This window comes from Prionailurus viverrinus, chromosome B4 (genome assembly GCF_022837055.1).
Source record: "Prionailurus viverrinus isolate Anna chromosome B4, UM_Priviv_1.0, whole genome shotgun sequence".
NCBI lineage: Eukaryota > Metazoa > Chordata > Mammalia > Carnivora > Felidae > Prionailurus > Prionailurus viverrinus.
The window spans coordinates 44,927,841-45,196,691 of NC_062567.1; the positions used below are offsets into that span (position 1 = coordinate 44,927,841).

General features: G+C 37.6%; 2 protein-coding genes, 2 non-coding genes and 1 pseudogene across 8 annotated transcripts; 2 read left to right on the forward strand and 3 right to left on the reverse strand.

The window, feature by feature from the left end:
* Nucleotides 1-46,902: 46,902 nt before the first annotated feature.
* Nucleotides 46,903-169,032, forward strand: ATF7IP (activating transcription factor 7 interacting protein). Of its 5 annotated transcripts, none has more exons than XM_047865936.1 (15): nt 46,903-47,067; nt 99,885-101,425; nt 107,497-107,580; nt 109,339-109,484; nt 110,807-110,944; nt 127,712-127,777; nt 139,074-139,150; nt 139,739-139,827; nt 143,319-143,957; nt 148,532-148,596; nt 150,501-150,579; nt 152,612-152,767; nt 154,418-154,600; nt 160,143-160,255; nt 164,364-169,032. In XM_047865936.1, the coding sequence occupies exons 2-15, from the start codon at nt 99,892-99,894 to the stop codon at nt 164,781-164,783; spliced, it is 3,789 nt and encodes a 1,262-aa protein (XP_047721892.1). In that variant the 5' UTR covers nt 46,903-47,067; nt 99,885-99,891; the 3' UTR covers nt 164,784-169,032. The 5 variants fall into 5 exon arrangements, with proteins under 5 accessions (XP_047721892.1, XP_047721891.1, XP_047721890.1 ...); XM_047865935.1 differs by lacking the exon at nt 46,903-47,067 and adding an exon at nt 63,471-63,746 and having other exon boundaries at nt 107,500-107,580; XM_047865934.1 differs by lacking the exon at nt 46,903-47,067 and adding an exon at nt 63,472-63,746.
* Nucleotides 78,615-78,732, reverse strand: LOC125171447 (small nucleolar RNA SNORA40). The gene has a single exon (XR_007154351.1). It is a non-coding gene; the product is annotated as a small nucleolar RNA SNORA40 (small nucleolar RNA).
* On the reverse strand, nt 90,387-90,595 carry LOC125171476 (uncharacterized; annotated as a pseudogene).
* TRNAK-UUU (transfer RNA lysine (anticodon UUU)) lies at nt 105,984-106,056 on the forward strand. Its single transcript has one exon. It is a non-coding gene; the product is annotated as a tRNA-Lys (tRNA).
* Nucleotides 169,033-169,735: 703 nt separating the features above from the next.
* Nucleotides 169,736-223,713, reverse strand: PLBD1 (phospholipase B domain containing 1). Its single transcript, XM_047865941.1, has 11 exons — nt 222,989-223,713; nt 210,817-211,036; nt 199,578-199,661; nt 198,308-198,446; nt 192,049-192,189; nt 191,460-191,604; nt 176,956-177,156; nt 176,709-176,849; nt 171,976-172,161; nt 171,254-171,360; nt 169,736-170,034 (listed from the first exon to the last, which is right to left on the reverse strand). The coding sequence occupies exons 1-11, from the start codon at nt 223,095-223,097 to the stop codon at nt 169,852-169,854; spliced, it is 1,656 nt and encodes a 551-aa protein (XP_047721897.1). The 5' UTR covers nt 223,098-223,713; the 3' UTR covers nt 169,736-169,851.
* Between the last annotated feature and the right edge of the window lie 45,138 nt (nt 223,714-268,851).

The window sequence follows — 268,851 nt, forward strand, 5'->3', positions numbered from 1 at the left end:
CTGATCTAAAAATAATCTGAAAATCACAGTTTAGTCCTCCAGTACAGTCTGACAGGGTGTAAACAATGCTAGCTCAGAAGCCTGTACTGATGAGTCTACTCATTGCGGTATTAATAATTAGAGTCCCTGGTGAGCCTCTGGGTGGCTCAGTTGGCTAAGCATCCACCTTTGCTCAGGTCATGATCTCACAGTCTGTGAGTTCGAGCCCCACGTTGAGCTCTGTGTTGATAGCTCGGAACCTGGAGCCTGCTTCAGATTCTGTGTCTCCCTCTCTCTCTTCCCTACCGCACTCTCTCTTTCTCTCTCTGAAAAATAAACAAACATTAAAAATTAAAAAAAATAATATTTAGAGTACCTGGTACAATCCTATTCATGAGGCTCTGAGGCTGTCTTTGCCAAAGACCCCACTTGTACTTGTAGCATATGCAATGCCCTTAGGTGAGCATGAGAGGAAAGCAGAAACCACAAGTTGATGATAAGACTGAATGGCTCTGATTAATTCATAATACTAGCCAATAATATCAGAATGGAGAATAAAATTCTTTATAGGATTAACTACATAACAATTTCATTAAATATTAATCAATGTTTTCCTGAAGGTAAGAACATATGAGGGACAGTGAGAACGTTGACAAATCTTCTACATAAAGTGTACACAGTATCTGAAACATAGTTATATTAACAATATTTTACTTCAAAATTAATCAAAGGGAAGGTGCTCAACATCACTACTCCTCAGGGAAATGCAAACCAAAACCGCAATGATAAACAAAAAGATAACGTGTGTTGGCAAGGATGTGGAGAAAAGGAAACCCTTGTACTCTGTTGGTGGGAATGTAAATTGGGACACCCATTATGGAAAACAGTACGGAGCTTCCTGAAAAAAATAAAAAATATAACTACCATATGATCTAGCAATCTTTCTTCTGGGTCTGTGTGTGTGTGTGTGTGTGTGTGTGTGTGTGTGTATATGTATATATGTATATATATATGTGTATATATATGTATATATGTATATATATGTATATATGTATATATATGTATATATGTATATATATACATACATATGTATATGAAGTGAAATTAATATCTCAAAGATATCTGTGCCCCCATGTTCACTGCAGCACTATTCACAAAAGCCAAGATATGGAAACAACCTAAGTGTCCATCAACAGGTGAATGGATAAAGAAATATACACAACAACTATTATTCAACCTTTAAAAATAAGGAAATCCTGCCATTTCCACAGTATTGTGACAACATGGATGAACCTAAAAGACATTATGTTAAGACAAGAAAGAAGCCAGACACAAAAAGAAAAATACTGCGTGATCTTACTTAAATGTAAAAGCTTAAAAAGTCACATTCATAGAGGCAGAGAGTAGAATGAAAACGGGGAAGATGTTGGCCAGTGGGGAAAATGGGGAGATGTTGGCCAAAGGGTACAAATTTTAGTTATGTAGTATGAATTAGTTCTAGAGATATAATGTACTGTTGGTGACTAGAGTTAATAATGTTGTATTGTATACTTGAAATTTTCTAGGAAAGTAGATCTCAGGTTTTCTTAACACACGTACATACAAAATGTTAATTAGATTGACTGTTGTAATTATTTTATTATGTATACGCATACAAAAATCATGTTGTACTCCTCAAATATGTATATAATTTTCATTTAAAAAAATTAAAAATAAAATTAACAAAGAATGTTATACTTCTGTATCATTAGGAGGTTCTTCCTATGCACCTCTTAAAATAGTGTTGAACTCATTACAAAATAAGGCATATAAAACTTCATTTTTAGCTTTCTCTTTTAATAAGGTAAAAGAACAAATCTTTGTGATTGCCAAGGGAACTTCTGGGAAATCCCTAACACGATGTAAATGTAAAAGACATCTTGAGTTTTTTCCCCTGAATTTAGGCTATAATCTTGGAAGAAAAAAAAAGAAAAACCTATCAGAGAAGATGTGGTCCCTTGATTAAGTTAGGATGATAGGCACCTCAAAACAATGAATGATTATAGCTATTAATCAAAGCATCAGTAAAGTAATTTAGAATAAACTAGCAGAAGGTAATGCAATTGCAAACAACCTTAGCTTTTTCAGAAGCGAGACACTAAAAAACAATTAAATATAGCACAAAGCAAAGAACATTATTTTGGTGAGATAACAAATCTTTTCTGTCAGAAGGTAAAAAAATAACATTCTATTTTTGTAGAAAAGAAAAATGCATCAAAAAATTCACATGGAATTTTAAGGGATCTCCAATGCGGCTTGAAAAAGAAGAACAAAGTTGGAGGACTCACACTTCCTGATTTCAAAACTTGTTATATAGCTACAGTAATCAAAACAGTATGGCACTGGCATCAAGACAGGCACATAGACCAACGGAATAGATCTAGAGATTCCAGAAATAAACCTTCACACATATGCTCAAATGATTTTTTGACAAGGATGCTAAGGCATTCAATAGGGAAAAGACGGTCTTTTCAACAAATGTTTTGAGAAAACTGGATATCCACATGCAAAAGAATGAAGTTGGACCCTTACCTTACACCATACAGAAAAAAATAAAAAAGGATCCAAGATCAAAAAGCTCAAACTATAAAACTCTTAGAAGAAAATATAAGAGAAAATTTTCATGACATTGGATTTGGCAGTAATTTCATGGATATACACCAAAAACACAGATAACAAAAGAAAAAAAATAAAGTGGACTACATCAAAATTTAAAACTTTTGTGTACCAAAGGAAATAATCAACAGAATGAAAAGTCAACCAATGGGATAGGAGAAATATCTGTAAATCATATTATCTGATAAGGGGTAAATATTCAGAATATATAAAAAATACCTACAACTCAACACCACCACAAGCACAATAACAAACAACCCAATTAAAAAATGGACAAAGGACTGCTTTCTCCAGAGAAGACATACAAATGGCCAACAAGTAAATGAAAAAATGCTCAATATCACTAGCCATTAGAGAGATGTGTCTGAAAGCCACTGAGATACCACTTTATACCTGTTAGGATGGTTGCTATTATGAAGACAAACAAAAAGCAGAAAATCACCAGCCTTGGCAAGGATGTGGAGAAATCAGAACCCTTGTGTACTACTGGTAGGAATGTAAAATGATATAGCTGTGATGGAAAACAATATGGTAGTTCCTTAAGAAATTAAAAACAGGGGTGCCTGGGTGGCTTGGTCGGTTAAGCTTCAGACTTCGGCTCAGGTCATGATCTCACGGTCCGTGAGTTCAAGCCCCGCATCGGGCTCTGTGCTGACAGCTCAGAGCCTGGAGCCTGTTTCAGATTCTGTGTCTCCCTCTCTCTCTGCCCCTCCCCTGTTCATGCTCTGTCTCTCTCTGTCTCAAAAATAAATAAACGTTAAAAAAAAAAGAAATTAAAAATAGAGTTGTCATACGACTCAGCAACACCACTTCTAGGAACACATCCAAAAGAATTGAAAGCAGGGTATCAAAGAGATATTTGGATATTTGTATACCCATGTCCATACAGCATCATTCATAATAGTTAAAAAGTAGAAGCAACCTAAATGTTTGTCAATGGAGGAATTAATAAACATAATGTGGTATGTATATATAGATATACATACCACATGATTTTACATACCATATACATACTATATTATTATGTATTACTTTTTTTTTTAATTTTTTTTTCAACATTTATTTATTTTTGGGACAGAGAGAGACAGAGCATGAACTGGGGAGGGGCAGAGAGAGAGGGAGACACAGAATCGGAAACAGGCTCCAGGCTCCGAGCCATCAGCCCAGAGCCTGACGCGGGGCTCGAACTCACGGACCGCAAGATCGTGACCTGGCTGAAGTCGGATGCTCAACCGACTGCGCCACCCCAGGTGCCCCATATTATGTATTACTTTATACACACACATACAATGAAATGTTATTCAGTCTGAAAAAGGAAGGGAATTCTGACACCTGCTAGCTACAACATGGATGAATCTTGACAACATTATGCTAAGTGGAATAAGCCAGTCACAAAAAGATAAATACTGTAAGCTTTCACTTATATGAGGTATCTACAGGGTCCAAACACATAGAAATAGTAACTACAACGGTGGCTGCCACAAGCTGGGGAGAGTGGGGAGTAAGAGATTTTTTAATGGGTGTGTAGAGTTTCAGTTTTGCATAATGAAAAAGTTCTGGAGATTGTGAATGTGAGTATATTTAACACTCCTGAACTATACGCTTACAAATGGTTAAGAGAGTAAATTTTATGTGTAATTTGTCACAATTAAAAAAATTCATTTATGGGGCACCTGGCTGGCTCAGTTGGTAGAGCATGTGACTCTTGACCTCTGGGTTGTAAATTCGAGCCCCACACTGGATGTAGAGATAACTTAAAAACAAATCTTCAAAACTAATTTTTTAAAATCTGAATAACATCTGCCAAGACCAAATTTTATCATGTTTAAAAAAATTTTTTTAATGTTTATTTATTTTTGAGAGAGAGCGACAGAGGGGGGGAGGGGAAGAGAGAGTGGGAGACAGAACCCTTAGCAGGCTCCGGTCTCTGAGCTGCCAGCCCAGATCCTGACATGGGGCTTGAAGCCACAAAATGCCAGGTCATGACCTGAGCCGAAGTCGGACGCTCAACTGACTGAGCCACCAGGTGCCCCTAAACTTTATCATTTTAATAGAAAGAAAACCAGGGGCGCCTGGGTGGCTCAGTCGGTTAAGCCTCTGACTTCAGCTCAGGTCACGACCTCACCGCCCAGGAGTTTGAGCCCCACGTCATCGGGCTCTGTGCTGACAGCTCAGAGCCTGGAGCCTGCTTCAGATTCTGTGCCTCCTTCTCTCTCTGCCCCTCCCCCGCTTGTGCTCTGTCTCTATCAAAAATAAATAAATGTAAAAAAATTTTTTTAAAAAGAAAGAAAACTAAATTATATTTTCATTAATATTTGGCAGGAAATGATTAACAAGCTCCTTCTAAAATTGTATTTGTGATAATCAAAACTGAGCAAACTTTGCAGAGCTTTTTCTACAATATATCTGTTATTGTTTTTCCAACTCATTCCTTATTTTCAGATATTGCAGGTTTTCAAAACCACATCAAATAAGGTTCCCATTCTGCATATCATTTACCATTTTTTGTAACCATTTAAGTTTCACCATGAGATCTCCTTTCACATTCTTGGCCAACCAGAGACATTGGGACAAAACTATTATCAATTTCCCTTGATACATAAAACACATCCCATTACCATTACATCTGGTTATATCTCTCTGCCACTATTGCTCCTTGAATAGCATGCCATGTATTAAGTTACTATCTTCCAGCCCCAAGCCCACCTTTCTGTATTTTGCTTTGTGATGCTAAAGCTAGGATTCTTGAAGCTACATTTCTGCTTTACCAGATGGCTCCATTTTAGGCTTCGTTAACAGAGGTGGTTAGAGGGGAACTGCAAATCCCCTCTAAGAAGAGGAAGAAGGAAGGATACTCCCCTTCCTGTCTGCTTCCTGTCTAATCGTGGTTCCTGTGTTACCCCAGCAGTGCTTCTTCACGCTGACAGCAGCAGTTCTTTCAGATCCTTCTAGTAGCAGCAACTGACTCTGGTGTGTACTATTCCTGACAGTGGCAGAATGAATGTTAACGTGCTTCCAATGTTCTCAGAGGCACCAGCACAAACCGAGTGGCCCCCCCCCTCAGCAACTCTTCCACAGAAGTCTCGACTTTTGCTCCATCGGACCTCTCCTCTACATTTCTAAGTTTTAATAATTCCAACCTCTTCCCTTTGTTGCTTTAGTACTAGGGGTGTTGGCTGTTTACCACAATTGCTACTTCCATGATATGCATGCTGATCCCTCACCAACAGATTTTGAAAGAAGTGATGTGACAGGTCACTGATCATGATGCGCATCTGCTATTTACATAGTCATTTTTGTACTGAAGACTATTAAAAAATAGATAGGAGCGCCTGAGTGGCTCAGTCGGTTAAGCACCTGAGTCTTGATTTCAGCTCAGGTCATGATTTCACCGTTAGTGAGTTTGAGCCCCATGTTGGGCTCTGTGCTGACAGCAAAGAGCCTGCTTGGGATTCTCTCTTCCTCTCTCTCTGCCCCTCCCCTGCACTCTCTCTCTCTCTCACTCTCTCTCAAAATAAATAAAAAACATTTTAAAAAGATAGAGATAAACTAAGGCATACATTTTGAGTTTATTTGAGCAAAAATCAATTCGTATTGGGCAGCATTCAATCTAGCAGATAGAAAGGAGCTCCAAGGAGCTGTATAAAAACAAAAGACTTTCATAGACAGAAGGGAGCAGAAATAAGGAAGTTATACTAGGCAAAAAAGTAGGTGGGTTATGGCAAGGTTACTTTCCTTTAAGGGATGGTAGGAGTCAATCAGGTGGATTACTGAACTAGTGCTAATCAGTTCCTTTCTGACTGATTGGTTTAAAATTCTATTTCTGGGAGAGCTGAAAACCACAAGTCCCAGTTTGGTGACCTGGGGCTTAGCATAAGTGACTCCATCTTGGGCCTGTTGTCTTGTTTTTAACAAACCTGTCAGCAAATTTTTACTTTATGCAGTTACAGTTAATATACTATGGTAAGTGAAATTTGAAACATGTTGTTGGGGAACTGGTGTTATTTAATTAAACCATGGTGTTTGGGGTTGACTGGTGACCCTGAAAAATAATTTGAAGTCAACCCTTCATACCTTAGAATGTGACCTTATTTGGAAATAGTTATTGCAGATGTAATTAGTTAAGATGAGGTCATACTGGAATAGGTTGGGTCATTAATTCAGTGACTGATGTTCTTATAAGAAGAAAATGAAGATAGGATAAGAACAGCATGTGAACATGGAGGCAGAGATTGGAGTTAGGTAGCTATAAGCCAAGGAACACCTGGGGCTACCAGAAGCAGAAAGAGACAAGAAATTCTTGCCAACACCAGATTTGTAGCCTCCAGAACTCCGAAAATAAATTTTTGTTGTTTTAAACCACTTAGTTTGTAATGCTTTGTTAACAGCAGACCTAGCACACCAATACACATGGTAACTATTTTGGGAAAACCTATAGTTTTCCTCTTGTGTCTTTCACCTTTACTTGCACAGTCAACACTTTACTTCTGATGCTTCCAGTCACCAGAAGTGTGGGGTTTTTTTTCCTCCACACCAAGCAATTCTACAACGCCAGCTAGTTGTCCTACAATTGAATTCAATTCTGACGCTGTCTGCCTGGAGATGGCATAACATCCCACAGGTTCACAGGCCGAGTCCCACAAGGCGGCTCCCAACTTCAGATGCTAATTGCAAGTAGTAGGTCCCCCAGGTTATCCACACCTTGGCTACAGATCAGGGGCTTCTCACGACCTCTTCCCCCTTGGATCTGATTATTTGCTACAACAGTTCTCAAGAAATCAGGGAAACACTAGTTTATCAAAGGACATGGTAAAGGATGCAGGTAAACGGCCAGATGAAGCGATCCATAGGATAAGGTCTGAGAGGGTCAGGAGCACAGTGGCTGCTGTCCCCAGGAAGGTGGGGTGTGTTCCCCTGCTAGTACACGGATATGTTCAGCAACCTGGCAGCTCTGCAGATGCTACTGTGATTTTGACGGAGGCTTCATCCCCTGGGCATGGTCAACCATTACCTCCATTTTCAGCCCTTTTCCCTTCGCAAGAGTCTAGGGGGAGGGGTACCAGGCTGAGAATTCCAAGCTCAGTCTTTCTGGTGGCAAGCCTTCATCAAGTGTCATTCGATAGCCCATCCAGGGTCACTTCATTAGAACAAAAGACACTCGTCTTACCCAGAAAATTATGAGTTTCAGAAGCCCTCTGCCAGGAACTGCGAGGCAGAGAGCAATTTATATTTTCTATTATCTCATAGTAAGAAAAATGATAAAATGATATATATGATAAAATGCGATAACTAAAATTCATGCACGTCAGAGCTGTTTAGACTACCTGTAGTCTTAATTACCTATGTTACATGTGCATTTTAAACCGACTAACTACTATTTCACAGAGAGAACCAAGAGGTTCTCTTGGTTAATACCTCTTACATGTAAGCATTTTAGCACAGCAGTGCAGCATATCCATGATGACCCTCATAACCACATACACACGTTACTTTAACACTTTCTTGAGGTAGCAAAAATGAACATTTCCAGCCTTTTAATGACATATAAACATAAGAAGCAAAAGTATAGATTATATTTAACGACCAATGCTTCTTGGTTTTCTTTTTTTTAAGTTTACTTATTTTTCAGAGAACGAGAGAGAGCGGGGGAGGTGCAGAGAGAGAGGGGGACAGAGAATCCTAGCAGGCTCCACTCTGTAAGTGCAAAGCCCAACGTGGGATTCGAACTCACCAACTGTGAAATCATGACCTGAGCTAAAGTTGGATGCTTAACTGCCTGAGCTGCCCAGTCTCCCTGTGTTTTTTTTTAAGTGTATTTATTTATTTTTTCAGTTTTCTATCATATTTAGAAATTATTTAGGTAATCAAGAATGGACCATTAATTAACTAATAGTAAGTTAACTAAGGATCTTGGAAATTTTGTTTGAGCTCACATGTTATGGAATATAATTACTGTTGATATGAAAAAGTTGGTCAGAATTATAATTCAATTTAATTGAACATATAATTTTACATATTTCATAATCTTGAATGCTTCTATTATGCTCTCTACTGACGAAATCAAAAACAGTTCTTTTAAAGCTAAAACTGTTAAACGGGTCCCGTTTGTCCAAGGATTCACTGTAGTTCAATCAACTTGGATTCTTATATAAGCGCATCTAAGCTAGGAGTTTTATTAGAACTAGGGTTCTAGAACCCTAAATTCTAGGGTTTCTTTATGGATTATAAGCTTTTTCATTAGTCTCTATAAACCAGCCAAATTAGAGCTCCTTTACTTTTAGAAACTTCATAATCAAATTCATTAATATACCCTGAAGGTAAGATATTATTCATATTCAGGCAATGGGACGTATAGGCTATTTTAAATTACAGATACAAAGATACACTGAGAACTGTTTACATCTACAAACTTACCTGTGGGTAAAAAGTAAATCCAGAACACAAAAACTCACCAGTCCAAAGACAAGTCTTCTTTCCAATGGACACAGTGTATTTGCTTAACTTATTCGAATTCACAAATTATTAGATAAGCAAGCAAAAGAAAAAAAAAAAGATTAACAAACCCAAATCCCTGCCATATCCCATTCAACAGAGAATAGATTCCCATCACGTCAATACAGATCACCAAATGGTCGGATTATAAAACCAAGTTTCCAATCATTGCTGCTGCCAAAGGGAAATAATTTATCAGCTATATGCAAACAAGAACTGAAACCAAACTTGGCCAAGAATCAGAAACAAAAACAAAACACAGAGTCAGAGGAATAAAACATGGAGATGCAGGTGAATTACTGAAGGTAAAATTATATTGCTGCTTGGAATTCACTCTGAAGATCAAAAAGGGAAGTACCTTAAATAACCCGAGAGGTACACTCTTTGAGCAAGTCAGTTTCACTGGCTCTAGTATGAGTCCACTTGGGCATCTCGGTGAAACAATTTTCATAACTGTCAAAGTATAATTTTATTTCTAAAACCTTAGAAATGACTCAAACACACATAGAATGATACGATCAATAATTTATTTCATTAATGAGGGAAATAGTAAAATTGTAAAGCTGATTTAGAGGAGAATTAGAGAAGTCAAGAACCATTTAATAAACATCAGGAAAGATATAAGTTTGAGACAAAAATACTTAAAATCTTACTGGTCAATAACTCTATAACCTATGATGGTATTTTTTCTATAGAAAATTAATTATTTGCATGTCTTCCAGAAAAAAAAATCTACAAGGTGATATGTACCTTCATAGCCTTAAATCGTTGTTAAATAATCCTAGAACTAGAGAGATCCTATTCACAGGGTGAAGTATAACACTGAAAGGACGTGCAATCATCCTTTTGCTTTAGTTCCAAGTTTGGGGGACACCTGGGTGGCTCAGTCAGTTAAGTGTCTGACTCTTGATTTTGGCTCAGGTCATGATCTCACAGTTGGTGAGTTTGAGCTCCACTGACAGTGCGGAGCCTGCTTGGAATTCTCTCTCTCTGCCCTCCCCACCCTCTGTCTCTCAAAATAAATAAGTGAACTTAAAAAATATTTTTAGTTTCCAATGTGGGATAATTTTTCTTAACAGGAAAGAAAATCAAAGTAAAGGGTGGGGGCGCCTGGGTGGCTGTCTGGTAAGTGGCCAACTCTTGATTTCAGCTCAGGTTATGATCTCACAGTGGAGCTCTGTGCTGGGCATGGAACATGTGTGAGCATGTGCACTCACTCTCAAAGAAGAGTAAAGTGTGAAAAAAATTAGTTCAAATTTAGTTCTGCTGTAGATTTTTGTTTATTTTTAGTAACTTCCGCCACATTTCTGCAGATTGCCGAGATGCCAAACCAGGTAGAGCCCACAGGTCATCTAAAATTACTTTCACTGAGAATTTTCCCTTAATTTATTAGCAAAGACAACAATTATAGTACTTTTAATTTCCTTGTAAGCAGATAAATGCTAATGGTTCTTCAAGAGGAACACTTTTAGCTAAGTTTCTAAAAATGGAGAAATGGTGTTGAGGCAGATCAGGTTGTAATACAACTCCCACATTCCATGCCTCTCCACAAACAAACATGAATAATCTTTTACACCTACTTATGCCTGTATCATATGCAAAACTTACTTCTGGCTCTTTCACTCAATTACAACTTAGTTACATGTGTTGAGATATTTACTCTCTCTCGTCTATCCCATGACCCTATGTCTTTCAGCATAGAACAGCGGTTCAAGGGCAGCACAATTCCTTCTAACTCTGTGAGCTTGCACATTAAACCTTTCTGACTCACTTTCTTTACCTTGTTTTAAGGCCATCCAGGTAGTGGTTATTATTTTGTATAAGACTTACCCAAGAAACTTGTTAAAATGAAGACTCCTAGATTTGTATTCTAGGAACTGAGATTAGCTCATGGTGGTGCCTGAGTGGTTCAGCTGGTTGAACATCCAACTCTTGAATTCAGCTTAGGTTATGATCCCAGGGTCGTGGGATTGAACCCCAAGTCTGGCTCCATGTGGAGTATGGAGCTTGCTTAAGATTCTCTCTCTTCCCTGTCTCTCTCTCTCAAAAATAAACATTTTAAAAAATAAAAATTAAAAAAAGGGGGCACCTGGGTGGCTCAGTCGGTTAAGCATCTGACTTCAGCTCAGGTCATGATCGCACGGTTCATGAGTTCAAGCCCCACATGGGGCTCTGTGCTGACAGCTCAAAGCCTGGAGCCTGCTTCAGATTCTGTGCCTCCCTCTCTCTCTGACAACCCTCCCACCCCCCCACACACATACTCAGTCTGTCTGTATGTCTCTCCCTCAAAAATAAACAAACATTAAAAAAATAATTAAAAAAAAAGATTCTCTTTCTGCCCCTCTCCCCGGCTTATGCTCTGTCTCTAAATAAAAAATTAATTAATTAATTAATTAATTAAAAAAAAAGAACTGAGATTAGCTCAGGAATCTGTACTTTTACCTATACTTCTCAGGGAATTCTTATGCATGTGGTCATTAGCACACCTTTTGAGACTAGGGATTGAAAGCTGGTTTTCCATACCAACTGGTATGAAGCCAGAAACCAAAATAGAATGATTGGTAACTATAGTATTGAAAGGATATGGGGTTGGCCTAGCCCAAGTGGCAATTGTTAAGAAAAGGATGCCTAGGTGGCTCAGTCATTAAGCATCATCAGATGGTCATGATCTCATAGTTGGTGAGTTCAAGTCCCACACTGAGTGAGCATGAACCATGCTTCGGGTGAGCTTGAGCCTCACTTCAGGTGAGCTCATGACCTACTTCAGATGAGCTTGTGATCTGCTTTGGGTGAGCTTGATCCCCACATCAGCTGAGCATGAACCCTGCTTCGGGTGAGCCCCAGCCCCACTTTGGGTAAAAACATGAGCCCCAGGTGAGCCCTTTTTCCCTCTCTCTCTTTCTCTTTCTCTGTCTCTCTCGCTCTGCCCTTCGTGGGATGCTATCCCTCTCTCTCTCTCTAAAAAATAAAAGAAAGAAAAGAAAATGGGTGTAGTGATTCATACACAGCAATTTCAGGGATTAAAAGAAAAGCACAGATAATTAGCCATTGTAATATGAGTGCTGCCAAAAGATGCCGCATTCCAGGTATCAATGGTTTTAGCTTCAGAACAGTGGGATTTGCAAGAAAAATTCAACAACCAGCTTACTAAGATGCTGCTTCGTGTATATTTGAGAAAAACAGTGGACCTAACAGAGAATAGTTTAAACCATTCTCTTGGGCAATTCTCTGACTTAAATAAGTTCGTAAAAGTAGACTATTTGAATGAATGGGAGATGAGAAACTCCACAGAAAGGATGATATAACATCACACACTGGGAGAAAGCAAATAGCAAAACTTTTTGTGGACAATTTGTTACTGGCTGTGACCTAACATAAATCCTCAGTATCCAGAACCTGACTAATTCCACTGGTCAGAATATGGGCTTAGAGATATCATATGAGATATCATATGAGAGTTGGAATTCTGGCTACAAATCTGTGGCACAGTTGGCCCCATCTGATTCTGAATTCATCCTAAGGTTTTAGATAGTCCTTGCTTAAAACACGATGGCTCATTAATTAGTCAAATGGTATGACCCGTATTGTGGTTGTCAATCATTCTTGGCCTTGTTTCTCAGTGGACCCATAAGCAAAACAGCAATGGTGGCAGTGAAGGAGGCCATCATAAGTTTATCACCTGGACTTTGCTTCACCAAGGCTAACTTATCTACTCACATTGCTAAATTCTAACTGGCAAGCCATAGTGATCATTGACAAGAGGAAAACAGAGAGAGAGCCCATTCATACTTTAAAGAGAAAGCCATCTACTTGATTGTAGGTCAACTTCTTCACTGGGTTCTTCCTGACATGTAGATGACAATGTTTTATTCTCACCTAGACTCCCTCTGGTTGTGTATTCGTTTCCATGGTTATAGTGCCCTAATCTATAAACTTATTGGATGCATTATACATCACTATGGCATTCTATCCACATCACCTCAGACCATTCTTCATAGCAAAAGAAATGAAGATGAAGCCTTGAGTATTTGTCATTATCAGACCTTCTCATGGCCACAAATTGGCCTTAAAAAAGTGGAATATTTTATTGAAAATCCAAACAGGCTATCAGACTGGGAACCTCATTTTGCAAAGTTAGAGTCCTTTCTTACAGACTGTGATATATGTTCTGAACCAGTGACCAACAATGATACTTTCTCTCCCATAGTAAATAATAAGATTCTAGGAAACTGGCAGTGTACTTGAGAGTAACGCACTGCTCACGATCACGCCTAATAATCCGCTTTCAGAATTTGTGCATCCTGAACCGGAGACCAAGAACTTTTTAGCCTTAAGTCCTAGAAACCAAGGAGAAGAGGCGATGTGGTAATAGTGGAAATAAGTTTGAACTAGAAATCCTCCTTATGCCACCAAAGCAAGAGGCAGGAAATGAGGTAATTAATGACTTTAGCTGGATGAAGGATCATGATTACAAAGGAGAAATGAAGAGTACAGTAAGAATCCTAGAGAACTCCTTTTACTGTGATCCAAAGGTACCAGAGTACCAGAGACATGTACAGGAAGGATCACAAATGATTCTTTGACCTCCAAATTGAAGGTCTGAACACTCCACTGGGGGCTGGATGACTAGGCAAGGGAGGGGAGGGAAGGGAGGAGTAAAATTGTACAAGCTTAAGTGCTGCCAGAAGGCAAGGACCACAGTCTAGGTAAAGGAAGGGGCAAGTCCTATATCTTAAATACTAGCTACTGCCTAGTTGCAGACATGATCAGTTGCAGACATGAGAACACTCTTGTAGGTGCATGACTACTCAAAATAAAGATTGCTTTTCCTTATCTCTTTTTAAGCTAGGTACATTTGTGTGACTAAGTACTAGCTAGCGGAATAGGAGCAGAAATGTTGTATTAGTGGAAGTCCTTAAGGGGGATATGAGAGGGAAACACTATTCTCACTTCTTTCTTTTTCTTGTTGACTGAAATAATGTATGTTCACTGAATTATTTGAGAATATTTAATTCTTCTGTACAGGATAAACATATGAGTGAAATATTTGAAACTTATAAGAAGTAGTAAACCTAGATACCAGGTAAGTTAGTAGCTTATGAGATGAAACTCATTGAATGTGTTAACTATAGATAAGGTACAAGCAAATAGCTTGTGAGACACAGGCAGAATTAATAAAATATAGATGTTAAGTAAGCTAGTAACTTGTAAGAAACGTTAAACTTGTATATAATAAGTGGAGTATATGACAGGACAAAAGAGAATGCTATTTATAGGTAGAAAGGGGTGAAAATATCAAGTTACAAGGTGCAGATACATCTCTAGGTTGACAGCTATGCCATCCTCAAGTTGGCGACTGTGGTAGGCAGAATTATAATATGGCCCCCAGGGGTGCCTGGGTGGCTCAGTCAGTTAAGCGTCTGACTTGTGATTTTGGCTCAGGTCATGATCTCATGGTCCATGAGATGAAGCCCTGCAGCAAGTTCTGTGCTGATAGCACAGAGTCTGCTTGAGAGTCTCTCTCCCTCTATGCTTCTCTCTCTCTCAAAATAAATAAACTTTAAAAAAATTAAAAAAAATAAAATGGCCCCCCAAATTTCCGGCCCTTAGTATGCATACACTTTCTTACGTTGTTCATCAAATACTAATTTAGGTGTTGTTGGAAAGGGATTTTGCTCAGTTGATTAGGGAGACTATCCAGGTGGGCCTGACCAAACCACGAGAGCCCTTTAAATCTAGGTCTAGAGATCAGAGACAGAAAGCCAGAGTTTCAAAGCAAGAGGAGTTGATGTCTCATTCCTGCCTTGAAGATGGAGGAGGCCACATAGCAAGGAAGATGAGCAACGTTTAGGGGCCAAAAGCAATCCTAGCTGATAGTCAGTGAGGAAATGGGGACCTCAGTCCTGCAGCTTCAAGGAACTTAATTCTGTCAAGAAGAATGAAGCTAGAAGTGGATTTTTCCATGAAGCCTCAGAGAAGAACTCGAAGAAGCTGAAACTTGATGTCAACCTTGTGATACCTTGAGCAGAGAACCTAGTCAAGCAATGCCAGACTTCAAACCTACAGAACTATGAGTAGTAAATTGGTATTGTTTATGCTGCCAAATTTGTGGTACTTTGTAATACGGCAACAGGAAATTAACATAGCTTCTCCGTGGTGCTATTCATCATGGTCCCATTCTGGCCTCAGTTGCTGTACCCTGAAAACAGATAATACCCATAGTTGTTCAGCTGGCTAATGAGGAGGCCCCAGTTGTTGCCAGGCATATCCACCCCTGCCTCTTGCTGACAGAGCAAATGAGTGTGTTGGTTCTGTCTGCTAGACTCTCCTGCTCAAATCCCAGTTCCACTCCTCATAATCACACCATCAAAGGGGAAGACTGATGTGGCAGGGAGAAAGAAAGGTTATATAAACATTGCGGAACCCAGGATTTAGGTAGTATGCTCCTTTTATCCCATTTGCATCCTATCCTTTATGTGTTAACACGGTATCCCATCTTTTTTTCCTTACTTCTCATTCCGTGTTTTAAATTGACTTTCTAAACCACATAACTCAAACATTTTATTTGGTCTCCAGGTCTTTTTGTTCTATGACCTCTGTAACAGCTTGCATAGTAGTGTATTTAGAGGCTACTGTTCCTACAAGGCAAATGTGGACATATGGCTATTACTCAAGGAGCCATATTAAACTCATGAGGATGGGGCAGCATTAAGCTAGAAGGAGAAACAAGTTAGAAGGAGCCTGAATTCCGTACATAAGGAGGGCTGTGACAATCTTGGATTGCCTATCTCTCATTATTTTTTTTAGGTATGAGAGAAACTTTTATCTTTCAATAGTCTATATAAATGATTTTCTGTCACTCACAACTGAACCTAACTCTACTTGATGTACTAATGTTTTGTGCTTCCTCCCCTATTATACATAATTGGTTTTCAAAATGTAGACCAAGTCTATCAAAATGATTTGAGCTACTTGTCGAAATTTTGTTTTTTAGATGCCACTCTTAGTCTTTGGTAGGACCCAAGAATCTATACCAGTGATAAGCCTGTTTGGGTATGCTGCCACTAATACTTGTAAATCACTGAATGTTTGTGGTATTTACACTTAGAATTTAGTCCAAAGACTAAAGAATGGCAAGGAGTAAGACTTGGATAGGTCTCCAGAGGATTAGAGGGCTAAAATGAAATACCTGGGGATTTTGACCTGAAAGGAAAAAACAACTTTGAAAGTTACCCCTTGTTGGGGTGCCTGGGTGACTCAGTCGGTAAGCGTCCAACTTCAGCTCGGGTCATGATCTCACGGTTGGTGGGTTTGAACCCTGCATTGGGCTCTGTGCTGACAGCTTGGGGCCTGGAGTCTGCTTCAGATTCTATATCTCCATCTCTCTCTCTGCTCCTCCCCCACTCCTGCCCTGTCTCTCTCTCTTTCTCTCTCTCTGTCTCTCAAAAGTAAATAAACATTAAAAAAAGAAAAAAAGAAAAAGAAAATTACTCCTTGTGTTAATATTAGTTTAGTGTGGTTGCCATAACAAATCACCAAAACTTTGGTAGTCTAAAACAACATACATTTATTTGCTCAAAGTTCTGGAGACTTGAAGTGTTAAATCAAGGTGTGGGAGGGACATACTCCTTCCAGAGGCCCTGGGGGAGAACTGATTCTTTGCCTCTTTCAGCTTCTTGTGGCTGCCTGCCATTCCTTGGCTGGTGGTCACATTACTCCAAACTCTGCCTCAGTCTTCACGTTGCCTTCTCTTCTGTGTGCCTGTCTAATCTCTCTCTGTCCCTCTCTCATAAGATGCATACTATTATATGAAGGGCCCACTCACATAATCCAGGATAAAATCTTCCTCTGAAAATCCTTGGATTAATCATATCTTTTGCCATACAAGGTGATATTCACTCTTTGGACATATAAAGTAGTATTTACAGGTTCTGGGCATAGAAAGTGAATATATCTTTTGCAGGGGTGGGGGACATTTTTTCTTCTACTAAACACTTTAATATTACTTTTGTATAGAGTAGTTATTCCTGTCTATTAAGGACAATTTGAACACATTTACATTTATCGTTTTTCATGTGACAGATCATCTTTGGAATCATAAGGAGATGTTCATGCATGACACCAAAGAAGTGAAATATATTGGACATAAAGTCATACTAGCTGCAATACCTGCTTGTCCTCTGTTAACTCAAGCCGTGCTCAGGGAAGCTGATTTGAATTGCATTCCAGCATCACTGATTAGATCAGGGTAGGTACATAATTCAAGGGAAGCTACCTTACAACCTATGAGATTACCTGTAGATGTGATTGTAAATATCCAAGACAAACACGTTAGCTTCCATGGTAATTTGGACTATGGAATTTGAAATGTGGAGAAGATTGCCAGTCATAGAGAGATTTAGATTTAACAGGTATAGAGTAGGACCTGAGTTCTCCCTCCTCTTTTAACCAGCTTTCCATCAGTTTTTGGCACTCCATACATCTCCGTGGCATTGAAAAGATTATGGTATATTGAGTCAAGCATTCAAATCTTGCCCCCACCACTTAGTAGCTCTGTGACTGTCAATCTCTCTGATTGTTAATTTCCTCCACGATGAAGACTATGTATACCTATTGAGATTATGAAGATTACATGACACAATATATTTAAAACACCGAGCCCAGTACTAAGCAAACTGAAAACCCTCAGTGAATGAAATATAATAACATTTTTACTACCATTTCTAAGATAAACAGAAAAGGTGAGTAAACCTACAAACATAGGTCACAAAGCTTAAGAACTTTGACAAAATTCTTATAGTCTTTTGTACCTCTTTTCAGTAAATGTTACCATATATTGGATTCCTGTTCTCCAGATGCAGTCTAGTTTAACACATGCAATTTTGTTAAAATTTCTCTGTCAGGCTTGATTATACCATAATAAGGGATAACTAACTTTTGCTAAGGAACCTCTTTATTTCTGGTTAGAAATTTGCATTTCTGACCACCTGTCTATTGTAGGCTCTATGTGACTATGTCCTGGTCTTATTGGAGCATTTCTTGATTTTATATGTAGTGATACTATATTTTAGTCCTAACTGACATTAACAAGACTATTCTCAGGTAGAGGAAGAGGGTATTCATTTGTGTCTGGTATCACAGAACTCTTTAAATTTATTTATTTTTTAATGTTTATTTATTTTTGAGACAGAGAGAGATAGAGCATGAACGGGGGAGGGTCAGAGAGAGAGAGAAGGAGACAGAAGAATCCGAAGCAGGCTCCAGGCTCTGAGCTGTCAGCACAGAGCCCAATGCGGGGCTTGAACTCACAAACTGTGAGATCATGACCTGAGCAGAAGTCCGAAGCTCAGCTGACTGAGCCACCCAGGCGCCCCTCACAGAACTCTTTAAAGACAGGCAGAGTTAAATCTGGATCAGGAAGCTCTGGATTAGTCCTTACTGCTTCACTTGAATTTCTGCTGTAACTATATATCGTACCTCTATTCTTAAAAAAACTTCTCATTGGGGCGCCTGGGTGGCGCAGTCGGTTAAGCATCCGACTTCAGCCAGGTCACGATCTCGCGGTCCGGGAGTTCGAGCCCCGAGTCAGGCTCTGGGCTGATGGCTCAGAGCCTGGAGACTGTTTCCGATTCTGTGTCGCCCTCTCTCTCTGCCCCTCCCCCGTTCATGCTCTGTCTCTCTCTGTCCCAAAAATAAATAAACGTTGAAAAAAAAAACAACAAACTTCTCATTTCGCAAAACTATGCACTAAAAATACTCAAAACTTATGCAACATTTTAACAAAAGCACTAGAAAAAATGTTGATAAAAATAATAGCACTGTTAAAAAGATATGTTAAATTCTTAATTAAATAAATATTACAGAAGACATAAGGGGAAAAAACATGAGAAGGTAGCACAAAGGAAGAAGCTAAAAAGAAAGAAATATAAGAATTTAAATTATGGTGACATAGGCAAAGCTACATTGTTGTCTGAACTGCCAGCTGGAGACGCTACGGCAGACTTTGTACAGAATGTAGTGATGATGGAGACTTTGGCTCATTTTATTGTGTGTGTTTGTTTGTTTGTTTGTACAGACCCTGGAGAGGACTGCACATTAAGCACTTTTGAGACAGAGTCTGGGCCAAACAGAACTAAACAGAAGAACTTGGGAAATATGAACATCTTGCACTCTTCCCCAGCGGCTTGCCGTGTTCTGCTCAGTTAGTGTACTATACATCCACCTGTTACCTGATGGTCCAAAGTTGGGGTTGAATCAAACTCTACTCATGGAAATTGAGAGCTGACCCAGAACAAATGCCTCCCTCACCTTCCTACACAAGTAGTATTTGAAGTGAAATATAAATAGGAAGAAATTTAAGGTTATACCAACATTTAGAGAGAAATCACTTTAACATCATAGAACTTCATTTCAGTACCTTGAAACCTAACATTTTAGTTTTAATTCTAATTTCTCTTTTATGAACTTCCTTAGATCCCTCTTCACTTGTTTGTTCTCAAAGCCTTTTTCCTTAAGTAATCTAGCACCTCGGCTCTAAGTGTATCTAATGATAGGCTTATGCATCTTTTTACACACAGTGACGCAGATATGGTTTATGAAAGAAAATAAATATCCATATACACACTGCTTTCTTTATATTTGATACAGCTGAACTGTGATACAATCTCATACATAATCTGTTTATATTAAATTCTAAGCCTGGAAGTGGTCTTAGGATTTAAATGTTTTTTTTAAAGGTTTATTTATTTTTGAGAGAGAGAGAGAGAGAGAGAGTGCAAGTGGAAGAGGGGAGCAGAGAGAGAGGGAGACACCAAATCCAAAGTGGGCTCCAGGCTCTGAGCTGTTAGCACAGAGCCCGATATGGGGCTCGAACCCACAGAGTGTAAGATCATGACCTGAGCTGAAGTGGGACGCTTAACCAACTGAGCCCCTCAGGTGCCCCTGGAAGTGGTCTTAGTATTAATGATTTCTTGACAGCTGGGAACTTTTCTTTACCCCATTTTACTTTCCTTCCCTGTAGATAATTGATGTAAGCTATAGTGACTGAAGGGCTGTTTTGCTAATACCCTATTCTTTAGTCAACTATTTGGTTAGGTACTAGAAAAAAAATTAAATGCACAAGTAAAAATATTTTTCTTATAAGAAAAGCAAAAGATATATTCATTACATTGAAAAAATATTTACATCCTTTTTATTTTTAAAATCATATCAAGACACTTTAAAAAGTTTTAGGGAAATAAGTAAAAATGTAGTTTTAAGTTTACCAAATCAATAAATTCTGATAATGTTAGTCAAGGCTCTAAAAATTAGGCTATTAACAGTGTCTATATTATTTTTCCTTTTCCTCCTTTATCAGAGTATTTGGAGGAAAAACACTTTTGCCAGACTTCTAAGGGGCCATATGTGGTTTATGTCAAGGATCTCTTCTCTTTTTTCAGTTGACATATGATCTCTGTTTGACTCCAATGGAAATAGTAGCTTATTTCTTTATCTGTGAGCCTCCCTTTGATCTTAATTGAATTTTTCCAGTTCTTCACTTAACACACACACCCCCCCCCCCCACACACACACACAGTACTCCAGAAACATGAGTTCTGAAAAGTAAACTCAGACACATAGCAACTAGGAAGATGAATGCTTCTATAAAATTCCTTTTAGTAGGAGACCAAAGAATTTGGTCAGAAATATCAAATTAAACGTTTTCAAAACCCAGAGTTTTTACATGGCTGTGTCACTTTACTCATTTTATGTATGTATGTATGTACAGTAAAAACAAAATGTAACCATTTTAAACCATCTTAACAAGCTTTTTCATTTTTGTGTTTGCATTTTTTTTTTTTAGAGAGAGAGAGTGCAAGTGGGGGAGAAGAGCAGAGGGAGAGAGACAGACAGACAGACAGAATCTTAAGCGGGCTCCATGCTCAGTGTGGACCCTGACACAGAGCTGGATCACATGACCCTGGGATCATGACGTGAGCTGAAATCAAGAGTCGGTCACTCAACTGACTAAGCCACCCAGGTGCCCCTAAACCATCTTCACAATTTTTTTTTCAACGTTTATTTATTTTGGGGACAGAGAGAGACAGAGCATGAACGGGGGAGGGGCAGAGAGAGAGGGAGACACAGAATCGGAAACAGGCTCCAGGCTCTGAGCCATCAGCCCAGAGCCTGACGCGGGGCTCGAACTCACGGACCACGAGATCGTGACCTGGCTGAAGTCGGACGCTTAACCGACTGCGCCACCCAGGCGCCCCCCATCTTCACAATTTTTAAGGGCACAGTTCAATAATGTTAAGTTTGTTCACATTATTGTGAAACAGATTTCTAGAAGTTTTCATCCTGTAAAACTGAAACTATATATTCATTGAACAATAATTCCCCATTTTCCTCTCCTCCAGCCCCTGGCAGCTACCACTCTACTTTCTGTTTCTATGAGTTTGACTGCTTTACAAACCTCACATAAGTGAGATCATACAGTATTTGTCTTTTTGTGACGGTTTTTTGTTCTGTTTTGTTTTTTACTTAGTGTAATGTTCTCAAGGTTTATCCATGCAGTAGTGTGTGACAAGATTTCCTTCTTTTTAAAGGCTGAATAGCATTCCGCTCTAGCCATGTGACATATTTCTTTATCCATTTCATCTGTCAATGAACTTTTGGGTTGCTTCTACCTCTTGGCTATTGTGAATAACGCTGCAATGAACATGAGTGTGCAAGTATCTCTTTGAGAGCCTCCTTTCAAGTCTTTTGGATATATACCCAGAAAGAGGGATTGTTGGATCATATAGTAATTCTATTTTTAACTTTTTGAAGAAACTCCAAGGCAGCAGACCATTTTACATTCCCATGAACAGCGTCCAACTGTTGCAATTTCTCCAAATTCTCGCTAACTCTTGTTATTTTTTACTGTTTTGATAGTGGCCATCCTAATGGGTATGCGGTGGTTTTGATTTACATTTCTCTGAGGATTAATGACCTTGCATCTTTTCATATACTTGTTGGCTATTCATCATCTTATTTTTAAAATGAGTAAAATATGTGTAAGTCGAAAAGTGAGTATTCCCTAACTTCCTTTGTCCTCTGGCTTTGTGTGAACTCACTTGCCAGAAACCTGTATGAACTGCCTATCCCATTCTCTGTGTTTCCAACTCGGGCAAACTATTGCTGGAGAAAAATCATATAGTCAGGAAGATTGTATTGCCCCAAATTAATGGCTACTTGCCTCAGCTGTGTCTTCAATGTAGCTCGACAATCCTACAATATTTTTCTAGTCAGCTTCCTCACCCTGAGTTGTTACCATACTTCCATGATTCTCTAAGACATCATCCTTGATACTTCTTGCAATAAAGAAATGTTTGGAAGACAAAACATAATCATACCAAACATATACAGTTCAAGAAACATCCAATTTCAGCAATATTAATTTTTTAAAAAAGTGTCTCAGAGTGAAGAAATACATTCCCAACTTTCTCCCATCTCCTCAACTCTCATACTCCACCACCTCTCTCTCCCCTCATGCCAAATTTAGTGTCTGTTACGTAGTCAAAACAAAAAACAAGGTATAGGAGTTTTTGTATTTCCTGCCACCATATCTACAAACCTACTAAAATGGTCTTCCTCTATGTAATTAAGGAAGAGGCAAGGTTGAGACTAGGGTGCAGAATTCAGGAGGCATTCATTCCCATCGCTGGTCCTGAATTTGCAAGACCCTGAGAGTGGAAGTGTATACTTAAATTTTGTGTCCTATGGTTCTTGCTAGCCTTGTTCTAGTTCTGGCCCTGAGAAGAGGTATCCCTTCTTTTATCCAAAGCCAATTCTTAGTCTGGTTTCCAATTCTTTCCATCATCCTTCTCAGGAACTGTGATCCCGCCATTTCCTCTCTCCTGGATTTTCAGCTTCTTGCTCTATATTGAAATCTGTCCCTTTAGCATCTTCTCATCTTTGAAAAGACAAGCAAAAAAGCCTCCTCTGACCATAGCTCCCTTATACCACCACTTTTAACATTTCCCTTTCTCTTTTTGCCAACAGTTGATAAGCATCGATAAAAAAAAAACCTCAAAGTTTTATATGCTTGCCATTAATTTCTTAAGCATTTGATTTCTATCTACAGCTACCCCCATCTTTGCACTAAAACTGCTATTGCTTAGATCAGCGGTTCCTAACGTGTAGTCTGGGAACTGGTGGACATTCCTAAGACTCTTTCAGGGGTTCTGTGAGGTCAACACAATTTTCCTGTAAAATTAAGATTCTACTTGCCTTTTTCAATCTCACTCTTTCACAAACGGACAGCAAATTTCTCAAGAGACTACATGATGTGTTGAATCACAACAGATGGAATGCTGAAGCAGATTTGAGAATCTAGCTCTTATTAAGCCAGATAGTAAAATTTTTCAGAAATGTAAAACAATGCCATTTTTTCCACCCATTTTGTTTGTTTGTTTTGGATAGTACAGTCATTTATCGTGGTTGTCCATGAAGTATTCATTTTGTATATTGCTAGATTTGATTTGGTAATTTTCATTAAGAAAATTTTCTATTTATATTCTTTAATTCATCCAATTAAAAATTATGTATTTAAATTCAAGTTAGTTGTCATATAGTGTAGTATTGGCTTCAGGAATAGAACCCAGTGATATATCACTTACATATAACACCCAGTGGTCATCCGAACAAGTGTCCTTTTTAAAGACCATCATACATTTAGCCCATCCCCCACCCACTTCCCTTCCAACAACCCTGTTTGTTCTCTATATTTAAGCCTCTTAATGGTTTGTCTCCCTCTCTGTTTTTATCTTATTTTTCTTTCCCTTCTCCTATGTTCATCTGTTGTGTTTCTTAAATTTCACATATGAATGATATCATGTGATATTTGTCTCTCTCTGACTGATCTATTTCACTTAGCATAATACACTCAAGTTCCATCCACATTGTGGCAAATGGCAAGGTTTCATTCTTTTTGATGGCTGAGTAATTGTCCCGTGTGTGTGTGTTTGTGTGTGTGTGTGTGTGTGTGCATCACATCTCCTTTATCCATTCATCTGTCGATGGACATTTGGCCTCTTTCCATACTTTGGTTATTGTCGATAGTGTTGCTATAAACATTGGAGTGTATGTGCCCCTTCAAAACAGCATACCTGTATCCTTTGGATACACACCTAGTAGTGCGATTGCTGGGTCAGAGGATAGTTCCATTTTTAACTTTTTGAGGAACTTCTATACTGCTTTCCAGAGTGGCTACACCAGTTTTCCTTCCCACCAACAGTGCAAAAGGGTTCCTCTCTTTCCACATCCTTGCCAACATCTGTTGTTTCCTGAGTTGTTAATTTTAGCCATTCTGACAGGTGTGAGGTGGTATCTCATTGTGGTTTTGATTTGTATTTCCCTGTTGATGAGTAATGTTGAACACTGGATTATTTGTGTTTTGGGTGTTGAGTTTGTTAAGTTCTTTATAGATTTTGCATACTAACCCTTTATGATATGTCATTTGTAAATATATTCTCCCATTCTGTAAGTTGCATTTTGATTGTTTCCTTCACCGTGCAGAAACTCTTTATCTTCATGAGGTCCCAATAGTTCATTTTTGCTTTTGTTTCCCTTGCCTCTGGAGACGTGTTGAGTAAGAAGTTGCTGTGGCCAAGGTCAAAGAGGTTGCTACCTGTGTTCTCCTCTAGGATTTTCACGGTTTCCTGTCTCACATTTAAGTCTTTCATTCATTTTGAGTTTATTTTTATGTATGGTGTAAGAAAGTGGTCCAGGTTCATTGTAAGAAAGTGGTCCAGGTTCATTCTTTTGCAAGACAAACTAGATTTTAAAACAAAGACTATAACAGGAGATGAAGAAGGGCATTATATCATAATTAAAGGGGTCTACCCATCAAGAAGATCTAAGAATTGTAAATATTTATGCCTCCAACTTGGAACACCCAAGTATATAAACAAATTAATAACAAACATAAAGAAACTTATTAATAATAATACCATATGAGTAGGGGACCTTAATACCCCACTTATAACAATGGAGAGATCATCTAAGCAGTAACTCAACAAAGAAACAATGTCTTTGAATGACACATTGGTCCAAATAGACTTAATAGATATATTCAGAACATTTCATTCTAAAGCACCAGAATACACATTCTTCTCAGGTGCACATGAAACATTCTCCAAAATAGATCACATACTGGATCACAAATCAGCCCTCCACAAGTACAAAAATATCAAGATCACACCCTGCATATTTTCAGATGACGATGCAATGAAGCTTAAAATCAATTACAAGAAAAAAATTGGAAATCCCTCAAATACATGGACATCAAAGAACATCCTACTAAAGAATGAATGGGTGAGGCACCTGGGTGGCTCAGTTGGTTAAGCGTCCAACTTCAGCTCAGGTCATTATCTCACAGTTGGTGGGTTCAAGCCCTGCATTGGGCTCTGTGCTGACAACTCAGCTGGAGCCTGCTTCAGATTCTGTGTCTCCTTCACTCTCTGCCCCTCTCCTGCTCACACACACACATTCTGTCTCTCTCTAAAATAAATAAAACATTAAAAAAAAAGTATGAATGGGTTAACCAGAAAATTAAAGAATAAATTTTTAAAAATCAATGGAAACAAATGAAAATGAAAACACGGTAGGTAGTCCAAACCCTTTGGGATGCAGCAAAGGCAATTGTAAGTGGAAAGTACATTACAATTCAGGCCTATCTCAAGAAGCATGAAAGGTCCCAAATATACAACCTAACCTTACACCTAAAAGAGCTAGAAAAGCAGCAGCAAATATAGCCCAAAACCAGTAGAAGAAGGGCGATAATAAAGACTACAGCAGAAATAAATGATATAGATTTGTTGGCCATTTGGATGTCTTCTTTGGAAAAGTTTCTATTCATGTCTTCTGTCCATTTCTTCACTGGATTATTTATTTTTCGGGTATAGAGTTTGGTGAGTTCTTTATAGATTTTAGATACTAGCCCTTTACCCCATATGTCATTTGCAAATATCTTTTTCCATTCTGTCGCTTGCCTTTTAGTTGTGTTGATTGTTTCCTTTGCAGTGCAGAAGCTTTTTATCTTGATGAGGTCCCAATAGTTCATTTTTGCTTTTAATTCCCTTGCCTTTGGAGATGTGTTGAGTAAGAAATTGCTGCGGCTGAGGTCAAAGAGGTTTTTTCCTGCTTTCTCCTCTAGGGTTTTGATGGTTTCCTGTCCCATATTCAGGTCCTTCATCCATTGTGAGTTTATTTTTGTGTATGGTGTAAGAAAGTGGTCTAGTTTCATTCTTCTGCATGTTGCTGTCCAGTTCTCCCAGCACCATTTGTTAAAGAGACTGTCTTTTTTTCCATCGGATTCTCTTTCCTGCTTTGTCAAAGATTAGCTGGCCATACATTTGTGGGTCCAGTTCTAGGGTCTGTATTCTATTCCATTGGTCTATGTGTCTGTTTTTGTGCCAATACCATACTGTCTTGATGATTACAGCCTTGTAGTAGAGGCTAAGGTCTGGGATTGCAGTGCAGGGAAGTGCAAGTCAAAACCACACTGAGATACCACCTCACACTGGTCAGAGTAGCTAAAATGAACAAATCAGGAGACCATAGATGCTGGAGAGGATGTGGAGAAATGGGAACCCTCTTGCACTACTGGTAGGAATGCAAACTGGTGTAGCCACTCTGCACAGTGTGGAGATTCCTCAAAAAATTAAAAATAGAACTACCCTATGACCCAGCAATAGCACTGCTAGGAATATACCCAAGGAATACAGGAGTGCTGATGCATAGGGGCACATGTACCCCAATGTTTATAGCAGCACTTTCAATAATAGCCAAATTAGCGAAAAAGCCTAAATGTCCATCAACTCATGAATGGATAAAGAAGATGTGGTTTATATATATAATGGAATATTACTTGGCAATGAGAAAGAATGAAATCTGGGCATTTGCAGCAACATGGATGGAACTGGAGGATATTGTGCAAAGTGAAATAAGTCAGGCAGAGAAAGACAGATACCATATATTTTTACTCATATGTGGATCTTGAGAAACTTAACAGAGGCTCATGGGGGAGGGGGAGGGGAGAAAAAAAGTTACAGAGAGGGAGGGAGGCAAACCATAAGAGATTTTTAAGGACTGAGAACAAACTAAGGGTTGATGGGGTTGGGGGAGAGAGGAAATTGTGTGATGGGCATGGAGGAGGGCACTTGTTGGGATGAGCACTGGGTGTTGTATGGAAACCAATTTGACAATAAATTATATTAAAAAAAATGATATAAAAACAAAAAATTAAAAGCTGGTTTTTTGAAAGAGTAAACAAAATGGATAAACTCCTAGCCAGACTTCTCAAAAAGAAAGGAGAGAAGACCCAAATAGATAAAATCATGAATGAAAGAGGAGAGATCATAACCAACACCACAGAAATATAAATTATTATAAGAGAATACTATGAAAAATCATATGCCAAAAAACTGGGCAATATGGAATAAATGGACCAACTCCTAGAAACTCACATACTACCAAACTGAAACAGAAAGAAATAGAACAATTTGAACAGGCCCATAACCAGTAAAGAAATTGAATCAGTTATCAAAAAATCTTCCAACAAACACGAGTCTTGGGCCAGATGGCTTCCTGGGGGTTTTCTACCAAACATTTAAAAGAATGGTTAATGCCTATTGTTCTTAAACTCTTCCAAATAATACAAATGAAGAGAAAGCTTCCAAACTCATTCTATGAAGCCACCATTACCTTGATTCCAATACCAGACAAAGACCCTACTAAAAAGGAGAATTTCTAGCCAATATCCCTGATGAATATGGATGCAAAAATTCTCAAGAAGATACTAGCAAATTGAAATCAACAGTACATTAAAAGAATTATTCATCATGATCAAGTGGGATTTATTCCTGGACTGCAGGGCTGGTTCAGTCATCACAAGTCAACCAATGTGATATACCACGTTAATAAAAGAAAAGACAAGAACCATAGGATCCTTTCAATAGATGCAGGAAAAGCAATTGACAAAACACAGCATCCTTTCTTAATAAAAACCCTCAGGAAAGTAGGAATAGAGGGAACATACCTTAACATCATAAAAGCCTTATATAAAAGGCCCACAGCTATTTTCATCCTCAATAGGGAAAAACTGAGTGCTTTCCCCCTAAGGTCAGGAACACTACAGGGATGTTCACTCTCACCACTGTTGTTCAACATAGTATTGGAAGTCCTAGCCTCAGCAATCAGAAAACAAAATGAAAAAAAAAGGGGGGGGCATCCAAATTGGCAAAGAAGAACTCAAACTTTCACTTTTCACAGATGATATTATACTCTACATGGAAAACCTGCAAGACTCCACCAAAAACTGCTAGAATTGCTATGTGAATTCAGCAAAGTTGCAGGATATAAAATCAAAGTACAGAAATCAGTTGCATGTCTATACACCAATAATGAAGAAGCAGAAAGAGAAATCAAGGAATCAATCCCATTTGCAATTGCACCAAAAAAACAAAAAACAAAACAAACCAAACCAAACAACAACAACAAAAAACAGAAGATACCTAGGAATAAGCCTAACCAAAGAGGTAAAAGATCTGAAAACTATAGAAAGCTTATGAAAGAAATTGAAAGACACAAATAAATGGAAAAACATTCCATGCTCATGGACTGGAAGAACAAATATTGTTAAAATATCTATATTACCCAAAGCAATGTACACATTCAATGCAACCCCTATCAAAATAACACCAGCATTCTTCACAGAGCTAGAACAAACAATCCTAAAATTTGTATGGAACCAGAAAAGATCCCAAATAGCCAAACTAATGTTAAAAAAGAAAACCAAAGCTGGAGGCATCATGATTCCGGACTTTAAACTGTATTACAAACCTACAATCATCAAGACAGTATGGTACTGGCATAAAAACAGACACATAGTTCAATGGAATAGAACAGAGAACCCAGAATTGGACCCACAAATGTATGGCCAACTCATCTTCAACAAAGCAGGAAAGAGTATCCAATGGTAAAAGACAGTCTCTTCAGCAAATGGGAAAAGTGGACAGCAACATGCAGAAGAATGAACCTGGACCACTTTCTTACACCATACATAAAAATAAACTCAAAATGAATGAAAGACTTAAATGTGAGACAGGAAACCGTGAAAATCCTAGAGGAGAACACAGGTAGCAACCTCTTTGACCTTGGCCACAGCAACTTCTTACTCAACACGTCTCCAGAGGCAAGGGAAACAAAAGCAAAAATGAACTATTGGGACCTCATGAAGATAAAGAGTTTCTGCACGGTGAAGGAAACAATCAAAATGCAACTTACAGAATGGGAGAATATATTTACAAATGACATATCATAAAGGGTTAGTATGCAAAATCTATAAAGAACTTAACAAACTCAACACCCAAAACACAAATAATCCAGTGTTCAACATTACTCATCAACAGGGAAATACAAATCAAAACCACAATGAGATACCACCTCACACCTGTCAGAATGGCTAAAATTAACAACTCAGGAAACAACAGATGTTGGCAAGGATGTGGAAAGAGAGGAACCCTTTTGCACTGTTGGTGGGAAGGAAAACTGGTGTAGCCACTCTGGAAAGCAGTATAGAAGTTCCTCAAAAAGTTAAAAATGGAACTATCCTCTGACCCAGCAATCGCACTACTAGGTGTGTATCCAAAGGATACAGGTATGCTGTTTTGAAGGGGCACATACACTCCAATGTTTATAGCAACACTATCGACAATAACCAAAGTATGGAAAGAGGCCAAATGTCCATCGACAGATGAATGGATAAAGGAGATGTGATGCACACACACACACACACACACACACACACACGGGACAATTACTCAGCCATCAAAAAGAATGAAACCTTGCCATTTGCAACAACGTGGATGGAACTAAAATATATTTTGCTAAGTGAAATTAGTCAGAGAAAGACAAATATATGACTTCACTCATATGTAGAATTTAAGATACAAAACAGATGAACATAAGGGAAAGGACACAAAAATAATATAAAACAGGAAGGGAGACAGACAATTAAAAGACTTAAATACAGAGAACAAACGGAGGGTTGCTGGAGGGATATTGGGTGGGAGGATGGGCTAAATGGGCAAGAGGAATTAAGGAGGAGATTTGTTGGATGAGCCATGGGTGTTATATATAGAGGATGAATCACTGGGTTCTACTTCTGAAATCATTATTACACTATATGTAACTAACTTGGATGTAAATTAAAAATAAATAAATAAAATAAAGTTAACTGAAATGAAAAAAATAAATAAAAATGACAATTCTAAAATATATGGAAAATAGCAATGCTGCCTACATCATAGAATATGTAAAAAATAAAATCCAAATGCATTAAACATTTAAAGACAGAAAAGAAATACATTTTTGGTCTTGGAGTAGAAAAAAATTTTTAAGCAGAACAGAAAACACCAAACTTATAAAGGAAATACAAAAACTAACATTTTTGTGGCAAAATGTGTAAGGGTATCTATTGCAGAAATGTTCATAATAATCAAAAATAGAATACAAACTAAATGTCCACTAATAAACAAAATATGATAGTCATAAAATATTATATACCCATTAAAAAGAATGAGGTATTTCTGAACATGCAAACATAGAAAATGCTCTAAAATATATTATTAGGTTACTAGAGAAATTTCAGAAAAATATGTATAGCTAATTTTGTTTTAATTAAAATGTATGGGGGTATGTGTGTATGAGTAAGTTTTTGCATAATAAGAATACTATTTTGAAAAAAAAATAAAACCTAGCTTTTCTGATAGAAGTATGGCTACTCTGGCTTTCTTTTGACATCCATTAGCATGATAGATGGATCTCCATCCCCTAATGTTCAATCTGCAGTTGTCTTTAGGTCTAAAATGAGTCTCTTGCAGGCAACATATAGATGGATTTTTTTCTTCTTTATCCATTCTGATATCTTATGCCTTTTGATTGGAGCATTTAGTCCATTTACATTAATTTTTAAAAAATGGTTATTTATTTTTGAGAGAGAGAGAGAGAGAGAGAGAGAGAGAGAGAGTTGGGGAGAGGCAGAGGAAAAGACACAGAATCTGAAGCAGGCTCCAGGATCTGACCTGTCAGCAGAATGCTCAGCATGGGGCTCTAACCCACAAACTGTGAAATCATGAACTGAGCCAAACTCAGATGCTTAACCAACTGAGCCACCCAGGCACCCCTAGTCCAGTTACATTCAGAGTGATCATTAAAAGATATGAATTTAGTGCCATTGTGTTACCTGTAGAGTTGTTGTTTCTGATGATGTTCCCTGGTCCTTTGTAGTCTTTCTTGCTTTAGTCTTTTTTTATTCTCCCCTCAGAGAGTCCCCATTAAAATTTCTTGCAAGGCTGTTAGGTGGTCACAAACTCCTTTTTTTTTTTATGTTTTTATTTATTTTTGAGACAGAGAGAGACAGAGCATGAGCAGGGGAGGGGCAGAGAGAGAGGGAGACACAGAATCATATGAAGCTGGCTCCAGGCTCTGAGCTGTCAGCACAGAGCCCAACCTGGGGCTCAAACTCACAGACTGTGAGATCATGACCTGAGCTGAAGTCAGATGCCTAACCGACTGAGCCACCCAGGCACCCCTGGTTTTTATTCATAAGAGAAAGGCTTCATCTCTCTTTCTATTCTGAATGACAGCATTGCTGGATAAAGGATTCTCGGCTGCATATTTTTCTTATTCAGCACATCGAATATTTCCTGCCACTCTCTTCAGGCCAGCCAAGTTTCAGTAGACAGGTCTGCTACTAACCTTATGTCTAATCTTGTAGGTTAAGGACCTACCTGCTTTCAGAATTCTCTCTTTATCCTTTTATTTTGCAAGTTTCACTATGATATGTCATGGCGTTGACCTGTTTTGTTAATTTTGTAGGGAGTTCTCTGTGCCTCTTGGACTTGGATGCCTGTTTCCTTCCCCAGATCAGGAAAATTCTCAGCTAGAATTTGTTAAAAAAAAAACAACAACAAACAAACAAAAAAAACAACTCTGTCCCTTTTCCCCACTCTTCTTCTTTGACTCCTATAATATAGATATTGTTTCATTTCATGGAATCACTTAGTTCTCCAAGTCTTTCTCTGTGATCTAGTAATTTCCTTTCTTTCTTTTTTCAGCTTCATTATTCTCTATAATTTTATCTTCTGTTTCACCTAGTCTCTCCTCTATTTCTTCAATCCTTATTGTCACTGTATCCAGTTTATTTTGCATCTCAGTTATAGCATTTTTAAATCCATCCCGACTAGTTCTTAGGTGTTTGATCTCTGAAGTGTTTCTCTGGTGTCTTCCGATATTTTCTCAAGCCCAGCTCATAGTCTATGACTGTTGTTCTAAAATTTTGTTCAGATATATTGCATATATGTTTTTTTGAACAAGTTTCTGGCTGTGATTTCTTCTTGACCTTTCTTTTGGGGATAATTCCTCTGTCTTGTCATTTTGGCTACGTGTCTGTCCTTTGCATGTTTTAAAAAAAATTTTTTTTTCAACGTTTATTTATTTTTGGGACAGAGAGAGACAGAGCATGAACGGGGGAGGGGCAGAGAGAGAGGGAGACACAGAATCGGAAACAGGCTCCAGTCTCTGAGCCATCAGCCCAGAGCCTGACCTGGGGCTCGAACTCCCGGACCGCGAGATCGTGACCTGGCTGAAGTCTGAAGTCGGATGCTTACCGACTGCACCACCCAGGCGCCCCGCACAACACATTTTCTTTATCCATTCATCCACTAATGAATACTCAGGTTGTTTCCATGTCTTGGCTACTGTAAATAATGTGGCAATGAACATGGGGTGCTTATGCCTTTTTGAGTTAGTGCTTTTGTTTTCTTTGTATAAATACCTAGAAGTGGAATTCCTGGATCATATGGTAGTTCGATTTCTAATTTTTTGAGGAACCTCCATACTGTTTTTCATAGTAGCTGCACCAACTCCCCCTCTTCATATTAAATTTTAATTAATAAAAAAGTGAGACAACATCTAAACTATCATGACAATTATTGCAAAAACTGAAAATTACTTTATACAAATATAAAAGACAGGCATCTGGCTTTGACAGTTATTTAAATCTTTAGTAACTGTTATAACTGAAGCACTTGACTTCAAAGTGTCAAAGGGAAAAAAAAGTTCTGAGTCTTCTTAATTAAAAAAAAAATTTTTAAAAAGCTAATATGGCTAAATCTAGATCTAAATCTATGCAGTAACATTCTAAAAGACTGTAAAAAAATAATTTATAATTAATAGTCTTAGTTAACCAAATGAAAATAATGTAATATAATCAGAAACTCAGAAACTATAGTTCAGGGGTGCCTGGGTGGCTCAGTCAGTTAAGCATCCGACTTTGGCTCAGGTCATGATCTCAAGGTTGCTGGGTTTGAGCCCCGTCGGGCTCTGTGCTGACAGCTCAGAGCCTGGAGTCTGCTTTGGATTCTGTGTCTCCCTCTCTCTCTTTCCCTCCCCTACTCATGTTCTGTCACTCTCTCTTCTCAAAAATAAACATAAAAAAAAAAAAATAAAAAACTGTAGTTCAGCATGGCATATCTTTTCTTTCTGTTTCTTGTGCAGGGACAGAAGATGTGGGTGTAGGCAGTATTGATAAAGTAGATGCTCCATTAGCATCAGATGATTTATTTGGCTGGTGATCAGCCATAATGTAAATGGTTTAGAAGGAAGAGTGTTTGGGGTAATAGTTGCATGAAACACTGGTATGATGGGGTGCAATACTGGTGTAGAACTACTGTATGTCTCTGCTCTTGGCAGTCTGTAGTCTGTATAATTGTGTCTGCTTATTTGAGGCAAAATATTCTGTGGGAACAATCTACTGGCATCGCTGGAATGCCTGTCTTCCATTCCATTGGCAAACCCACTAGTGGCTGTTGCTTGCATCATTTCCCTTCTGTAATCCCTACTTTTTGGGAAGCTATTACTTTCCATCTTCTTTGCTTCTTTTTGTCTCTTTTTTATTTCAAGCCATTCTTTTGTTTTTCCTCTGTGAAATTTCTGTTTGACAATTGTAGTCATAGTTTTCCTCAGAAGAGCTAATATGCTCAGACCAGTTATCTTCAGAATCATAAGGTGCATCTTCAGTTTTGCTTGGATTATTGCTTGGATTAGAAGAATGTGATTTGAACTATGAAGAGCGCTATGGTTGTGTGAATTATCCTGTGGAGAGTAATTGGTCCCACTATCTCTCTCTTGAACTCTGTGAATATACACATTTTTTGCATTACTGTGACCTGTGCTGTCACTATATTTATTTTCAAGACTATCAGGTCTTTGCAGTGTTTTATTTGATGGTGAATGATTTTCAGTGTCTTGCATTTTTTCATGTCTCTCATCACGGCTCATGGGGTGACTCTTCGATGAGCATTTAAGTGCCTGGTAAGGAAGACTGCCAGTCCCCCTCTGGTCATGACAGCTCAGCTTGCCCTTGCCTTCCTCTTCCTCTGAGGCTTGGCTTGCCCCCTTGGGTTCTGTCAGCTATTTCCAGTTGCTGCTTTTTTTCTTCATGCACAAGTCTGGCCACCAGCCTTCTAGTTTAGAGACAGACCTAGTCCAGGACCTGCTGGATGCTGGTCCCAGGGGCCCTGGAGATGCACAGGAGTGAGACGCCTTCCAGAGGAGGATGGTGTGGCTGTACCAATTTGAAGAAAAAATTAGAGTTGGTTTGCTTAAAATAGGATCAATCCACATAAAGCCCACAGATTTTCTGTGGTTTATATGATCATAACCCCCCTTTTTCTCCTCCTCCCATTTATTTGTTTAAAAAGCCGTTTTAGGGGCGCCTGGGTGGCTCAGTCGGTTGAGTGTCCGACTTCAGCTCAGGTCATGATCTCGCAGTCCGTGGGTTCGAGCCCCGCGTCGGGCTCTGTGCTGAGAGCTCAGAGCCTGGAGCCTGTTTCAGATTCTGTGTCTCCCTGTTTCTCTGACCCTCCCCTGTTCATGCTCTCTCTCTCTCTCTGTCTCAAAAATAAATAAATGTTAAAAAAAATTAAAAATAAAAAAAGCCGTTTTATTTATCTTGTATTATGATTTTTATTATGGGTTTTGCTAATTGCAGACATGTTCTTTTATTCCTTGTATTTCCTGTAACTTGTTAAATGTAGAGATTTGACTAGATTGAAGTTCATTTTCCTTTGGCAAGAACATTTCAAGAGATGTTGTTGCATACTTCATATTGTATTGCATCATGAATCAAATAATTGACTTTCTTTTTATGTGGACAAGATTTATTTTGAGTTCAGGTATGTTGTTAGCCTAACCAATTCATCATCAAATTTCCCAAGCTAATGCCATAGCTTTCAAACATGACCCCTGGGAATCTCCGAAATTCTTCCAGAGAGTCTGCAAGGCCAAAAAGACTTCAAAATAGTAATAGATATTATTTACATTTTCTCACAAGTGTATAGCAGAAATTTTCAGAGGTTATATGACATTTTTGTTCTAAATTCTTCTCAGTTTTAATTTCTAATATGATATTCAGAGATATAAGCCCCTTACAGAAAATCTCTTCATCCTCAATAATTTTGAAAATGTGAAGCATTCCTGAAAGCAAGAAGTTGGGGAACAACTGAGCTAATGGGTTTAGCAGCCAGTGATTATTATCCCTGAATTTATTATTTCATTAGGTGTTACAAATAGTAATACTAACATTAAACTGTACATCTGATCTTGTCACTCTTCTGCTTAAAACAGCTTTCTATTGTTCTTATCTTAGGTATTTTGCAACATCTAAAGAACATGATAGAGTATCTTACTGTAGATAATGATCCTCTATTGATGCTTTTGTGCTGAGGGAATTTTCTATTTCTGGATACAAAGCAAGAAGTTGATATTCCAGAATTTATCTAGAGAACTATTCTTGGGGGAACAGAGAAACTACAGAAAACAGCATAAGAGAAATGAAAAATACAAAAAAAGAGAATGAAAGAAATGTTAGTCAGTGAAAAAGTCTTACATGCATCCTAATGGTGTTCCAGAAGGAGTGAGAAAGAGTATGTGGCAGAAGAAACATTTGAAGAGAAAATGGCAAAGAAGTTTCCAAAATTCTCTCAATGGCTCTCTATGCCTCATACCTTCCCATCTCTTTTTTCTTGTTCTTTTCCCTGTGCTTCAGTTTGGATAATATATATTGACTTTTCTTCAAATTTACTGATCCTTCTTCCTATGTCCAGTTAGCTGTTAAACCTATACAATGAATTCTTAATTTTGGCTATTGTATCTCTCAAGTCCAGAATATCTATTTGCTCTTTTTTATTATTTTATTATTATTATCATTATTATTATTATTTTAGTGAGCTCTATGCCCAACGGGGCTTAAACTCATAACCCTGAAGTCAAGAGTCAAATACTCTACCAACTGACCCAGTCCTATTTGCTCTTTTTTATAGTTACAGCTTTATTAAGTTCTATATATTTTCATCTGTTTCATATATCTTTTCCTGAGCTTTCCTTAACACATTCATAATACTAATTTAAAAGTCCTGGTCTGCTGATTCCAACATCTGGGTCACTCTGTGGGTCTGCTTCTAATGGCTGTATTTTCTCTTGATTGCAAGTTACATTTTTCTTCATATTTGTATGTATTATATTTTTTTGTTATTGTATGTTGAGCATTGTATATCCAAAAGCTTATGGGAACTGAAAGATTTTGTCCCAGGGAGTGCATATCTTTTCCACTGTTAGGAAGTTGGAATAAGAGACAATGAATCTGAGCCAATCAAGCACTATGCTCTGTTGGATTTGGATTTCAATGTCACTTTGAGTTCACCTCAAGTTTCAAACTTCTTGAGGGTGATATTTGGAGTTCTCTGCTGTGTGTGTAACATACCTATTCCTCTAGCAGGACTTTGAGATCAGGCATTGTGAGACCAACCACATCTCACTTGGAAGCAGAAGCCCTGCAATTAACAAATTTATAATCTGTTTATTAAAGACAACCTAAAAAATAATTCCAAATAAAAAAAGACAAAAATCAATCAAAATACTATCATTTTAATAAAGCAACATCATTATTTTAATGTATTTTCTTATGAAGTTGTTCTGGGACTATATAGGTTATAATTGTTTCATTATTTAATTGAAAATCTGAAATTAAGTATATACTTTGATTGAGGGTGAAGTTACTATCAAGAAACATTTTCTGCCAAATCCTAAAGGAAAATCATATTCATAATGAGACTGTTTGTTTTTAAAATTTGTCTAAATTCCAGTGGTAAGGAGGCATCTCTACTTTTGCATTATTGCAAGTTGATTAGTGTGGTAATGTCAATTTGATGTGGCTTCTTGAATTACTATTCTTATAAATCTCATTGGGACTCACGTCTATCAAAAATTCTTTATTTATTTTTTAAGTTTATTTATTTATTTTGAGAGAGAGAAAGAAAGAGAGGGAGAGAGAGAGAGAGCAGGGGAGGGGCAGAGAGAGAAGGAGAGAGAGGGAATCCCAAGCAGGCTCCACACTGTCAGCACAGAGCCCAATGCAGGGCTCAAACTCATGAACTGTGAGATCATGACCTGAGGTGAAATTGAGAGTCAGATGCTTAACCAACTGAGCTACCCAGGAGCCCCCAACAATTCTTTTAAATAACTCTTTTAAATTAACACCTAAACTTCCTAATTCTGGAGTATTGATTTTGGTTAATCTCTTAGGTAAGTACATCTAAAGCTAATAGTAGCATTTCTTTAAGGGTAGATAAGTCATATATTTTCCAAACCTTTGAGTATCTAAGAATAAATTTGTTACTTTTCTACATGAAAGACAATTTAAACATAGATTCTAATGTCACATCCTTTATCCCTCAAAACTCTGACGATATTGCTTCATTAAGTAGTTGGTATTTAATATAACAGAGGAGAAGTCTGATGTCAATGTGATTTTTGCTTCTTCAAATATACCATGTTGTATCTCCATCCTTCACCTATCCACTAAATATTCACCCATGGCATATGCACTCTCTTAACCCAATAAACAACTAAAACTCATAGGATTTTTCTTTATCTTGTGTATTATTCAAACATCCTACCAAAATATTTTAAAATACAGCTCTCTTTTTTATGATTTGAATGTATTTCACAAGGCTGAAGTAAAGCATTGGCCATTACTCTGAGGGCCATCCTAGTCAGATGTGGTGATGAACAAAGAGCTTGGCAAGCTCTAGATTGTCCTTATTCTCCTTTACTTCACCTCCACCTTGTCTTCCTATCTGCCAGACTTGATGATGAGAAACAAATACTTGATTTGGACCCACAGAAGCAACAACTACACAGAAGCAAAAGTGGTCATGTGGGCAGGAATGGAAGTTATGCATGGACTTAGCAACATGATCTTCACTGACTAAAATCACTGCAATGAAATGAAGCTAGAATAGTACACACCAAAAATGAACCCTTGATTTAGGACCATTCCATGGAGGATAAGTCAACTTTGGTAGCAGGTTGATTACATTAGATCAATTCCATCATTCGAAGGGTACACTTCATTCTCACTGGAAGAGACTTACTTTGGAAGCATATTTCCTTTTCCTGCCCATGATGCTTCAGCTCAAACCACCACAACCGGTAGATTTATAGAATGCTTTACTCATAATATTCCAAAATTCTTTGGAATATATAATATTCCAAAATTCTTTGGAATATATAATATTCCAAAATTCTTTGGAATATATAATATTCCAAAATTCTTTTGGAATAGATTTTTTCTCACCAAAAAATTCATTTAACAGTAAATGAAGTGTGGTGATATGCTTATCTCATAAAATTCACTAGTCTTACCATGTCCTCATCATCTAAAAACAACTGTCCTAATGGAATGGTAGAATGGCCTTTTGCTTTAAAACACTAAATTATCTTTTACAGCAATTAAAACATTTTATTTTATCTTCATTTATTCTATTATTGACACTCTTCATTTCTTTATTTTGATCTATGTTTCTGATGTATATAATATTTTTTCTCCTTTAAGAATATTCTTTAATATTGCTTGTAGTTTTACTGGCAATGGATTCCTTCAGTTTTGATTTGTCTGAGAATATTTTTATTTCATCATTTTAAAAATAATTAAAAATTTTTTTTAAAGTAATCTCTACACCCAATACAGGGCTCAAACTCACAACTCCAGATCAAGAGTCTCATGCTCCACTGACTGAGCCAGTCAGGCACCCCTATTTCATCTTCATTTTTTTTTTTTAATTTTTTTTTAATGTTTATTTATTTTTGAGACAGAGAGAGACAGAGCATGAACGGGGTGGGTCAGAGAGAGAGGGAGACACAGAATCCGAAACAGGCTCCAGGCTCTGAGCTGTCAGCCCAGAGCCTGACGCGGGGCTCGAACTCACTGGCTGCGAGATCGTGACCTGAGCTGAAGTGGGACGCCCAGCCCACTGAGCCACCCAGGCACCCCTTCATCTTCATTTTTAAGGATACTTTTGCTGACATTGAATTATGGGTTTAGTTTTCTTCTTTCAGCACTTGAAAGATGTCACTTTGTCTTCTTGTTTACATACTTTTTTGGTGAGACATGTGTTATAATTCTAAGCCTTGTCTCTTTATAGGTAATGTTTCCTTTTCTCTGGATACTTTTAAGATTTTTGTCTTTGGTTTGCTACTGTCTGAATATAATATGTCTTAAAGAGTGGGGTTTTGGTATTTATTACACTTGGTGTTCTCTGAGCTTCCTGGCTCTGTGACTTAACTGTTTGTCAGTCATTCTAGAAAAATTTTGGCTATTACTTATTCATATATTCTGCCTTTTCTTTCTTCTTCTCCGAGATTCTAATTATGAATGTATCAGGCCATTTGATATTGTCTCACATCTCTTGGATAGTCTGTCCTGTTTTTTCCTTTTATGTATTCTTCTTTTCTTTTTACATTTCAGTTTGGGTGATTTTTATTGACCTATCTTCAAATTTACTGATTCCTTGCTTACTTGTGTTGAGTCTACTGATGAGCTCATCTAAACATTGTTCATTTCCATTACTGTGTTTTTTTATTTTGATCATATGGGTCTTCCTTTGCACTGCTCTCCAGGGAGAATCTGTCTCTTGTATCTGTCCTAGTCATATTGTACTATTATTTTAAAAATCAAATCATTTTAGCCTGAGGTGGTGGGTAAGGAAGGAGGGTATTCTATGATGTTCAGATTAAGTAATAGCTGTAAGTAGGAACTGTAAACTTAGGTTTTGGGGTATGGACATCATAAGTGTTTCTATCTCTCCTAAAAATGTAATTATTAGACCTAGCATTTCTTCCTGCTCCTCCTTCAAGTGTAGAGCATTCTTTTTGCCTACAGTTTTTGGTGCCCTTTTCACCTCAATTTAAGTGTTTTTTGTTCCATAGAAGAAATAGAAAAGATGGGTTTCAGCAGTGGCTGTTGTTCCCCTCTCACACCCAGCACAGTGAAGGAATCTTTCTCAGGATTCTCCCCACTCTTCCTTGTGAAAGCCTGGTTGAATTCCTGGAGGAAAATCCTGTAAGAATGTGAAATTTCCTGTCCAAAAAGTCATTGCTAAGACAGATATCAAGAAACTTACTGCTTATGTTTTATTCTAGTAGTTTCGTGGTTTTAGGTGTTACATTCAAGTCTTTAATCCATTTTGAGTTAATTTTTGTGTATGGTATAAGAGTGGTCCATATTATTCTGTTGCATGCAGTTGTCCAGATTTCCCAGCACTATTTATTGAAGAGTCTGTCCTTTCCTCATTGTGTATTTTTGGCTCCTTTGTTACAAATTTGTTGGCCATACATGCGTGGGTGTATTTCTGGGCTCTCTATTCTGTTCCATTGATCTATGTGTCTGTTTTTATGTCAATACCACATTGTTTTGATTATTATAGTTTTGTAATATAGTTTGGAATCAGGGAGCATGATGCCTCCAGCTTTGTTCTTCTTTCTCAAGATTGTTTTGGCTATTTGGGTTTTTTGATGGTTCTACACAAATTTTAGGATTTTTGTTGTATTTCTATGAAAAGTGCCATTGGATTTTGATAGCTAGTTATTTATAGATTACTTTGGGTTTTCTGGACATTTTAACGGTATCAAGTTTTCTAATTCATGAACATGGAATATTTTCCATTTATTTGTATCTTCTATCTTTTCATCAATGTCTTACAGTTTTCAGTGTAAAATCTCTCACACCCTTGGTTAAATTTATTCGTAGGTATTTTATTCTTTTTGATGGAATTGTAAATAAGATTCTTTTAAAATTTCTCATTATAATAGTTTGTTATTAGTGCATAGAAATGAAGCATATTTTTCCATATTGATTTTTTATCCTGCAACTTTACTGAATTCATTTATTCTAACAGTTTTTTCGAGGAGTCTTCAGGGTTTCCTGTATACAATATTATGTCATCTGCAAATAGTGACAGTTTTATTTCTTTCTTGATCTGGATGACTTTATTTCTTTTTCTTACCTTATTGTTATGGCTAGGACTTCTAATACTACGTTGAATAAAAGTGGCAAGACTGGGCATCTTTGCCTTGTTCCCAATCTTAAAGAAAAGCTTTTAGCTGTTCACTTCTGAGGATAATGTTAACTGTAGATTGTCATATATGGCCTTTATTATGGTGAGGTAAATTTTCTCTATACATACTTTGCTGAGAGTTTCTTTTTTTAATCATATATGGATGTTGAATTTGTCAAATGCTTTTTCTGCCTCTATTGAGATGATCATATGATTTTTATCCATTCTAATGTGGTATATTACATTGATTGACTTACAGGTATTGAACCATCCTTGCATCCCAGGAATAAATTTCACTTGATCATGGTTTATGTTCTTTTTAATGTATTGTTGAATTTGGTTTGCTAATATTTTGTTGAGACTTAAAAAAATTATTTTTATTAAATTTATTTATTTAGAGAGAGAGAGAGAGAGCACAAGTAGGGAAGGGGCAGAGAGATGGAGAGACAAAATCCCAAGCAGGCTCTGCACCATCAGCACAGAGCCTGATGCGGGGCTCAAACTCACGAACCGTGAGATCATGACCTGGGCCGAGATCAACAGACGCTCAACTGACTATGCCCCCCAGGAACCCCTATTTTCCTGAGACTTTTGCATCTATGTTCATTAGGGATATTGGCCCATTAATTTTCTTTTCTTGGGGTGTCTTTCTCTGGTTTTGTTATCAAGGTAATGCTAGCCTTATAAAATGAGTCTGGAAGTGTTCCCTCCTATTTTTTGGAAGATTTTGATATTGATTGATATTGATTCATCTGTAGGTGTTTGGTAGAATTCATTAGTAAAGCTATGTGGTCCTGGGCTTTTGTTGTCAGATGGTTTTTGATTACTAATTCTCTTTACTAGTAATCAGAGTGTTCAGATTTTCTATTTCCTCATGCTTCATTCTTGATAGATTGTACATTTCTAGGAATTTATCCATTTCTTCTAGGTGTTCCAACATCTTGGTGTATAATTGTTCATAGTGGTGTCTTGTGATACTTTGTATTTCTGTGGTGTCAGTTGTAACATCTCCTCTTTCATTTCTGACATTATCTGAGTCCTTTCTTTTTTTCTTAGTGAGTCTAGATAAAGGTTTGTCAATTTTGTCTGTCTTCTCAAAACCAGTTTTTGGTTTCATTGATCTTTTCTATTGTGTTTTCAATCTCTATTTCACTTATTTCCACTCTGACCTTTGCTATTTCCTTCCTTATTTTAATTTTGGGCTTTATTTATTCAACTGTTTTGAGTTTCTTGAGGTATAAAGTTAGGTTGTTTGAGATTTTACTTGTTTCTTGATGTAGACATTTATTGCTATGAACTTTCCTCTTAGAACTGCTTTTGCCACATCACATACATTTTGGCATACTGTATTTCCATTTTTGTTTGTCTCAAGTTATTTTTTTGTCTTTTGATTTCATCTTTGACCCATTGGTTTTTCATAATTGAAATATACTTATTAAAATGAAATCATTTATAGTTCTAGAACTCAATGTAATTTAGTTGCTAATTTAACAGTGAATATCATGTTTCATTTATATTACATCAACATCTACATGTGTGGTATGCATTATAAGATTAATATGGATTATTTGATATCTCAAAAAGTTTTCCAGGAGCTAAATACAAATGCTGGGAGTACTGCAATAAGTTCTGAGTGCCCACAGAACCACAAACTGGAACATGAAAAAAAAGCAAGAAAATGGAGGCTTGACACTATTGGCAAATAACTATTAAGCAAAAATCTATTGAATATGTAGTAACAGAGGGGTAGAAAAATTAATTTTTTAAATTTATTTTGCTGCTCAAATCTTTACATACTCTGGTTGTGTGTATGTCTCAACCTTCCGACCTTCATTGTATTCTGACAACTGCCATTTGTTTTGAGGACACAGAGCAAAAAATATGGAGAAGCATTCCCCTGAGGCCATGAGTAATATTAGGAGGGCAGATGTTTTAAGGTCACAGTTACCATTATGGTAGTGCTGAGTGCCAGATTCTGAGTGACAAAGGCATCCTTCCGTTCTTGCAAATGTGTGCATGTGTGTTTCTGACATATAGGGGCCTCTAAGATATGGGGACCAGAAGATTGGCTCCTCTTGCCAAGGTATAATTATAGTACTGGTTCTATCCTTTTTATTAAGTGCCAGTTAAATATCTTCTAATAGAACCCATTGCATTCACTTAGGTCACATATGTACCTTGGAAAATGGTTTAGATACCTCTTGATGGCTTCCTGTATTAGTTTTCTAATGCCAGGTAACAAATTACTACAAATTTAGTAACTTAAAAAATTATACATCTATTATCTTGGTTTCTGTGGGTCAGAATTTTGGGTATGACTTACATTCCTTTGCTCATAGTCTCACAAGGCTACAATCAAGGTATTATCTGGGATGTATTTTAATCCAAATGCTTGGTTGGTAAAGAATCTGCTTCCAAGATCATTTGGTTTATTTATAGAATGTATTTCCTTATGGCTACAAGGCTACATGGCTAGATGGCTACATGGCTGAAGCCCATTCTCAGGCTACCCAACATTCTATGGGCCAATTTAGTAACTTTTAATATTGACTTCTTCAACATAGTTTTTTACTGCATCAAGTCAACAAAAAGAATCTCTTTCCTCAGGGAAGATACAGTTCGGGCTTCGTGCCAACAGTGTGGAGCCTACTTGGGATTTTCTGTCTCCTTCTCTCCCTCCACTGTTCCCTCTCTGTCTCTCTCTCTCTCAAAATAAATAAATAAACATTAAAAGAAAAAAAAAGTAGAGACAAGATTCCAGTTCAGGTAGTATGCTTTCAAAGGCCATTTTTCGTAATTGTTACATTACGCTGTCTCATTTTATATACTTCAAAACTTCAGTTTCCCTTTTTATCTATTCTTTTTTCAAGTTTATGCTGTTTTTCAAAAGTTCTATTTTCTCTATTCAATTGGTGCTCAATTGCTACCACTGAAATTCATTTATTTATGTTTATTATTTTAGGTTTTTTTGTTTTTTGGAATTTTTTTCTCTGAGAAATTCTGTGATTTTGCTTTACTCCTGCATTTTTTTTTTCTAGAAGAATATTCAGTCTGTTTGTATAAAGCCAAATGGTTGACAAAATATGGAAATCCTTTAGTACTGATTGGTAAGTAGCTGTCCTACCTCTGAATACTCCTCCTACCATCCAGTCTGCTTCAGTCCCCAGTTAAATAAGCCCTGGACCTCTTCACAATCTGACAACTAAATGATTAACATCTGACACAGTAGAAGGTTTTCATGTCTGCTTCCACTCTGGCCAGTGCCTAGTGCCATAAGGAATGAGAAATATTTTGCATTTCTGTTTTACTTAACTTGAATTCTTTTTCTTTTGTATTATTCTGACAGCTACTTTAAGCTCTTCATTATTAATCAGGTCACACTTTTTACAGGAAACAGGCAAGAAATTTTCCTATATTCTATGAGGAAGATTTAGGTTCTCTTGTTCTGTATTTCTTTTATATTTAGTGTGTAATTTCATGATAGTAATTATTTCGTAATGTTTATCTGTATATATGTTTCTTTCTCCATTAGAGGCAGTGTCATTTCCTCTGGGCATCCTTAGTGGCTAGAATAGTGTGTGAGTACATAATTAATACTGTATTTGTTGAATGAAACAATGAATGATTGGTTAGATCAACCAGCAGGTGGAATGTCTGAAGAGACTACATAATGTGTGGTTGAATATATTTGGGGAAATTCAAATACAATAAAACCATCTAGTTGGAGCCTTAGGGAGGCAAGTCTAGAATATGAGCATATCTATTAAAATCAATCAATTATTGAGTCCATGGTGAATTATTTTCCCCTTTGCCATTAGTCTAGACAATTGCGAGTGAATTATTATAAACATGATTCTTTTTTATTTGTTTATAGGAAACATACAAAAAGAAACCTGATGGGCTTTATTATTCCAATCCCATTTTTCTTATTATAGAGTGCAACTTTTAATGTCTATATTAATATTTATAATTACTTGAGTATTTTATAACTGAGCATCTATGTACTAAATAAATTATAATACATAATTTATTATAATTGAGCCTCTATTCGTAACTTTTTGAACAATCGTGTACTATGCTCTGTGTTACATACTTTACAAAGCTAAGCAATAAAGCCACACAAATCTAAATGTGCTATTTCCTGACTTAGAACCTTTTAAATGATCCCTCATTACTTTATAACAAAGATCAGCTTTTAGGCAGAAAATCTACTAAATCAGTTCTCATGTTACAATTTGCCTTTTCGAGGAAGGCATTACTGATTTTCCAAGTCTGGATTAAGTGATTCTCCTAAAAGCCACCCAGTATTTCAACTGAGTTGAAAGACCCAAATTATAAAAATAAGTATTAACCACCCTCCACTAATTTCTTATTACTTACAAAAATTTCCTGTTTACTCTTCTGTTTCCTCTAGTATAGATTTCTTGAGGCCGGGCTAGACCACAGTGATTACTAAATAAAAAATGAGTAGATTAAGCAAAAAATTACATTCAAAACAAGTTAACAAAACCTTATGATCTATTTGTCAGGCTCTTCTTGTTTGGCAAAACACCTTTACATTGATTTATCCTGTCATTGACCTCTCTTAACCTACTTGAATCACAGGCATTATCACTATTTTAGAGATGAGAAAACCGTGTTAACACACGTGTTCCAAGAAACAGGCCAGAAGGCAGGAGTACTTGGACGTGAGCCCAGACAAACAACAAAAGGAGTTGCACCTTTTTCACTACATCCTATGGCCTTCATTAACGATTGGTTCCCAATATAAAACTGAATACAAGGGATACAACTTCTGGTGAAAGGGTATGATTGGAAGTGCTTGCTCTGGCACAAAACTGAAAGAAAAGATGTGTTTTCGCCATTCTCTCATTACTCACAGTTTAAAGTATACTTTGTGAATTTTTAATATAAATGATGAACAAATATACTTAAGGCTTTTTTGAAAATATTTCTCTCAGCTCTTTAACTCTCACCAACCTATTTCCTTCCTTCTTTGCTGAGGCTCATAGAGGGCGCTCACAAAGTGCTACTCACTGGGTAAAGCGAAGCTCCACTCAAAACACACTTCACACTGCAACTAAAAGGCGCAGCGCCACCACCTCAGACTTCCTTCTCCTTTCCAAGGCAGGAGGCGTGGCCAATTTCCCTCATTCAAATAAAAAACCAGGAGATTTGCATGGAGAACGGCTGAGCCGTGAGCCTATTGGCTGTTAGCACCGTGGGCGTGGCCAATAGTACGACCACAGAGCCCCGCCTACATTAATTTGCATAACGGCCCCGGCGCGTGCAAGGCAGAAGCGGGTTTGTTTTTGAATCTGCGGAGGTGGCGGCGGCGGCAGCGGCGGCGCGGCGACTGAAGCGCGCGATACTGAAGCGGCCGCGTTGAGGACGGTTGCGCGGAACGGCTCTGTAGGAAGGAACTTGGTTCCCCCTCCCTCATCTCCCGCCCCGAAAGGTATATGTGACTCCTAGGGGCTGTTATAACCACATTTTCTTAAATTACTATTGTATTTATGAAGAGTCAAGACCGCATTATGGCGGCTGCGGGAGTTGTGTGTGCGCCTGCGCGGTTGCGGAGCTGCGGGCGGGCGCTGCATGGGAGCACGTGATCTTGCGGGGTCGGGCTCTAGCTGCAGTTGTGCAGCTGGCGGGGCGGTGGCTGCGCAAGCGCAATATTCATTTTCAAGATCTAATGTTCTTGTTGGACGCCATTTGGGTTCTAGATTTAATTTTCCTCATTCTTGAGGAGTTTCATTTTCTTGTCCTCAAACTGCCACATTTTTCAAGGAAAACGTTTCTCTTGTGTTGCATTCCTATACCGACCCTCTAAACTCTTTTATATTTCTCCGATTTTCTGAGAAGCTGTGAACTTAATTTTCTGTAAAAATGATTGTCACTTGTGGTTCTTGATTATAATTTCACTTTTAGGGTATTGCTGGGTTCAAGTTTATATTTGGGGAGATAAAGATCAGCACCTAGTGGTGGTCTCAGGGGCAGTACATTTAATTGAACTGAATATTTGCAAATACATTTTAACCCTATTTTTACCAGTTTTGTTAAGAGGGAATGTGTACAAACGAGAATTTGAGTTTTGGAGATATGAGGGGGAAGGGGCATTGGAAGAATCTATATACTATTGTTTAAAAAGAAATCTCAATCTCCTTGGTTATTTATTTTTTTAATATTTGATTCTAAGTTAATGAAGTTTTAATTTTACCAGTTTGTGTGCTTCTGATCATACTTGCATTTGGGTTTTAGATTTTTAAAGTCTGTGATCACTTGTCCATCACTGCTTCAGTTTGATCATTTTTGTGACTCTGACTTTTAAAATTAGGTCATTTGTTTAGCCTTTGGTTTGTTATGATATGTGAAATAAAACTTGCTTGGTAAATTTTTCTTATAAAGAATTCTGCAAAGAACTCCTCACTAAACTGAGGCCTTTATGAGGAAATAAAGTCAACCATTAATGAAAAAATCAGTTGATTCTTTAAAGAAACTGCCCTGTATATGTGTATGAAATACAGTTGTGTTTGATTTCTTAAAATTGTGTGTTCCTAATTTTCGTTTCTTAAAGAAGGTAGTTAGAGGTGTGCTACTGGTTATTTTAGTTTACAATGGTTGTGTCACTATATTTAAATCTTATATAACACCGCTGGGAGAAGTGTTATACAATCTGATATAATTCTACCATTGTGCAAATTTTTTCTTACTAGACTAAAAATTTGTAACTGTTTTTCATAGATTTCACCTGTGGTTTGTGTGTACAATAATTGGTTTCTTGGTTGGTTATATAAGACTAAGTTTAATCAGTCATCTGTCAAATGAAGAAGTGCCTATTGCTTTATAATGGTTGGTTAGGGACGGTTTTATTGCCCAAAGCAAACACCGTTAGCATTAAGTAGATGTAATTGAAAGGAATAGTTTTGGTTGGTGGATTTTTTAAAAATGACGTCACGTATGAGATAGAATGAAGTGATAGGGAAGGTAACTCTCTTTTCTCAACAGAAAATTAGCTGTTCATATAAACCTGGCCCTCTGGTCTCTTCTACACAGAAATATATTTAGAGGGCAGTTGTGTAATATCCTGCCTTTTTATACTTCTGGGTGATTGCCCCAGCACACCCCTCCTCCACTTCCTAATACATAATTTCAGGTGTTTAGAGTGGAAAGTATCTTGTATTTTCTGTATCTGTGTGTATGTATGTGTTTTAGGTTAAGAAAAGAACTTTGATTTTAGGGCAGTGGTACATTTTGCACTTCCAGAAAAGTAAAATATTTTGGTTTGTGTATTAAAGTTTGTTTTCATTTGAATACAAAAGATTGCCTCTTAGGTTAATGCTGAAGATTGTAAGAGGTCTTGAAAATACTGAGGAACATAGTGTACAATGTAAATATTTATTAGTAGGACAATTTTGCTATTTGTTAGAAAGAGAAGTATACTTCTATAAACTTAAAACAAAGACCAGTGAATTGTCTGAATGTCTGTTATTTTGTTTGTTATTCTTTGAATAAAAAGCATGTTTTGAAATTTTAGTTTGATTTAGAAATTTTAGTTATGTTGCCACAAAATTTTGACATATGCAGAATATATAATATTGAGACTAATGAATATTAAATTATTGGGGTCATTTTTAGTTTTGTAGATTTTAAACATCACAAAATTTAGTTTAGAGAAAAAGACTTAATGATTAAGTCATAAACCATTAAAATTGTCTTTTTTCTTTAAATTATGATTTGAATATTTGATACATATATTTAAATACTTTTTTACTTATTCATTGCAGCACCTTTGGAAAGTGTTGAAAATTAGCAACATTTAGAAATAAACAGCATAAATGTTCTGGTGATTTTGTTATTTTTTCATGGTTTATCAATTGGTCAATAAATATTGTTCAATAAATATTGATCAGTTTTTCATTTGGACCATAATTTCATTCTTGTTCTTTTAATTTTGTATTATGTTGTAGATATTTATCTCATTTCATTATTCTTTTAAAATACTTAATGTTCTTTCAATGTATAACATTCTTTTAAAAATTTCTTTTAATGGGTATATAATATTTTATTGAGAAAATACCCCAAATCATGAAATATTCTTCAAATGTCTTTAAGTGGCTACAATATTGTTATATCTAATAAGAATGTACTGTGACTTACTAAGCATTTCTTTTATTGACCATTTGTTTGTTGCCCATTTCTCTGTTATAAATAATGCTACACTGAACATCCTTACACATGAGTTATGAACTGCATCTCTTTGAGATGATTTCTTTGAAATTATTACTTCAAATATTGTTTCAAAGGGCTTTTAAGGTAATTACAAAATTAATAAAAATTTATTTTTTTGAAAAGCATTTCCCATACCACCATCAGTTTGGTGGCTGAAAAACAGTACCATAGAGATATAGATATAGATATAGAAATCGATATCGATATAGATATAGATGTATAGGTATAGATATCTGGTGAAGTTGAATTTTTTAATGTTTATGTATACAATGTTCTCATTTTTGTGAATTAGCTGTTTGAGGTTTTTTAATCTTTTCTATGGTGGATGTTAATGTTTTTCCTATTGATAACAGCTATTTATGGATATAAGCCTTTTGCTTTTCATACTTTTGGCAGGCTTTTTTTTAGTTTATTACTTTTAAAATTGCTTATTTTATATATTCAGAAGTTTTCCTTTTTTTTTTTTGGTAGTCTAATGCACTGCTTTTTCTCATTTGTGATTTCTTCCAGGACTTCTTTGCCTAGAAAATAACCTGTTGTGAAATGAACTTAAATGTTCACTTATTTTATTTATTTTTTCTATGTATTTTAATGATTAAAAAAATAAGTGTTTTAATCTGTATGGAGTTTATTAGTTTCCAGTTTTTCCAAATACCTAGTTTTCTTAGATTCTTACGTTGGTGATCTTTTTTCTTACTGCTTTGAGTTGCTAATTTTGATCTTAAGTTACCAGGTTTGAGCTATAGTTCTGCTTCATTTACTGGGGATATTTAACTTGGTCCATTGGCCTCAGGAGTTTCTACAGATAGTAAGAAGATTCCTTGGTAGATCCTTTGATGGATTCCTTGATGTACACAACATTATGTGATTATACCTATGTGCATTTTTCTGGGGAAAGAGTTATAGTTTTCATCAGCTTTTCACAGGAATATATAATACAAAATCTAAAGCTAGGTTAACAACCACTGTACCTGGGTCTTATCCATGTAGCAGTAGTGCACTGTTTTATTTGTTGTAGTGATAGTTTAGTTTAGCATTGCATTAAACTTAAATTGGGGTGAGTTTACATCTTTATACTGTGTTTGTTTTTTTTTCTCATAAATGGGATATATTTCCCGCAGATTCCACAAAATGTACTTTTTAAGAGAAACATTGGGAAAATTTGTGATACCTGTTATTTTTCATTAAGGTGTTATTAAACTTGTTCCCTAATGCTGATATGATGTTAATAGGGATAAGTTGTTAGAGGATATAGGACTACGTTTCTATTTTTAATCTGTCTTAGGACATGGTGATATGAAAATAGTGCCAGTATGAAGTTAGAAGTGGGAAAATAGGTTGTCCAGTTAAAGTATTCTTCAATATTTGAAACCAAAATTTTTCATTTACATAGACTTTTTTAATGGAAGAATGTTGGAAAGTTATTTAATTTTTCTGGCCAGGATGGTGCCTGATGCTATAATAAAGTTAAAAACTTTTATTTTTAGTCCCTTGATAATAGTAAATTATTCTCTAATAAGGATGTTTCTCTAATTATTGGTATAAGTTCATTGTACATTAAATCTATTATTTGTGTTCATTGGCTTCATGAAAATAAATCTAGGAAGTAGGTAGAAATCATGTGTTATTGGCTTTTATTAAACTTTTTAAATGAAAAATTCTCATCTTTGGGTCTTTTTCAAGCAAAACCGCTTACAGAGATTTGCATATTTTACTTTTTTTATGTGACTTTTGCTCTTACTTGAAAACTTTTTCTAGTTCTGACAAATTATGATACTTAAGTTTTCAGACTATGATAGGTGAGAAATAGCAAAGTAGGGACAGGAGAAGTGGCTACCAGAGAAATGTATATGGATAAGAGGAAGGAGTGATGGCTAGCATCTTGACAATTAAGATATGTTTCAAGTGTTAGAAGCAAGAATTTAAAGACTTAGTTTTGAGGTTATTTAATTTGGGAATTAGTGTTTTTAGAGCTGAATCCGTATTTATATTAATTATAATTGATGATCTTAAATGATTCTGAATCAGAATATTTAGTTTTGTTTAACTTGCTCAAGATTTAGTTTAGAAAGCCTTCTATTATGATTTTTAAGTTTTGAGGTATATGGAAAATTCGTGCACGGGCAAATCTACTTTTTCAAAGAAGTCACATGTGGGGCATATTACAGATAAAATTTAGGTGATGTTTTAACAAAATTTAAATGGTAGAATACAAAAAATCATTAAGTAGCTCTGGGAAGCCATAGTCCCTATAAGTTCCCCAGAGTATCTAGAAATTACTCATCCATTAGTGAAGCCTCTCTTTAGAAATTCTTATCCATTTGACCTTGTTATGTTCTTTACGTAACTCAAGACTTTAAAAATGATTTTGCAGTGTTCTTTCTGAGATTGTCATGAAATCTACAGAGTAGATCAGTGGTTTATCCTGTCATTTTAGTTTGTTTAAGATAGAAAAGTGAATTCCAAAAAATCAAACTTTGTGCTTCAAGTTACATGGTGGAAACCCATTTTGTATTGGAGGAAGAGAATATGAGTGCTGGCCAGCATTTTCATTTTTTAAATGCCTGCAAAATGAGAAGACCAGGGCACTAGTGCTTATTTGTACAATGTGAATGTCTTCAGTTGTGAATTTTGATCATTTGCATTTTTGAGTCTTTAAGAGAATGATTCTGGCATCTGCTTGGCCACTTTCCAAAAAATGTGATAGGCCTAAGGGTACAGTTGATAGCACCTTCCTGAGAGACTTTATAATTGGATCTACATAAACATAAAAGTCTGGGAAATGTAGATGACCTATTAACTTGACTGTGAGAAATATTCTTTTATTCATATCTGCAGTTTTTCTTTGCTCAGAATATTATAACAATATTTTGAGTTATTTTGTATCTAATAACTATGAATAACTAGCATATACCCTTTAATTTACGAGAGAAGGCCCCTTTGATGTGAGATAGTAATGTCATAATGTCTTACTGTACAGTTCTTTTCCACTTTCTTTGTTGTTTGTACATACTACTTTGGGGAATTATTGTCTTGGTGGGTATCTGGGAATTATGTTCCAGCACTCTGTGGCACTTTTACATTCTAATGAGAAATTTGACTCTGATTCTCAGAACTGCCATAGCTATTAAAAGATTTCTCCTTGAGTCAGTAATTCTCAAAGATAATGCCTTCCAGTTGGTAGAAAGGTAAACCTAGAAGGTGAGAATAGAATCTGCCATTTTAAGAACCAGGAGGACAAGAGTTTGGTGAAACAATGAATGACATGACTGCTTCAGCATATTCTCAACTAAGGCTTTGGAGTTGAGGAATGTTTCTGACTTCTTACCCTTATTAGATAAATGTCTTAAAAGGAAGAAGTGGTGAAAAATATGGAAGAGAAAAGAGACTATCTTTGAAAATTTCTTTTATTTCTTTTTAGATGGTGTCAGGAGTAATTGGATTACAGTAAAGGCTAATCTGCTCTGTGAGACTATTATGATGGTTTAAGGATGATAAGTGTTTTTCTCGTCTAACAAAGAAGACTGTTTAGAGTTTGTAGGTGGCTTTGACTTAACATATGGTTTCCAGATTGAACATGACTATTCCACAGTTTCACCAACCAGGGGCAAGGGAGAAAGGGCAGTGGGAGTATACACCTCATTCTTTTGAGAGCATGATCTGGAAGTGGTACATATCACTTTGACTCAAGTTTTATGGGTGTGGATTTAGTCATTGGAACATACTTAGCTGGGAAAGGAAGGCTAGGAAATGTAGTATCTAGCTGGACAATCATGTGCTCAGCTAAAATTAAGGAATTTGATAAAGGGATAAATGAGTGTAATAGAACAACCAGCCCTTTCTGCTACAAAAAGAAGCTGGAGAAGTAGTATCAAAGTAATTCATAATTTGATATTAAAAACTGTTTTTCTGTTTCAAGAGTTATAGTTATAACTCTATATCTTCTTTTCAAGTGGAATTTTGAGAACATTTGTTTGTGATTTGTGTCTGAGATTCTAGTTATGTGTGTGTGTGTGTGTGTTTGTGTGTGTGTATACCACCAAATAATGGTGCAATTCTTTCCCTTTCTGCTTGCCCTTGCAAATGTATTAAATTATATTTAGCTTTATAAGATTTGGAATTTTAATTTAATTTTAAAATCTCAGTGTAATATTTTTTTAACTTTGCTAGTTGCTTATTTTGAAAGATGAAGGACTGCAGGTAAGGACTGTAATGACAGTCGTGAATCGCAATTATTTGAACTGCTTGCTTTAGTCTAAAGTTGAATTTATGTTTTTTAATTATTTTATTTTTAAGTAATTTCTACACCCAGCAGGGGGCTCAAACTCACTACCCTAAGATCAAGAGTTGCTTGCTCCACTGACTGAGCCAGGAAGGTGCCCCGAGTTTATGTTTTTATATTCTTTTCCAGATCCTGTTGTTTTGTAACTGTATGTGTGAAATATACATTTTGAAGATGGAAAATACAATTTTTGAGGACCTTGTAATGCATACAAGTAAAAAGATTGTGGTTGTAAATTCTTTGCATATAGGTAAAGCTTACTTGTATAATAAGTAGATAATTAAAAGCAGCTTTCTATAGACTATAAGTAAGACACAGTAGATATTTGTTTATGGCACACACAGTGAAACTGTTGTGGGGGGAGATCAAGGAAATCTTAGAGGGTTGTATTTTAAGGGGTGAATTAGAAGGATATTCTTAGTAAAGGGAATAAATAAGGTGTTCAGAGTATCTATCAGAAACGAGAGGGGCACCTGGGTGGCTCAGTCAGTTAAGCGTCCGACTTCAGCCCAGGTCATGATCTCACAGTTCATGGGTTCAAGCCCCACATCAGGCTCTGTGCTGATGACTCAGAGCCTGGAGCCTGCTTCAGATTCTGTGTCTCCCTCTCTCTCTGCCCCTTCCCCGCTCACACTCTGTCTCTCTCTCTTTCAAAAATAAACATTAAAAAAAAAAAAAAAAAGGAATGAGAAAGAAGGTAGTGTGTGAGGAGAACTCTAAATACCACCTTCATATATAGATCCTTGAGTTTTGTAAGTAAGAGTCATTGCTGCCATAGTGCCTACATAATGTAACTAATAAAGGATATTGTTATTCTCAGTTAGAAGTTCTCTCATTTCTTTTTTTACTCTGTTTTACTTCCTATCTTGCTTGAAGACATTTATTCCTTTCTACTTCTTTGTTTTTAGTTGCATAATACTTCATAAGCTTCCTGCATTTAGGAATTATATCTTATTGATGTTTTTGACAAATGTCACATGTTAAGGAAAAAACCCTTGTAATTAGGAATGATAAGACCACTATTAAAAGTATAAGATTGCTTTCCACATTGCCTTCCTTAAAATTCAATAAATATTTGTTTATTGAAAGGCAAGAATCCTTTTGTTTTAGGCGAAGTGCCAAAAAGCAAAGTAAGATATGCTATAGTTCTTTTTTTTTATTTAACTTACCATTATCTACAGATGTTAGATTTTTTTTTTTAAATAATTGAACATGTAATTTACTTAAGCACCAACTAGATAAATGGACAAAAGGTTGGACAGGCATTTTGCATATGAAAAATTATAAATTGTGAGACAACTTTTAGAAAGAAAGTTTTCCATCTCATTCATTAAGAAATAGAAGAAAGCAAGGAAACACCATTGCTCACCTATTAATAAGTTTCTAAGATTTAACTCTGAAGGACATAATGTGTGTAAATTAATAAGGGTTTGATAAAAAGATGGAATTAAATAATTATTTTGTGTTTTAAGTTTGTGTAATTCTTTCCTTTTCCATCAAACTTAAGTGATATAAAAGTTGGAAGATAGCAAATAAATGAAGAAACAAAAAGGTGAACGATTTTCCTAAAATCAGTAATATAATGAAATGGAGAGAGCAATAATTTTATACTGGGATCTGGGAATTTAGAGTCTGCCAACACTATTACTTAATATAAAATGGTGGTACTACCTATCTGATAGGGTGGTTGTGAGGGTTAAATGAGATTAGATATAAAAAATACTTAGCAGTTTTTCCTGGCACACTTTTCTGTCTTCAATCAATTGAATCAATTAGGCATGAATATTTAAGAGGCAGCTAGTTGCAGCTATACGGAACCCTCAATGGAGGAGATATATAGAAAATGGCAATATTCTTGATTATTGGAGCTGGAATTTAAATGCATTTAAAAAGTAATTTCAAAAAGTAGTTTTAGAAGACCATTCACTAGTAGAGAAAAATAAGCATTTAAAGAAGTAGTTTATTTGCAGGGCACCTGGATGTCTCAGTCAGTTAAGCATCTAGCTCTTGATTTGGGCTCAGATCATGATCTCACGGTCTGTGAGTTCTGCCCATGTCAGACTCCATGGTGACAGTGTGGAGCCTGCTTGGGATTCTCTCTCTCTGCCCTTTCCCTGCTTGTGTTCTCTCTCTCTCTCTCAAAAAAAAAAAAAAAAAAAAAAAAAAAAGAAACCCCAAAACCCAAAACTTTAAAGAAGTCATTTATTTGTAAAGATTTGTGAAGGAGTCTACCTTTGGAACTGTTTTATTTTAAAAGGCATTTAAAGAATAAAAACCTTACAAGATTACTAAATTTACTAAGTTTACAGCCATTTTCTCATATTAATTTTTTATCTTCACAGTTGGTCAGGTTTTTTCAGACAATCATCATTGCCAAAGTTAGGGATGAAATAATTTATTTTGGGGACTAAATCCACATATGCCATCGTTTTTTGTTTTTTGTTTTTTGTTTTTTAAATAAAGCGTGCAAAGTGCTCCCTCTCTCTTTATTAACCTTCCAGGTATGGAACTTGTTGGACATGCTCACTCAAAATTAAAGCCAGACAGAATGTCTGTTTTCTTGTAGAATCATTCATGTGGCCAAGTTCCTGCCCCTTAAGAAACAAATTTCACCACAGAAGTTTTCTGATCTTCTGATTATTTTATTTTGATGTTTTATTTTATTTACAGAGGTTTAATGAATAGCTGATTAATATTCAAAGAATTCCCTATTGTCTGGTTAACAAAACTACATACATTTGACATGAGGTTTAAGAGTTAGCTTCCATCTAGGGGCGCCTGGGTGGCTCAGTTGGTTAAACGTCCAACTTCAGCTCAGGTCATGATCTCATGGTCTGTGAGTTTGAGCCCCACGTTGGGCTTTGTGCTGACAGCTCAGAGCCTGGAGCCTGCTTCACATTCTGTGTCTCTCTCTCTCTGTTCCTCCCCTGCTTGCACTCTGTCTCTCTCTCTCTCTCTCAGAAATAAAGATTAAAAAAAAAAAAAGAGCTTCCATCTAGATGTTTTGTAAAGTGTAATAACTTATCTGCTTGGTTACAAGATCAGGAACCAAGAGCCATCTAATTTATCTCAATGAGTTTTCACCTGCAATACTTAAAACTGTAAGGTATTATGGTTCTGAGATTTATGCATTTGTCAATATTGTTCTGTCAGGAAATGATATTCTTTATTCTCATTAAACTTGGGAATCCATAAATTATAGAAGAATTACTAAATTGAATTTCTGGGAGGACTTACGAGGCATCATTTTTTGCATTTGCAGGGCAGTCATTTCTACATTTGAGGTGTAGTCTTTGTTCCCTGTCATACCTAATTATAAGCTACCTCTTTTTTAAATGTCACATTTCTCTTGTAGTCATGGTTACCAATTTGATTTATCCAATTTTATCCTGACAGGAAGGAAAACATTCTTATTGGAACTTTGTAAACTAGTTTATAAAAAAGTAAAGAGATTCAGTTTAGATAAAGCCAATAATATTTTCAGTATTTTTCTACAGAATGGCTTTTTAATTGTTCTGGTGGCTTATTAATTATAACCAATGTTAAGATCTTTCACAGGATATTTCCCCCTGGAATTCTGAAGATATTAGATCAAGATATTATTATTTATACAAAATATATTAAAATTTTTTTTAATGTTTATTCATTTTTGAAAGAGAGAGACAGAGCACAAACAGGGGTGAGGTGGAGAGAGAAGGGGGACACAGAATCTGAAGCAGGCTCCAGGATCTGAGCTGTCAGCACACAGCCCGACACAGGGCTCGAATTCACAAACTGCAAGATTATGACCTGAGCCAAAGTCGGACGCTCAACTGACTGAGCCACCCAGGTGCCCCTATATGAAATATATTTTAAATTGAAGGTTAAGATAGATTAAGAAGAAAGTGTTTTCTCTTGTAACCGTTAAAAATAAAAAACCATAGTTAAGTCAGTTCATTTACTTGTAAGTAATTCTTGTTTCACTGATCTAGGGTTAAGTAATCTATTTACACAAAGTTGTCTGCACTGGACTAACAGAATCATAGAAATCCTTACCCATTCTCTTGATTTAGTGATTACAGATGTTGATTCATGAAGGTAAGGTCAGCTTTATCCCAGGATGCCTGTATCCAGGAGTCTCTTCTACATAACAGTAACAGTTCAGATGATTTGGTATAGTCCTTTACTAAGGATCTTTTGATGTACATCTTTCCTTCTTTCCTTGGTTACAGTGGCAGCAAGGATGTTGACTCATTTTTGTTTCTTGAGTCTCATTGCTACAGTTGGTCTAGTTGCTCTCTTCATATGGTATACACTGCTGTTATTAGAATTTTATTCACAATGTTTGGATTTCCTTTACCCCTTGTCTGTGTAGCACCCTTGTTTTCCATGTGTCATGTCTTTTTATTGGTTTATTCATTAGAGGAAGAAGACCGTATTCTCTAGTAGCTTTTTGAGAAAGAGTAAATGGGAAGTATATTTTGTGAAACTGTATGTATCTGAAAATTATCACTATATAGTAGATACTTGATTGATAGTTTGGCTAGGTATAGAAACCTGGGTTGGAAAATATTTTTCTTCAGAAGTTTAAATGCACTGTTCCATTGTCTTCTTGCTTCTGTTACTGCTGAGAAATCTGAAGCCATTCTTATTTGTGATTTTCCCTTCACTGGCCGCTTGTAGAATTTGTTATTAGTCTTCAGTGTTTTGCAATTTCACTGCAATTCTCTGATGTGGATATGTTTATCATTGTTTGCTGGAATTCATCAGGCCCTTTCAGTTTGGCAACTCTTGTTTTCCAGTCTTGGAATTTTTTATTAAGTGATTTCATTGGTGATAGCTGTTTTCCATTCTGTCATTCCAATGTGAATTTTTGGAGGGGTACTTGACTTTTCTTAGATTTTTTTTTTCCGTCGTATTTACAACTTTGTCTTTTTGTTCAGTTAGATTTCTTCAACTTTGTCATCCTGTTCTTCTATTGAGTTTTTCATTTTTTATGTTATGTTCTTAATGTCTACTTTTTGGTTTTAGCTTGTAGTCTATTTTTTTTTTTTAAGTAAACTCTGTGCCCAACATGGATCTTGAACTCACAACCCCAAGATCAAGAGTCTTATGCTCTACTGTATGAGCCAGCCAGGAACCCCTAGTATTCTATTATTGACACATGATTGTATTATCTTTTCTTATCTGAGGATATTAATTTTTTTGAAGTTTTTTTTCTTGCATAGTCTTTGTGAGTTTTTTGTTTAGGTTTGTTTTTTGGTTTGTTTTTGGTCTTTGTCTTCCATGTGAGACTTGTCTCGGTTGTCCTTTTTTTCTTGCCTGACTGTTGTGGAAAATTAAGAAGTTGATTAGAATATCTAACTTTGTCAGCTTTTAAACTTTTTAGGCTTTTCTGTGTGGGGTGGTTTTGAGAGCTCCCAAGACCTTACAGTCTTGTGTTTTGTGGTTTTTAAGTACACTCCGTTTTCATTTTCTTATGTGGAGAATAAGGGTCTGATTGGTAGCATTCTGGAAGATTAATGGAAGAAAAGGACTAGGTGTCTCTGCAGCCAGCATTTAGTCCCTCTCTTTTTGGTATGCCACTCTCATTTTTAACCGTGGATGTTGTCTTCATAGTTTTGCTAGGACTCTGGAGAGGAGGTATTCAGTGGAATGTGGTAAGGATATCGATGGTATCTTATTGATTTGCAAACAGCTTTCACTAGTATTCCCTTTTTTAGTCATACCAGCCTTACTGTTTGCTCCCTTCGTCCCAGTAATCCTTGTTCTTTTAGTCGCTATGTCTTTTGAAGTTGCCGCCATGTAACTTAAATTGGTTCTTGTCCCCAGTGAAGCATGTACTATGATGTTTTGGGAACTGCTGAGTTAGTTACCAGTGGTTTTGCTTATTTTCATCTTCCCAAATCTTTTTAGCTATTTTCTTTTTTACTTTTCTCCTTGTTCCTAAGGATTTATGCTTTCAAAAACTACCTTCATTGTAGTTTTAGTGGGCTTTGAGAGAGGGAAATTATGGTGTTTTCATTTCATTGTCTTAATACCATTCTCATGTTTATTTTCTCTTTTAGCATATGTAAGATTGGTAATAACATGTAACTGAAGTATATTAGTTAAATAAAAGTGTATTTACTTTTTACTTGATATAGTGAAACCTGTTATTTAGGTTCTATGGAATCTTCAATATTTTGCATATGTAAAATCTTGTAATAGTATGGTATATGTTATATAAAAGGTTATAGTAGTTAATTACAGTTATTCTCTTCCAGTTCTCTTTGTTGCTTGGGCAACCCATAGCAAATGGTCACATTCTCTGCTCATAAAAATTTGAAATTATGGTACTCTTGTTTTACATGATTATTAAGACTGAAATGAAAAAATTATGTGAAAAGTGCTAGTTTTTATTTAGAAAGAGATAAAACATTGAGTAATCATGGAAATGTTTACCTAATATTTGAAGTAGCTTTGAAATGTGTTTGCTTTTACAAATAAACAATAATTGGGTTCATTAGGACTTATCCTATTTAAAGCAAATTTCTTATATGACATAAAAGTCAAGCTGTATTCTTAGTAAAATTTGAAAACGTAAAAGTAAATAATATACCTATGTTCCATAATTTTCTATAGGCTTTTTTCATAGTTCAACTATTCTGAGCACATAGTACATCCTATAAAAACACTAAAAACTGGACAATGCTCTACAAAAGGTATTTTTTTCTATGTTGGTTTTTAAGTACAGAGGTGTTTTAGGACAAGGCTAAAAACTTGTTGACTCATTAGTTGACTTCTTTTTCCTAGAAAGTAAGAGTTGAGCTCCTGAAAATGAAAGTTTTAATGATGTAGAATTTTCTGAGATTTTTATAGTACAAATGGAAACACTGGGAATTAACTTAAGCTCAATATCCGTCTATTGAACAAATACTGTGTTTCACACTGTGGAAGTGAATGGGAAATGACATAAGATGTAATTTCTGTCCTTTAGGAACTCATGTATAAAGATATAAGGAATGAAATGTGATAAGTGTAATGATGGTATGCACAAAAGATCTTGAGAGAGAAATTACAGCTGGCTTGGGGGATGGGTATTGTAAGGGGAAAAGAGAGTAAGTAAAAGATTGTTACTGATGAGATAATTTAGGTAATCATGAGTAAGATTTATTGGGTGAACTAGGGTAGTTTCTTTAGGATAGAGTGAAACATATGGGCAGTGGCACCAGTTATCTGAATAACAGTGTAAGTATTTTTCTTTTCTGAACTATTTTCATGATGTGTAGAAACAGAACCAATGTGGGAAGAAATGGGTGATGGAAGCTCCATGGGCTCAGACTGGGTGTAGTCTAGGATGGATTTCAGCTCTTAGCACTTTTGTGAAGTTACTTAATCTTTGAGCCTGTTGTTTTCAGTCATGAGTTGGAAGTAACATAACCTCATAGGATTAGTGTGAGAATTAATTGAAATGATGCATGTAAAACTCATCTGAAGATTTGATCTATATTAATGTACTTCCCTACTCCTTTGTTTTCTAAAGTCTCATGTGTGAAGTAGATAATCAGTATATTTATTGTTTTGTTTTTTTTTAATGTGCCTTGGGATAATAGAGAAAATCTAGTACATTGGTAGTTAAATGATTGTATTGGCTGGAGGAGGATTGGTACAATGAGGGAATGTAGATTATGTCTTTTATTTTGAAGTCTAAATTGGGTGAAAAGGAGTTGTTATAGCTAATAGTAATAGCAAGCAACTTAGCTTGCTTCAAAAAGCTTAGACTGAGAAAAAAGTAGTCAGGATTTACATTGGAAAAGTATTTGGCAAAACAGGGGAGGCTTGGGGAGGAGGGGATGGGACAGGGTACATTTGAGGGTGTGTTACATAATTTAAATTTTTGTAGAACAGACTTCCAAAAGAATCTGCTTCCTGAATATCAGAAGTTGCTCATTCAGCAGCTTTAAAAATTTTGGCTATTTGTCTTGACATTAACCTTAGTCACATTTTAGTGCCACAGTAATGTCTATCCTGTTTGAATCTTTCAGTTTACCAGTCTCTTGATTTTAGCAACTAGATTTGAGCCATCCTCAGAGAATATTATTATTATTTATTTTTTGAAGAATTAATCTGGCTTGGTTAAATGTAACCTTTTTCCCCCAATGTACTATTTGAAGCAGTTTTTACGTACATCGTCCAATTTGACTAATGGAGAATAAGTAGGGATCTTTTAAAAAGCTGAATAGTTTTGTTTCATTTTTAAACTTTTGTTATGGGAAGATTTAAATATATACAGAAATAAAATGAAATAATCAACTCCATGTGCCCATCACTCAGCTTGAACAATCATCAACTTATGGGGCCAATCGCCTTTTGAATATATCCCTTCCACCTCCCTGCACCCTTAATGAATTTTAATAAATACCTACATCTAGTGGTGGATAGACACAAGATCACATAGGGCAGCTAGATTTTAGGAAGCTTAACCAAGGAACAGAGAAGGAAAAGGTGGATTTCCTAGATGATGTGAGCTATCTATCAAGCACACAGGTTCCTTCTGTGCTCTTGTCCTTCACTTCTCTTGATGGGTAGGTTACTGCCAAGACAGATTTGTTGGGATCTCGCTCAAATTTGTCTTGTTTATATATCCACTTTCCGACTGAATTTTACCCTTTTGTTCTCCCAATTTTCTTTTTTTCCTCCAGGGGTGTCTACATTCTTTATTTTTATTTGTTTTTCACCCATATTAAAATGTTGGGAGGTCTGTGGCAGGGCATGAAATTTAATTTGCCCTGGGACCAAACACTCACCTGGAAATGTCTTTGTGGCCATCTGGACTACAAAAGAGAAGAAATTGTTTTTATCTTTATAGCTGATGACTCAAAATAAGCTTTGTTGTCATTGTAGCTCTAATGACTCTAGTTTCTTCCCAGCGATTACTTAAAATTATTGTCAAGATTCAAAAATTTGACTGCAAGCTTTAACCATTCTGCTAGATTTGAGTACTTTGGGGCTTAGATTCTGTGGGGAAAAAGAGAATAATTAGCCTTCTATAAATGGAAATTGGCTATCAGGATTTAAACAACTTAATTTTCCAGAAATTTTAAAAATTGGCACTCTTTTTGTGATAAAAGTACTATAAAAGACAAAAAAAAAAAAAAGGGCCTTGAGCAGACTTTTTTTTTTCTGGACTGAAATGGAGGCTTTCTTTCAAGCGAATTCCCTGATGTTTGCTGTGTGTGATTTGGCTCTATCTCTGTAACTGCTAATATGTGGCATGGACTTCAAGCTGTCTGGGATCTGGATGTGCCCAAAGTCTGTATTGCAAGTCGGGGTGGATTCGCAGGCATTGTGTTACAAAACTGGCTTGCTGCCTTCTCTGTTTTCTGTGCCCTAAGCAGCTGCATTGTTTGTTGCAGTATATGCATTAGCTGTTGTCTGTGTTCAGTTTCCTGCAGGCTGAAAAAGTGGGAGGGGCTTTCTTTGATACATAGCTGAGTTTTCACTGTGAGAGTTCTTGAGTGCACATTGCAGCCATCTTAATTACACTTTAGTGCAACTGAGACAGTGCAGCTGTCTCAAAATGGCTGCTGACCTAGTCTTTGTAGCTGCTTAGGCAGCAACTATGCCAGTGAGGAGACTTGGCACATGCATCAGGACCAGAGGTAAGAACCAATTACTCTTTATCTTTGAACATTTTAATTAAAAAATACTTGAATTTTACTGAGTTTATATAGCAAAGTGAACTTGGAGCTTGCTAAGAAGTTGAAATGTTTGCTTTAAGCCTCTTTTATGGAAACAGTACATAGGATGGTGAGGTCAAAGGTTAAATTCCTGTAATTTCTCACCATCTTATGTTCTGTCATTGCCAGAACATTAGATCACCACAGTAGTGCTTTTCTGGCCCTAATTAACTTAGTATTCTTTTTGTGTTAGATATTTTAGTTTGCTTGATATTTTTTTGTAAAAATTAAAAACAATATATTTTCTGAATAGATTTTTTTTTTTTTTTGGAAAGAAGCCATAAATAAGCCTTGTTTTACATGAAGAGTGAGATTTTTCTCTGTGTGTGTGTGTGTGTGTGTGTGTGTGTGTGTGTGTGTGTGTTGGAGCTTTTGTTTGGTAGCTTTCTGAGAAGAATGTTAATTCTCTGAATATAAGTCATAGTTACAGAAAGAAAAAAAAATTTAGCACTGTTAGACTTTTTTTGTATAGTGCGTTCCAATTTTTTCTCATTATGCTGCCTCCTCTGGGTCATTCAATTCTTTAATATTTTTAATGGTGATAACTTTTTATGCTAACTACTTTTTGCTTAAATTGTCATTCAGATTCAGATTTTGAGTTTAGAAACAAGTTCACATCTAGCTCTGGATACCCCCTTTTTTTTTCTAGCTAATGTGTTCTAATACAACAGAGCTGAAAGAAATACTCAGTTGTTTTAGTTAATTGATATTAATTGCTGATGTCCACATTAGCCTTAGTTTAAACCTGTGGTATTGTTAAAAATAATATAATTCAATGATTTTGTAAATTTAGTTTCACAGTTTGCAAAATGCTTTCTTAACATTCTTCTGAAGTAGAAATGTTTATTGAGATATGATAAGTTCATAGAGATGCAGAGAGTATGAACTTTTTATTCATATATTTCAGACAGCAGAACTGTTACACTTTAAGTTCTAATGTTTAAATTGTGGTACTTACTAAAATTTTTTTATAGATGGTATAATACATTTCTCTAATTTTGTTTAGAGTATTATGAATATATCCCTGACTAATATGACATAGAACAGTAAGTTTTGAACTTTCTAGATAGAGCAACTTTTCAAAAACAGCAACTTTTTGCACATTAAATTCTTATGAAAGACCCCTGTATTTAAAAGAGATACATATGGTGTTTTATTGTTTTGTATTTATTTTATAATTTAAATTTATAGCATTTATTTATTGTAAGTTTATTTGATAAAATGAGAGCAATTAGGCTGTTATGATGAAAACAAAAGTTTGAAACCAGATGATATATGACAATTATAATCTATTAACGTTAGGATCTAGGTTGCTTCTTTGTAGAACTCCAGGTGCTAGGGACTGTAGGATTCAGTATACTAGAACATATGTTCTTTATGTTTTTTTCTTTTTCTTAATTTCATAAAGGTAGAGTATAAGATCTATATTTGCACAGTTTAACAGTTTGGAATTGCTGCCTTGCCACAAAATTGTGTTTATATTTGTTCTACTGTTGTGTTTTTTTTAAAAGAAAATAATTGCTTTTCCTAACTTAATCATTGCCCATATATACAGTGGCTTAAAGTATATTTGGGATCACTCCGTTTCATTAACAGCTTTAACATATTTGTTTCACTTCCATTAGCTTATTATTTTGTGAAGTTGTTAGGACTCTTTTATGTGATGTGGTGGATTCTTATAATTGGAACATTACTTTATGTAAGTACAGTCATATGAGCTTGCCCCCCAAAGAGAGGAAGAACAAATTCAGTGTGTGAGAGAGATTTTATCCATCATGCTTTTCAGTAAGGTTTTGCCCTAGAGTGAGTATGACACAGGAAGTGAATGTGTGATGCCCTTAATCATTATTATTATTTTTATGCCTCTCATAGAATGAACAGCTCACTATATATCAAATATTTCATACAGTCCAAGCCAGTTACTCAGTTTCTTCTTGTTTATTGCTAGAGAAAAACTTGTGAGGCTGAAATTATTGACCGACTGATGTTGATCTTCAGAGTGGAACCTTGGGGGATTCACTTGTCCACTCTTTTTGCCTTCTATTGTGGATTATACAATTTATCTCTACTCTCTGCAAGATGACTACATTGATTATTACTTGTACATGGGGAAACAGGAACACCGTGGTTACTTGGGAAATTCCTAATTCTTTCCCTGCCATGTTGCATTTTTGCAACTATAAGCATAAACTAGACCTCAATGGGATTATTACTTTTGGGATTGGTGACAGTTTTCAAATTGTCTATGCTGAATTCCAGGTTAGCTATTAGGTGAATAACTGAAGGCATAATAAATCTGGGAGCTGGGTAATTAAGGTTTTGTGTTATTATTTTGTCACTTCTGAGTTCCCTATTTGTTTATCCTTTTTCCTCAGCCATTTCATTAGTATAAGCCTTTAAGGAAAATGTTGATGTAGTGGAAAGAACATGGATGAAGAGTTCAAACCTAAATTTGAGTTGTTTTTACTACTTTCTTCTTATATTGGTCAAGTCATTCCATTTTTTTAAAGTTTTTTTTCTTTTTTTTTAATGTTTGTTTATTTCTGAGACAGAGAGAGACAGAACATGAGTGGGGGGGAGGGGAAGAGAGAGAGGGAGACACAGAATCAGAAGCAGGCTCCAGGCTCTGAGCTGTCAGCACAGAGCCCGATGCGGGACTCGAACTCACAAACCGTGAGATCATGACCTGAGCTGAAGTCTGTTGCTCAAACGACTGAGCCATGCAGGCGCCCCAACTCATTCCATTTTCTGACTGTTGTTTCCTCATCTATAAAATGGGAAAAAATTCTTATCTATTTGGCAAGGATAGGCTAAGAATTAGTTTATATAATGTTTCTGAAGAGTACCATAAAATACTTTACAAGTATCCAGCATGCTAATTTTCCAGTAATATTTGAATGCTTTCTACTTTATTTGCTTCTCAGATGTCCTGTACTTTATTAAATGTGATTGGATCAAGGAATGTGGCATGTTTAAACCATATGGGAAATTTCTCATATAGCTCATACTCAGAAGCAAGAAGTGCTGACTAATATTAGTACATCCAGGGTCGCCTGGGTGGCTCAGTCGGTAGGGCATCCAACTTCGGCTCAGGTCATGATCTCATGGTTCATGGGTTCGAGCCCCACGTTGGATCTGTGCTGACAGCTCAGAGCCTGGAGCCTGCTTCGGATTCTGTGTCTCCCCCTCTCTCTGCCCCTCCCCTGCTCATGCTTTGTCTCTCTCTGTCTCTCAAAATTAACAAATGTAAAAAAAAAAGTTTTTAATATTAGTACATCCACATCCACTTGGTAATATGTTGTATTCATGTTTCTACTACTGGTCCTATTCTGTTACATAAATTAGCCACCTTTTGCTGTATGTGGATAGTGCCAGGTATGTTTATTAAGTAAAGCCAATGTAGAATGTTGACATTACAGAATTAGGGGAGTAAGTGGGAGAAATGTTTCAATTCTAGTCTGGCTGAATCCAAATATACCCTGAGAAAATAATTTCTCTGAAGAGATGATTTGAATTCAGGGCCTAGAATTTTCTGTTTCAGTATACGTGAGGATCTTAACAGAGTTTTCTTTCAGTAGCCACAAATTGGCAGCTGACAGACTTTATTCTTTAGCCTCTGTCCTACTTGTCCAGTCGTTAAAGCTGTCAGATTTTACGCAAAAATCTGGATGTCTCCTCTCTGAAAAATGGGCACTGCTAACAATGTATTTCTGCTTTAGAAAAATAATCTACAGTGGAGTAGCCACTGTCCCTTCAGATAGGGGCTATATAGTTCACATTTGGTCCTATTCACTAATTACATTACCTGCTGGGCCCCTGTAAACTCCTTTTAAATCCCTATCCTAGTTATTTGACAGGTTGTTGACAGCCTTTTATATTTAGTATATAGCTTTTAACCTAGAAGAAAGTAAACATAAGTAAAATCTAGCCCGCATTACTTGGTAGGAGAGACCACATATGTGAAGACAGTTTACTCGTTAGAAGGTGTGGCACGTTTGCTAATCTTCAGCCTTGTCCTGATTTCTGTATTAGAGTATGGTGGTGCTGATTGAAGAGATCCAGGGACATTAGCAAAAAGTGACAATAGAATGAAAGTGAAGAGATTAAAGAAATACTGATTAGAAACAGGAGTACCTTGAGATCTTTTAGTGTGATAATAAGTCCTCTTTTCTTTATATTTATCATTTTGATGTTTTTAATGATATTAAAAAAGAAAAAGTTAAGATATATATTCAAGATATACAGTTTACTGACCAGGTAAATAAAATACATTTTATAAAAGATTTTTGTTTAAATTGTTGAGTTGAAAAATCTTAGCACTTAAAATGAGAAAGTTGCTAGTAGAAAGCTTTCTTAACTGCACTAGACTAATTTTAGGGCCATCGTAGACTTATTTTTGTTAAAAGTTTGCTTCTGTTTATATAACATTCACTGTCTCAACTATTTTGAGACTATATTAATGATCCAGAAAACATGGTTGTTTATGATCATGATTTGATGTGTTTTTGAATTTCACATTTTCCAGAGTGAAAGCCAACTTATTAACATTCATGTAATATCATGACATTGCTAACTCTAGGGAAATGTTACTCTTTTCTGGAAAATGGCTTTAAGTTAGAGAGGAAACTTTAGTGGAAATTACAAAAGCATTTAACTTGCACAGGAAACATTTATTCTCCTGCTTTCCTAACTCTTCACACTTTAAAAAGAGATAGTGATTTGGGAGAAAGCTTAAAGTCTGCTCAAATAAGGGATTTTTTTTTTTTTTTAATCTCTCAGGTTAGAACTTCCACAGAGTTCTCTATTAGTAATTTGTAACTGTCTGTTCTTAGTCATTAATGTGTGCATATGGAAATGATGAAAACATGTTACTGATTCAGTGAATCCTTTGAGTTTAATGAAAGGAGGGACTTTAATACCATGTTTGAGGAGTGGCTTCTGCATCTGCCAAAGGACTTCTACCCTCCTTGTAGTAAACCCGGTGCTACTTACTCAGGAGTCATGTGACCTGTTGTTTTCCTTTGCTGACAAAGAAGTATCATGGCATGCATAGTGGAAGCTATTAGTATGGAAGTCAAGAAATGATTATTTTTGTCTGGTACTGCCATTAATTGTATAGTTTTGGATAAATTACTTATGCTCTTATACCATTCTGCAACCATGAAATGAGAGAGGTGGTTGGATTTGGATTAGATAAGGAGTCAGGGAAGAACACAGACTTTGCGATCAGAGTGAAAGTGAACTCATTTTCTTTCACTGACTAGTTAGAAGTTTATATGAGAAATATATATATAATGCTCAAAGTATAATGTCTACCATAAGTGCTCAGTAAGTCTTATGCATTATTTTTTATGGGATGAAGCTAGTTGCTTATTTTCAGACTTTAGTTTTCTTATCTTTAAAATGGGAATAAAGCCTCTACCATACAGAGTTGATATTGGGATTTAAATGAGCATAGTATATATAAAGTACATAGTGCAGTGTGGGACACAAATTATTAGTAAATATTGGTTACTTTTTCTTCACAAGGTTCCCTCTGGCACACTTGTTTTTGTTTTGTTTTTGTTTTAGTTTTTCAAACATTATGTAATTGGAGAGAAATCTGGACTACTTGGATACTTTAGAAAATGATCTTTAGGGTAAGGGGTTGTTAGGGGTCTGGCTGATTTACAGTAAAAATGCCAGAAAGTAAGGTGTTTAAATCTCAAAGAGAGGACTTTAAAGAGCTCATAGAGGACACAGTAAGAATTCTTATTTGTGCTAAGGAAGCATGATAGAGTGAAAACAAAAATGGATTGTGAATTGATCAGTTGATTCAACAAATTTCACAAGTATTTATTATGTACCTGTTATTTGCCAGGCACTGTTTTGATGTCTGGCATACAAGATCCCTGGCCTCAAGGAATTTACATTGGGGCAGGAGAAATGGGAAGATAGACACTAAATATGAGTAGGTGAAAGTACCAAGGGATTGAGAATCCTGGGGGTAAGATAGAATAGGTAGTGAATAGCTAGGTGAACACTGCCAAAATGTGCTCTGTGAACCAGTTCAAGGTCAGTTCAGATTAGTTTTTGTTTGTTCTGGTCTTCCATGAGATTAGAGCTGAAGTTATGAGTGTCTAGAAATTTTTATATCAATCTGATAAAGTAATGTTATGTCACTTGTGTCAAATAATAAAAATAATTGAGGCATATATTTTATATACCTCCTCTTTATTTCACTTTGCAAGGATTTGTTTTCATTGTATTTACAAAAGTATTGATCTTTGATGGATTGGAAATAAAACATTAGTTATTTATCATTATTGATTTGCAAAGCACTGAGCTAGAATAATAACTAACATTATTGGTTCTTTACTAAGCAGGTTGTAGAGAATTTAACTTCTTATGATTAATTCACTGTTAGGTGATTGTTTAACTTAATCAGCTTTAAAAAAATAGTTGTTAATTACATTATATTTTATGCTGGTCTAAATGATTTTAGGTTCTTTGATTTTCAAGTACTTTTATTTAAAGAGTTTGATGCATAAAGTAGGAAGAGAGAAGGACGACACATCTAACAAAATTAAAACTGGAAGGAATACAATACTTGGATGGTTTCCAATTCCGAGATTTTATGATCAGTGGCCAAATGTTCCTTACACAGTGTGTATTATGTGGAATCATACCATATTATTTATATTTATTTGCCCCTGTTTCTCCTCCTGCTGCTGCTGGTGGAGCACAGATTCTGAAAAGAGAATATTTGAGAAACTCTATTATTGCTTATCAAAGAAAACCTAGATATTTAGGATTAGAAGTCTACTAATTCCTGTTGATGTATGATAACTTTATCTTTCCCCTAATTTAGAGCCCCATTGTCTTTATTGTGTAATATAGTTTAAGAACAGTGTTTTAAAACAGCTGAAAATAAGATTAAAAAATAAACATATTTTGGATAACCCCTAGTTAGCATATTAAGTACTTCTTTTCATTTTATTATCATTTTAGATATGCACTAACCTAGTTTCCAGACTTATTTGAAAATGAAATTTAATATATTTATACCCACTAAAATAAGTAGAAAGATAGAAGTGAAGATATCGAATTATTTATTAGTAGATCATAAATTAATTATTGAAAAAAATTTAAACAAAGGACTTCGTAGACAGTGACTCAACTCTTGCTCAGTCATATCTGGCCATTAAAACCAGCACAAGAATGATTTAGGTTAAACAAGAATGTGCCACTGAAAAAATATGTTCTTGTGTAGATATTTGTAATTTACCATGTCTGAGTTTATAAAAAAACTTTAGTAATATTAACTAATGGTAAATATGTGTAACAGTGGTACTTGAAGATGCATTAAGTCTTATTATTTGGTGAAATGTAAAGCAGTGTGGTTCTAAGAACAAATGTATTTAATGATCATTTACTATTTAAGCTATTAGTTAAAATTTGAAAGTTGGCTGTGGAGTAGGATGAGGACAGCTTTTAGCTAATGTGAATTATAATTTGTATTTTTAATGATTGTTAAAAATAGCAATTCTTTGATTTATGTAATCATATTGATCTATACCATAGAAAAACTAAGGCTTTTGGATATCTCTGGGTGTTAGAAATATTTTTGGCATGGTGGAAGTAGAATTTCCGTTACATAAGAATTGTAAGTTGATTTTCTCTTATTACCTGGATTTGAATCATATTGATAAATACATAACTAGATATATTCTAGAACCAGTCAGTGCTTGTTGGGGAACGAATGGGGGAGGGTTTACTCAGCAGTATTCTCCTTTAGTTTGGTCATGAAATGAGGACTGCTTTATGTAAATTGTTCTTACTGGTGCCAGCTAGCTGTAACTGCAGTCTGGCTGTGCTAGGGCAGCAAATAATATGTGTCATGGATTTTCTGTTTGGAATGTATAAGAATTCAGCCTTTTGGACTGAAAGAACAGAGTTGATGCTTTAGAATAAGAGTACTGAGACCTCCACAACTGACAATATGTGGAATAACGAGAAGCTATAAGCCTTTAAAGCTTATAGTTCTGCTTTTATAGCTTTATGCCTATTGATACTATTGGGTAATATGTGGGAGGTACTTAACTGCACACAGTTGCTGCAGTCCTAATAGTTGGCAGAATAGAAAGCAGTACAAAAGAATTCTGATTCTAGGCATCTTCACTTGCAACAGTCCTTTGGAAGATGTACTTTGTGTGTTCTGTGAGCTTCATTGGCATACTGTCTGACGTTTTTTGGCTTTTGTGGTTAATGGGATGTTTGCTGCACAAACTATACAACAGATGTGAACCACTGTTTGAAAGGAATTTTAATATGTAGCCAATCTACTGTATGCCTGTTTTTTTTTTTTTTTATTTTTTATGAATATGAACCAAGCAAGGAATTTAGGCTCAAGAAGGCTGTTCTAGAAGTCTGCATTAGCTTTTAATGTTTATACAAATGAACTAAGTAGCAGTGGTTCACAGAAGAGGAAGCCCTTTTCACAGTATCAAGCTACCCACAGGTAAGAGATTAAGGTCCTTTCTTTGTGACCACCCCCACTTCCCACCCTTGACCCCTCAGGCCTTATGTCTATCTCTCTCACCTTTGGGAAGTTTTTCTGTTTGGTTTTAAGTTTAATCATACCAAGGTTAGTAGATTGTTTAATGTAAATTTCTCAGGAGATTTAGAATACCATATTTGGATTTGGTCTTTTAAAAAATGATTTTCACTTTTTATAATTTTCCTCAGGTTTGTATTGAAATGAACTAACGGGCTTCATATATGAACATTACTCATGCATACAATATGTTCATATTACATAGAAATCAGTTTTAGACCTCTTTTCATTATAGTCTTGTTACTGTGTTTTCAGTTGTAGTGACACCAACTGGTATACACAAAGAAATGACATTTTATGACCTTACTAACTATAAAGTTTTAGTGTAAATGTACCACTTTGAATTCATCATCAAAATCTGACTGCTTCTGTTTTCACAAATGGTTCATTGACATACATTAGACAGTGTGTATTTATGAACATAACATGGTCAAGTTTTCTAGTTCTACCTTTATCCTTTCCATTTCCACATACTTAAATTTATCACCATTTTAACAAAGTGAATTTAAGCCTGAAACTAAAATGAATGTATTAGAAGTTTTATTTTAATATGTTTTAAGTTAGATGAAGGGTCGCAAGAAGCAATTATCATTTATTATATTATTTTTTGTATACTTGAAAAATTGCATACAGAAAACCATAATCTAATTTAAATAAAAATAAGGAACTATACAACATAAAGAATATATAACCATACTATAAAGGCATAAAGATTTATGTTTATAAAGAAATGCAAGTATGTGTGTCTGCTAATATCAGTATGGCCAATGATAAAATGTATTACTGATTGATATATTTGGGGCGATGAGGGTGAGTAGGTGACACAGCAATGGGTGATAATGAGGCTAGTTTAGAGAAGTAGGGGAGGAAAGGGATGGTATTAGACAGTTGTTTGCTCTTTGCCTTCCTCTCTAGAAGTTGAACAGCAGGATCTTTCTGCAACCTAGAAGTGTTAGTTTTAGATGGGGCTTCGAGCTCTCTAGACTCTCTGAAAGGCCATTGGTCATTTATTACTACGTAGTCGGGTACTTAAAAGCTAGAGGCCAGCTAGAGTGTGGATGAAAGCCACACACTCATGCATCAGGGGGACAACCTGTTTCTTTTTGTCTTTTGACAGTGTTGCTTAGGTTTTGTTTGTGGGTATGTGTTTCATCTCAGTAAACAGCTTCACTAGGATTAGAGAAATGGTTATAGTAGAAAGGTACCAATTTTGCTTTATGTGCTGCAGGTTATTGGATTGGGAGAAGGGCTTGCTTCTCTTGTGGAGAACACACATCTCTGAAAAATTTGGGAAGTTTTGACACTTCTCTAGAGCAATTAATTGGGAAAATGTTAGATTAGGAGAATAGTCGAGGCCGACTGAGGGGGTTTTATTTATAGGTAAAGAGGCAAGGGAATTAGACCAAAACAGAGGAATTTATTGAATGCAGTTCAATAAATATTCATTTGGGGGTCATAGCAAAGTACATGAAAGAGTATTTTCTATATAGACAAATAACCCTAAAGAGAAGCATGTAAGACAGTAATAAATGTCTTGAGGATAAAGATGTGTAATCTTTGAGACTATTGGAGTTGAGTGTGAATGATTCAAAAGTCTGGGATAAACTTTGAGTTTTTAATTTTTGTGTTCCTCTTAGGTAACAAAATTTATTAGCAAACAATGTAGAATACTAAAATCTTGGAAGTGGAATAGACCTAAGTGATCAAGTAACATCACACTTCTCACAGGAATCTTCTGTTTATTATTTCTGACAAGTAATTATCTAGTTTCTGCTTCAACATTTCTAATGACAGAAGGGAGAGTCTCTAATTTCATAAGGCAATTTCTTTTTTTGGGGGGGGGCATCTGAACAAATCAACATTTGTTGATTTTGAGGTGGTATTGGCCTTTCATTGTTTTGTTTCTGTGCCCGTCTATTTGTCTGTCTGTCTGTCTGTCTGCCTGCCTACCTGCCCGTTTCTCTCTGTATTTCTTTTACGTGATAGATCCAATGCTATTTAAAGAAAGCCATTAGAATTCACCTGTGTTTTCTAGGCTAAATATCCTCTATTTTCCCAACTACTCCTCATACAACACGTTGTTCTAGGTCATTCTTTGGCCTGATCATCCTGTTTTGTCCTACTGTTTTTTGAGTCCCTCTTTATCTGGGACACTCAGAAATAAATGTAATAGTAAAAAATGTCTCTCTTCCCTTAGACAGTGTGCTTCGGGTCTGCAGTTTAACTTTGTTTTGACATTTCTGGCAGCCACCTAGCACTGATGAAATTTATTGATAAGTTGCATAAGTTCAAATCCCTCAGTATTTTTCACACATACCTTTGATAACCTTTAATATACCTGGATATTTGAACCATTGTTTCAATGTATTGTAATGCTTTATATTTGTAGTTACATGTTTTCTTATAATTTCTTATATTGTTTATTATATTTTATTTTGATATTCCTTGATATATTTTCCACTTTTTAATAGTTTTTTTCAAAGAACTGGCTGTTGGTTTTATGGATGGTTGCTGTTTTATTGAGTTTTCTCTCATAATTTTCTGTTTTTATTGTGATACCTTTCCTCCTTTACTAACATTTTTGAGTTTGTGGGGTTTTTTTATTAATATGTGCATTTAAGGCTGTCATTTCCTTAATGATTTCCTCCTTAATCCAAAAGAGTTTTTACTCTTTTAAATTTATAAGGAGATCCTTTTCCTCTCATTTCATTGTTGCTCATCTAACTTTGTTATCTTATGGCCAGAGAATGTGGCCTTGTGTGATTTTTTTTTTGTCTTTGAATTTATTAATATTTCCTTGTCACTGCATATGTGATCAATATTGTGTGTCAGATGTGTTCATGGAAAATGCATGTTCTAGGTTTGATGGACATACAGTTCTCTTTCTATTTTTTTAGCATGTTGATTAAGAAATGCATTGTTTATACTGCTTTCATTTTCTTCATCTGTAGATTGGTGTGTTTAGCCCTGATTGTGGATGTATTAATTTCTTCCTGACTTTTTTTAACCCTCTTTTTGCTTTATATGATTTGAAGTGATACAATTTAGTAGATTGTACCTTTTATCTATAGGAAATATATATTTTTTGTCCAATTACATGATTTTCTATTTGAATTCCTTTTTTCATGTTAAATAGTGTATTGTTTTTCTGTCCTTTAAATTTGTAACCTTTCTGTGCTATTTTGTTATGGGGTGTGTCTCTTGTTTTATAATGCATATCTGATATTTTTGTCACTTTACCCAGTTTGAAACCTGATACTTTTTTTAGGCTGACAATTTTATTTTTGCCCTACATTTCACAACCCATATATCTGTTAACTCCCATCTTATGGTTATCTGAGATTTTAATTCCAGAATATTTATTTTGAAGGTGATGGATCTTCAATTTCAGCCAGCCCATGAGTTTTACTTGTTTTTTGGAGCATTGATATTTCCTTTTGGAGCATTCCTCCAATTTCTTAGGGTCTTTTGCTGTCTTGTATCTGTACTATATCTTTGTGTAATTATTTTAGCAAGGGTCTGTTTCTTCAGTCTTTGCTCAGAAATAACATCTTTATTTCTCTATCCTGTTGATTGCTAGTTTTTCTGGCAGTAGAATTCGAGGCTAAAAATAACTTTTCCCCTGAACTTTGAGGATATTCTCTTGTTTATTTTAGCATTCAGTATTGTTGATGACAAGTCTGATGTCAGTTTAATTCTTTTTCCTTTGTGGTTAAACGATTTTTTTACTCTAAGTTATTAGTATTTCTTCATTGGTTTTCTGAAATCTTAACCCAGTATGTCTAGGTGTTAGTTTTTTTTGCTTGTTTTAATTTAGTCTGTTTTTGTAATTAGTAGCCCTGTTCTAGGGAAAAAGTATATATATTTTTTTAAATTTAACTCTGAATTGGTTTCTCTTATTTTCTTTTCTTCTCAGTTCTTATTTTCCTAAAACTCATCTTCAGTGAAAGTTGTTGCTTCTGGGTGTGTTCTCCATCTCTCTTAGCTTTTCTGTTTTCCTTTGTATAGTATTTTGAGAGAGCATTTGGTTTTGATTAACTGTGTCTCACTTCAGCTGTGTCCATGAAGCTCATGATTTGAATTTCTAATATTTAAAATTAATTTCCTTTTATATCAACTTGGGTACAGTACACTTTCGGGATATTTAATGTACTATTTTGGAATGTTTTCTGTTCATTCTGGCAATTAACTAGTTTTTGCTTGTGGGGTTTGGCACGTATTTGTGATTATATTCATTTTTGTATCTGAGATTTACTGTTTTACTTTGCATCAGTGCCGAATCAAGTGATTGTGAGGGGTTGGGAAGTGATACTTGTACTTGCTGCTCATGGGAAATGCTGGGAATTTATCTTTTGGATATTAGCCTCCCTTCTCTGTCTCTTCTGGGGTTTAATGTCTGGGTGGGTCAACTAATCACATTTTTAAATGCCACTGCTGCCCTGGCTTATCATTAGCGTGGAAGAGATGGGGAAAAGTGGAGCTAGTTTAACCGCTAACATACAGATTGCATGAATGTGTTTTCATTGTGAAAATTGGAACTGGCACATCTACGTGAAACTCTGTATTTCTGTTCTCTTGTCTTTCTCCGTGTGAACTGCTATAAACTAGTTTGGCATTTATTCTTCCAGACTTTAAAATATCGCTTGCGGGGCGCCTGGGTGGCGCAGTCGGTTAAGCGTCCGACTTCAGCCAGGTCACGATCTCGCGGTCCGTGAGTTCGAGCCCCGCGTCAGGCTCTGGGCTGATGGCTCAGAGCCTGGAGCCTGTTTCCGATTCTGTGTCTCCCTCTCTCTCTGCCCCTCCCCCGTTCATGCTCTGTCTCTCTCTGTCCCAAAAATAAATTAAAAATGTTAAAAAAAAAATAAAATAAAATAAAATATCGCTTGCATTCCTATATAAATATTTAGAAATATGTTTTTTTGTGTTTTAACACAATGACATATAAAACCTGGAAAATATTGACTACTTACATACCTAAGTACTTTCTATTTTATTATCCCATTTAACCCCTGTAACATTTTTAGGAGGAGAAGCATCATTAACCATTTCAGTTTCATAGTTGAGGATACTAAGGAAAAGAGGGGATATATTATCTTGAACAGGTAACTTAGCTAGGAAACGATAGTACCAGTATTCAAAAAGGTATGTCTGCCTCCAGCTTTTGCAGCACGAAAGTACTAAGAATTCTGCAGCTGCTTTGTGGTACACTTTATATTCATGCCCATGAAAGAAATCTACCACATTCTTCTTAACCTTTTTCGTGTTCTTAGTGTGGATGCTCCACAGCATTTTTTTTAAACCTATTTTCTTAGTGATGGGTGTTATATTTGTTTGTATTTTAAAAAAACCTTTTTTAACGTTTATTTATTTTTGAGACCGAGAAAGACAGAGCATGAACGGAGGAGGGTCAGAGAGAGGGAGACACAGAATCTGAAGCAGGCTCCAGGCTCTGAGCTGTCAGCACAGAGCCCGACGCGGGGCTCGAACTCACGGACTGTGAGATCATGACCTGAGCTGAAGTCAGATGCTTAACCGACTGAGCCACCCATGCGCCCGTTTGTGTGTTTGTTTGTTTTTTTTTTTTAATTTAAATTCTGTAAATTCCTTTACTTAAGGAATTTCACTTGTGATTCCTTCCACTGTCAGGCACCTAAGTTCCTCCAGTGTCTGAATTATCATCTTCAAATTGTCTTTTTAAAAAGAACTTTTTGTTCTATGAACAGTCGTTGTTGTCATTTTGTCTACAATTCTTTTGGTTGGGCTTCTTCGATCTCCCCCTGAATATGGACATACTTCAAAAATTCCCCACTTGTAATTTTTGGGATCCAGCTTCTTTAAGCAATTTTACTTTAGGGCCTCATTTAGGGTCAGAGTAGATGGATTTGCCTGGTTCTGCATTTCAGACACCCTCTAAACATGAATAAGTTCAAATCATGTTCACCCCTGAACTATCACACCCTAGAATTGTACAGATTATTAGGATACACCAATACTTTTAAACCCACACATTGTATTCTCAAATGAAAACACCTAAAAAAAGAAGGCATCTTTGTTTCAAGTCAACATTAATATTAGAATACTAATTCAGTATGGCTGAGATTTCCCTTCTATCATATGGTTTTAGTAATTCTGTAGTCCTGGAACCAACCTTCATGTTTATCAATACCCTCATTACTTTTATCTTTTTTAGGTATCATGTTCCTTCTTACCTGTATCAAAACTCATACTTGAACAATGAGTTCTGGATTGCAAGAGAGAATTTATTTTTGTCTAAGTCTAAGTCTTTGTCCACAAACTAAACAAAAACAATTTGTATTTTTGCTATTTTGGTTCACTAGTAGGTATCATGATAACATTCCTTTTTAAAATATTTTAGTTTATCTTAAGATAGGTTTCTCAAAATATCTCTGGTGTGTCAAAATGATGCACAGTTCTTGCCTATTTGCCTTTGAAAATGGTTATGACAATGATGTCCTCTACCAGCCGTGTATTGAGACTACTCACTGCTGTATATTATTGCTAAATATAGTTGCCAATCAGATGTGTAAAAATGTGTTTTCTTTTGTTTAGTGTTTCTGTGATTATTAAGTTTAACTTTTTTCTTATGTTTGGTTTTTTATGTATTGCCTGTTTATGATTTTTAATTTTTATTTTGAATTGTCCGTTTTATTCAGTAATAGGTGTTCTTTTTTATTCTGGATACTAATTCCATATCTTTGTGCTTTTTAGTTTTCAAGTATTTCTCAGAATTTGTGGTTACTTGTAGTGCTTTCTGTGCCTTTGACAATTTTTGTGATTTTTGTATCTAGTTTGTTTGCTATTGTACCGATATGCTCAACTGCTATTTTTTTTTCTTCAAAATTTAAAAATTTACATTCTAGTTAGCTGACATACAGTGCAATATTGGTTTCAGGAGTAGAATTCAGTGGTTCATCACTTACTCAACTGCTATTTTGATCCATTTTCAACCATTTATTTCAAAGTCTATTCATTTCCCTGTTAATTTCTGATGTTGTCTCTATCAGATATTTTATTGCTTGTGTCTGTCTTCTAGATAATTTATTGCACTCACCTTTTAATACTTACGATAATAATTACTGCTTTGTCATATGCTCTCACATCTGAGAAGGCAAGCATCATTTTTTCTTTTGACTTTCAGTTTTTTTCCTGTTTTGCCTTTTTTTTTGCAGATTAATTTCACAAGGTTGTTGTGCTATAAAAGTAACTAGATGGCATTTTAGCTAGAATTACTTCTAGTAAGTTTTATCCAGGAATAATTGATATTTTTCTATAAGTCTTATATCCAATGTAGCTCTAATATTTCATGTATTTTCTACCTCTGTGAATTTTTTCACATATGTCATTGTTTCTGGATACCTTTTTCTTGTGTTTCTGAAATAAATGTTTTCTTCATTGTATCTTCTGTGTGTTCTTACTAACTTTGGTGTGATTTCTAGAACAGTATTAAGTGTGTTATCACACTTTGTTTTTGCCTTGAATGGAAATACCTGTGGTGTTTTACTGCTAAATATAAAGTTTCAAGTAGCCTTTATGAATGTAAGGAGCAGTCTTTATGTCCTTAATTTTTATTTTTATCAGTGAATGGGTGTTGAAACATATTAAGTGACATTTCATTAGAATAAATTTTTAAATATGCTTAATTTTTTAATTATTAGAGGTGCTTAAAATTGGAAAACCGTGAAGTTTGGGGCAATAAAAATTATCTCTTAGCAGTTAACCAGGCATATGAGGATAAAAGAATTTGATGAAATTGTATAGTTTCTTATCTCCTGGCCTTAAAGACCCAACATAGAAAGTCTCCGTCATGTCCCATAGACTGTTCTTCTAGTTTCTCCAAGGAATGTTCTTTACACAATATATTTATTCATTAGGTCATTTGTTACACCATCAAGAGTGACATGGCTAATCATATTTCTTCTGTTCTCTAGTAGAATAACTTCAGAGTCTTTGTTTCAACATGAGAAAGATTAAAAAAAAAATTGAGGAGAGAATTATAGTAAATATTTGGAAATGCCAAAATGAAGTCCCTGATCTGAGTTTGTGAATCTTTTAAAAGAGTTTTGTGATTTACTCTATTTATTATTGTATTTCTTTGGAATTTTTCTTTCTTTTTCTTTCCTTTTCTTCTTCATTTTGTAAATTCTGGAGGCTCTAGGCTCTGATAAATATTTTCATATGGCAGAGGGCCAGATTTCAATAGCTCTGAACTCAGTATGTTCCTGTTGCTTAGCAACTACTTGTGAAGTCTTGTGGATGTAACTGAATTATAAATAGGGTTATGAGCAGAAGTGCAATTGCAATTGAAATTGTAAAGAAAGGCATACTCTTTCTGTTTCCCAGCTGAAATTTGAGTGATTCTTTATGCAGAGTCAGTTTTTAGAAATCTGGTTTATAAAAATTAGGATTACTAACCCTATCAGGAAGACTTAATAAGGGCTGTGTAGAGGTCTTGTTTATAATGACACATTTGAAATCATGTTTTTGATTATTAAGAATAAACAGTCTGTTTTGGAGAGATGACAGTTAATGGAAAGTAGAGAACTTTTAGTTTTCATGGGCATTCATGTAGAAAGATATCCATGCATTATATTACTGCCTGTATATCTCTTCCACATTTATATTAGAATCTACATGCAGTAACACTTTAATCTATGCTATGTTTTTCTACTTTTTAAAATCACATTGTTCTTTAGAGTATTTTAAAATTGTCCTATAATAGTGACCACTTAGTCATTTGATAAAGATTGAATACATGAAAAAAAACCAATGTATTTTTATTTTTTCTCAGCAGAACAGTGCATTTTGGAGTGCAATTTATCACAATTTTATTTAAGAATCAAAACTTAAAGGATTCTGGGGCACCTGGGTGGCTCAGTTGGTTAAGCCTCTGACTTGGGCTCAGGTCATAATCTACTGGTTTATTGGGTTTGAGCCCTGCATTGGGCTCTGTGCTGACAGCTCAGAGCCTGGAGCCTGCTTTGAATTCTGATTCTGTGTCTCCCTCTCTCTCTGCCCCTCTTCCCGCTCCCGCTCTGTCTCTCTCTCTCTCTCTTGAAAATAAACATTAAAAAAAAACCAAAAACCTTAAAGCATCTTTTCAGGTCTCCTAATTTAATTTCTATTTATTCTAGATAGAAAACTTTAGAACTAAAGATTTTATTAAATGATATACCTAAGCCAATAGCCCCCTGCATATCTGCGTTGTGTTTTTCTGCATCAGTCTCTTAATTGATGCATATCTACCAGCTCTTTTTTTTGCACTCATATTTCATTAGTTTGCACAAAATTTAATTGTATTCTATAGCTTATAATAAAAACATACAACAGAATACAGTAACAAGCACAACCAATATGAATGGGTTTAGATGAGAGCAGAATAACATAAGATCTTAGTGTATTTGTGGTTACCAGTCAGTATGTTTATTGAATGGGTAGAGAACATTGGTTCATTTATTATGATGGTTAGAAAGAGAGTGGTTAAGAGAGTTTCCGAAGTATAGTGTTATTTGGTCAGATCTCTGCCGATGTTTTTTAGGTTTGAAATGATGAAACAGTGATAATTCATGGCTTTAGATGAAGGAACTGTTGATAGGAACTGTTGATTAGGAACTGTTGATAATAGCTTCTGACAGCCTAACCTGTGAAAGGAAGCTTCTTAGGAATATTTGCCAGAAACAAGTAGATTGTATTTTTATGCATTACTAATGAGAAAAATTTTAGAATGGGAATGTAATTTTTCTTTGCTCCCTAGGGGTGTTGGCCCATTCTGACTTGTATGCCCGGGAGAGATCTTGCCATCAAAAGCATAACTTTTTTCTGAAGTTTTTAACTGAACAACAATCAATTTATGAAGATACAGATTTGCTATTTTTCCAATCAGATGAAAAAGTTGTGGTAAATATAATTTTAATTAGATCTGCAAGGAGGGATAACATACCAACAATGTTGCCTTGCTATAGAAAAGGAAAAATAATACATGCAAAGAAGAATTTGAGTTTGCTCCAGGATATGAAAGAAGATTAGGGTCTTTCCTTTAGTTATGTTTGTTATTAAAGCAACACTTTGTACACATAGGCGAGGGCCCCAGAACATCTGGCTCTCAGCTGACATTTTAAACTCCTGTGAGTTCTTGAGAGAGAGGGCCAACAGAGGGGGAATAGAATGGAGAAATGAAAGGTAAAGTTTCTGGCACTGTGTAAACTCCTCCAAGGCATTTTAGTTGTTGTACTAATTAACACTGAGGTGTCATTGGTTATTTAGTGCCCCCCCCACCCCTCAAATTCAGATTGGTATGTGATGTGTGACTACTGTCGAATACTGTTATGCAAACATCATGCTTTCTCTGTTCTCTTGAAATAAAACTGGGTAGTATAAAAACATTTTTTTCAAAAAAGTATAGCTGCTTTAAATAATATTTAAGCAAATAGGAAATGCTGAGGTTTATATTTAAAATGATACTTGACTTATGTATCTAGAATTATAAAATAATTTTTTCCACTTGGAACACCTTGTTATCAAAGTTTGACCCATTTTTATGTTCTCCCTCACTAATTGTAACTCATGTTAACTCCTATTGCTTTCCTTTGTGATGAGGATTATAGTTTATTTGTTTCAGATAAAGTAAACAAGATCTATGTATATAAAAGATGTGAATACAGTTGTAGTTAGATTTTGGATATCCAAGTCACGTATGAGTACAACAGTAAGAAAAATAAATAAGATAGTAAGCTTAGTTACTTTTCATTCAGACCAGTGTTTAAAATAATACTATTTATATTTTAAAAGCTTGGTTATACTTAATTTTAAAATCTAGCTATCTTTAACTGTTTACATTAAAAGGCTATATTACTCAATTTGCTCATTTGATTTTATATTGCACATATTTTTCCATCCTTCACTGGAGCTCTTTTTTGTTACTTAAAACTGTTTTATGTTCCTGTGTTTTAAAGGCATTGTTTCTAAGCCTTATTTATGATTAAAATAGCCCTTTACATATAATTTTCATAACCAAATTTTTAGTATAGTATAAGCTAAATTTTCTGGTATCAAATGTATGAATTCACTTTACATTTTGGCTAACAGATAATCACCAAAGAAAATATTTAAAAATTAACTTGCCATTTCATTAAAATACTTTGGTGGAAGATTTGATGTAAGAAATGCATAGAACAAGTACTTTCATAAGTAGCAGTTGTTTTAACATGACTGTTTAACCAGCCTTTTATTTCAGCAGGTGTAATTTAATTTCTTGAAATTAAAATTTTTTTCTTCTTTTCCTTTTTTCTGCCCCTCCTCCCTTTATGACTGGTTAGTTCTTACTAGCCCACAGTCTTTGTAGTTACTACATTAGATTGCACATTTTTTTGGTGATCTTTAGGAATTAAAACATACTACAAAGTAAATTTGTAAAGTACAAAGAAACATGTATATTAGGCATTATTACATTGGAAAGTTAGAGTGATGAAATAGGTTTTGTTATCTGGATAACGATAAGAAATGTTAGGCATTGTCAACTTTAGCATTATCCCACTTTAGGCAGAATTGAAAAGTCAAAAATAGCAGTATTATACAGATTATAATTTTACATGTTAATTTAGCTTCCACTTGACATGAACAGTTAGATAATTTGTTTTCCTCCCTAATAAATTAATTGAGAAAAACAGTTGTTGAATACCTACTGTATGAAAGCTACTACTGTATGTTAGAACAAGTTTGTATTAAAGAATAAGGCATAATCCCCACTCTGTTTAGAGATCTGCTTTGGTAAGTTATTTAATCTTTTGTGATTTTAATAAACAGTAAACAATCTTTTATCTGTAACTCAGATTCCCAAATAATTGCAGGGGAATAGTGCTAGAAAAAAAATGCAGTGCTGTTCAGACTTTGAGAGATTTTATAGGGCCTTGAATGTTTTAGAACTGTGATTAAAATGCTGCATCATTCTCCTGAAGAAAAACGCTTAAACATGTATGTGTACACACACACACACACGCACACACACACATATAGCTATGTAAGTAAGGTAATATGAACAATGACATATAACTTGAAAGTGGCCCATTTATTGAGCTTTATGTTCATTTTTCTTTAATTGCCATCTAGTAAGAAAAGATGCCAAGTTAGTATTTTAGATGATGAAATGCAAGGCACGTCTTTTCCCCCAAGAAAATAAAGTTTTTGCTGGTAGTTTTACTCTTATATTCACATCTATTCTGGGATTTATACTAGTGTATTCTTTCTATTTTTAGACTGTTGCCAGGCAGATTTAAAATTTCTCCTTTTATGGTTGCCCAGTTTCTAGCTTTCTGACTGGTTGCATGAACCTGCTTTCTTTAGCCAACCACAGTGACTATGCAAACTGTATTTCAGTTTCTGTTGCTATGAGAGAACTGATAAGATGGCTGCAGGGGGCTCCCTTTGGGGTATGTTCATTATTGTAGAGAAGATTGTCATCATTATGTAGTAATAAACAAAAGTAGATTTCTTTTTCTTTTTTTTAAAGTAGCTTTCTTTCAAAATGATATTTTTTGAGATAGGAAATCAAACTAAACAAATTTTATAAGGCTTGAAAAATGACTCTCATGTCAGATTTGATTAATTTTAATGGTGCTATGTATTGCACTTTTTCAGAGGCAGCAATTTGTGTAAGTGGGTATATATTGTTACTTTTTGTTAGTAAATAAGCATCCCGAGTCCCCGAAGAAAGGTTGTCCTCTGTATGTACACCTGTGTATATGAACCTATCAGCATGTTAGTTTACAATTCTGTCAAAAATATTGTAGATTACTATCTTTGCTTCCTAAAAGGGTAATTTAATTTTTAATTTAAGAATTATTTTAGATACTACATATATGTATATAGTTCATCATTCTTTTAGCCAGTATTTACTAAGTATATACTATGTGCCAGACATTGTATACTCATTAATATTGTGTCAGAGGATTTTATTTTTTATTCTTTTGTTAAATTACCTTTGAAGCACATCATAATGATACCAGCATATTTTAAAATGTTTTCTAACAAAGCAGTGGGCACTTGAGATGTTTTAATCTTATACTAGATGCATGATGAGATGTGCCAGAGTGATTTGTTAAGAAATACATAAATATAGGTAGTAAAGTCCATTTTGATAATATTTCTAAAAGGGTACATTTGAAGTATTGACAAATACAGTAAATGGTGGTAAGATCGTCATTTTGAATAAAGACAGTATTAATAAAGTGTGACAAAGCCGATGTAACTTCAGAAAGTTCAGTAAGTATACCTCATTTTAAAACAAATTCATCAGTATTAATTACATATAAGATTTTTTGGTTATAGTGCCAGTTAATAATACAAGCATTGCCTCTGTTTTACTTAAGACTTTCGAGTCCTTTTGGTAATTTTCCATGTGTAGAAGATTTTGTTAATGTACTTAGATGGAGTGTTTATCTGCATGATGCTCAGTATTGTTTTCTTTCTTCTTGATGATAAATTTTTTTTAATCCTTTATGAGTATCTCATGCCCATTATTATCATCCTGTGAGATAAGCATACTAAAGAATTGTTCCATTTAGGACAAAGGAAAAGAATAATAGGCTTATTTAAGGTTAGCACGTAGGAGAATATGGATGTTGTTATTTTATGTACATTGCCTTTCATCGCTGTTATGATTATAGATAAACTTAGAAATGTAAACTCCCTAAAGTATAACTGAACATTCAGTTCTTTTGGTATAGTTGTTTTGTCTATGTTGAAAGCGTGACCCAGTAATAGGGGGCTGTTAGGTAAAACAAAAACAAAAACAAAAAATTAAGTATAGTTCTGCTATATATTTTTTCAAAGGACAGGTTTGAGATGTAATTCATGTACAATTCACCTGTATAAAGTGTACAGCTCAGTGGTTTTAAAAATATTTATAGAGTTTGTAACCATTACCACAATTAGTTTTAGAACATTTTTATTGTCCCCAAAAGAAGCCTTGTACCCACCTTTAGCAGCCATTTTTCATTTTCTCTCCAATCCCCCAACCCTAGACAACCAATAATGTGCTTTCTGTCGTTACAGATTTGCCTGTTCTGGACATTTCATGTAAATGGAATCATTCAATAATGTAGCCGTTTCTGACAGACTTCTTTTACTCAGCATGTTTTCAAGATTCATTCATAGTGTAACATTGATATCAGTACTTCATTTCTTTTTTAATAGCCAAATAATATTCCATTGTATGGATATACCACATTTTATTTATCTATCAGTTAGTAGATATTTGAGTTGTTTTGGCTATTATGAATAGTTACTTCTTGGCTATTATGAATAGCATTTCTATGAACATTTGTGTATAGGTTTGTGCATGGACATATGTTTTTACTTCTTTTGGGTATATAGCTAGGAGTGGAATTGCTAGATCTTATGGAAACTCAATGTTTTAATATGTTCAAGAACTGCCAGACTGTTTTGGAAATCAGCTGCTTCATTTTACAGTTCCATCAGCATTGTATGAGGCTTCCAATTTCTCTAGATCTTGGCTAACACTTGTGATTTTCTTTCTTTTTGATTATCCATTCTGATATGTGTAACATGTTATTTCATTGTGACTTTGATTTGCATTTCTCTGATGACTAATGAAATTGCACCTCTTTTCATGTTTATTGTTTATTGGTGTGTCTTTGGAGAAATATCAAGTCCTTTGCTTTTTGTTAAATTGGGTTGTTTTTTATTATTGAGTTGTAACTTTTTTTTTTGTATGTTCTAGTAGATACAAGTATCTTATCAGGTACATTATTGGCAGACATTTCCTCCCATTGGGTGAGTTGAGTTGTTGGTTCACTTTCTTGATGTGTCCTCTGCAGCATAAAAGTTTTTGCATTTTGATGAAGTCCAGTCCAGTTAATCTGTTTTATTTTCTTTCATTGCTTGTTTTTTTTGGGTCATATATAAGAAACCATTGCCTATTCTAAGATTTTATAGATTTATATCTAAGTTTTCTTTTAAGATTTAAAACTTTTAGCTCTTAAATTTAAGTCTGACTCTTGATTTTGGCCCAGGTCATGGTCTCACAGAGAGCGTCTCATTGGGCTCTGCACTGACAATGCGGAACCTGCTTGGAATTCTCTCCCTCCCTTTCTGCCCCTCCCCTGCTCTCTTGTGTGTGCATGCTCACTCTCTCTCTCTCTCTCAAAATAAATAAATACCATTAAAAAATTTTTTTTAATTTAGGTCTTTGAGCCATTTGGAGTTAAATTTTTTTATATATGGCATGAGAATAGGGGCTCCAAATTCATTCTTTTGCATGTGGCTATCGAGTATCCCCATACTATTTGTTGAAAATACTGTTCTTTCCTCATTGAATGGTCTTGGCACCCTTGTCAAAAATCAGTTGACCATAAATGTGAAGATTTATTTCTTGACTTGGAGTTCTATTCCATTGATTTATATGTCTGTCCTTTTTGCTAGTAGTACTACACTGATAGTATTACTGTAGCTTGTACTAAGCTTTGAAAATATCAAGAGTGAGTTTTTCTATGTTGTTTTTCTTTTTCAAGATTGTTTTGGCTATTTTGGGTCCCTTGCATTTCTATATGAATTTTTGGATTACCTTGTCAGTTTCTGCAAAGAAGATGGGTAGGATTTTGATAGGGATTACGATGAATCAGATCAGTTTTGAATGTTGACATTTTATTTTATTTTATTTTATTTTATTTATTTATTTATTTTTTTCAACGTTTATTTATTTTTGGGACAGAGAGAGACAGAGCATGAACGGGGGAGGGGCAGAGAGACAGGGAGACACAGAATCGGAAACAGGCTCCAGGCTCTGAGCCCTCAGCCCAGAGCCCGACGCGGGGCTCGAACTCACGGACCGCAAGATCGTGACCTGGCTGAAGTCGGACGCTTAACCGACTGCGCCACCCAGGTGCCCCGAATGTTGACATTTTAATATTAGGTCTTTAATTCAGGAATATACGTTGTCTTAGTGTTTATTTAGATCTTTAATTTCCTCTACAATGTTTTATAGTTTTTCAGAGAATAAAGTTTTGTACTTCTTTTTGTTAAATTTGTTATTTTTGATGCTATTATAAATTGAATTGTTTTTTAAATTTTACTTTCGAAATGTTCATTGCAACGGTATAGAAATACAATAGATTTTATATATTGATCTTGTGTCTTGCGACCTTCTAAACTCATTTGCCAATTCTAATAATTTTTTAGTGGATTCCTTACATTTTTCCGTATATAAGATTGTGTCATTGCAAATAGAGATAGCTTTACTTTGTTCTTTTCAAGTTGGATAAACTTTATTTCATTTTCTTGCTTACTTGCCCAGGCCAGAACCTCTACTTATTGCTGAATACATTTTGTCTGTTCCTGATCTTAGGGCAAAAGCTGTCTTTCATTGTTGAGTAGGTGTTAGTTGTGGGTTTTTCCTAAATTCCCCTTAGAAGGTTGAGGAAATTCCCTTATTGTTTGTAGAGTGAATTCTATCATTTGCTAAGATGGCTTGTAGATAAGTTACTTTTAAAAGATAATTAAATATTTAGTTCTGTGCTGATAATACTGTTGTAGCTAATATAAGAACCAGTCTGTAGGTTGGTAAAATTAAGAGTCTACTATCAGATTGCATTTACTGTGTGGTTAGGCTTTAGGAATTATATTAAATGACTTCTTCATTTTCAAACAGATAGAGAAGAAGATTGTGGCAAACATCATGTATAGTTTACTCTTGAACAATGTGGTGCTAATCCCTAATGTAGTCAAAAATCTGCATGTAACTTTTAACTCTCCCAAAACTTAAGTACTAATAGTCTACTGTTGACTGGAAGCCTTTCTGCTAGCATGCAATTGGCACATTTTGTATGTTATATGTATCATGTACTGTATTCTTACAGTAAAGTAAGCTAGAGAAAAGGAAATAGTAGAGAATTATAAGGAAAAGAAAATAAATTTACAGTACTGTACCTTAAAACTTTTTGCCTATGAGTGGACCCATGCAGTTCAAATCTGTGTTATTCAAGGGTCACCTGTCGTTTATTTATTACTTAACATTTTGATACAATAGAGCAGCCCATGGTAGCAAAATTTAAAGGATGAAATGTATAAGAAGGGCATCTGTGCCAATGAAAACAACTTGGTACTGAATTGGGTATCTGGTTGACCTTGCCAAGCTAAAATTCCTACTGTGTAAAGGAACGTGTGATAGCAGCATGGTTATTAATGTATTCATTTAGATCATATATTAAGGTGAATGTCATATAAGTTGTCAAATAAATGAGAAAAGAATATGACTTGGTGTAGTGTCTGACATATAATTGTCCCTTGATAAGTGTCAGTTTCTTTTTCTCTCTTTAAATTGTTTTGTTAACAAAAGGGGAATTTATAATATAGAAAAAGTAGTATAAGGCATGCCTAAAAATAATAAAAATGAAACTCAAGATTATGCTTATCTTTGTGCTAAGGAGTTGGGGATGGGGAAGGAGGAGCATGCTATCTGGTAGTCATACAAAGGGCTTTGTTTTCTATTTCTAGTTGTTTTATTTCTTATCTGGATGGTGGGTACACACATGGTCATTATCTCAGAATTTATGTCTTACTGCATGTTCACAGTATTTTATAATGAACACTGAATTATAAACGCAATCAGTATTGCTAGACATTTGTAAAATAATATAAAATTTGAGTTAGAATGGAACTTAGCAAGCATCTGGTCTGATCTTTGTTTTCACAGTTGAGCAACCTGAAATCTAGAGAGTTAGGGTGATTTATCCTATGTTGATTGTTCTGCTAATGTTAGAACAAACATTGAGGAGACCCAGTTTTTTTAGTTTAGAAATCCTGGGTAGGCCAAACTTTTTATAATTATGCATATATTCTTTAAGTTTATTTATTTATTTTGAGAGAGAGAGAGAGAGAGAGAGTACACACACACACACACACACACACACAAGCAGGGGAGGGGCAGAGAGAAGGAGAGACAGAATCCCAAGCAGGCTCCATGCCATCAGTGCAGAACCCTATGCAGGGCTCGAACTCATGAGCTGTGAGATCATGACCTGAGCCAATATCAAGAGTCAGATGCTTTACCAATTGCGCCACCAGGAACCTCTATAATTATGTATTTTTAAACTGATAAGAACAGATGCTACACTTGATCTTAGCCAAAAGGCTGAGAAGTGATTATAAATACGTATTTTTAAAGTGTGGTAGATTATATAATATTTCACCATTATTCTTTCTTCTTGTAAGCTTCTTGTAAGAAGATGATATATATCTATGCCTTTTGTCACGTGACATGAAGTATTTCCCAGTGGTTGCTTTTTACTTCTCCACGCCTTTAATGTGTAACTTGGCTTTAAGCAATAGACTGTGAGTGAGAGTGATGTGTACTATGTCTAAGAAATAGCTTTAAGACCCTGGTGTATTGTATTGTTCTGTCATCGTAGTCTTTTCCCTTTGCCACAAGACCTAGATTTGGGGTGGGGGTGCCACTCCTTCAGCCTATGACCTAGAAAGATGAAGAATGTTATTAGCCAATAAGATTTTAGGGGTGGAAGTATTGTTGCAGTATTATTTAGTGAAAGGTGGCTGATACAGAAAGTAAGCTTTTCACTCTTTCTTCTTAGGTTTGGTCAATAAGAAAAGTTAGAGCTGTTTCCTGACATTTGAAGAATTTACGTTTTTCACCTTCTCATAAATCATCCTGGGTGTTTTAGTTCACCCAGCAAACTATGAAAAATACATTTGGACAACTGGTTTAAATTCCTGAAGAAATTATTACATGGACTTATGTAACTTTACTCATTATCTGCATAGGTGGTAGAATTTGGTGAGTAGACAAGCTAGTAAATAGGGCCCTGGGGGATAGGATAACTGGCTAATTTCCTAAGGGAGTGTAACTTGATAAGTGTATTTTAATTTTTTTTTCAACATTTATTTATTTTTGGGACAGAGAGAGACAGAGCATGAACGGGGGAGGGGCTTGATAAGTGTATTTTAAAATTGCATTTGTTAGATCTGGTCAGTCAGTTTTAATTTGCCTATATAACAGAATGATCCCAAAAATACACTTGGAAAAGTGATTTTAGGGTATCTTGCATTTTTTTTCATGTAGACTACCCTAGAATTTCTGAAAACATAGCAGTGAATGCAACAAGTTAGTGACCAGTCTGGTTTTGATGTGACCAAAATTTCAAGAACATGATTTGATCCTACTTTTCCCAAAGAATTGTTGGTAAACCAAACTCCCTGTTTCCTTTGTTGTTGATTATTTTTTAAAAATTTAATTTCGGATATTTCATTCTACCTTTTGATACTCCAGCTAATATCAGTAGGTTGATGACAGGCAGAAGGGATTCTTTGTTGAGGTGTCAAATATTGTGATCACTTGATACTTTACTGAATGAGTATTAGATAACAGATTTCAGCAACTAATATTTTTTTAAAGATAGTAGGATAGCTATTGAATGTGTTTTATGAAATTAAGAGAAGAACGACAGCATAGAACTGAAAAATTGTGAACTATGGGAGATTCTGGATCTTCAAGTAAATATTGCCAGTGCTTTGTGAGTGACTGGGAGAGAGAGCCTACAGAAAGCAAGAGAATATGGAAGTGTGATGATGTGGGATTTTAAACAGAAGTAGTGAAAGTAGTTCTACTGAAGTTTTAGAAAAATAATTAACAGAAATGAAAAGATATCCATTATTTAAGATAAAAATTTAGGGGTGTCTGGGTGGCTCAGTTGGTTAAGCATCCGACTTTGGCTCAGGTCATGATCTCCTGGTTCATGGGTTTGAGCCCCATGTCGGGCTCTGTGCTGATGGCTCAGAGTCTAGAGCCTGCTTCGGATTCTGTGTCTCCCTCTCTCTCTGCCCCTCCCTCACTCGCATTCTGTCTCTCTGTCTTAAAAATAAAATAAAATGCAAAAAACAAAAAAATTTATAAAAAAAAGCTAAAAATTTAGAAAGTTCTTTATACTAAATTTGTACAGATAAATATTAAAGTGGATGAACCATTGCATTATCAGTTTTACCAGTCTCATTAATGGACAGTAAACAGTAAAGCAGATTTACACATTTATTGTGTAACACCCTGAATATTCTTTATGATTTTATTTTCAGGACTCTTGCGGAATTCTCAACTAAATTTGGGAGTGTGAAATAAAATCATGCACTTCTCAGTTGAGAGTGGGTTCTCAGGGAATCAAGTGGCAGAATTGTGTTTCTAAAGAGGCTAGGAATCATGAGCATAAAGTGATTATGTAAGAATAAGCCATTATTAGTCCTGTTGGCCAATATTTATTTAGTCCATTTAATGAAAACTCAAATTTGAATAAAATTGTTCCCAGCATCTCAGTATTCAGATTAATGTTATAGTAACATCAGTTAACAGCATGAATGCACTTGGAGTGTTACGTCAAAGATAGAAATGTCAAGTCTGCTTAAATGGCTTTGCTTCACATTTTACAAGTTACTGCTAAGTTTTATTTTAAGTACACTTCATCAGGTATCCATAACTTTGAATTAGGATAATGTTTGTGTATGTATGCATATGTTTTGATTTAACAATCCAGGTATTCCTATTGTTTTGTTAACTGTTCTTGGAAAGCAGTAGTACAGGCCCTTGTTTATTCATCAGAAAAACCCTACAGGAGACCTCTTATTCAAACAATAAACCTGGGAGTATATTATGAGTATATTTCAGTTTCATCGAATATGTTTCACTATAATCGTTCACCTTTATTTTCACAGCCTTTGGATTCTTGGTAGAGTACTTGCCCTCATCTGCTTCCCTTGTTGCTGGGCAAGGTTTGTGATACTGATGTCTGATTGGTTTTAGACAACTATGGCTTTGAGCCAATCAGGCAGTGAATTTCGGTTCTCTCACACAAGGAAGCACTGAAGCAGCTGCTGATTTATTTTTTTCTATGGGGAGATTATATAAACTAAGAGTATGGCTGCAGCAAGCTCCCTCTTGGGTATGTTTGAAAAATTACAAGGTTCATCTGGAACTGAAGGAGAAAAAAAAATGAGGTTTATTTTTAAAACTTGTTTACTAAGAAAATCTGATAAGTGGTTAATTTGAGAAAAAAATATATTCAGATGACAGATTACCTATTTTTATTTTATAATTTTATGTTTAAAGGACTGCAGAATGATATAGTATACGAAAAATTCCCCTTCAATTTACATGAATATTTACTGTTGTAATCCACACATTTGCTTTATTGCTTCAAAAGGGGAGAGCTCAAAAAAAAACCAAAACAAAACAAAAGGGGAGAGCTCATAACATGCTGTGAAAGGCAGTTAAGGAGAAAAAGATGTAGTAGTTGTACTTACAACACTTAATATAGGTTGTCAGGAGTCAGACATTTTAATTTCATTAGGTGAATCAAACTGAGTCAGTTCAGTGCAGTAGACAACAAAGCACTTGATGATGCTATCTGTAGTAAACCTTTGGGTCCAAAATACTATTAATTTTTGGAGTCAGATCTATAACAATAGTGATAGGTAGGTATGAAAATAATCTTGTCATTTGGATTTAAGGTTCTGCTGAATTTTTAGTTGTAAATGCTTTATAAATATTAAGGATTGTGGATTGTTTTAAAAAATAAATTTACATTTGAATTTTACAGATTCTTACTTATGGGGAGAGAAGTATATTCTTGTTATGTATGGACCATGTTTGACTCATTCTCCAGTAAGGGAATTGATTTATATTTCTGGAAACATTCAGGGGTATTTAAAGGAAGATAAATTAAAATAGCATGAAAGGTGTATATTTTTATTTATTTATGTTATATATTTAATATGTATTGTATAGATTTAGATTTTATATGCATTTATGTTCTAGATTACTTATATTAGATAAAGAACCTCACTAACATATTTCGGATCCAGGTTTTAACTATGTTTCCCTGACCTTATTGTCTGTCTCCTGTTGCTGGGCAGGAATCAGAATGCTGGCTACTGATTGGCTGAGTTTGTGAGCAGCTCTTGAACAGCCACTTAAATTCTTGAGCTTTTTGAGCAGGCAGATTGTAGGCTAAGACATTACAGCTTTTGGTAATACTTCCCTTTGTTGTTTCATAGCTATGATCTCTTTGCTAGAAAAAAGGGTAAAAGTTGTAGGTAGAGGGGGGGACGAAGCAGAGAAGAGAATAACGTTTTCACTTAAAAAAATAAGAGGCTTATTGGCCTTTCCTTAAAAATAATTTACCCAAAATTTGAAAAAAATTCCAAGCTATAGATACTTATTTGCAGGTAACATACCCTCTTGGTTATTTAATTATTAATTCCTCTGGTAAAGGTGAAGCCCTTTTTAATGCATTAGAAAAAGATTTTATTAATGACAGTATTTTCCTGTCTGAATATAAAGAATAGAGACCTAAAAACAGTTTTTGACTCTCTTCTTCATGAAAAAAGTATTTTCTAGAGAAAGTTCATGTTTTACACATTTACTTCTAGATATGGCAGGCATTTTCTACTGTAAAATATAAATGATTTTTCCTGTGAAAATGAATTACAGGCATATGAAAGCTTCATGATTCTAGTGTTGCAATCTAAAAAAAGTAGTTTTTCTTTTGTAGAATAGTTTTGTGAATGGCATTTCAATTCCAGATGACGGTATTTAAACTGATCCTTAGAAATGTATTCTTCCGGTAGTACAGCCATGGAGACTTGTTTGCAGGTAACACACTCTTTTCAAATGTGTATCTTTCTTAAATATACTTTGCTTATGCAAAATACGTTTTTAAAAAGTTATTGCTGATTGGTTTACACAGATATGGTTGAACTAGTTTGAACTGGTTCATGCTACTTCCTTATGCTTTGTCTATTTTTCGTTATACTTAGAACCCATAAAATATCTGGTAAATGGCTGTAGTGTGCTCCCTTGTGGGTATAGATGGTAGTTATTTTGTGATTCTTTGTACAGTACTATATTATTACTGAATTGAATGACAACTTAATTGGTAAAAAGCCAGCTTGCATGGAGTGTACTTATTTTTATTAAATGTTATTTGGTGGTGGCAATTTAAATGTAATGTTTGCATGTTGGATTTCTCACCTATATACAAAATAACAGAAGTATTTGAGAAATTTGTCTCAGATTCTCTAGTTTATGCCTAAAAACACTGTGTATATACATAGACAATTACTAAGTTCTTAATGTATGGAATCTCATTTAATCATGACTACAACCTCTGTGGCAGGTACTGATAATGATACGCCCTTTTTAAGATTGCTGAAACCAATGTTAGGAAACTCACCCTGTGTCACATAGTAATAAGCACATGGGAGAGCTGGAATTCAAATCCATGTTTTCTGTCTGCAGAATTCATGTTCTTAGTGGGGTTACTGAAAATTATGAAAATACACATTTTTTTTAGAGGAATGCTTGCTTTTAATGCAACTCACAATAACTGTCAGGTATCCATGTAACAGCTGACAAATGTGAATATTATGAGGTCAGAGTCCAAAAGAATTGCAGCTCAGGTCTAAAAATATTTAAAAAGTAACCATACTCCTTAGGTTATAAATTTAATTATTTTCTGTCTTTGAAGTCAGCAAGAAAAAGTGATTACAAAATTTGCATTGTATCTTCTTTGCAGAAAAATTTCCAGTTGGTATGAGTTTGGAATGTATAGTGGGTGGGGAAAAAACTTGAAGTTTTAATGTTAGACTGTAATGAATAACCCTTAAAATAGTGCCTATGATAATTTTGCAGTAAAGCTTCTGTTCAATTGAAAGGTAATTTTCCTGAATAGTTTTACTGAGTTCCATAATTAAAAGTCTAGGAAGACTAGGAAATACATTTTAAGTAATTGGCTTAAAGTGAACAAATGAATGCAGAACGTACCACAATCTAGAAGTACTGTAATAAAAGTGGTAGGTTTTCAAGCTGTATTGACCTCTGGCAGAGAGGCTAAGCCATTGTTTTATGCCTTTCAGCCAGAAGAACTATAGAACACCAGAATCAGACCTGTAATTGAACAAGTTGGATTTATTACTTGTTGCAGTGAGGGAGAATGCTCATCCTTGGGGAAATTGTGAGGCACATCGGTAAGGGATATTAGAAAAAAACCTAGTATAGGATTTGGGTTTAGTGTAGTAGAGATTGGGTTATTTGGGGGCGAGTTTGAGGAGATAGAGCCTTACTCTGGATTGGGTGCTGTCAAAAAGTGGAGGCAATTTGGGGCGCCTGAGTGGCTCAATCAGTTAAGCGTCTGACTTCGGCTCAGGTCATGATCTTGCAGTCTGAGGGTTCAAGCCCCGCTCCCGGCTGTGTGCTGACAGCTCAGAGCCTGGAGCCTGCTTTGGATTCTGTGTCTCCCACTCTCTGACCCTCCCCTGCTCATGCTCTCTGTCTCTCCCTCTCTCTCAAAAATAAATAAACATTAAAAAAAGTTAAAAAAAAAGTGGGGGCAATTCTATGCTTGGTTATCTCAATAAATCTCTGTAGGGAGGACAGACTACAGTTAGGATAAAGATGTAATTAAAAAAAAATTAGGCATCACTCATTTAGAGGGAGAGGTTTGATATTTCATGGGTTGCACAGTGTTGATAAAAAAAAAATTAGGCATCACTCTCAGAGAGGGAGAGGTTTGATATTTCATGGGTTGCACAGTGACCTTGTCTAATTTGGGTGATTTTATGTACAGAAGGAGAACAACATGGCTTAGCTGTAAGCATCAAGTCAATTTATAATAATGAGATCTAGTTGTAAGTGTCAGGTAAGTTCCCAGATGTCAGAGGCTGCTTTTTTCTCCCTCTCCAGCTAAAGCAAGTGTATCTTACCATCATTCCTACAGGTAATGGTGATGATAAATGAGTATACAATATGAAAACAATATTCTTGCTTCCTGTATATCTTAGTCCTTAAAAGACTTCTGTTTTATTCTGTTAGAAACTGGTTACATTGTTTTCTCCAGGACCGAGTCCTTGCACTCTTTCTTGCTTGCCTTACTGCACTGGCTAGATGTTAACATACAAATGGTATTAGAGAACATCCTTGTTTTGGTTCTGATCTTATTTCACCGTTACTTATGATATCTGTAGGGTTTTTTTTTTTTGTAGATAACTTTTATTATATTTGTTTTCTTCCAAGTTTTTTGAGAATTTTAATTTTTTTTATTAAAAAAATTTTTTTTAACATTTATTTATTTTTGAGACAGAGAGAGACAGAGCATGAACGGGGGAGGGGCAGAGAGAGAGGGAGACACAGAATCGGAAGCAGGATCCAGGCTCTGAGCCATCAGCCCAGAGCCTGACGCGGGGCTTGAACTCACGGACTGTGAGATCGTGACCTGAGCTGAAGTCGTATGCTCAACCAACTGAGCCACTGAGAATTTTAATTTTGAGTCAGTGTTGAATTTTGTCAAATGAATGGTCTGTGTCTGTTGATGATCTGGTGTTTATTTTCACTCTCTATTCTGTTTTTGCAGTGAATCACATTCCTTGAAGTTTCTTTTTTCCCCCTTTTGTTAAATAGGGAATTTATAGTCTCATAGTTCTGAGGCTAGAAGTCTGAAATCAAGGTGATCCAGGGCCCTGCAGGAACTAGGAATTAAAGAAGGATCTATTCCAGACCTCTCTCCTACCTGTGATTTGTGACAGCTTAACTCCAATTTTTACATGGCTCTCTGTGTGTGTATCTGTATCAAAAATTTCCCCTTTTTATAAGGATACCAATCATTAGGGCCCACCTAATGACCTTATTTTAACTTGATTACCTCTGAAAAAGTATCTAAATAAGGTCACATTCTGAGGTATTGGGGCTTAGGGTTCTAATTTTTTTATCAAATGGACACCTTGGTTGGGCCTGAATAAAGCCATAATGCTTCATGACTCATAATCTACATTGCTTGATGTTTTTTTTTAGTATGAGACCAACTTCGTATTTTTTTAAGGAGTTTCACATAGTCATATTACTTTTTAAAGAAACTTCTAACTACTTTTAGAGAAACTCACATGTGAAATAATAAGTCACAGTGGAAATTAGAGAATATTTTAACAGAGCAACAATGAAAATATGACACATCAAAATATGAGATGCAGCTAAAGCAACGTTAAAAGGGAAATTTATAGCTTTATGTGTATTACAAAAGAGGAAAGATAGAAAATTAACAATTAATGTTTAACATGATGTGGAACTGCCAGACTGTTTTCCAAAGCAGCTATACCATTTTATAATCCCACCAGCATTGTGTGAGGGTTTCAGTTCGTTTGCTTCTTACCTATACTTGTTATTCTCTTTGATCATAGCCATCCTGCTATGTGTGAAGTGTTATGTCATTGAAGTTTGATTTACATTTCTCTGATGACTAATAACATTGAGCATCTTTTCATTTTTAGTGCTTATTGGCAGTTCGTCTATTGGCAATTTGTATGTCTTTAATTAATTAATTAATTTTTTAAGTTTTAATGTTTATTTAGTTTATTTTTTGAGAGACAGAGAGTGAGTGGGGGTGGGGCAGAGAGAGAGAGGGAGACGCAGAATCAGAAGCAGGCTCCAGGCTCCGAGCTGTCAGCACAGAGCCCGATGCGGGGCTCGAACCCACGGACCGCAAGATCATGACCTGAGGCGCAGTCTGACGCTTAACCCACCAAGCTACCCAGGCGCCTCATCAATTTATATGTCTTTTAGAGAAATGTTTATTCAGTTCCTTTGTCCATTTTTAAGTTGGGTTACTTTTGTTGTTATTCAGTTGTAATAGTATTTAGTATTTTTTAGATGCAAGTCTCTTAGATACATATTTGCAAATATATGATTTATAAATATTTCCTATTGTGTGAGTTGTCTTAGCAAATTTTTGATGATAATCTCTTGTAAATATGTTTATAGTACTGTTAATCTAGATATGCCTGGTTGCAAATGTAATCTTTCCTCCTGTGTTCCTTAGTTCTCTTCTCTTTTTCCTTATCTTTGTACCTCTTTCCCATTCCTCTGCTTTCATTCTCTTACACTTTTCTTTTTCCATCTACTTTTTTACTGCATTTACTTTTTTTATGCTAATGTATCTCCTCCAGACTCTGAATCCATTAGCTTACTAAGAATTAAAACTAGAAACTAGTCACTTTTTTCTTTTATTTTTTTTTATTATTTTTTTTTAATGGTATGAATGGTCGTTATTGTTTGCAATGGAAAGTGGAAGAGGAGGGAACATGACAGTTCCAGCTCCAGGGGTGGCTCCAAAGACCTACTCTTTTGCTGTCCCCCCAAAAAAGCAAGTCATTTTTTTTCCTAATGCTTCTTAATAATTGATCTTCTATGGACTGTACCTGTCATCAATTTTATATTACATAAATCCAATTAATACGAAAATTAACACAGCAGGGATTATTATGCTTTGTATATCATTATTTCAAAATTACATGAAAGGCTGCTTGCAAGATCCATTTGCAATTTGTCTTATGATTAGGTGGCTTCTGTTTTCATTATTAAACTTTCTTTCTTTCTCTTTTTAAAGATTCAAAATGGATAGTATAGAAGAACCTCAGAAAAAAGTCTTCAAGGCTCGAAAAACAATGAGAGTGAGTGATCGTCAGCAGCTTGAAGCAGTGTACAAGGTCAAAGAGGAACTGTTGAAAGCTGATGTCAAGCTATTAAATGGCAACCATGAAAATGGAGATTTGGACCCAACTTCACCTTTGGAAAATATGGATTATATTATTGACAAGGAGGAGGTGAATGGCATTGAAGAGCTTTGTTTTGACCCTGAAAAAAGTAAATCAGAATGGAAAGAAACCTCCTGTACTTTAAATGTTAATGTAAAAAACAAGCAGGATGATGACTTAAAGCATGAACCTTTGTCTCCTAATAATACAGCTCCTGAACTAGTCTGTAAACTGACTGCTGAACCATCTTCTGATGAGCCAGCCTCTGGTGATCTGGCTATGGGAGATCCAGCTGCTGGAGATTCAGCCCCTGAAGATCTGGCCTCTGAAGTACTAACCTCTGGTGATCCTGCCTGTGGCGATCCCACTTCTGGTGATCCCACCTCTGGTGATCTCACCTCTGGCGATCCCACCTCTGGTGGAATAGTCTCTGGTGAAACAGTCTCCAGTGAACCATTCTCTGGTGACTTGGTCTCTGGTGAATCAGTGCCTGGTGAATCAGTCTCTGCTGAGCCAGTGTCTAGTGATCCGGCCTCTGATGATTCAGCCTCTGGTGATCTGTCCTCCGAAGCCCTGGCCTCTGATGATCCAGCCTCTAGTGATCCGGCTTCTGGTGATCCAGCCTCTGGTGATCCAGCTTCTGGTGATCTGCCCTCTGACGAACCCACTTCTGATGAACTGACTTCTGAATCAGCCTTTGATCCTACCTTTGAACCAAGTTCTGTACCAGTTTGTGAATCTGTTCCTGAAACTGACATTACAGAGCCTAGTAGCAATAAAGGTGGTGATTTTCTTGAGAAAAATAGTGATGATGAAAAGTTAGACCAAATTTTCTCATTTGGCGAGAAAAATAAAGCTGATAGTAATGTTGATGGCGATGAAGAAACTCTAGAAACAGATGATACAGTTATTTGTTCAGATCTACCTCCTGAAAATGAAAAGAAAGTAAAGGAAGATACTGTCACAGAACCTGCTCTTGGAGAGGAGGCTATATCTAGCAGTATGGAAATTGACCAAAGTGAAAAGAATGAAAATGAAAATTCTGCAGACCTTTCAGAAACCATTAGTGAAAATGTTACAAAAGATGAGAAAAATGAGATTATCTTGGAAAACACAGATTCTATGGAGACAGATGAAATTATTCCTATTTTGGAAAAGCTTGCACCTGCCGAGGATGAACTTACTTGCTTTTCTAAAACTTCTCTTCTTCCAATTGATGAGACAAATCCAGATTTGGAAGAGAAGATGGAAGGTTCTTTTGGTTCCCCATCCAAACAAGAAAGTAGTGAGAGTTTGCCAAAAGAAGCCTTTTTGGTCCTTTCTGATGAGGAGGATATTTCTGGTGAAAAAGAGGAGTCTGAAGTTGTACCACAAAATGAAACATGCTCTCCAGGTTAGCATATTACTTAAGTTTTATAAAGATTTTTTTTTTTTCAACGTTTATTTATTTTTGGGACAGAGAGAGACAGAGCATGAACAGGGGAGGGGCAGAGAGAGAGGGAGACACAGAATCGGAAACTGGCTCCAGGCTCTGAGCCATCAGCCCAGAGCCCGACGCGGGGCTCGAACTCCCGGACCGCGAGATCGTGACCTGGCTGAAGTCGGACGCCTAACCGACTGCGCCACCCAGGCGCCCCAAGTTTTATAAAGATTTTGATTAGGTTTGATAAACTGCTTAATAAAGCAGTTTTACAAAGTTAAAAATTTTTTTTAGTTGCTGAGAAAGTTGAGAACGATGGTGACTGGAATGATCTCTTAACTTCATAGATTCTTAACAGAATTTAGATTTACAAAGTATCTACTCTGAGAGCAATATTATGTGAAGTGACAAGAAGGGAGGTAAAATAATGGGAAAATATGGCTCTTGCCCTTAAGGGGCCTATTGTCTAGGAATAAAGAGATGAGATGGACCAATATAATACTGTGAGATAACAGTTTTAAGTCAGTGCATAATTGATCAAAGTCCTAACAATTGGTTTTCCTATCACTTAGCAACCAAGTAACTTAGAGTGGATTAATTTGTTTGCTTCGAGTATAACAAATCACCTTTTACAATTAATTTTCCCATTTTTAGTATTCTTTGTCTGAAAAACAACACCACCATTGCTAAAATCCAGAAACCTTGAAGCCTGATAATCTATTTGATAAAGGCTTCATCCGTTTGCTTTCTGAGCCCTCTTGATTCTACCAACTTACTCTCTTCCTCTGCATCTTCTGAATGATCTCTCTGTAACTTAAGTCTTTTATTTGATTTTGTTCTTCTCTTTCATTGGGTCCCTGTTACTTTTAGGTTAATTCCAAACCCTTTATATGAAAGTATATAAGCTTCATAATTTGTTCAAAAGCCTATCTTTCCATCTCTTTTATTATTCCTAGAGAAAAAGGAAAGAATGAGAAAAATCCTATTTTTGCTTTCATGGTCAAACTCAAATATCACTTCCGTTTGAAACTTCTCAGTTCTTTTCAGAGTGGCATGAATACCTTTATGTCCTTCTCTTTGCCTTAGAACTCTGTGAGAGGAGTGACCTTGTAGCATTAAACACAGCATTTGGTTTCTAGTTTGTTCAAAAGAAGAAAAAGAGGCCTAGGAGACTCAGGGGATGTTTTTTTTCCCCAATAGATCATACCAATTTTTGGAGGTAGAGATTTTTTTGTTATTAAAAGATGACTTCATTTCCAAAGAGTATTTATTCATTTATTAAAGCTGTCTAGAGAGACAGGCCAAGCTCTTCTTGGTTCTGGGGATTTAAAGATAAAATTTAGTACTTGCCTTTAGGATGCAGACAAGAATTCAATCACAGGACATTAAATAAAGGCTGTGAATACAGTTAATAATGTTAAATTGGTATTCTGGGAGTTTATAGAAGGGTAACTTTATAAAAACATAAATGTATTCAGCAAAGCACTTTCCTTTCATTGTCTGCATAATATAGGGTTTTAGTGAAGATAATCCCTCTTAATTGCATGTCCATCCTACTTGCTCAGGCCAAAAATCTTGGAGCCATTCTTGTTTTTCTCTGTATTCCATATCCCATCAGTCCATCAGGAAATCCTATTGCCTCTACCTTCAGAATAGATGTAGAATCCAGTCTGTTATCATCCACTACTGTCCCCCTTGCTCTGAGCCACCGTCATCAGGTCAAAATAATGCTCGGGTCAGTGCTCAGTGAATATTTGTGGAGTGAATGAATAATTGGTAATATAAGAGAAGTGTATTATGGAAGACCTTGGTTACAGTGCTAACACATTCTAACAGTACTGTGGAGCCATCGAATGATTTCAAGCAGAGGAGAATGATATGATGAGGTTTACATTTTGGAAAGATAAGTAACCATGTTTAGGGTGACCTTAACTCATTCATTCAGTAAGAACTGTTTATAGAGAGAGTGGTATTAGGGCAAGTCCTTAAACCACCTTTTGGTAGACTATATAAGAAAGTCATAGCAAATTGCATATTATTATTTCATGAGTTTATACATTTTACCTTTATGTCATGACTTGATATTGGGAACCATCCTTCCCACTCAATGCTGTTAAATGCAGGACATGACTATTAAGCCATCCATGTGGTTATTTACTTTTAGACTTTTATCTGATTTTATGCTATTAGCAGAGTAAGTGTAGTGATAGATTTAATTTCTTAGCTGATAAGTAAACTTTTATTTCCTGTCTTCCCTTCCCCAATCCCCCAAGGAAATTTTGTGTATAGTACGTTGAAGTATATTTTCTTCACTGGTCTTCAAACTGTGCTCTGTTCTCTTTACATGGTAGTGAAATCTGTTACGGTAGTTACAGTAGTCCCCTTTTATCAATGGTTTCATTTTGCATGGTTTCAGTTTTTGCAGTTTTAGTTACCCACAGTCAACCATGGTCTGGCAGCAGATGATTCTTCTTCTGACTTACTGTCTTTAGTATTGACTTTCTGGGTCAGGGGTAGTCCAAATCTAGATGGTAATGCCTATGTCATTCACCTCACTTCATCTCATCACATAGGTATTTTATCATTTCACATCATCACAAGAACTGTGTGCATAACAATAAGATATTTCAAGAGAGACCATATTTATATAATTTATTACTATTATATATAATATATAGCATACTATATATTATATATATAAAATTATATATATATATATATATTTCACCTCACTTCCTCTCATCACATGGGTATTTTATCATTTCACATCATCACAAGAACTGTGTACACAACAATAGGATATTTTGAGAGAGACCATTATATATATATACACACATATATATATGATTATATACAATATATAATTATATATGTTATATACTATATATTATGTTATATATATAATAGTGTATGCTATTATAATTATTTTTAGTTACTGTTGTTAATCTCTTGTACCTGATTTATAAATTAAATTTTATCATAGGTGTGTATGTGTAGGAAAAAAATGTATAGGGTTCAGTTCTATCCATGGTTTCAGACCCTCACTGGGGGTCTTGGAACATAGCCCCTGCAAATGAGGAGGGACTGTAGCACATGTCATTTTTGTTGCTTTGTATCTTCTGAGGTATTACTTTCATTTTTCAATTCTTGACTAATTTTTAATGTTTTCAGAACAGAGTTATAAATTGAAGTACTGAACTCTGGCTCTTCCCTCTAGCTACTAACGTTTATTTGCTGTACTAACAGGAAAATATAAACCTCTGTCATTTCAGGCACTTTAGCAAATTTGTCTTTTTTTTTTTTTTTTTTTTTTTTTTTTTTTTTTTTTTTTTTTTTTTTATTTTTTTTTTAATTTTTTTTTTTTTTTCAACGTTTTTTATTTATTTTTGGGACAGAGAGAGATAGAGCATGAACGGAGGGAGGGGCAGAGAGAGAGGGAGACAAGAATCGGAAACAGGCTCCAGGCTCCGAGCCATCAGCCCAGAGCCTGACGCGGGGCTCGAACTCACGGACCGTGAGATCGTGACCTGGCTGAAGTCGGACGCTTAACCGACTGCGCCACCCAGGCGCCCCAGCAAATTTGTCTTAAATATAGCAGTTATGATGGCTATGAGCAGCAACAAAAAATAATGAAAGATACCAGAAAGCAAATAGAAAACCATTTTAATTTTACAATAGTAAAAGAAAGACCTAAAAAGTATTGCAGATACACTGAGTAGGCCTGAAGACACTGTCATATTGTTGCACAGTACTGTATGATAACTGATGTTTACCAGATGACTAAAATCATAATCGGTTTATTAAGAAGGCTAGGAAAATAAAAATTTCTCTCTGGAAAAGTTCAGGCAGCAGTAGAGGGTACACATAATAGTTTGTCTTCCATTCACTCTTACGTTATGGACTCTTTTTTCTCTAGCTCCTGTTCCATCTTTTTCCTCTCTTTCAGAGCCGTTCTTCAAGTTACAGTAATAGGCTAACATTATATTTTCCTTTTCCTAATTACTCTTTAGTTGAATTTTGATTTTCATCTTCCAGCATCCCTTCCTAATTGTTATTAGCGAAGTGACATTGATGAACAGGCAATTTATAGAAAAGGAAATACAAATAGCCAATAAACATAAGGATTCTCAACTTCACAAAGCATATCAGCAAAATGTGGCATTATTGATAAAAGTGAAATTTGTTTTTTGAGTGGTATCATAATTTGGAAAATAAAGACTCTATAAACTTTCATCTCAAGCAGTCCAGCTACTCTGTGTCTCTGGAAACTGGGTACTAAGAAATTCAAGAATCACCACCCTCAGTATTAAAATCAGGAGGATTTGGAAAACTATATATAGAAAAATAATGCTTTGTAATGAGTGTGTGATCTATAAGGGAGCAAAACAAATTTTCATTTCATTGAAACTGGAGTTGAAGGATAAGATCTTAAGATATTTCCAATGAGCATAGTAAATGGAGAGTTAATTTTCTAATGCTTTTTATTTTTTTTAAATTTATTTTAAAGTTTATAAATTGGCTTAGTAGGGGCACCTGGCTAGCTCAGTGGGTAGAGCATGTGATTTTTGATCTCAGGGTCATGAGTTCAAGCCCCATGTTGGGCATGGAGCTTACTTAAAAAAATAGTCTTAATAATCTTTATGTGCTCTGTTAACTGTTTTGTTTTGACTATAGTCATGGTTTACAGCTTTATTGTTTTACCTTAGCGTGAAAAAAATATTCTTAAGGGTCTTATTAATAGGTTCATCAATGATCCTTTTTTCACCTAGAAGGTCTTTTCAGTCATTTTAGCCTTGACTTCTACCATCAGGTTGTTGGGATTTAAACGTTGCTGTTTGGAGAAGAAATGCCATATCAAAATCTTTATATAATGCTATATTTCTTGTGATTACTTATTTAATTTTGGTTGCAGAATATGAGGAAACACCATGCATTATTGAAACCACTGGGGAGCCAGTTGCAGTGATGTAAGGAGGAAAAATAGAAACCCAAACATGTTAGTGAATTGTTCTTCTCCCCCATTTGATGTTTATGTTAATTGAGGAGATATAGATTGATTTACTAAAGACCCTTCTGGTACCTCTGGGATTTTATTTGTGTTAATAATGCAATTGTATAGACATTTTTAGCAGTATTTTTTGGTAGCATTCTTTAGTTATATTTTATTATATGCCTTATGAAAATTTACCTTTTTGTACATTGGGCTTTTCTGATGTATATGATGGCAGAAATAATGTATAGGATTATACTAAGGATATGAAGTAATGTATGTCATGCACTTAACTCAGTTGTTGGCACTGGCATCAATTAAATTAAGCTTTCTTTATCTTTAGGGTAGTTTTTCCATTTCCATTTTATAAACTGTCTCATATCCATTAAAATAACTTAATGATTTAATTTGTCTCATTAAAATTTTAGGTGTTTTGAATTTGCCAGTACTTTGTAATTTTTTTTTGTAATTGTCACAACTACTACAGTACTTTAATTTTAATAATTGAATGTAATGGAGTCTAAATGCTTTATAATAGTTTTCGCATTTTATTAATCTACCGTTGACAGTAAATTACTAAGTCAATTCTTTGTTTTAAAATCTATAGTGTGAATTTTCTTCCACATTAAGAGCTTTTAAAAGTGGACTTGGTCATTCTGTGCTCTCTTTTTATTCCTAAAATGTCACATTTTGAGACCGATTTTATTTTATTAAAAAACAATTTTTTTTTTTACATTTATTTATTTTTGAGAAACAGAGTGAGACAAAGCATGAGTGGGGGAGCGGCAGAGAGAGAAGGAGACACAGAATCTGAAGCAGGCTCCAGGCTCTAAGCAAGCGGTCAGCACAGAGCCTGATGCAGGGCTCGAACCCATAAACTATGAGATCATGACCCAAGCCAAAGTCAGACCTTCAACCGACTGAGCCACCCGGGCACCCCAAGACTGATTTTATAAAAGTTTATTGACAGGATAGTTAATACCAAAGTGTAAATTACAATGAGCTGCTATGAATGCCAATGTAAGTAAGATTTCCTTTTTTATTTTTGTTACAGCAGAAGTAGAAACTAACGAAAAGGACAGCAAACCTGAGGAAGAAGAGCAAGTAATAAATGAAGATGAAAGACCTTCTGAGAAAAGTAAGCATGTACAAAAAACTTGACCTGTTTAAAAAAAATAGTAATTCAATGTTTCTTCTTTTAAGGCTCTGAAATATACTTTAATTTCCATGAGATGACTTAAAAAATGTTTTTAGTTTAAGTGAAACACAGTTCAATCATTTTCTTGAGAGCTAACCCAAGGATTTTTGAAAGTATTATTTCATATACTTCAGTGTTTTATTTATACTTTTCATTGTTCCATAAGAAAGATTTAAGCTTAATATTTAGTAAAGTACGATCTGAATGTCTTGAGATAAATTGGGTAAGATTTATATTTAGAGCATGGGACTAATAATTTTCTCAGGAGTAATATAAACAAATGAAATTATATATCTTAGTCTCCTTAAGGTACTTAAGCTTCATGGGATGGGGAATTGATGGAATGGAGTGTCATTAGGTTTATAAGATTATCATGGGGTTAGAAGTCAGGATACCTAGGTTCTATATCTTTCCCTGTCATTCTGGTTTCCATGTATGACATATAAGTTATGATTACAAGAGAAGTTATAGAAGAGAATTGGATTTTAAGAGTAGGCACATAGTTATATGGATATAGAGAAAAGTGAAGAGGGATAGTTATGGTTACATAAGGACATTTCCATTTAATAAGTGGAGATTTTAGTATTTTTACTTTTTATATATTGAAAAAGAAACCAGGTAATAAAATTTGCTTATGATCTCATGAATGTTACCAATATATGAAATATAAAATTTTTAAATGAAGATCTTTGAATATCTTTACCAAATTGACTTTTATAATGACATTAATTTTATTTTTATTTATTTGACATTCATTAGAATATATTAAGAATAACTATTCTTATGTTATTTTTCTTTTTTTTCTTTTTTTTTCTTTAAAAAAAAAATTTTTTTTTTCAACGTTTATTTATTTTTGGGACAGAGAGAGACAGAGCATGAACGGGGGAGGGGCAGAGAGAGAGGGAGACACAGAATCGGAAACAGGCTCCAGGCTCCGAGCCATCAGCCCAGAGCCCGACGCGGGGCTCGAACTCACGGACCGCGAGATCGTGACCCGGCTAAAGTCAGACGCTTAACCGACTGCGCCACCCAGGCGCCCCACTTATGTTATTTTTCTAAAGCTAATGATTAAGAATTTTTTTCTAAATTTACTGAGAAAAAACTACACTGAAAAGGAAGAATTAAATAATTAAAGCTATGCACAGTTGTTAGAAACCTGTGACATGAAAATGAGTAATATATTTTGTCAAAGGATTCATGTGCACTATAAAGTTTAGGAAAGGGAATGAATATGAGCTGATTTCTCATATCATATCATATTCATATTTTAGGTGATTCTCAAGGAAAGAATATTTATGTTTATATTGTACATTGCTCGGCCTTTAAGAAGTTCTTGTTTAGTATATTGAAAATCATTTGAAGCTCAGAGCAAAGAGGCTACCTACTCACTTTTTTTTTTAAGTGTATTTATTTTGAGAAAGAGAGAGAGAATGTGCGCAAGCTGGAGAGGGGCAGAGAGGGGCAGATCTCAAGAACAGTGAGATCATGACCTGAGCCAAAATCAAGAGTCAGATGCTTAACCAACTTAGCCACGAGGTGCCCTTACCACACTTTTCTAATCTCAAAAACAATTCATAAAATAACTGATTGAGAATGGTATTGTTGTGATAAGTAGGAATAATACTTTGCTGAGAGTGGAGAAGAGGCATTAAGGTCTATAATAAAAACCTGATTAATCATTATGCTTTTTGTTCTCAGGTGAATTTTCTAGAAGAAAGCGTTCTAAGTCAGAGGACATGGACAATGTACAGTCCAAACGTCGTCGATATATGGAAGAAGAATATGAGGCAGAATTTCAAGTGAAGATTACAGCCAAGGGAGATATTAACCAGAAGCTACAAAAGGTGTTACAGATTAGAAATCAAAAACCGTATTAAATAAAAAACATGACTATTTTTATTCTATTAGGTTTTTGACATTATTCTGTATTTTATTGGTATATTTGGGTTTTTCATAGAGAGAACTTGACAAAAATAGTTGAGCTTATTATTCTCAATAATTTAAAAAACTTTCTGATACTTTTTTAAGATTTTATTTTTTCTTCTATATTGAACTTTATTCTAGTGGAAATATTAGAGTCTTATATGTTAACATTTTAATCTTTGTTACAAGCTGGTTTCATGGTTGTAAGTTCCTGTATTGTAAGTCTTTGTTATGTACTTTAGGCTTAGTATTAAAAATGATAGGGACAGAGCTTTAGAATGACTAGGGAAAGGGAGTATTTAAAATGTGGACTTATGAAACGTCAGCCAAATCTATGAAGCTAGAGTTAGAAATACTGAAAATACATAGCATTCGATATATTTTTCAAAATGTGTTAACAGATGTGTATGAAAACTGCCTTTTAAAGAAGAATATGAAACTCAGCTGAAATTAATTTTGTAAGGTCTTGTAAATTTAATGATGAAATTATAACTAATCCAGGTTTTAGACTAATGTCCTTCCATTAAGATATAGTATAAATATACACATTGAAAAAAGAATAGTGAGGCAGTAAAAAGTAGCTTTTTTTTCCTTCCAACTTTTAAATTTGTCATATGGAACTAATAATGCTTACTTAGTCTTTTTTATAGCGTTGTTACAAATATGAAGATAGGCATGTGAAAGAATTTTGAAACTTCTATTTGAAACTTCTGTGTACTGAGAGTTTACTCCTCTGCAACAGTATTACTCAAGTATGGGCCGTGGACATGCACTATGTATTATTCTATTTGTTATGGATCCAAAATAAGATAAATATGTAAATTGTGAGTAGGCATTCAGAAATATTTTATAGAAATTTCATAGTGCAGTGACGTTCTTACTGTCTCAAAAAATATCATCTGCAACAGATTAGAAATTTTAAAAACTGGTCCTTTCCTTTAATTGATTTCCTTTGAATCACAGAAGATACAAGAAATAAATATTAAAACTTCAGTTTAAACTTATTTATAAAATTTCACCCTCTTGAAATTTTCTATTTTTAGTATAATTCTATCATAGCAGGTATTACATCTGTAGAAGTGCAGGCTTTCAGCAGATGACATTGTGTCATGAATGCCAGCATGTATTTCATTAAACTAATCAATACCATCAGTACCGTCTTATTAGTACATAAGAATATGTACAGTTTGCTGCTTGCTGAAATGCCTTCTTTGCTGTAACAAAGAAATGTGTATCTCTTTAGGTTGTACAGTGGTTGCTAGAAGAAAAATTGTGTGCGCTACAGTGTGCTGTATTTGATAAGACTTTGGCAGAATTGAAAACACGAGTGGAAAAGATTGAATGCAACAAGAGACATAAAACAGTTATTACTGAACTACAGGTTTGTATACTGACTTGAATTGTATACTCGTGTCATTATTTTTATAACTTATTTTTGAGGGCACATTTTCCAAATATTAGAAGTAAAAGTAGTCTCCATTAGTTTGCTAAGGCTGCCATAAAAAAGTACCATAAACTGATGGCTTAAGCAACAAATGTATTGTCTCATAGTTCTGGAGGTTAAAAGTCTATGATCAAGGTGTTGGAAGAATTGGTTCTATTTGAGCTCTGTAAGAGAGAATCTCTTCCATGTGTCTCCTCTAGCTTCTGATGGTTTACTGACAGTCTTTGGCATCCTTGCTTTGTAGAAGCTTCATCCTGATCACTGGCTTTGTCTTCACATTGCAGTTGACCTGTGTGTGCCCAAATTTCCCCTTTTTACAAAGAAACCAGTTGTTTTGGATTGGGGCCCACCCTACCCCAGTATGACCTTATCTTAACTAATAACCTTTTTAAAGACCATATTTCCAAATTGAGTCACATTATGAGATACTTGGGGGTTCAGATTTCAATGTATGAACTTCTGAGGCACATATACACAGTTCAACCCATAATAGAGCTTCAAACCTATCTTAGTGGTTTTTAAATATTTTTTAGTCACTGAAGAAAGGCTGGTAGTATCTAGCATGGCATAAGTACCAAATAATATTTATTGTAAGTGATTCTGTTTATATTAATCCACTTCCTGCCACAGATCATATGTTATAAAGATGTTAATTTATATTTGTTAATAATTGCTACTTCATTTTTTATTAAATATAACTATATATTAACATGCAGTGCCAGAGCTTCTAATTGACTGAAATGAACACATGATAACATGCTGTAGTAATTCATTTTATTCCAAAACTAAGAAATTGGAAATTTTTATCAGTACATTCATTTTGTCGTAGGTAAATGTATGGTTTCTATTAGGCTTTTCTGAAATTGGAGCATAGTCTATAGATGATGAGTTTGCAAACCACTTACAGAGGTTTATTGTACAAATGAGGTGGGCGCCTGGGGGGCTCAGTCATGTAAGTGTCTGACTCATGATTTCAGCTCAGGTCATGATCTCTAGGTTCATGGGCTTGGTCCCCATGCTGGGGACACAGAACCTGCTTGAGATTCTCTTCCTCTCTCTGCCCCTTCCCTATGTGTGTGCTCTCTTTTCTCTCTCTCAAAAACAAAGAAATAAACATTAAAAACAAGCAAACAAATGACGGCAAAGTGGTCCATGAAAAGTGACTATTTTCTAGTTGTAAATTGCATCCAAAAGTGACTAGAATTTATGTATTATATTTCTCAGCCTAAAAGTTCTTTTCTTGGTTTTATATTGTTAATTTTTTTTGAAGTTAGACTTTTTTTTAAATAAGATCTTTGTAGTAATTTTGTAATTTATAACAATACTAGTCCTCTTTCTTCCTTTAGCAGGTCTTTCTAATAGTAGTAGTGTTGTTTAATGACTAAACTTTATTTTACTAATACTGTTGGGAATTTTCAATTAGAACTTTAAAATGTTTGAAGATTTTAAAAAGTGATTTCACTGTTTCTCATTTTGTGTTTTTAGAACATGAGATTTTGACTCTCATATTCTCATGTAATATGCAAGTCCAGATCTCTTAATATTTAATATACCTTTGCACTTGGTGTTTCTTGGTAGCTGCAGAATCTGAAGTTTTTCAACACCAAACCAAGCTTTCTTCCACAAATAAATCCACTTTCCATTGTTCCATTTATTTGTAATTCTTGAATTCTTAGAAAAATTTTCCAAGAATATCTTTCCATTTTCCTTCTCCTTGATAGTTTTTGAGTTCTTAGAAATAGATCTCTCAGTCATTTCACATATACAGTGGGTTATCAAATTATAACTTTTTAATTTCTTATTAATATCTATCTCTGGGGTGCCTGGGTGTCCCAGTCAGTTGAGTGTACGAATCTTGGCTTCAGCTCAGGTCATGTTCTCACAGTTCGTGGGTATGAGCCCCGCATCTGGCTCTGTGCTGGTGGCACCAGAGCTTGCTTTGGATTCTCTCTTTTAGTATCTCTCTGTCTGCCCCTCCCCTGCTCATACTCTCTCTCTAAATAAATAAATAAGTAAACATTAAAAAAAATTTTTTTTTAAAGCCTATCTTGTTTCTTCTCACTTTCCACAAGGTGCACATCCACTTCTATGTGGATTTTTTTTCAATAAATGTATGTATAATACCGTAAATGTGTTTTCTTTTTATAATTCCCTGATTATAGCAACAACCTTTTACATGATTACTCTGGTTCTACCTATTAAGTCCTTGCTGGACTTCCCAACTGCTGTACTCATCTTTCTAAAATACTGTTTGTCTCATTCACCTCCATATAGTCCAGGTTCCTCAGTTGAGTGCTACTATTCATATTTTGATTTTAATATTTGGATCTCATAGTTTTTGATCCACTTTTCCTAATACCTACCAGTTGTTTCATTGTCCTACAGTTTATCAGTGTTCATAGTATTTTTATTTTAGGCTTTCAACTTCATATTGTTTCTCCCACTCACTCACCTATAATGATCTGTCCTTAGCCATGCCATTTACTTAAATTTTACTGAGCTTAATTTAGTACCTGTTTCTGTGTTGTTCTGGTATTTAGTTTTTTATGGAAATAAAATTCAGATAATAAAATAACTGTTTTGGTCTACAACTCAGTGGTATTAGTATATTCACATTGTTGTGTGACTGTCATCTCTAGTTAGAAACATTTTCATCAACTCAGAAGAAAACTTTTGTGTCCATTAAACAGTCACTCCCCGTTTTCCTTCCCTCTACTCCTTGGCAACCACTAATGTGATTTCTGTCTTATTGATTTGTCTAATTGATTATCGCTATTCTGCATATTTCATATGAACAGAATCATACAATATGTAACTTTTTGTGTTTGGCCTCATTCAAAATGTTTTTGAAGTTCATACACAATGTAACATGTATTTCAGTACTGCATTCTTTTAGGCTAAGTAATATTTAATTATATTTGTATGCTATTGAAAGTGTTTGTATACACTGAAAATAAGTATTCAAGATGTTAAGTGTAATCTCTAGAATAATCACTTAAGGAAAAAGCTAAAATACACACACACACACACACACATACATATACATATACATAATGAGTGTGTAGTATATAAACGCTTGACCCTTGAACAACACAGAGGTTGGAGTGCTGGTGCCTCCCTTGGTGCAGTTGAAAATCCATGTGTAACATTTGACTCCCTGAAAACTTAACTACTAATAGCCTACTATTGCTCTTAACCCTTGCTGCTGAATTTTTTATTTCAATTATCATACTTTCTGCTGCACAATTTTTATATGTTTTTTTTAGTAGTAAGAAGAGTTTATTTTATATATATATTTATATGTGTGTGTGTGTGTGTATATATACACATATATAATTTTTTATGTATATATTTTATTATATATATATAATTTTCTTTTTTTTAAGTGGGCTTTATGCACAACCCGGGGCATGAAATCATGACCCGGAGATCAAGACCTGAGTTGAGATCAGAAGTCAGATATTTAACTGATTGAGCCACCCAGGCGCCCCTTATTTATTTACTTATTTTCAAATTTTTATTTAAATTCCAGTTAATTAACATATAGTATAATACTGGTTTCTTGAGTAAAGTTTAGTGATTCATCACTTACATATAACACCCATTGCTCAACATAAGTGCCCTCCATAATACCCATAGGCCATTTAGCCCATCCCCTGCCCTACCCACCTCCCCTCCAGCAATCCTTAGTTTGTTCTCTATAGTTAAGAGTCTCTTATGGTTTGCCTCTCTTTTTTTCCCCCTTTCTCTGTGTGTTCATCATTTTATATCTTCAGTTCCACACGAGTGAAATCATATGGTATTTGTCTTTCTCTGACTGACTTATTTCACTTAGTATAATACACTCTAGCTCTGTCCGTGTCATGGCAAATGGCAAGATTTCAGTCATTTTGATGGCTGAGTAATATTGCATTGTATATACACACCAAATCTTCCTTATCCATTCATCAGTTGATGGAGGTTTGGGCTTTTTCTATAATTTGGCTATTGTTGATAATGCTGCTATAAACATTGGGGTGCATGTGCCTCTTCAAATCAGTACATTTGTATCCTTTGGGTAAATACCTATTAGTGCAATTGCTGGGTCATAGGTATTTCTATTTTTAACTCTGAGGAACCTCCATACTATTTTCGGAGTAGCTGCCCCAGTTTGCATTCCCACCAACAGTGTAAGAGGTTTTCCCCTTTCTCTACACCCTTGTCAACATCTCTTGTTTTGTGTGTTGCTAATTTTAGCCATTCTGACAAGTGTGAGGTGGTATCTCATCCTGGTTTTGATTTGTATTTCCCTGATGATGAGTGATATTGAGCATCTTTTCATGTGTCTGTTGGCCATCTGGATGTCTTCTTTGGAAAAATGTCTATTAATGCCTTCTGCCCATTTCTTACTAGGATTATTTGTTTTTTGGGTATGGAGTTTGATAAGTTCTTTATAGATTTTTGGATACTAATCCTTTATCAGATATGTCATTTGCAAATATCTTCTCCTATTTCATAGGCTGCCTTTCAGTTTTGTGGATTGTTCCCTTCACTGTGCAAAAGGATTTTTCTTGATGAAGTTCCAATAGCTCATGTTTGTTTTTGTTTCCCTTGTGTCCTGAGACATGTCTAGTAAGAAATTATTCTGGCCTAGGTCAAAGAGGTTGCTTTCTGTGTTCTTTCTCGTCTAGGATTTTGATGGTTTTCTTCCTGTGTTCTTTCTCCTCTAGGATTTTGATGGTTTCCTTTCTCAAACTCTGGTCTTTCATCCATTTTGAATTTTTATTTTATGGTATAAGAAAGTGGTCCAGTTTTCCCAACACCATTTTTTTTAAGTTTATTTATTTATTTTGAGAGACAGAAAGTGAACAGGAAGGGGCAGAGAGAGGGAGAGACAGAATCCCAAACAGGTTCTGCACTGCCAGCGTAGAGCCCATTGCAGGGCTCAGTCTCACAAACTGTGACATCATGACCTGAGCTGAGAGTAAGAGTCAGACATTTAACCAACTGAGCCACCCAGGCAACCCCAACACCATTTGGTGAAGAGACATTTTTCCATTGGATATTCTTTCCTGCTTTGTCAAATATTAGTTGGCCATATATAGTTGTGGGTCCATTTCTGGGTTTTCTGTTTTATTCCATTGATCTTTGTGTCTGTTTTTGTGCCAGTACCATCCTGTATTGATGACTACAGCTTTGCAATATAGCTTGAAGTTTGGAATTGTGATACCTTCAGTTTTGCTTGTCTTTTTCAAGGTTTCTTTAGCTCTTCAAGGTCTTTTTTGGTTCCAAGCAAATTTTAGGATTATTTGTTCTAGTTCTTTGAAAAATGCTGGTGGTACTTTGATAGGGATTGCATTAAATGTGTAGATTGCTTTGGGTAGTATAGACATTTTAACAATGTTTGTTCTTCTAATCCATGAGCATGGAATGTTTTCTCATTTCTTTGTGTCCCTTTCAATTTCTTTCATAAGTGTTCTACAGTTTTCAGAGTACAGATGTTTTACCTCTTTAGTTAGGTTTATTCCTAGGTATCTTCTTGTTTTTGGTGCAGTTGTAAATGGGATCGACTCCTGGATTTCTCTTTCTGCTGCTTCATTATTGGTGTATGGAAATATAACAGATTTCTGTACAGTGATTTTATATCCTGTGACTTTGCTGAATTCGTGTATCAGTTCTAGCAATTTTTTGGTGGAATCTTTTGGGTTTTCTACATGGAGTATCAGGTCATCTATAAATAGTGGAAGTTGGACTTCTTCCTTGTCAATTTAGATGTCCTTTATTTCTTTTTGTTGTCTGATTGCTAAGGCTAGGATTTCCAGTACTATATTAAATAACAGTGGTGACAGTCAACACCCCTGTGGTATTCCTTATCCCTAAAAGCTGTCAGCTTTTCCCCATCAAGGATGCTATTAGCTGTGGGTCTTTTGTATATGACCTTTATGATGTTGAGGCTATGTTCCCTCTATCTCTGCTTTGTTGAGGGTTTTTATTAAGAATGGATGCTGTACTTTATCAAATGCTTTTTCTGCATCTATTGACAGGATCATATGGTTCTTATCCTTTCTTAATGTGATATCTCACATTGATTGATTTGCAAATATTGGACCACCCTTTTGTAGTCCAGGAATAAATCCCACTTGGTTGTGGTGAATAATTCTTTTAATGTACTGTTGGATTCAATTTGTTAGTATCTTATTGAGAATTTTTGCATCCATATTCATGAGGAATATTGCCTATAGTTTTTCAGTGGGATCTTTGTCTGGTTTTGGAATCAAGGTAATGCTGGCTTTGTAGAATGAGTTTGAAAATTTCCTTCCATTTCTATTTTTGGAACAGTTTGAGAAGAATAGCCAATTTGATTACTGATTCAATTTCTTTGCTGGTTATAGGTCTGTTCAAATTTCTATTTCTTCAGGTTTTAGTTTTGGTAGTTTGTGAGTTTTATCTATTTCTTCCAGATTGCCCAGTTTGTTGGCATGTAATTTTTCATAAAATTATCTTATAATTGTATTTCTGGGTTGTTGGTTGTGATCTCTCCTCTTTCATTTGTGATTTTATTTATTTGGGTCCTTTCTCTCTCCATCTCTCTCTCTCTCTCTTTTTTTTTTTTTTTTTTTTTTTGATAAGTCTGGCTTAGGGGTTTAACAATTTTATTAATTCTTTCAAAGAACCAGCTCTTAGTTTTGTTGATCTGTTCTACTGTTTTGTTTGTTTGTTTGTTTGTTTGTTTCCCTATAAATTATTTGTACTCTAACATTTATTAGTTCCCTTCTTCTGCTGGCTTTAGGCTTTATTTGCTGTTCCTTTTCTAGCTCCTTTAGGTGTAAGGTCAGGTTGTGTATTTGAGACTTTTCTTGTTTTTTGAGGTAGACATGTATTGCTGTGTACTTCCTCTTATGTCTACTTTTGCTGCATTCCAAAAGGTTCTGGAGTGCTGTGTTTTCATTTTCATTTGCTTCCATATATTTTGTTTTCCTTCTTTAATTTCCTGGTTAACCCATTCATACTTTAGTAGAATGTTCTTTAACTTCCATATCTTTGTGGTGTTTCCAAATTTTTTCTTGTGGTTGACTTCAAGTTTCATAGTGTTATAGTCTGAAAATATGCATTGTATGATCTCAGTCTTTTTGTACTTGTTGAGGCCTGATTTGTGACCCAGTACATGATCAGTTCTGGAGCCTGTTCCATGTGCACTTGTAAAGAATGTGTTTTCTACTGCTTTAGGATGAAATGCTCTGAATATGTCTGTTAAGTCCATCTGGTCCGGTGTATCATTCAAAACCATTGTTTTCTTGTTGATTATTTACTTGGATGTTCTGTTCATTGCTGTTATTGGGGTGTTAAAGTCACCTATCATTGTTATCAATGATTTTCTTTATGTTTGTTATTAATTGATTTATATATTTGGGTGTTTCAAAGTTGAGGGCATAAATATTTACAGTTGTTAGATCTTTTTGGATAGACCCCTTTATAATGGTATAGTGCCTTTCTTCATGTCTTGTTACAGTATTTGGTTTAAAATCTAGTTAGTCTGATAATCGTATGGCTACTCTGGCTTTCTTTTGATGTCTATTTAGCATGATAGGTGGTTTTCCATCCCCTTTCTTAAAACCTTTCTTTTTTTTAATGTTTATTTATTTTTGAGACAGAGGGATAGACAGAGTGTGAGCAGGGGAGGGGCAGAGAGAGAGGGAGACACAGAATCCGAAGCAGGCTCCAGGCTCCGAGCTGCCAGCACAGAGCCTGACGCAGGACTCGAACTCACGAACCGCGAGATCATGACCTGAGCTGAAGTCGGATGCTCAGCCAATTGAGCCACCCAGGTGCCCCCATCCCCTTTCTATTTGGACGTGTCTTCAGGTCTAAAATGAATCTCATGTAGGCAGCATATGTATAGGTCTTCTCTTTTTATTCCATTCTGATACCCTATGTCTTTTGATTGGAGCATTTAGTCCATTTACATTCAGAGTGATTATTGATAGAAAAGAATTTCATGTGATTGTATTACCTGAAAAGTTGTCGTTTCTGGAGATTTTCTCTATTCCTTTCTAGTGTTTGTTGCTTTTGGTCTTTCTTTCCCACTCAGAGTCCCCTTTAATATTTCTCGTAGGGTTGGTTTAGTGGTCACAAACTGTTTTAGTTTGTGTTTGTCTGGGAAACTCCTTATTTCTCCTACTCTGAATGACAGCCTTGCTAGATAAAGTAGTTTGGGCTGCATATTTTTCTCACTAATTAAGGATTAATTAAGGAAGTTTTCAGCTGTCATTTGCTCAAGTAAACCTTCTCCTCCTTTTGTCTTTCTTCTTCTTCTGGGACTCCTGTGATATGAATGTTATTATGTTTCATGGAGTTGTTGAGTTCCTAAGTCTACATTTGTGATCCAATACTTTTCTTTCCCTCTTCCTTTCAGCTTCATTATTTTCCATAATTTTATCTTCTATATCACTTATTTTTTTCTTCTGCTACTTCCATTCCTGTGTTCATTACATCCAGTCATTTTGCATCTTGGTTTTAGCATTTTTTATGTCAGCCTCACTAGTTTTTAGCATTTTTTTTATTGCTGTAGTAAAGGTGTCTCTGTTTTTTCTATGCTTTTCTCAAGCCCAGCTATTATTCTTATGGTCGTTGTGTTAAATTCTGGTTCTGTCATATTACTTATATCTATTTCGATTAGCTCCTTGGTTGTGACCTCTTCCTGTTCTTTCTTTTGGGACGCATTCCCCCATTTTGGCATCTTACCTTGGTCTCTGTCTTTTATGTGGTAAGAAAGCCTGTGCTTTGTCCTATTTCCCCTAGAGCTGGCACTTTGTAGCAATTTATGATCATTATACCTGGTGCATGTGGGGTGATTTGTGCTGGTCTTCTGCGGGAGGAGCCAGTATTGCTCTGGCTCTTAATCACACTTGCCCTAGTGAAAAAAGGCACCTGTACAGTGTAGGGGTGTGGGGCGTAATGTAAATGGCTCAAGCCCTTGTCATGTGCACTGTGCCACTTGCTGAAGTCTCTCCATGCTGATGGGAGGGGTGAAAAATGGCATCAGACCACTCTGTTCCTTGGAGAGGGGAGTGTATGCTGGCCAGTGTTCAGCATGCCCTTACAGAAGAGTAAACAGTTTACCCCCTTGTGCCCTCAGCTTCCATCCGATCCATGCCTTCAACCTGTGTCTGAGCCACTGGCAGCGCAGTGCTCCTTTGTTTTATTTATCTCAGGTGCCTGACTGGGTTTCTAAATTCCAAATTTTAGGGACCCTGCACAGGCCCGGACCTGCACTGATCCTCTGGGGAGATTTTCAGTTCGCTGTGGCTCACACATTTGTTCCAGAAGGATAGTTGCATGACTGTGTAGGCGCTTGGATTTTATAAATGGTAAAGCATAGTAAAAAGCCTGCATCCAGGTTAGCTGCCCTCAGAAGGTGTCTCTGCTCGTATGCCAATGAACCAAAGAGCCCAACAGCACCCGCCAGCTCTTTTGTCCCCTTAGAGGCAGTGATGCTCTCAAATGCCATGCAAGGAAGGGGAGCTGTCTTTTCTAGCATGACACAGGATCCTTAGAGCTTGCTGTCCAAACTGAGGCCTCTGCCCTCTTTCTCCATAGGAGCATCACTAAGCCTACCAGGCTCGACTCTGGTGATGGCATGAACTAAACTTCAGACTTCCAGCTTCACTGCTTGTAAAAAACTTGAGATAATCAGCTCTGACTCATTTTCCCTGTCAGTAGTTTTGGGGAAGTGTTTTTCTTTTGTAATCCCCTGCATGCTACTTTATCTCTCTCTCTCCCTCTCCCCTCTCTCCTTCTCTCCCTCTCTCTCCCTCTCTCTCCCTCTCTCTCCCTCTCTCTTCCTCTCTCTCTCTCTCTCCTCTCTCTCCTCTCTCTCCTCTCTCTCCTCTCTCTCTTCTCTCTCTTCCCTCTCTTCCCCTACTCCTGACCTTCTCTCTTTCTCTTTTTCCTGTCTCTGTGATCAGGGCTCTGTCTGCTCTATAGCACTTGCGATTCTTTTCTCCCCCAAATCACATCTCCACCCCTCCTACCTTCCATGATGTGGCGTCTATTCTCCCACTAGTTTTGCAATTTGTTCTCTCAATCCTCAGGTTGTTTTCCTGGGTGTTCAGTATCATTTGAAAATTATCTAGCTGTGTTTGAGGGACAAGGCAAGATCCTCCTACTACTCTGCCATCTTAACTCCTTTCCTCTGTGTCTTTTCTTTACACAGTTTCTGTATCTTTGATATTCTGTTTGGAGAGACATTGTTTTCCTGGCTTTCATGTGTTTTCTTAAAGTTCTTTGTTCCATGTTTCTTTTAGCTCTTTGAACAGATTTTAAACCATTTATTTAAAGTCTTTGTCTAATAAGTCCAATAACCTGAATTATCTTTCCGTTAATTATTTTCTTTCTGTGAATGGCCCATACTTTCTTTTTCTGTTGTTTCTTTGAATGCCTCCTAATTTTTCGTTCTTGTTGAGAACTGAATTTTTAAATATTATAGTGTGGCAGTTCTGGGAATCAAATTTTTTCCCCACTACCCAGAGTTTGTGGATGCTGCTTGTTGTGGTTTGTTGTTTATTGGTTTGATGACTCTTATAAACTGTTTTTTGAAAGTATATATTCTTTGTTGTGTGTGGCTACTGAAGTCTGTGTTTCATGATCTTAGTGGTCAGGTGATGTTTGGACAGTTACCTTAAATGCTTAGAGCATAAAAAAGGAAAAAAAGAAGGGAAAAAAAACATCTTCCCTATCTTTGTACATTGCCTTTGTGTTGGGGCACTTCTTCAATGCTTAACCAGGCCATTTATAACTTGCTTTATCCTTCACTTACTGTTTGCATAAGTGAAAGCTTAGGGTCTTTTCAGCCCATTTCTGAGCATGTTTTTTTTTCCTGGGCATTTGCATGGTCTTCTCAATTCCCCCATATGAGCATGAGCTTTTAAAGTCCCATTTTTGCTGTGTTTCACCTTTCCTAACTTTTTCCTTCCTAGGCTTTTCTATTTAAGGCTTGTCTATATTGGTGTCCTTTGCCCCAGGCTGCTATGCCAATAACTGTGCCTTTAAATCTTTTTGGGAAAAGCTGTCTGGGATGGTGCCCCAGCCTTGGGTATTACTCAGAGTTGAGGGAAACAGAGGCCAGCCTTTGTGCTGGTCCTTAAGGGAGTTGCCAGTTCCAGCAGGGTCCATACCCTTTCTGTGGCACTATCAGGTTGTATCAGACATTCAGGCTGTCATCTTCATAGCTGCTGCAGATCTGGGTATGGGGAATGGTGAATGGAAAATTTAAAAGACCACAGTGCTCTCTTGCTGCAAAGCAACAGCTTTATTCTTCCCTAAGTCTTCCCCTGGCTGCTCTAAGTTTTTGAGTAGATTCCAGAGTTGTGCAAAAGTTGATTCTAACAATGTTTGTCAGCTCATTAGTTGAGTTTGGGAAGGAACTGCACCCTGAAGTTCCCTACTCTGCTATTTTCAGTGATGTCACTCTGTTCCAGTAGTTTTATTATTATTACTTGCTAGTATTTAAAACTTACATATCACTTACTTCAGCAAATAATTATATATTTTGCTAAATTATTTATTTTTTTATATACAGCTGACCATAAGCTTTTTGAAAATCCTACCATGTATATGTATACTCTATATTTCATTCCATAGCAATTGGTGAGTGCATCTTTCTCATTTGCATATGTATATATCCATTTATTATATCTGACTCACTTTGGCAAAATCTTACTGAGTTTTATAAAATTCACAGTTAAGGTGTGCCTGGGTGGCTCAGTTGGTTGAGCATCCAAATTCAGCTCTGGTCATGATCTCAGGGCTCCTGAGTTCTAGCCCTGCATCAGGCTCTCTGTTGTCAAGATGGAGCTCTCTTCAGATCCTCTGTACCCCCCCCCCCGCCCCTCCCCTGCCTCCCCTGCTTGTGTGCACATGCTCTCATTCTCTTTCTCTCAAAAAATAAATATTTAAAAAGATAAATAAAGGTTAAAACACATTTGAAAACATAATCTGATTGAGTTTAGATATTTTGCTATAAGGAATAAATATAATTACTAATTTTTATATTAGTGCTCTGTTGTTTTAATGCAGCAGTTATTAAAAAATAGACTTTTGAGGGATTCATGATCCTTTTGCTATAGTGTAAAAATTTGTTATACATTGGAAAATTTGCTGAAAGCATAGAATTAAGTCATGTAGACTTTACTTCTAGAGAAAAGTTCAAGAAGTTCTCTTTTCTGCTAAAGATTTTAAGGTATAAATTTCTTTGTAGATACAGGAAAGTAGATTTTTATTGATTTTTGTATCAGTCATCATTCTAATGTATTTTTAAAATGGGCTAGATGGGGATTATTTAAAATTATTTTTATGACTTTATACTTGTTTGCTGTGTGATACAACTTTTGTCCACATCTTTTTATTAATGCCTGTTTTAAAATGATTACCTCCTTTTCTGTGTACTACACATATTTTATAAGAGCTGAAAATAAATTTCAGCACTAAAATATCTGGAGAATTAGTTATATAATAATTTTCTATATTACTTTAGGGACTGGTTGCTTTCTGAATTGTGGAAAAGTTTTGTGTATTTTCACTTTTTCAGAGATGTCAAATTGTGTAGTATAAATCTCAACACTTATTTCCATGAATTTAATTATTTTTTAAGTAAAAGGATGTATGATTTTTAGATTTATATAACTTTGATGCATTGTCAAGATTAGAACTATAGTAACTTCTAAGAAAGTCTTAAAATGCAGATATTTGTCATTTGCTGTGGGTTCAATAGCAACTGTGTAATAAAAATAGAAATAGTCAGCAAATATTTAGCTTTTCTACCCCTCCCAGATCATAACTCTTCCCAAAACATATTTCCAGAGAATTGCTAAAAGGCAGTAAAAATGGAAATTCTCCACTCTTTAGATCAGAACTGTACTTAAAGCACTGAATATCAAAATCTATAAGTTAAAGCCACAGTAGTATTCAAAGGGACATTTATAACTTTAAACACATTACTACTAAACAGGAAATTAGAGGAATATTATATGTTCCTGTCCATTGCTAGGAAAAAACAACAATTAAAACTAAACCCCAAGAAGGAAGAATGAGTTAATAAATTAATAAAATAGCAAAAAGCCTAACCCATTTTGAATATTGAGCAATGAAGATAAAAGCTTATTCTTGGAGACAACTTAAAAGCAGGTTAATTTTTGATCTATAAATGATGAGTGTAAATAAACTGCATAAGGATTCAAAAATGAGACAAATACACAGAGGACATTAAGAGAATGTTAGTATACCCAACTTAAAAAAAGTTTTTTTTAATGTTTATTTTTGAGAGAGAGGGAGACACAGAATCCGAAGTAGGCTCCAGGCTCTCAGCTCACAGCACAGCACAGCACAGCACCTGGGGCTCAAACCCATGAACTGTGAGATCATGACCTGAGCCAAAGTTGGTTGCTTAACCGACTGAGCCACCCAGGCGCCCCTACACAACTTTATATCTATGCAGTCCATTTTATTTAGGAAGAAAGTAGAAAGCCTAAAATTATAAGGAACTCTGTTAAAATTACAACCAGTATCATATTTAATAGTGGATTGTGGAAATACTTCCACTGAAGTTGGGATGCCTATTATCTGTACTACTAAATAGAGTTTTGGTGGCAGTCTGGGCAATAAAATAATGACAGGAAAAATAAATTAAAAGTAATGATTGGGAACTCGATAGAATTAACTTGGCAAACTATTGAAAAAGTAGGAAATTTAGAAATTACTTGGTTGAAGAAAAACAGTCCAATAGTTTTTCTATAGGAAAACAATCAATAACGAGTAAATAGGAGAAAAAGATTTCATATATGGTAGATATTTAAAAATAAATAAGTGCTTAAGAATAAACCAGAAAAGAACTTTAAGACCATTATGAAGTGAAAGGATAGAAAAAGAAAACCTGTGAGTTTCTACCATGTTCCTAGACACGAAGATTTGATTCCTTTCAAATTACTGATTGTATAGATTCAGAATACTCAAAATTTCAAGTGGATTTTTTTTATAGAAATGGAAAAGCCATAAACACTCCTTGGAATATAATATTCCGTTGGTTATTATTTATAAAATGCCATTTTAAGTAGTTTTAACTAAAAATAGCTTTTTCACTTTTTCTTTTGGTTCCCCTTCCCACCCCTGCAACAAGTAAATCTGTGGTTGCCTAATCCAAGAGATGGTTTTGAATAATGGGTATATGCGTCCGTTTATTCACCAGCCTTTTTGGGTGCTAATAATTTGTCAAGTCAGACTTGATGCATGATTAAGTCTTTTCTCAATTGTTTCCTAAGAGTTTCCTTGGTGCATAAGCAAGGAGATCCCTATTTTGCCTCGTTTGCAAAACAAGGGTCACTATGTCTGAATCTCACCAATTTATGTTACTTATATTTAAACCTACCCTTATGCCATTATACAAGAAATGATAGATAAACCTAAGGAAGAGACCAAGAACAAAATGAAACAAAACTAGTAAAGACATAGTAATAGAATATGACTTTCCTGGACTAAAAAAATGACCTGTTTATATAGTTTTTTGAAAATCTCACACAGTACTTGCCAAGATAGAGTCCTAATCTTAGACACATTATGGCAGATATTTTGAAGTATAGTTCAAAAAAATTGTACAGTTTCCTAAATGAAAATAACAACAAAAAGGCTGGTCTTTGATTTCTTTTTTATAACATTAAATTGGAGGCAGTCAGTCAGTGTCCAGATTTTGATTTTATTTCTCTAATAGTTTATTTTTTTAAGTGATAAAATTCTTTTTATTTTTATTTGTTTTTTATTTTTTTAATGTTTATTTATTTTGAGAGGATGGGGTGGGGGAGCGGCAGAGAGAGAGAGAGAGAGAGAGAGAGAGAGAGAGAGAGAGAGAATCCCAAGCAGGCTCTGCACTGTCAGTATGGAGCCTGACATGGGGCTCAGTCTCATAAACCATGTGATCATGACCTGAACTGAAATCAAGAGTTGGGTGCTTAACCAACTGAGCCACTCAGGTGCCCTGATAAAATTCTTTTTAAAAAGTAATTAAGTACTGTATATGATGTGAAAGTGAAGTCCTTATCTTTACACTCTCCCTCACTGCCTGCCAATGCTAGCCTCTAAAAGTAATTACTTTTAACTTTGGTATTTATTCCTTCTAGACATTACCTCATATATATATCAAAATGACATTTTAGTATAAGTAAAAATAGTATAATAATACCATACAGACTATGCAATTTACAGAGTATCTACCAGATAGAGGCAAGAATGAAAGACATTCTTGCATAAATTGGGACAGAAAACACTTTCCCATATATATTTCTTGAACAAGTTGCTTGAAATATTTTAGCCACAGAAAGGTAAATTCATATTAAGAATATAAAATTATGCTGTACGTCTTTGGGTGTTAAAAACATGCATAAATAAATACTCAAGTCATGAGGAAATCTTCGTCTTAAGAGTCCTATGTGATTGATTGCCTAGGACTTAAAAGGACTTGTCAAAGGACTTAAATACTTTGTAACATTTGCGGTCTCCTTCAGAAGTGACTACTTTCTGAAAGAAACTTTAAAAGTAAATAATACCATTTTCTTTTTATGATACGTTTATATTGGATAAAAGAAATTTTCTGGAGGAATTCTTCCCTAGGCAGGTCTCATGAACACACTCAAGTTTAGTTTAAATTTCTTGAAAATATATATAACATAAGATGGCAGCAGCAGTTAATAGCAACTAAAACAGTTGAGTATCACATCTATGCCTTAGTAGAAGACTTAAATACAAAATATTCATGTGGTGTTGAGGTATTTTTCTGTTTTTTCTTTTCTGTTTGTTTTCTTAAATTTTCTGTGAATATGTATTTGGGCAAAATATGTGATCAGGCATTTTATAGAAGCAGTGCAAGTGATTAATAAAATAATTATATTGAAATGTTAGTAGTAAGATAACGTTTTTGTTAGGTTATTTTAAATTAACACTATTAAGTGTTTCACAGAATAATATATGAGTAGTCATATATACTGCTGTTGAAAGTATAAATTAGCAAAGCCGTTCTGAAAAAGAAATTTAGATATTTGATAATTATTAGATAATTTAGTTATCAATTATCATTTAGATAAGAATAATTATTTAGACAAGAGCTATTCTGTCTCAGAAGGTACACCTGTGTGAGTACTACCCAAGGAAATAATCTGAAAGAACAAAATTATTAATTGCATTGTTATTTGACTATAGCAGTACATTGAGAAACATGAAACATTTCTACTGGGAAGTAGAGTGTATAAATAATGATTCAATATATTATGTGTATATCCACAAGCAGTATTGGCATTGGATATTTTATGACTTATAGTTGTATTAATATACAATTCTCAGAAAATTGTGTGGTTACAACATATTAAAACATAACAGCAAAAAAAATCCCCACAATTATACATATTTAGAAATGTACTGGTTTGTGAGTTCTAGGAGGAAAAAAAACTAATGTTCTAAAATCAAGAGTGTTTACCTCTAGGTATTAAGTTCAAAGGTCATTTTAGTGTTCATTATGATTTTCTGTATTTTCCAATTAATGTATTTTATAATCAGCTTGCCTTATTTTCTTTGCTGTTGGTTATCTTCTGACAATCCTTTTATTTCTGGGTTTCTTGTTATGTATGCATGAGTTCCTTTCTGATACCATATGTTACTTGATTTTTGTTTCATTTTTGGTTTTTTTAGGCCAAGATAGCGAGGTTAACCAAACGCTTTGGAGCAGCCAAAGAAGATCTTAAGAAAAGACAAGAAGTAAGAATTTCTATTCTTGTATAATTAATATTGAGCTCTAAGTGGTACTTGGATAATCGTGAGCTGGGAAGAAATTCTTCCTTTATTACAGGTCTGAAATTTGCTTTCCTACTTTGTACTTCCTATATGTTTTTTCAGAAGCTGCAACTCTGAAGCTAATATTAACCCTTTTGTAATCCTCAATTACTGTTTTCATATATCAACACTTATATTAATCTATTTTATAGTATTCCTGAAGTTATGTTTTGTTTCATTTTTAAAATTTTGTTTTTGGGATTTATCTTCTCATGTTTCTTTCTTTTTACATTCTTGCCAGGGTCCTATTTTTGTCTCTTATTTCCTCCAAGGTGCGTTAGTGTACCATTGCCTGGAGTGGCCCCTTCTCATCTTTGCTTACCTCAGGTGGTTAAGTGCAAAGATCATAGCATAACATAAAACTCCAGTGTATAGTCTACCTTTTGCTTTTTGTTGTTTCCTTAGTTATTCTGTAATACATATATATATATATATATATATATATATATATATATATATATATACATATATTTAATTTTTTTTAATGTTTGTTTATTTTTGAGAGAGAGAGAGAGAGAGAGAGACAGAGCATGAGTGGGGGAGGGGCAGAGAGAGAAGGAGACACAGAATCTGAAGCAGGCTCCAGGCTCTGAGCTGTCAGCACAGAGCCCAATGCGGGGCTTGAACCCACGAACTGTGAGATCATAACCTGAGCCGAAGTTGGATGCTTAACCGACTGAGCCACACAGGCGCCCCTGTAATACATATATTTTTAAAGAATATTTATTTATTTATTTATTTTGAGAGAGGAAGAGAGAGCACGAGTAAGGGAGGGACACAGAGAGAGGGAGAGAGGGAATCTTAAGCAGGCACCATGCTGTCAACTCTGAGCCTGACACGGGGCCCAATCTCATGGACCTGTGAGATCATGACTTGAGCCGAAATCAAGAGTCAGATGCTTAACTGACTGAGCCACCCAGGCACTCCTGTAATACAAATTTTTAATATAGCACTTGTATATTGCATTATAGTTTTCAGTTTAATATCTTTATTTTCCTCTTGACTTTTTCTATTATGGTACATTACATTTCTTTGTCATGAGAGCAACATTGTCTGGCACTTACCAATTGCCAATAACAGTTATTTCAGTAGTAATTATTACTGTAGGATTTTCCTGTTTTCATTCATTTCATATCTTCTTTACTTGACTTTAAATAAAACCATTTTGAAATAATTATAGATTAACAAGAAGTTGTAGCAATACTACATAGACTCCTGTGAACTTTTCACATAGCTTCCCATAGTGGTGAAATCTTGAATAACTGTTGTGCAATATCAAAACCAAGATATTGGTACAATTCTGTTAAGTAGTCTGTAGACCTTAATCATTTCTGCAAAATGTAGACCAGTTTTTTCATGAATTCATTATGTGTGTGTGTGTGTGTGTGTGTGTGTGTGTGTGCATGTACACATTGATCCCACGTACAGATTTATGTAACCTCCACCACAGTCAAGATCTAGAACTGTTCTGTCACCATGAAGGGACTCCCTCATCCTGCCATTTTATAGTTTCAACCTATCTCATTTCCCATACCTACCCATTCCTGTCCCCTGGCAACCACAGATCGGTTGTTCATCTCTGTATTCCTTTTACCTAACTTTTTAAGCTCTGGTTGCTCTTTTTTCTTGAGCAACTGATAGTTTTCATCTTTGTTCTACACAGACTAATCCCACCAAACCCTCCATTGGCCGTACCCAAAGATTTTTTTTTTTTTATTATAGCTTCTTTAATTATTATAATTAATTCTTAGATTCTGAACTCCATTTTTCTCAGCTTTTGTTTTTTTGTCATAATATAAAAATTGAACTATTTGTGTTCTTAGAAAATTGATGTAAACCTTTTTTTTAGCCTTTAAAACAATTTTTTTTAATTTTTAATTTTTTGAAAGAGAGAGAGAGCACGAGCAGGGGAGGGACAGAGAGAGAGGGAGACACAGAATCTGAAGCGGACTCCAGGATATGAGCTGTTGGCACAGAGCCCAACACGGGGCTCAAACTCATGAACTGTGAAATTGTGACCTGAGCTGAAGTCAGACACTTAACTGACTGAGGCACCCCTTTTTTACCCTTTTTTATTTGCTATTCTTGAACCAAACAGAGGGCTTTGTAATTTTTCCTTTATTTTTTATACAATGTGAATTTCCACTTTTTCCCTTTTATGTCTGAACTACGCAGCATACTGCCCACTATATACTTTTCCAGTGTTTGTGTATGTCGAGTTTGTCTTCAGAACTACTTTCTAGTTCTTTTTGTTTAATTTATTCAAAGGCTCTAGGCAGTCACAAACTTTAAGGAATAAAAATGAAAATATTACAGTGCCTGAGAAGTTTGTTATGGAAAGTTAAAAGTATAATGGAAATGACAAACACTGTATTGGAAAAGGTTAATTTGAACAATTAGGGTATGTGGTACTTGAATAAAAATATTGAGGTGGTCTTCAAACTTTCAAATTTTGTTCCTTCCTCAATTAGCTTTCGGGTAAGGCCAGTTTTATATGCCAAAACTGGGACATCTTTCTACCTATTCTTGTTAATATTTTCTTGTAACAGCGATTTCTAGAAATCTCAAGAATTTGTTCTTTCATGTCCTAATTCCCTTTAACTATGGTATCCACTATAATTTTACATCTGTGTCATGCTAGATTTTGAAAACAGGAGAGATACAGAATGAAAGTTTAGAACTTAGTTCTCGCCCTTATTAAAATAAATAAACAATAATACTTTAAATGCTTTTCTTCTATTTAGATTTGCTCCTTGGTCCTCTGATATTAACCAGTTAAAAACAAACCCCACCATGCAGGTTTGTCTTAAAACATTTTCCGTTTTAGGTTTTAAAAGCAGAAAAACCTCATAGGCAGTTTACTATTAAGTCCACATTTATTGCCTTACAATTGCTATCTCTAATTTATATCCTTTCTAGTTCTTACTATAAAAGAAATGTAAAGATATTTCTCATTCTTTATCTATGAAAATCAATGATGTAATTGATTCAGTAAAATTTTAGATTAACTCTAAATTCTGCGTTTGAATTTTTTATTTAAAAATGTTTTGTTTTTTTTTAATTGTGCTACAAACACGTAACATAAAATATATCATTTTTAACTTCATAGTTAAGTAGTTTTAACTATATTAATAACATCATTGTGTAATAGATCTTTAGACATTTTTCTTCTTGCAAAACTGGAACTCCGAACCATAGAAAAAGTACTCCAGTTTCCCCTCCTTTCAGCACTTGGATACTTTTTGTTTCCATGATTTGACTACTCTAAATACCTCTTAACTGAAATTATATATAGTATTTGTTTTTTTGGCTCATCTGTATTGTAGCATGTGACAAGATTTCCTTTTTAAAGGTTGAATAATATTCTATTGTATGTATATAGTATACACCACATTTTATCCATTCATTTATTGATGGATATTTGGGCTGATTTCATCTCCTGGCTCTTTTGTGAATAATGCTACAATGAACATTGGTATGCAGATACCTCTTTGAGATCCTGGTTTCAAGTCTTTTGGATATCTACTGGAAAGTGAAATAGTAATTTGATTTTAGTTTTTTGAGGAGCCTCAAAATAAAAGAGACTTTTTATTAAAAAACTTTTTAATAAAAGAGACCACCCTATTTTTCATTCTTACCAGCAGGGAACAAGGTTCTAATTTCTCTACATTCTTGTCAACACTTGTTATTTTCTGTTTTGTGATAATGGCCCCCTAATGGATGGGAGGTGGCATTTCATTGTGGTTTTGATTTGCATTTCTCTAATAATTAGTGATGTTGAGCATCTTTTCATATGCTTGCAGTCCATTTTGCATGTCTGTAGAGAATTGTTCAGGTCCTTTGCCTGTTTTTTAATTAGCTTGCTTGTTTTTTAATTAAGTAGTAGGACTTCTTTATGTATTCTGGTTATTAACCCCTTCCATCAGATATATTATTTGCAATTATTTTCTCCTGTTCTGCAAGTTTCATTTTTGCTCTGTTGATTGTTTCCTTTGATGTGCATAAGTTTTCAAGTTTGATGTAACCTCCTTTGTTTTGCTTTATTTTGTTGCCTGTGCTTTTGATGTTATATCCAAGAAATCATCACAAAATATGATGTCATAAAACTTTCTCCCTGTGTTTTCTTCTAGACATGTTTGGTTTTGGTCTTCCAGTTAGGTCTTTGATTTATTTTGAATTAATTTTTATATGTGGTGTAATGGTTCTGTTTCATTCTTTTGCATTTGAATATTGAGTTTTCATACCATTTATTGAAAGACTGTCTTTTCTCCATTGTGTAGCCTTGGCATCCTTGTTGAAAATCCCTTGACCTTATACATAAGAGTTTATTTCTGAGATGTCTGTTCTAGTCTATTGGACCATGTGCCTGTCTTTATGCCAGTACCACACTGTTTTGATTACTATAGCATTGTAACATGTTTTGAAGTCAAGAGGTATGGAGGCTCCAACTTCGTTCTTCTGTTCCAGGATTGTTTTGGCAATTCAGGGTCCCTTGAGATTTCATATAGATTTTAGTATGCTTTTTTCTATATCTGCAAAAAATGACATTGGATTTTAATAGACATTGCATGGAAACTTTTGATCACTTTGGGTAGTATGGACATTTTAGCAATATTAAGTGTTCCAGTCCATGAACATGGGATGTCTCCATTTGTGTCTTTTATTTTAATCAACACTGTTTTGTAGTTTTCATATTAAAGGTCTTTTGCCTTTTTGGTTAAATTTACTTCTACATATTTTATTCTCTTTGATGATATTGTAATGGGGTTGTTTTCTTAATTTCTTTCTCAGATTGTTGGTTGTTAGTATATAGAAATATGATTGATTTTGACTTTTTTTTTTTATCCTGCTGCATTGCTGAATTCATTTATTAGTTCAAACTTTTTTGTGTGTACCCTTTAGGGTTTTCTGATTATAAGATCCTATCATCTGCAAACAGAGACATCCTCACTTCTTCCTTTCTACTATTGCTGCCTTTTATTTCCTTTTCTTGCATAATTGCTTTGGTGAGATTTTTCCAGTACCATGCTGAAGTTGATGAGAGTGGGCAACCTTACCTTATTCTTGATCTTAGAGGAGTTGTTGTTGAGTATGATGTTAGGTATGGGCTTTTGACATATAGTATTTTTAGGTTGAGGTAGTTTACTGCCATTCCTAACTTGTTGAGGTTTTTTTTGTTTGTTTTTTTATCATGAAAGAGTGTTGAATTTTATGAAATGCTTTTTCTATAGTAATTGAGAAGATTATGTAGTTTTTTTCTCCTTCATTTTGTTAATGTGGTTTTGATTGATTGATTTATACATTGATTGATTTTCCTGTATCAGGCTATCTTTGCATTCCAGGGATAAATCTCACCTGGTCATGTTATATAATTCTTTTAATGTGCTGGTGAATTTGGTTTGCTAAAATTTTGTTGAAGATATTTGCATCTATGTTCATCAGTGATATTAGGCTATAGTTTTCTTTGTGTAGGATCTTTGGCTTTAGTATCAGGATATGCTGGCCTGGGTTTGGAAGTTTTCCCTCCAATTCTTTGGAAGAGTTGAGGAAGACTGCTGTTAATTCTTTAAATGTCTGGTAGAGTTCTCCATTGAAGCCATCTAGTCCTTGGTATTTTTTGTTATTAGGATGTTTTTGATTACTAATTCAGTCCGATTTTTTATTCAGGTCTGTTCAAATTTTTAATTTTTGATTCAGTCTTGGTTATATATTTCCAGGAAGTTATCCATTTCTTCTAGGTTATCCAGTTTGTTGCCATATAATTGTTCATAGTAGTCTTTTATGATCCTTTTTTATGCTATGGCATCAGTTGTAATGCTTCTCTTTCATCTATGATTTTATTTATGTATTCTTTTTTTTTTCATAGATAATCTAGGTAAAGGTTTTGCCAATTTGTTGATCCTTTAAAGTGCCAACTCTTAGTTGATTTTTTATTACTGACTTTGTGTTCCTGTTTTATTTATTTCTGCTTTAATCATTATTATTTCCTTCCTTCTTCTGAGTTTAGTTTGTTTTTCTTTAGTCACTTGAAGTATAAAGTTAGATTGTTGATTTCAGGTCTTTTTTTTTCTGATTTTTTTTTTCCCCAGAGATAGTGTGTGTGAGCACAAGTCAGGAAGGGGCATGGCAGAGAGGGGGAGAAAGAGAATCCCAGGCAGCCTCTGCACTATCAGGGAGGAGCTCTATACGGGGCTCAATCTCTCGAAAAATGAGATCATGACCTGAGCCAAAATCAAGAGTTGGATGCTTACCTGATTGAGCCACCAAGGAGTTCTGGTCTTTCTTCTTTTTTAACAAAAGCATTTACCACTATAAATTTTCCTCTTATTTTTTTTTAAGTTTATTTACTTATTTTGAGAGAGACAGAGACAGCGCAGGAGGGGTAGGGACAGAGAGATAGGGAAAGAATCCCAGGCAGAGCCTATGCTGCCAGTGCAGAGCCCAATGTGAGGATCGAACTCACGAAACAGTGAGATCATGTCCTGAGCCAAAACCAAGAGTCAGACACTTAACAGCTATCCAAGTGCCCCTAAATTTTCCTCTTAGTACTACTTCTGCGTAAATTTTTCCTATAAATTTGGTATGTTGTATTTTTGTTTTTATTTGTCTCAAGATATTTTCTTAATTTTTTTTTTAATGTTTTATTTCTTTTTGAGACAGAGAGAGACAGAGCATGAACGGGGGAGGGGCAGAGAGAGAGGGAGACACAGAATCGGAAGCAGGCTCCAGGCTCTGAGCCATCAGCCCAGAGCCCGACGCGGGGCTCGAACTCGCGGACCGCGAGATCGTGACCTGAGCTGAAGTCGGCCGCTTAACCGACTGAGCCACCCAGGCGCCCCATGTCTCAAGATATTTTCTAATATCTCTTATGATTTCTTTAATCTATTACATTAAAAAAAATTTTTTTTACTGTTTTTTATTTTATTTTTTGAGAGAGAGAGAGAGAGAGAGAGAGAGAGAGGGAGCACGAGCAGGGGAGGGGCAGAGAGAGAGGGAGACACAGAACCAAAGTAGGCTCTAGGCTCTGAGCTGTCAGCACAGAGCCCAACATAGGTCTCGAACTCATGAACTATGAGATCATGACCTGAGCCAAAGTTGGCGCTCAACCAACTGAGCCACCCAGGTTCCCCTATCTATTAGATTTTTAAGTGTGTTTTAATTTCCACATGTTTGTAACTTCTCCGTTTTGTCTTCTGCTATTGATTTCTACTTTTGTTCCATTGTGGTTGGAAAAGATATTTCATCATTTTCATCTTTATAAATTTGGTGAAGCTTATTTTGTAACCTGATCTATTCTGAAGAATATTCTGTGTGCACTTGAGAAAAATTTGTATTTTTCTGCCATTGGGTGAAAATTTCTACAAATGTCTGTTTGGTCCATTTGGTCTGTGATATTGTTCAGTTTTGCTATTTCCTTACTGAATTTTTCTCCAGATCATCTCTCCGTTATATAGAATGATGTACTGAAGACTCTCACTGTTGTGTTTCTATCTGTTTTTCAGTTCTATCAATGTTTATATCATTTAGAAGCCATGATGTTATGTGCATATATATTTATTAATATTGTATCTGGTCAGTTGATGCTTTTATCATGTTCTTTTTGTCTCTTGTAATAGTTTTTTACTTTAAAAGCTCTTTTGTGTCTTATATAAGTATGGTCACCCTTTCTCTCTTTTGGTTATCATTTGAATGGAATACGTTTTCCCATTATTTTACTTTCGGCCTATAGGTATTTTATCTGTGTTTACCATGGGGGTTACATAGACCATTTTAAACTGGTAACAACTTAACTTCAATCACATTTAAGAACTCTAGTCTTTATATTTTCCCCTCACAGTTTTGTTACTGGTTTTATTATATCTTTTTATATTGTGTATCCTTTAACAAAAATGTGGTTATTTTTGTGTTTAAATTCTATACAAGAATTAAATGTGATTTAATGTACCAACTTTATAGTAATGCAGGATTCTGTATTTGTGTGTTTACCGTTACCAGAGAATTTCATCTTTTTTGTGTGCTTTCTAGTTTCTGTCTAATGTCCTTTCGTTTTCACTTGAGTGACTCCTCTTAGCATTTTTTTGTATTCATTGTAGATCTAATGGTCATAAATTTCCCTAGCTTTTTATTTATCTAGGAATGTCTTAATTTTGCCTTCATTTTTGAATGAAAGTTTTGCTGGATATAGTATTCTTGCTTGGTAGTTTTTTCTTTCAGCATTTTAAATATATCATTCCACTCCCTTTTAGCCTTCTAGGTATCCGCTGAGAAAACTACTGATAATCTTACGGGAGCTCCCTTGAATGTGGTGGGTTGCTTTTCTCTTGTTACTTTCAGAATTCCTTATCTGTGACCTTTGACACCTTGACCGTGTTTTTCAGTGTAGATCTCTTTGAGTTATTCTAGTTGGAGGTTTCTGAGCTTTTTGAATTTGTATTATCAGTTTTCACCCTCAAATTTAGGGAGTTTTTGCCATTATTCAAAGACTTTCTGCTCATTTTCTTTCTCTTCTATTCTTAGATTCCCATATTCATGTATTGGTCCTTTCAGCATTTTCTCATAAGTCCTTTGGGCTCTTTCCCCATTTTTTTCATTCTTTTTTCTTTTTGCTCTTCTAACTCCATAATTTCAAATGACTTGTCTTCGAGTTCACTAAGTCTTTATTATGCTCAGTACAGTCTGGTGCTGATGCCCTGTAGTGAAATTTTCATTTCAGTTACTCTTCAGATCCAAAATTTCTTTTGGTTCTGTTTTAGTTTCTATTTGTTAATATTCTTATTTTCTTCATGCATCACTTTTCTAATTTCATTTAGTTTTCTGTTTCTGTTCTCTATTACCTCATTGAACATCTGTATGTCAGTTATTTTGAATTGTTTAATGGATAATCCATAGATCCCTATTTCTTTAGGGTCAGTTTCTGGAGATTTATTTCTTTGGTGGAGCCATATTTCCCTGTTTCTTTGTATGTCTATTTCTGTTATGTTGAAATTTGGGCACTTGAAAAAACAGCCACCTTTCCCTGTCTTTTCACAGTATATTTATACAGAAAAAGACCTTTATTATTCAACTCAGGTAGATACTCTAGCAACCTCTCAAACTTTTTTTAGAGATGCATTTTCACTGAGGTTGTTTGTGTAATCTCTTATCTGAAGAGTCTTGTCTGTTTCTACTTGGGAGCCCCCCTCCCCCCCCGGCATCTGTCTTCCATATTATAGTTTTCATTTTATAAGCCATTGTTTTGGAGGTCCCCCCTGCTCTCTGTCTGTGTTACTATAATTTTTCTGGTGCTGTACCAAGCTGATAGGTTTAACTTGTTCTCATATGGCCTCCAGACATCCAACATGTACTACTTCCTTCAGGTCAGGTGAAACAGAAACCAGTGCCTCGGTCAGTACCCTGAAAAGCCATAGTGTTGCGTGAATGTTCCACTCTTCTCTTTCCTTTTTAAAGGAGAAGCCACAAGTGAGGAATTTTGATTGTGCCATACTGTGTTGGGAGGGGTTTGGGGTATGGTAGGTAAGTGCAACAGACTTTCTTACTCACTACAATGCATCTCTTCTTGGCCTCACTATTGCTTGGGGTCCTATACTTCTTGACTGGTTTCTGGAATTCTGACAAAGGAAATTTGGTCCATCGCATGAGAGAAGGAGGGTGTTGGGCTTCCAATTCTACCATCTTGCTGATGTCACCACACTAGTATTTATTTTAAGGACTTCTATCCAGTGACCATACTGTGTTCTAAGCCAATTGTATTTATTTATGCTTTTTTCCTTTTTCTGTTTTTCTCCATGAAATGTTCTTTGCCTTCATCTTAACTATTTTGAATGTACTAATTAATTACTCAAAAGACCTATTTGAAGGTTTTCCTTAAAAACTTTTTTAAAATTGAGAGTGCACAGTTACTTTAATTTGTTTTTCTATTTGTTTAATATGTTTTTGTTCACAGATTTTAAACACCTTTAGAGTAATATATTGTAATTGTATCTTTTGTCCTCTCTACATGTATAACTAATACAGTGCCATACTTGTTGATGAAAATTATCCTTTTATCCTATAAAAAGCATCAAGATTTGTTAATTGAGGGTGCCTGACTGGCTCAGTCGGTTAAGCTTCTGACTCTTGATTTCGGCTAAGGTCATAATCTCTCCTGTTCATGGGATCAAGCCCCACGTTGGGCTCTGCGCTGATGGTGCAGAGCCTGCTTGGGATTCTCTCTCTCCACTCCTTGTGCACTCTCTCTCTCTCTCTCTCACTCAAAATAAATAAACATTTTAAAAAAATTAAAAAGAAAAGATTTGTTGATTGAAAAGAGTGATTAATAGCATGTACTTGATGTAATATTAAGCACTTCAATATTTAATTTGTTTTAATACTTATTATATTTAACTAAGTCTTGAGAGTTATTTATATTTTTCATTTAAGAAGTAAATAATTATAGTGTAATTACTGATGGAGGCCCAAGTAATGCTTATTAACATGTATAAGAATTCCATTTCTATATTCCCTGTTTTTGGGAGTAAAGGATGAAATTAGTTGATACTTAAGTTTAGAATTGAGACATCTTTTTGTGAAGTTACATGTCACCTAGTGGCAAGTATTTATTTTTTAAACAATACTGTAAAAATAATTTCGATTTTAGAATTTTGATTTGTGACCTTAGGCACCACTTAATTGGTAATCACCTATTTTGGGAAGGAATACATTTGTACCTTGTTTGTTGAGTTTCTGTTGGTAATTTGGTGCCTGCTATGCATGGTATATAGTAGGCATTCACTAGATATTTATTAAATGAGTATGTCTAGTTATTCTTTAGATTCATATTACTAATATTTATCAGCACGTAAACCGTTTTCACATCATTTTATTTACTCATCTTAAAAACTGAGGTATAGGAATTATTATATTAATCTTTCACATGATAAGCAGTTGTCTCAACAGATTAATTTGTTTAAGGCACAGCTAACAAGTGGTAATGCCAAGATTCAAATTCTTGTCTCATGTAGTAATATTTTCTACTATATTATGGAAGTAACAGATAATATGTTGAGAAACCACATCAGGGTTTTGTTTTTTTTTTAATATTAAGTTGGTTTCAGGTGCACAACATAATAATTCAACACTTACATACATTATGAAATGATCACAGTAGGTCTAGTTAAGGTCTTATTTTTAAAGACTCCTTTTGTATTGGGTTTTATTTTACCTGGGTGTTTTTCTCCCCCAGAATCCACCAAACCCACCTGTATCACCAGGAAAGTCTGTGGTTGACGTCAACAGCAATAATAACAATGTGCCATACAGGTGAGAATTGTAAACAGTCTGTCAGATTTTTAACAGAACAAGGTTCTGATTCTCTTTATTTTATAAGAATGTTTTGGAGTATATTTCTAGTTATTTTGTAGAGAAGTTTAGTATCCTAAATTAAATAGATTTTTTGTTTGTTTATTTGTTTTGTTTTGCTATAATTATTCATTTGTGGTTGGTTACTGGCTTTGCTAATTTATTATAAGGCTTTTCTTTGGTCATTTAAGATTTAACAACTTGTGTTAAATAGAATTCTTTCAAAGTAACTGAGAAATGCTTTGATTAGGGGTAATAAGAACAAATGTCTACAAATACTAGGATATACGTTTGGTTTTTTGGTAAAAATGTTAAGGACATTAGAACCTAAGAGAAAGACTCTTCCTTAATGCCATAGACCCCAGCGTGCTGAAATCTATGTGCCATCTTGGCCTCAGCATATTCATTTGCACTTTAGTGCTATAGTACCCAAATCTAGTTGCCCTTTTCCCCCTACGGACCACTGCTTTCTCTATTCATATATTGATGTCCTCCGGAATGGCATTTGCATTGACTATTTGTGTGTATATATATATGCATATTTTGTAGAAATGCAGGCACAGTGAGACAGATGCTGGAGTCCAAAAGGAATGTAAGTGAGAGTGCACCAACATCCTTTCCAACCCCTGTGAATACAGGTAATATTTTTAAACAACAAAGTAACATTTTCTTAGGAATTTTATAAAGGCTTTAGTTCTCTGTTCTTACATTATTTTGAGACTGAAATGATCTAAGGAACTGAGCATATTTATCTGAACTTAAATAATGAGTACAAAATTTTATTTAAAAATCAGGATTTACAGATATGCAAGAAAATATAGGAATTCAAGAGTCTAGTGCGTCTCAAACTTTCTGGTTTCCATATCCCTGTATAATCTTAAAATATTATTAAGAATCCCAAAGAACTTTTGTTTTTGTGGCTTATAGTAATTGATATTTACTTGGAGTAGAAATTAAAATACAAACTTTTACATGTTTATTCATTTAAAAATAATAACAAACCTATATCATGTAAACACAAATAACATGGTTTAAAAAAATTTTTTTTTTTAATGTTTATTTATTTTTGAGAGAGAGACAGAGCATGAGTGGGGGAGGAGCAGAGAGAGGGAGACACAGAATCTGAAACAGGCTTCAGACTCTGAGCTGTCAGCACAGAGACCCATGAGGGGCTCGAACCCACGAACCATGAGATCATGACCTGAGCTGAGGTCGTACGCTTAACTGAGCCACCCAGGCACCCCACAGATAATGTTTTAACGAAAAAATAACTATTTCCCAAGCTTAAAGCAATTAGTGGAAGTGTTGCTGTCTTACAGTTTTACAAATCTGTCTTATACTTAAAACATTAAGACAGTTGAAGATAGCTAGATTCTTCTATCTGTCTCTGCATCCAATCTCTTGCAATTTGTTGTTTTGGTGGAAGTATTTGAATAAAGTTCAGTCTCATACAAATATGTATTTGGAAAAGGGCTAGCCATTTTAGATGATTTGTGAATATTGTTTGACATAGTCAAGTAGTTTATTAATGGTTAGTTGCAAAGTAGAATGTGAAACCATATCAATGAACTTTTCTAAGTTTTTCAGTAAAATCTATTTGTCTGTCTTGGATGGATCTTTTACGAATATCATTCATTCATCAATCATTTGGAAAATACTCACTGAGTTATGTAAGGCTTCTATTATTGACACCTCAATAAACTTTTTAAAAAGCACATTGATTCTGGAGCGTCCAAGTAGCTCAGTCGGTTAAGCATCTCACAGTTCATGAATGTGAGCCCCGTGTCAGGCTCTGCACTGACAGTTCGGAGCCTGGGGCCTGCTTCAGATTCGTGTCTCCCTCCCTCTCTCTCTCTCTCTCTCTGCCCCCTCCCTCTTGTGCTCTCTCTCAAAACTAAATGTTTAAAAAAAAAAAAAACTTAAAAAAAAATAAATTTTTGTCAGAAATGTCTTTGAAGATTTGGGAAGCTGTCATGCTCTTAGTGGCAGATACATGTTTTTCCAGAGTTCTAATTTTTTTTTTTTTGAAAACTCAAATTGTATTATTGCCAATAAATACTATTAGTTGTTTTCTTTGACTGCCAAGGTTTATTTTCAAGAAAAGGTTTGTTGGGGCACCTGGGTAGCTCAATTGGTTAAGCATCCAACTCTTGATCTCAGCTCAGGTCTTGGTCTCAGGGTCATGAGTTCAGGCCCCGCTTTGGGCTCCATGCTGGGTGTGGAGCCTACTTAAAGAAAAAAGAGAGAAAGAAAGAGAGAGAGAGGGAGAGAAAGAGAGAGAAAGAGAGAGAGGAAGTAAGAAGAAAGAGAAAGAAAGAAAGAAAGAAAGAAAGAAAGAAAGAAAGAAAATTTGTTAAATACCCAGTGTGAATAATCACAGTATGTCTATAAGTCATTCTTCCAACTAAAAATGGTCTTCTGTGAAAAAGGTGGTTAGCTTAGTTTTATAACTCAAACAGTAGTACAAGCATTTTGCTTTGAGCCAAACACGCTACTTTGGCATGCAGTGGTAATGCTTGTTGTAGATTTCCTATTTTTTCACGCAGAATACTAAGACCTGTACTCAAGGGCTGAGATTTAATAATAGTTTCTACTACTTCATCATGGACATTCTTGAGTGAAACTGACTTTGTTTTTTACTGTGAACATTTGGGGGTAAAGAATGTATTGACAGTTTGGTACCACTCAATACCTTGATTTTTGTACTGAGGCATCAAGAAGTTTTACTCACCATTGCTTTTGCTCCATCAGTGCAGATATTTACATGGTGAAAAAAATCAAGTAATGTCTTTTTGTTATGAAAATAGTTTTGATATTACCAGCTCCCTGAGAGGGTCTCAATAATCTGCACGTGTTCCCCTGGATAACACTTTGAGAATTGCTGCTCTAGTGTGCCTATTGTTTTGGAAACAGTACAGATCAGTGAGAAAGAAGCTTGGCCATCAGTTTGAAACCTGTTCAAATAAAAATAAAGATAAATAGGGGCGACTGGGTGGCTCATTCGGTTGAGCGTCCAACTTCGGCTCAGGTCATGATCTCGCAGTTCGTGAGTTTGAGCCCCGTGTCAGGCTCTGTGCTGACAGCTCAGAGCCTGGAGCCTGCTTCAGATTCTGTGTCTCCCTCTCTCTCTGCCCCTTCCCTGCTCATGCTCTGTCTCTCTCTGTCTGTCAAAAATGAATAAATGTTAAAAAAAAAAAAAAAAAGAAAGATAAATAGTTGAGCCAAAATTACTATAAAACTTCAGTGACCAGCATTTTGATTTTCTCTGGTGTTGGTATTAACTCCCTTATTTCTTAATTCATCTCCCATCTTCAGTGTGTTATGTCCTATATTGTATAATGTCATTAGAGTTTCAGTAGAGGCAGCTTCCCCATCTTGGTTCCTCCCAGGTAATTCAGTAAAACTTAATCCACAGATAGAGGTTTCACACATGGTCCGAATGATAAAATACCATGGCCAAGCTTCCTTTATTCATTAATAGTGATGATTCTAACTAGATTGTCTATTTGAGTTTACATATTGTCATTGTCCTAAGGCATTTATATTTTTAGTGTAGTTTCAAAATTATCTGTATAGCTTCACCAAGTTCAGTGTTTTTTAGTCATTTTACCAGTTACTCTGAAATGATGATAGTAATTTTCAGGCACTATTTTGATACTGAGAGATTAGTCTTCCATATTAGTCATAAGCTGTGTGCCAAAAATAGATGCAAAAATGTTTCTATAAATTTAATTCTAAGAATTTCCAAAATCTAAGGGGCCCCCGTGTGGCTCATTCAGTTGAGAGTCTGACTCCTGATTTCTGCTCACGTCATTGTCTTGCGGTTCATGAGTTCAAGCCTCACTGCATTGGGTTCTGTGCTGACGGTGCTGATCCTGCTTGGGATTCTCACTCTCCCTCTCTCTGCCCTTCCCTGGCTTGCTTCCTGTCTGTCTGTCTGTCTCTCTCTCTCTCTCTCAAAATAAATAAAGTTTAAAAAAGACTTCCAAAATTTAAGTCTTGAAGAAATTGTATTATGAAAGACTTTACTGTAGCAATTGCAGTGCATTAAATTTGTATTGTATTGTATTATCCTAGCTGATAAATGAAGACAGCCATTTAAACTGAGACTTCTTTTTTCTTTCTATAGTCTCTTCAACCAATCTTGTCACTCCTCCAACAGTTGTCAGTAGTCAACCTAAGTTGCAGACTCCAGTTACTTCGGGTTCTCTGACAGCAACGTCAGTTCTTCCTGCACCCAACACAGCTACAGTAGTTGCTACTACTCAGGTGCCTAGTGGAAATCCCCAACCTACAATCTCTTTACAACCTTTACCAGTGATTTTGCATGTACCTGTTGCGGTATCCTCCCAGCCTCAACTCCTACAGAGCCATCCAGGGACTTTAGTGACCAATCAACCGTCTGGCAACGTTGAGTTCATTTCTGTACAAAGCCCACCTACTGTGAGTGGTCTCACCAAAAATCCAGTATCCTTGCCAGCCTTGCCAAACCCCTCTAAACCAAACAATGTTCCTTCTGTGGCCAGTCCTAGTATTCAAAGGAACTCTCCTGCCAGTGCTGCAACCTTAGGAACAACACTTGCTGTACAGGCTGTTCCAACAGCACACTCTATTGTACAAGCCACAAGGACTTCTTTACCTACAGTAGGCCCGTCGGGACTCTATAGTCCATCAAATAATCGAGGTCCTATACAGATGAAAATTCCAATTTCTGCTTTTAGTACTTCGTCTCCTGCAGAACAGAGCAGCACTACTACCCCAAGAATTGGTAAGTCACTATATAGGCTTACTAATAGAAATACAAGCATGTTAATGGCCTTTAGATAATTGAATATTTGTGTTTGTGGAAGTGCTATCTTTATTTGAAGAAGAAAGTAAATAGAATACCCTGGAGATTACTTTTAGTAAGTTTTTAGCTACCTAAGAAATGATGTTGTTAAAATGGTATTTGAGATACAGTTTATTTTGAATGAAGAGTTAGCATTTGTAATGTAGCTTTTAGTAATTTTTCCTAATCTGGGTGAAATTTTTCCTTTAGGCTTTGAGGCAAGCATTATGAATTTCTTTTAGTATGCATTTGGCAGGAATATCTGAATAGAACAAATTTATTTTAAAGTATCTAATTTACAGAATATATGCATATAAGAGGAAATGACAAACAACATATCTTCCCTACCCATGTGGAAAAATCCTTTGTGCATTCATCACTCCGGTCTTCTAAATTTGAACAATTTAAAAATAGGTTCTTCTCTCTAATTTATTATAAAATGTTTGCTTTTTGTTTTATCTTTTATATATTTCCCCTGTGACATAGTATATGATTATGTTTGTATATGTCTGTATACTCTCCAGAATTGCAAAAAGGAGAAATGGATTTTACCTGTATTTAAAATCTGTAAAACTCTATGTCTTCTTTGTCTTTAGAAAGCACACATTTTGTATGCGTTATTGAACTTACTTATTCTTCATTTCTGGCCTCACATTTATTTCCACTATTGTAAAGTGGCTAAATGGGTAGGCATAATGTGTATAGTGAAATTGTTGTAATATCTCTTATTGATATAGTGACCATGAAATATAAGAAACATTCTAAAATACAAAATTACTTTTGTAAGTGAGATATACAAGCCTTTTGTTTTCTTTAATTTCCCATGTAGCCATTAGTAGTGTATTTGCCCTTCAAGTATATTTACTCATATAAATAGTGATTGCATTTTGTATTTCACAAGGCTGTTGAGAGAATAAATGAGTGGCTGATCAGAATTAACAGTGGACTGGAGCTAAATATCAGCTTCATACAAATTTACATCTGGGATATAAGAAGAAATCTGAAATTTTATATAAAAATGCAATTATTAATATGAGTATTTAAAATGTAAATGCTTGCATAGTACAGTAACAGTATTTGTTAGCCTTATCTGCTACCACATTTTCTTTAGACACTCTAATCCATGTTTGCAGCACTGAAAGATACTTGCTTTTTAAATGAGGTCAGTGAACAAGATTTTAAGGGGTTACTTCATTTTTCTTTAACTTCTTTTTTTCTAATCCTTAGTATTTTTTAATATGTCAGGTAGAAGGTGATTTCTCCTAGACATTGTTTTATATGATTTTTGAGTTTTTCCACTTTATGAAAGATTGAGCCTAAGTTGACACTTTTTAATTCATGGTCACAAAATAAGACAAATCCTTAAATATAGAAGTTTTCCTAAAAGACCATGGCCTGAAAAGAAATAAATAACTTAAAAGATATTGTTTAGTTTTGTGAATGCTCGTACCCTAAATACTTCTACAGGTATCAGAGTTATAATTTAATTATTCTGTTTTCTTAAAATATTTATGAACATTTGTTGACACAAAGGGTATATATTTCCCAAAATTACCTAGCTAAGGTATTCTATTAGTCATAGTAAGTGTCAGTTTGTTTCATATTCATTTAATGACTTGACTGTTCTTAATTGTTTTGTATGTAAAACTAATAATTTTCACAATCATTTTTAATCAGTACATCATTCTACTTATGTGATAATATACATTTATACTTACACTTAAAATTAATTTTTTAACATATATTTATTTAACACATTTTACGTACTTTATTGTATAAATTATTTTAAGGCGATCATTGTTTCAAGTTCTATTTAGAGTGCTTACCTACATTTGAAAGTAACTTATTGGATATTAACCATAAATGTGAATGATAAGCTTTCTTTGCATACTGTTCATAATGTTAATTAGAATGAGATCTGATGTGGCACGCCTGGGTGGCTCAGTCAGTTAAGCGTCCGACTTCAGCTCAGGTCATGATCTGACGGTTGGTGGGTTCAAGCGCCGCATCAGGCTCTGTGCTGACAGCTCAGAGCCTGGATCCTTCTTCAGATTCTACGTCTCCTTCTCTCTCTGCCCTCCCCCACTTGCTCTCTGTCTCCCTCTGTCTCAAAAATAAATAAACATTAAAAAAAAAAAAAAGAATGACATCCGATGCAATGATATATTTTTTTATCATGCAAAATTTTAGAGGTGCCATCAATGACATTAAAGTAGGCCTTTAGCTATTTAGGCTTCCCAAAACCTAAACTGAAGCCATATGGCAAATTTTGGCTGAATATGAAGGTTGAAGCCAACTTTTAATACATTTGTAGTATGCTAAATATATTAGTTCTATAATTAAAACATTTTAAGTCTTATACTTATGTAGGTATTATTGATTTAATGAGAACATAAGCTCTCCAACTAGAATGCATGAATTTGTATTTTATTATAGTTCATGTCCCCTTATGTATTAAGTCAGTATTTTCTGTTTCTATAGTAAAGTAAAAATCATCCTAAAGACTGCTAGGAGATTTAGGGTATAAGTTGTAGTTAATATTATTTATTCATGAAATATTGAATACCTATAACTCTTCTAAAATCCTGCAGGCACACAGAAATGTACAAAATAGTTCCTATTCTCACCAAACTCACAATTAAGTAGGGAACCTTGCCATTAAATAAGTAATTAACTGTAAATGTGATGAATGTTAAGATATGAGGTTCCTGTGAGAGGATGTGGGAGATCTGGAAAAGGTATGTGATAATATATGGAAAGGTGATAGGCAGAGGAATTAAAGGATTTTTGCAGAGGAGTGTGACATCCCTGAACACTGGCTGCAATAAGAAGAATGCTTTGGCGAAGATAAAAGTAGGGTTAGAGAGACCAGTTAGGAAGCTGTGGTAGTAATTCAGATGAGAGATGGTGTTGTGAAAATGATTTAAAAGTTTTGCATTCAATTCATTTTAATACACCAAATATCCAGCACCTAATAAGGAATACTATTAATTGGCACTTCTGTAAAAACCCTTTTATGACTTCAGTAAAAATACAGTGTTGGTTAAATATGACATCATCTTTTAAGAATAGTAAAATAGAGAGGCTTCCCAAATGATAGAAAGATTTTAAGGTACAATTTCTAATTTCTCACCCTGACCAGTTTTATTGATAGATTTACAGTCATCTGAAGTAGATATTATAAGTGAAATGGTAAACTGTTACATTAAGAATCAAAAAAGTCTACAATAAAGTCACAGGGAATATTAATTAAAAACCTAGATTAAGGAAGATTATTACAGTTATGGGAATAAAATCCTTCTAAGCCCAAATGAATATATTCTAACATTGTATATAAAAAACTTTGGTGGTAAATCACTGATGTTTTGTAATGTCCTCAGTGTATATTAATACTCGGCCATGTAGGATCAGTAAAATGGAATTTGTTTTTTACTAAGTAATATTTCAGGAACTTCACAGTCCAGAAAAGATGCTGATGCATTATAAATGAAGTACTTTTAAGATATTTTTTTTTAAAGTAAGGAATATATTAATATATTCTTCCTACAAGAAAACTAAGATAATTTAAAAAGGGTAGGGAGAAATTATAAGGGCCTCCTTTTTACTTCTGTAGCCTGGAAAACCCTCTTTTAATAGGTAGATGTTTATCCAAAATTTTTTGACATACGGGTGTGTGTGTGTGTGTGTATGTGTGTATTTTATATATAATGAAATACATAGTACTGTTTCCTTTTAGCATAAATAGTTTACTTTATATGTGTTCTGATGATTTGAAATGAAAGAATTCCCATATTTTAACCAAGAATATTACTATCTACAGAAAGCAAGGATAAGAATTTTTCAGCATTGGAAATTCACCACATTACCAAAGAGGAAAAGCTAAATAATTACCTCAGTAGATGCTAAAGACATTTGATAAAGTTTAATACCTTCTCTTTAGAAGTTGAGTCAGAAAACCATACTTGATTGATTTTCTCTTCTGTTCTAGAAGTAACTTTTGTGTGTATGTATGCATGTGTATCACAAACTCAGTGTAAGTTAATTGAAAAATGACTAAAGAAAAATCTGATTTAACTACTGAGATTATGCATGTAAATTTTCTCAGAATCCTCATGTAATGGTTTTGCTAATGAATTTATTATACTTTTTGCCATGTCATTAAATCTTTTTCTCCAAAGATATATAGTATGGAAAAATTGTTATTTTATTTAACCATTTACTTATGTGAGGACGTTTAAGTTGTACGTATCCTAAATTATTTCCAAAGATATTCCCTAGGAAAGAATTAAATATTCTGGGCAATGGGTATGTGAAAATTTTTTCTCTATTGTAAATTTGCTCTTTTGAAAGTTACTGTAGCAGTGGTCTATGAGAGAGTTCATTTGCATATATGACATGTTGACAGAAAAAAAAATAATTGGAGAAAGTTACATGAATTGTTGCATATAAAACAACCAACCCTTTTACGTTCTGTAGATGCTTTTAAAATGGCTTTTTTTTTTTTGACTCCTCAGAAAACCAGACAAACAAAACAATAGATACTTCTGTTAATAAGAAAGCAGCTGATAGCACATCACAGGTAAGATTTTTTCCTTCTATTTCAAAGTAAAATTCCAGTTATAGTCCTCAGGGATAATGGATTTCCATCAGTTTTTTTTTTTTTTTAACGTTTATTTATTTTTTGAGACAGAGAGAGACAGAGCATGAACGGGGAGGGTCAGAGAGAGGGAGACACAGAATCTGAAACAGGCTCCGGGCTCCGAGCTGTCAGCACAGAGCCTGACGCGGGGCTTGAACTCACGGACCGCGAGATCATGACCTGAGTGGAAGTCGGCCGCTTAACCGACTGAGCCACCCAGGCGCCCCTCCATCAATATTTTTTAATACAATGAAAATTATTTTAAGTTAATCATACTTTTCAGACCTAGAATTTCTGTTTTTGTATTTCAGTTTCTACTTTTGAGATTGCTTACTTGTGCATTCATTAATATTGTATTTTCCTTCATTTCTTTGAACTTTTTTTTTTTTTAGAGAGGAGGGAGGGAGGGGGAGAGAGAATCCCAAGCAGGCTCCACACTCAGCACAGAGCTTGATGTGGGGCTTGATCTCACAACCCTGAGATCATGACCTGAGCCAAAATCAAGAGCTGGTTGCTCAACCAACTGAGCCACCCAGCAACCCCTCTTTCAACCTATTTTTTAAAGCTGCTTTTAAGCCTTTGCTGAATTCAACATCTGGTTCTACTTGGACTTATTTTCTGTTGACTGTCTTTTGTCTTTAGTTGGGTTCTTTTTCACTGGGCTTTGCATGGTTAGTAATTTTTGATAAATTTAAAATTTAGAAAATTTTGAAAAGTGGACCTTATAAAATACACTGCAGCAAGTGGATTCTGTTACATTCTTTAAGGATTTAAGAACTTTTAGTTTTGGATTTTAGATTGTAGTGTGTGTTGACAAGTCATTTTCAATGAAGTCATCATCATCGAAAGATTTAGAATTACATCATTACCTTCGGATTGGGCCTGAAGTTTTTAATGTCAAGGCATTGTTTCCTTTAATTTTGTGAAGTCTGAGTTTTGCAGTTTTTAAAAACCTTAATCATTTGGAGCTGATCTCAGTATGGTATAAAGTAATTATGATTAGCATTTGTTACACAGCACGTGTTATGCCTAGTGTTAAGCTCTTTCTATGCATATTTGGATTAGTCCTCATAACAGATCGCATATCCATACTTTGGAAATTGAGGATATTACCTTTTAACATAAATTTACATAGCTAATATGTGTTGGAACTAAAAGATGCCATCGGTCTTTTTGACTCAAAGATACTGGTTCTTTAGGTCTGTGTTGTACTACTTTCCTTTTTTGTTGCTATTGTGGAGTTAAAAAAAATTGTTTTAATTGCATTTCTAATGATTTGGGACAATGGGTTGACTTTGGTCAAATTGGATGTCAGTTAATAGTATAGCACACCATATCTTATCCTACCATGTAAAATTTTTAGGGAAGAAACATAGGTCATTTTGTGTAACTTAATTCTAGCTTTGAAGTTGCTTTTGGCACTTTGGTGAATTAATATTGGTATTAATATTAGTGTAGTAAATAATATTAATGTAATGTTTGTAGAATTCATCAACATTTTAAATGTTGGAAAATATAGTGTTTGTGTTTAATCACTTACCAGTTAAAGTACCTAATCACTTTAATAGCTCTATGCAATTGACAGATTTAGAGAAAAAAAAAAAAAAAAACAACTTGTAGAATTTCTTGTGAGAATGTTTCACAATTATTTTTTATATGACACATGTTATGAGTATTCGGGGATCATTTATCTGACAAACTCTTTTTTTTTCAGGTAGTGCCTTTTGGGGGGGGTCCAGATTGAACCAGGCTACTCATTTATTCTTGTTGCCCCTTAGTATTTTAGTTTTCCTCTATGTCTGCTAGAGTTTCCTTTGCAAAATAACAGAAATTTTGTTTTTCAGAGTGGAAAAGCCACAGGCAGTGATTCGGGTGGTGTCATTGATCTCACAATGGATGATGAAGAGAGTGGAGCTTCACAAGGTACTTATAAGTAATGGTACCAGTACCAAGGAATGCTTTGTAGCATTTTTTTCTCTTAATTCAGTATGATAATCAGTGAAGACAGATATCTACAGCATTATGCTTGATATATTTGTATCTATGTTAGAAAGAGAGTTTTTTATATTAGAATTTAAAAATTGAAATCTAATCTTGATGAATATGAACAAAGCATAGAGAAAAACAGCAGTTAAGAGACTGTTTAACTTCTAGAACACTCCTCTTTTTATATCTTATTTCACTTGATCTTTGCAGTAACCGTATAATGCCTATTTTATAGTTGAGAGTAGATTCAAAGAGAACAAGTTAGAGTCAATTAGGGAGCTGGGGATCAAACCCATGTCCTCTGACTCTAAATTAAGTGTTCTTTCTGCATATGTATGTGTGTGCACACATGCACATTCAGGTGCCCTTTAATGTAGGTACTATCACGTGTGTATACATTTAATTCTGGTTATTTGAATTAATTTTCTTTATTTAGTATTATATAAACAAAAATGAAGGTGATGTTAAAAACCTGCACACCAAATTCTTCAATATTATTTTGAGTTACAGTATTTAGAAATTACAACCAATATTCTTAGTTATTCTTCTCCAATGTTAATAGGTAATCTGAATAAAAAGTTCAGTAATTAAATATACTTGGAGAAATGCTGAATGAAACAAAATTGTATGGGTTTTTTTCCTTTTATACAGACTTCTCTGAGCTTTTCTATGCAAATCTATAATTTTTGCAAGAGAAATTCAAGATATAAAGTATTTCTCAAACTTACTTGCACAACTATTCACAGACATATCTGCGAAACTGTGTGGTGATAATTATATAATGCATATGGAAAAACTAAGATAAGGTAGTCGGTTAATTGTTATGTTAAAGACATTAAATTTAAAAATCACCTAAAGTTTAAATATTTTAGGGAATAAGATTCATTGGTTTTAGGAAAACAAACTGATTATGTGATAGGAAGTCAATTTTTTTGTATAACTGATGTAAAATTGGAAGATTTATGCCATCATTTGTCAGAATTGAATTCATACCACTATGATTATGGTTTACATAAAAGGTTTCAAATTATTTGCATTGATTTTTCTTTTTTTAATTTTTATAGACAAGTCTAAATATAATGAATCCCTAGAGGACAAAATAAATACTTGTTATTTTTTAGAGGACACAGTTAGGGCTGATTCTAAAAGTTTTCAGTGCTCTGACTGCTCCCTTTCTAGCATCCCTGCCTCATGGGGCCTTTTCCTATGGCCCCAGCTTTGCACCTTAAATTTTTCCATTGTACCGTCCTCCCTCCATCAGGACCCAGTTAACATAGCTACAGCCTTAAATTTTATTTACATTTTAGTGCAGAATTCCTTAGGGCAGAAATCAATGGAGATCATTTTGGATAGAGGGCTTTTGGTTATACTCTTTACATTATGCCATATAGTGGTTACCTAGTATTTAAGGCTTGTTCTGAGATGCAAACAGTTATTCCATAGGCTATATAAGACTTTTTTTGAGATTAGACACTATGTGTATCTTATTTTAAAGACTGGGTAGTGTAAGTAATCAACCATCTGTCTTATCAAACAAAAGAACCTAGACAACAGTAATTGGAGTTCAAGATTGCTGGTGAAAAGCTCATTGATTTTTAGGTATTTGTTTAGGAGATTGTCCTTGATAATAGATACATAGATATATATGAATTAGGAAATGAAATTACTCTGATTGACATGATATTGTATTGAGTTCAAAAATAGTATTCATTCATAAAAAAATGTAAGATTATATCTCTGTAAATGTGAATTAGAAGATGTGATAGAACCAACAGTGAATTATTTAAGGTTGTGATGTGGTGTTTCAACCTAGCAAATATACACATAATTAAATTGGAAATAAATTGTTTTCTTAGTGGTAATTGTAACTGAGGGGCAAGCAAACACAAAATTCACAAATACGAGAAGAACCTGTATTTCTGATTTTTTTTTCTATCAGTAATCACAATGTCTCACTTTTAATTAATAGACCCGAAAAAGCTAAATCATACCCCTGTGTCAACTGTGGGTTCTTCTCAGCCTGTGTCTCGACCATTGCAACCCATCCAGCCAGCACCACCTCTTCAACCATCTGGGGTGCCAACAAGTGGACCATCACAGACAACCATACATTTACTACCTACAGGTAGACTTGCTGAATCATTGAGTTGAAGCTTTTAGTTTTGCCTCCAGTGAAATACGACTATGGAATTAAGTGGAAAGAATAGACAGGAGATTAAGGATAATTTTCTGTTATTTTGAAGACAGTGCATCTTTTTGAATGGAGTGTAACTTAGTTTTGCTGACCATCTTAAGTAATGGCACTGATACGGAGTGGTTATAAAGAAGAAAAATTGTATATGTCTTTGTCATCTGCCACTGTAAGCAGCAGAAATGAATATAGTTTCTCTGGAAGGGATGGGTGTAATGATTTGTTCTAGTTATGACCTTGAAGTAATAAGTGACTGATGAAATAAGAAATTTTAAATGATTCTTAACTTGAACTAGTTTTAACTGGCCTAACACTATCATTGGGAGATACATACTAATATTTTACTGACTGCCTTTCCAGAAGTTATAAATCTGACATTTTCAAGATGTACCCTAGATCTCCTAAACTGTTTGAAAGCCAATCAAGACGGTTTGCCTTTTTTTTATAAAATGGCCCATCATTAAAGATTTATCTGCAAAATACTTAAATAAGGACTTTTCTTGTTAAGGAAAACATTGAGTTCACATGGAATTTTATCTAGTGAAATCAAAGCGTAAGTCATGAATTTAGATAACTTAGAAGAAATCTCAATTATGCAAACAAATCATATGTAGTATAGAAAATAAAATGGGTAATAAAGAGATGAAGAGAAAAGCATTCCTCCTTGTATACTTTCTTCCCCTTTCTCAAAGCTCACATTGAAAGTTCAGATGTGTAAAGACTAAAGACTTTAGTAAGTAAGCCATTAGTAAAGAAAACCTTTTTATCTTTGTCATATCCACTGTTTACCTACAAATTTATTTTATTATAGAATGCATTTTTCCATATAAAAGTAGATTTATTATTTTTATTATATAGTTAATGTGTGATCATTTGTAAAATGTGATAGTAATTCAGAGAGTTATTAACAAGAAAATGTTAACTCCTAAAGTAATTATTATAGTTCCATGCTGTCGGTGAACATTTAGGACTTTTTTGATAGATATATGTTAATATCACTCAAGGTATGAATGTTCTTTGGAACATAGATTAGGAGGAATGCTGGAGTAGAGAAGGAAGAATTCTGTATTTTAATTGATGTTTTATTGTTTTGAATAAGAGATGGCTCAGTTCACCTAAAGAAAATGTCAGTAACAATAGCTAGCCAGTTTCGTGAACTGTGAGTATACAGTTACTCTTGGGTTTATGCCATTAGCAGAAAGCCTAAAGGGGCCCAAATCCCACTCTACTAGGAATAATTAAACATTAAGGAGTGAAAATTTGCTGTTTTAAGTCACTCCCTTAAGATCATGCTCTTAAGTCTTTATCTTCACGTGCTTATTACCTAGTCAAACAAGAGTGGGAAAGGCATTGGGCATGGTTGAGGCAGCCTTTTCTTCTGAAGCTTGGACTGTAATAATAGTGTTCTTAATTTTGGTTGGCTTTACTACTTTTATCTTTCAAGATTACAAAAAGACACTGTTATCTGTATTTCTGTCTTTATTATAGTTAATTAGATTTTGTACAGCATTCATTACAATTAATACTGTTTAGTTAACATAGAACTTAACTGCATTTTGATATGTTTTCTCTGCTTTTCATTAGCTCCAACCACCGTGAATGTAACACATCGTCCAGTAACTCAGGTGACCACAAGACTCCCTGTACCGAGAGCGCCTGCAAACCACCAAGTGGTTTATACAACTCTCCCAGCACCACCAGCTCAGGCTCCCCTGCGAGGAACTGTTATGCAGGCTCCTGCTGTTCGGCAGGTCAATCCCCAAAACAGTAAGAGACTCTTTTCTTGTGTAGGGCCCCAAGTTCTATGTAGTTCTTTAGCATTTAGTTGGCTTGTATTGACATTAGATTTGAGAAAAAATGCTTATAATATCATAACAAAACTAATATTAAGTTTTTCTTCCCTTTGGAAACTTAACCAGAAAAATTGGACGTGTATATTATATGATTTGTGCTCCAGGTGTTGTCTTCAATTTAACTGTATTTATGGCTTATACTCTCAAAATACTCTGTTTGATACTGGTCTGTACTCTGTTAAGAGATACATTGCCTGATTAAAGTGGGAATGATCAATTGTGGCTTGGCCCAGGTAATGGAAATAATGGTAAAGAATAGCTTCCAATGAGAGAGTCTTAAAGATATGGAAGGTGGCTGAGAAGTAAAAGATCAGAAAATGTTAAAGGAAGTCTATTGTTTGCGTGCACATGCACACACACACATGTGTTTATATACATATATACATACAGATACATATTATATATATATATATTATATTTGGTAGTAAAATATATTGTGCATATAGAGGTTTATATACAAAGCATATGTAAAGTTTATTATTATTTTTTTAATGTTTTTATTTTATTTTTCAGAGAGAGAGAGAGAGTATGAGCAGGGAAGGTGCAGAGAGAGGGGGCTGCAGAGGATCCAAAGCAGGCTCTGTGCTAACAGCAGCGAGCCAGATGCAGGACTCAAACTTATGAACCATGAGGTCATGACCTGAGCCAAAGTTGGACGCTCAACTGACTGAACCACCCAGGCTTCCCAAAAAAGCAGCTTTATAAAATTTAATAACATGGGCATTTTTAAATGCTTTTTAAAGAAACTGTCATTATTATGTGATGATTTCCAGGAGAAAATAAACTAAGCAGAGTTTCTGGTTCACAGTTTGGCTTCAGTTTTCTCCAGCTTACAAGAGCTTTTTTCTGGGAAATCAGTACGGTCATGAATGAGTTCTGGGAAACTGCGCTCACCATAGTCAGGGTGCCAGGCAGAACTATAGGATAGGCCAGGAACTGAGTATATGGCAGGAATGTGGTCCAGGCAGTAGGCAACTAAATTGTCTAACAGATATATTCAGAACAGTTCATCCTAAAGCAACAGAATGCACATTCTTTTTGAGTGCTCATGGAACATTCTCCAGAATAGATCACATACTGGGTCACAAATCAGGCCTCAGCTAATGACTCAACTAATGTCTTAGATCACACTATGCATATTTTCAGACTACAATGCTATGAAACTTGAAGTCGACCACAAGAAAAAATTTGGAAACACCACAAATACATGGAGGTTAAAGAACACACTACTAAAGAATGAATGGGATAAACAGGAAATTAAAGAAGAAAAAAAATGCATGGAAGCAAATGAAAATGAAAGCACTACAGTCTAGAACCTTTGAGATACACCAAAAGTGGACGTAAGAGGGAAGTGCATAGCAATACAGGTCCACCTCAAGAAATAAGAAGTCTCAAATACACAACCTAACCTTATACCTAAAGGAGCTAGAAAAGGAACAGCAAATAAAGCCTAAAGGCAGCAGGAGAAAGGAACTAATAAAGGTTATGGTAGAAATAAGTTATAGAGAAATAACAAGAAAAAAACTTCAGTAGAACAGATCAACAAAACTAAGAGCTGGTTCTTTGAAAGAATTAATAAAATTGTTAAACCCCTAGCCAGACTTATCAAAAAGAAAAGAGAAAGGACCCAAATAAATAAAATCACACATGAAAGAGGAGAGATCACAACCAACAACACAGAAATACAATTATAAGATAATATGAAAAATCATATGCCAACAAACTGAGCAATCTGGAAGAAAGGGACAAAGCTCACAAACTACCAAAACTGAAACAGGAAGAAACAGAAAATTTGAACAGACCCATAACCAGCAAAGAAGTTGAATAACTAATCAAAAGTCTCCTAACAAACAAGAGTCCTGGGCCAGATGGCTTCCCAGGGGAATTCTTCCAGACATTTAAAGAAAAGTTAATACCTATTCTTCTCAAACTGTCCCAAAACATAGAAATGGAAGGAAAACTTCCAAACTTGTTCTACAAGGCCACTATTACCTTGATTCCAAAACCAGACAAAGACTTCACTGAAAAAGAAAACTATAGGCAATATCCCTGGTTAACATGGATGTAAAAGTTCTCAATAAGATACTAGCAAATTGAATGCAACAGTACATTAAAAGAATCATTCACCACAATCAAGTGGGATTTATTCCTGAGCTGCAAGGGTGGTTCAATATTTGCAAATCAATGTGATATACCACTTTAATGAAAGAAAGGAGGGGCACCTGGGTGGCTCAGTCGGTTAATCATCCGACTTCGGCTCAGGTCATGATCTCCCAGTTCATGAGTTCGGGCCCTGCATGGGGCTCTGTGTTGATGGCTCGGAGCCTGGAGCCTGCTTCGGATTCTGTGTCTCCTTCTTTCTCTGCCCCTCCTCTGCTCACACTCTGTCTCTCTGTTTCTCAAAAATGAATAAAACATTTTAAAAAAGAAAAGAAAGGATAAGAACCACATGATCCTGTCAGTAGATGCAGAAAAAGCATTTGACAAAATACAGCATCCATTCTTAATAAAAACCCTCAACAGAGCAGGGATCGAGGGAACATACCTCAATATCATAAAGGCCATATACAAAAGGCCCACAGCTAATACTATTCTCTATGGTCAGGAAAAAGACATGGGTTTCACTCTCACAAAAAGAAATAAAGGACATCTAAATTGGCAAGGAAGAAGTCCAAATTTCACTATTTGCAGACACCATGATACTCTGTGTAGAAAACCCAAAAGACTACACCAAAAAAATGCTAGAACTGATACATGAATTCAGCAGTCACAGGATATAAAATTGCTGTATGGAAACCTGTTGCATTTCTATACACGAATAATGAAGAAGCAGAAAGATAAATCAAGGAATCAATCCCATTTGCAACTGTACCAAAACCCACAAGATACCTAGGAATAAACCTAACTAAAGAGGTAAAACATCTGTACTCTGAAAACTGTAGAACACTTATGAAAGAAATTGAAGGGGACACAAAGAAATGGGAAAACATTCCATGCTCGTGGATTGGAAGAATGTCTATACTACTCAAAGCACTCTACACATTTAATGCAATCCCTATCAAAATACCATCAGCATTTTTCACAGAGCTAGAGCAAACAATCGTAAAATTTGTATGGAATCACAAAAGACCCTAAAGGGCCAAAGCAGTCTTGAAAAAGAAAAGCTAAACTGAAGGCATCACAATTCTGGACTTCAAGGTATATCACAAAGCTGTAGTCCTCAAGACAGGGTGGTGCTAGCACAAAAACAGACACATTGGTCAATGGAATATAATAGAAAACCCAGAAATGGACCCACAACTATATATGGTCAACTAATACTTGACAAAGCAGGAAAGACTATCCAATGGAAAAAAGACAGTCTTTTCAACAAATGGTGTTCAGAAAACTGGATAGCTACATGCAGAAGAATGAAACTGGATCACTTTCTTACACCACACACAAAAATAAATTCAAAATGGATCAAAGACCTGAGTATGAGACAGGAAGCCATCAAAATCCTAGAGGAGAAGACAGGCAGCTAACCTCTTTGGCCTCAGCCATGGCAACTTCTTACAGATACGTTTCTGGAGGCAGTAGAAACAAAAGCAAAGATGAACTATTGGGACTTCATCAAGATAAAAAGCTTCTGCACAGCAAAGGAAACAATTGACAAAACTAAAAGGCAGCCTAAAGAATAGAATATACTCGCAAATGACGTATCTGATAAGGGTTAGTATCCAGGGACGCCTGGGTGGCTCAGTTGGTTAAGCATCCGACTCTTAGCTCAGTTCAGATCTTGATGTCAGGGTTGTACAATCAAGCCCTGTGTCGGCTCCACACTGGGTATGAAGCCTACTTAAAAAAAAAAAAAAAAAGGTTAGTATCCAAAATCTATAAGAGCTTACCAAACTCACCACCCCGAAACAAATAATCTAGTTAAGAAATGGGCAGAAGGCTTGAACAGACCTTTTTCCCAATAAGACATCCAGGTGGCCAACAGACAACATGAAAAGATGCTCATCATCACTCATCAAAACCAGGATTAGATAGCACCTCATACCTGTTAACAACAAATATCGATAAGGATGTGGAAAAGGGGGAACCTTCTTACACTGTTGGTGGGAATGCAGACTGGTACGTCTACTCTGGAAAACAGTATGGAGGTTCCTCAAAAAGTTAAAAATAGAACTACCGTACAACCCAGCAATTGTACTACTAGATATTTACCCAAAGGATATAAACATACTGATTTGAAGGGTACCTACACCAATATTGATATTATTGGTTATCAATAGTAGCCAATTTGGCTATCAACAATAGCCAAATAGTGGAGAAGCCCAAATGTCCATCTGCTGATGAAAGGACAAAGAAGATGTGGAGTACATGTGTGTGTACACACACACAAACACACACACACACACACACACACACACACACACACACACACTGGAATATTACTCAGCCATCAAAAATAATGGAATCTTGCCATTTGCAACAACATGGATGGAACTAGAGTGTATTATGCTAAGTGAAATAAGTCCAAGACAATTACCATATGATTTCACTCATGGAATTTAAGAACCAAAATGATTTACATATAGGGGAAGGGAAGAAAAGAGAGAGAGGCAAACCGTAAGAGACTCTTAACTATATAGAGAGCAAACTAAGGATTGCTGGAGGGGAGGTGGGTGGAGGATGGGCTAAATAGGTAAAGGGTATTAAGGAGGGCACTTGTTGTTATGAGCACTGGCTGTTATCTGTAAGTGATGAGTCACTAAATTCTATTCCCGAATCCAATATTATACTGTATATTAACTAACTAGAATTTAAGTAAACGCTTAAAAAAATAGTCTGCTTCTGTTACCATGATATATGTTAAAATAGTTTTCTGTTCAGTGAATTGAGTATCCTCAGCTGTTCAGCATGGCATGGACAGAAAGTGAGGGACCTCATTAATATACATCAGGGATAACTGACAGTTGAGATTTCTGTCCTAGTTGAAAAGATGAGACAGCAGAGATATTTTTGAAGACAGCTTCAATTTGTCCGCCATTAGAGTTACACTGCTCCGTTCTCGCTTTGCCTTCTACATGTGACGTGCGACTGTGTTCTACTATTCTAGGATTTTTTTCTCATAGTCCTCTTGGTAGGGATTCCATTTATTTTTCTCTTGTGTTAGATCTCCTGTTTCCTGTATCTCCCATTTTCCTCCTTCTTGATTTTCTCTCTCATAATTGGTGGCACACGTCTTTGAAAGACAACTTGAGAAAGTAGTTTTTTTGGTTGCTTGCATATGGGAGAATTTCTCTTCATGTTCAATTAATTCTTCAGTTGAGTATAGGTTTCTAGGTTAGAAATATTTTTCCTTCCAAATTCTATAAACAACACTTTGCTGGCTTCAAGTGTTTAGTCAGCATTTTACCAGATTTAGAATAGATTTCTAGTTTTATAAAAGCCTTAATTTTGTTCTGTAGGTGTCACAGTTCGAGTGCCTCAAGCAACTACGTATGTTGTAAACAATGGACTAACCCTGGGATCAACAGGACCTCAGCTCACAGTGCATCACCGACCACCACAAGTGCATACTGTAAGTGTCGATGCTCGTATTTCCAAAATGTTTATCTGTAGACCTGTCAAATATTATTGTAGTTCGCATTTATTCTTCAGGCAACAGAAGTTAATTTAAGAATATAGATCTTACCATTATGAACAAATTTTCTTAGGGATGTTGGTCATCAAGGATCATTGATTCTGCTTGTGGTGGTGTAAGTGTATAAGAAGAGTCCACAGCTGGTATGTGTGAAGTGAAATAGAGCATTAAAAATTTTTTTGTGTGTTTTTTAATTTATTTTTGAGAGAGAGAGAGAGAGAGAGAGAGAGAGAGAGAGAGAGAAAGCATAGGAGGGACAGAGAAAGAGAGAAGGAGACACAGAATCCGAAGCAGGCTCCAGGCTCTGAGCTGTCAGCACAGAGCCCGACGCGGGGCTTGAACCCATGAACCACGAGATCATGACCTGAGCCGAAGTCGGACGCTTAACTGACTGAGTCACCCAGGCACCCCTGAAATAGAGCATTTTAAGCTCATGGTTAGGGGTGCCCAGGTGGCTCAGTCAGTTAAGCGTCTGACTTCAGCTCAGGTCATGATCTTGCGGTTCCTGAGTTTGAGCCCCACATCAGGACTCTGTGCTGACAGTGCGGAGCCTGGAGCCTGCTTCAGATTCTGTTTCTCCCTCTCTCTCCCCTCCCCCCACATGCGCTCTTCTCTCTCTCTCTCTCTCTCTCTAAAAAGTAAATAAACATTAAAATAAAATTAAAAAAAAAACCTCATGGTTAAATTGAAAAGAGTATTTTTGAGTGTTTAAAGAGTATTTTAATTTTTTTTTTTTTTCAACGTTTATTTATTTTTGGGACAGAGAGAGACAGAGCATGAACGGGGAGGGGCAGAAAGAGAGGGAGACACAGAATCGGAAACAGGCTCCAGGCTCCGAGCCATCAGCCCAGAGCCTGACGCGGGGCTTGAACTCACAGGACCGTGAGATCGTGACCTGGCTGAAGTCAGACGCTTAACCGACTGCGCCACCCAGGCGCCCCTAAAGAGTATTTTAAAAAGTATTTTTTCTAACTTATTTTTTTCCTCAGAACCTTGTATCAGTTCTAACTGGTATATTGCCATCACTTTATTGTTTTTTATTAATCCAGTGACATTGGGAATTCATTTATTAAGAGATGACATGGATCAAAGATGTCTCCTTAGATTTAGGCTCCAAAACAATGTCACAATCTTCCGTGACATGATTAGAACAGCATTTGGTATGGTACACCATGTAAATGGACATGTGGGCTTTATGAGAAGGGAGGAGATTGAGGCTTCATATCACTTTTCACCCAAGTGTCCTTTTTTAAGTATACATAATAACAGCTAGCATTTCTTGAGCACCTCCTCTGTGCCAGGCACTGTTAATATACTTGGTCCTCACTCAGCAATCCTTTAGGACTCTTCTCTCCTTTTTTATGCTTTATTATAGGTAGGGCAGCTAATGCATAAAGATGTTGAATAACCAACCCAAGGTCATAACTCATGAAAACCCATGCATTCCAGCGTTAGAACCTATCCTCTTAACAGCTGTTATTTTTACTATTCCACTACAATGAAAAAATTAATGTTAACAGAGCACTAACTGTATACCAGGAGCTCTACCAAGCACTTTACATGTATTATTTTATTTAACAACCCTAGGTGTATTATTATTCTCCTTTGATAGGAAAGGGTACAGTGTCACAAAGATGTTAAGTGGTTACTTGGGTTACTCAGGGTCGTTACCCAAACTAATGTCAGAGCCATTTTAACTAAGGTTGTCTGATCCCAGCACCTGCAGTGTGTTTTCAGTGTTTCAAATCTGGTCCTGTTAGGATATGTGGTGAATATACCATTACTGTTGTTTGCAGCTACAAATAACTTCTTTCATTCCATGTTTCTTCAGAAACTATATAGTAAATATCTCTAATACCTTATAGTTTGCAAATTTGATGACCCATCAAGAGCTTTTTTTTTTTTTTTTTTTTGGTCAAGAACATTTTTTAAAAACCAGGAGCCCATGGGGTGCCTGGGTGGCTCAGTCGGTTGAGTGTCCAACTTTGGCTCAGGTCATGATCTTACGGGTAGTGAGTTTGAGCCCTGCGTCAGGCTCTGTGCTGACAGCTCGGAGCCTGGAGCCTGCTTCAGATTCTGTGTCTCCCTCTCTCTCTGCCCCTCTCTCTCTGTCTCAAGAAGAAAAGGAAAAAAAAACACTAAAAAAACCCACAAAAACAGGATCCCATATGTATTGTCTTAGTAGAATAAACTGTATCTTACAGGAGGAACATTCTTTTAATTAATTTAGAAGATGGTTTTAAATAAGAATTTCAAATATATATAAAAATAGTATACTATAGTGATTCCTACTTACCCATCACTCATCTTAATACTTGTCAGCGTATGGCTAATCTTTTTCATCTGTATTCACCCATTTATTCCAGCAACCCAAATACATACTGGATTATTTTGAAGCAAATCCCTATGGTATCATTTCATTTGTAAAACTTGAATAAAAATCTCCATTGCAGTGGCAAGAATAAAAAAGACAAAACTCAGTTGACTTAATATTAAGTTTTAAGATATGAGCAGATTCAGAGTCTTAGAATTTTAAGAATTAGAAGGTATATAACAGCTATTAAAGCTGTTGTCAGACTCGTCAAATTCCTCTACTACCTTCAGTTAGATTCATGGCTTCAGCCATCTTCTCTTAGATCTTGCTGGCTATATGTTTATTTAGTGTTATTTACTTATGTGATTAAATTATTTGAGGAAAAAAGACAATTTGAAAGAGAAAATATAGCAACATGGCCAGTATTTAAATCACTTCTACTTCTCCAACTTTCAGTGTTTTATTTAAATTTTATTCTTTTCCCTTCTGACTTTATGTTTATTTTAGCTTTTTAACTGTGAATTGTATCCTTTTCCAGATGTGTGTATGAATGTTTTCCACCAGGCATATGAATTTAAGCAGATTTGTATTCCTTGAAATTATCCTTTTTGAGTTCTTCCTATGTGCACATTACTGCTACTAAGCTTTGACAAGGGATAGAGATTAAAAAGATATCAGACCTTCACAGAATTCACTATTTAGTGTATATAAATTATCCATTTTATGAAATGCGTATTAAAACACAGTTCTTGTGAAATGAATTTCAGTTAAGGAAATCTTTGTTTCAGACTTTCAGCCTAAAGTCAGTGAGCAGTGATATGTTTCACTTGGGAAAAAAAGATCACTGGTATCCCTGTTTCCTGGTTTACACTTGAATCTTTTTTGAAAAAATTATTATCATTGCAATCTTTATTAAAATCTAGGTATAATGATAACAATGCCCAGTGTTAAACAAGTCAATTTGAATTGGTCCACTTAATAGTCATGCTTTTTCATATGGCCTTAACAGCTACCTTTTCAAATTTATCTTTTTTATTCATACACCCTATTTCTAAGTAAAAGTTAATGTTTGTTTTTGCCCCTAAATCCCTTTACTTTCCTATCCCTTATTTATGCTTTACCTATTGGCAGAAAAGAACATGGCTCTTCCTGCATTTCTAAATCTTACCGTTCTTAGTGCACTTTAAATGTCACCATTTTTGTGCAGACTGACCAAGAACATAATATACATTCAGCATTAAATGTGCTTATTCATGGTATGCTACTGTCTTTAGATAGAAAAATGGCCTAAAAATAAAAGTAGAGTTAAATACTCAAATTATTTACTATAGACTGTATCATAACACGTGATATTTTAAAATGTTATATTATTCTAAAATAAGAATCTGTAACATTAGGTAAACATAAATTATTTTGTTCAAGATAGATGATTATTTTAGCTTCTATCAAAATGATGTTCCATTAGCAAAGGCTTTTATTTCCTGAGGAAAGCGCAATTTTTTTAGATGTAGAAAGCATACAGGAGTAACCTCAGCACCATTGTTTATTGCATGATTGGTTACAAATCACCAAATAGGACTATCCATATGTGCCATAGTATATGGTATTTCTTGGTATTCTTGATATAAAATGATATTTCTCTAAATGACCTCTAAGATGTTTTAGTTGTAGCATTCAGAAATAGTCCTTTCTGTAATCATTATTAAGTCAACATGACTCTTTGTTTGTTAGGAGCCCCCCCGCCCTGTGCACCCAGCACCCTTACCAGAAGCCCCACAGCCACAGCGTCTGCCCCCAGAAGCTGCCAGCACATCTCTGCCTCAGAAGCCACACTTGAAGTTAGCACGAGTTCAGAGTCAAAACGGCATTGTACTGTCATGGAGTGTCCTGGAGGTAGATCGAAGCTGTGCCACTGTGGACAGCTATCATCTCTATGCTTACCATGAGGAACCCAGTGCCACTGTGCCCTCACAATGGAAAAAGATTGGAGAAGTAAAGGCACTTCCCTTGCCCATGGCATGCACTCTCACCCAGTTTGTATCTGGCAGCAAATACTACTTTGCAGTACGAGCCAAGGATATTTATGGACGTTTTGGACCTTTCTGTGATCCTCAGTCAACAGATGTGATCTCTTCTTCCCAGAGCAGTTAAACCTTGGAGCCTCTATCTCTTCCTCTTTCTGACTTCCACTTTTTGGTCTTGTTTTAATCTTGTGCATGATATCCATTGTAAAATCCACATTGTGCAAGATTTCTTGGACAGCTGTGTATATACACTACATTTGTTTATAATCAGAAGTAAAATAAACAGCCCATAAAGCAAGAATCTTCTCCTGGACAATTGAAGCTTCAAGGTTTTGAAATGTAAATGTGCACCTTGCTTTAGTTTTAAGGCTGGGGAATATGTGTGGGTGTTTATGTGTGTTTTTCCCTATTTATATGTTTACTGCGGTGGAACCTCCTATTTCCATTCTCAATTTTACCTCTCTTCAGGTATTAAGTAAGTAGATCGAGGGATCAGAAGTATGGTATGTAACTGGCATGATTCTACTTCTAAGGGATCTGTAGGTTCATGGTTAAATGATTTAAACTGAATCTAAACAAAACCCAAAGAAAGAAAGAAAAAGAAAAATGGTGAAATAGTTTAAAATAGGTTCATTTGAACACAGGAAAGGATCTGTTTGTCTTTTTTCTTTTGTTGGTGGTTCATTAGGTAAAAAAGATCTGCAGTGGCCCCTCTCTTTCCTAATCTGACTCTTACATTTATTTTGTGCCTTAGAGATTAACTACAAAAATAAACATGACCATTTGTCCATTGTTGATCTTCTCTTTCAGGCTTTCGCCCTTCATTTCTCCTTCATCTCCACTAAATATAGCACACCTCCCCTCAAGTCACTTTTAAACCAATCCTTTTAGGTATATTCTTATCAGTGGCATCACTACATTTAACTCCCCAAATTTGACTTGCTCTTTTCTTCTAATAATGTAAGTGCTTTTATCTTTGGTCACTATTTAAATTAACTGTGTAAAATGGACCAAGAAAGACCATATTATGTAAGAAAATTGTTCTTCAAACATATTTTAGGATTTATGTTGCATACTGTGTTAGAGATTATAAAAGCAGTGTTAGTTCTCTTTATCACTCGAAGCATAGTATTCTTTCAAATGTAGTAAAGAATAAAATTCACAAAGTACAGTGAACTAAAATATCAAAGGGAAAGCTTTATTTCCTTATTGTCATATCATTCTTTCTGTTTTAACCTTTTAACTTTATTTTGATGGTGCCAAGTTTTGTCTGATTTACCCTCTGTCAGCTTTAGATAGGATTTGGGGTTATTTTATTTAACAGTTAGGTATAACTTTCTGTGTCTCTCTGTTCCTGTTCAAAGTTAATCAAATTCATTTTAGGTCCTGGACTTTCAGTATGAGTGCCAGCTCTCCTGGTTTCAGGTAGGTGTTCGAGGGTAGATAGTTTAGGGCAGGAGAAATGGGGTAAGTTTGGGGATGAGAGAGAATGATTGGGAATAGTGTGAAAGGAATTCATGGAGTTTGTCAAATAGTTTTTCAAGTCATCTTCCCTTACCTTATTTAAATTCCTACCTTCTCAAAATAAATTCATCTTTAGTTTTCCCTGGAATTATAGGAGGGAGCTATTCCTTCTGTGAATGCTGCTTTGTTTGCAACTTTGATGGCTTGTAATGAGAAGCATTCTAGTTGTAAAACTCTCATTAGAGACTTTCACCGGTCAGTGTACTGTCACATTAGGTGTGAAGTTTGATGCTGAAGAAAGTCTACAGATTGCCAAAATTGTAAATGTTCCAAACCTTCCTTTCACTTTCAGAAAATGAGACCACAATGAGAATTAAATTTTTTATCAATCAGATTTACCAAGCATGTAGATGTTACTCATTCTAGGACTGATGGTGGTAAAGAAGTTGCCAGTGTCATGCCAATCAAAATCCTGAAAGGGAGAATTTGATGATCTTCTAGATGTGTATGAACACCTATCTATATCTGCATGTATATATGTTTTTACCTGCAATGGTTGCATTGTTGATTATGTGATCAAGATCATTCCTGTCTGCAGAATGGAAGGCCCGTGTTCAAAATTGTTCTTTATTGGCCGGTTTATGGTCATGTGATGACAATTTGCCCTAGCCTAGAAAAGCTTCCCTTGGTGAATGTTTTTATTTATATTCACTAATCTTTTTTTTTTTTTTAAAGCTTTCATAGCATTATGTAATCAGGCAAAAAAGCCCAGTAGAATGAAAGTATTTTAGCCTATATTGTGTGTTTTCTGTCAAAGGAAGAAATAATAAATTACCAAATAGTAACCCTAAAAATATATTTACTACAGCAAAATCAAACTTTTTATTCCAGAAGGTGGAAGGAAGGAAGCTACAAAGAGAGACTGTAATTATTTGAGGAAAGCGTTTATTATGAGATGCTTTCCTCAGATTAGCCTGCCATGGGATTTATAGGCAACATCTATATTGAATTTACTGAAAAATGCTAGGCTTAGAACTGTTGGCTTTTATTTTGGGCAGGTTTTAATGTTGATGAGCTGACTTTCTGTTTGGTTCATTTCTTTTGGGAGAAAGAATGGAGGACTCAACTAGAAATAGCTACTGATTATAGACCATATTGTAGCAATTCACACTCCATGGTACCTTTTTTATTTCATGGTACCTTTTCACAAAGTATTACAGATAAGTTTGATTATCCCATTTTGGGAATGCAAGGTTGCTGCATTTTTAGCTGGACAATACTTGTCTAAGTGCTGCCTTATTGGAAATTCTGAAAACTTCTGATATATTGACCTGAAATGTAGGGTGTTCATATGGCTTTTAAAAAGTAAGTGATGTTTGTTACTCTCTGTTTTGCACTTTGTCAGAGTAACTTTCACCCTGTTTTAAGTGTAAGCCTCATTTAAAAATTATGTTCTTGCCAGTAAATTTATAAATTACCAAGACAACATCTGTTGTTAGCTGTTAACTTCATGAGGTAACTATATCCCTGTTTCTTTGGACTCACTTTAAAATATGCAGAATACTGTTTAACACAGTAGACGTTTATGAGAGAAGTGAGGACATACAGGTTTCTTCCTTGAAAAGTGAGTATTTATTGGGATGTCATTTGCCTCACAGAGAGTGTTCCCCACTCACCCTACCCCGATTGCTGGATAATAAATAAAAGGTTTAAATGAAAAACGTGACCTAAAGCAAGGAGCTTAGAATCTTTGGTACATCTGTCTGCAAATTCCTTAGGTGGGCTGCACTATACAGTTCTCTTTCTGTATTGGGAAAGTGTTAACTTAGTTTTTGTCGTTTGCTCTTTTGCTTACATTTTCCAAATTATCATTTATGCAGCCAGGTGAATGTTATTATTGCATGATATGCACTTATCTTGTTCCACGAATTTTCCAGTACTGTACAAAATTAACAAAATAATGCCTGTGGTATCTTCTCTTACTTTGATATTTGATACACTGTGATTTTAGCACAGTAGAGTACTGAAAAGACCTTCCAAGTGTTCTCCCCAGCTTTCCTTCTTGGGCTATTTCAGTATCATATGAGTTATTTGTTATTTTAATTCCATCATTGACCAGTCATTGGCCTATTTTATTCTAATTTCCAGAAAAAACCATGCCCCAAATTTGGATTGTTGGAAATAAGTCTCTCTAAAAGCAATGTATGATTTTGCCTTCCTTACTATTTACTGGGTGGGTGATGCCCCTCTCCCACTTTTTAAAATTTTTGGACAAACAAAAAGAACAGGTGTTTTGTTAGTGTGACAGACGTAGATCTAATTCCTAAAACATATTCCCCTTGAGCCAGCCAATGGGGAGGAAAGGATGATAAAACACACGTTTTGTCTTCTCATCTTCAAATAGTTTTATCATGTTACGTAAGTTTCTTTATTATGATTATTTTTTTAATTTGTAGAGTCAGCTAAGTACCCATCATTTATGTTTAAATGCTGAGGGGGGGGGGGTTGTTTTTGTTTGGTTTGGTTTTTGGTTTTTTTTTTTTACTTTTTGTACATAAGGTAACTGGGCAATCAAACACCTTTTGGGGATCCTGGCTTTATTATTTTCTCAGCCATTTCAAAATTAAATATAAAAGTAAATCTTTTGTAGGAAACTTGCATCCTGATTTTTCTTTATTGCAGGTGAAAGTGTAAATAGTAAGACAATGTTTAAGACCTTCCTAATGTCTAATATAAACTGGGCTATAGCAAGTTGCCCTATTTTTATTAGGTTTTGAAGGTTTTTGTGTTTTTTTTTTTCTTTTTTAAATGTACAGTAGAGTGGTGTCTGTATAAGTGTTAACTGTAGTGGGATTTTGTCCAGCAAGCCTGACATTTATACTTTGAAATAAACTACTGGGTTTTTAACATTCTGAGTATTCTGATTCATTGTAATTATTCTCAGCCCTTGTGTTGCTTTTGGAAGTTCTCACCTTATTAAGAATCACCCATTATACTGTGTAATATTGTTTATTTAACCTACTTGGCAATATTTCAGCACTCAAACCACATACAGTTCTCTAGCTTTGAAAGAAAAACTGCGCTATACAGTTTGCTCCCAGATTAGATATGCTGCTTTTAACTAGTGGGAGAAAACATTAAGGTCATATTGTGTGCCTAGTCTGCACCATGAAGAATCAGCTGGTGCTTATTAATGATCAGAAAAATCACTAACTGCATTTCCATTAGAGGTTCCTTTGAAAATGCAGTTCCACCATCCCCTAGGGCTTTGCCCTTAAGTATATCCAGCCAGGGGAAGGAGAAAGAGCATGGAAGAGTACAGGTTTTTAGGGGCCGAGCCCAGAAGTGACACTAATTTTGGACTCCTTTGGCAAGAACCCTGTCACATGCCACAACTATCTAGGGGAACCTGGGTGATGTGTTCTGTGTGGCCAGGCATAAAAGGAGAATATGGATCTGGCTGAGCAGTTTCTGCCATACCGTCCTGTATATAAACTTGTATGCTGAAGCCAGTTACTTATCTTCTAGAATATTTCCTCTACACTCTGTCACCCTATAGTGAATGTTTGTTGCCAAAACCTACAAAATCAATAGTAGAAAATAAAAGTGACAGACTGAATTTAATATATTTTATTAAGATTAATTCTGAATGGAAAAAACATAGCTAAAATAGTGCCTTTGGAATCTTATTTGCGACCTTCTATTCCCTTCTATTCCCTCAAATCCCTCCTTCATTTTATGTCCTGTTTCAAAATTGGTTTCATGATAATAAAATCAAAGTTGTAGGTCTCTGGCATGCCCTGGTGGAGAGTTTTGTTGAAACGATTCCAGTGAAAAACAGGGAGGCCATCTTGTACTGTGGGACCACTGATGGCATGGGCTGTGTACGCTGATGCTAGGTAGATATCGGCCACCTGGAAAGGGAAAGGAGAGGGACATTTTAGAAAAAACCATTTGGAAAAAAATTCACTAAATCCCCGTTTTTTCCTTTTTTGTCTTTGTCCTTTTTTTCCAAAGTCACAATATTAGCCCCCCTTTTAAAACAAAGTCTTGCAAGCTCCCACAATATGCTCTTCCATAACCATTTGGCATTCCAATGTGAATTGAGCAGAAGTGCATTAGGTTAACGTAGCCAAAAGTGTGAGCTCTGGAGTCAAAGTGCTCATATTCAGAATTCTAGCTCCAAAACTTATTTTAAAATAACCACTATTTGGCTCAGTTTTCTCATTTGCAAAAGGGTAATAACCCAACTTCTTGGAGGGGTTATCAGAAGGAGTTAAGGAGCAGTTTATGTGAAGCAGAATGTAGGCTTCAATAAAAGTTGTTATTAGGGCAGTAACGAGTTTTAAAGTAGAAGGAATTCTATTAAAATAGGAGGTCTGTGGTTCTCAAAAGCACCTAAACATTGGATAGCACCAGATCTTAACCTTAGAGAAAAAGGAAGAACATGTCTCCTAACTTCTGATTTTCCACATATTCAAAATGGCTCAAGAAAAATGCTAATAAATTAAGTATATCCTTTAGCAGAAACTCTTCTGATGAAAAATCGGCAGACTCCTCTCTCCAGAAGAAAGTAAATTTGGCAGATGGAGGCTTGGCTTGGGTTCTCTCAGGCAAGGCAGCAGACGTGATTCTCTTTGTGTATTCGGGAATGGCTAGAACACTTCTTGCACACTTTACTGAATGTTTGCAGATACCATTAAAAAGAAATAAACATTCACTGGGGTTTCATGTGTGCCAGGCTCTCTATACCCACTAATTTTTTTTTTAACTTTACACAACATATTTACTTTACACATCATTAAGACTAGAGCTTTCCTGTAGCTAAAAAGTAGCTTGAGTAGGAACGAGACTACTCTGAAGCCTATGAGGCAAGTACTATTATTATGCCCATCTTCCAGATAAGGAAACAAGCATTACAAGATCGTGGAATTTACTATTATTTGGCAGAGGAGGGCCTTGAAGTTAGGCAATGGGACCTACTATCAGAATCTCTTAAAAAGCTGACTCCTGAACTGACTTTATGGTCAGAGACAGTATTGTGCTTTATGCCGCAGAAGTCCCTGCAGCTTTGCCTTTGAATAGGTTTATGTGCTGGTGAAAATTAAATTCAAAAGCCAATAAGGATGTTACCTTCGTGTCATAGCAACCTCCAGGACTTGGGTTAAGTGAGTTCAGGTCCTCACGGCAGCAGATGGTATTGCAGGGATCGCCCTTACTGTAAGGATCTTTCTTATAATCTAGAAAACAGTGATGGGGAAAAGGGTGAGTACTGGCTATTTGGAGATACACCTACCCCCTGGTACGCTTTTTGGACCTGCTGAAGTATATAGATGATCAGAGAGTATACTCCAGTGGCCTCTTTGACCTAGTCTGCTCTCAAGAAACTTGCACGGTGAAGAGTTGACAGAAGAGAGGTAATAAAGGAGAAATGTGCATCAATGTTTTTCTACAAAATAAATACAAATTTGATGCTGTTCATCACAAATACAGTATTCATGAATAATTTTTGTTTTATTAGCTGCTTTTGTCCTTGGAAGAAAACCTGGGTTAGGGTTGGGGGGGGGGGGGAGTGGTAAAAAGAAAGTACACTGTATGAGTTATTCTGTGTTTTACATATTTTTTCCCAGTTAAAAAAACATGTAGAATCTTTTTCCCTGTCATTTTATAAAATAGGACAAAATTCTATTTGTTCAGAATAAAATATGTATATTATTGATTGGATACTGAATACTTCTTATAATTCCTTCTAGTACAGAGATGGGTTCTTTACATGGGGAAACTTACATGGATTCTTTATCCCTTTGGAAGAAAAGGAGTTTTGAAGAATGATTCTTGAGAAATGTGCTACGTACTGTTGTATCGCATGATATATTTCATGGATGCCATATCAGTCACTTTCCCTTGGTCACGCCGGAAGATTTTGGCTCGTGAAGCCATATCATAGGAGTACTCCAAACCCAGCTTCTGAACTAACATTGGATAGCCACTCCAGTTGTAGATCTTTTCATGGAAAGGAATGTTGTAGGAGGGCCAATATCCTGATTTGGAATGGAAAGGAAGCAGGGAGACAGACAGAAAAGAGAGATGGGACAAAATAGATGTTATTAGCGATAGTTTCTTTTGAAAATTGGCACAGGTGTGTGATTACAAAATGATATTATGAAGAAAATTAAGCTTTGAATGTGAACACTGGCCTTCACACTGGATCCTTTTAAATTTACAGAATCAGTATACTTCTAGATTGTTCCGTTAGGGAAAGAAGAGCATCAGAATTCTTTGTTTCTCACTCAAAATTCTTAAAGCCATCTGTTAACCAGAAAATAACTTTATTATCTATAGAGCAAAATGAAGCATAACACAGAGTGGTCTGGGGGAATTGGTTTAAGTTGGTTTAAGTTAGTTACTGAAATGCCAAAAGATGGTTTCACAATGTGGCCCCACCAGGGAACAGGCCAGATGCTAATCACGGGATAGTGGAAGAACACAGTACCTAGAGTTGAGGAAACCTGAATTCTAGGCTCAGGGCTGACTCTCTAGGTCTTAGGCAGTTAACGTCACTTTATTTTCTTTTTTAACAGGGAGAGGGAAAGGAAGAATCCATGGTTTGAAGAGACTAGAGATGATCTTTAAGGTTCCAGTGGGTTTTAACTTCTTTGTAAGCATTCATTAAGGCTTAGCTTCATTCAGAACTTCATAATGTGCCAAGGCCACAGAGCCCATTAGTCACGAAGCATCAAACATGTGACACAGCTCTGGTACAATCAATATTTCAGGAACATCCCATATTACAATGGCCTGGGCTACTGTCCATAGGATAGTCAGTCGACACAGGGACTCCTCCATCACTCAGGGGCTAACCTCCCACCCTCATATTGTCTTGGCATTGGTTTGCCTTTCTCCTTTTTTTTTTTTTTTTTTAACCTTTATAGAACCCCCTACTTTGGGGTGAGGCCACTGATTAAAAAAATGACAAGACATTCAATGGTGCTGATTCTGGGACACAGACCAGCATCAGGAAGAACTGAGATAAAGACAACATTGAAGTGACAGGCTAAAATCATGTGTATAATATACTATATCTAGGCTACATATAGATTTAGGAATTAGACTGCCTGGATCTGAAGCTTGGTTCTGCCATCATTACGTATGTGACCTTAGACAAAATATTTAAATTCTCTGTGCTTCAGTTTCTTCATCTATAAAATGTGAACAATGACAGTACTTACCTTATAAGGATTATTATGCGCATTAAATAAGTTCAAACAGATGAAATACTTAGAATAGTGTCTAATACTTGGTAAGCATTAGATGAATATTAACTATTATATTTCTCTCCCTTTTTTAAACTTTTTAATGTTTATTTTTGAGAGACAGAGAGAGAGCATGAGTGGGGGAAGGGTAGAAAGATTGGGAGACACAGAATCCTAAGCAGACTCCAGGATCTGAGCTGTCAGCACAGAGCCCAATGCGGGGCTTGAACCCACTGTGAGATCATAACCTGAGCCAAAGTCGGATGCTCAACCGAATGAGCCACCCAGGCACCCCTATAATTATATTTCTTTTTATGTGAACACAGATCAAATGAATAATAAAAATAGCTGCTTTATCCTTCACATTTTCATAAAGCTTCACGATTTACAAAAACATTTAAAATAGAGTATCTTGTATATTTCCCAACAACCTAATGATGTATAAGCATTACCATCCTTCTAATAAAGGAAGAAATAGAGCTTCAGAGATGACAGATGCCTCCCTTCTGATCAAGGGCTTCTATCGATATACCACAGCTGCTTCCAAGTTTTGGAAGCAGGGCCTGGGTGGCTCCATCAGTTAAGTGACTCTTGATTTTGGTTCAGGTCATGATCTCATGGTTCATGGGTTCAAGCCCCACATGGGGCTCTGTGCTGACTGTGCGGAGCCTGCTTGGATTCTCTCTCTCTTCCCCTCCCCCACTTGTGCTTGCTCTCTCTCTCTCTCTCTCTCTCCCTCTCAAAAATAAATAAACTTTAAAAAAAAGAAAGGAAAAGAAAATTCTAGGAGGCTCATGGGACTTTTTGTCTTTTATCATAATGGCTATATGATATCACTTAATTATTTGGGAAAATCACATATTTCTTTCTGAGCCTTTCTTTCCTTACAGTAAAATGGTAACAATGCCACTTAATCTGGAAGTATGTTAATGAAGACCAAACAACGGAACGGAACGTAAGTAAAAGGCCCAGAAGGGACTGCCTAGTATATAGGAGACAATGAATTTAACTCTCTGTTTTTCCCACCACTGGCAAAATAACTACAAACAGATCAGCATCAGCTTTTATTTTAGTCCCAGCGTAGGTTTCTTCATGGGATCTAGGAACCACATTGCAAAGAACCTGAATCTGCCCTTCTATAATCAGCAGCAGTCCAAGAAAAGGCCTTGAATAATCTGTCGCCTTCAACACGCGTCTCCCTCTTGAGGCATGCTAGTTTTATAAGGCTCTTACCAGCTGGATGAACCAGGCTTCAGGCTCAGACAGCCGACTTCTCAGTTTTGAATTGCCATCCTAACCAAGTGACTGCCTCATGATTTGACTTCTCAGGTCAATTTTCCTTCATAAAAGGAGGTAGGTCTGCTTCTTGGTGGTATCTGATCTGTTTGGCAATTGAAGTTTCCACCTCCATTAACTCTGTTTTATGCAGATTATGAGCATGTAGCTTGTGTGAGCCATTTCTGCTGAGACGGCTCTCCCTGGATGTCATTATAAAATCTCTGGGGACCTGGGAGCCTGAGGACCAGGCCCTGATTTCCAGGGTCCATACCTTACCTTGGTTCCATTCCGACTCCTCTATCAGGTGATCTATTGCAATAGTTTCCTAACTAGACTCCTGCCTTCTCTCTGACTTCAAGTCTGTTCTCCCTTTTCAACAACTCCCATTTTCTAAAGGATAGTCTACACTGCTTAGCAGGATATGCAAGGCTGGTATATTTCACCTTCCACTAGCCATCACGTCATAGCCTTCCCTCTAGCTGTCTCGAGCTAACAGTTTCTCAAACACACCACACTTTTCGTGCCTCCATTTGTCCGGGCGTCCCCTTATCAAATTGGTGAGCTCTTTTTAACCTCTGATCGTCACTCAGACATCATCTGCGCTCCCATTTGTTCAACAAATGTGCAAATATGTTGTGTGTGCCAAACAGCAGGTTCAATGCAAAATAAAAGTACTTGCTTGGTGTCAGCAGTGTGCTCAAGAATCATCTCCCTTAATTCTCATGACAACTTTGTCAAGTTACAAGGGTGCACACTCCCACATCCAAAAACTCTTGGGGGCCAGATGTTTCAGAATTCAGGGTCTTGCAGACTTTAGAACAGCAATGGAGTTGCTGTATATGACACTGCAGCCTCCATGGGGAATATGTCATAAAGGCCCTGAAATTTCTGTAGCCTAATGTGTAGTCTCCCTAGACGAGAGGAAATAAAGACTAAACGGGCAGGTCAAGTCTACCAAACTACCAAACTGGTAGGTTTTGCTACCCAAATGAGTTCAGGTCAGGTCATATTTTGCTACTAAGTTTACTAGGGGAAAACAAAACAAAACAAAACAAAACAAAAGCAACAGCAACAAAAATTTTGAGACTTCAAAATTACAAATAAGTGATTGTGGGCCTGCACCGCTACTGTCATGCTTTACAGATGAAGAAAGTGGGGCTTGGAGAGAGGAGATCATTTGTTTGAGATTTGGAGGAGCAGAGATTCAAATCAAGGCAGTGTCACTCCAAACCTTGCGCTTCAAATATATGAGTTCTGGTCTTGCCTTCCAGACCCGCCTTTTCTGATCCCTCCCACTGACAGCAGCTCCCACTGGGCTTGGAACACCCAGACTTTATGACTGCTCTTCCCTTTCTGGGTTCTAATGGCTGCTTTATGTGCCTTGCTTCCTCACTGGACTGAGTTTCTAAAGGTCAGGGATTTTGTACCTGCATCCGTGCTTTTCCAGTCCCTGAGCCGAGGTAGCACCTCTATAAATATTTGCTGAATTTGACTAAAAGCTTTACTCAGGAACCAAGGAGAGAAGGTAATATTAGAGCTATGAGAAGTCATAAGATTACAAATGTCTGGCTTTGAGGGCTCCTGGGTGGCTCAGTCAGCTGAGCTTCTGACTCTCGATTCGGCTCAGGTCATGGTCTCACAGTCATGAGATCGAGTCCCACGTCGGGCTCTGCACTGACAGCGTGCAGCCTGCTTGGGATGCTCTCTCTCTCCCTCTCTCTCTCTATTCCTCCCCCACTCATGCTCACGTGCTTTCTCTCTCTCTCTCTCTCTCTCTCTCTCTCAAAATACACAGATAGACATTAAATAAATAAACAAATGTCTGGCTCTGTCACAAACTATACAATGCCACATAAAGAGTTAGAGGTGCAGATTTTACATGTTGAGCTGAACCCGGTAATTCTTTCCCAGCGTAACCAGCAACAGCATTCCCATCCTTTCTTTCCCACTATAGACCACCCGCCATGACACATTCACACGCCACACATTCCCCACCATATACACGTACACACTCACACACTCATCAGACTTCCAGACTTCTAGCATGAAGAAAGTACCTTTCCGTAGAACATTAGTTTGGTCAGAATATTCTACATATGTAGGAATTTGCTCCACAATATACAGAGTGTCGCTGTCAAGGCTGTACTTAGGCTTTATCTTCTTCAGGTCCAGGACCATGTATTGATTGTTATAAGTGCCTGAAATATTGGGAGACACAAAGCAGAATGTGAGTATGACTCTACTGGTTAACTCAAAATCTAAACATATGTACATGTCTAAAAGCTACTCTCTCGGGCCACTCACCAGAGTTGTACTTTGAAAAGATCTCTGCCCACTGCCTGCCACCATTTGCCATCATATTGGCCACACGGACCCTTTGCCATGCCAGGAGAGACTGGGGTACCACAAGCTTCAGTAGGGTTTTATTATACACACTATTTGTGGTCTGTAGCAATATCAAGCCACTGCTAAGAATGTAAAAGTCATCCAGAGACTCCAAAAATCCTACAGGAGAGAGAAATACACAAATCAGCATATGTATGCCTGTTGTATTCAACCCGACGTTATTAGCACAGCGCTTTGTGTACACGATGCATTTTGCAAAGAGTATTAGTTATAATGATCCTTATCTGCAGCAGGCCTCCCCTAGGTTGGGCTCAGCTCTGTGACAGTTATTTAACAGTTGCTTATAAAGATGCCAGTGAACCTCTGGCCTTAGATTCTCTACTGATAATTTTTTATTTTATAATTTGAACGATAAAAATATATTAAATCAGGACTATTCCAATTTTCAAAAATGATAAATAGAAATAGATTCCCCACTAACTAGGATTTTGCAGAACTTTTAACTAGGGAGGGATATTAATGGGGTTCATTGTTGGATAATAAGATTATGGATGCCTTCTTTCTTCTCTTTCTGCATTTCTGTATTTTCCAAATTTTACCTCGTGAGTCTACATGAGTTTTATAAATAGAAAAAACATCTACACTTACGTTGGTAAGCATGGTTTTAAAATAGGATCTTGACACTTGGGTCAGTCACTGCTTTTTATAAAAGGTCGCAGCAATACAGGAAAATCAGTGAAGCCACAAGTCTTTTTGAAAGGTCTGTTTTTCGCTTTATGCTTTGATAAGTGTGGTAGAAATCAAAGAATATCAGACCCAGCTATAACAATGGGAGAGAATATACTGTCACCAGCAACCAGTTGTGATGGACGAATTGTCAGTGGTGAAGAAACATCAGAGAAGGTCCCCGGTGAGAGAGTTAGAAGGAACCAAGGTAAATAGCTCCTCTGGTGTTTCCCAAACTCCCATAGGAGAGTGGAAATTTTGGGAGGCAGAGGCAAACAAACAAAAAAAACCATTAGAAAATATAGTTGGCCAAAAAAGACATACAAATGGCCAACAGACGCATGAAAAGATGCTCAACATCACTCATCATCAGGGAAATGCAAATCAAAACTATAATGAGATATCACGTCACACCAGTCAGAATGGCTAAAATCAAAAACACAAGAAACCACAAGTGTTAGTGAGGATGTGGAGAAAAAGAAACTCTCACGCACTGTTGGAATGCAAACTGGTGCAGCCACTCTAGAAGACAGTATGGAGGTTCTTCAAAAAGTTAAAAATAGAACTACCCTATGATCCGGTAATCTCACTATAGGATATTCACCCAAAGAATACAAAAACACTAATTCGAAGGGACGTATGCACCCCTGTGTTTATTGCAGCCCAAATGTGCATCAATAGATGAACGGGTAAAGAAGTGGTATATATACGTACAAGGGACTATCAGCCACAAACGAGAATGAGATCTTGCCATTTGCAACGACAAAGATGGAGCTAGAGTGTATTATGCGAAGTGAAATAAGTCAGTGAAAGAAAGACAGACACCATATGCTTTCACTCACATGTGGAATTTAAGAAACAAAACAAATGAACAGAGTGGGGTGGTGGGAGGAGACAAACCAAGAAACATTCTCTTAACTATACAGAACAAACAGATGGTTACCAGAGGAGAGGTGGGTGAGATAGGTGACGGGGGTAAGAGTATACTTACCTTACTGAGCACTGAGTAATGTATGGAATTGTTAAATCACTACATTGTACACCTGAAGCTAATATACTGTATATTCACTACACTGGAATTAAAAAAGAAGAAAATATAGTTGGACAGTCATTTGTTTATTCACTCAACGAACAAGCTATCGTGCCTCCGCTTTAGGCCTGGTAGGGTTAGGTAGGGTGCAATCAAATAATGGGATCACTTGAGGCTAAAGATAAGCCTTCAGAGCTGCAGTGGGAGTCCGAAAGCCTACATTTTAGTTCCCTGCTTCACAACTAGCAAATTTGGCACTTCTCATTTCGCTTCTCCGTTCCTTGCTCCCTTCCTCTGATAACCTGGGACTAAGTGATCATTCAGCGCTAACAGAGTATCTTTAATTTCTGGAAATTTCCGAGTAGAAAAGTTACATGATGAGAGCAGTGTCCAACCAGCTCATAATGAACCTCCACAAGGCTGTCATTAGCCTATACAGAAGTGTGCATAACAGAAGGTTGCACACTCCAGGTGCTTAATGAGGGGATGCCACACTTGAATGGACTTTAATGGGCAAAACTCCTCTTGGTAGATACGGCCTAGACATTGGATGCATGGCTTCACAAGCAAAGTGTGGGATGGATTTCAATGACCATTCATTCACCTCTTAAGCTGGGGTCATTTTGCAGTGTGCAAACTATACAACCACACCTGGCATTCTCGGGTAAGCCCTCTGGTACCGAACCTCCATAGGGTGGAAGGTTGTACTTCTGGCTTAATAAACTTATGAATTCACTCCTTGTAGCAACCTCCATGAACACAAGAGGGCAGGCATTCTTTAATATGTATGAGTGACGGACTAGTACTAACACGTAAGGAGCAGTGGTTCATTCAAGAGCAAGACTTTATTAAAGATGGAAAAATGTAGGCTGCCCAGAGTTCTGGAACAAAGAGAATGAACTGGCTTGCAGCACAACTCTAGTTAAGAAGGTTAATTCTATAGTTTGGAGTTTACGATGAAATAAAAAGGAAAAGGCTGAGTGGGAACAAAGCCCTGAAACATGACAAGAGAAACAAATGTTCTTTGACAATGTAAAATCATATTCTTGCTTTTATCTGCCATTAGCAGCTTTGAAAGGCAGACTATTTTAAATCAGGAGAAACTCAGGTTTGAAAGTCAGCCAGCAAATAACATTTCATAGGAAGCTTACTGCTGAATTTAAGAAATCAAAGGGGACCCTGACAGTTAATAAATCTCAGGACTTAAAACAAAAATCGCTTGAATCACAAAAATAAACAGTGACCACTACCCTCTGATGCCATTTAGACCCATTGGTTAGCACCACCCAGAAAAATGTACCCTTATTGTCCCATCAGGTGCATTTAAAGTGTGCCCATTCCCATATTGCATTAATTAACTGCTCCAAAGCTCCAGACCAAACATACTCATTTTTTCCAGAAGAGTAGAATCGGTGTTGACCAAGAACATAAATAACCTCCAACTCAGCATCAGTAGTCTGGATTGTGCTGCATTTCTTCACCCCCTCCCCCCATATTCTCTGCAATGTGACTTTGTAGCATCTCCCATCAAAAGATGTCTGGGTCCCCAGATCCTAGATCTGGGCTGGATTTGGCACTTACTTCGGCTAACGGAATGTGCCAATTCTGAGTCTAGGCCTCAAGAGACCTTGCACATTTCTGCTTACTCTCCTGTAACCCTGTTACTCCTATATATGAGAGACCGCGTGGAGGAGGACCGACCCTCTCAGCCAAGGCCAAGTTCTAGCCGGCCAACCCCCAAATGTGCAAGGGAGTTCTTCCAAGGTCAGCAGAGCTGCCCACCCCCCCGCCCACAGACAACCACAGATGCATGAATGTGACCAGCTGAGTTGTCTAGAAAGAGCCACTTACCTGACCTGTGGACTCAAGAGCAATACTAATCACAAATTGTTTCCAGCCACAAAGTTTTAGAGGTTGTTTTTTTTCCACAGAAAAAGCAAACTGATACAATAATAACTATCCGATTACACAATATATTTTGTTTTGAAATGTCTTACTGCCCTTTGATTTAACACAGGTGGCTGTGACCCTGTGGGAACTCTCTTTTCCCTCCTTTTTTTTTTCTTTTAAGAAAACAAAATAACAACTTTGTATCATGGTCAGCCTCTCTGCTCAGCTTCTTCCCACTGCTGAAGAGGGACGGTGCTCAGCCCCAGCTGGGCTCTCTGCCTTCTCTAAGCCAGTGCGATAATCAGTAAATTACTGTCCATCACACACAGACTATATCCCATGCACCACGTAATAATTCCCAGCTCACAGTGTATCAGAATCCCCTCAGGAGCTTTCCCAAAAGGCTAACGCCCAGACTGCCCTCCCTACTCCCCTCGCCTGCCCTCAGAGGCTCCACCAGAACCCCTGCTCCAGGGTTGCTGCCTGAAGCAGGAGACCCCTCCTTCCCGGCTCTCAGGAAGGGAAGCCGGTGGGGCTCTCTCATATCCCAGGACACAAAAGCCCTCAGCCATTTATTTTGCCTACTAAACAATGGCCTCAGTCTTTCCCCCCTTCCAGAATGGCATTTAGTGAGAAGCAATCTCCGCTTCTTCCAGCGATTATCGTTCAGTCAACGAGGTATTTATTTGAGCACATTTCTGCCTAATCCTGCAGGAGGAATGTGATCAATGGAGGAGTCACACTATAGTATATTCAAGCACATGAAGGCGGTAATGTGGGGGCTGAGCATCCTGCAGTGGTCCACATACAGGAATTGGCAGGTCTCTTAAAGATTATTTAGAGTGACTATAAAAAGTTGGCTTTGGGGGCCCTGGGTGGCTTGGAAGGTTAAGTGTCTGATTCCGGCTCACGTCATGATCTCATTGGCTCGTGAGTTCGAGTCCCACGTCTGACTCTGGGCTGACCGCTTGGTCAGAGCCTACAGCCTGCTTTGGTTTCTGTCTCCCTCTCTCTCTGCCCCTCCCCTGCTCACGCTCTGTCTCGCTCTGTCTCTGTCTCTCAAAAATAAAGAAACATTAAAAAACTTAAAAAAAATTTTTTTTAAAGAAGTCAGCTTTATATTTAATCAACATTCTGTTATCATCCACATCAAAATGAAATGTTTTTCTTCAACAATGAATTATCTTATTTACTTTATATTAATTTGTTCACTGTTTTCTTTTCCATCTATCCCATAGCCTGTAAGCTCCATCAGGGCAGGGACTTTTTCTGTCTTGTTCACTCCAGCACCAAGAAGAGGATTTGACACATAGTAGGTGCTCAGTAAATAACTGTTAAATCTAAGGAAGAAAGAGAAGATAGTAGTGACTCACATTGACTGTGTACCTACTATATACCAGATACCTTACTTTAGAAGGATGGATACCATCATTTGACCTTCACAAAAAGAGGTCTTCGATGAGCTCTTTTTAAAAATACACAGCTATTATGGGGCGCCTGGGTGGCTCAGTTAGTTAAGCACATGACTTCAGCTCCGGTCATGATCTCACAGATCGCGGGTTTGAGCCCCGTGTCAGGCTCTTGTGCCGACAGCTTGGAGCCTGGAGCCTGCTTTGGATTCCAGGTCTCCCCCTCTCTCTCTGCCCCTCCCCTGCTCACATTCTCACTCTCTCAAAACACTAAAAATAAAACAAAATATGCATCTATTTAAAGCTAATAAACAGCATTTTCAGGAATAAATCTAAGATTGACTTTCAACACATGCCTTTCCCACTGTACCTTAAGCCTGACAAATGTGATGGAACAGGCATGTACTCATGCAAATGGCAACAACACCGTTTAACACACACACGATGGAGCAACTGTAGTAGAAACAATGAAAAAGAAAGTGAGTCATGGGGAGTTGCAGGCTTAAGCAAGGTGGAGTAGGGGACAATCACCTTATGAAAACCATGGAAAGTAACATAGAGTTTTTAGAAAGATAGAAGGGAGGAAGTTTCCTGAGCGAGATGGAGAGGGACAGGTATGGCCTGGGTGAAGACATCAGTGTCCTGGGTTGGTGCCAGAGAACAAAAGAAACGCACTTAAGAAAACAGAAATGAAGTGTTGTAAAATCTACCCACCATGCTTCGGAATACGTGCCCTCATTCTACTTGTATTTCTTTTCCTCCCTTGATTCTACTTCTTTTTTTTTTTTTTAATTTTTTTTAACATTTATTTATTTATTTATTTTTTAGAGACCGAGAGAGACAGAGCATGAGCAGGGGAGGGGCAGAGAGAGAGGGAGACACAGACTCCGAAGCAGGTTGCAGGCTCTGACGCATCAGCACAGAGCCTGACGTGGGGCTCGAACTCACAGACCGTGAGATCATGACCTGAGCCGAAGTCGGCCGCTTAACCGACTGAGCCACCCAGGCGCCCCGATTCTACTTCTTAAAAGGCAGAAGACATAAATCTTCGCCTATATTAATTCGCAGATTGTGTATGTTTCAGCTTTATGACTAAAGTATCTGAGATAAAAGAGGTAACATGAAATTGGCAAAAGTAATTATAGCACACTAAGTTGGCAATTTTGTACCTTAGGAAAGTAAATAACCTTATGGACTATGAGGGAGGTAACTACATTTTCTTGGAACTTTGAGACCATTCTTTCTTATTCCTGTGCATCTACTTTCAAGTACTTGAGCTTAGTAGGAGAAAAGGCTGAGCAAAGTCTGTGCGGCAGACCAGTAGAGCCACCAGAGTCTCAGTGGATGGGCTTGGATCCGGGATGTTAGAACCACCCGGTGTGTTTGTTACAAATGCTTCAGCCCAGACCACCTGAATAAGAAGTGGATGGACGGCACTTTGGAATTTGCAATTTTAGCCAGCTCCCCTGGGGATTTTAAGTCTAAGGGGGAGGGGGTGCGAGGGTGGTGATGGGATGTCTGGGTGTTATGCAAAGTAGGAATGCCTGCAGGCTTGGTGAGACACAGTGTATTCCAGAGAGCCTCTCGTCTGGATAATTAAGCTGGAAGACTCAGCCTCTTAGGAATCCTCGATTAAAAGACTCTGAATAGATTCCAGTTTTTGTTCAGTGAAGAGCTCCATCCACATGGTAAGCCTGGAGGGCCTTTGAGCTCCTGGCTCTTTTTCAGTTTTAACCATTTAACTTAAAAGCACACCGAACGGGGCACCTGAGGTTCAGTCGGCTAAGCCTCTGACTCTTGATTTAGGCTCAGGTTCCGACTTCACAGTTGTGAGATGGAGCCTCGTGTCAGGCTCCTTGCTGACAACCTGGAGCCTGCTTGGGATTCTCTCTGCCCCTCTCCTGCTTGCACTCTCTTGCTCTCAAAATAAATAAGCATTCTTAAAAAAACTCTTTTAAAAAGCACGCTGAACCATTGCTGAAATAACAACAACAACCAACAATAGATATTTAAAAGTCATATATTGTGTTTGAACTCAGTCTCCAGCCAGGTCTAGTGATTTTGAGTATGTTATTTAACTTTTCTGAGCACGTTTTTTTTTCTTTTTTCTTTGGAAATGCAGATACAATACCCTCCTTTGTTAGGTTTTCATGACAGTTAAATGACATCACACAGACGAAATGTTCAGCACAGTGTCAGTCACATTGGCAGGCTCATAAGTAGGAAATAAACAAATACTGTTTTTTCTTTTTATTTCAATAACAAGTTGAGCACAAACAAGTTAATAGTTTAGTTAAAACTTGGGTGCTGCCTAAATCCCAAAAAACTAGTTAGGGTCTGGGGCACCTGGGTGGCTCAGTCGGTTAAGCATCTGACTCTTGATTTTGGCTCAGGTCGTGATCTCATGGTTCGTGAGATCGAGCCCTGCATCTGTGCTGCCAGTGGAGAGTCTGCTTGGGATTCTTTCTCTCTCTCTCTCTCTCTCTGCCTCTCCCTCGTGCTCTCTGTCTCTCAAAATAAATAAACTTAAAAAAAAAAAAAACAACTAGTTAGGTCCTATACATGTCATTTATAATCAGGGTGGCCACAAAAGAGTGGCTTCAAGGTCCAGCTCTGCGCTAAACATCGGGAATGCATATGAAATGCCTTGATAACAATTCCTAAATATCTTGGACTCCTGCTTTCAAATCAAAGATGTAAAAAGGAGAGCAGTACTAGAGAGAAGATGATGTTTTAGGCAGCCCCCACCTCCACCTTTTACTTGGCTTACCCCTCTCTCCCCCTTGCAGTTCCTGCTATGTCCACATGGGAATACATCATCCATTATCTATTGTCTCTCACCTTTTCTTTTTTCTTCCCATTCTCCTTTTTCCCTTCCTTTCTTTCCTTCTTTCTTCCTTCTCAGCTTCCATAAATATTTAGTCAATGATTACAACGTGCAATGCCATGTGTTGCCTCTGGGGCCACAGGGTGAATGTGGAATAAATGAATATTTATTGAATATTTATTGAATTAATGAAGAAATTATGCTTCGGGTCCTGGGGCAGCTTAAAGGAAAGACAGCTTACTCATAACAGAATTAAATAAGAAAACAAGAACAAAAACAAAAACACAAAGATATGTGGAAAGTCTCCAAATTTGGGGAAATTAAACAATATACTTCCAAGTAAGTCATTGATTAAAGAAATTATGTGAGGAATTATAAAATATTCTAAACTGGATGAAAATGAAAACAAAACATACTAAAATTTGTCAGATGCACTGAAAGGAGTGTTTAGAAGGAAATTTATAGTCTTTATAAATTTAATTCATATAGTAGAAAGGAACAAAGATAAAAATCAATTATCTGAGATTCTACCTTAAGAAGTTAGAAAAAAAAATTTAAGTGCAAAGCAGAAAAGAGAAAATGGTAAAGATAAGAATGGAAATCAGTGAGAAGGAAGAATGAGCAAACAATAGGAAAGAAATCAATGAAAATAAAATCTGGTTATTGGAAAATATCAATAAAATTGACACACCTCAGGCTACAGCGAATACAAAAAAGATCATACATGATTAAAGGGACTTAGCTACAGATCCTACAGATAATAAAAGACTCATAAAAATATTATAAATAGCTTTATGTCAATAAACAGGATAACCTTAAGAAATTAACAAGTTCTTTGAAAGACAAATTTTTAAAACTGGCTCAAGAAGAATTAGAAAACCTGAATAGTCCTTTATCAACAAAAGAAACTGAACTCATTGTTAAAAACTCTCCAACAAAAACCCCCATGTTTAGATGGTTTAACTGATGAGTTCTATTAAAAATTTAAGAGAAAAAATATTACCACTCCAACACAAACTCTTTCAGAAAACATAGAAAAAAAACATAATTCCAAACTCAGATTATAAGGACAGGCTCACCATGATACCAAAACTATCACAAGAAAACCATAGACCGTATCTCTCATGAATGTAAATGAAAAAATTCTTGACAAAATATTAGTAAGTTGAATAAAAACTAAAAAGAATAATATGACTAAGTGGAGTAAACCCCAAGAGTGCCAAGTTGGTTTCATATCTGAAAGTCAATCAATGGAACTTAACACATTAATAAAGGAGAAAAATCATGATCATTTTCATGGAAGCTGAGAATTTCACAAAAATGCATTAAACAAAAACATTCAACAAAATAGGAAGAGGGGAAATCCTTTTTAAACTTATAAAGACTATCTCCAAAAACCTACAGCAAACATCACACTTTATGATAAAAGACTGAATACTTCTCCCGTAAGATCAGGAACTAGACAAGGATTTCTATGCCACTTCTAGTCTACGTTGTCCTGGAGGTCTTATCAGTGCACTCATGCAAGGACACAAAGACACCCAAGGGAAGTTATGCAGAGATGGCATGATTATGTATACAGAAAAATCCCAAGAAATCTACAAAAAAAAGTTGTTAGAACTGACAAGTGAATTTAGAGAAGTCTTAGGATACACAGGAAATATATAAAAATATTATGTTTCTATATTGGGGAGGTTTTAAAATGTCCACAAATTCTTGGGCACTCTTCCCTTTAAAAGATCGATTCTGATGTCCTTTCCTTGTGTGTGGGCTGATCATACTAATGTGCCTCTAAAGAATAGAACGTGGTGGAAGTAACAGATGACTTCTGAGACTAGGTCATAATAGGCATTGCTGCTTCTGTCTTGTTCTTTTGGTCACTTGGTCTGAGGCAAGCCAGGCATCTCGTCATGAGATTACTGCAGCAGTCCTGTGGAGACGCCTAAGTAGAGGGGAACCAATGTCACCTTGTCAACCGTGTAAGTGAGTCACCTTGGAAGTGTATCCTCTAGCTTCAGTTAAGCTATCATAGATTTCAGCCCCTCACTCTTGAGTCTTCGGCAGAAGCCCCAGATACAGAGAAGTAGAGACAAGCCATCCTCACTTGTGCCCTAATCTAAAGTCCTGCTCCACAGAAACCATGAGACCTGCTGCAAAGGCCTATTTGTGTCGCAGAGCAAGATTCTCAAAAGCCTTTGTGAGGGCCGGGCCTGGCCTTCCTCAGAGAACTGCAGAACACGAACACGAGGGACAGAACCTGCAGGGGGTGAGGTGACTGCCCAGGGGACCAACACTGGAGCTACACACAGTAAATTCACTTGTTGCTTCCTCTTTTGCCCTCAGGAAGCAGGGCCGTGCCAGTGAGAACAAGGAGAAAGCAGAGGTCTACATACATGCATAAGCTTGAGGGTAAGAGCAGCCTTCGATAGCCTAGAGCCCTGAACACATGCTGTGTCTAACATGAAGGCCACCTCAAATCATCATGTCGCTAATATTCTGTCAGCTTGGTCATGCAGAAAATATACCGTGAGGGCCAACAGGAAGGATCTACTCACCAGGACTACCTCATAGGCTTGAGTCCCAGAGCTCCTCATGTTGATGAGCACCATCTTGTTGCACCCACATATAAGTAGAGGGAGAGGGGAGGAGCTCTCATAAAAGGGACATCCAAGGACCAGGACCCACATGGGTTCCTGTCGAAGCTTAGCCCCACCTGGATGGCTCTGCTCATCTGGCTAGTACTGGGCACTAAAAGGATATTTTGAAAATTTCTGGAAAACACAAGGGACACAGGCCAGTGCCGGGATATCCCAGTACTGCCAACTTGGCTGTTCTTGGGGCCCTGGAGGGGGGACTTAGAAAAGTTTGAGGAAGGCACTTCAAAGCTGGAACATCACTCACCTGGGCCTAAGAGTACTACTGAGGTTTACTAGCATACTTGTGGGGTACTTTTGGCTTTCTCAGGAAATTTCATGTTAGTATCTTCAGCTGAAATAATTTCCCCAAAGGTAAAGGAAATTCCTACTCAGTTTTTAAAAAACAGTCTGAAAAAATATGAAAGTATAAAGCGACCAAGTCACCTGATCCTTTCTAGATTAAGATGGGGGTTATTATTTAATTTGTTTCCTTGACATAACCACCTCCAGTTTTACGGAGTCACCTGGAGCTCTTGCGAACACAGAGCATGGGACTGACTTAGATTAAGATTAGTTTAGATTAAGGCTGAGGGTGCCGGATTACTACTGTTCCTTCTATTCTTCTCGGCTGGAGTACAGCTCTGGGAGTGCCCTTCTGACAATTCTCATGAGGTCAATGCCCCTCAAAGATTCTGGCTAGGACAGTGGGAGCACACAGAAATTCACGAATTGCTATAGTAATTCAGCAGTCATTTTTGATACTGTTTTCTTCTTGAAGATGGATATTACTCTTCCATGCACCTATTTACTGACCATCTAAAAAACATTACGTGGCTTGAGTCACTGGATTATTGCCTTGGACTTCGAAATGTCCTGTCGGCAGACTCTCTCGTCCTCTCTCGTGGACCAGGTAATTCTAAAATGCAAGTCTACGAATGTCACTTCTACCCCTCATGACTTTAATGGTCTTGAATTGTCCCCCATTCCCTCTTTCTGGCCTTCTCCACTTTTTTTCTTGCCTACAGGCCTTTATACATGCTGTCTGTTCCACATGGAACGTCATCACCCCATTGTCCCCATTTGCTGGCTAACTTACATTTGTCTTTGTGCAACTTCCATTTTACTTTCTCTTGGAAGCTATCTCAACCTCTCCAAACTAGTCCTCCCTAGTATTACACAAACCACACTTTAATCGTTTTTTAAAAATGTGTCTCTATCTTTCACCAGAATGCAAATTTTGTTAGAATAGGATCTGTATCTGTCCTGTTTCTCATCATACATACTTTGCCTAACACGGCAATTTCATAGAAAATTGTAGATGAGGGGCGCCTGGGTGGCTTGGTCGGTTAAGCGTCCGACTTCGGCTCAGGTCATGATCTCACGGTCTGTGAGTTCGAGCCCCGCGTCGGGCTCTGTGCTGACAGCTCAGAGCCTGGAGCCTGTTTCAGATTCTGTGTCTCCCTCTCTCTCTGCTCCTCCCCTGTTCATGCTCTGTCTCTCTCTGTCTCAAAAATAAATAAACGTTAAAAAAAATTTTTTTTAAAGAAAATTGTAGATGAATAAGTAAATTACATAATGTTTACAACTTGATGAAGTAAGCCTTTATATTAGTCTCATCCTACAGATAAAAAAAGCTGAGGCTCGCCAAAGTAAAATAGATTTTATACGTTGTGGAAGTTTAGCAGCTGTCCGAGGTCTACCATTTTCCTTTTTGGAAACCTCAAAACAAAAAAAATGTCTTTGTGTCTTGAAGCGTTAGTGTTTGTCATGCCAATAATGGTGCATGGTGGTCACTTCTACAGAATTGGGCAATGGTGTCATGATATAGTGTAAAAGTATGGATAGGTGCACTTGAATTCTTCAGAGTTATTTGTATCTTTAGGATAATGGTATCTGTACCATCCCAGTTAGTCATGTTTAACATGTGCCTCAGCCAAGTCACAAATATTTCATGACTTGCTATTTCTGTTCTGTCTCAGTAATTCTTAATATCCTTGCTCATATCACGAAAGCCTCCATGACCTAACTGACACCACACTCCTAATCCACTCAATGTCCTCCACCAAAAACAATAAACAAAACAAGCCACCGAGCTTCGTTCTGGCATGAAGTTCATGGCAAAGTTTAGCTCCATATGTATTGGATGAATCCAATGCAGCTGATCCTTCCGTCGAACAATTCTTTGTAATAGAAATAAGATCCTACATGTTTTTCATGTTTTCTGTTGAGAACAAAACTGTCCAGTTAAAGAAAATATGAATCACTTTGCTATACCAGCTCCTGTAAAAAACACGTTGGGGTCAAAAAAAAAAAGTATTGTTTTCTCTCAGTTTAAATGCTCTAAAAAATCTCTATTATCTATGTATCTATTCTGGAAAGATATGTACATATATGCAAATATGAACAGAGTTATACATTTTATAGGAAATTCCTCCATTTCCTTCCCCATCACTACCTTTGGAATCCAGGATTGTTAAGACTACAGAGAAACACTATTCTATAGACATTTTGAAGCAGTGCAGGTAGCATCTGAACATTGCATTTTATTGCAAGTAAGAAGAAGAATATGAATATTTGACTAGCCTCAGTCTCTTGCTGTCCTTAAATTTCAGTCTAAAGGAACACAAAGAATCAAAACACGGTCTGTCTCCAAGAGAGGAGTCCCCAGTCCCCCTCAATACTAAAAAAATTAAGCAAGCAATGACAAAGAAGAAACCGAAGTGTTTTCAAAGGAAGGATGAGGTGATAAGGACAGAAAAATATTGAGTTATGCCACTGATCAGAATTCCTAATAGGAAGGTATTAATACCAGGAACAATAATACCAGAAAGGGCAATAATACTCTGACAAAGGTAGATAGATACAACCGTTGGTTGGTATAACCGCTTTGTAAATTACAAGTGTGTAATTAAAGGTCAAAAGTGTCCACCTTGTATCCACGCTGGACTCTTATATGTCTGGTGAGAATTTTCCTCTTGCCTTTACCCATGATGTTCCCTGATGAGGTTGCAAACCTGCAGCTGAGGGCGTAATTCCTGCTAGCAGACATGCTTTGTTGGGTTCACACAGTGGGTTTTATTCATTATATCCATATTTCTGTCTTCAGAAGTTGGAGGATCTGGCAACACTGACTTCCATATTGCTGGGTGACAACAGTCAGTGGGAGCTCAGCAGGTGGCCGCCTTCCAAGGGGTCTTGTGTTTGCTACAATTGTTTTCACTTTCATTTTCTTATACCACACCCCCCACCCCTTTATTCATTTTACCTCATCCGCCTGGCCCCTTTAAGAAAGGAGCTTGTAACTCCTACTCCACAGAGGCTGTCCCTCCCGGCCATGTCCACCTGTTCAAGTTCAAGTCATCACTGATGGTTCATGGCAAGTGTCATCCTCTCTTTCCTTCCCCAACAATCCAATGAGAGCTGACCGTCTTTTGATTACTCACAACATTCCTTGCATATTTTTTGTAGCCCACACAGTACCCAGTAATATTATTATCTGTATTGTACTTATCTTGCTAGTGCAAGGATTTGGAAGCTTACACATTCATCCATCCATTCAGCAAAAATTGATTAAGTACAAGGTGCCAAACACTAGCTTAAGTTCTGAGGATGTTGTGACGAATAAGAAAGAAACCCTCAAGGAGATGCTGAGAGCAGGATCTCTTTTGCCTATCTTGGCTTCCACTGCAGAGCCTCGGAAAGTGCCTTGTAGCTCAGTTGGCATTTGTTGAACTCAATTTTTGGCACCTATTAACTGATCACACGATTCTATTAAATAGAAGCATTAGAGCTATATTTCTTCAAAAAGCATTCAGAAAATCAATTGTCATTTATGTATACCAACCCCTAAAGATTTCTTCCCCCATTCCGGTTACTCCAAATCACCAAGGTTTTATCCTGAAATAGTACTCCGAGTACTCAGATGTCCCTCGAAATTTATTTACCTGGGTAACTGCTGAAAGAGAGGCGACTACTGCTCGTGTCTTTATCATTGATGTTGAAGTCCCAGTGTTTATATATCCTGAGCATGGCTGCATACGTGTACCAGCTTGAGTGAGCAAAAAAGACGTTCTCAAATCCAGGAAGAACCTACAGCCAGAATCATAGTGAATGATGCAGAGGTATACAGATAACTGACTACAAGTGTAGGAAGCATACAGCAATTGTGTCAATTTCGCTATTCACTGCCATATTTATTATCGGGAAATATGGCCAAGAGCACAAAATTCACCTTTAATGTGCGCAAAAACAGACAGACTCTATCCTTCAAGCATCCAGAAGGGAAGACTGTGGGATGGGGAGGGGCAGGTTCACATAGCACGGGAGGAATGGTGGAAGAAACAGAGCTAACATCATGTACTTCCAACACCCTCCATCAGTTTCTTCCTGTTCTTAACTTCTAGACAGAGGAGCCATAAGCTGATAATAGGGCTGTAGCCAGGGGTGATGAGATGTTGCCACACTTGGGCTGCCATATGGAAAAAGTCTGTGTGTCCCAGAACAAGGAAAGAGAGAGGTGGCTTTGTGTCTCACCTTAATAAGGGCAGAGCAATGTCCCATGTCCCATCTCTTAAAAACCTTCAAGCTGGAATTTGTTGTGGGAGAAACTGAGGGAATCAGATCCAACAGATCTCCAACGGCATTCAGGAACTGAATCTGGAACAGGGTCATAGGCTGGGGAGAGACAAAGAGTACTCTTACCAGTGATTTGTGGCAGTAGGATGCCATTTTCTAGTTTCCCCATTGTCGGGATACCCTCGGTTATTCCTTTGCCAAGGGTCCCCAATGTAACAAATGCATTCGATTTTCTCGTAGCTTATAAAATAGCTATTATCTTAGGGTTTATAAGAGATGCTTTAGCATGTGTTGATACCCAAAACACTAGTGATATTTAGGGCCAAATAATTCTTTTTGGGGGGCTTGTGCATTGTAAACTATTTAGCAGCATCCCTGGCCTCTCCCCGTTAGATAGCAGTTAGCACCCTCCCAGTCTTGATCACCAAAAGTGTCTCCAGGCATTGCCAACTCTGCCTTGGAGGGACATTGCTCACAGTTGAGAATCACTGCTTTACAGCAAAATATTCAACTAAGACACTTTTTAATTTTTTGTTGATTTATTATTTAAAAAAATTTTTTCTTAACATTTATTCATTTTTGAGGGGGCAGAGACAGAGCATGAGCAGGGGAGGGGCAGAGCGAGAGACGGAATCTGAAGCAGATTCCAGGCTCTGAGCGGTCAGCGCAGGGCCCTGTGCAGGGGTGCAACTCATGAACCTCGAGATCATGAGCCGAAGTCAGATGCTTAACCAAATGAACCACCCAGGCGCCCCATGACGCTTTTTGATTTTGTGTGTTTAATGTAGAACTGACTTGACATTTACCCCAAAGCAATGGTCAGACCTGAACATGAACTTAGTGCTAGAGAGCCCTGCTCCACCAAGAGTTAATCCACCAGAGTAGCCAGGGGCCGAGCATCTTACAGAAAAATTGGTTTTTAGGCGGACTTGGTGACAAGACAAACACAAATGACATTTTAACAAAAAAACAAGGGGCGCCTGGGTGGCGCAGTCGGTTAAGCGTCCGACTTCAGCCAGGTCACGATCACGCGGTCCGTGAGTTCGAGCCCCGCATCAGGCTCTGGGCTGATGGCTCAGAGCCTGGAGCCTGTTTCCGATTCTGTGTCTCCCTCTCTCTCTGCCCCTCCCCCGTTCATGCTCTGTCTCTCTCTGTCCCCCCCCCCAAAAAAAAATCTCCAAAGGATTGTGCAAGTCAGCAAATTGCTTTTGAATCCTCATCTGAAAACAATCCCAAATCTTAGAACCTTCACAAGGAGATTTTCTTAAAAAAAAAAGTGAAAACCAGAAACTGATTATTTGTTTATACACATATTCTCTCTCTTTTTTTTGTTCTTTGACTATATTAACACTTGCATTATTAAAGATTTAAAAAATTATAATGAGATTTATAGTGGAATTTTGTTGTGTTGATTTCTGTGTATATCTCTAGACTTTTTACAGTGTTTTATGGATACATTAAATTTTTTTTTCTAATGTTTATTTATTTTTGAAGGAGAGAGAGAGCGTGAGCAGGGGAGGGGCAGAGAGAGAAGGAGACACAGAATCTGAAGCAGGCTCCAGGCCCCGAGCTGTCAGCACAGAGTCCCACGCAGGGCTCGAAATCACGAGCTGGGAATCATGACCTGAGCCGAAGTTGGACGGTTAATCAACTGAGCCACCCAGGTGCCTCTACAGTGTCTTATAAATACATTTTTAAACACATGGTAGTGTATTATATGCTTTAGTCTTCACTTTGATTTTTCTCTCTTCATATTTTTCACTTGTTTGGGGGAATTTTCCATAATTAGATGTAAAAATCTTCCTCATTCTCTTGAACAGAACTTTAGTGAATGGATACAGTATATGTTAACCAGTATTATACTGATGGACTTTCCTGTGGCTTCTAGTCTTTTGCTATTATAAACAGTGTTACAAAAATCAATCTTGGACACATCATTTCATATGTGTGTGAGTCTTTGTGTAGGATAGATACCTAGAGGCAGTTTTGATTTTAATAAATATTGCCAAGTTGTCTACAGAGGGCTTATTTCAACAGACACTCTTACAGCCTCAATGACATATTAAACATTGAGGTTTTTTTTTTTTTCAATTTGATAGGTGAAAAACAGTACCTCATTCTTTTTTTTTTTTTAAAGCCTATTTATTTACTTTGAGGAGTGGGGTAAGGGCAGAGAGAGAGACAGAGAAAATCCCAAGCAGGCTCTGAGCTGTCAACACAGAGCCCAATGCACGGTTTGAACCCACGAAATGCGAGATCCTGACATGAGCCTAAATCCAGGGTTGGATGCTCAACTGACTGAGCCACCCAGATGCCCCTTAGCAATTCTTTTGTTACGAGGGAGTGAGGCAGAGCATGTTAAAAAACGTTTGAATTTTTTTTGTGTGTGTGAACTGTTCATATGCCTTATTTATTTTTCTTATTCTTTTTCTTATCAACTTTTAGGAGTTCTTTAAATATTAGGGAGATTTGTTCATTGTTTGATATGAATTGCAAATATTATTTTCCAGTTTTTAATTTGCCTTTAATTTTTTGCCTTTTTTTAAAGAATGATATCATACTTATGAAAGGATAAAGATCATATGCACAAGTTAAGAAGAAATAATGAAAAAGACCACTAATGAACCCATCTCACAGTTTGGGCAATAGAACATTAGCTGTGCCTCAGAAACCTCCAATCTCATCTCTCTCCTTCCTTATTTATCAGTAGTAAGCACTATGGCTCATTACCCTCTTTTCTGTTACTTTATCATCTATGTACACATCCATAGACAGGCTATTTTTAAATTTGCTTGCTTTTGAGTTTGTACAAATAGAATCATATTGTGTGCATTCTTCTGCTCAACATTTTTTTTTTTTTGACATGTATCAATGTTGGTAGTGTGGAAACAGTTCATTTTCATTCATATAAGGGTATATAGTATTGTGATAAACTTATGAACATTTGGGATATTTCCAGTTTGTAGCAAAATAATGGTACTGTGAACTTTTATGTACGTGCCCCCCCCCCCCCATGGGCAAGAATGTCGTTAATCTCTGGATTTGCCAGGTTGCAGAATATGTATCGTCTTTAAATGTCTTCAGTAACATCCAATTCTTTTCCAAAGCAGTTGGGACAATTTACTCAATCCAGTAGTGGTTAAGATTCCCCACTCCTGGTGTGTAATAGGATGTCATTGAGGTTTTAATATATATTTCTTTGAAATTAAGCATTTCTCCACATGCTTATGGGTCATTTTGGTTTCTTTTTCTGTGAAATTCCTGCTGATAATTTTGCCCATTGCCCATTTTTCAATTGGGTATTTTCTTTTTAAAAATTTATTTGTTCTTTGTGTATTTCAGATACAAATCCTTTGCTGGTTAAATGTATTTCAAATGTTTTCCCTTGGTTTGTAGCTTATCTTTTCCCTTTCTATATAGTGTGTTCTGATGAAAAGAAGTTTATTTTAATTAGCTGAATTTATATTTTTCTTCACGGCTAGTGCTTTTTTGCTTTGTTTGAGATGCTGTTGCTTGCCCTAAGACATAGTCTCCTAGGGGATGATGCTCAGTGCTACGGGGTCAATGCTATTCTCACTATTTCTAAGCCTTTTCAAGGGGCAAAGCAAGAAACTATGCGTTTTTTTTTAAGGAAGCTAAAAGTAATGATTTCCTACCTATACAACTTTAAAAACTACAAGGTCTTGACTTCACTGATTTTTCTTATGCTGAAAATCTTGATAGTCAACATAGTTATTTGTTTTATAAATATATTTGCTTTATAGTTACTATATCTAACTGTATCAAATTTCAAAATGATAACATCAATATTATTGCTAAAGTGACATTACTGGATACAGTTTAAGGTTTATTTTGGTTTTGGTGGTTCTTCTTGTCCTTAGGATCTATCCCATTAAGGATGTACCCTAGTAACTGTGTTCAGGTCACTGGAAATAACTGCTGTCTGCATGGTTACGCTATCAACTTGACATACAGTTAGACATATTCATGTCCATTCATTTTAAGATTTTAGGGACTTTTTCTTCTATATTAAATTTTGTTTTATAGTTATGAACAGCATTCACATGGTTCTAAAGTCAAATGTATAAAGATACATTCAGAGAGGGGCGCCTGGGTGGCGCAGTCGGTTAAGCGTCCGACTTCAGCCAGGTCACGATCTCGCGGTCCGGGAGTTCGAGCCCCGCGTCGGGCTCTGGGCTGATGGCTCGGAGCCTGGAGCCTGTTTCCGATTCTGTGTCTCCCTCTCTCTCTGCCCCTCCCCCGTTCATGCTCTGTCACTCTCTGTCCCAAAAATAAATAAACGTTGAAAAAAAAAAAATTTAAAAAAAAAAAAAAAAAAAAAAAAAAAAAAAAAAAGATACATTCAGAGAAATGTACCTTTCATTCCTGTCCCTTTCACTTTCTTTTCTTCTTTTTTTATAGGTAATTTTTTTTTTTAGTTTTGGGTTTATTGTTTCATTGTTGTTTGTTCTTGGAAAATTAAGCAAATCTATCCATCTCTTTATCATCATCTATCTTATTTCCCTATCTTATGTAAAAAGTAGCAAATAATTTACACTGGTATTCACCTTACTTTTTTATTTATTTACTATTTTTATTATTTTTTAATGTTTATTTATTTTTGAGAAAGAGAGAGAGAGAGAGACAGTATGTGAGCAGGGGAGGGGCAGAGAGAGAAGGAGACACAGAATCCAAAGCAGGCTCCAGGCTCTGAGTTATCAGCACAGAGCCCGACATGGGGCTCAAACCCATGAATCGCAAGATGATGACCTGAGCCGAAGTCACGTGCTTAACCAACTGAGCCACCCAGGCACCCCACTTTTTTATACTTCATAACAGAATAACAGATCCCGAACATCACCCTGTAGCAGTATTTGGAGATCTCCCTCATTCCTGTTTACAGCTATGTCATTTACACAGCCAGTCTTCTATGTATTTGGTTGTCTTTGGTCTTTTGCTCTTACAAATTATCTGCAATGACAAGGGTGGCCCATATGCCATACTGAACTTTTGTGATAATCCTAGAAGTGGCATTGCTGGATCAAAGGGTAAATGAGCATATGATTTGGGTACTGAGTGCCTAATTTTCTCTCCATAGAGAATATACCATTTTGTATTCCTACCAATATTTTGAGAATTCCTAACAGTATTTTTCACCTTTAGCCTTGCCAAAAGAGTATACATTCACATTTTAGAACTTTTGCTAAATTGATAAGTGAGAAAGTATGTCTCAGTTATGGTTTTAATTTGCATTTCTCAACGTTTATTTATTTTTGGGACAGAGAGAGACAGAGCATGAACGGGGGAGGGGCAGAGAGAGAGGGAGACACAGAATCGGAAACAGGCTCCAGGCTCTGAGCCATCAGCCCAGAGCCTGACGCGGGGCTTGAGCTCACGGACCGCGAGATCGTGACCTGGCTGAAGTCGGACGCTTAACTGACTGCGCCACCCAGGTGCCCCTTAATTTGCATTTCTAAACTCATGAGTAAGGCTTGGTTTATATGATTAACAATTTTTTGCATCACGTTTCTATGAACTATATTTTGTATATTTTTTCCAGTGTGTATACATATGCCCAGTTGAGTGTGTGTGTGTGTGTGTGTGTGTGTGTATTACCCCCAGGAAACAAAATCTTCATAGTTTTTGGGAATATATTAAGTGCACCTTTGAATCTTCGATTATTCAATAAAGCTTTTCAAGATACTATTATGTGTGCGTGTGTGTGTGTGTGTGTGTGTGTGTGTGTGTTTTGTAGAGGGTGAGAAGCATAGAATTTGTACATTTAGACATTTTGCCTTAAAAATTATATCAACAAAAGTAGCAGCTGTATTAGGTTAAACAGCCAGAACATTCATTCAGTATATTCTTTACCCTACTCCAGAGCACAGGATTATGAAAGAAATTAAGAGATAAAGAGACTGTGTGTTAAGCTTGAATTTTATGGCAGACACTGAGTCAGGTGCTAGGAATATAACAAGATAGTGCCTGCGTACAAGAAATTAATGTGCTAGTCCTAATTTGATCAGCTTCTAAATTAGATTTTTATTTTATTTATTTATTTATGTATTTATTTATTTATTTATTTATTTTTAATATATGAAATTTATTGTCAAATTGGTTTCCATACAACACCCAGTGCAAGATTGTTATTTTAAAGATAATTCTCAATATTCTTGCCATACCGTATAAATTCTGAGTAGCTTTTTAAAAATCTTACCTTTGTCTTTTCTAACATAGCCCTCTTCATGGCTCCTACATACAATCCATCCATTTGTGTCACAACATAGCCTGTATGTCTCCAAAATGGGTCATCCTTGTAATATTTGATGTTTTTCCGGGTCCACTGATCTTGCTTCCTGCAAGAGAAATTAGATTTGCACTGGGATTCTTCATGGTTGCTCATCCAAAGCTAAATTCAACCCAGGCATTTACAGATTATATATTCAGATAGTTATGCTAGTGTAATTTAAATTCTGGACCTTACAACATTCCAATCACTTATTGATTTGACATAACTTTGTATACCGAAAGCTTTTCTGATTTGTTCAGACTATCTCTACATCAATCTTAAATACTTTTCTTTCTAACGTTTATTCATTTTTGAGAGAGAGAGAAATGAGCAGGGGAGGGGCACAGAGAGAGGGAGACACAGAATCTGAAGCAGGCTCCAGGCTCTGAGCTGTCAGCACAGAGCCCAACGTGGGGCTCAAACCCGCCAACTGCAAGATCATGACCTGAGCCAAAGTCGGATGCTTAACTGACCGAGCCACCCAGCGCCTCTCTATATCAATCTTAGAATACAAGGTCATTGCTTCATGGGATCTAGTCCAATAATTTTTAATGATGCTCTGCAGGACGTTAGATTTGATGAAGGGGTTGCTTAGTGTATGATTTGGAGGGTCAAACCAGAGTCCTTTTGTCCCCAAGTTAATCACAGCCACAAACATAAAACAAATCACACGTATAAAACAAATAGAAATCTGAATATTGAGAATTGTTAGCTTCAGAAAGCTTTATCAAAACTTTATCAAAATGGAAATGTTTTCAGAGTTATGTTGTGAATTAGGACTAGATAACAGCTGGTACCTCAGCTAGGATTAGTCACCAAGCCCATGAAACCGAAGCACCTTAGGGAGGAGGATCGGTGATCCCTAAAGGAGTGGGGCCCTTAGGTGGAGGCAGTCCAGGCATTTAACTTTGCCTTCCTTACTCTCATGGTGGTTTCCTCCAGCTGTGCCGGCAGCCGATAATGATATTCAACGTGACCTTTGAATGAGCCCAAGTTAGAGGACATGCTGTGTGGGCATGCCGTAGAGGACAGCCAGTTTTCACGTCATTACCAAAAAGTGCTATACCTTACTACAAGACCAGCTCTGGAGTCCTGCCTAAGAGCCAGAAAAGGACATTGGCGAAGGAAAAACTGCTGTTTGCAATGACAGATTCAGGCCCTGTAGTGTGAATAACAAGAGGAAAGCTATTATACATACTCTATAAAATCTTGCACTTTATCCACGATGGAAGGTTTCTTAATCAGCTGTGGGTAGAGGTTAACGAAGTGGTCATACATGTGTCTGAAACAACAGAAAAAAAATGGTTGCATTTCTGTTTTTCTCCTTAGAGTAGTCCATCACAGTAAATTACACAAATTTTTGACTAACTAGAAGGTCCCTTATTGCAAACCTTCCCCATCCTTTTAAAAATCAAGCGCACAATTTAAAATTAAGAAATATATAGAAAAGCATATATAATAAAATGAACACACAATTAAAAATTGAGAAATATACAGAAAAGCATATATAATAAAATCAACACCCAAGTATCTCTACCCAATTTTATTAAAATCATTGTATTTTGCCATGTTAGGCATATAGTTTTAAACAGAAATAAACATTAGATAGAGTTGAAACCCCTGTGTACAGTTCTCTGACACTAATTCCACACGTTTCTTCATAGAGGTAACTCCAATCTTGAATTGGTGATTTATTTCTATCATGAATGTTTCTGTACCATCACTAAGTATAGATTTAACAACAAATAGTATACAGTGGTACTTATAGTTAATTTCATACTATACTGTAACAATTCTGTCAACACATTTCTTATAGGTTTTATTTGAGAGAGAGAGAATGAGTGGGGAAGGGGCAGAGAGAGGGAGACACAGAATCTGAAGCAGGCTCCAGGCTCCGAGCTGTCAGCACAGAGCCTGATGCAGGGCTCAAACCCACAAACCGCGAGATCATGACCTGAGCCAAAGTCAGGCTCTTAACTGACTAAGCCACCCGGGTGCCCGTCAACACATTGTGGAAGAAATGCATTATCTTCTGCAGTTTAAATTTATTATTTTCATCTGCTGATAGCATTCACGGTCTGACTATATAAGAGTTCATGTATGCAACCAGTTTTCAACTTTTCGCTATCATAATGCAACTTCAAACACTGTTGTAATGTCTTTCCTTACATATTTGCATGTTCTTCTAGAATATATATAGCACATATGAAAGTAGGATTGCCGGGGTGAATATTCTCGATATTTATAGTTACTATATATTGCCAAGTTGTTCTCCATGGTGACTGTACCCATTTATATTCCCATTAGCTACAGATTAGACTTTGCCTTGCTCTGCAGTCTCACCCACACTTGGTGTGGTCAGACTTCTAAATTTTCAGCAGTTTAGATAGGGTTTACATGGCTTCTCATTGTTTTAATTTTCATCCCCCTCGCCTCAACAAATATTGGCTCTTTGGGATTCTTTATGTTAAAACTTAACTTAAAAAATAAAAATAAATAAAACTTTAAAAACTTAAATGTGTCTCATATGCTGTCAACACTTTTAATTGATATAATTAACATACAGCATTGTGTAAGTTTAAGGTGTACAATGTGTACATTGATCAAATGTGTACATTTGATCCATTTGCTTATTGCAATATGATTACCACTGTAGCATTAGTTAACGCTTCTTTCACATCACAAAATTCCTTCTTTTTTTTGTGGTGAGAACAATTAAGTTTGTCTTGTAACAACTTTGACATTTATGACACAGTATTGTTGACTATAATCACTATGTTGTGCAGTAGATCTCCAGGACTTATTTACTAGTTACAAGTTTGCACCCTTAAACAACATCTCCCCAGTTAATTGGTGAAAATAATCCCCTTACATTCACTGTGATTGAATATGCGTGGATGTATTTCTACAGTCTTTTCTGTTTTCTTTCTTTGACCTCCTTTTTACTTTTTCCTCGTTTATATACCATTTTTACTATCCTTCTTTTTACTTCTGCTAATTTAAAAGCCGTGAAATGTATTTCTCTTCTTTTATGATCACTAACATTTTTAGAAACATTCATCACTATGAATTTTCTGATGAAGCCTAAATGAATTTTCTATTTTTCTCCTCCTCCGAACATGATTCATACGTTAACAAGTTTTAGCTGCCCATGGACACCCCATCATGTTTATGTTCAAAGATTTAGTTTTACCCTTTTAATAAAAAATTTTCTATGAAAGTTTTTTAACTTTTACAATGAAATTTTATTAACATCGCTTTTCTTGTATTAACTATTGCTCCTTATATCCCAAACTTTCCCTCCTGCTATTCTTGTTAACATGTATCTTATTTAGTTTCATAGAAGTTTGTGGGTGATCAAACATTTTAATTTATATATCTGAAAATATCCTAATTTTGCCCTTGCTCTTGGGTGATTTAAATGGTTTTAAAATTTAAGCTAAGTTATTTTCCTGAAGTACTTTTAAGATACTATTTTCATATCACCTTTCATTTTATTGTTGCTGATGAGAAATATGCTGTCAGTTTAGCTGAGACTCCTTTGTAGTCAATGTGTTTTCTTTCTAATAGCTTGTAAGATGATTTATCCCCAATTTTCTGTAGTTTCGCCCACTACATTGTAGTGTTTTCCAACTAAAGACTTAGGTCTTTTTAAATTTTGATAAATTCTCCACTATTACCGTGTCAATTATTGCTTATCTGTGATTCCTTCCAGTCTCTTTTTTGGGACTCCTAACAGACTTATGTTGGAGTTTCTTAATCAAACTGTTCTAACAACAGCTCTCTGAGCATTTTTACCCTTTATCTTACCCTTGGGAAATGTTTTATGTAAACTCCTCAATACTAATTTCTGATTTCAGATTTTATTTCTCTGATTGTGAATTTGGGGGCTTTTTCCCCTACGGAATATTGCAGGTGTATCTGTAATTGAACCAGCACGTGAATGATTTGGTTCTTGTCCCCCCCCCACCCCCACCCGATCCCAAGCTCATGGTTTCTTATAATCTGAAGCCTAGCATGCATATCAGCACAAGTTATTCTGTGGCCTCTTCATTTTATACAGTCAAAAGCAGCAAGGTTGCTTCGGTTCGGCCCTGACTCAGCTCACTGAAGCACCGAGGCCTTCGCCCATCAGCAGGGATGATGGTCTCTGGCTATTTCATGCCAAAGGCCCAGCAGATCCACACATCATCACTTTGTTTTCTGCTCCATTTCTGCCTCAAAATATGTTTAATCTTGTTTTTGGGCCCACTGTATTACTATAATGCTTTCTTTCTATATATTGTATCTACCTTTTGCTACGAGTTTGGAGCAAAGTGGGTAAATTGTGAACCCCTTGCACTCTCTGGACTGCAAGTTTATCTCAGGTCTCAGTTCTGGTTTTTATTTGATACAGGAGGTGACTCAGATTTACAGGAACAGAAATTCGGCTCCCCGTACGTTGGAACTTTAGATACCCTTTATCTAGTAATCTCCAGAACTGGAACTGCTGAAATGAAAATCGTTTTATTGCCAGTTAGGCAAACAACACGAAAATCCTTTGAAATCTTTTAGTTATGATCCCTGAGTTCAATAAATTCACTTCACGAGAGCTTTCCCTTCAGATTATTTGTAAATTTAAAAACTGAATTATCGCCTTTAACTTTTGTTCACGTATTTATTTATGCTGCCACATTTATATTATCAAGCTCGTCACTTTTCTCTATCCGCCACCTGTAAAACCGAGGGAGAGAACAGCGGTAAAGCTAGACAGGTGTGTGGATGACAAGGAAGGGTTCCTGTGCATGGGCTCACAGGGCAGGTGAACGGAATACATAAATCCCCTGTCAGTTGGATGACTTGATTTAGTTGTGTGGGAAGGCAATAACTCCACGGTTTCCCACCCCAGGACTACGTGGGGAAGTGGAGATGGCTGCCTGGGCCGTCAGGGCTCATGAGCCCTGCATACCTTAGCGAGCCTGGGGAGCAGTCAAACGTTTTCTGCGTGGCCTGAGGGAGAACAAGTGGACATTGGACCAGCTCGGTGTGGAAGACTCACACTTGTGGTGACTACTGCAACCTCGGGTGGCACTGATTATGCGGCAAGAGACCAGGGACACTGAGGAAGCTTCGTGAGGAAGCCTCATCAGATGTCACACGGGGAAACATCCAAGCTAAAAACTAAAAAAGACTGTTCCAGTTTGGTGGATGCCACAGAAGCCTACAGGACAACCGCTGGTCAAACACCTTCCCTCCCTCCAAGATGCTTCAGTAATACCAATCCATTCTGAGATAAAGTATTTGGAGGGGAGTGAACCATTCTGAATTGACTCAGTTTAAATAAGACATTATTTTCTCTGTACAGAAACGGCTACGGTAACTTTTTCTGCCATGAGGAGGAAGGTTTTGCTGTTGTTTTTGTTTGTTTGTTTGTTTTTAAGAGGAACGGTTCTTAAAATTAAAATGATTTAGGGGCGCCTGGGTGGCGCAGTCGGTTAAGCGTCCAACTTCAGCCAGGTCACGATCTCGCGGTCCGTGAGTTCGAGCCCCGCGTCGGGCTCTGCGCTGATGGCTCAGAGCCTGGAGCCTGTTTCCGATTCTGTGTCTCCCTCTCTCTCTGCCCCTCCCCCATTCATGCTCTGTCTCTCTCTGTCCCAAAAATAAATAAACGTTGGGAAAAAAAATTAAAAAAAAAAATAAAATGATTTATATGAAAATAAAATTCTATTTTGGAAAAAATAATTTGTGGGATCTACAATGCCCACTCAGGTAAAGAAGCAAATAATTCATACTTTTTATCCAAAACCTTCATCACTGTACCCTGCCTAGCTCCATCCAGAGTGCTAAATCCTCTCAATTTTTCAGTCTATTTCAAAATGGAGCCAGGTTTCTCAACAGGAGTGATTTTTTTCCTTCCATGGGGCATTTGGCAATGTTTGCAGACATTTTGGTTGTCACCCTAGGTGGTGGGGGAGAAAGTGCTACCAGCATCTGGTGGGTAGAGGTCCTATAATGCACAGGACAGCCTCCACAACAAAGAATTATTCAACCCCAAATGTCAATAGTGCCAAGGCTGAGAAACTTTGAAACTGAGGAACCTTGATCTTGACTTGGGGGTACTTGCTGACGATGTCCACATAACAGTAGACAGGACAGATGCAAGTACAGGAGGGTAACTGGGCTGGAATCATTGAACGTTTCTCTTTTTTGTTGGGAGTGGGGGGACTAGATATTTTGATTCTGACATTCAGAGCAGAGGAAGAGAAACGTCCACCTGGGGGTCAGAAGTGGCCTCAACGGATCCCGCAGCATCCAGGAGCTCAGAGGAATGCAGACCACTTGCAGTTCCCTCAGGTTGAGGCTCTTCCCTGATCCCTGGGTCTTGGATCTTTCACTTTTGTGTGATGGAGCAACCTAGTACAGCAGTTAAGGGTAGAGACTTTGAATTCTGAGTTCAAAGGCTGACTTCAACTACTTCTGGGTTGTATGACCGTAAGCAAGAGTCCCAATCTCTCCGTGCCTCCAAATTCTCAAGCAGAGCAAACGCTAGTATCCGCCTCATGGATGTGTTATGTTAAGCTCAGCCCTGTGGTGTGTCAAGTCAGTAAGTGTCCTCCCAAGTGGGCTGGGACTTTGCTTAACTTTACGTCTCTCATGTGCACATGTAAGAATCGGGAAAACACACGTACTCCCACGCTACTGAATCTCTCTGTGTTATGTTAATACAGTATCATTTAGCACTTGTCAGTGCTGTCTTCTCTTTTCTACTTGCTTTAATTTTCTGGGTCTGAGATCCTTTGGTGTTTTCCATAGCAATTAATCCATTCGCATGTGTCTGTGGATGTGTGCGCTCAAACTCTGTAGCTGGACAACCTGGTCCCTGCCCACTAGCTTTGTGACTTTCAGCTCGTTACTTAACTTCTCTGTGCTCAAGTTTTCACGTCAATAATATGGGAACGGAAGTGTGTACATCACAGTGTTGCGGGTGAAGTAATTTACCATAGGTAAAATGCTTGGAACGATGTCTGGCACACATTTTAAATGCTATATAAAGGCCAGTTGTTGCCATCATTATCATCAGAAGCAGCACTTTGTGGTTCATGTTCAATTCCAGATCAGTACTAGTTGAGGGACCCTTTGATATTTTTGAGGGTGGGACTGTGTCTCACTTTGCTTTGCTTCCAGGCTTGAGTGGGAAGCCTATTTCATTTCTAACGCCAAAGGAGCGAGTTGGGGGGATAGGGAGATTTTTCTTGGTAGTTGGCCAGAAACAAAAAAGGACCCACCTTTGATGACTTTCTCTACGTGTGCCATAATCTTGCTAGAACCCCTTTCCATCACAGTTTTAGCAACTGTTGTGTCACCATCTTAACTTAAAAGGGATTCTCTTGGAAGGATGTGCTCAGGAGTGAACTCACTCCCTCCTCTTTCCCCATCCCAAGAGCCTGGCACAAGGCCATGCAACAAGTGTTGGTTGCATTGAATTGGCTTACTCAAATTAGGTAATTCCCGAGGAGCTATTTCAGCAGCTGCCTCGGCCACACACGATATAAGCCACTTTATTAAAGACTAGAGCGGACCTGGTACGCACACCCTCATCATCATTCTTTCCAGAAAGGTTTCATGACTCATTTTATTAAAAATAATCTAGGACTATTTATCAGCTTTTACATCATCAAGGAGACAAGAGATACTCTGATTAGGGAGCCACCCCTTTAAGTTAAAAAACAAGGAAGAAACTCCATTTGGCTATGGCTGCTAGACATTGCATTACATGGAACTATGTACCTCCCACTTCTCGTTCATCTCTAAAGAACTGGAACAACATCGGATTCAATCAAACCCAATCAGCATGTAATTAAGTAACTGCTGGGGGCAGAAGTACTGTGCCAGGTGTCTGGGGACCTGCCCCTAAAATACTAAGAGACAGTGGAGGGGAGAGACAGAGCTCAGTCCACTGGGAATGGAATCAGAAAATGCCTTGGGAAGATCGCACGGGGGATGGGTCTTGCTTGAGGGGGTTGAGTAATATTTCAATCAGTGGCCATGTGACAGGCAGCATCTGGTTCTCAGAAAACACAGTGCTAAGAGTTACTGGAAAGGGGTGTGTAACAGGCCGAAGGAGCAGCATGGGATAGCTCAGGGCCCCACGTGGAATGAAGGTTTGCACGCTAATGGCAATATCCCGCAGGGAGTGCCTCCTCAGGAGATGGATCGGGGTGGGAGGGCGTGAGGAAGGGCAAGACGGTGAGAGAAGCCCCTGGAAATATCTAGTGCTGCCTCCAAGCTCTGGTGCAGGTGTACCTGCTGCTACGGCTGTACCTGGGATAACTGTGCAGCGGCAGCATGTTAGATGGCCTGGAGCTTTGTGATACAGCACAAAAGGCTGGCCCTGGGTCCCAACTGTTATCGGGAGGACGTTGTAAGAGTTCAAGGAAGCAACACATTATTGAACACTTCAAATGAAATGATGGAGGATTTGAGGCTATTTCTTTTGTACGTTTTCGTTTGGCCTCCCAAGTATGTCATAGGTTGAAAGAGCAAACTATTTCCTCTGAGGTGGTTAAAGCGAGCACTTTATCTGAATATCTGAATTGTTGATTCCACAATACCCCACTTCGCATATGCTTCTTCCCCCAAGGTTCTGGAGAATATAAGGAACGTCACTCCATTTTAAATGCGGTGATGTCGGAAGGGCGCCTGGATGACTCAGTCGGTTGAGCATCCGACTTCAGCTCAGGTCATGATCTCGTGGTTCATGAGTTCGAGCCCCGCATCATGCTCTGGGCTGACAGCTCAGAGCCTGGAGCCTGCTTCGGATTCCGTGTCTCCCTCTCTCTCTACCTCTCCCCGGCTCCCACTCTGTCTCTCTCAAAAATAAGTAAACATTAAAGAAATAAAGAAATGTGGTGATATGGGAAAAACATGGCAGCTGTAAACTTCCCATTGCTTCCGGCAGCTGCCTGAGCTACTTTGCAAGCTGAGAGGAAAACAAAAACAAGCGACTCTCTCCTTCGGCCTTCGGCATATACTCACCTTCCGACCCAGGCTCAGATGCTCTTGCTCCAAGGCTGTGTCTCAGTAAGTGGAATCATACCCTCAAGTACGTTTGTTACTCAAACACTCCCCAAGTTACAGTCCCCAGGAGTATAGGTTTTAGGTGGATAAAATGCTGTTTGTGTATGAAGATGCTATTGCTCCTCAGACAGTTGCCCATGTGTAGCTGAAAACAAACACACAAACCAAACCCTAGCCTGTGACTTGTATTCCTCCTCCACTATTGGTTTGTGACTACAATCACAGCTTCCGGATGGTTGACATGTTAAGCTCCCCTGCTTTGCTTCAGAGAATGCGAATACCTCTGCTCCGAGGGAGCCACCCTGCCTCTCAATCGGGACAGGTGAGGACAGTTTACTGTGGACGGTGCAGAAATTCCCCTCTTTATTTGACCTTTCAAGAATGCGATTAGAATGACAGCCTCTCAAAAGACAGCTTTGGTTATAATTCTTCCTTCTCCTCTTTTTGCTTCTGTTCTCCTTCCTCCCTCCGTCGCTCCCTTCCTTTTTTCCTTTGTGTCCTCTCCTCCTCCTCTTCCTCTTTTTCTTTCTCCTCCTTCTTCAAATATACAAATTTCTGACTTCTCTCTTCCATCCAGCCCCTTCGGTTCCTTGTCATGCGTCTTCCTGCTCGCCAACGTCTTCTGTTCTAGCAAAGTCCCTGCAGGGCAGAGGTCCTCTCAGACTCTTGGTACTACACGTATGGGAAGTCCATCTCTGAGCAGGTGACATCCTTGAATTCTCAGTAATGAGTACAAAACAGAGATAACAGAGAGGTCGTCTTTCAAATTTGAGAAACCTCTGAGCATTCTACGATCGAAATAAAGGATGGCACCCGTGGAATGGGCAGGCTACTCCTCTACTCCTCACTCACTTGTAAATGCAACTTACTCATTTCAGATGCATTGCCTTTTCTCAGTACTTGGTTCTGTTTCCTTCTGCCTAGAATGATTTTCTTCCTCTTCTTGGACAGGCCAAATATTCTCATCTATCAAACCCCAGACCCACAACTCAGTCATTCCACAAGGCCTTCTTTGACTGCTTTGGCCCATGAGGGGCCTTTTTCTTGGAGTGTTATAGTATTTATGATTAAAGCACTCATTCCAGGTTGTTCTCTGCAGCAGAAACGCTCCCAACCAGAGTCTCCCAACTTTTCCTTCATGATCCAGTATTTACTGAGATTAGTAGACCCACCTCTCCCTCACTCCCGATCATTCAGGCACAGACTGCTGCTAGTGGTCTGAGCGGAAGGAAGACTCACTTGCCAGATCCTTAAAATGGGTCACAAAATGCAGGAAGTTGTTTGCTTTAATCTTAAAAGACTCGCTTACACATATTGAATTTTTTTTTTTTTGAAAGGATGTGGCAAAAAGGCAGAGTAAGCAAAAACCAGTTACTGAATAGTAGCTAAGTGTTTTTCTTTTACAAAATAAAATTTCAGTAATTTTTACTCTAATACAGAAATATTTAAAAAGTTACTAAATAGAATGGATATGAACCGATATCTTATGGATTTTCTTCATCAATGGATAAAGGAAAGGCACCAAGGATAGGTCAATGCTTTATATTAGAAATAAGGGTAAAATGATAAAGTCATCCCCCACCCCAAGAAGTGAGATGTTAACACTTATGTTTCCTGCGACATAAGAATATCTGATGTTCCTCCTGTGTCAGAAGCCTTCTGTCAAACTACCTGAGCTCCTGCTGTGATACCCGGACCTATGGAACACCTGCTTATGCCTACTACAGCCTCAGATTAGATAGAGCTGCTCCCTCAAATCACAGTTTCTCCTAAAAGCCCATGATGTCTACCCCACATGACTTAACTCAATGTATGTATGTATGTATTTATTTATTTATTTATTATTTTTTAAAGTTTATTTTTGAGAGAGAAAGCGTGAGACCATGTGGAAGTGCAGGAGGGGCAGAGAGAGAGGGAGAGAAAGAATCAGCATGGAGCCAGAGGCAGGCCTTGATCTCACTAACCGCGAGATCATGATCTGAGCTGAAACCAAGAGTCAGAAGCTTAACCGACTGAGTCACCCAGGTACCCCTAACCTGATGTATTTATAGTCACACAACTTCAGCCCAAATTATTTCTCCAAACGTGCAACCCAGTTTAAACAATGCAATCAGAATGAGTGGATACACAATAATTATAGATTTGGAGAGAAGGATGAAAAGTTATACATACACACACACACACACACACTTTTATACACAGTTTTAAACAGGTTTTAATCTGTTTATAAAGTTTTATACATCTCTGAGTAATATACCGTTAAGGGAATTCGTATGGTAGAGTAACAAAAATTTGGTTACAAAGAAAGAAAGGAATTTCTAGTTCATTAAAAAAGAGCGACCAGAGCACAGTAACTAGTTATTCAACGTTTGACATAATCTCCAGTACTTAGAATCAGGTGAGATTGGCACTGCACTTACTAACATGCCTTACTCAGGCGGTAACGGGGCAAAATAGGGTTTAGTTAAACTGTCCTCAACGGTCTAGGTCACAGAGAAAGCCAAACCGTCAAGACACTTTTTATATCAAAGGAAGGATGAGGCTTGATTAAATGAGCTGTGACCTTCTTTTCCTTAAAGAGCTTATCTCTGAAAGGGATGTGCCCTGATTGCATGATTATTAACTACATCCTTGTTATTTTCACAAGACAAGGGAAAGACGAGAGAATTAAGTAACAATAGAACTGGAAGGGATATTTATATTAGACATCAGAATTTCTATTTAAAACCTTTGCCCACTTGAAATTAGTGTTTTAAGACCATTTAAAAATGTTCTTATATTTTAAATTAAATCTTCCATGTTTTGTGCTTCTCGGTCACTCTGCCTATCATTTTCCTTCTGCCAGACAATAAATGACTAGTGGCATAAAACGGCTTAGCTGTGTTTTAAATAGTTTCACGAGGGGCTCCTGGGTGGCTCAGTCAGTTAAGCATCCAACTCTGACTCAGGTCACGATTTCACGGTCATGATCTTGGTTCGTGAGTTCAAGCCCTACATCAAGCTTTCTGCTGTCAACATGGAGCCTGCCTCAGATCCCCTCTCCCCCTCTTGCTGCCCCTCCCCCACTGGTGCACATGCTCTTTCTCTCTCTCTCTCTCAAAAACAAACTAACATTAAAAAAATAAATAAAACAGTTTCATGAAAAGGAAAGATTTTAAGTACCATGAGAATTGAAGAATGCCACAATGGGGGCTTTGTTCCTTCTAGGCAGGTCCTGATTACTGGTGTAAATGTAATTCTGATCATGTTTCTATCCGCTGAGGAGGACCTCAGCTACTTTCCAGTTCTAATGTTCAATGTCAGGAAGACAAGAAGCATTGGTGGACAAAGAAAGGGACAGAAGTTGCCTGGTAGTTCTTCACCATGACCGGAGTACTTACGGGGCAGTGAGGTAACCCTCCAAAAAGCCAGCCACAAACATGATGATCTCATTGCTCAGGGCCTGAGAACCATACCCCGCTCTGATTTCCAGGACGCCCCAGCCTGTGGTTTTCACAGAGTCATTGTAAAAGCCATAGGCGTCCCCATTCCTGTCCAGTACGTTTTTGACTTGTACTGTCTTTTCAGCAGGCATCCAGTACACAGTTGCATAGTGGACTCCTGGAAGAAAAGAAAAGGCGATAATAACAGGATGCCATTTAACTGATTTGCCGATACACTTTTTCCCAGGTAACCAACGATTCCAACACAGTTGCTTTTAAGGAATCCCATTGTATTAGAATCGGGACATCTGCCACTGTAGCTTGCTCTTGTTACAAGTGGGGAAAAACCAGAGCCTGATGAAGGGGGATGAGCTCAGAACATGGAGAACTAGGTCAAAGGTGGGGGGAAGTAATCAGAGCATCGCAGAGGTGGGTCTCAATGTTTCATCCTTAGAGATGGGATTCTGGGCAAGGCCAGGGCCAGGGCTCCTTTGATCCCCTCAGCCGTTGTATCAAAGCATCCATATTCTCAGGCTCCTTATTGTCTCTCTTTTGCCTAATTCTTCACACATGACATTAGATTCCTATTTTGCGGGAAATAATATAAACTATTGCCTCTCAAGTTCTTGATATTTTTGTGAATTTATCCTGACACGTCCTGTAGCCATCTCCCCCTACTGGTTCACCTCCATCCATCTACCCATGCTATGGATTGACCCCTGTCACTCTTTTGGGGAACTTGGTTCCATCCTGTGTCTTCCTGCTCCTGTACCCTAAAGCTCTCTTCCTGCAATGGCTCCTCCCACTGAAGTGGACTGACATGCTCCATTGTGTCATGCCTAAGGGAAAACCAATCACAGAAGATCTCTTTGGAGCCTGGGACCAGATCTGGCCATCGCCAGAATCTCTCACTCCCTTCGTGGAATTATTCCAAATATATTCTAGGGCGTGCTGGGTCAGGGGCTATGCCAAGTGTGGTGAGAGAGCTATGAATATGACTGGCCCATTTCCAGACCTCACCCCTTAGAAAGAGGCACATGCTCACACACCATTTCCTCAACTTCCTCCCTTCAGCCTGCTGCAGACTGGTATGCATCCCCACTATGCTACCGACACTGCTCTGGTTTGGGTCACCGATGATATCCTTGAATCTTAATGTCGCGTGAACTGCCGAAAGCCTTTGATGCTGGTGACCACTTACTCTTAAAACTCTTTCCTCCCCTGCATCTGGCACAGCATGAATCTCCTGAGTCTCCTCCTCTTCTGCCTGCTTTTACCCTCATCCTCCCCCTGGGTTTTTCTTTATCTTGTACGCCCAACGCACACTTGATAACATTAGCTGGATGATTCCATAAACAAAAGAAATTCCAAATATCCAAAACAGAATTCATATTCTCTCTCACCCATCCTCCACCTTCTGCTTTCTATCTCTGTGATCTTTCCACCTGAGACCCACGCCCATCCAGGCCTCCTCTCTCTTCTGCAAACTCATGTTGAATCAAAGCCTCCTAAGTATCTCTTCCTCCAGTCTCTTCCTCTGCAGCTCTACCTTTCCATGTTACTTCAGGTATCACAACTAGCCTTAACCATACAAAAGGCCTTTTTGAAGGTCCCTCTGACCTGTAATTCGTTCTTCATACTCTGCCAGAGTGACTTTCCTAAAATGCAAACCTGATTTGTTTACTTGCCTACCAAAAATCTTCAGTGACTTCCATTTCCTATAAATAAAGTTTTTCAGCTTATACTCTTGGCCTTCATGATCTGGTTCCTGCCTACCGATGCATCTTCACTACCCCACGCACTTGGTGATCTGGAAGCCATTATATACCACTGTCCAACCTGCCATTAGCTGGTCCAACACCTCTCACTTTGCATATGCTGTTTCCTCTGCCAGAGAGTTCCTGCCTTGTTAACCACACAGCAATCTCAAAATTGCTACTTAAGATGCAGGAAGTAGCACCCACTTCATGGAGGCTCGCTTGCCCTACAAGCTCAATGTAACTTGCTCATAGGTGCATCTTCTTTGGGCCTATCACATTGCACTGTAACTCACATGTCTTCAGCTGCTTCTAGCCTATGAACTCCTCGAGGCCAAAGACTCAGCACTAGTATATTGCTTAGCCTATGGCAGATACTCAGTAAGTATTTGTGAAAGGAAAGGAGACGGAGGAAGAAAAGGAAAAAGAGAAAAGAAATGTAGAAAGGAGATGGTACGTGATGCATTTGTTTCTTGGCCTAAGAAACTATGGCACAGCTGCTCAGGTGAAAGACCAACTTCATATTCAGGTCTTCAAAGAGGTAGGAAGAAGACTCTCGGGTTCCAGACTGAGACCCAGTGGATGGATGTTGTATCATTGACTCAGAGAGGGAGCAGATGGGGAGGGAGGGAATATGAATTTAGTTTTGGACATACTGTGTTTTTAGTGGTTAAGATACTAGAAAGTTCAGATTCAATGTTTATAAACGTTTTTTGTTGTCAACATTAAAAATGGACTCAACATTTTATCGATTTATTGTGTTGATGCAAAGATTGTCTATCATATGAGTGCTGAAAGTATAATCTTAAAACTAGAGTATCATAGCACCTTGTTCCAAGGGGGCTGGGTGATTGGCTGGGACTTGGTCAGACTTAGAAGCTAATGCTAATAATGACCCTTGAAGAATGATTCTTAGCAGGAAAGTCATTTTACTTCTGAGTGAAGTCATGACCATAATGGTGGGCTTTCTTTCTTTCTTCCTTTCTTTCTTTGTTTCTTTCTTTCTTTCTTTCTTTCTTTCAATTTATTTATTTGAGAGGGGGAGAGAGAGAGAGAGAGAGAGAGAGAGAGAGAGGCAGAGGGAATCCCAAGCAAGCTCTGTGCTGTTAATGCAGAGCCTGCTTGGGGCTCAAACTCGCGAACTGTAAGATCATGACCTGAGCTGAAATCAAGAGTCAGACACTCAACTGACTGAGCCACCTAGGCGCCCCTGGTGGCCTTTCTTTAAAAATGGCTAAGTGGTTGGGGCACCTGGGTGGTTCAGTCAGTTGAGCATCTGACCCTTGATTCGCATTCAGATCATGATCCCAGGGTTGTGGGATTGAGCCCCCTGTCTGGCTCTGAGCTGAGCATGGAACCTGCTTAAGATTCTCATTCTCTCTCTCTCTCTCTCTCTCTCTCTCTCCCTCTGTCCCTCTCCACTGTGTGTACTCTCTCTCTCTCTCAAATGAAAAAAAAATTTGGCCAAGTGAAAATAATGACATTACTAAGCATACGTAGATTCATAGTACTTTGTTAAACTCTGGGTGACAAATAAGAGTCTACTTGTTAATAAAGCCGATTGGCTGCAATTTGACAGTTGTGGGTAGCATCCATAGCAACTTCTCTTCTTTTGTTACCAAATGCAATAAATATGTTTTCCAGATTGATTCTGGATCACAGTGCCTTGGCCTCAGTCTTTCCCTAGCTTTCCTCACACCTTCTCTTCCACCCTCACCTCCAGTGAGTCTTGTAGGAAAGTGAAGAAAGCAAGGCTGACTATATAAAAGCAGCCCCCCTGCCCCCCTCACAACTGCTGCATCAGGGGCAGAGACAGAAACAGAAAGTGTAAAGGGAAGAAGCAAGGTGAGCAAGCCTCGCCAGGCTCTTCCCTTTCTGTTCCACCCACGTGGCATGCTTTTAGCTGCGTTCCCTTTCTCTGAAACCTCAGCATTTCTCCCTGAACACCGGCCGCGGCCTTCCCTAACTTCACCTTCCATTCCAGCAGCCCCTCTGGACATAAACTTGGCTTGCTCCCTCTCCCGAGCACTCAAGGGCTGTGTGTTCACTGTTGCCGGCACTCCGTAACTTCCTGACCGCAAATAATGAACTTCTGCAAATCTGTGCTTGTTTTTGACACTAGTGCGCCTCCATGCTCAAAAGAAACCTTTTCCCTTAAGAGAATTCGGTGATAAAAATTTTACTGCTAACACACTGACTGATTTAGCACGTGCCTTGAGAATCTAGCCAGCATCTAAGTTTTACACTCCCCCCACCAAATGAGGTCTTCCCTGCCTCAAGGTTTTCTCCTTGCATCAGCTCTTTCTGGTTTTCCTGGCACTGTGCTACTTTCTGATGTTCTTAAATCCTTTAATAGTTTTTATTTTATTTTATTTTATTTTTTTATTTTATTTATTTTTTTTGAGAGAGAGGTGGGGAGAGGGGGAGAAGGAGACAGAAGGAGGGAGAATCTTAAGCAGGCTCCACGCCAAGTGTGGAGCCTGACACGGGGCTCGATACCACGACCCTGGGATCATGACCTGAGCCAAAATCAAGAGTCAGACAGTCAATGGACTGAGACACCCAGGTGCCCCAATTAAATCCTTTAGTAGTTTAAGCTATTGCATGTTTCTATTTTTTTAATTAAAAAAATTTTTATTTTATTTTAAATTTATTTATTTATTTTGAGAGAGGGAGAGAGAGAGAGTGAGCAGGAGGGGCAGAGAGAGACAGAGAGAGAGAGAGAAGCCCAAACACACTCCATACTGCCAGCACAGACCCCGACGCGGGGCTGGAACTCATGAACTTTGAGATCATGACGGGAGCTAACACCAAAATGTGGACGCCCAAGAGACCCAGCCGCCAGGCGCCCCTCTATTTTTTTTTTTTTTATACATCTCCATGTTGGGAGGCAGATGTTGTGAAAAGGATAAGTAGTAGCAAACAGGTAGAAAACTATACTTTTAATCCCAAACTAGCTTTACACCAACTCTGTGAAGACAGAGTGGTCCCGCTTACCAACGTATACCCTGGGAGCGCTGCACCTGGCAAAAGACTGTTTCTGGGTAAGTCTAGTTTAATTGCATGTGTTCTTAAAATGAAAGTGAAGTTTATCGGGCCATTCAAAGAAGTTAGTCAAAGCAAGTCATTATGTCTTCAAGCTCAGGGAAGGGGTTTGGGGATGGTTCAGACACCCAAGGGGCAAGTGACACGTGTTGATATTTTCCCTAGAGTTGTTAACAGGGAAACGAGATTTAAAACTTTTTAACAGCAACGGCTTCAAAGTCAACACATTTGATAAATATCTGGGAGCGTTACTTTATAAAAACAAAGTATTTTTCTTCTATAAGATAAAAATAGAAGTCACCTCATTTTTATATTACTCTGCACATCAAAACCCAAACGCTCACATTAAATTTATTGACTTGTGTATTCTAATATTTTCTATGAGTTGTTTTCAGCTGGAAAAAAAATCCTAACACTGTCTTAGCGTTTGTAAAATAGTCATAAGTGGCTTAAGTCGCCCTCTCCCATATTTGGAACCTAACTTCCCGAGCACTTCATTCATGAAAAAGTAAGTGGTTTTCAACCCAGAGCAATGAAATTTTACCTAATATATTCAGTAAGTTAGGAAGAGAAAAGGAGGAAGAAAGGGGAGGAAGGATACAAAATAGGTAAGAGAAAATAGTTTAAAAATTAAGATTGCAACTTAAAGCTATTCAGATTGAGTTTCTCTAAGTAGTGTTGACTCTGGTCCTTGAAGTGTTTTTCTCCTTTATGTCCACTGACCATGATCTCTCAGTATCTCTTGGCATACCTTGGCAGTATACTTCCCCACTTCCCTTCTTGGGAAGGGCTCAGTAAACTGCTATATGGATTTTAGATTTGATTTGGCTCTTCATCAGAATCACTAAGAAAATAACTGATTCATGAATAAACGACCTCTAGGCAGCAAAATTCTAAGTGTTTCAGCTCTCACTCCCAGCGGAAATCAGAGCCTGGGACTCTTGCTGGATGGAGGACTATTTTGGGAAAGTGCTCACTGGGAACGGGGATGGGGAATGGGGAAAGTGAGGCCAGGAAGGAGGGAAAAGCTAATTCGAAGGTGCGATTTGAGATGGCCCGAACAGCGGTGTAGATAAACCCCTGATGACCCCATCCCAGGGATGGAAGGAGGAGCATTTATCCACCTGCTCCATCCTGCTTTGGGCAAAGGCTGCCCTGTGGGATGTTAAGTCCCTCTTGCCCGGTTTGCAGATGCTCCAGTGCTAGGTGGTTACCACACCAGAGAAGCTCTGAGGTAGAAAGCAAGGAATCCCTACAGCGTGGCTAGGGTGATGTGCCTTACCTTACAGCTTCCGAAGCTCGAATAAAGGGCAGTGAGAAGGTGTGAGGTGCAATGCATAACGTGCCCAATATATTAGGTAAGTAGAGAGGGACATCTCTTTTAAAAAATAGTGTCAGGGTGCCTGGGTGGCCCAGTCGGTTAAGCGTCCCACTCAGGCTCAGGTCGTGATCTCCTGAGTTCCTGAGTTCAAGCCCCACGTTGGACTCTGTGCTGACAGCTCAGAGCCTGGAGCCTGTTTCGGATTCTGTGTCTCCAGAGCTCTATCTCTGCCCCTCCCTCACTCAAGCTCTATGTCTCTCTCTCTCAAAAAAAGTGAATAAACATTTAAAAAAATAGAGTCAAAGAAACAAAACGCTAATGCAGAAAAATGCTGAGACATTTGCTTGGATATGGAATGATCCCTTTCCTTCATTCCCTTGGAACGTACCTATTCCTCACTGCTAGTTTAAATCAAAATTCTTGCTAAAAGTCTTATCCACTCGGCCCCTTTCTGATTCTGCACTCTTAGCTCACTCCTCATCTAGAACACTCTTTAGTTTACATGTATTTGGGTGGATTTGGTTCACAAACTTGAATTACAAGCTCCTTGAGTATCAGAGGTGGCGTCTGTTACTTCATTGTATTGACTCCATCGGGCCTATCAAAGTGTTCTATTGATTATGTGACTGCCTACATCCTGAACTTTCACACCAGCTGGGAAGGTCACACTTTCACCCTAGCTGGGAAGGGGACAGGCTGGTATTGTCTGTATATTAATTCTAATGGTGAATTCGAATTTTGGTATCTTAGGTTTGCAAATGCTGGTTGCAACAATTTGCCACTACCTCATGTGCTGGGATTGTCACTGCATTTGCAAGGCTAACTGACACATTTCGGAGCAAGCCTTGAATCAAGAGATTTTCACAATTTCCCCCTGGAAGACTGTAACGTGATACCTGCTGTTTGCGCGGATGAGTTTCGAGTTTTAGATTAAAGTTTCCTCATAATTTCACTACCTCTCTTAGTTTCATCTTTTACTGCATTAAGTTCCTGTTTTGCAGTAGTACAAAGAATCAACGTAATAACAGTAATAAATTTTCTAACTACATCCTTTAAAAAAAATTTTATCCAGGGGCGCCTGGGTGGCTCAGTCGGTTGAGCGCCCGACTTCGGCCCAGGTCATGATCTCACGTCCGTGAGTTCGAACCCTGCGTCGGGCTCTGTGCTGACAGCTCAGAGCCTGGAGCCTGTTTCTGATTCTGTGTCTCCCTCTCTCTCTGACCCTCCTGCATTCATGCTCTGTCTCTCTCTGTCTCAAAAATAAATAAACGTTAAAAAAAAAAAACAAAAACTTTATCCATTTATTTTGAGAGAGAGAGAGCAGTGGAGGGGCAGAGAGAGAGAGACAGAGAGAGAGAGACTCCCAAGCAGGCTCCACACTGTCAGCACAGAGCTTGATGTGGGGGTCGACCTCACAAATTGTGAGGTCATGACCTGAGCCAAAATCACGAGCTGGGTGTTTAACGAACTGAGCCATCCAGGCACCCCAGGAGGCTAGGTAAAGTTCAATCTTCAAGTGATTGTGAAATATAAGTTGTAGGAGCAACTGGAACTCACTCCATTTTTTTTTTTTAAAGATGAAGCACAAATGCATTTTAAAAACTTAAAAAATTGAACAAAATAAATCCTTTGAGATTCATTCCATTTTTGGTGCTGCTACCTCTTTTGCTATCTTAATAGTTAATGCTTTATAATTTAGAATCTTTCCTCCACCCCCCCCCCAAAAACCCTAAAAGATAACAGGTGACAAAGTAAAAATAATGCGTAAAAAAGTGTGAAAACAAAAATTTCTGTTTTGTATGTCAGACATGGTTCCAAGCTGGAGTTTACGTGATTCGTAGCTTACCTATTATGAAAAGTTTTTAAAAAATATTCTACCTTGATTTAAAGACTTGAAGGAGGATCCTCTTACATTTTCTTCTGGAGAAAGATTTTGATCTTTGCTGTCAGATTCACATTTCCAGAAGGACTAGGAAACTAATTTTAATAATGCAAATGGGCACTTTCCCCAGAAGTTGTTCTGGAACTTATCTTGTACACATTTTTATAAACAAACTGATAGAGGGAGAGCACAAGACAATATTCAAGTTTACCAAGAACACTGACTTCTTTGGAGTCTGAAACCCCACGACAATGGGGATGAGCTGTAGGAAGATTTAGCGAGGCTCAGAAAGACCAAAAAGAGTTGGGAAATTCTTGATTCAGGATTAAATCATGATGAATACAATTGCATTTAGAGGGGCGCCTGGGTGGCTCAGTCGGTTGGGCGGCCGACTTCGGCTCGGGTCATGATCTCGCGGTCCGTGGGTTCTAGCCTTGCGTCGGGCTCTGTGCTGACAGCTCGGAGCCTGGAGCCTGTTTCGGATTCTGTGTCTCCCTCTCTCTGACCCTCCCCCATTCATGCTCTGTCTCTCTCTGTCTCAAAAATAAATAAATGTTAAAAAAAATTAAAAAAAAATTGCATTTAGAGAAATCAAGGTGATTTCAATCCATCAGTTATAACCCAGGAAAGAGACCTAGGGCACTGCTCACTTTTCTGCAGCACCTGCTTAACATGCTGGTGTGTACTCCAAATCCCTGAAACGTTGGACCATGATTAAGGAAAAAAACCCTGCTTTTATAACAAGTTGTTACTTCACAACACGTAGACTATCATCTGCAATCCTGGTTGTCTTATCAAAAGATCCATGATGACTTTCCAGAGAAGGGAAACTCCAACGGCCAATAGTAACGGTCACTCAGTTATACGTCCCCCACCGTTCGGGGCGCTGTCTCCCACAACCACCTTATGACACAGACACTACAATACCCACGTTACAGAAGAGGAAACTGAGGTACCGAGATAGTAGATAAGTGGCTGAAGGTCACACAGTAAGTATGGGAGCCAGGACTGAAACACAGGCAGTCTGGCTCCATGGTTTCTGCTTCTGGAATTCCATGCTACCTCTCTCATATTACACTTCCAAAAATGAACTGCCACAGAAAGAATGAACACATGGAGCAACTACCTCAAGTGAATTTGGAAGTAAGAAGGGCCTCAGAGTTAAAGGATCAACTGAGAATAGCCTCAACCAAAGATCTACCAAAGCACCTTAAGGAGACTGAACAGTTCCCAAGACGGCAAATCCCCCACAACACATAAAGGTATTAGCCCGTATAGAGAGGCAATGGGTTGGCCTCCGGTGGGCACCGGTGAGTCATGGAAGTGTGGAAGAGGCAGTGTCCCAGAGTCAAGGGCCAGCTGTGCCAGGCAAGCGTTGTCTAGGCCAACGGAAGCCTCAGTCTTACTGGGGAGCAAATCAATCAGGCCTTCAGCCTGAGAAGCCCTGATATTATCTATCTGGTGTAATTTGATTATAAGAAAGGGGCTGGGGCAATCTGCTCAAACTTAATTATTGGTATTTTGGTGAAGAGACTTGGGTGAATCAGCTTCTTTGTATCTGATCAGCTCTAGAGCTCGGGAGAGAACGCATTTCCAGAATCTAGCCCTGCAAGTCCAGGGGCCAGATTTGGAACCAGTTTTACCACAAAGCACATGCCAACTTAAAAGTTCTCGGCAACCAACTCATCTCTTTCCCTAGTGATGTGACTTCACTCTACACACCACTTAGAAAAATTATGTAAGACATTCCTAAAAACAAATATGGGGCTTTTCAATCTGGAAGGATAAAGGCAATGCTATTAAATGGCTGAAGTGTATAACCGATTAAAAGACAGGCAAGGATGAACGTGCAATTGTTTGCCAATGTTTCTGTAGGGATGAAGCTACCAAGTAAGCTTTTAAAACTTAAGGATGTTTTTGGATTAATAGGTGCACACTGGTAGCTATCAAAATCATCCCAGGGAGATGAAAATGCAATCCCTTCAGTGTTTGTTGGGTACTCGTCAAATTCAGAGTACCGAGCAGGGCACTTCAGAGAAAACATGACAAGCAAGAGGTAGCAAAGGCTGTCAGTCTAGTAGAAGGGTAAAACAGAGCAGAAAAGTTGCACCGGAAAGCAGGTTACTATGGGTGGAACAAAGGAAACAGATCACGTCTGTTCTAAGTAATCAGTGTGGGCATCACCAGCTGTTCCACAAGACCATGGTAAGAAGTCTTTTCCGGATTGCCAGGCACAGTGCTGTCAGGATCACTGACCGCAGAAACTTCCTCGCTCTTTGCCTTGACTCCGGACCAAACTGGCCTGGTGTCAGCTGATTATTTGGAGAACTCAGTGTAAGCAGCTGTTTCTTGTCAGGTGATAACTTCTTAAATAAACAGTGCCTCATCTTCAGAAAAACAATATCTCTACCTCACTCCTCAGGCTGTCCCCTCCATCTAATGAACATTTAAAACAACCCAGGGGTGCCTGGGTGGCTCAGTTGGTTAGGCGACCGACTTTGGCTCAGGTTATGATCTCCCAGTTTGTGAGTTCGAGCCCCGCGTCAGGCTCTGTGCTGACAGCTCAGAGCGTGGAGCCTGCCTCGGATTCTGCGTCTCCCCCTTTCTCTAACCCTCCCCTGCTCACCACGCTCTGTGTTTCTCTGTCTCTCAATAATAAATGTAAAAATAAATAAATAAACAAACCCGAAAACTCCAGAGGAACAGAAAAGTTAGAAGGGTTTCACTCATCATTCTGGACACAAAAAGCCATTTCCGTTTCTGGAGCACCTTCTAGCCTGTCCCAGGCACGTCTGAATGAGCAGCTGGGCATGAGCTGGGCATGAGCGCCACCTCCATATCCCAGGCAAGGAACAGAATGTGCAGGTAAATCAGGAGTCAGGGGTCTGGGGGTGCATGGCTGCTGATCCCAGAGGCCCAGGCAGTTTAAAAGACTGGAAAGATTTAAGAGTGGTAAGTGGGCAAGTTGTGAAAGCAAAGAGCTTGAAATCTGGTAACTGTGGTTGCTTGTCGATGGAAGGTGGTGTAATAAGAATCAGTACACTCATTTGGGAAGGGGTTTGCTCTCCCGAACTCCACCCTACTCTTGCACAAGTTCAGCACAGAAAAGGGCTTATGAAATAAACTTAATCCTCCCTTAATATTACTGTTGAAGTCTTTCAAGTGTCTGTGGTTAATCTTGGTCTTATCCATTGGGAAGAAAACTGATAAATCCAGGAGTTTTTTTGTTCTTGTTTGCTTTTTTGTTTCGTTTTGTTTTTGTTTTTTTGTTTTTTTCACAAAGGGCATAGATTGGTGTTAATATCTGTAAGGATAACACCTGTTTTACAAAGGGGGTTGTATTTAAGTAAATGCCATTTGTCAACTCAGCAACGACTTCACTTGCTGCGTATCTTAACCCAGACTACTGAATTTCTCTCAATTTCAAACGTTCTGTAGAATGAGGATAACAAATCCTATTTAGGGCTGTGGTAAGCATTAATAGGAAAAGCCCTTTAGCACACCGCCTGGCACATAACAAGCTGACAATACCAGGTTGCGGTTATTTTAAACCAAAGCCATTGGCAGTTGAGAAGCAAAACTGGCAGTCCGGAATCAGACCTCTAAGATGTGAATAAATACATTTTATTTATAAATATATTTATATTTAAATATGTTATTTATTATTTATTATATTTTATTTATATTTTATTATTAATTTATTAATTTATTATACATTTATTTATTATATTTATTATAAATATATTTATTTATACTGGTTGTTTTAGGACCAGTAGAGAAAGGCTCAGCAAGCCAAGTGTCGCGCAGGAGCGAACTGATTTATTGGCCAAGAATTCTGGCCAACACTTCTTAAGTTCGCAGAAGCACACCCCGTGCCCTTCTCGGGGGCCATCCCGGAGCTGCGGCGGGCCGCAGCGGGTCCGGCCCGTCCCCCCGCTCCGCGGCGTCCCCCCAGAACCCAGACACCCGCTGGGAGTCAACTTGGCCGAGCCCGGGCGCTGGCGCGGGCGCGGGCGCGGGCAGGAGCGCACGGAGCGGCGGCGGGCGCAGCGCGGGGCACGCAGGCGCCTGTCCCCGGACTCCCCCTCCCCGGGGCCTCAGGTCCTCGGGGCGCGCACGGCTCACCTGCCAGGCTCGGCGACACCGCGGCGGCCAACAGCAGCAGCAGCGGCAGCAGCGGCGGGGTCGGCGGCGCGGACAGCCCCGGGCGCCCGTCCCGGCTGCGGCGGGCCATCGCTCGCCGGCCGCGACCTCCCCCGGTTGGACGAGGCAGCTGTCGTGAGAGCGGCTCTAGGGCCGGCTGCACGGCGCAGCGTCTCGGAGGTTGGGGCGTCCCTAACTTCCCTCTTCCATTAGCCCTGCCTGTTTGGGGCTTTTAGGGGCGAGGAAGCCTCACGTGACCTTGGGAACAACCTTCGCCCCGCCGGGCCCCAGTCTGGGAAAGGCGGGTCCTTTCTGACCCTTTAGCACCCTGTGGGCTGGGCTGGGCAAGTTCCCCAGCTGCGCTTATGCGATCTGGAGAGGGTACGTGCCACTTTCCCTGCGCTCGTCGGGCAGTTTTGCGGCCCAAGGTCTGAACGAACCAGTTCACATCAACACCGCTAGCCTCTGTCGCCAGGTTCGGCCACTCGTCTGTAGCTGCTGGGATGAGGCACCGTGGGCGATGGTGACAGGCATGCCCCTGCCTATACGCAGCTCTGCTTCTTTGCCATTCTGCAGTGGTCTTCACGGGTCCCCTAATGCCTCAGTGATCAGTGCCCCTCCATCTCGGCTGTTTAACCTAGATCCATTTGCTGCAGCCCAGGACTTTCGCTCCTTTGCCGTTCTCTCCATTGGCTGGAGCCACCACTAGAATGTGATTCAGACGGGGCTGAAACTAGATCTATCCCTGAGTTCCCGCGAAGTTCCCATTTCTGTGGGGGGGGGGGGGGGGGGTCAGTTGACATTGTGAAGTAGGCAAAACTATCCCTTGGGTGACATTGTGAAGTTGGCAAAGGGTGCCCTAGGTGACATTGTGAAGTAGGCAAAATGCATTTTATTTCTTCCATAAGCATTTGTTGAGCCCATCTTAGGTGCCAGGTGCCCGGGATATACAGACAATCAAGAGCATGTCCTACCAGACAAGAAGGGACAAAGCCCTATAAATAAACGGGTGCTCGGAATTTGCCATTAGTACTGTAACAGAGCTATGGTTAAGGTACAGTGTGGGAACCCAGGACCAGGACAAGCCACTACAGAGTGGGGTGGGGGGGCGCTAGGTACCCCACTCTCTTCTCTTGGTCTTTCTTGCAAGCTTAACTGAGATGTCAAGGGGAGATGGGAAGGGAGGACAAGAAGCAGCTTTCTTAGAGAGGGAGATACATTTACAGTTAGAATAGATGTAGAACAATTACACCACATCTCTGTGCAAATTGTTGAACACAAGTCCTAAGCCATCATTTTGTTTGGTGACAGCACCGATTACAGTACCTGGATGATAATGTCACTTAACGAATGAAGGAACTGAGGACATTGCAAAAAGTGCACATTTTTCTTCAAGTTAGAAAATTAAAGTGAAGGCAAATTATGAGGATTCTGGCCGCGCCACGTTGGGAAGAGAGCTACGTGGGACATCCAAAGTTGTGCCACCCCAGATATTTGAGTCATGCTACCCTCTACCACCTTCTTTCATCTTACTAATCCTTCCAATGCAAGGAGCCAAGTATTTGGATGTGATCATGTATGTAAAAATACCTGGTGGGAGCTATGAGACATGCATTCATCTATTAGGTAGTCATCAAATATTTGTTGACTTCCATGTTCCAGACATAGAGCAATAAGCAAGGTGGACAAAATCTCTGTTCTCACAAAGCTTGCACTCTAGTGGGGGAAGCACATTATGTAAATAAATTAATTCAATCAGGGTTTCTCAACTTCAGCACTGTGACATTTTGGGCCATACAATTCTTTGTTGTTGGGGGTTGTCCTATGTATCCCCTGGCCAGTATCCACTAAATGCCAGTATCATCCCTCCCGCCAAGTTGTAACGATCTCAATGACTCCAGACTAATTGCCAAATGCTCCCCTAAGGGGCAAAATTGCCCTCAGTTGAGAATCACCGGATTGGATGATGATACATCTTACCTTCTTTAAATTGGAGGCAGGGCAGGAGGGTTACTTCTCAGGGAGGGATATGAGCAGCCAAACTCACACCAAACTGAGAAGAGAAGGACCACAGAAGATGTTGACTATGAAAGGTCTTTATCACTTTTCTGGCAGACATGTGTGGTTTGGGGCGTCTCACCAGCCATTACCTTATCCCTGGTGCTACTTTTTCCTGAATCTGGGCTCCACTGGTTTAGGAGTTTCAGTGAGCAAGAGGGAGGCATGTTTCCACCCAGAGACACAATAATAGTTTCATTGAGCTGGGATTTGAAATTACTGCTTGGTCTTCACTGGGCTTCTCTGGAAAAAAATAAAAAGGACGCGAATGGGATTATCGTGTTGGTTAGAGTGGTTGAGCCTGACAATGAAATGGAAATACAGCTACAGAGTAGTAGGAGGGAGCAGTAGAAGAAGCTCGGGGGAGTTCCTACTGAAATGATTAATGAATGTGCTGTCGCCTCACCTAGGCAGCACCACCAGGGACTAAGGCTCCTCACCCCACTAGGCAAACAACCCCAGCCGGCTGAGATACTGGCCCCAGTCTATAGCTGGGTGACCAGTTACAGAAACAGAGATGGTGACCTCTGTGTTTCTTTGCTTGCTGTAACATATATATGATGGCTTCAAAATTGTACAGTTCCAGAATGCAATGCACACATGTAAATTTATTTCTTCTCATAACTAACTTAGCATTCAAACACTTATCCACTGACAGTAGAGCTTTTCACAGGTCAAATTTTGGGTTATTCAGTCTTATTTGGGCTAAGTCCTTACCATCCTTTGCCTTCTCTGTATCCTTCCCCATTTCCTGGACATTGATCTCAGTTTCAGGCGCCTTACATATTGACCTGATATTGGATAAGAGGCATCTACTCTGTGAGTCACCCTCTGGGCTTAGTGGTCTCCACCGAGATGTGGTTTATCTTTTCTGATCCTTTATCTGTGGTTCTTGGCTTTGAGTCTAGATTCTTACACATTCTGTGTGTATTAGTTAAGGTAATGCTAGCTATTATGAATAAACTCCAAAAGTTCAATGGGTTAATACAACAGAAGTTTATGTGTGGCTCACATCCCAGTTCAGTGTGGGAGTTCTTAATTTGTATGTGGCTTCCTTTCATTTAGAAATTTAGAAACCCAGAGGTGCCAGGTGGTTCAGTCAGTTAAGTGCCCGACTCTTGATTTCGGCTCAGGTCATGATGTCACTCATGGTCATGGGATTGAGTCCTGCGCCGGGCTCCGCGCTGAGTGCGGAGTCTGCCTAAGATTCTCTCTCTCCCTCTGTCTCTCCCCCTGGTCTCACTCTCACTCTCTCTCTCAAAAAAAAGGAAAAGGAAAAAGAAATTTAGAAACCCAGCTTCCTTTCATCTTGTGGTTCCACATTCCCTGAGGCAGAGGCTCCCAAACTTTGTTGGTTCATAGTGTCCTTCAGGTCTCAGCAATATATTCTTGGGGCTGCAGACCAAAAGAAATATCTAATAGTTCCTTTTATTCAGTGGTTAGTGCTAAACAACTTAATAATAGTAGTTTTCTCAGTGTCCTGGGACAGTGGTATGCTTTCTTCAAAAATCAATAATATCCCAAATACACTCTTCAGTTCATTATGGTGTGATCTACTGATATTACTATTTCCTGTGAAAATTTAATATATTCTAGGCATGTCTTGTGAACTCATTATGGTTGTCAAACTAGAGGCAGAGATAATCACCCTAGGACCTTGGAGTCTTTTCTTCCAACCAGAAGAAGGGGAAAGAGTATAGTGTAGCCCTGCTTTTTAATCACTTTTGCTCGTATTCCACTGGCGGTCTCCAGACATATCGCCATACCTATAGGCCAGAGAGGCTGGGAAATGCAGCAGTTTGTAGCTGGAACATCACCCCCCAGTAGGGAAACATGATTTTTTGTGGGCAGCTAGCTGTTTCTGATACTATTCGGCAACCTCTCCATCCAGATTTGGATTCTACTGGGTCCTTTGGCTCATTCTCAAGTGTGTCTGATCTCTGGGGTGTGGCAGTAGGGACTCAAAGATACTCTAGTGTGTGTCGATTAGTGAGCCTATCTGGGGGTACATCTCCCCAGACACTTCCCCCAGTCGTTGCTACTCTACAAATCAGGTGCCGTGAGGGGCACACAACTTCAAAGTTTTGCAAGTTCGTGAACTATGCTCTGGAAATTTTAAACATACTTTCCTCTGGTAATTCGAGACCTATCTTGGGTTTCTGTTACCAAATATTTCCACACGCAGCCCCACCCAGCAAGTAGGTGACTCACCCCCCCAAAGGAAGGGTGGTACTGGCCTTTGCATCAACCCACTACACATTTCTCTTATCAACTCTTCAAACTTTTTACTTCTCTGGATAAAACTAACTCAACATTATTATAATTCTTATTCCAATTTATCTTTTTAATGTATTTTTTAAATCTTATTTTATTTTTGAGACAGAGAGAGAGAGACAGAGCATGAGTGGGGGAGGGACAGAGAGAGAGAGGGAGACACAGAATCCGAAGCAGACTTCAGGCTCCGAGCTGTCAGCACAGAGCCTGACCTGGGGCTCAAACTGATAAACCGCAAGATCATGACCTGAGCTGAAGTCGGACGCTTAACCAACTTAGCCACCCAGGTGCCCCCCAATTTATTGTTCTTGAATATGCTTTATGCCCTTTTATTTAAATCTATGTCTTTCAAGGTTCCAAACCAAGGTTTTGAATATTTTAAAATATTTTCCTCTCCCAGAAGAAAGGTTACAGCTTTGAAGACTACGATCTTTGTCTACTCAAGACCTCAAAAAGACACAAATTTTACGCTTTGATCTTTCAGTATTTTCATTTTTCCTCCCTTGAGCAATGAGCCTAGGACTCTTGGAATAAATAGAGTGAAGGAAGCTTTACAAGATTAAACAGTTTCTCAGAAGACAAATGTGTAGGGTAATGTCTTAGACTGCTATCCAACTATTCTGTGTGTTTACTTCTGTAACTAATTCTTCTCGTCTTTTCTATTCTTTCCCTCCATTATTGTGTGTAGGCCGTTTTGGTAGTTAAACTTATCATTTGGCCTATAGGTGTCAGAAGATAGAGCTGAGATTGCTACAGAACCGAAGAAAGGATGGACATGTCTCAGAAATCTTGGACTTGGGTTTGATGCTTGTGGAGCTAGTTTTGACTGCTTCCCACCCAGTACTGTGATGTGTGCCTGTCCTTTCTGCTACTCACTGACCTGCCCTTTCTATAAGTTGCCACCCATTATACTTTCCAGGCTGCACGTGTCTTGCAAGTTGCATACACAAAAGAGGGGCTGCCCTTGGTCAGTGATTGTAGGGTAATCAGCACGTTTTGGCTTTAGGGTCATGGCATACAGGTGAGAGGTGTATCAGCAATGGTTTACTGCAGCCAGAGATGTAGCACTTAAGAAAGAAGTTTCTGTACAAGTTGAATACTGACACAGTAGTTTGTGATTACCCTTTTTCCTACAGCTGACACACACGAACTTTTTACCCTGTCGAGAGGCATCTTTATCCCCATCTGTCCCTCCAAAGAGGCTGAAAAAGTCACTCCCAAATACTTTTAGGGTACAGAGGATTTTCTGCATTGGTAAAGGATGTAATCTGGTGCCAGACAGCCCTTTTTTTTTTTTTTTTTCAAAATGTTCTAAATCTCTTTTTCTAGCTCTTGCCGAAATTCAGTGGCTACATCCTGGAGTACCTACCACTGGCTTCCTCTATTTTTTTCTCTACTGTTAATAATTTAGCATCACCTCTTCATTCTATAGACAGAAGTACAAATGCCAAATAAAAACAACTGCAAATTAAACCTTTCCTTAGTGGGGCTTAACCTTGACTATAGATGTGAAATATTTCGGTGATGAATGTCCCTGCTTTTCTTTCAGGTTATAAGAAAGGACTTAAACCTGAACGGTACATAACAATGAATAAATGAAAAATACTTGATAAATATTTGATAAGGATGGCTGCTCCTGAAGTTTTAAAACAAAGACAGTAAGAAGAAACTTTTAGGCAGTTAGTTCTTGCAAACTGTCTAGAAGTCAACACTGTTAACCCGGGTCAAAACTCCAGAAAATGTTACTAGGAAAAGATCCTATTTTAGCCTAGTTGCGTAAACTAGATGTGCCTCTCCTGGACACAGGAAATGGAGTGTACATTGTGCATATTAATTTTCCAGACAACTGTAGGCTGAGAAGGGAGTCCTGAGGGAGTGGTGTCAAAGGAAATTTGAATACTCTCTCTGTTGAGAAACTGTCTGCTGTTCATTGGCTTCTGTTAAATCATAAAAATTCAACTGAGTACATTTAAAGATCAAATTGGCTTTATTCAACAATTCATGAATCGAGCAACACCCCATCTAGCAAATAGAAAAGACCTCCACTGGGCTGTGGAAAAGGAAAGGTTTTTAAAGGCAGAAAGGGGGTGGAAAAAGGAAGTTCTTCCTGCATAGAGTACAGTTTCAGGAAAGGTCCCCCTCCTAGGGGGGGCAGAAGTGGAGACTACCTCTCTGGTATTGATCAGGTAATTCCAGGTTGACTGGTTAAAAATCACCATCTCTGGAGAGGTAGAAAGTGCTGTTATGTTAGACATTAAGTCATGGTTTACCCATGTGGGGCTTAGCACAAGTGACTCTAATTTGGGGCTGTTCTCTCTCTCTCTCTCTCTCTCTCTCTCTCTCTCTCTCAAACACTTCCTAATTGGTTTACATCTTCAGAATCCCCTTTTCCACGCTACCACCCATACCTAAACTCTGGGCACCCCTGCCCTGCCCTGCCAGCAGATTCTTCCCTTAAAACTGATTCTCTCAAGCCTCAATCCATCAGTTTTACTGCCCTGGAGGCTAGAACACATTTCAGGCTCATCAAAGCTTTCTCTCAACAAAGGTGGTTCTCCCCTTAGGGGTAATTGCATACCACTTCTAAGAAAAGAGTAGGTTCTGAATTGGTCCCAAAGCAAAAACAAAACCAAACAAAACTGTGAACTTGCCAGTGGGGGGTTGTGTGTGGGAAATGTTACCTACAAAACATGAAACATCAGATTAACTTTGCCACGGGAGAATCATCTACATACATACTTTTTGAGAGGAAAGGTTGTGGTCATGAAATTTTATACTGGGTTAATTTTAGTTCATGTATTAAGGTAACAGATATTAAAGGACTCAGAAAATAGAACTTCTCTGAATCACTTTTGAAAAAATTACTTTGATAGTCTTCGACTGATAGAGTCGACTATTTTCGACTCAGAAAATAAAACTTCTCTGAATCATTTTTGAAAAAATTACTTTGATAGTTTTCGACTGACTGACACATCAAAATTCAGGCCAGAAGAATGGGGAAGACATAATGTAAAAATTGAGAGGGGGATCTTTCACTCAGTTTGGTAATTCAAGACCCCAAATTCAGGGATCAGGTTCGCGGTGTTCTCAGCTGGGCTCCACAAGCTAGGGGCAGGGTGGCCTCAGGGCTTCCTTTGCCAAGACTGTGTTTTCTTTCTGCTTCCTCTTCTTGCCCTGTGACACAAGGTGCATTTCTCAAGCTGCATACTTCATAGCACAGGGCAGATTACTTCCTTGCTGTGGTTGATAACCATTTAAAGCACAAGTCGATGCTTTTCTGGTCAGCACTTGCTACCAAGCAACTTGGTTGGAACGCTAGGTCAACAAGAATTACCTAACAGAAGCAACGTTGCATAAAAACCATAATGGCCATTTTCATTGCCAAATAAATTGAGCAATGATTTTCTACATCCTTATAACTCCTCTTGAATAACGAGTCATGCTTTTAAAAATCGGCTCTGAAAAGCAAATGACTCAGGGGCAATCTATTAACAGTCCCAGAGCCCACCCTCTTACTGTTTATCTTCTAGGGAATGATGTTATTAACTAGGCTTTGGTAGTGTGGGATCTTTGGCTGAGCTAAACTAGAATTCACGTTTGGATGTGTCTGATGCATGCATGAGCCCATATGTAGTCACCTACCTGAGGTGGTTTGTACTGAAGAAGGATCCTGGACAACTAGGTTTGTGTGTGGGCTCTTGGGGAAAAGCAGAACGGGTGGGGAAAAGGAAGAAGGGAGGGAGAGAAAAGCATGATGTCTCGCCATAACTTGCCTGCCTTGTTAACTTGATTTGAGCTCTCAGAAGAGGAAGGGGCTTTAGGCAGAGGCAGAAAAAGCAAATGTCAAGGAGTTTGTGAGACTTGGGGCCATTCGATCATTGTGCCAGATGACAGCAGGGGCTGTGCAGTGGGGAAGAGAATACTTTCCTTGTTCGCATGGCTTCCATTAAGTATAAACTGCAGGGAGGACCAAATTGTATTGACCCTGTTGAGATAAAATGCATCCTATGGTCAAACCCCACCATGATACCACGAGCAGAGCCCCAAAACTAAATAGTTTAATATAAGGGACATGCTTGTGCAAGGTTAATGAAATGGGAATGTGGCTGGAAGAAAGATGGGACTTAATTGACAATTGTACCAAACCTGAATTTGTCTCACTGCATGCATAAGTTGTTACATATTCAAATGGATACAAATTTTAAATGGGGTGGAGAAGGGGAAGCCGGCTAAGCAAAGGAAAGAATTACAAGAGTGTGTTGTAACGCATGCTTCTGTGTTGTAGGATTTGAGGTGATTTTTCCCCATGTCCGTATTTCCCAAAATTTTTTATGACAAGAACATAGTAGTTTTGTCATCTAAAAATTTTATTTTTATTTTAAAATATCCACAGGAAATTTCATTTTATATAAAAAAGTGAAAATATTTGATGGTGTCCTGACTGAACGAATCTAAATAGACTGTAAGTAGAATCAGGAGTTTTAAATTGGCTATTGTATACTTTGAAACATAAAGTATGTTTTCTGGCTTTGTTGTTGTTGTTTTCAAGCCCACACCCAACGTGGGGCTTGAACTCACAACCCTGAGATTAAGAGTTGCACGCTCTACCAACTGAGCCAGCCAAGCATCTGCCCTAAAGTATATATTCGATCAAGCTTTTTCACTTTGAATGAACATATTAACAGTTTAAGTCATGTTATTTTTGTAGTTGCTGTTACATTTTTTTTCAAAGCCACTTCAAATGCCAAAAGCAACAGTTGAAGGTATAAATCATCTAGGAAGCATTTTCAAAATGCTCATGGTTGCTTAATGCCCCTTATCAGTCTGATCTTCTCTGGGCTGGGATTTTAAAAACTTCCCCAAAGATTCAAATTCCCCCTAGCCTGTGCTGTTGAAAGCCAACAGCCTATATAAGAAAGTTCAAATCACGATATGACTCTATGCCTTTCTATCTCATTTTGTTTCTCCTGGGTGAACCCTCTTCTGGTCTACAACAGGTCTGAAACATCTTGCCCTTTCTTTCCATTTTTGATGAGCTTGTTCTCCTAGCTTATTCCTTTCTTCCCTTCCTTTCCAAACCAAGCTGTCATTTAAGGCTCAGCTCTAGGCCCAAATCGGCTCTGTTCAACAAGCACTTTGGAGGGCTTAGTAAAAAATGAGTCACTGTGCTAGATACTGCTCAATGAGAAGGTTTGTAGCTACTGCCCCAGAAGAAGAACTTACTACGTGGCAGTGGGATTTGGGTAAGTACACAGATTACTACAATGCCAGACAGAATAATACTAAGTGCCACACAGGTACGAGTTGTATGAGGTGCAAAGAGGGTAGAATGAGCTTTATCCCGAAGTTGCTTTGATCTGTGTTCACGTTTTCCTGCCTTAAATTATTGTTGTACTTATTTATAGCACTAATTTTGGCCCTTATTTTCTTTTTTATGTGTGTTTTATGTGGGTGTACTCTCCTTAAATAACTCGAAATCAAAGGCAACTCTTAAATGAATTTTGTTTTCCCCCAGGGTAGCCCAAAATAGTGGGATACCTGGGTTGCATGGAATTGAATCCCAACATAGGTGGATTATCCAACAGCATGGATGAATGATGGGAATGCAATGGCTCCACCAGGGGAATGAACTTGAAGTGCCCCACACTCTAAAAAAGAGACTTGGGGCACCTGAGTGGCTCAGTCAGTTAACCGTCCCACTCTTGATTTCGGCTCAGGTCATGATCTTAGGGTCGTGAGATGAAGCTCTGTGTTGGGCTCTGTGCTGAATGTGGAGCCTGCTTAAGACTCTCTCACTCCCGTTCTCTCTGCCCCTCCTCCCTCTTAAAAAATATAATAAAAATAAAATAAATAAATAAATAAATAAAAAAGAGACTCCACTAAGCCTTTCCAAATAAACAGTAAGCTAAGTAAAAGCAGAAAGATTGCTCTGTAATCTCCAAGACTGGTCTTCTCCCGGTCTTCCTTTCATCCAATTTGCTTCACTAGCTTCAGATGGAGAAATTCTGATGCTCTTAAGAGAATGAGTTTGCCTTTCTATTTGTTAATGCTTTCCATGCAACACCGCCTTTTGACACAGGATTTGATGGCTTAGGACCTCACTTATTTTTACATCCCTCCTTGTCTCCCTTATTTTGGTCAGTGTGGCTTCAAGAACCAAATCATATGATTTCAAATCTTAACTTTGCCACTAACTTCAGTTTGCAGGTATATTTATCTCTTCACCTTTGTTTTCTCCTCTATATAATGGGAATGATAATGCTAGTACCTACCTCATAGGCATTTTGTGAGTTCAGAGAACTAGAGTGATTTGACAATATCCACGTAACATAACATTCCACAAGTGCTCTCTTGATCCAGTTTTGGAGTCAGAGCTAGAAATTCTCCATTCCTCTTCCAGGTAGTTTGCTAAGCCCCTACCCTAGTTACTTCCCTTGTTAGGCTCTAACACCCCTGGGTTACAGTATCCAGTATCCAACTGCCAGAGGCTCCCGGATACTAACACCCAGGGATGGCCTGATCTTTGGGCCCATGGAGTTATTCAAAATACCCAGTCCCTAGAAAGACACAAAACCTAGCTGACATCACTCTGTTGGCCATAAAAACTGTCCTTTCGGCTCTGCTGGCTGGCTCAGTCCCAGGTACAAACTGCTGTGTGACTTGCATGGCAGCCTTCTCTAGTTTGAAGCTGTGACAAAGTTCTGCCTTTTGTCCGAGGGTCACTGTGCTAAGTCTGGCCATCCAAAGAACCTATAATCATACCTGATATCATATAATTATGAAATAAATGGATACATGTAAAGCACTCAATAAATGTTACTTTTTTTGTTTTGTTTTGTTTTGTTTTTACAAAAAAAGGGCTTTCTATATTCCCAATTTCTGGAGATTCTGTGTACACAAATGATGCAAGACAATACCTTTTAAGAATTCAAACTATTGAACCTTTAGATTGGAGCTAATCTCAGTAGAAAAGTACCTTTTTGCTTTAATTTAGTTTTGACTTTATTGTATTCCAATATGTAAACTGAAATATACTGATGGAGACCAGAATATCACCCCAAAATAGGCCTCTTTGAAGTAAAAATTATTTTGATCTGAAGGCAATTAAGAAGCAGTAAATGCAGAAAAAGGGCCTCCTTTTCTGCACGAAGGCAGGAAATAAATTCTCCTTTTACTGGAAACAGACTTTATTGGCACCAGAAGAGGTGACAGAGAGGGCACCGGAAGAATTTGATAACAAAACTTGTTAAAAGAATCCTTATTTAAGGAGGACAGGGACCACCTAGTTCTCGTTGGACTGTCCCCAGCCCAAACCCCTTTGTCTTATCAACTTTTCACCCATTTATTGTTTCTTTGTCCTAAAGATGTGAAAGCTTCCTACTCTGGTCACTTCTCCAGGTTTTATTCTCTTGTGAAGGCTTCCGTGTACGTGGAGAAATTCAACAAAATTTGTGTGCTTTTCTCCTGTTAATCTGTCTTGGTCAGTTTAATTTCCAGTCCCAGCCAGGGACCTTGAGAAAGTCAAGGTGAAGTTTTTCTTCCTCTATAATATCACCATGGAAAATACAATGTATGCATCCAAAATGCAGCTTAGATATAATTTTAAAAAGTATTATGGAAAATTTTACACTTAAACAAAATTGGAATAAAAAACACAGGTACCGTCACCAACTTCAATAATTTGGCCAATATTCATCCAGACCTCATATCCTCATCCCACTTAAGCTAGAGACCATTTTCTAAAAACATAATAATGCCATTATAATATATAAAAAAATTAACAGCAATTCCTTAATATCATCAACTACTCAGTTTCCGGATTTCCCCAATTACCTCCTAGATTTCTTTCTTTCTCTTTCTTTCTTTCTTTCTTTCTTTCTTTCTTTCTTTCTTTTTCTTTCTTTCTTTTTTTTGTTCTTTGTATTGGGATCCGGACAGAGTCTACTCGGCATAGACTACATTTCATTAATCTGTGTCTTAAGTCACTTTTAATGTATCACTTCCCTTTCATATTTTTTTCCTTACAATTTATTTGTTAGAGATACCAGGCTGCTGTCCTGTAGAGTTTCCATATTCTCACTTTTGCTGAATGGATCTATGTTGTATCAGTTAAAAAAAAAAAAAAAGCATTATTGAGGTTTCATTGACATAACCACACATATTTAGAGTGTACAGTTTAAAGTGTACATACATTTTCACATAGTATACACATATGAAACCATCATCACTCTAAAGATAAAGAATCTATCACGTAGAAATTTCCCACCTTTCCTTAGTAATCCCACCCTCCCACCCCTTCCAACTGTCCCATCTGGTTTCTGATTCTGATTTCAATTCTTTTGGATAAATACCCAGAAGTAGGATTGCTGGATCATTTGGTAGTTTGATTTTTAATTTTTTCTGAGGAACATCCATGCTGTTTTCCATAACTGCTGCACCATTTTACATTCCTAACACCAGTGCAGAGGGTTTCAATTTCCCCACAATCTCACCAACACTTGCTATTTTTTTTTTTTAAATTTTTTTTTTTCAACGTTTATTTATTTTTGGGACAGAGAGAGACAGAGCATGAACGGGGGAGGGGCAGAGAGAGAGGGAGACACAGAATCGGAAACAGGCTCCAGGCTCCGAGCCATCAGCCCAGAGCCTGACGCGGGGCTCGAACTCACGGACCGCGAGATCGTGACCTGGCTGAAGTCGGACGCTTAACCGACTGCGCCACCCAGGCGCCCCAACACTTGCTATTTTTAATAATATCCATCCCAAGAGGTGTGAGCTGATATCTTATTGTAGTTTTGGTTTTCATTTCTTTGATGATCTGAACATCTTTTCATATAGCTCTTAGCTATTTGTATGTCTTCCTTGGAGGTATGACTATTCAAGTCTTTTTGCCCATTTTTAAATAGAGTTTTGAGGTTTGTTGTTGTTGTTTTGCTATTGAGTTTCAGGAGTTCTTATATATTTTGGATATTAACCCCTTATCAGATATGTGGTTTATAAGTATTTTCCTCCATTCCATAGGATGCCTTCTGGCTATTGATTTGTTTCCTTTGCTATGCAGCTTTTAGTTTGATGTAGTTCCACAGGTATATTTGTTGCTTGTGCTTTTGGTGTCATAGTGAAGAAATTGTTGCTAATACCAATTTCATGAAACTTTCCCCTTATGTTTTCTCCTGGGAGTTTTTGGTTTTAGATGTTGTGTTTAAGTCTTAAATTCATTTTACATTGATTTTTTTGTATGATATTTCCAGATATATTCTTGAATACATTTTCCCAATGTGTATTCTTGGTATCCTTATCAAAAATCAATTGACTGTGTATGCATAGGTTTATTTCTGGGCTCTCTATAATCTTCCATTAGTCTATATGTCTGCCTTTATGCCAGTACCATACAGTTTTAATTACTGTAACTATGTGACATATTTTGAAATCAGAAAGCATGATGCCTCTAACTTTGTGTTTCTTTTTCAACATTGTTTTGGCTATTCAGGATCCTTTTGGATCCATATGAATTTCAGTATTGTTTTTACTATTTTTGCAAAAAGTGCCAGTGATATGGGATTTCTTTCTATTTATTTATGCCTTCCTTAATTTCTTTCATTAATGTTTTATAGTTTTCGATGTATAAGTCTTTCACCTTCTGGTTAAGTTTATTTCTAAGTATTTTATTGTTATTGATGCTATTGTAAATGGGATTTAAAAAATATTTTTTATTTAAAAAATTCTTCTAATTTTTTTTTTTTATTTTTGAGAAAGAAACTGAATGTGAGTGGAGCGGGGGCAGAGAGAGAGGGAGACACAGAATCTCAATCAGGCTCCGGGCTTTGAGCTGTTGGCACAGAGCCCAAAACAGGGCTCAAACTCACAGACTGAGAGATCGTGATCTGAGCTGATATCAAGAGTCTGAAGTTTAACTGACTGAGCCACTCAGTCACCCCAGGGGATTGTTTTTTAAATATCCTGTTCAGATTTCATTGTATAGAAATGCAACTGATTTTTGTATGTTAATTTTGTATCCTGCAACTTTATTGAATTTTTTAGTACCAACGGTTTTTCAGTGGTCTTTAGGATTTCCTACCTATAAGATAATACCATCTGCAAACAGATAAGTTTATTTCTTCTTTTCCATTTATTTCTTTTTGCCTTTTATTTCTTCTTGCCTAACTGCTCTGCCTAGGACTTCCAGTACTATGTTGAATGAAAGTGGCAAGAGCGGCCATCCTTGTCTTACTCCTGATCTTAGAGGAAGAGTTTCAGTTTTTCATTGTTGAGTATGATGTTAGCTGTGAGCTTTTCATATATAGCCTCTGTTATGTTGATGCAATTTCCTTCTACTTCTACTTTGTTGAGAGTTATTAATCATGCAAGTATGTTGAATTTTGTCAAGTGTCTTTTCTGCATCTATTGAGATGATCAGCTATTTTTTCCCTTTACCCTGTTAATGTGGTATATCACATTGATTTGGTTATGTTCAACTGAACTTGCATCCTAGGGAAAATTCCCATTTGGTTATGTATGTGATCCTTTTAATGTATTGTCAAATTTAGTTTGCTTTTATTTTGTTGAGTATCTTTTCCATCTTTTCCTTTCAGCCTCTGTATGTCCTTAAAGTGAGTTTCTTGGAGACAGCATATAGTTGGATCTTTTTGTTTTTTTCCCTTTAAACAACTCTATGTATTTTGATTGGGGAATTTAATGTATTTACATTTAAGTAATTATTGATAGAGAAGGACTTGTTATTGCCATTTTATGAATTGTGTGATATTATCTTGTAAGTCTTTTGTCCCTTCTCTCTTTTGCTGTCTTCCCTTGTGGTTCATTAATTTTTAAATTTATTATTATTCTTTTAATAACATGCTTTGATTGCTTTCTCATTTCCTCACTTTCTTTGCTGTATTTTCTATAGGTATTTTCTTTGTAATTACCATGGAGCTTACATAAAACTTCTTAAACTTTTAACATTCTGCTTTAAGTTGACAAAAACTTCAATCACAAAACTATACCTTTATGTCTCCCCCTAAAACACTTTATGTTATTGACGTCAAATATTACAACCTTTTTTTTTACTGTGTATCTACTTCGTGTATTTTTATAGTCATAGTTTTTTTTATACTTTTGTATTTTAACTTGTACACTTGAACTAAAAGTGATATATACACCACCATTACAGTATTACAGGTTCTGCATTGCTATCCATGTTTACATTTACCAGCAAGTTTTATGGTTCATATGCTTTTGTGTTGCTGTTTAGAAACCTTTTGTTTCAAGTTGAAGAACTCCCTTCAGCATATCTCGTAAGTCTGCTTTAGAAATTTTCTCTTTGTCTTTAGCTTTTGACAGTTTGATTATAATGTGTGTCAGTATGGACTTCTTCAGATTCATCTTTTTTTTTGTTTGTTTTTTTTTGGAGACTGTTGAGCTTCTTGGAGCAGAGGTCCATATCCTTCCTAAATTTGAAAGTTTTTGAGCATTCTTTTTTAACATAGCTTTCTGGCCAATTCTCTTTCTTTTTTTCTGGGATTCCCATCGTACTGGTCCATTTGATGGTCTACCATAAGCCCCATGAACTTTTCATTCTTCTTTTTCCTCTGACTGGATAATTTCAAATGACCTTTCTGAATTCACCCCTTCTTTCTTCTGCTTGCTCATCTGCTGTTGAACTCCTCCAGTCAATTTTTCAGATCAACTGTTGTATTCTTTGCTTCAAGTTTTCTGTTTTGTTCTTTTCTATATTTTCTGTCTCTTTGTTGAAATTTTCATTTTTTCCATGCATCGTTAGCCTGAACTCACTGAGCATTTTTATGATAGTTATTTTGAATTCTTTGTGACATAATTCATATATCTCCATTTTATCAGGGTCAGTTTCTGGAGATTTAGCTTGTTCCTTTGGGGGGGCACATTTCCCTGTTTTTCTTTGTTTTCCTTGACTCTGTTTTGGTATCATCCACCTCTCCCGATCTTCCTGGACTGGCTTCATACAGGAGGAGACTGTCACTGTCAGCCCTGCCAGAGAAATATGGGAGGTGGCGCTCTCAAATCTTCTTTGTTTATATGCCTTCCCTTCCCTTGTATGTTTAAATTCCCAGAGGGACTTGCTGGTTTCTTATTGCAGGATTTTATAATCCCTTCCTCCCGCTGATATCTGTCTGCTATACCATAGATCTTCTGGAGCAGCAGCACACCCATGACCTTGTCCTCAGTGATCCCCAGATGTCTAGAGTATGCCAGGTCCCATCCATGCTCAGAGATAGGTAAGACTGGAACCAGCTCTCAGGCAGTCACCTAAAAAGTCTGAATGTTGTATATATATATTTCTGTCTTCTCTTTTCCTCATCAGGGATAATCTTGGAGCTGGGGATCTTCCTGATTGGGCTGTGCTGAATCATGGGTAGGAGCTCTCGTGAGTAAGTAAATGCCATTCCAAACCTTTGCCTTTATCCTCAGCAGCCACCAGTCATCTAGAGTGTGCTTGGTCTCATCAACATTCTTTTTTTTTTTAATGTTTATTTATTTATTTATTTATTTATTTGGAGAGAGAGAGTCCGCACCCGCATGTGGGCGTGAACAAGGGAGGGGCAGAGAGGGGAAGAGAGAGAATCCAAAGCAGGCTCCATGCTGTCAGTGTAGAACCTGACCCGGGGCTCAATCTCACGAATCGTGAGATCATGACCTGAGCCGAAATCAACAGTCTGGCACTTAACTGACTGAGCAAACCAGGTGCCCCTCATCAACATTCTCAGAAGCAATCAGGTAAGACAGAAAACAGTCCCTTGGACACTCTTGCAAAAGTTAGAATGTTGGGTGCAAGGTCCACCTCTCCCTCCTCAGAGAGAAAAGCTAGGATATGAGGATTTCTACTCGCTCACAGTACACTGAGCCAGGAGGAGGGTCTATGGGAAATGTGTACATGCTAGTCCAAACTGCTGCCTGCATGCCGGTCCCAATAAGGGGCTGCCTCTTTTCTCAGTGGCTCCCAGGCTGGGGCCCTCACCTGTTAGTGCTCAAGTTCAGGTAAGACAGAAACCAGTCTCTTGGGCAGTCTTCAGAAGAGTGAGAATGTTGGATGTATCATCCAGTCCTTTTCTTCCCTCCCCAGGAACAAGTTGGGATGAGGGTTTCCTCCCAGCTGGGCAGTGTTGTGCCAGAGGGGAAGGATCATGGTGCCTTGAGTTTTCCCACTGGCTTTGATGTGGATGGTTTTGCACTTGCTCATGGTGCAGGAGCCTCTCATCTGGTTCCTGGATTTCTCACAAAGGGAATTGGTCTGTGTATTATTGTTGAATTGATGGGTCTGTGGGAGGAAGGAAGGTCCAGAGCTTTCTGCCATCCTGCTGATGTCACTCAGTATTCTTCTTATTGAGTTTTGAGAGTTCTTTATATATTACAGATATAAGACTTTTTACTAGATATCTGATTTGCAAATATTATCTTGCAGTCTATGGTTTACCTTTTCATTTTTGTTAACAGTGTCTTGAAAGAGCAGAAGGTCTTAATTTTCATGAAGTCCAATGTTTTCATCTATAAATGTTCTACATTTAGGTCTACAATCCTTTTTGAATTATTTTTTGTTACACGATGCAAGATACTGATGAATATTTTTCCTTCCTCCTTCTTCTTCTACTTCCCCTACCCTTTACCCCTCCCTCATTTGTTCATTTCTTTTTTGTCCAACCCCTTCAGTGTAGTTATGCCATTCACCTGTGATACATTTAAATAGTTTTATTGTTGTTGTTATCCTGGTTTTAATATGGTCTCCCTCCTCAATCCTGGTTGATTTAAATTACATGTATTCTCTGAGTAGATGAAACACTAACATGGTTCTCAAATTCAGAAAACAAAGTTGCACCCACAGAAGTGTCACATCTCCCCTCCCCTCCCTTCTACCTGCTCCAATTCCCACATTTTTTATAGCCCATTCCCATACACTCCCTATAGAGAACCAATCTTCGAAGGTTTTGGTTTATCCTTCCTGTTTCTTTTTCACAAATAAGCTGATATATGTATATTTTATTTTTCCTCCTTTTTAACTGAACGCTATCATACTAAATACTCTTTTACACGTTGCTATTTTCGCTTAAAAATGCATCCACAACTGTTCATAGAGACCATCATTTCTTACAGCATTTTCTGGATGACCACAATTTATTCCACAGTTTCCAGCGTGTGGGCATTTAGGTTGTTTCCAGTGTTTTTGCAATTACAAACAACACTGCAGTGTGCATATGTATTGGAGGTGTATCTTCAATGGAAGACTGTTGGAGGTGTATCTTCAGTGTAAATTCCTAGCGGTGGGATTGCTGGGTCAAAAAGTAAGTCCACATGTAGTTTTGTTATCCTAACTTGTGTGCCAGGGCCTCCTCTACGAGGGTGTACCAGTTTGTATTTCCACCACCCAATAAGAGAATGCCTCCTTCCACAAAGTCTTGTCAACAGAATAGGTGACAATCTGATAGTATTTTTTTTCCCTACAAAATTTTGTATCTTTGCATAGTCACATTTATAAATATTTAATTTATTGCCTCTGGATTTTGATCATTTAATAATTTTTATAATTTCAAAGCTTTCCCTACAGTAATGTTATTTTCTTTCTTTGCTCTTTTTTCTTTTAGAGAGAGAAGGAGAAAGGGAGTGCATGAGTGGGGGGATGGGGGCAGAGGGAGAGGGAGAGGGAGAGAGAAAATCCCAAGCAGGCTCCATGCTCAGTGTGGAGCCCTCCCTTATACTAATGTTAAAAAAATCATTTGTGTTTTATTCTAATACTTGTATGGCTTCCTTTTTTACTTTTATTTTCCTAATATATTTGAAGCTTATTCTTGTTTACCGCATTAGGCAGGGATATAATTTTATTTTTTTCCCAAATGGTCAAACAGTTGTCCCAGCATCATTTATTACCCAGTGGTAATAAATGGTCCGTCTTTATCATACACTAATTTCTATGTGTACTTGAGTTTATTCTATTCCATTGGTCCATCTATCTATTTATGTTCCAATCCCCACACTTGAAATTATAGAGCCTTTACACTGTATTTTAATATTTGGTTGAGCTAGCCCCTTTCGTTTTTGTTCCTTTTTGTGTTTCCCTATCTATTCTTGCATGTTTGTTTTTTTCATATGAACTTTAGTAAAAACTTATCTAACTCCATAAAACTTTTGTTGATATTTTATTGAAACTGTGTTCATTTTATGTTAGTTTAGGAAGGACTAATTTCCTTATGATGTTGAGTCATCTTATCCAAGATCATTGTTTCCAATGCTTTTTACCATCTCAGTAGCAAGTCGTATTGACACTCTCATTCATTAAACACTTACTGTACATTTAACATGCGTCAGGTACTGTGCTAGGCATTGGAGATGTGGTGAGTAAAATAGTTTTAGATTTTACATAAATAGATGAATGAAAGCACATGGGTCTCCATTAGAGTTAAACTATACATGTCAGAATAACTAAGTCTTTAGTTCTGTGCTGTTTAATCTGGGGAAGGTTTGCTATGGTTCTATTTTATTTCACACTTTTCTACACTAACCTCTTTGCATTATAATGGTTTGCTTCGAAAAGGACTGAACTGGCATCACTGGGTTACAGAAGCTTTAAGAGGACAACCTTGCATCACAGTGGACCTACTTAGGCATTCTTAATGGCATCACAATTACCAGTTTAACCCAGCTGACTGCATGAATCCAGCTGTCTGTGCTTCCCTTCCACTATCTGAGCCTCTGATGGAGGAAACCAATCAGGTGAAAAGCTTGGTGCCATTAGGCATTCATAAATCTCAACCCAGAATGAACCCTCATCTCTGCCTAGCCATGCTATTGTTTCTTTGGTCAGTTTGCTTTCTCCCTTCCACAAAGATTACTTCAAACTCCCTTTACTCTCTTCCCTCTAACAACTTTACATAAGCATCTGGATTTCCACCCATCTCTGTTCTAGCCTGTTAAAGGAGTGTTTCCTCCCATTTAGCTAAGATCAGTCTCTCCAACAGTGTCTGATCCTCCCGTCTTCTTTCCCTTTCACTCCTAACTCAGCCTCATGCTGTCACCTATTTATTCCCTCTTCCCTGTCTGTGGCCTCTCGATTCTTTTGCAAAACAAACAAACCTCCTGAAACCCGTCATTAAAAACAAAGCCAACAAAATCCTTCATCTTATTTTCCCTTCTAACAATGGCCATATGTCTCTCCTCCTCTTCACAGCCTAATTTCTTAAGTCAGATGATTTTGTAAGGGTAAATAGAGACAATCCTCATGGATGCAGAAGGGTACAGTTATTGAGAAGTGAAAGAGCTTGAAGAAAACATGGAGATAGCTGTAGACTTCCACAGGGTACCTGGGCTGTGTGGCTAGATTTAATCTGAGGAGCCGTAGGTATGCTTGCCTGTGGTGAACTAGGCAATATGAACAATATGGCATAAGTGTGGGTCTGGAATCAGTTTCTTTACTTGAACATTTTAAATGACAACATTTACTTTGCAGCATTGTTGTGGGGATTAAATGAGCTAATGGGTATAAAGCTACTTACCATGGTACATGCCCAGTAAATTTTACCTATCATTATATTTGTAATTGTAATTATGTTGTCAGATGGGCAGATGTGTGCAACCAAATTTGAAAGCCTACCTATTCAATACAGAAATAAATATCAAGTCACACAGCTGTCTTTGGACTACATGTGGGCTAGTGTTTTAGACATTCATTCCTTTATTCACAAAGGAACATGCATCAGAAACTTTGCTAGGTGTTAGGGATTACAAAGAAGAATAAGACAAAATCTGCTTTCAATGATCTCTCAGGGCAGTCAAGGCATAAGCATGTAATTACAGTGTGGTAAGTGCAGTGATTGATCAACACAAGGTATTTTGGGAGTTGAAAGAAGGAAGCGTACAGCCTGGGGTGAGGTACATCAAGTCTGGAGCTGGTTCTTAAAGTGAGTAGATAGATGTGAGCAGAAGAAAGAGAGGAGGAAAGCAGGGAAAATATTTTAAAGTCCCTCTGTCTATGCAGTTCAACTTGAAGACTCTGGAATTTCATGCATTGCTTGATTTAAAAAATTTTTACTACTAAAAAGTTATTTGTAACTCATTGGCCTATTTGAATGATATGTAAAGAACAAGGTATTACACGATAATAGGAGGATGAGTCAAAACTTTATTGCTTTGGGAGTGGAACATACCAGGAATTGCTGTAGGCAGAGTGACACAACATATTTTAAGGAACCCGATGGCTGGGAGCCCAGATATGCTACTACCACTGATGGAATTGCCTAGATGATGTCACCATGGTTTTCAGCCTTAATGGTGCAGAAACTTGATTGTCAGCTAATAAGAGATGACCAATCTCTTGAGGCCTAATTCAATTTAAAAATAAGAGATAGGGGCATCTGGGTGGTTCAGTTGTTTGAGTGTCTGACTTTGGCTCAGGTCATGATCTCAGTTCATGAGTTCGAGCCCCGCATCAGGCTCTGTGCTGACAGCTCAGAACCTGGAGCCTGCTTCAGATTCTGTGTCTCCCTCTCTCTGCCCCTTCCCTGCTCATGCTGTCTCTCTCTGTCTCTCAAAAATAAGCTAAAAAAATTAATAAAAAAATAAGAGATAAATTTATAAGCTACAGTGTATTCACTAACAATAAGAAATATGAAATTTGCATGAATCGAAATACTCACCCTGTCATGAGTGGTACATTTCCTTCATACAGACATGCTAAATACTTGTCTCCTGGGATCCTGAAATCAGAACAAAAGGAGTTAGCTAGTGGGCATCTGTCTGGTTCACACAAGCAGCAAGGGGAAAAAAGTCCCTAACCTACAAGGGAAGACAGATCAGGTTTACAGCAGACCTATCCACAGCAACTTGGCAGGCCAGAAAGGAGTGGCAGGATATATTCAATGTGCTGAATCAGAAAAATATGCAGCCAAGAATTCTTTATCCAGCAAGGCTTTCATTCAAAATAGAAGGAGACATAAAAAGTTTCTCAGACAAACAAAAATTAAAGGAGTTTGTGACCACTAAACCAGCCCTGCAAGAAATTTTAAGGGGGACTCAATGAGGGGAGAAAAAAATGAAAATAAATAAATAAATAAATAAATAAATACCAAAAGCAACACAGATTAGAAAGGACCAGAGAACACCAGAAACTCCAACTCTACAAGCATCATAATGGCAATAAATTCATATCTTTCACTACTCACTCTAAACGTCAATGGACTCAATGCTCCAATCAAAAGACATAGGGTAACAGAATGGGTAAGGAAACAAGGTCCATCTATATGCTGTTTACAAGAGACCCACTTTAGTCCTAATGACACCTTCAGATTGAAAATAAGGGGATGGAGAACCATCTATCATGCTAATGGTCAACAAAAGAAAGCTGGAGTAGCCATACTTATATCAGACAATCTAGACTTGAAAATAAAGACTGTACCAAGAGATGCAGAAGGGCATTATATCATAATCCAGGGGTCTATCCACCAAGAAGACCTAACAATTGTAAATATTTATGTGCCCAAATATATATAAACACCCAAATATATAAATCAATTAATCACAAACATAAAGAAACTCATCAATAGTAATATCATAATAGTAGGAGACTTCAACACCCCACTCACAGCAATGGACAGATCATCTAATCCAAAAATCAACAAGGAAACAATGGCTTTGAATGACACACTGGATCAGATGGACTTAACAGATATATTCAGAACATTTCATCCTAAAGCAGCAGAATATACATTCTTCTCCAGTGCACATGGAAGGTTCTCCAGAATAGACCATATACTGGGACACAAATCAGCCCTAATAAGTACAAAAACACTGAGATCATACCATGCATATTTTTAGATCACAACGCTATGAATCTCGAAATCAACCGCAAGAAAAAATTTCGAAAGGTAACAAATACTTGGAGACTGAAGAACATCTTACTAAAGAATGAATGGGCCAACCAAGAAGTTAAAGAGGAAATTAAAAAGTATATGGAAGTCAATGAAAATGATAACACCACAACCCAAAACCTCTGGGACACAGCAAAGTTGGTCATAAGAAGAAAGTATATAGCAATCCAGGCCTTCCTAAAGAAGGAAGAAAGATCTCAAGTACACAACGTAACCTTACACCTTAAGGAACTGGAAAAAGAACAGCAAATGAAACCGCAAATCAGCAGAAGACAGGAAATAATAAAGATTAGAGCAGAAATTAATGCTATTGAAACCAAAAAAACAGTAGAACAGATCAATGAAACCAGAAGCTGGTTCTTTGAAAGAATTAACAAAATTGATAAAGCACTAGCCAGTCTGATCAAAAAGAAAAAGGAAAGGACCCAAATAAATAAAATCAAGAATGAAAGAGGAGAGATCACAACCAACACAGCAGAAATAAAAACAATAATAAGAGAATATTATGAACAATTATATGCTAATAAAATGGGCAATCTGGAAGAAAGGACAAATTCCTAGAAACATATACACTACCAAAACTGAAACAGGAAGAAATAGAAAATTTGAACAGACCCATAACTAGTAAGGAAATTGAATTAGTTATCAAAAATCTCCCAAAAAACAGAGTCCAGGGCCAGATAGCTTTCCAGGGAAATTCTGCCGAAGGAATTCTTTAAGGAAAAGTTAACACCTATTCTCTTGAAGGTGTTTCAAAAATTAGAAATGGAAGGAAAACTTCCAAACTCTTTCTATGAAGCCAAAATTACCTTGATTCTAAAACCAGACAGAGACCCCACTAAAAAGTAGAACTATAGACCAATTTCCCTGATGAACATGGATGCAAAAATCCTCAACAAGATATTAGCCAACCGGATCCAACAATACATTAAAAAAGTTATTCACCATGACCAAGTGGAATTTATACCTGGGATGCAGGGCTGGTTCAATATCTGCAAAACAATAAATGTGATTCATCACATCAGTAAAGAAAGGACAAGAACCACATGATCCTCTCAATAGATGCAGAGAAAACATTTGACAAAATACAGCATCCTTTCTTGATACAAACCCTCAAGAAAGTAGGGAGAGAAGGATCATACCTCGAGATCATAAAAGCCATATATGAATGACCCAATGCTAATATCATCCTCAATGGGGAAAAACTGAGAGCTTTCCCCCTAAGGTCAGGAACAAGATAGGGATGTCCACTCTCATCACTGTTATTCAACATAGTATTGGAAGTCTTAGCCTCTGCAATCAGACAACACAAAGAAATAAAAGGCATCCAAATCAGCCAGGAGGAGGTCAAACTTTCACTCTGCACAGATGACATGATACTCTATATGGAAAACCCAAAAGATTCCATCAAAAAACTGCTAGAATTGATTCATGAATTCAGCAAAGTTGCAGGATATAAAATCAACACACAGAAATTGGTTGCATTCCTATACACCAACAATGAAGCGACAGAAAGAGTAATCAAGGAATGGATCCAATTTACAATTGCACCAAAAACCATAAAATACCTAGGAATAAAACTAACCAAAGAGGTGAAAAATCTATACACTGAAAACTATAGAAAGCTTATGAAAGAAATTGAAGAAGACACACACAAAAAAAAAAAAATGGAAAAAGATCCCATGCTCCTGGATAGGAAGAACAAATATTGTTAAAATGTCGATACTACCCAAAGCAATCTACATATTCAATGTAATCCTTATCAAAATAACACCAGAATTCTTCACAGAGCTAGAACAAATAATCCTAAAATTTGTATGGAACCAGAAAAGACCCCGAGTAGCCAAAGCAATCTTGAAAAAGAAAACCAAAGCAGGAGGCATCACAATCCCAGACTTTAAGGTATACTACAAAGCTGTAATCATCAAGACAGTATGGTACTGGCACAAGAACAGGCACTCAGATCAATGGAACAGAATAGAGAACCCAGAAATGGACCCACAAACGTATGGCCAACTAATCTTTGACAAAGCAGGAAAGAATATCCAGTGGAATAAAGACAGTCTCTTCAGCAAGTGGTGCTGGGAAAACTGGACAGCAACATACAGAAGAATTAACCTGGACCACTCTCTTACACCATACACAAAATAAACTCAAAATGGATGAAAGACCTAAATGTAAGACAGGAAGCCATCAAAATCCTCGAGGAGAAAGCAGGCAAAAACCTCATTGACCTTGGCCACAGCAACTTCTTACTCAACACGTCTCTGGAGGCAAGGGATACAAAAGCAAAAATCTACTGAAACCTTGTCAAAATAAAAAGCTTCTGCACAGCAAAGGAAACAATCAGCAAAACTAAAAGGCAACTGACAGAATGGGAGAAGATATTTTCAAATGACATATCAGATAAAGGGTTAGTTTCCAAAATCTATAAAGAACTTATCAAACTAACACCCAAAAAACAAATAATCCAGTGAAGAAATGAACAAAAACATAAATAGACAATTCTCCAAGGAAGACATCCAGATAGCCAACCAACACATGAGAAAATGCTCAACATCACTCATCATCAGGAAAATACAAATCAAAACCACAATGAGATACCACCTCACCCCTGTCAGAATGGCTAACATTAACAACTCAGGCAACAACAGATGTTGGCAAGGATGTGGAGAAAGAGGATCTCTTCTGCATTGTTGGTGGCAATGCAAGCTGGTGCAGCCACTCTGGAAAATAGTATGGAGTTTCCTCAAAAAGCTAAAAATAGAACTATCCCACAACCCAGGAATTGCACTACTAGGCATTTATCCACGGGAAACAGGCGTGCTGTTTTGAAGGGACACATGTACCCCCATGTTTATAGCAGCACTATCAACAATAGCCAAAGTATGGAAAGAGCCCAAATGTCCACTGATGGGTGAATGGATAAAGAAGATGTGGTATATATGTACAATGGAGTATTACTCGACAATCAGAAAGAATGAAATCTTGCCATTTGCAACTACGTGGATGGAACTGCAGGGTATTATGTTAAGTGAAATTTGTCAATCAAAGACAAAAATCATATGAATTCACTCATATGAGGACTTTAAGAGACAAAAGAGATGAACATAAGGGAAGGGAAACAAAAATAATATAAAAACAGGGAGGGGGACAAAACAGAAGAGACTCATATATATGGGGAACAAACAGAGGTTTACTGGAAGGGTTGTGGGAGGGGGGATGGGTAAAGGGCACCTTAATGGGTAAGGGGCACTAAGGAATCTACTTCTGAAATCATTGTTGCACTATATGCTAACTAATTTGGATGTAAATTTTAAAAAATTAAAAATTAAAAATAATAGAAAAATAAAAAACAAAAGAAGAAAAAAATGAATAAACATTTAAAAATTAATAAAAAATAAGAGATAAATTTATAAGCTACAATGCATTCACTAACAATAAGAAATATGAAATTTGCATGAACTGAAATACTCACCCTGTCATGAGTGGTACATTTCCTTCATACAGACATGCTAAATACTTGTCTCCTGAGATCCTGAAATCAGAACAAAAGGAGTTAGCTAGTGGGCACCTGTCTGGTTCACATACGGGTCTGAGCAACATGAGCTCAATTTCCTGTTCTGATTGTTCAAAAACTTAGTCTATTTGGTTTCATATATTCACAAATTCTCACTGTTGGTTATTTGAAAGATGAGATCTGGACACAGAAGCAGGTCTTAGGCTGATAAGTGTGTGGTGAGAATGCATTCTGGAATAGGCACAAACAGCGCATATTCAGGCAGTGCCATGAACTGAAGTCATGCTAAGGCTTCAGGGGAAAGAAATTACCATGGGAGAGCACACGTGCTAAATAATCAGTGCACTATTGGGGCACCTGGGTGGTTCAGTTGGTTAACACCCCACTCTTGACTTCAGCTCAGGTCACAATCCCACGGTCCGTTTGTGAGTTTGAGCCCCATATCAGGCTCTGCACTGGCAGTGTGGAGCCTGCTTGGGATTCTCTCTCTCTCTCTCTCTCTCTCTCTCTCTCTCTCCTTGCGCCTTCCCAGCTCATGCTGTCTTTGTCTCTCTTTCAAAATAAATAAACATTTAAACAAACAAACAAATAAATAAATAAATAAATAATTAGTGCACTGTGGCTATGAGAGTGGAATATCTCTGAATCTGTGAGAGCCAGATAAATTATATTAACATAAATTCAGAGTATTATTCATATTATCCACTTAAGTAAAATAATTAGGTATTATGCCTAGAAACAAGGTATTAAAGTATACATAAAACATTATGAGTGGCTTTCCTATATAAAGAAACTTCTATGGAAACATGAGTGTTCTTTCTTTTCTTTGTGCCTTATCTATGATTTCAAAATTATCCCAAACAAAGATGAGCTACTTATGCAATCAGGTAGCTACTACCTTATTGATAGAAAAAGTTAATTAAAAATTAGTTAGAATTAGTTACAAAATTCATTAAAAATTAGTTAGAAAAAAGACTGAAGGTCTTCCATACTCCCTAGAACAACAGTTATTGGTATAGCTTGGATGACATTTGATATCAACAAGTTAAGACCACAGGAAACACTGTGGAGGAGAGTGGAAAGGGGGACCACTCAGAAGAGTATAAGAAGGGCAATGGTGCTGAGGAATTTGGGCTAAAAACTGGAAGGGACTATTTTTAGTAGAGGAATTTTAAGTGCCCCTCCCACTGGCACAGCCAGCACCAAAAATATTTATCTTGCATGGGATGATCATAATGTGGGCATGAATGATCAGAGGAGCAAGTGCCAATATAATCAATCTCTCATCGGTTAGGAACTCCGGCAGCTGGTCCCAGACTCCTTTGGCGGTTGCCTTGGACACTGTGTAGAACACACAGGACATGCTGTTGCTGCATTAAACCAACTCACTTTATTTCAAGGGCAATCCAGAGTCCGTAGCAACATGTCATCCTGCCTGGGTGCAATGGCGGCCAGTCTTTCTGTGCACCCAATCTCCTGTATCTACGGAAGGGTCAGTTGCTAGGGCTCTATGGCGGTATATCGGGGTTCTACCCCCTTCTTGTGCTAGGACCAAAATTCCAGGGGCACTCTGTCTTTCTGTTGTCTCTGTCACAGTGCCTGACCCGGCCCTTCTGGAGTCACAGACACATCAAACTCAAATGCTGGCCCTGCTTTGGAGATGCCCAGAGCTTTCATCTGCTTCACTAGTACTTTTGTCTTCTCAAAGGTGCTGGCTGCTTTGATTCCCTTTCTTTTCTAGGCAGGATAAGGAATAGAGGCACTGTGTCAAGTGGGGAATGAACGTTCTCTAAAACCACCAAATCCCTACAAAGGCTTGTACTTCTTTCACACTTAAAGGGATTGGATGGGTTAACAACCTAGCGATCACAGCTTCTGAGACAACACATGTCTTACCTGACCAAATGACTCCCAAGACTTTATGGTAGTGCCTGGGCCTTGAATTTTCTGTAGGTTCACTGTCTATTCTCTCCCTTGTAAGTGTATCACCTGCAAGGTGTCCTGCAACAAGCATATCTTTGCATGTTAATATTATATCGTCAATGTCATGGGCCCATTGTACTGATGAGGGGAAGGAGAATAGCAACAGATCTTGGGCTGCTTGGAGAAGCCCTTGAAAGGTCCATTGTTGTTCCCCGCCCCTCCCCCCCCCCCCCCCCCCCCCTGCCATGTGAAGGCAGATTAATCTTGTGACTCAGGTGCCAGGGGGTTTCTGAAAAAGACATTTGCTAAGTGCAGCATAGCATGATACACTCTAGGACCCTGGCCAAGGTATCTACAATGGTGGCGATGTTGGGAACAGCTGCATGGATGGGGGGGGCACTATTTTGTTCAATTCTCAGTATTCCGCTATCATCTGCCATGAAGCTTACTTACAGATCTTACTGGGCTATGGAAAGCATGATGGGCAGGAAGTATGATACCCACTCTGAACAGTTCCTGGATAAGTTTCTCTTATCTCCTTATGCCCCCAGGGAACTTATATTGTTTGACTGTTACCACCCCTTATGGGGGTGGCAGGCTTACCAGTTCCCAGCTGGCATTTCCTGTCAGCACTTATTTGATTACTGTAACTACAGGTGGAATTCAGCAATACAGGTTTGCAGATTGACTTTGGAGGGTATGAATGCCCAATATGTTCTCTGGTATTGGGGAGGTAAAAATCTCATGTTCTTGGGCAGGGGTGGAGAACACCCAATTGCAGTGTCAAAAAGACCTTTCTGACCATAACTATTTGCCCTCCTTAATTATCAATGGTGTGAGGGGCCAAGAAACTTCTGATGGTTACCATGTATTAGAGTACATTCAGCTCCAGGGTCTACCAGAGTTTACCCTTTGTTTATTTCTGGAGGACCAGTGAATAGTGAGCTCTATACGAGGCTTCTGGTCACCTCTACTGACCCTCACCTGGAGGTAATCTTGGCTTGCATCCTATGCCCAGGGCATTGGGAGGCACCCACCATAAATAAGACTGTATTCCTAAGGCCTCTGTTGGAGCAGGTGGGGCATCAGGGATGGTAGAAGCAGATGTGGCAGGTCTGAATTGTTCAGGCTTTAAGGCTTCCCATATGACAACCAACACAGCATTGGGCTGTTGGTCTATCTGTTCAGATGGGATCCCCGCAGCAGTGAGGTCAAACCACATTTCATTCAGGTTACTTTCATAGGATCCTTTACAGCCTTTTGGCTCTTCCAGCTCCCTCTCTGTTTCGGGTCTTTTCCACAGCCCATCCTCATTCCTGGCATTTGTCAGTCCCCTTCAGATCAGCAATGAATCAGCCAACATCATAAACATCTGTCCCACGACTGGGCTCAGCACGGACATCAGATCAGCATCCCATACTGGGTGCTGGAGCAGACTAGAGAATCTTAGTTTTCATTCCTGCAATGCATGTGGTTCTGATTAGGGCCTTCAAAGACAGGGGCATAGATGATGGTCTGTTTCATTTCCAATTCTCTAAGAATTTTCTTTTCTTTTTCTTTTTCAACAGATCATGCCTCAGGTTTATTTGTGAAACTAGCACAGAAAGATACCAGCCCCTGCAGATAGAAGCCCAGGGTAACACCAGTCTTCTGTCCTCACATTGGCAGACAGAAGCCTCCATATTAGAGCCTTTATCAGGGACCTGGCACCTCCAGCCACATCTGGGGCCAGAGCCACAACCTGGGCCTTGGTTTGAATCTTGGCCTTGGCCTTTGGTTGGCAGAGCCTGAGACACTTGGCATTACGGGCATGAGCACATTTCCAGAGCATGGGGTGAGTGATGTAAGCAAGTTGATTGAGCTTGCGGCTGCCAACCTTTGGGATCACGGACTTGTCAAGGGCATTGATAGCCTCAGCACATACAGCCATGGCCTTGGCATTACTGGCCTCCATCTCCTTTAGCCCTTCTTGTTGTGCTTTCTGGCAAAGCACATGTTCCTCAGGAACTTGGGGTCCACCCCCTTAAGAGATTCATATCTTTGGGGCACCTAGGTGGCTCGGTTGGTTAAATGTTCGAGTTTGGCTCAGGTCATGATCTCATGGTCTGTGAGTTCGAGCCCCATGTTGGGCTCTGTGCTGATAGCTCAGAGCCTGGAGCCTGTTTCAGATTCTGTGTCTCCCTCTCTGCCCCTCCCCGGCTCAACTCTCTCTCAAAAATAAATAAACATTAAAAAAAAGAGACAGGGATATTCATATCTTTGTGACTGGGGTTTCTTCACTTCTGCACAATTTTTGTGACTGGTTGTGTGTGGTGTGGTTCTTGCATTGGGCAATTTCTATACTGAAGCCCGGAACTCCTGAAGCACCTGGGACCGGAAGAAAAAGAGGAAGTTCTAAGAACTTCTTGTACTTCCCGTAGAGATTTCCAGGGTCCCTGGTGCCCAAAGAGGCCTCCTCATTGGGCTGAGCTTCCCTGCAGGCTAGAATAACCCAATCAACAAGGGAGTGAGTACCTTGAACCCCTGAGTACCATGCAGGTGCTGCCAGAGAGCAGTGAATGTGGTTGATGTTGCTCATTTTCTCTGCCTCCTGCCCAGTCAGAGAAATCCCATGGCCCCCGCATCTCATAACTGTGCTAGCCACACCTGGATACTTTCCCAGGGTTTTTTCAGGAACTTGGCAGCTATCCCAATAAACTTATCCCAATAAGCTTATCTTCTCTCTTCATGAATGTTTCCTGAACTGGGGGCTCCCTGGGGGCTGGGGTTGCTGTTGCTGGGCTTTTGCTTTCCTTTGTGTTTGGGGTTCGAAGGCAGGGGACAGTACATCCGCTTCACTGTTAGTCACCACATCCTGCTCTTCACTCTGCTCACCTCCCGAGGGATTTTCTTTGCCCCCAGTGAGCTACATGCAGTTTCTCAAACAAGTGCATTAAGACAACCAGCGTTTTTGAGGTGTCCCCATACTCACGTGTGGTCCACAAGCCTCTAATCCATGGGACCCCATGCCCCGCACGCAGAAATTGATGGCCAACTCAGGATTGTTCTGTAGAATGCCTCTCTCCCAAGGCCCATTTCTTTAGCGTCCTGGCTGGCTCAACAGTTCACAACCCCGTCAACTTCCCAGGTGAAATCTGAAACTGGCCTTGCAAGCAGAAAGAAAGGGGAAGCCAGAGAAAGAGGCAGGCCACTCCAGGTCGGTGGGCGGCAGGTTTAATAAACAAGGGAGCTTACATATGAGGCTTGTCCTGAGGGGCAAGTTAATCCCCACACCACCAGTTAGATCTTAGAAGTTTATATGGAGGCTTTACCTGGGCTCAGTCATGTACACCATGCGGGTGTTCTCATCACTACCTATCTCAAGGCCGTGTCCTTGGGGAAGCCTCTGGAAGTGGGGAAGGCCAGCGGAGTGTATATTCCAAGGACAGGATTGGAGGCAAGGAGCCTCCGACTGCCGGGTCCAGCTCACGGGTAAACCTGCAGTCACGTCCTCTTGCTGACCTCCTCCAACAATATCTTGCAGAGAATTGACAGTATAGACATATGATGGCATTAAATAAGTTTCAGTAACAAACAGGTAATGACAACCTCCCCCAAACATTTAAGAATTTTAAAAACACACATTTAATAACTCATGGGCGGCAGAAGAAATAATAAGCAAACTTTGAAAATACTTAGAACTCAATGATACTGAAAATACTACTCACATCTTGTGGGATCCAGCCATTCATTGTTTATGCCTCTGCTTCCCTCAGGGAGGCTGTGGGGTGGGGCTCTCACTGCACACTAGGCATGTTACTTAGGCCATAGCATGTTTCTTTTCTATCTTATTTATGTTCATTTATGAAATAGAACTCAATACCCATTACTTTGTTATATATATTTTTAATGTTTATTTTTGAGAGAGAGAGAGACAGACAGAGCTCAAGTGGAGGAGGGGCAGAGAGAGGGAGACACAGAATCCCAAGCAGGCTCCAGGCTCTGAGCTGTCAGCACAGAGCCCAATGCGGGGCTCAAACTCATGAGCCGTGAGATCATGACCTGAGCTGAAGTCGGGCGTTTAATCAACTGAGCCACCCAGGTGCCCCTTTGTTATATTTTTAAGGGCCAATTACCCCATTGGATTCTGGTTTCAGTGAGAAGTTGTTTGACAATATATGACTGTTGTAATTTTCCTCTTGTTGTCTGGGTGTCTTATGACTCACTTGGAAGGAGTTTAGGAGTGCCAGTGAATAGGGTTGTATCCTGGACATTTTCCACCCTTTCTCAACAGGAAAACTGGCCCCAATACAGAACCCAATACAAAGTGAAGATACAGAGCTCCTTACTCAAAAATTATTAAAGATTTCAAGCATGAGGACTTGCTAACATGGGACCTGGTGTGATAACACATGTCATATGGCCATTAAGTTGCCTCTGCTCTCCTCCCTCCTTCTAACCTTCTGCTGGAGTTCCCCATTGGCCAAACTCAACTGGTAACCAGAATTCAAAGGGGTCTATTTGCTGAATTCCTGATTCCTGGGGACACAGAGCTGAATAGAGATGGGCAAAGACTAGATCTGGGGAGCAGAAAAAAGATATCCAGCCCAGATGAGTAGAGAAGATATTTATCTCTATCTATGTCTGAGTGACAGAAGGTAAAGAAGCGTAAGACACCTTGGGATTAGCCAATGATGACTAAGTGTAGACATATTTCCAATATGACTAAAAAATAAATACAGGGGTGCCTGGGTGGCTCAGTTGGTTGAGTGTCCGACTTTGGCTCAGGTCATGATCTCACAGTTTGTGAGTTGGAGCCCCACATTGGGCTTGCTGGGGTCATTGTAGAGCCTGCTTCGGATCCTCTGTCTCCCCCCACCCCCTCCGCCACCGCCCCTCCCCTGCTCATGCTCTCTCTCTCTCTCAAAAATGAATAAATATTTAAAAATAAATAAATAAATACAAATACCAAATAAGTAGTGTTGAGAAGAGAAAGTAAATAATAACCCCAAGGTTCCAATTGCATCATTGGCTTTGGGGTCTGACCAACTTCTATCCCAATACTGGCCTTGACTTTTAGTAGCTATGTAATGGTAGGCAAATTGCTCATTTTTATTGCAACAGAGTCCGTAAAACAGAGATAATAGTTACTTCAGAAGTTGTGGGCTAAATTAAAGGATGTCCCTAGCACCTAGCAGGTGTTTAATAAACATAGGAGAGTAGAAGAAAGCTGGGGTCACAGACAGAAATGGATGAGTCAGAAAAAGGTCTTTCTAGTTCTGTGGATCTCTGGAAAAAAGGGAAATGATTATTCTATAGTTTTAGAACTCTGGTGGTTAGGAGGTTTTCTCTAATGATACCATAGATGGCTACTTCTGCGGAGTGTAGCCATTTTTTGAAGTCTGCTATTTGATTCCCCTGCTGGACATGACAGAAAGAATAGAGACTTTGCAGGCAGGCAGGCAGACGTGGTTTTAAAATCCTGTCTCCACCAATCAGTAGTGGCAGGTTGTGTTAAGTCCTCGGAGCCATAGTTTTCTGTTACAAAATGTGGTATCACTGTAAGGATTTATGAGAGAGTGTTGGTAGTATGCCACAGAAATGCTCGAATTTCTACCTGATCTGCCAGTCTTCTAAAAATTTTTAAAAATTAATCTATTCAAAAAATATTTTTATTTAGTTTTGAGAGAGAGAGAGAGCACTAGTGGGGAAGGGGTGGGAAGAGAGGGAGACACAGACTCCAAAGCAGGATCCAGGCTCTGAGCTGTCAGCACAGAACCCAACGTGGGGCTCAAACTCGCAAACCACAAGATCGTGACCTGAGCCAAAGGTGGACACTTAACCAACTGAGACACCCAGGTGCCTCCTTTTTTTTTTTTTTGGTTCTTTTAATATTTTTATTTATTTTTGAGAGAGAGAGAGAGACTGCCACTCTTTTTTTTAGTTGAGCTGGACTTAGGAATCAATTTCTCTTGCCCTTCTCCCCTAAAGCCTAAGAAGTTCCTGTTTCCAGCAGCTAGCAGTGTGGTTCTTTTCTGTGGGTTTTACCCTTTTCCTCTGGGCCTTCCTGGCCACAGAAGTCTCAAGAAGAGAATAAAGAGAGGAAGAAAACAATAAGAACCTGCATTCACTTCTTCTGCAGGGAAGCTCTAGTTACTCACTGGCTTTCACCCAGACCTGTGTTTAAACCTCCCTGCCTTGGGAATGAAAAAGCAACAGAGGAAGCTTTGTGTTTCCCTTTAGAGAGTACATGAGTTGAGCAGAATGTGTCTTAGTAGGTTGACATTCATGTCATTTGGCAAACGAATCTTTGCAGAAGTAATTCAAGATCTCCATGTGAGATCATTCTGGATTCTCTGAGCGAGCCCTCCATCCAATAACAAGGGCTCCTTATATGAGACACTGAGGGGATAGACATGGAGAGAGGAGAAGAAGGCCATGTAAATATAGAGGCAGGAGTTAAAGCCATGGAGCCCACCAGAAGCTGGAAGAGATAAGGAAGGATTCTCCCTTAGAGGCTTCAGAGGGGGCACGCCCTGCCAACACCTTGATTTCATCTTTCTGGACTCCAGAACTGTGAGAGAACAGATTTGGATTGTTTTAAGCCACTGAGTTGTGGTTATTTCTTACAAGCAGCCCCAGGAATCAATATAGTATTCAATGAACACCAATTGTAAAGAATGAATATACATACTACTAACAACAATAGCTGCCCTGTATTGAGCATGAATTGAAGACAGCAGTTTCTGGAAGCTGCAAGTGAGGAGCTGGCCTCTCATGCTATTCCCAACCTGTCCACCTTCAGCAAACCTGACACTGGTATAAAAAATACATTTGGTCTTTGGCCCTGTTCCTGACCTGAGAGTTTCCTGAGAAACCCTGAGAATTTCCTGAGTGCTAAGAGTGTGTTTTGTATGCTAATGAGATGGCTTCTAGACCATGTTAAGATGAGGGCTTTATGCCCGAAAAACTGACCATGGGCTTAGATGGTTAGAATTTACAGACCTGCCCCCAACCTCTGGCGAGCTGAGAGGCGCCAGAGATTAGACCAATCACTAATGTTTCAATCAACCATGTCTACATAACAAGACCTCCACAAAAATCCCTAAACAATGGGGTTTTGAGAGCTTCTGAGTTGGTGAGCACATCAAAGTGCCATGAAGGTGGCACATCTGGGGAGGCATGGAAGGTATGCCCGTGTGCCCTAGCCCCCAGACCTTGCCCTATGCCTCTCCTGCACTGTGCCGTTCCTGAGTTGTATCCTGTACAATAAACCGGTAATCATTAAGTAAAGTGTCTTTCTGAGTTCTGTGAGTCTTTCTGGAAAATTATGGAAACTGAGGAAGGGGTTGTGGGATCCCCGATTTATGGTGGGTCTGTCAGAAGTCTGGGCAGCCCTGTAGGGCTTGTGACTGCTGCCTGGAGTGAGGACAGTCCTGTGGGACTGAGCCTTTGACTTGTCAGGTTGGTGTTAACCCTGGGTAGCTAAGGTCAACACTGAATTAATTGAATTGTTGGTCACCCAGCTGGTGTCAGAGAATTGGTTGTTGGTGTTAGAAAAGACACCACAAATTTGGTGTTGGGAAGACAAAACTCACATGTTGACTTTTGTTTTATTTTTCATTTATTGTTTTTAACAAAAGAACGGCACCAATTTTTCCAGGGTATAGAGAACTAGTAGGTCATAGTTTTGTTGGCCTTTCCTAATTTACTACAAGAGTGTGCATTCCTGCTTCACTTTAGTAGATCCACAGCTTTGGACCCTTCTCTTAGGAACTTGTCATTGGAGGATGTCTTTGGAGGATGTCAGCTCTATGTGCCTCCCTCAGGAATCCTGGCCAGTGGCGGGGCCACAACAGCAGAGCGGAACTTCTGGTTCATTGTTTCTGCGTTTTGGCTTCTAATATGGAGGAGGTGGGCTCCTGGTTAAACACATATGTGCGATTTTTTCAAGCCTGACCAGAGGCAATTACAAAGGCTCACAGGGAAAGCCACCCTCACCACACCAGCCTTGGTGCCCGGCCTGTGCAACGCAGTCTCTGGAGGGGGGCATAGGCAAGGACCCAGGCAGTCATGCTCTTTACCACTATCATTCCTAGCCCTGGTTCCTTCATTCCCAGGTCTCTAAAGTTTTGGCCAGCGGTCTACTTTCGGTGCCTCTGGGGAGGCCTCCTTCAGGAGGAAGTGGAGGAGAAAGAAGCCTTAAAGATACTTTCTGATTCAGTATCCAGCACTTCTCCCTCAGGTTCACTTGACCCCAGAGTCAAAAGGACTGCCAGAGTCTTTTGTTTGGGGCTCCCTCAACAGAGAGACAACCCCACATCTTTGCTGATGCCGCTGACCCTCAACCAGTATGCTGTCCCATGGGGTAAATGGACGGGAGGAGACAGAGTTTTCTCTGGTTTGGGACTCCTGCTCAAACTATCCTGACAAATCTCCATTCACTGTAAGCCAAAGGATAGTTAAAAATCAAATCTACTACACCGGAGTTTCATTTCACCAAATACGTGTGAAGTGCCTACCGTATTCCAGGCTAGGCTCTGTGATGCAGAGATGAATGAACCATGGTCCCTGCCTTTGAGTTCATGGTCCGAATGCACCTAGAAAGTAAACAGTTCATCACAACAGTGTGGTAAGTGCAACGATACAGGTAAGCACAGGTGTTTGGGGGGCACAGATGATGGACGCTAAGCACATGTCGGAGAAACTTTCCTTCTACCCTTAGTAATTAAACGGACACAAAACAGGTTCACAAGGGAAAAAACAAATTTAATTCTGTATGTATGGGGCCTCAAAGATACAACGCCCAGGAAGTGACCAAAACAAGATGTTTATATGCCTTGTAGACAAAGGAACAATAAACTGGTAAGGAACTACAAGACAAAAACTTTAGCTTGGATAATAATTAATGAAGACACTAAGCAGATGTTGTTTACACAACCCTCTTGGCCTTGAACTCCCTATCTCTGGTGATAAGGATGTCTCTCAACTTCTTGAGACAGAAAGGAGTGGGGGACAGACAGGAGGGCCAGAGTGTCCTTCTTGCACTGGCTGTTTCTCAAGTAACTTGAATTCAAAATAATCAATATGCCAAAGTACCATATTGTGGGGTGCCCTGCCCTGAACCCCAAAACATAGTTTCAAAACATGGAAGGAAAGGGGGAGGTCAAGGAGTCCTTCAAGAGGAGGTGGTATCTGAGGTGAATCTCAAAGCATAAGTGAAGAATGTGGGAGAGATTTGAGAACAGAAGACCCCACTACTAAATTAAATTATGACTTGTTATTCTTATTAAATTATGATTATTACATTATTGTTTATTAAATTGTTCTTTTATTATTACTAATTACTAAATTATTATTATTATTTAATGTTTTATATTTTTTTGAGAGAGAGACCGAGCATAAGCGGGGGAGGGGCAGAGAGAGCCGGAGACACAGAATCCGAAGCAGGCTCCAGGCTCCGAGGCATCAGCACAGAGCCTGACGCGGGGCTCAAACTCACGGAGTGTGAGATCATGACCTGAGCTGAAGTTGGACGCTTAACCCACTGAGCCACCCAGGCGCCCCATAGTTTTTTGTTTTTGTTCATTTTCTTCCCCATACCAGTTTTCTTCTCACTGGGGCGCTCACAGACCGGTTGGTGGTGGCATATGGTATGCACACATGCAAATGAAGCAGATAATCTGGGAGCAATTTGAAGGGGTGGCCATGTTTGGGGAGATGGTAGTTTTGATGTGCACATAGCAGAGACCTCTGGTCTGTCGGGGCAACAGCAGTGGGGCTTCTGGCCATCGGTCCTTGAGGGCATAGGGGCCGGGCAACAGGACACTGTGGTGTTTTGCTGAAATAGTTCTCTGTTGTGACAATCCAGGTATCATTCCTGCAGTCTCCCGAACTCATTTCTTATGCTTTTTCAGGGACCCGGAAAGTCTCCTAATAAACTCCTTTCTTTTTAACTGGTTTGAATAGACTTTCTTCCCTGTAACTGAGAACATGACTGGTTAAAAGGTCTTTCTCACAGGGGAAGACATTCACAAGCAACAAGGCAGGAAGCTCTTTCTGGGGTGACCTGGAAGGCCTTCCTGAGAAGTCTGGGTCGGGGGCTATGGGGCTCCTTGCTCCCATGGTAAGTGTGAGTCATGTGCCCAACTTGCTGCTCGGGACTCACTTTCTCGTCCAAGAGGGACCTGTGCATGTCCAGACATAGCAGCCTTTGTTCTGATGTCTTTCTGTCAGTCACCACAGGCCTCAGGGAGAGGAGCCACAGATGGTGAGGCAGGCCAGGACAGGCACAATACCCTCTATGCCCAGTTCCCTGGAATCCTATGAACGCTGCACTGTAAGGACACACTGTCCACGCTCTTTCTTTGTTTGAGCAAGTGCATCAACATACAGAATCATTGAAGTACTGTTGTAATAGCACTGTAACTGGTCTTAAGGGCTAACTTGCTTCGAGCTCATGCACTCCTTGCTTGCTGACCTCAGTCCCTTGGTCTGTAGCTGAACTAACCTACTTTCCTCGAGATTTGCAGACTGCTGACCAAACTTTCCCAGCTGATGAGGCCTGCCTACGCTTACAAACAGCTGCTGCAGATGCCAGCAAGTCTGTTCAGGGTCATGTCAACATGCGACTAACCACCTGAGTACCTGCACCTCCTGGGTAGCTCCCTACCCTGCCCCATTTTCCCCATGCCTTCTCCTCTAAAACCCTCCGGATTCACCTGGACAGGGAAGATGGTCCTGGAGACGTTAGTCCACCATTTTCCCAGGTTGCTGGCTTCCTGAACAAAGCAACCTGTCCTTTCCTACCATCACTTATCTCTCAAGTGTTGTTCTGCGAGTGGTGAGCAGCTGAACCTGAGTTTGGAACCAGTTCTCTTTCTGGTAACGCTCTGAAGATCCCTTCATTCAACTCTCTTCACATCAGATTGAAACCAAAGGCTGGAGAAGTTAAGAATAATTACTATGGATATAGTTCTCTTCTGTTTACAAAGCTTTCATCTATAAAAGGTCTTTGGTCCTCACAGCACTCAGTGAGTTTAAGCGACTGACACAAAGGCTGCGAACTCTTGTTACCAGTCCCCATAAAGTACAAAGTTGAGAGTGTTTAGAAACTTTTATGGCAAGTGAACATTGTCGCAACATCCAAGCATGTGATTTTGTGTTCCGTAAAGGTATTCTGAGATCGATTTGAAATGAAAAAAAAAAAAAAAAAAAGTCCTTTTACCACATGAGAAATACTGCTCTGTACTACTTTTGTTCCCAAGCTGAAAGGGTGATTGGGTAGCCTAGGGTCTCTTTAGAGAATGCAGAAGGCTCTTGGGCAATTCCTACTCTTACAAAACATCCCTTCTTTCACAAACTACAAGATCTGATTTATTCCTTTTCAAAGCAATATAGAAGTAAACTCATATTTAGAAATATAGAAGATAACTCATATTTTCAGTAACAAATGTAAATTGTGATTCATGAATCTGCCAGAGAAAAAGCCAGGAGCATATCACTTGTGTCTCCGTCATGAGCCCTATCTACCCATGGTGTTGGGTTAACACATCAAACAATTCAATATTGGAATAATCTCCACAAAGTTAAATTGCTACTATTTAAAAGTATAAGATAAAATGTATTTGAACTGGGATTGCAGTGTATGGTATATGTGTATGTGTAGGGACATGCATAAAGCTTTCTTTTCTATAAAAGTCCAGGAGAAAGATAATGGCATTTTTAGCAAACGTGAAAACAATGTGCTGTGTCTGCAGATACAAGTCATTCTCCATGAATTCTAGACTGGAAATCCTTTTTTTTTTTTAATGTTTATTTATTTTTGAGAGAGAGAAAGAGAGAACACGAGCATGGTAGGGCAGAGAGAGAGGGAGACAGAGAATCTGAAGTGGGCTTTGCACTGACAGCAGAGAGCCCAATGCGGGGCTTGGACTCACGAACTGGTGAGATCATGACCTGAGCTGAAGTCAGATGCTTAACCGATTGAACCACTCAGGCACCCCTAGAGCGGAAATTCTTATCTTTCTGGAATGGTCATCACCACTTAATGGAACAAGGTTATTTTCAGAATACATCATCCAACACTGGTTTGTCATCAGCTGGGTGAATAAAAATTCATGGGACTCAGGCACGAAAGGAGAATTTTCCCACATTACTTTTGTTATTTTTTTTTTTTCAGTTACAAAAACAAAAGCTATGTGGTCATTAAAAAGATGCTCTCAGAAAGACAGAAGTGGATTAGGAGGGTAACAGGTTTTTTCATAAAAGCGAAAACCTTTGAATTTCCTTTGGTGAAAACAGGAAGTAATATGGGAAGTCTTTTGTAAAAGCAAGTAGCATTAACTCAAACTTTCAGGAAGTGTGGGATGCCTGTACTATTGTTTCTTGTTTTATCAACTCAGACATTATCTGATTTCCTACTAACATAGGTGGAAAATTTGACTCACTTAAAATACTGTCTTGTTCTCTTGCCTCCTATTAGCAATGATATCAGTGCCTCTGTTGGTCATCACTGTAACTTCAAACATATTTCGTTTCTTAGTCCTTCAACCTAAGAAAGAGTTTCATATAAGGTACATTTCTTAGTATTTCACTCTTTCCTCCAATTTTCTTTCTAGCACTGATTAATGTCCCTCTAGAACTGAAAACGTCCCTCAGCTTGAGTTTGTGTGATGTGTTTCTCATGATTAGATTGAAGCTATACTTTAGGGAAGAATATCGTCTATGTGATGGGACTCTCAGTGCATCATATCTGGGGGTACATGATGTTAATGTGTCTTAAGACTGGTGAAGTTAGTCTTAATCATCTGGTTAAGGTGGGGTCTGAGGCTTTTCCACTTTAGATCACTATTTTTTCCTTTGTAATAATAAATACTTAAAGGGAGATACTCTGCGACTATGCAAATACTCTATTTTTCTTTAAATTTTCACCCATCAGTTTTAGCATTAATTGGTAGATCTTGCCTGTAACAATTATTACTCTGGTGTTCTCATAGTCATTTTTAATTTTCTTCACTTCTTCTACATTTATTAATTGGATTCTCTTATAAGGAAGAATTGTCTCTTCTCCATCATTTATTTATATATTTAGTCACTTATTTATAGCAGTATGGAATCATGGATATTTACTTTATTCTTTAAGTTATAATCAAAATCTTCATTGTTTATTTTAGTGCTAAATTTCTTGCAGGTTTGACTATTGGGAGTTCCTTTATGTTGGTTGCTGTGCCATTCTGACTTGCCCACAACTTCTTTTTTTCAACCCCCTGAGCATTTCATTACTTCCTGGCAACACAAAGTCCTCTAGGCTTATTTTATATTTTTTCTGCTCTAGATTTGAAATCATTCACTGCTCCAAGAAGCCCTGGTACCTTTTGTGAATAGTGTTTACAACCCATTATCTGGACAGTAGTAGTGTTCATAGTTATTGGGGTGTCACTACTTATAGGTCCTATCAGTTGGTTAATATATAGACACATATACATCTATCTATCTATCTATCTATCTATCATCTATCTGTCTATCTATCTATCTCATCATTATCATCTATCTTAAAAATCAACATGATTCAGGGGCGCTTGAGTGGCTCAGTTAGTTGAGCATCCAACTCTTGATTTTGGCCCAGGTCATAATACCAGCATTGTGGGATTGAGCCCCATGTTGGGCTTCATGCTGAGCAAACAGCCCGCTTAAGATTCTCTCTCTTTCTCTCCTCTGCTCTTGTCCTCTGCTCGCAATCTCTCTCTAAAAAACAAAACAAAAAAACCCACAAAAGACAAAACAAAACATGATTTGTAGTGATACCTCTGATCCAATCTAGCTCTTCAAGGTTAATTCTAACATTCCCTCCTCATTTCTAACTTCTTTCTCTGAATGTGAAACCTGTTGTTCATATCTAAAATATATTTCCTTGTTTATTTAACCTTAGTATCCTTCAAAGGAGTTTCAAAATTTCTCGCCCATGCTTTTCTAGGGAAAGACTGATCAATTAGACTGCAATGTTTTGTACAATCTTTTTGTTTTTAGCCTTAGGATATCCATTCAAAACACTGTTTTCTGAAGTTACTTATGTAAGCTCCTTTCTTTACCACCTTCTTTAGTGAGATTATGCCATTCTGTGTAACAGATTCGTTTGTCTCAGTCTGCATTCACATATGGTTGCTTTTTAAAAAATTACTCATTGGGGCGCCTGGGTGGCGCAGTCGGTTGGGCGTCCGACTTCAGCCAGGTCACGATCTCGCGGTCCGTGAGTTCGAGCCCCGCGTCAGGCTCTGGGCTGATGGCTCGGACCCTGGAGCCTGTTTCCGATTCTGTGTCTCCCTCTCTCTCTGCCCCTCCCCCGTTCATGCTGTCTCTCTCTGTCCCAAAAATAAATAAACGTTAAAAAAAAAAAAAAAATTTAAAAAAATTACTCATAATAAAAGTCTTTCCTTTGTGCAACATAGTCCTAGGGTTTTGACAAATGCATAGAGTCATGTACTTACCACCACAGTACCAAATAGGACAGTTACATCACCCTCGCCTTCACTCCAGTTCATTTGTTCTATCTCTTTGTGGTCAAATTCCCTCTCCACACAATTGGCAATCACTGATCTGGTTTCTACCCCTGTAATAGTCTCTTTGTGGGGCACCTGGGTGGCTCAGTCGGTTAAGCGTCCAACTTCAGCTCGGGTCATGTCCTCACGATTTGTGAGTTCAAGCCCCGCTCCGGGTTCTGTGCTGACAGCTCAGAGCCGGAATTCCGCTTCGGATTCTGTATCTCCCTCTCTCTCTGTTCCTCCTCCAGTCTAACTCTATCTCACTGTCTCTCTCTGTGAAAAATAAATAAAGAATAAAAAAATTTTAAAATAGTCTCTTTGCCAGAATATCATATGAATGAAATCATATAATAGATAGTCTTTTGGATCTAGTTTCTTCCACTTAAAAAGTTGGACTTTAAATTCATCCATGTTTTTATGTGAAATAGTAGTTCATTATTTCTTATTGCTGGGTGGTATTTTACTGAATGGCTTTTCCATAGTTTTTTCATCAATCCACCTATTGAACAAATCTCAGTTGTTTCCAGTTTTGATACTTATGAATAAAGCTAATAAAAACATTCAGAAACATGTATTTGTGTGAATGTAGTTTTCATTTCATTTGTATAATTATAAATTACGAGTGGGATAGTTGGACCCTATGGTAAATATTTAACATTATAAAACCTGACAAACTATTTTCCGAAGTTTCTGTACCATTTTACATTGTTTCCAATGTGTGAGAGTTATATTTGTTCTGAATCTTTGTCAGCACTTGACATTGTCATATTTTTAATTTTAGACATTTTAATAAGTGTGTAGGGTTATTTCATTGTGACTTTAAGTAGCTTTTACTAATGACTAATGATGTTGAATATCTTTTCATATACTTTTTCATGTATATATTTCCTTCAGTGAAAAGTCAAAAAGCAAATCAAAACAAAGTGGCAATTTTTCTAAATCTGTGCTATCCAACAGATCCAGCAGAAAACTGAAAACAGAAGGTAAATACAAGAGTTTTAAAACAATTTAAAATAGGAAAAAAATTATGTACTTTTATATATTGCATTTCCAATACTCCTCATTTCTTTTTGAAGATCCAAGTTTCTATCTGGTATCATATTCATCTAACATGTATTGTAGAGGAGAAGAGTTTTGATGGTGGAGTAGTAAGCGGATCCTGGACTTGTTTTGTCCCTCAAACCCAGCTAGACCAACATCAAACCATTTTGAACACCTAGGAAATAGATCTGAGGATTAACAGAACAATCTGCATAATTTGAGGGAGAGAATATGGTAGGTATGTGGTGTGGAGAGGTAAACTGGGGGAGAGAAGAGCTGCAGTGCTGCAGAGGGGAGGGAGCCATTTTCACAGAGAGTAGAAAGAGTTTGGGGGACAGAGAGCAGTATATCAGGTTTGTGCGAGAAAGCACCCTTCCTGAAAGCAGATAGAGAGAAAGAGTGAAAACATGCACAGGGGACTGACTGCACAAGAAAACTGATCCCCAAAACCATTGATGCAGAAAAAGGAGAGGGTTTCAATACTGCCAAGTTTTTATAAACAGTGGAACACAGAGTTGGTTTTAGAAGTCAGCCTCTGGTGATGCTCTGGCAAGGAAGCAGGGCCAAGCCCCCCGGAGTGGGCAGCATGATCTGAAGATCTCCTGGGGGATATGGGGAGAAGCGGTTCCCCTGCGTGGAGGGCATTTGGTAGAGGTAATATGGCCTCTCTAGAGGCAAAAGACCCAGCAGGTGCCATCAAGCCACCCATATAGGAACAAAGACACCAGCTAAGGGCAGCAAACCCTGGTGCCGGCTGTGTGTTGCAATTTACCATAAACTCGGAGCTGTTGCTGCTATGTGGTGGTAAGACTGGTTACTGGAACAAGCCAGCCACAGTGAGGCAAAATCCTCCACCAGATCACTGTGGGTCTAAACTGGAAGACTGTCTGAAGTGTGAGGTTTTGAAACACAGCCGTACCTGAGATAAAACTATGGAGAAAGGTGCTCCCTGGTAGGCAGATAGCTCAGACACAGACCGGGAAGGGAGGGTATCTCTTGGGGAAGTTGGGGACACAGGAGGAGTGATTGGGCATCTGTGAGGGTATGAATTTCCTGCTCTGGAGACTAGAGAGCAAGGTGAAGCCATTTTCACTATTAGCCCAGCAACATTGATTGAGCTAAACAGCACCACCAAGTGGAGAATGGAATCCTTATTATACCAAAGCCTGCCCCCCACCCCCACCCCTATTTCCAAGAGGGAAAGTCTCCTGAGAATCAGAGCAGCAGGCCCCTTCCTCAGCCAACCGGTACAAATCCCTTCCGCTGGCTTAGTCTAATGATCATAGAGTTGCTGCAAAGTTTCAGTTCTAGGGGAAACTGGATCTAGTTTTATTTGGGTTTTTGTTCATTTGTTTTTTGTTGTTGCTTCTGTTTTGTTTTGTTGTTATTTTTTTGTTGTTGTTGTTTGTTTCTTGGATACAGAAAGAGCAAATTTTTAATTTATTATTTATTTTTAATTTTTTTCTCTTCTTTTCTCTTTTTTCTATCAAGCATCTCTTAACAAGAAGACCAAAACACACCTAGGATCTGGCTTCCTTTATTTAATTTTTAAAAAATTTTTAAATTTTTATTTCATTCTATTATCATTATTGTTGGATTTGTTTTTTCTTCCTCCAAAATGACAAG

Bases quoted from the DNA above. Each gene is read 5' to 3' on its own strand.
- ATF7IP (XM_047865934.1), top strand. The intron at 107,581-109,338 runs GTAAGCATGTAC...TTTTGTTCTCAG, and splicing joins TGAAAGACCTTCTGAGAAAA to GTGAATTTTCTAGAAGAAAG. The intron at 154,601-160,142 runs GTAAGAGACTCT...TTTGTTCTGTAG, and splicing joins GCAGGTCAATCCCCAAAACA to GTGTCACAGTTCGAGTGCCT.
- PLBD1 (XM_047865941.1), bottom strand. From the start codon at position 223,097: ATGGCCCGCCGCAGCCGGGACGGGCGCCCGGGGCTGTCCGCGCCGCCG. The intron at 191,605-192,048 runs GTGAGACACAAA...TTCTGGCTGTAG, and splicing joins ATTGCTCTGCCCTTATTAAG to GTTCTTCCTGGATTTGAGAA. The intron at 177,157-191,459 runs GTAAATAAATTT...TCTCTCCTGTAG, and splicing joins CTCTTTCAGCAGTTACCCAG to GATTTTTGGAGTCTCTGGAT.